Source organism: Pinus tabuliformis, chromosome 1_2 (assembly GCF_031772625.1).
Source record: "Pinus tabuliformis cultivar Carrire ecotype Pingquan chromosome 1_2, CPIR1, whole genome shotgun sequence".
In the NCBI taxonomy this organism is placed as follows: domain Eukaryota; kingdom Viridiplantae; phylum Streptophyta; class Pinopsida; order Pinales; family Pinaceae; genus Pinus; species Pinus tabuliformis.
The window spans coordinates 540,070,952-540,359,309 of record NC_142298.1 but is presented as its reverse complement, the minus strand read 5'-3'; the positions used below and the strand labels follow the sequence as shown (position 1 = coordinate 540,359,309).

The 288,358-nt window shown below is 39.1% G+C and overlaps 2 protein-coding genes across 2 annotated transcripts; one reads left to right on the top strand and one right to left on the bottom strand.

The window, feature by feature from the left end:
* Positions 1-31,274: 31,274 nt before the first annotated feature.
* Positions 31,275-32,560, top strand: LOC149206728 (photosystem I reaction center subunit III, chloroplastic-like). The gene is made up of 2 exons (XM_089395540.1): positions 31,275-32,143; positions 32,263-32,560. Exon 1 carries the CDS (start codon positions 31,345-31,347, stop codon positions 32,104-32,106), a length of 762 nt encoding a protein of 253 aa, XP_089251666.1. The 5' UTR covers positions 31,275-31,344; the 3' UTR covers positions 32,107-32,143; positions 32,263-32,560.
* Positions 32,561-78,574: 46,014 nt separating this feature from the next.
* LOC149206727 (uncharacterized) lies at positions 78,575-79,129 on the bottom strand. The gene has a single exon (XM_089397781.1). The coding sequence runs from the start codon at positions 79,127-79,129 to the stop codon at positions 78,575-78,577; it is 555 nt and encodes a 184-aa protein (XP_089253907.1).
* Positions 79,130-288,358: the final 209,229 nt, after the last annotated feature.

Below are 288,358 nucleotides of genomic sequence, written 5' to 3'. Positions count from 1 at the left end.
CTTCATGCAACACCTTCACAGTCAAGACTAGTCTACAACTGATGTTATAGTTCCTTGGAATATCCACCTCAATTGGGTAACTTGAATTCTTTGTATACACTAGCTATTTTGGGTTAATTGATCAGTTAACTGGATGATCTCTGAGTTTGATTGAAGCCCCACTGCTTAACTGACCTTCCACTAGTTCCTCCAAAAGTTGGAACTAGTTTAATATATATATATATATATATATATATATATATATATATATATATATATATATATATATATATATATATATATATATATATATATATATATATATATATATATAATATATATATATATATATATATATATATATATATATATATATATATATATATATATATATATGATATATATATATACTAACCTTGATTTCTACGAATTAGAAATCACACGTGCATAACTGAACTCTAACTCTTCCAAATCGAATTTACTAAGTAAACTGGGTGACACAAGCCATGTCACACAAGTTAACATCATCCAAGTTGTTTGTTGATGTGGAAATTCAAATTTTCTCAATTTGATCAAGGAAAAATCAAATTGAGAATTTCTTGCTTCATTTTTCAACCCTCCCTTTCAGAAAGAAAGGGATTATCAACCACCCCTATCCTGCACCTATGGAACTCAAGCTTCCATCTTGACAAGGCCTTTTTCAAAATGTCAGCATCTTGTTCCTCTGTTGGAATGTATTGCAACAAGATTATCCACCTCTACACACAATCCCGTAAATGGTGATATTGGATATCTATATGCTTGGATCAATCATGAAAAATAGGATTCTGAAAGAGATTGATGCAACTCTGATTATCACAGTAGATCACAGTTCAATCCATCCTCTGGCCAAGTAATACAAGTATCTTTCTCATCCAGATCGCGTCACATGTTGCTTGCGTGCGGCCATGTATTTTGCTTCTGTCGAGCTAAGAACAACAAATAATTGCTTACTTTTGTACCAAGAAACCTCTGCAAACTCAATAATTAAAATTCCACCTGATGTACTCTTTCGGTTTGACGGAATCCCCGCCCAATCTGCATCTATGAAGTCACATATCTTCACTCCCTTTGTCCGTTTGTACCGTAGTCCAAATTGGGTAGTTCCTCTGAGGTACCGTAGAACATGCTTAGATTCCCTCCAAAATAATTTCATTATCCTAAACATAGCTTGGATAAGCTAGTTGACTGCATAGAACATATTTGGTCATGTGTTCACAAGATACATTAGTGAACCCACCAACTTCCAATAAATAGTAGCATCCACTTCCTTACCTGAAGTGGCATCCTATTTCCTCTAGTTGGTCAATAGATGTGTCTCCATGGGTTTGTAACTGTCCATGCAAAAACTTTCAAGTATCTCGTTGGCATACTTTCCTTGACAGACAAACAGTTCCCCATCACCTTGCCATACTTCCAATCCAAGGAAGTAGTGCATGAGACCCATTTCCTTCATTTCAAACTCTCTTGCAAGATCTGACCAGCTGCTCATCACCAGTTAAAATCAAGTCATTAACATTTAAGACAATCATCAACAATTTTCCTTCTACAAGATATGATAGAGGTTTTCATCCGCTTCACTTTTGGTGAATCCTAAACCAGTGAGATAGAAATTGATCCTGGTGTACCAAGCACAGGGTGCTTGCTTGAGAGTGTGCAATGGTTGGCTGAGTATGCACACATGTGACTCCCGATCAAAAGTCTCGAAGCCTTCTGGTTGCTCGATGTACATATCCTCCTTGATAAATCCATTGAGGAATGTTAATTTTACATCCATATGGTGGATCTTCCACCCCATATATGCAACCAGAGTAAGAATTGATCTAATATATGAGTACCTTGCTATAAGAAAAAATGTCTCCTCATAGTTAATCCCCTCAACTTGAGAGTACTCCTTAGCCACAAATTTGGCCTTGTACATTTCTATTCTTCCATCTACTACATGCTTTACCTTGAAGATCCATCTTGAACCCACAATTGATTTATTTGCTGGTCTTGGGACCACTTCCCAAACACTATTCTTTACAATGGTTGTGTATTCATCCACCATTGCATTAACCCACACAGATTTCTCTACTGCTTCGTCGAAAGAGGATGGCTTAGTCTCTACAAGCTCAGTCATTAGAGCCATGTAGCTAGTGTACTAATCTGGTGACCTTCTCTGCCTGTGTTGATTTGAAGGAGCACCCACATTCTCCCTCACATCCTACACAAGTCTCTCAGCTTCCTTGGTCCTTTACTTTCCTTCTATGTATGGTTTTGCTTGAGTGGTTGTCTCCACTCTTTGATCCTCAAATTGTGGATGATCCACAACTTCTTGAGGTTCCTCCTTTGGAGCTAAAATCTCCTCTTCTGGTGGGATTTGAAGCTCCCTCTCAAGAGAGCACTGCATGGATTTATTTTTGTCAAATTTTACATCCCTTCGCACAACTATCATTCTGAGGGATGGAAAGTACACACGGTAGTTGTGGGTAGTTTATGTGTAACTGACAAATACCCCCAATTTTGTTTTCAGTGCTAGCTTCTTCCTTGATTCTTTGAAGACATGGCAGTAATCAGAGGATCCAAAAATCCTAAAGTGCGACACATCTGTCTTTATCCCTGAGAAAGCCCCCTCCAATGTAATCATGCCCAGAATCTGATGACAATTCTAGTTCTGCAAATAGAATGTTGTGTTGCATGCCTCGGCCAAAAAATGCAAAGGTAGCCCTTGATCATGCAACATTGCCCTCACTGCTCCCACATTGGTACAGTTCTTCCTCTTAGTCACCCAATTCTACTATGGGTTGTGGGGTGCTGTCAACTCTCGTAGAATGCCTTCTTTTGCACATTAATTTTTAAGTTCATTCTACATGTACTCACCTCCATCATCAATTCTGAGAGCCTTCAACTTCTTGCCTATTTCTTTCTCAAACGGTGCCTTGAATTCTACGAACTTGGAGAATGTATCATCCTTCTTCCGCATGAAGAAGATCCAAAACTTTTGTGAGAATTCATCAATAAAGATGAAAAAAATTTTATGCCTAGCAGTGGAGGCTATCAAGAAAGGTCCACAAACATCAGAGTGGATCCTTTCAAGGATTGCATGTGCTTTGTTGTCCTGGTCATGGAATGTGGATTTATTGTACTTCCCCATAATACATCCTTTACATATATCTTGCTGCTCAAGTGCTCCTTTGGGGAGGCCTGTGGTTATCTGTTACATGATCTTCAAAGTGTCATGATGCAAATGGCCAAGTCTTCTATGCCAAATTTCATCGACATCGTGGCTCTGCACCTTCTCCACATTTGTGCTCAATGCAACATAATCCTCCATATCTAGCTTGTACATGTTCTTCAAACGAACCCCGATCTACTTCACCTATCCCATGGCTATTTGTCTTAGGAATTCCTTTCCTTGGTTGAAGATCCCATCATAACCATGGTCTTCGAACACTGCACCAAAGACAATATTTTTCTATAGGCCCAGAATGAACATGACATCCTTGAGCCTAAGGGGTGATCCCAACTCACTCTGAAAGGTGACTGTACCAATCCCAGTCATGATATACCTTTCGTCATCCCCCATCTCGATGTGCATATGTAAATATTTATTCTCCAAGTCACTGAAAAAACTCTTTATTCCCTGTCATGTGGAATGATGCACATGATTCCAAATACCACACACCCCCCATCATTGTGTTGGCCATGCATGCAACGAGGGTAAAGTCAAGCTCGAACTATGAAGCCAAAGATTCAACTTCTTCTCCTCCTAAGGTATTCTTGCTTTCTTTCTTGTGTGGACACTTCGTGATATAGTGCCTGAATTCATGAAAATGGAAGAAATTGATTTTTGACAAATATTTCTTCTTGCCCCCTTGATTGGATTCTGGTTTAGATTGGGATTTCTTCCCTTTTCCCTTCTTTTCCTTTCCAGCCAATGAAAATTTTTCTTCATCCTCACCCTTGGATGAAGTCCCATCTCTGGTATTCTGCCTTATTTCCTCTTATACCAAATCATACCATAAGTACTCCCAACTTGATAGTTTCTCCCTCCCATTCATTGAATCTTGATAGCTATGCCAGTTCTTGGGAAGGCCCAGAAGAGCTAGGGTTACCAAGTCTTCTTCAGGGACATTAACACTAACCCTACCAAGTTAATCATGACACTATGTAAAATTGATCATATACTGTGGAATTGTGTCATTCTTCTACATATTGATACTTCGAAGTTTATCCTTGAGCGTCAGCTTCCTGTGGTCACTGCTATTTTTGAAAAAAAATTCTAGTGCTTTCCACATCATGAACAAAGTTTATTTTCCATGGATATTTGAGACAATACGATCTCGTACTCCCTCCAAGGTTGTTCTCCTCACCTTGGCTATATCTTTCTTCCACTGAGCAAGGTTTTGGGCATCAATACTTGTGGTTTTGCAACATCTTAATTGATGTATTCTAGCAACGCAATGTCATCTAGTATTGCCTCCATGCGTTCCTTCCATGCAACAAAATTAGAGGTTCCTTCCAAGGCATACTCTAACCTTAGTCCATTGAAGGCCATATTCTCAGCTCTTAAGAAATCTTGCTACATTGATCTTCAAATTCGAACCTTTGAGAAGCAACTTCGAATTTCTTTCTCTAATATGAATCCAACTCTAATAACATGTAGAAATTAGGTTGTAGATTTGCAACTACTCATGAAGTTTTAATAGAAATCACAAGACATAAACCTACACTACTGATTTGCATAAATTAATTCACAATTTGGAACAAAAATCTCAGATATGTAAGAACAAATAACACACATGAAAAAGGAATTTTTATATGGGGAAAGCAATTTGCTAAAAACCCCAATGCCTGCTTGCATTAATCAAATGACTAGAGTTGTTGTAACACCCTCCTCCCACATCCACTCAAGTGACCATGCCAACCAGGGTAAACATGAGATGAGAGGCTACTATGATTAGATTCAATCTTTTATGTGACCTCAAGGAAGTGGAATCGATGGAACATCACACACAGTCATCCAACTTCATCAACATAACCCTCAAGAGACAAGTCAACCTCTCAGACAGCCTGCCCTTGGGTTCCACTGTTGTTCTGGACCTCTTAGTACATAGTTGCTCTCATGCGATGGGAAAGGGAGTGACCAGAAACCCAAATTCACTCTCATAGGCTTGCTTTCCAGCAACTATGGACCAAAATTTCCAATTTTGTGCGAGCGACCCTGGGATGTAAGCCACTTTTTCAGGCCAGAGCCCAAGCCACTGCCCAAAATGGAATGATATATTAGAATCAGGAGATATATAGCGAAACAATGATGCAAAAGAAATAATTTGATCAATACCTTAACCAGACCCCTACTAGCCATGACAAGCTTTTCATCAAACATATCATGAACATGTAACCTAGAGGTGTAAATAACAGAATTAGGTGTAGGGGTCTCATACTTATCTGAGAATTGCTATGAACCATTGTTACCTCATGCCATTTGTTGCATTATCATCTATTAGGTGATAGACACACTATCCATTCATGTACAAGTAAAAGCATGTTGAGAGCCATACATAGTTGTTGTCACAAAATGTACATATAACTAGAATAATAGGAACAAAAATACCAAAAACATATCAACCATCAAAATCCATATATACATCAGTAAATTTTCACATGAAAATCAAGGGAATGAATTTCTCATTAATGAATGCAATAAACAAACCAGAGATGGGACTACCACATTCCACCATACCACAGAATAGCTGAGCCAAATCTCTCTTCAGCCATTCACCCCTGTTCCATATTCCAAGCATGAATGTGGGATCTCATAGAACACATTAATAAAAATTCATCTAGGGCTTCCAAAGGCCATCCACATCAACCCATAAAATAGTGATTCCACCTCATGGTCGGACATCACAAAACCATCATCAGATTGGTCTCCATCCAATCCTTCCAGGGCTTCCAGAGCGTTTGTCCAACCAAGGCTTCCAGAACTAGTAACTCAACTGTAACGCCCCCTCCCAGGTCTACCAAAAGTAACCATGCCAACCAGGGTAAACATGAGGAGAGATGTTACTATGATCAAATTCGACCTCGTATGTCAGCTTAAGGAAGTTGAATCGACGGAAAATCACACACAGTCATCCAAAATCATCAAGAGAACCCTCAAGAGACAAGTCAGCGACTCAAACAATATGTCACTGGATCCCACTACTATTCTACAGTTGTTAGGCCATAGTCACTCTCATGCTATGGGCAAGGGAGCGACCAGAAACTCAAATTCGCTCTCACGGGCCTACCTGCCAGTGAATCTGGACCAAAATTGCTAGTTCTTTGCTAGCAACCTGGGGATTTAAGCCACTTTTCTAGCCCAGAATCTTGGCCTCTTCCCACAACTTATTGTAACTTCCAGAATTCATTAAAAACATGATAACAATGTTGATCATTTGAAAATCACCCTCAAGAATAGGCCTGAGTATCCCCAAATAGGACTGACATTATGCCAAACTCTTGGCATCAATGCAACCTACAGGTCTAGGATACAAGACAGAGCATAAATGATTGAAACAATTTATGAAACATAACCAGAATGATCACCTCCTCCCTCGAACTAATACATCATCAATTAGGTCTTGGATCCATCCATTTAACAGAATATATGAAATAACCTTGACATAAACCAGTCATTCAACCATGCTTATAACCAACATAAAACCATATAAATATCAGAGATATGACAACCATTAAATCCACATATAAATTAGTGTAAAAGTAAGAGAACTTAGATTTTATTAATCATAGGAAAATCTGACCAGGTTCGGGATGTCCATGTACCACCCGACCATAGACATGACTGAACCAGATCTCTCTTTCAGCCAGTCACCCCCATTCCATATTCCAAGCATGAATGTGGGATCTCATAGAACAACCAATCCAAGAACAACCAAGGGAATCCAAAGGTTAAACCACCTCCACCTTCATCAAACCATGATCACAGCAAAACCAGTGCTCCAATCACAACCGAACAAAAGGAATGTCATCTAGAATCCATCACTATCCTTGAGGGATTTTCCATCTCCTTTTCTCTTAGGCTTTACTGCAATCCAAACCGGGATCACTAGGCCCTAAACTGAGACACCTCCTTCAAGCTTTATAGTGTATCCTGCCAAAACTGATCAAGCGATTCCCAGGCCTTTGGGAATGAACCTTGAGACCACCTCCACCCCAAATTATGAAATCCATCTAGCAAACCAAAGCTCAAAAACCGAAATAAACATCCCAACACACCATGGAATCTGGAAAAAATCTAGGCTAGGTTGAAATCCACTATCATAACCCATCAAAACCATGCCACTGATAGCAAGAGAACCATACTCGAACACGCAAATCCCTGCATGTCCAAACAAGCTAGGAAATCACACATGCAAAAGGTTACCTGCAAGTATTCCTGTTGAAGTTGCTTAATCCTACTTTCCTTTCCTTGATCCTTGCTTGCTTTTCCTTTCCTTTCCTTTCCTGTCATTCCCTTTCCTTTGCTCCAAACTAAAGTACTCCAAGAAAACTCTAAGTGACCAAGAGTGAGGGAGAGAGAGAGAATAATGAGAGAGTTCCAAGCTTGAACTGAAAAAAGGTTACCAACTAATCCTTAGAAGCCTTTTTATGAATGACGCCTCTAATTTCTTCATTTTCCATTATTTGCCTTCAATTTCCTCCTCACATGCAACCTGTGACCTTTCACCTTGATTTTTTCCTAATTTCCTTTATTTTCATAAATATTTGTGCCAAAAATGCCTTTTTGCCTTTTAATTCCTTTGCCAATTTCCTTATCCAAAACACACATCCAGTTATGCCCATTAGGATATATTTGCCCAACATTCAACTTGGAATATGTTTCCCTTCACTGTGGTCTTATTTTTCCTTTATTAACTTTTATTACGTGAAATTTTTACAAGGGATGTTACAGAACCCTCCCCCTTGGGGAACGTTGTCCTCGGTGTTCAACCACACCAAGACATCAACAAAACTGCTGAAAAGAAAAAATATTGCCTATGGAGCTCTATAACTTAACTCATTGTAGTATTTACGATGAATGACCTACTCAAAAGAAAAACATCATGACAACATGACAAGATAATAACCATACTGCTTATTAGAGCTTTATAACTTAGCTTGTGGTGGTATTTACATCCATATATATATACGGATATCAAAAAATATGACAAACATAAACCAACATCAAACCAAAACTACTTCTTCAAGCCCAGTAGTACTACAAACATCACACAACTTTTTCTACAACTACGCTTAGCCTGCATGGTGGTAACCATGCTTACTGATGTAGGCTTCTTCTTTCCCTACAAGGCCCACTTTTCCCCACTATCATCCACACACTCAATGGCCTTGTCGAATAAATCCACTTTGGTTCTATGAAGGTATAACCAATCCATACCGAAAAGCATACTATACGATCCCAATGAAAATACATTCAAATGTGTTATTGTAGGCATACCATTTAACTCAAATGTACAAGCTCTTACCCAATGGTGAACTCGCTTCTTTGTACTTGTATCCAACTGTACCAACCAAGATTCTGCATGCATTTCTTTTCACAAACCACACTTATCCACCAGGTCAGGATTAATATAACTATAGTTAGATCTAGGATAAATCAAAATAGAAACAACTTGATCACAAAGCTTACCGTCCATCTCAATGATCGATGCCTAATGATCCACCTGCCTGTTTTCCACAGCTATATAAATCCGAGGAATGCTAATCCAAATTTAAATAGGAATGCAAAAAATTACATATATAACCACAAACAAAAGGATGCAGCAAAAATAGCACTTCATTTCATTAATATCAAATACTGAAATATGCTTACAAACAGAATGGAAATAAGACTAGATTGGGCGATGGTAGCTTATATCTGAGAAGAGATGTGACGGCTACATGCCTCTAAACTGTGTTAAAATGAGGCTCAAGGGCCTATTTATTATTGGAAAACATGAGAAATCCCTAAACAACTAAAACCCTAACCCCAAGAGATGTAATTCCAAGAGTTTGTGGGCCTCATTGGGGTTAGTTGGGCAACCAACTTCCTGAGGTCATAACTTGGTCATATTATCTTTGTTTGTCACGTAAGATACCTTGATGAAAAGGTCTCTCTAAGTACTACAAGTTTGTCCATAAGCCCTAGCCTATAGCTATGGGCTTGGTGCGAAGCTCAAAAAAACGTCGTTTAGGGGGTCAAAATTGCTTCGGACTCAAAAAATGCTAAAAATACTAAATAATGAAATACACAAGGAAACAAATGAAACTGACTGGAGATCTAGGTGGGATGGGTGGGTGGACACAAATATCCACCTATATCATTCCTCCCCCCTTACGAAGCAACGGTCCCCATTGCATGCAGAGCCTCCATGAGGTGAGGAAATTTATGTTGAGCCTAGTCCCTGGTGATCCACTTGCCTTGGTGCAAGCGTTGGTCAGCTTTGACAACCCTATATAGTTGGATCTTCTGCTGGCGAGTTTTCTTGACTTGTGTGTCCATAATCCAATTAGTTGTGGTCTGTTCCATGCAGTATGGATTTAACTCTGTTGGTGTGAGTTGTTCTGTAATGTTTGATGTGTCCAACAATGGTGGGAAGTATGGTCGAAGATGATCCACATTGAAGACTAGGTGCAGACCAAGGAATGGGGGAATTTTGAGCTCAAAATCATTGTCTCCCACAACCTTGGTAATGGTGTAAGGACCATATTAGAGTGGGATGAGCTTCTGATGGGCTCCAGTAAGGTGTTCTTTCTTCAAATGCAACCAAAATTTGTCGCCCACCTGAAACTTGTGTGGCACCTGATGTTGATCATGTCGCTGCTTGTACTTGGAATTTGACTTCTCTAAGATGTCGTGAACCTATTGGTGAATGTGTTAGATGTGTTCAACAAATCTAGCTGCTTTATCTTCCTCGAATGATACATGTGTGGATTATGTCTGTGTAGTTTCCTGAGGCATGGAAACATCAATCAGACATAATGGTTGAAATCCTAAACCCACTTGAAAGGGACTGTGTCTAGTCGAGCTATGGAGAGCTCTATTATAAATGTGTTTCACATTTGGAAGACTCTCATCCTAGGTTCAAGGATGCTTAGAGTTTTACATATGGAGTATGTGCACTATCATCCTGTTGACGACCTCCATCAGGCCATCAGTTTAGGGATGGAAGGCGGTCGACTTGGTGAGCTTGGTGTCCAATAGTGTCCAGAGGCTTGACCAGAATGTGCTTAGGAACCTGCTATCCTGATCTGATGTAATGGTCTGCAAGATCCCAAAATGTACCCATACTCGTTCAAAGAAGAGTTTGGTCATGTCCTCTATTGTGATACTCTTCTTGCAGGCTGCCAATATAGCCATTTTAGAAAATATTTCCATGACCACAAATACACAGTCATTACCATGTTTGGTAGAAGGGAGGTCAGATATATAGTCCATGGAGATGGTTTCCTACAGTTGGTTGGGAGTAGGTAGAGGAGTGTACAGACCTTACTTCTTAATGGATGGCTTGGCGATGGTGCAGACAGTGCAGGATCTGATATATTTCCCAATGTCCAGTCAGAGTTTCGGCCAATAGAAGTACTTTTGTAGTACAACCACAGTTTTCTCCACCCCAAAGTGTCCTGCGATCAGACTGCAGTGCACCTCCCAAATCAGTTTGGAACGCTCACCTGATGGAACACAAATGTGGCCTAGGTAGCATAATAATGCCTCCTGGAGGTGGAAATCAAGAACTTGCTTCCCGTCTACTAGCATCTGGTATGTGGAGGCGAACTATGGATCATTTTTGTATAGTTACATCCACCCAAAGGTCTTATCACCACAAGAGTTGAGAACAGTAGTCATTGTTGCAACTGGGGGCTGGTTGAGGCAGTCTACAACATGATTGGTGTTGCCCTTTTTTTATTTAATTTTCAATTGGAATTGTTACAGATATGTATACCACTTCCGATGACGATCATTTTGTAACTTCCCCTATGTCTGTATAAACTGAAGAGGTCGGTGATCGGTGTGGATGGCTGTCTCCTTTCCCATAATGTAGTGCTTCCATTGTCAATAAGACTGCATGATGGAATACATTACTTTATCATAGGTGGGGTACTTCCGAATTATCGGCAAGTGTCTCACTATGATAGGCCACTCGATGCCTGTGTTGGGTGAGGACTGCACCAATAGTATAGTCTGAGGCGTATGTCTCGATTTCAAATTATTGTTGTAGGTCTGGCAATGTGAGTAAGAGTGCAGAGCAAAGGCAGCACTTCATCTCAATGAATGCCTTTTGTTGGGACTCAGACCAGGAAAAATTTTCTTTCGCCTCGCCCTTAGTAATCTCACTTAAAGGCCAAGTGATATGGGAGAATCCCAACATGAACCTCCGATAAAAATTCATAAGGCCCAAAAAACTACGAACCTCCATTAGAGTGGTTGGGGCTAGCCAATCCCGAATTAATTGGATCTTAGTCGGGTCCACACATTGCATGCCATGCTCATCTATGATGTACCCCAAGTATTGAACCTAGCTCATGCCAAAGGTGCATTTCTCCAAGTTGGCACATAGTTTGTGTTGTCGAAGGGTTTGAAGGACATGTTGAATGTCTTGCAAGTGTTCTTCCCAACTCTTGCTAAAGATGAGTATCTCATCGAGATAAACCACCAAGAATGAGTTGGGGAAGAGCCGCAAGATTTCATCCATTACCCTCATAAAAGTAGCGGGGGAATTTTTCAACCCGAAGGGCATAACCGACCATTCAAAAAGGCCTTCCTTGGATTTAAAGGAAGTCTTCCATACATCTATGGGCTCTATTGGAACTTGGTGATAACCAGACTTTAGATTGATCTTACTGAAATACTTGGCCCCCTTGAGTTGGCCCAACAAGTCATTAATCCGTGGGATTGGATACTTGTTCCTGACAATGATTTTTTTTAATGCTTGATAATCTATGCAGAGCCTCTATGTTTCGTCCTTCTTTTGTACCAGTACAATCGAGCTCCCAAAAGGTGAGAAACATGGTCAGATGTGCGCTTTTTTCAACAACACTTGGATTTCCTGCTTGATCTCTTCATTTTCCAGAATGGAGTGACGATATATTGACCCATTGGGCATAGGTGCTCTGGGAGTCTGATCGATTCAATTATTGACCTGACAATGCAAGGGTACCCATATGGGTGAGGAGAAGATGCCCCTGTATTCTTCCACAATCACAGCCACCTTCTTCTGTTTCTTGGAGAAACCCTTCCCAGGGACCATGGATGTGGCTACGACCTTCCCCTTACTTTGAGAGCAAATAAAAAAAAAAATGAATTTCTCAATTTGGGAGATGACCTTAATGCATTGCTTATCAGAGATCAAAGAGATGGCGATAGGTGGGGCTACCTATGGTATCCTATATAACTTAGTACCCAAAGAAATAATAACAGAGTGAGGTCTAGACTCATATACAGCATGCCACTTCCATAGGTATGGTTGTCCTAATAATACATCACAAACTTCAAGAGGAGCAACATCACATAGTACCTCATCCGTGAAGGGCTTGATGTTGTAGGGAAGGCTGGATGATGCGGAGATCTCATCCTTGGTGAACCCACCTGATGGTATATGACTACATATGTATTGTAGTCGGTAGGTCTAGCCACTTCACGACCTCTGCTAAAATGAGTTTCTTTTGGTTCTCGTTGTCGACAATGAACTATAGCATAGAACCCTTCACCCACATCTATGAGTGGAATAGGCGCTCCCCCTCTTCTGGATCTTCAGGCTCAATCTTCTAGATCTTGGCGGCAGCCACAGTGGCATTGAGCTTCACGTCAATGATATTCTTCCCCTTTTCATTTCCCTTGTCAAGCTCTGACTCAGAGTTAGAACATGCATTGAACTCAAAAGCCTTTAGCTCGACCACTGGTAACTGCTTGGCCCAAAACTAACTTGTGTTGTGAGTGGAGCTCTTATGGAACTCACACCACTTTCCCATGTCCTTCTTTGTCTTCGTGGTGTTGTTCTTTTCTTGCAACTTTGGCAGGTTATCCTAGGTCACCTTGCCTTGGCCTTGCCCTTTGCTCTGCAGTTTGGGGGCACCTTTCCCTTGCTTCAGATTCACAGATCCAAAGTCTCGCTTTTTCTGTTTAAGCTTATGCTCGGTCTTGACAGTGTATAAGTATGCAATGCCAAGTGAGGAGATGTCCAGGAACTCCATCTCATCCTGTATGTACATGTGTAGGCAATCATGGTACTTGAGTACCAAATGTTTCTCAGAATCTTTGATACCCAACTTCATGCCAAGGGTATGAAAAACATTGGTAAACTTTGGCATGTCTTGGTCCCTTCCCTGTCACAGTGTGGTCCACTTTATGTATTTATCCTCATATCTCCCGACAAGGTAATACTTCTCCTTGATTGCGTCCTGAAACAAACCCCAAGTGGGTGTAGCCGAAAATAGTGAGGGCGTACTTTCATCCTTCTACTCGTAGTAGGTTTCCCAATGGACCTTGACTTGGGGGGTAGCTTTGAGAAGAGAAAAAGTAACATTTTCCCAGCTAGAAAAATCATGAACAAAAAAATATCCTTTTAGCAAATTTAACCATTTATCTAGGGTGTCCACATCTATCTGACCCTCAAATATGGGAATGTCAAAGTTAACTTGTACCTTAAAGGGTGTGGCACTTCCAGAGTAGCTGCTGGAAGTAGATGTGTCACCCTTGGGTAGTTGCTAAAGGATCTGGGACAATTTTTCCATCATCGTGTTCCTTTGTCGCTCATGGGCTTCTTCAAAAAGATTTTGATAGGATATCCTTCCCCCTCGTCTTTTTTTTCTTTTGCCATGGGAGACCATCGGGATTTGCAAGGCTGGTCTTGCAAAGGTTCGACCAGTTCAAGCCATAACTCTTTATATCCATACCTCGTTGGGGACATGCAAAGAAAAGAAGAGAACGAGCAGACCGCGATGATACCACTGATCTGAATTTAAACAAGAACATGAAAAATTACAGATATAACCATAAACAAGAACATGCAGAAGAAATAACAGTTCATTTAATTAATCTCAAATAATGAAATATGCGTACAAATAGAATGGAAATAAGACTGGCTCGGGTGATGGTAGCTTATCTCTGGGAAGATATGTGGTGGCTACATGCGTTTAAACGGTGCTACAATGAGGCTCAAGGGCCTATTTATTATTGGAAAACATGAGAAAACCCTAACCCCAGGAGATGTAATACCAAGAGTTTGTGGGCCTCGTTGGGGTTAGTTGGGTAGCCAACTTCGCGAGGTCATAACTTGGTCATATTATTTTCGTTTGGCGCATACGATACCTTATTGGAAACGTCTATTAGAATATTACAAGTTTTTCCACAAGCCCCTACCTGTAGTTATGGGTTTGCTGCATACCTGAAGAAAAAAAATGTCGTTTAGGGGGTCAAAACTACTTTGGAAGTTGAGGACCCGAAAAACTGCTAAAAATAGTAAATGATGAAATAAAAAAGGAAACAAATGAAACTGATTGGAGGTCTAGGTGGCATAGGTGGGTGGACACCAATATCCACCTGGATCAAATGTTATGACCAACATCACCAACTGTTTGTGCCTCCTGGGCACTGTAGATCTGGGGTCCACCACCACTCTGATATTGCGGACAATCCCTCTTGCGATGATCCTTACCACATATCCAACATTGCAATGGTTCCCTACCACCACCTCTAGCGTACTACTCTCCATGTCCCTTCTCATCTATATTGAATCTCTTGTAAGGAACTGCATTATCTTTCTCACTTACATCTTGAGGTCTTCCTTGCTTTGGTGGTCATTTTCCTTTAGCTTTGTTGTTTCTCTTCAAGTCATGTTTCGACTCAACTTTTCACTTCGACTGCTCATAAAAATGGTTCAACTTTCGAATGGCCTCCTCCAACGATCTAGGCTCATCAAACTCAATCTGGTCTCTGTATGCAACTGGAAATCCACTGATGAATCTCTGAACCTTGGCCTTCTCCTCTCTGAGGTAAGGCACATATCTCAACAACTCCAAAAATCTGCTAGTATACTCCTCATCTATCATAGAACCCATCTGCAACTCATAAAACTCCTTAATTTTGTTATCATAATACCTATCAAACAAGTACTTCTTCTTGAAGAGTCTTTAAAACGCATGCCAAGTCAAATCATTCTCATGTATGTCCTTGAAATTCTTCACGTCTTCCCACCAACTATCTACTTTGCCTTTGAGACTGAAAAGGGATACCCTTGCTTTCATTTTTTCTAAGTAATCATGCAATCTGAAGAATCTCCTCATGCCAAACAACCAAGCCTATGCATCTTCCAATTTCTTCATCTCTCCATCAAAGGTAGGTGGCTTTTCCTTCTTGAACTCATTTGGAAAGTATCCCCTATCACTCCTCCTATACAGATGATAATGATGACGATCATGATGTCTATCAGAACCCAAAATATAGTAATACATGTGTCTTTCACCCATCCTATCTAGAGTGTCCAACATCTTTCCATCTCTAATTGTGTTAAATCTGTCTTACAAATGTCTACTATGAGATTTGCTGCCATATGCCCCATTAGTTTTTCCCTCATGTCCATGGCTGATCCGAAGAGGTCCCTATCATTGCAAATCTGACAATTTCTGAAGTAGTATCGCATTCACCTCTTCTTGTTTCTCTTGTGCCTGCATGATTTTGTCATTGTATTCTTTGCAACTCCTTATTTCTTCCTTCAGGCTTCTCAATGTGTCTGCCCCACACCACGCTGCCCATCTTATTCAGAAGGAGAGTCTATGTAGTCTACCAACTTGCTAACCATCTGATCTCTTTCCTACAAGGCATACTATATAAGCTAAACCAAATCTCCATAAATCAATGTACCTTATCATAGCTCAAGGAGGAAACCTTTTCTGCAAGATCATCAAATCAACATGATGCATGTACAACATAACCATAATAACATATAGACATATATCAATAAGTGCATCAACACATAACCATCATACTAACTAGGGTCCAGTCATCAATGCAAGGACATATCAATAATGCATGCTATGACCTCATGCATGACAACAAGCATTACTCTAGTATACCCATTTCCTCATGCAACTATACACCTGCATAAGCAATGCCTAATCAACAACATGTATGCATAACCACATGTAGTTGAGCATAAGAGATCAGTTTTTGTAATCAACATACAAGACTTATGCATGTAATCAAATAACAAAGAATGAAACCCAACATACAAGGATGTAATCCAGATGCATATAATTGAATAACCAGACATATACTCATGACGATGCATTCCATAAAATCGACATCAAGTTCCTCATGATAACCTTACTACTACTGTGATCAATATGATGTAGTGAAAACAGCACATGGAATGCAAGTGTAAGAGCCACACACACAACTTACATGAATGCATGACCAACGCATTCACCCATATCTATAGCACCAGATATGACCCAAAGAGAGCACAACCATACTTTGATACCAAATGGTAATGCCCCCTCCCAGGTCTACCCAAATTAACCATGCCAATCGGGGTAAACATGAGGAGAGATGCTACTATGATCAGATTTGACCTCCTATTTCACCTTAAGGAAGTGGAATTGATGGAACATCACATACAGCCATCCAACATCATCAACAAAACCCTTAGGAGACAAGTCAACCACTCAGACAGCCTATCACTAGATCCCACTGCTATTCTGCAACTCTTAGAGCATAGTCGTTCTCATGCTATGGGCAAGGGAGTGACCAAAAACCCAAAGTTTCTCTCACAGGCCTGCCTGCCAGTGACTGTGGACTAAAATTAGTAGTTTTGTGCTAGCGACCTTGGGATTTAAGCCACTTTTCTAGCCCAAAATCTTGGCATCTACCCAGAACTTGTTGTAACTTCCAGAAGTCATTAAAAACATGATAAAAATGTTGATCAGTCAAAAATCACCCTCAGAACTAGGTCTAAGCATCCCCAACCGGTACTGACATTCAGTCAAACACTTGGCATCAATTCAACCTACAGGTCTAGGATACAAGACAAAGCATAAATGACTGAAACAACTTGTGAAACATAACCAGAAGGATCACCTCCTTCTCCATTGAATTACTACATCATCTATGAGGTATTGCATCCAACCATTTAACAATTATAAGTAAATATATGAAATAACCGTGACATAAACTAGTCATTCAACCATGCTTATAACCAACATAAAACCATATAAATATCAGAGATATGAAAACCATTAAATCCACATATAAATGAGTGAAAAGGTAAGAGAACTTAGCTTTTATTAATCATAGGAAAATCCGACCAAGTTCGGGACTTCCACGTACCACCCGACCATAGACATGGCTGAACCAAATCTCTCTTTCAGCCAGTCACCCCCGTTCCATATTCCAAGCATGAATGTGGGATCTCATAGAAAAACCAATCCAAGAAAAACCAAGGAATCCATAGGTTAAACCACCTCCACCCTCATCAAACCATGATCACACCAAAACTGGTGCTCCAATCACAACCGAACAGAACTTGGAATGCCATCCAGAATCCATCACTATCCTTGAGGAATTTTTCATTTCCTTATCTCTCAGGCTTTACCGCAATCCAAACCCAAATCACTAGGCCCTAAACCGAGACTTCTCCCTCAGGCTTTACCGTGTATCCTGCCAAAACCAGTCAAGGGATTCCTAGGCCTTTGGGAATGAACCTTGAGACCACCTTCGCCCCAGATTCTGAAATCCATCCAGAAAACCAAAGCTCAAAAAATGAAATAAACATCCCAACAGACCATTACATCCAGAAAAAGTATAGGCCAGTTTTAAATCCACTGTCATAACCCGGAAAAACCATGCCACCAACAGCAAGAGAACCATACCCTTACATGAAAATCCATGCATGTCCAAACCAGCGAGGAAATCACACGTGCAAAAGGTTACCTACAACTATTCCTACAGAAGTTGCTTGATCCTACTTTCCTTTCCTTGATCCTTGCTTGCTTTTCCTTTCCTTTCCTTGCTTTCCCTTTCCTTTTTTCCAAAATAGAGTGCTCCAAGAAAACTATAAGTGACCAAGAGTGAGAGAGAGAGAGAGAATAATGAGAGAGTTTCAAGCTTGAACTGACAAAAGGTTACCAACTGATCCTCATAAGCCTTTTTATGGATGAGGCCTCTAATTTCTTCATTTTCCATTATTTTCCTTCAATTTCCTCCTCACAAGCAACCTGTGATCTTTCACCTTACTTTTCTCCTAATTTCCTTTATTTTCATAAATAAATGTGCCAAAAATACCTTTTTTCCTTTTAATGCCTTTGCCTTAGTCTTTGCTAATTTCCTTAGCCAAAACACACATCCAGTGATTCCCACTAGGATATATTTTCCCAACATTCAGCTTGGAATATGTGTCCCTTAACCATGGTCTTATTTTTCCTTTATTACCTTCTATTACATGAACTTTTTACCAGGTTTGTTACAAACCCACAACTTATACATGAATTCTAGAGCGTTTATCTAAGCAATGCTTCTAGGACTAGTAACTCAACCCACCAAGGGATTCCAGAGCATTTGTCCAACCAAGGCTTCCAGGACTAGTAACTCAGCCCAAGCTATTACAAGGCTGCCATAGTGTTTTTTTCAACTAAGCTTCCATGACTAATAACTCAACCCAAGCTAAGGAATCATGAGAACCAACCAAAACAAACAATGAAAGTAAACCCATAATCACCATGGCTATCTAATAAATGGCAAGGCTATGAATTCCATTGTCGATCTAGGCCATCCTCCATGCCAATGATAGATCACAAGCAAGAAATCATATGAATATTCCATGCATGCCAAAACTAGTGAAGAAATCATATATGCAACTCGGTACATGCAAGCAAATCTTATTGAGAAATGGCAACAAGAAATTCCAGTTTAAATTTGTCCTTGAATTTAAACAGTGAATTAAAATCGACTTATATTCTCATAGCAACTTGTATATAGTTAATTAAGTTTAGCTAACTTAATTAGCTTAGGAATTTTGAGTTGGAAGTCTTTCTGAAGTTAAGTATATGTTCTCCCTAAGTTTTAGGGGTCCAGTATGAGTTTGAATTGATTTTTAAATTAGATACCTTAGTTTACTGAGTTATGTTCAGTTAAATTAGTTCCAAACTAGTTGAGGAACTAATAGAGAGTTAATAGTCAGTTGGTGCACTAGTGCATACACAAGTGTCACTCTAGTTAACTGAAGATTCCCTCATCAAAAAATCATTCATGTCGATTCTAAGAGAGACCCAATTGAGACTAGAGTGCAGGACAATGTACTATCAATTGTATCATTTACTGAGTTGTATAGATCATGCATACAATTAGAGAAGGACCTATGTTTGAATTGCGCGGTTTTGGAAGCATGAATTCCCTTTAAATATAGGTTATTCATCCTAGGAATTACGTAAGAGATTAGGGGCTTAGAGAGTTGCTGAAATTCGAATTTGCAATACATACTTTAAGATCGACAAATGGCGTTCTATGGTTTGCAGCTCGAGTATGCCTTGGAAGGAAGCTTAAATTTTATAGCCTGGAGGGACAGAATGGAGGCTATGCTAGAGGATAATGGCTTGAAGGAATTCGTTGATCAAGAAATTCCTAAGCCAACAACATTGGATGCACAGAATTTGGTCGAATGGAAGAAGTGTGTGGCGAAGGTGAGGCGGATAATCCTTGAGGGAGTTCAAGATCACATTGTCTCGAGTCTCCAGGGCAAGGAAACTCCGTATAATATGTGGAAAACATTGACGGACTTGTATCAGAACAAAAAAGACCAAAGGAAATTGGCATTGAAGGACAAACTTCAAAAAATCATAATGGAGAAAGTCGAGATGATTCCAAAATACTTAACCAAGTTCACTCAATGTCATGATGAACTTGGAAGTGTTGGAATTACGATTGTCGAGGATGATATGGTGAGTCTAGCTCTTCTGCGACTCCCAAAGAGTTGGCATAGTTATCAGGACTCTATCGATGGTTGGAAGAAGCTGCCGAATTGGGAACAATTGTGGTTGGATTTGATGGAGGAGGAGATCAGGAGGAACATCAGGGATGGCTCTTGATCAAAGACTAATGATGAAGAGAACTGTACATTAGCGATTAAGGTGAATAAGGGGAAAGGGAAAACTTTCCATTCCAAATCAGATTCTTATCATGGAGGTAAGAAGAAAGACATGAAAAATTTTAAGTGCTTTCACTGTCATGAGCTGGGCCATTTTGCTACAAATTGTCCACTCAAGAAGTCCAAGAAGAAGTCCTCAGGAGGAGCGGTAGGTGATGCTTTGGCCTCTCAATTTGAATTGGACTTTTCCCTCATTGCATGCATGGTGTAATCAATAATGGGAAGTGTATGGTACTTAGATATTGGATCTTCATTCCACATGATTGGCAACAAAGAGTTATTTAGTGACATGGAGAAGAAATATCTCTATATGCATATCAAGATGGGCGACAATGAGAAGTATAGTGTTACTAGATTGGGCATGATTACTTTTCAGAGGGAGCATGGGGCTCCACTCACCTTGAAGAATGTTATGTATGTGCTGAGACTCAAGAAGAACTTGGTATCCATTACCATGCTTGAGGATAGAGGCTATGATGTGATCTTCTCGAAAGGAAAGGTGTTCCTTTGACACATAGCCATGGTTCAAGTAAATAAGATAGGGATTCGAGTGAAGAATATCTATAAACTAGAGGTAGAGGAGTGTGTTGCTTTGAGCACAAAATTAGAAAGGGTGCAGATCCGAGATGTTGGCGAGTTTTGGCACAGATGATTGGGCCACTTGCATCATGGGGATTTGAAGATAATGTAGCAGATCTCTACCGATATTCTTAAAGGTGCACTTGAGCAAGTTGATGCATGTAAGGGGTGTACTTTGGGAAAATACACTAATTCTTCCTTTCATGAAAGAGACAGTCAAGCATAGGTGATTCTAGAGCGAGTCCATTCAGATGTGTGTGGACCATTCTCGATAGCATCCACAACCAAACAGATGTATTATGTTATAGTTGTTGATGACTTCTCTCGAAAATGTTGGATATTTTTCATGCATAAAAAGGATCAAACCTTCACAAAGTTTTTTGAGTTTAAGGAATTCATGGAGAAAGATTCGGGTAAGAAGGTTAAAGATCTACGGAGTGACAACGGTGGTGAGTATGTCTCAAATGAGTTTAAGAACTTATGTGCATTGGAAGGGATTAAGAGAGAGTTGATGGCACCCCATAACCCTCAGCAAAATGGGATGGACGAGAGGAAGAACAGAAGCATAGTAGGGGCAACGAGGGTGATGTTGCATGATTAGGACCTACCACTAAACTTGTGGTCTAAGGCATGAAACGCAATGGTTTATGTTCAGAATCATAGCCCACATCAAATAATTGAGGTGAAGACACCAGAGGAGGCTTATTCTGGTAAGAGGCCAGATGTTGGTCACTTCAGGATTTTTGGGTCATCAGTATATTTATATGTGACTAAAGATGCATGGAAGAAGCTTGATCCGACAACAGAGTTGGGGATATTTGTGGGGTACACTGATACACCACACAATTATCGAGTGTAATTTCCAACCAACAGGATGACAGTTGTTCACAGGGATGTCAGGTTCGATGAGGAGAAGGCCATGTGATTTTCCCTTGAGAGGGAGCTTAAGCTACATGCAGATAAGGAGATTTTAGCTCCTAAGGTTGAGGAGCCTCAAATTGAAGTGGAGCAACCACATGTAGAGGATCTGGGAGTGGAGACATCCACTCAGGTAGAGTCTTCCAGAGAAGGAAGAAATCACCCCAGAGAGGCTGACAGATTATTGGATGATGCACAGGAGAATGTGGAAGCACCCACTTCTCAGTGCAGGCAGAGGAGTTCACTTGAGAGGTACACTAGATACATGGCTCTTATGGGATAATGTGTTGTGATAGATCCATCTTCCTTTAAGGAAGCAATGCAGTAGCCAGTTTGAGTTGATGCCATGGTGGAGGAGTATGACTCCATAGTTCGTAACAATGTTTGGGATGTGGTATGGAGACCGAAGGACAAGTTAGTTGTGAGCTCTCGTTGGCTTTACAAGGCAAAGCAAGTTGCAGATGGTAGTGTGGAGAAGCATAAGGATAGATTTGTGGCTCGTGGCCTTTCACAGGTAGAGGGGATTGACTATGATGAGACCTTTGATCCTGTTGCAAGGTACTCGTCGATCAAATCTATATTGGCACTATCTGCATAGATGGGTTGGAAGATACATCATATGTATGTGAAGACGACCTTCCTTAATGGCATCATTGAGGAAGAAGTGTACATAGAGCATAATGAAGGTTTTGAGACCTTCGATCATGAGTCGCATGTGTGTCAATTCAATAGAGCATTGTATGGGCTAAAGTAAGCACCCCATGCTTGGTACACCAGGATAGATAGCTACTTCACCGGGTTTGGCGTCACGAAGAGTGAAGCAGATGAAAACATGTACCACATAGTGATGGAAGGTAAATTGTTTATCATTTTACTTTATGTTGATGATCTCATACTGACAAGTGATGATCAGTTGATCAAGTCTTGTAGGGATGAACTTGCAAGAGACTTTGAGATGAAGGACATGGGGCTCATGCATTACTTTCTTGGCATGGAGCTATGGCAGGGAGATGGGCAGTTGTTTGTGTCTCAGGGCAAGTATGCCAATGAGATACTCAGGAGATTCCACATGGAGAAAAGCAAACCCATGGAGACTCCTCTAGCAGGTAACTGGAGGAAGGAGGATGCTAATTCAGGGGAATTAGTGGAAGCTACTGTTTATAGGCACCTTGTGGGTTCACTCATGTACTTGGTGAACACACAATTGGATATGTGCTCTGTAGTTAACCAACTTAGTCAAGCGATGCTTAGGCCGACGAAGATGTATTGGAAGGCGGCAAGCATGTGTTGAGATACCTCAGGGGCACTTCTCAACATGGATTATGGTATAGGAAGACAGAGGGAGTGAAGCTTCAAGGCTTCACCGATGCATATTGGGCAGGGAGTACATTGACCAAAAGAGCACATCAGGAGGCATCTTTAGTATTGGGCCAGCAGAAGTTTCTTGGTACAATAGGAAACAAAGATCGGTTGGAGTCGGTTAAGCAGAGGCAGAGTACATGGATGCAAGTCAGGCAGCATGTGAGGCCATCTGGATGAGGAAGATCTTGGTTGGTTTGTTTGGTCAGCAGATGGATCCGACAATGATTTAATGCGATAATTAAAGTTGTATCAAACTTTCTGAAAATCCATTTTTTCATGATCGATCCAAGCATATTGATATCTGATATCATCATCTCAGAGATTGTGTATTGAGGTTGATTATGTTGTTGGAATACATTCCCATAGAGGAGAAAGACGTTGACATTTTGACAAAGGCATTGTCTAGATGTAAATTCGAGTTTCACAAAGACGGGATCAGGGTAGCTGATAATCCCTTTCTTATTGAGAGGGAGTGTTGAGAAATGGAAACAAGAAATTCCAGTTTAAATTTGTCCTTGAATTTAAACTGTGAATTAAAATCGAATTATATTCTCATAGAAACTTGTAAATAGTTAATTAAGTTTAATTAACTTAATTAGCTTAGGAATTTTGAGTTGGAAGTCTTTCTGAAGTCATGTATGTGTTCTCCCTAAGTTCCAGGGGTCCAATATGAGTTTAAATTGAGTTGTAAATTAGATAACTCGGTTTACTAAGTTATGTTCAGTTAAATTAGTTCCAAACTGGTTGAGGAACTAATAGAGAGTTAACAGTCAGTTGGTGCACTAGTTCATCCACAAGTGTCACTCTAGTTAGATGAAGATTCCCTCATCAGAAACTCATGCATGTCGATTTTGAGAAAGACCCAGTTGAGACTAGAGTGCAGGGACATTGTACTGTTAGTTGTATGATTTACTGAGTTGTACAGATCATGCATGCAATCATAGAATGACCTCTGTTTGGATTGCACAGTTTTGGAAGCATGAATTCCCTTTAAATATGGGCTATTCATCCTAGGAATTACACAAGAGAGTTGAACATACTTGTGTGGAATTATTCTTGCGAGAACAAGCTTTGTATCTTCACTCATATTTCTAATATATCCAATACAAATAAAGGAGTTTTGAGTAGTGGCTTTCCCTAGATACATCTTGTGTTATGTTCCTTTGATTTATCTTCTTCTTGTTCATATTGTTTTCATTGATCATTTGGCTTCTGCTGGTTGAAAGTAGAAGTAGATTCTTGTCTTCTACTTTAGTGCATTGCATGAGCTTCTGAATCTACATGATTTTCTACAAATCTAATGTAGCTGCTAATGTTTATGCCTTCTTGCGCTTTCCTGCTCTTCCTTTGCCTTCTTGCTCCAATAATCCAAGTATGCCACACCCACCAAGAGTGCTCCAAGAAAACTCTAAGTATCCAAGAGTATGAGAGAGAGAGAGAGAGAGAGAGAGAGAGAGAGAGTAATGAGAGAGCTCCAACACTGAACTAACAAAAGGTTACCAACTGATCCTAAGAAGCCTTTTTATGGATGAGGCCTCTATTTTCTTCATTTTCCATTATTTTCCTTCATTTTCCTCCTCACATGAAACCTGTCACCTTTCACCTCCTTTTTCTACTAATTTCCATTATTTTCATAAATAAATGTGCCAAAAATTCCATTTTGCCTTTCCAAATCCTTAGCCATTGCCTTTGACAATTTCCTTAGCCATAAACAATCAACTGAACACCCCCTAGGATGTCTTTCCCAACATTCACCTTGGAATAAGTGTCCCATCGACCATGATTATTGTTTTTAACTTTTATTACATGAAATTTTCACCAGGGTTGTTACAGATGTATTACAATTGCTTTCTTAACTAAGCTCACCTTGCAAGTGCACAACCTATCTCTCTACTCACTAAAGGCCTATGACCCAGAGTTAGTCAAATTTTGCCTCAGATTGAGCTCTTATTTCCTTACATTGTTCCTTGAGGAATTAACCCCTATTATTTAGGAAATTCCTCTATTTGAATTGCACAATTCCTTAGGCTGATCATCTGACTACATGAAACACCTGTACACTCAAGACTAGTCTGCAACTGATGTTACATTGCCTTATAATCTCCATCTCAATAGGGTAACTCGAATTCTCTACATGCACTAGCTATTTTGGGTTGATTGATTAGTTAACTGGATGATCTACATTTGACTGAAGTCCCACTACTTAACCCACCTTGCACTAGTTCCTCCAAAAGTTGGAACTAGTTTAACCAAAAACAACCTAAGATAACTAACCTTAATTGCTACAAATTAGCAATCACACATGCAAAACTTCTTTCAACTCGAATTTACTGAGTAAAATCAGTGACACAAGCCATGTCACACAAGTTAACATCATCCAAGTTGTCTGCTGATGTGGAAATTTGAATTTTCTCAATTTAATCAAGGAAAAATCAAATTGAGAATTTCTTGCTGCAGTTTTCAACACACTTACGCAATGGTTTCAGTTAGGGCTTGCAAGACCTGTTTTGAGATCAGGAACATGTATGAAAGTCTTTCAGTTTGAGGCATCTACAAACTATCCTTAAACAATTACACATTCCAAGCTTGTGACAAGTGTTGCTTCAAGGATTGCAGTGGGCAGTCTAGTAATAATTATTCAGAAATCATACTTCTTGTTACATTATCTTTTTTACAAGCCACACAAGAATGTTGGAGCTTTGTATTTTTCCTTTCTAGTTATGTAGTTAATATCTATGGGTGCCCATGGTGATAGAACTATCTTTTCCGACTATCTTGAAGTGTATTTCTGGTTGCAAAAAAATATCCCTCCTAATCTCAAGGTAGTGTCATGGTGGAGCTATCAATTTACAACAATAGAAATAAAAAAATATGAAACTTGAGTACTTAGAGAAAAATTTTACAACATTTCCTTGGATAATGAGAATTTACAAAGATAAGCCATGAGATCTCTACTAGATAGACCAACAAGCGCTCTCGAGGCTCATTACAAAGTATCTCTATCCTCAAACCCTCGTTCACCATGGTTATGGGTCAACCACACAAAACCCTTTGCCAACGAAGTCCATTTTCTTGGCCACACACTATCTACCTCATAGTGGGTAGAGTATCTATATCCTCAAACCCTTGTTCACCATGGTTATGGGTCAACCACATAAAACCCTTTTCCAACGAAGTCCATTTTCTCGGCCACACACTGTCTACCTCACAGTTGGCCCACTGACACTACATGGTATCTCTATCATTGGCTCTTCATTCATCATGGTTATGGGTCAACCATGCAAAACCCTTTCCATCAAAATCCATTTTCTTGGCCATACATTTTCAATATCATAATAGGCTCATAAGAATTACATGGTATCTCTGTCCTTAGATCTTTTTGCATCATGGTTACATGTCAACCATGCAAAACCCTTGCCTTCAACAACACTTGGTCATCCACAACTCATATTCAACAAATACTTCTCTGGAGGGAAGTTCACACAATGGGGACCATTGTTTCCTAAGGGAGGAGGAATGATCTGAATGGAAATTTACCCATGGCGTTAACCCATTGTAATGTAACTAAAGGCCATAAATAACTCGCCCATGGTATTATCCACCCATGGTATTTACCCATGGTAATGTAACTAAAAAAGGCTATAATAACTAGCCTCACTATGTAAGAGGAGGTAGTCCAACACAATGTAGTTGCAATCATCATTATGATCTAATAAAAAATAGTTTCTGATTTATTTTCTAGGTTGATTACTATGTGGGATTATTCTTTCGCTTCCTAGCACAACAATTACTCAAATCTTGCCCCCCAAAGATCTAGATCAATTCAATAACTTATCAAATCATTAATAGGATCCATAACTAGAGCACATAATTTAACCATTCCTATAACCAACATATAACCAAAATGAATCCATGACAAATCAGTCATAAAATCAACACAATAACCAATACATGTGCTCATTGATCACAATAAGGAAATAACTCATATTAACATATGCAAATTCCAACCAAGTCAAGGACTTCCATGTACCACCCAACCATATATTGGGTTGAACCAAATATCTCTTTCAACCAATCACCCCCATGCCATATTCCAAGCATGAATGTGGGATCTCATGGGATAAATCAAAATAGAACCAACCAAGGCTTCCAAAGGCCAAACCACCTCAACCCTCAACCACAGTGATTTCACCTAAACCAGTCCAAAAATCACTAACACTAAACAAGCTTAGATGCCTCCAACTTTCTTCACCAAACCTAGAGGAATTTTCCTACTCCACCCATCCGCCAAGAGTTCCAAGAGAAATCCCATCTCTACCCTTCACCCTTGGGAATTTCCCAATACCACCTCACCAAGATCCAAAGTCTACTAGCCATCCAAAGCTTAAACCAAAAAAGGCACCCATAACACCATGGCTATCTAGGAAATGGCAAGGTTCAAACCATTGTCAATCTAAGAAAATCCCATGCTAATGACAACAAAGCAACCAAATAACCAAATGCATGTACCATGCATCCAAGTCTCAGTAATGAAATCACACATGCAACCTGTTACCTACAATGTCCTCTTGATGTAGCTTCTTTTCAAACCTTTCCTTCTACTCCCTTGCTTTCCTTTGCTTGCTTGTCCAAATGCTTCCTCTCTCTTCACTTAGAGCTCTATTTCTGAAAGTGATCAAAAGCAGTGAAATTTTTCTGTGAAGCCTTTTTATCATTGATGTCTAGTCTCTTCCTTCCATTTTCCTTTTTCTTCATTTTCCTCTAATTTCTCTCTAATTTCCTTTTCATGCATATTTGTGTCTCTTCATCTTCATTTTATCTTATTTTCCTTTATTTCTCATATTAAATTTCCATTTATTGTCTCTTTTCCTTTACCAATTTCCATAGACAATAATAAACCACAAGTGATGCTCATTATAATGTTTTTTCCCTCCATTTAGTTTGGAATACGTGACCCATGACCTTGGTTTAATTTATTTACATAGAAAATCAACCCAGGATTATTACAGGTGCTTAGGGCCTTTCTTCATCTAAAATAATATGGCGTGGAAAAGGATTCTACCATAATATTAAATCTGAGGAGATGTGGGGGGAGGGAGGCCACGACATTCTACAACATTCATATATCCTAATAAAATTCCTAGAAACTCTAATGAGTCTCTCTCTTTCAAGGATGTACTAAAATGGAAGCATGTCACTCCAGTCGATCATATCCAAATTCTACTAGGACCTTACATTGTCGAGAAAATGGACAAGGTACTAGCTATGGAAGAAAAAACCGCAAATTTCATTGATGATGGATGAAGTGTCGACCCAAAATGTCAGACAAGATAAAAATCCTATACATAGTTTCATCCATAAATCTTATATGAATATGAATAACTTTGGAAATCTCCATTCTATTATTAAATCATACATTTTTTATCTACAAACTAAGACATAAATATGTTGATTTAATGGCTTTTGGTTGAGACCTGGAGACTTATATCAGTGGGTGTATTCCCTTTGATCAAGAATTTGTGATCTTTACTTATGCTCTAAAGGATTTTTCATAGTACAATTTAATAAAAAACAAGATTTGGAAAAAGCTTTAAATGAAGGACCATGGTTTTGGGGTAGAGCCGAGATTTTTGTTACCCCATGGTTCTTTGAGTTGATGTCACAAGCATGGTAGCAACAAAAATGCTAGTTTGGGTGAGGTTGCCAAACCTCCCTCTTCCTTTTTGGCACCATAAGGTCTTGGAGGATATCAAAAATACTTTGGGCAAATAAAAAAATATGGACCTAGACAGAACAAGAAAAGGTATCTTGACATTTTCCAATATATGTGTAGAGATCAACTTTAGCAAAGATCTTCTTGATTGTTTTATTTTAAAACAAGAAAATTTGCAGTGGATGCGGGCGTTAGATTATGAGAATACAACATTGAAATGTCGAACTTGTTATCAAACATGACACTTGTAGAACACCTGCCCACAAGCAAAAAATGCCCTAAAAATGAAAAAGTGGAAGGCCCTTAAGCCAAGGGATGACATTTTCCTCACACTTCAGAAGATGAAAAATAAGAGCCTGAGGAAGATACCCTAATACAAAAGCACAAAGGCAATCTAGTAGCCAATCAAATGGCAGAGTGGGGGATCAATCAACAACAATGGCTCTTATCTAGAAGGGTACTTAATCAACAAAAACCATAGTATCAGAGAAAGTGAAAACACCCACTGAAAATGAATCAGGGGCATAAAGAGATCTCAGGTATCTAAGAGATCAAATTCAAACAAACAAGTCCCCCCGAAGGTAGATGGAAATCAAATGGAAATAGTAAAAGCCACTCTCAATCAAGGGGTTTGGAGAAAGGTGGAGAAAAAGAAAGCAAAAAATGGGAAACTAAGTGGTTTTTATCACACTTAGTCTCGGAAAATTGTAATAAATCTTTTATATTTTTTTTCTTATTTTTTTCTTTCTTCTTATTGTGCACTAGCCAACAGAGTGACATGATTGAATGCTTTCCTGCATAATGTAATTTTGTTCTTTGTTTTCAAGTTGAATAAAATTACAATTTTTCTCTTGAAAAAAATTAAAAAAAAGTTGATAGATATGTTTTTTCATGAAATAGAACTTATGGAATTTTAATTTAATTATCAATAATTATTAAGTGGATAGTAGATATTTAACCTCCACAAAATATACATGGAATATTTTTAATAATAGTCAAAATAAAGAATTGATATTTATTTTAAAAATAATTATACATTTTTTTATTATCCATCCACCATATTTAAATATTATTCTTAAACATAATGATAATATAACCTCACCCATACTAAATTTATTAAAAATATTAAAATAAAAATCTCAACGAAAATAATAACCAATAACCTTTTACCTAAATAAAGCAAGCAGAGGCAAACCCCTTACCCACATAAGGCAAGCGTAAAGAGCTTCTCAGACATTGGATTAACCGAAGCAAGTAGATGAAATGCATATGTAAGGAAAGTCGTAATAGTTATGGGGATGTGCGTGTTTTGTTTTTATAAATGCATTAATAGTTATAGCGAATATGCTTTGTATTATGCCATGAGAATGAATTGTATGGGTAAGGAGTTGGACTAAAATAAAATAGATAGAATTGAGATTAGGTCTATTAGGTCAGGGTTTTATTTTTCTTCTTAAATTTTCACACATTCTAGATTAATTGAAATATTATTAGTTTATCTTTTATATAAATTTTAATTCATATAATAGTGTGTGATTTAGGATATTTAGTTATATAAATTATATATTTAATTTATATGGTAAATTTTTATTTTCATAATTAACAAAAATTATAATTCCACAATTCCATAAATGTTATTTATAATATTTCATATTTTAAAAAAATTAAGTTAATTTTGAAATAAAAATATATATTTTTTATTAGTCACAAATTTAATAAAAACTGATCAAGATTCAAATTACAAAATCTTTTTCATTTTACCTAATTAAATTTCTAAATCATGAAAACTTCCAAATTCGTATATCTGCCAGTTTTAATTATTGTACTGATTTTTTTTTGCAAAATTAAAGAGCTCTCCAAATTATATTTAAATTTCTAAATCATGAAAACTTCCAAATTCGTATATCTGCCAGTTTTAATTATTGTACTGAATTTTTTTTTGCAAAATTAAAGAGCTCTCTAAATTATATTTAACACCTGGTCTAAGTTACAATTTTGTTTAAAAAATAACAAAAAAATTGAAAAAATTTTGGTAAAAAAATTTTAAAATTCAAATTATGATTTTCAAACTTCAATATTTTGGTACCAAATCTATTTATCTATTAAAAAATGATTTACATTTCCATTCTCAATTTTATAAAAATATTTCACCAAATTATAACCCCAAAAAAATCAACATCTCCCTATTAAAAAAAATGCTTTAAATTTCCATACTCAAATTTCTTAAGAATATTTCACCGGATTATGACCCAAAAAAATCACCATCTGAACTAAATTGTGACCTCCTAAACAAAACACTTAAAAAAATCATAATTTCAAATAATTTCATCTCATCCCCAATGTAGTACATCCCAAATTATCATCAGATTAAATGTGGGGTATGCCTTAGCGGGTGTGTGGTTGAGGTGAGGAAGAAATTGAGGTGAGGAAGAAAGAATTTGAGAGAGATTCGCGATGAGATAACGAAAATATAAAATCCAATGAGAACTGGCCACGACATGATAGGTTTTATCCTCATTCCACAACTCATATCCTCACAATCTGAACAAACATCCAACATCCTCGGCACCTCGGCATTCACCGGCAGCAATGGCGATGACAATGGCGATGGCAGGAGTATCAACATACGTTCCCACGGGACTAGCCAAGCCTCTGCGAACGCCCAAGAACCCGGCGACCTCCCTGTCGACCACGTTCAACGTACCCCACTGCAAACCCCGAACAGTGTGCTCCGCCTCGGAAGAGAAAAACAAGAACCAGAGCAACAACAAGTCGTCGAATGCGTTCGCCAACATATCCACGGCTCTGGCTCTGGCGGCGGTGATGGCGGCGGCTCCCGTGGTGGCGCCGTCGGAGGCGCGCGCCGACATCTCGGGGCTGACCGTGTGCAAGGATTCGAAGGCGTTCGCGAAGCGGGAGAAGCAGACGCTGAAGAAGCTGGAGAGCAGCCTGAAGCCGTACGCCTCCGACAGCGCGCCGGCGCTGGCCATCAAGGCGTCCATCGAGAAAACGAAGAAGCGGTTCGACAGCTACAAGAGCGGGGGCCTGCTGTGCGGCACCGACGGGCTGCCGCACCTGGTGGTGAGCGGTGACCAGGCGCACTGGGGCGAGTTCATCCTCCCGGGCGTCGGATTCCTCTACGTCGCCGGCTGGATCGGATGGGTGGGCCGCAGCTATTTGATCGCCGTCAGGGCCGACAAAAAACCCACCCAGAAAGAAATCGTCATCGACGTTCCCGTCGCTTCCAGGGTTCTGTGGAGAGGAATCATTTGGCCTCTCGCTGCTCTCAACGAGGTCAGGAGCGGAACCCTCGTCGAAGATGACGCAAATATTACTGTTTCTCCCCGCTAGATTTTATCCCACATTTACAGAGAAAGTCAAAACTCAGGTATGTAGGATTTGTATGTGTGATTTTCGTAGGGCTTTTTTTTTCTTTTTTTAATTAGCGCTGCCTTGCTTTTGTTTGGTTTGCATGATGGAAAATTCTTTGTACCCTTTTAATGGCAGATGTCTTCATATTTTCCTCTGTAACTGCAATTTTACTTTGGCGATCTTCTAAGAAACGGCCACTGAATCGATGGAACTTGTTTTGACTTGTATTGTGTATATTGTCTTCTGCGGTCTTCCAAACATGATCCGCCTTGAAGGTTAATCCTGTGTTGATATAAGGTGTCATATCATGAATACAGGACTGCCCATTTCTCCATTACAGTTCAGTCATACTTACGTGTAACAGAGCATAATTTGCAGACATGTGCACATTGGTTTTGTATTCTTACAAAAATGGCGATATTGCTTTCACCAATTGGATTTACTTGATATGTCTGCGCACACAATTATTCTCTCTCTTATTTTTTTTTGGTATTGAGAATTAGGATATATCTATGAATGAGAGAGATTAATTGTGTATATAGGTAAAGAGAATTATGAAATTAAGAATTGATTTTCTTATATAGGTAAAGAGGATTATGAAATTTAAGAATTGATTTTGTATTTAGTTATTTAAAAATTGATTATGCATTTAGTTAATTATATGTATTATTATGGGTTGATTTTATTGATAAAGTATAAAAAGATTATGAAATTTAAGAATTCTACGAACAATTGGTGGATAAGAGGAGTTTTTTTTTAAGGCTTTGGTTTTTTTTTTTTTATTATTATTAGGATTGATTCTTTCAGTATTTTCAATTTATTAATTATTTTGTTTATATTTTCAATTTCTTAATTATTTTGTTTATAGCTAGGTTAAGATCTTTCCAAACACTCAAAACTTGACTTGATTATTAGTGGTCAATTCTAGGCTCTAAGTATATAGCTATATTTTTTTTGTTCTTGGATTACCCCTCTTACTCTTGCCACCCCTATTATGTGCGGATTTTATTGATGAAGTACTCCAAGTATATAGCTATATTTTTTTTGTTCTTGGGTCCCGTGGATTACCCCTCTTACTCTTGCCACCCCTATTATGTGCGGATTTTATTGATGAAGTATTTGTGTTAGTATTTTTATATTATATAGGGTAATATATGTATTTTTTAAATTTTTTTAATATGTATATTTTAGAACCGGTTTTAAATTTCAATTTAATTATCAAAAATTGGTGAATGGTAAGTATTTAACTTTTATTAAATATTTATAGGATATTTTTAGTAATACTTAGCATAGATGGTTGAGATTAAAGATAATTATGTGATTTTTGTTTTTTTTTTTCTTTTCAATTTAATTTAAAAAAATATATATTAAAATAAAATATATTTAAAATATTTTGAGTTTGAAATGACTAATGAATTTCTGGTATGTGGTATTGATAAGTCATGTGGTAGGTTAAGACTCTGCATGGTAAAATGGAAGTGAATTTCAGTGATTAAGAATATTGTTAGATGTTTTTCTAATTAATATATTAGTGTTTTTTATACTTAATAATAATAATTTAAAATAAAATTATAATTAGTTACTTTTTTATATTTTGTTTTTTAATTTTCGCAATGTGAGATGTATTATGAAGTAAATGTTTTGATGCCTATTATTGTTTATAAATCATTTAATTTATTTAACTACACTGATATTAATAGAAAATAAAATATATAAATAGTTGTTAAAGGTATTAAAATTTATGTTTAAGTTTGTATGCATTTTTGTTATATTAATTTTTAGAAATATAATTTTAAATTATATTAATGAAGTTAAATTCGTGTTTTTTATGTGGTTCATAGACTCCAAAGATCATAATAATAATGTAAAATAAAATTATAATTTAGTTAATTTTTATGTTTTATTTTTAAAACTTAGCAATGTGATGTATTATGAGGTAAATGTTTTGATGCCTATGGTTATTTATAAGTTATTTACATTGTTTAACTGCAATAATCTTATTAGAAAATAAAATATATATTCAGTTGTTAAAAGTATTAAAAATTGGTTTTAAATTTGTATATTTATTTTTATATGAATCTTTAAAAATATAATTGTAAATTATATTAATAAGTTAAATTTGCATATTTTTCTATGTAGATTTAAAATGAAAATATAATTTAGTTAATTTTTATGTTTTGTTTTTAAATTTTAACAATGTGAAATGTATTATGAGATACATGTTTTGATGCTTATTGTTGTTTATAAGTCATTTAATTTATTTAGCTACACTAATATTAATAGAAAATAATATATATAATTAGTTACATTAAAGGTATTAAAATTTGTGTTTAAATTCATATATTTATTTTTAATAATAATTTTTAAAAATATAATTATAAATTATATGAAAAAGTTAAATTTAGTTTTTTCCTCACTTCTATTTTGGGTTGGCTCAACTACAAATTCTTTAATGAAAAGGACTCAATCAATTAAGCTAACATTCGGGGTTGTTAAATTTGTATTTTTTATATTAAGGAAAAATATTATAACAACTAACATAATTATATTTTTGAAATATAAAAATTAAAATAATATAAAATATTAATTTTAAAGATTATGAAAATATTAAATTAAATATCTATTTTATGTTATATTCAAGTTCAAACCTATTTTAGTTTTTGAGAGTTAATATATATAGGAAATGAGTTAAAATATATATGCTATGAAAAGGCATCTCATCCTCAAAAAAAAATTGTAATATTTTATATTTATCGTTTTAATTTTTGATTTATTTAATGTTCAAAAGGATTAAAAGATTTTAAAGTGTAATTTTTTTGGGGGAATTTTGTACTTTAGTTTCACCCACGAATTAATTTACAGGTTTTGAATTTTAAATCTCATATTTAAATTCTAAATCTCATAATTTACATGATACTTCATACTACAGAGGTTGCTAATTGAACTACTTGGGAGCTAGATATTGAAATATTTTATCTAATATTTTATTTGTGGTCCACATTGTCTTACACATTTCTCTCATACTTGGAAGTAAAAATCATATATCATGAAATATGAACTATTTCTCTCTCTCTCTCTCTCTCTCTATATATATATATATATATATATATATATATATATATATATATAGATATATATATATATATATATATATATATATATATATATATATATATATATATATATATTTAATATTTTACTTAATGTAATATTGAAGTATTTTATTTATAGTTAACATTAAAATTATTATTAGGGGTGCAGGAGGAGGATGGATTATCTCTAATCTCAATGGAAAAATTGGGAAGGAAAACTAACAATCAAGTGGAAATGTATGGTCTACTATGAGGCTTAACTTTGGCCCAAGAAATGGGAATTCTCGAGCCAATAATTGTGGGAGATTCTTCAAGTGGAAATGTAAGGTCTACTATTAGGCTTAACTTTGGCCCAAGAAATGGGAATTCTCGAGCCAATAATCATGGGAGATTCTATTATTACAATATATATGAATACTTGATGCAGGCACATTTAGCTTCCAAGTCAAAATACATCTTGAATAGACTTAGGGTTATTTCATTTACCAAGGGAGTTGGTTCCCTGGTTGAGTATGATTGTTTAATTATTTGTATTTCTTGTGTTTTCTAGGAATAATGTGTAAATAGGATTGAGGCTAAGGAATATTTTAATTAGATATGCTCTTTGAGAGATCTCGAGAATATTTGAGAAAGTTAGAGAGATTTGAGGGTTACTTAGATCTTTTGAGGGAAAATTAGATCTAGAGAATCCTAGAAGATAGAATTGTTGAATATTTTGTGAATTTGAACCAAATTATGGTTTCATAACCCCATTTGTACAAATATGTAAAAAAGAGAGTGTAGAGAAGATTGAGTGTGGAGGTCGAGTATGGCCATGAGGCCAAAGAAGGGTTGATTCAATGTAAATCTGACCAAGGAGAGACTTTTTATAATCTTTGTACAGAGCATTTACATTAATGAAAGAGACACCTTTTTCGAGTGTAAGAGAATTGTGTGAATCTTCTGTTGTTGTGTGGATTTAAATTCCTATATATTATGTTGAATTTGACCGTGAATCAAGTGTGTTGTAGGTTTATATAAGCTCAGGAGGGAGTGTGACTTAGAGGAGCAGTGATGGAATGTTGGGTCAAATATTTTTATAGTTGGCTTGAAATATTGTTAATAATTGATTAAATGATGTGATCAACAATCCATAAATTATGTCAAGAGAAGTGTTGGATCGGTTTTAGGGGTATTATAGAGGTGTTCATATCGAATTCTGGTATAATCTTGTGTCAGAGCTTGCGAGCAATGGAACCATTTCTTTAGACGGAGGCTGAGACAATCTTAAGTCTAAGGGAGTTCGTCACATAATAGAGATTCAAAGCTAGAAAGTCATTTGCGTCATAATAATTATGTCCCGAATGCTTTGAAGATAGGTCGGCCCTGACCTCAAGCAGGCCCCTTTATTTGTGTGGGACGTTATATAAGTTAGTTGGGATCTAACTCCTAACCTATGAGTGGGACCTAGTCAGAAACTTTGGAAATCACGTTGGTGATTTTATGTAGTCAGCCCCGACCCCCAACTTATCCTTAGCGTAGTTGGCCCCGACCTTAGTTAGGCGTGTTTGTGAAACCAATGAAACAATTAACCTCCTAACCTCCAACTCAGGGAAGGACCCAGTCATCCTAGTCGGGGTTTGAACCTTTTAGGAGTAGTTAGGTTATGGAGTCTCGACCCCCCACCTCACAACGAAACCCCAATTTATGACCTTATTAAATTGTAGAATAAGTCGATGAATTTGTAGAATAATTAATAATAATAAAGGAATTTTGTTAAAGGTTTTATTTGGTAAAGTGGGTTTGTTGATGATTGTGTTTGAAGGCTAAGTATCTAGTAGGGAATTTGGTAAGGTTAGATTGGCATAATTTTTGGTATTAGAGTGGGTTGGAGCCTGCTTCTTTTGAAGACCAAGACAATTTGACAACACCAAAAGCATATCAACATAGGTATTGATGTATGGTTTTTGGATTCTAAATTTTGATAGTTTAAAGAGGATATGTTTGTGGTTATTGAAGAAGATAGAAAGATTGGATAGCTATGGTACAGGTAGGGGAATTTGTAACAAATAACCATTGTTTTTTCAAGTGAATGAGTTCTTGGAAGAAAAGTGTGGCAAGGACCTAAATAGTTCCAACACAAGAGTCGATTAAGAAGGGAAGGTCCGGAAATTAGAAATTGCAAACGATTTTTTTTTAATTTAATGACAATGAATAGAGAATATAGCTTAGTAGAAATTTAGAGGTAAGGTATTTGTTTTATTTTCAATTCTGAAAAATTCATGTATTGTTAAAAGAAGTACTTTTGTGTAAAGGAACAAAGCTTTGTAGAGGAAATTTGAGATAGCATATTGGGGGCATAATTAACTAAGGAGTAAATGCCATGAAGAATGTGGAACTGTTTTGTGAAGTATATGCAACTTTAAAAAGGGAGCATGAAGTATAAAGGTTGAATTTTTACATTGAAACCCGTGCACAAAATTATTGTTACTTGAGCATGAAAATGTGTTGGAATTTGTGTTGCTTGCAACTTATGCATTTAATGAGATCAAATTTGAAGTTTCTTTTTAATATGAGAAGGAACATTTGAATATTTATGAAGGTATGTGAGCAAGTTGAATTAAATAAAAAATAGGACACTTTTGGGAAGTGGGAACTGTAATGTACCCAACCCCTCAATTACCTTTAGAGGAATGGGGTAACCCCTTACCTTTTATTTTCCTTTTTGTTTAGGTGATATGAGCTTTATTTTGGCTTCTCAACCTATCAACTGAGCCTCACAACTCAAGCTTTCACTTTTCATATATATATATATATATACTCATACACATATTCATTGAAGCGATGGAATCCATGATGGCATTATTGTCATTGATGGAAAAGGAGAAACTCAAAACTAGCAAAGGCATAGGAGAAACACAAGACTAAAAAAGGCATAGAAGTAGCACAAGACCAACAAAGCCATAGGAGAAGCACAAGACTGACAAAGGCATAGGAGCAACAAGGTATGTTGCAATGATATTTGACAGCAAGACCAACAATGGAATAGGAGCAACACAAGACCAGAAAAGGCATTGGAGCAACAAGGTATGATAAATGTTGCATATGGTGTTATGGTTGCAAAGAAGTGAGTTATGCTTGGTATGCTTGATGACAGCAAAACAAAGAAGCAACAAATACCCTGATGACTTGGTAGAAAATTGATGCTTGCAAGTGTTGTGTATAAGGTTGATTTGAAGAATTGTTTGTTGGAGAAAATTTTTGTGATGCAAGGCAAGACTCGATGAAAGGCAAGGCAAGACTCCATGGTAGCAAAGGCAAGGTAGGACTCCATGAAAACAAAGGCAAGGTTGTTGAGACAATGACATGAAGATTATTTTGATGCATTAATGGAAAATATTGTTATTGATCATGAGGAATGAATGCTCAACTTTATAGACATATCTTATTCTTATAATGTTATATGATGTTGGCATTATGTGATGTGTTTGAACATTATATGCAGATGAAAATGATATTGGATGGAGAATTTATTTTTGGTATTCCAATATTCAAAATATGAAGAGTTTGGAAACAAATGAGTGGAAGGAAAAGAGTCAAGCATGTTCACTTCATCTTCTTATGTGGGATACAAACAACCAGCAAACTATCTTTATAAAAGATGTGATTTTGGAAGGAAAAGTAGAGGTTAGAGAGTGGGAGAATGTGTGAGAGATGATTGAGGTATTATGCATTAGTTACCTGGTATATATGAAGCTTATGTGAAGTAGATTTGAAGGAAAGAAGAGGCAGAAATGAAGATGGAGATATGCATAATTTATGACCTAGTAAACCAACACATTGTTGTTTCTTGTTTGCATCAGGGGATTGTAGTCTCCTTTCAAGTAGTGGATTGATAAACATCAGGTTGGAGCCTATTGAGGTAGGATCCTCCTGTGGGTTGTAGCCTACATAAAACATATGGGAGTTGGAGCTTCCTTGGACATTGCAGCTTGTAGAAAATTGAGGTAGCAACCTCTTATATGTTGGAGCCTACAAAAAATCAGATGTAATAAGGACTAGGAGCTTACCTTTGCATCATAACAATAATAAAATCATGGTTTTCTCCCTTTGTGGGTTTCTACATATATCTGGTGTCAATATGTGTCGTTATTATGTGCTAATGTGATGTTTGGTTTTCTTATTACTTGTTGTTCACATATTCAATCTACTAGTCATTATTTGTTAAGATTATCATGTAATGTTTCAGTTAATGAGTTTAATGAAAAGAATTTTAATGTTCATGAATATACTAAACTGATTCACCCCCACTCCCCTTAGTTTAGTCAAGTTTTCATCAATTGGTATCAGAGTAGGTTCCTTCTGTACAAGACTAATGACTTGAAGGTAGGTTTTCTTAAGTCATGGACTATCCAAGTGTACCTATGTTGAGTGCAACAAACTTTCATGAATGGAGAGATAAGGTAAAATATGAACTGATAGCTTATGGAATCGGTGTATGGAAACTAGTTTGTGATGGCTACTATAAAGACTCCTCGTTTATGCAAGAACAACAATTGAATGCTAAGGAAAAATGTGTTATGTATAAAAATCTTCATAATAAGGATCTTGATACAATAATAGACTTAAATTTTTCAAAAGAATCTTTGATAGATTGCAGCTCATGCATGAAGAAGACACTAGTAGTTGCATTATCAAAAAGGAGAAGAAAAAGAGCAAAAAGAAAAAGGTTTTTCAAAAAGAAAATGTTCAAACAAGTGAGGCATGTTCTCCACCTGAATCTCGTGAAGGAAATTTAGCTAAAGAATAAAGTGAACTTCACATAGACTTGGATGAAATAGAAAGATTGAAGAATGAGAACAAAGACTATAATAAACTATTGCAAATATGTGGTGAAAAAGAACATAAATTCAAGGAAGAAATTCCAAGCCTGAAGACACAGCTTGAAGAGGCAAGGAGAATAAAGGAGATGATGAATAATCATCTAAAGGAGAAAGAGGTACAATGTGAAAGATTAGAGGTTGAGATTGTTTCAGCTAGAAGTGAGCTAGATGAAAAGAACATATTGTACATAAGGCTAGAAGAAGAGAATATCTCCATGAAGAACTCAGAAAAATAATATATTCAAGAGGACACCACAATCTTGAAAATGCATGTAGAAGAAGGGACAAGCAGTGTGATTAATAAGGAGACAAACAAAGGCAAGGAACAAAATCAAAATGAAAATAATAAGTTCAAAGAAAATGCTCTTTGCAAAAAGGTCATTTTCTTCTGGAGATGAACTGAGCAAATTCAGAAGATCTCAAAGGAGATTCTTTGCTCCTGTGAAAAATATCACATGTTTTTCTTGTCATGAACCTGGACATCTTGCAGTAGAATGTAAGAGAAAGAAGATCAGAACCAATCAACAGAAGATGCAGCAAACAAGAAGACTTCCTCAAGCAAGAAAACAAAGAAGACATACATTCACCAGGTACACAAATCATTTTTATGGTTACTGTTATCTGTGCTATGGATTTGGACATAAAGCAGTTGAATGCAAAATGTATGAAAAGAAAAGTAAAAGTGACTCAAGAAAGCACACACCATTTGCTCCATTTATTGGCCATATAAAATGCTACTTGTGTAACAATCTTGGCCATATAGCCAAATACTGCAGATAGTATATACCCTAAAGAGTTCTAAACATAAAACAAAAGCAACTCCAAGCAGACCATATAATGAGACTAAAGGAAATGCAGACAACAACATAAGGCATCCAAATAAGGTATGGAAGAGGAAGAAAAAGGAGCAGCTTGAGACTTTAATAACAAAATGAAGTCATCATATCCTTAGGGGGAGATACTTAAGAATTCAAAAGAATAATTCATTGAATGTTATAGGAGCAACAACATCTTAGGGGGAGATCATTCTTAATAGTATCATGGCAATATATCACATGTGTTGAAGTCTCTGCAATAAAAACTTAATGAGAAAGATGACTATTAATGTTCTTGAATGGGATGGGATTGTAAATAAACATGTCCTGGAGGAAATAAAGTACATTTTTGTAGATAATCTTATGAATCCTCACTCATGTACAGTTCTAATTGCTCAAATTTGTCTTGGGGACTCGAACTTTTGAAGTTGTTACAAGCCAGCATTGTAAACACATAGTCAAGAAGACTGTTTAGGGGTGTTGAAGCCTTTGTTGATGCCTTTTTGTTGGTACTCAAGACTTTGGAAGAAAATTATGAATCATAAAGGAGAACACATGGACCCATATATATAACAAGATGGGTGATTCCACTAAATTGTTTTATTCATTCTCCAAAGCGTGTTTGGAATCATAACCAATTTTTTGTTATTCTCCATGGAAAAAAGGTATTTGGAAACATACTCCTAAAAGTAAAAGGAAATTAAAATTTTTGGTTAAGCATCCAATTATGCCATATTAAGTCAGGTAGTTTCCAATCCTCTTGCCATTGATGTCAAAGGGGGAGGTAACCAGAGGAAAGAAGATACTTCTCATAACTAAAGGTGTTGCCATAAATTCCAAAGGAGGAGATTGATGGAATTATTGTCATTGATGGAAAAGGAGCAACTCAAGACCAACAAAGGCATAGGATACACACAAGAATAAAAAAGGAATAGAAGCAGAACAAGGCCAATGAAGGCATAGGAGCAACACAATACCAGAAAAGGCATAGGAGAATTAAGGTATGTTCCAGGGATATTTGACAGCAAGACCAACAAAGGCATAGGAGCAGCACAAGACCAACAAAGGCATAGGAGCATCAAGGTATTCTAGATGTTGCATATGTTGTTATGGTTGAAAAGAAGCGAGTTATTCTTGGTATGCTTGATGACAACAGAGAAAAGGAGCAACAAATACCTTGATGGCTTGGCAAAACATTGATGCTTGCAAGTGTTGTGTATAAGGTTGATTTGAAGAATGGTTTGTTGGAGAAAATTGTTGTGATGCAAGGCAAGACTCCATGAAAGGAAAGGCAAGACTCCATGGAAGCAAAGGCAAGGAAAGACTCCATGATAGCAAAGGCAAGGTTGTTGAGACAATGACATGAAGATTATTTTGATGCATTAATGGAAAATATTGTTATTGATCATGAGGAATGAATGCTCAATTCTATAGTCATATGTTATTCTTATAATGTTATATGATGTTGGCATTATGTGATGTGTTTGATCATTATATGTGGATGAAAATGATATTGGATGGAGCATTTATTTTTGTGTTCTAATATTCAAAATATGAAGAGTTTGGAAACGAATGAGTGGAAGGAAAAGAGTCAAGCTTGTTCACTTCATCTTCTTATGTGGGATACAAACAACTAAAAAAATATCTTTATAAAAGATGTGATTTTGGAAGGCAAAGTAGATGTTAAAGAGTGGGAGAATGTGTGAGAGCTGATTGAGGTATTATGAATTAGTTACTTGGAACATATGAAGCTTATGTGAAGCATATTTGAAGGGAAGAAGAGGCAGAAATGAAGATGGAGATATGCATAATTTATGACCAGGTAAACCAACACATTGTTGTTTCTTGTTTGCATCAGGGGATTGTAGTCTCCTTTCAAGTAGTGGTTTGATAAACATCAGGTTGGAGCCTGTTGAGGTAGGAGCCTCCTATGGGTTGTAGCCTACAAAAAAAGTATGGGAGTTGGAGCTTCCTTGCATGTTGCAGCTTGCAGAAAATTGAGGTAGCAGCCTCCTGTAGGTTGGAGCCTACAGAAAATCAGATGTAATAAGGAGTAGGAGCTTTCCTTTACATCACAACAATAATAAAATTGTGGTTTTCTCCCTTTATGGGTTTCCACATATATCTGGTGTCAATATGTGTTGTTATTATGTGTTGATGTGATGTTTTTGGTTTTCTTATTACTTTTTGTTCACATATTCAATTTGCTAGTCATTATTTGTTAAAATTCTCATGTAATGTTTCAGTTAATGAGTTTAATGAAAAGAATTTTAATGTCCATGGATATACTAAATCTATTGACCCCCACCCTATCAGTTTAGTCAATTTTTCATCAATCCAATGGTCATCGTTCGATCCCACGCATTCACATAGCTTTCCTTATGCCTCCCGGGAGGGTCCTATTGGACACAACACCCCACTTACCTTCTCTTGGTGATTCCCAGAATGCACACTTTAGATTCCGCCGGGACCTTTATTCCGAGATTATGAGGATTGTAACAACCCTGGTAAAAAAAAAAGGAAAAAATAATAACCATGGTCATGGGACACGTATTCCAAGTTGAATGTTGGGAAAAGACATAGTGATGGGGATGACTTTTGATTAATTAATGGCTATGGAAATTGGAAAAGGTAATGGCAAAGGATTTGGAAAGGCAAAGTGGCATTTTATTTATGAAAATTATAGAAAATATTAGAAAAGGGAAGTGAAAGGTCACAGGTTGCATGTGAGGAGGAAAATGAAGGAAAATAATGGAAAAATGAAGAAAATAAAAGGCTCATTAATAAAAAGGCTTCTGAGGATCAGTTTGTAGCTTTTTGTCAGTCTATCTTTTTGTCAGTTCAGTTTTGGAGCTCTCATTTTCTACTCTCTCTCATACTCTTGGACACACAGAGTTTTCTTGGAGCACTCTTGGAAGAGTGTGGCATACCTGTGATTTGGAGAAAGAAGGCAAAGAGAGAGTAGTAAAGCACAAGAGGACATCGATATTAGCAGATACAATGGGTTTTTCTTGCAGGTATCGAGTTGCATGTATGATTTACTTGCTAGTTTTGGCATGCATGGAACATGCATGTGGTTTCTTGGTTATGATTTTTCATTGGCATGGAGTATTGCCTGGATTGACAATGTATTTTCCTAGCCTTTCCATTTCACAGATAACCATGGTGTTGTGGTTGTCTTTCCTTTTTTTTTTTTTTTTTGTCTGGCTGGTTCTCATGTTATTTATGGTTGTGGGTTGAGTTACTAGTTCCTAGAAGCCTTGGTTGGACAAACGACCTGGAAGCCCTGTAACAACTTGGGTTGAGTTACTAGTCCTGGAAGCCTTGGTTGGAAAAATGCTCTGGAAGCCCTTGGTGGGTTGAGTTACTAGTCCCGGAAGCCATGGATGGAAAAATGCTCTGGAAGCCCAACATCAGTTGTGAGTTGAGTTACTAGTCCTGGAAGCCCTACTTGGAACAAACACTCTAGAGCCCTGGATATCTTGGTTGGAGACCAATTTGGTGATGGTCAGTGATGTTCAGTCATGAGGTGGAATCACTGGTTGAGGGTTGAGGTGGTTTGGCCTCTAGAAGCCCTGGTTTGGTTTTTTTGTTTGATTTGTTCCATGAGATCCCACATTCATGCTTGGAATATGGCATGGGGGTGATTGGCTGAAAGAAATATTTGGTTCATCCAATCTATGGTCGGGTAGTATGTGGAAGTCCCAAACCTAGTTGCATTTTATATATGTTAATAAGAGATTCTTTCCTCTTGTATTCGATGGGTAAATATACTTGTTCATATGTAGTTTTTATGGTTATTATATCTTTGTTATTTATGTTGAATAATTGTTGGTTATGAGGATGTTTTATGACAGTATTGATGTATTGCTCTCTACATGGTTTGATTAGAAAATGAATGAGAAATTAATATATGACCTAATAGATGATAGTGTAGCTATTGTGATAAGGCAACAATGCTTCTTTATGAATCTCAGATATGTAAGAGACCCCTATGCTCAAATTTGTTGTTAAGACCTGTATATTAATTATTTTTGACATGTTTGACGAAATGCTTGTCATGGATAGTAGGGGTCCATTCAAGTCATTGATAAAGTTTTTTCATTAGTACCTTTTTTCCAATGTCAATTATCATTTATGGAAGTTTCATAAAGTTCTGGGTAGTGGCCTGAGTCCTGACCCTAAAAAAAGTGACATAGAATCCAAGGTCGTTGGCTTAAACCTAGCTTAAAAATTCCACAGTCATTGGCATGCCCTTGCTACATGGGAGCGACTAGAATGCCTCAGACACATGCATGTCTTGTCATGGGAGAGGTTGGGGTTCAAGATTAGTGAAATTTCAAGTTTTCTCAAGGGTTTGTCACCTGGAAGGGTTGGTTGGCTCTTGAATGTTTTATAGCATGAGTGGAAAGTCATAATGGTTTTAGAGTGGAAAGTCATAATGGTTTTATTTTGTCAGTTCAACTTCCTTAATTGCACATCGGGAGTTGAATCACATCATAGTAGCCTCTCGTCATATGTTTACCTCGGTGGACCGGTTAACTTGGGTAAATGTGGGAGGATGGTGGTTACATAGTGGTATCAGAGCATGGTTCTCCCCTTGGATTGGATGGTCGATGTGTGTTGATCATACATGCATGTTGATTACATATGTGTTCCTTATGCGTGTGGTCTATGTGCTTGTTGCATATGCATGACATTGGTTATAGTTTGAGTGGTGTCGCCATGTGAAAATTTGATAGTATTGTTGTTGGATGTGGTCGTCATGTGTGCATGTCGGTTGTACATTGATCATGCATGTCAGTATTTATATGTTGTTATGAATACATTGACATGGTGATAGTTGTCGTGCATGAGGTCATGATATGCGATTGGTATGGTCATGCATTAATGATTGGATAATGATTGAAATGATGATTGAGTGTTGATATGGTTATATATATATATATATATATATTGTGCTAATCTAGTTGGTCTTGTAGACGAGATATCCTCCCTAAACTAAACTGAGTTACATTGGTTTGTTTATGATTGGTTTATATGACATGATATACCTTGCAGGAAGAGAAGATAGAAAATAACTAGCAAGATGGTAGAATACATCTCACGAGATTCTCCTTATAGATCAGATGAGCAGCATGGTGAGGGATATTCTCGTGACATAGAAGACATTATGAGAAGTTTGAAGGCATAAATAAGGATTTGTAAAAAAGATAATGACCGAATCATTCAATCACAAGAGAGACTTGCTAGGGAATAGGAGAAAAAAGTAGAGGTTAATGCAGTAATTCTTCAGATCTTGTCAGACTTGAAAAGACAGAGGCCACTTATAATTAGTCATGGATTGGAAGATAGGACTAATGGATCATATGGTAGCAGGTCACATGGTGAGCACAAGTTGGATAAAGATGATACAGACATAGATGGCAGATTCTTGGATACACCTGATAGACGAGGCAATGGACATGGGCTTTACTCTAATTCTAGTTCAAATAGGTATCATGGTCATCATCGTTATCATCCTTATAGGAGGAGTGACAAGGGATATTTTCCAGATGATTTCGAGAAAGAAAAGACACCTACACTTGATGGGTAAATGAAGAAGTCATAGGATGTTGAAGCATGGTTGCGTGGGATGAATAAGTTCTTTGGGTTGCATGATTACTTAGGGAACATGAAAGCCAAAATAGTGACATTCAATCTTAAAGGTAAAACAAATATTTGGTGGGAAGATGTAAATAATGTCAGAGGTATTCATGAAGAGGAGCTGACTTGGAGTGAGTTTGAGAGACTATTCAGGAAGAAGTATCTATCAGAGAGATACTATGATGATAGGGAAAAATAATTATATGAGCTGAAGATGGGATCTATGACCGATGAGGAGTACACTAGCATATTTTTTAAGCTATTGAGATATGTACTTTACCTCAAGGAGGAGAAGGCCAAGATCCAACTATTCATCAGTGGTTTTCCAATAGCATTCAAGGACAGGATTGAGTTTGATGAGCCTAGATCATTGGAGGAGGCCATCTGGAAGCTAAAGCATTGTTATGAGCAATCAAAACACATACCTGAGACTAAGAAGGGCTGGAAAGGTAATAAAAATAATAAATGAAAATGGGACAAGAAGCGAATAAGACCTCAAGATACAAGTAACAAAGAGAATACAACACCACCTAAGAAGTTCAATGCATATGAAAAAGGGCAGGGATTTCGATCTGAGGAGCAGAACAAGGGTGATGATAGGAAACCTTTACAGTGTTGGACTTGTGGTGGAGAGCATCATAGGAGAGATTATCCACAACATCAAGGTGGTAGACCGCAAATATACAATGTGCAGGAGGCACATACAGTGGGAGATGTTGGACAGAGTATTCCACAGATCTATGCAACATTGGAAAACATGCAGGCAGATCTTCAGGTGTCTATTATTGAGATGGACGATAAGATTTTTTATCAAGTTGTTTCTATTTTGATTGACCCTAGATCTAATTATAGTTATGTTAATCTTGACCTGGTGGATAAGTGTGGTTTGAATAAAGAAGTGCATGAAGAATCTTGGTTAGTGTAGTTGGCTACAAGTACAAAGAAGAGAGTTCATCATTGGGTAAGATCTTGTGCATTTGAGTTGAATGGTATGCCTAATTTAGCACATTTGAATGTATTTTCGCTGGGATCATGTACTATGTTATTGAGAATGTACTGGTTGTATCTTCATAGGAGCAAGGTGGATTTTTATGACAAGGCTATTGAGTGCCTGGATGACAATGGGGAATAAAGGGTCTTGCAAGGTAAGAAGAAGGCATCATCAGTTAGAATGGTGAAAACTATGTAGACAAAGTGCAAACACAGGAAAGGGTGTGTGTTATTCGCAGTGCATATTTCTAGTGACAAAGGTTAGGAAGTTGAGGATGTGGATGTATTGAGAAGGTACCTGGTTTTACAACAGTTTCAGGATGTGTTTATGGCAGATATTTCAGAGTTTCCACCTCACAGGGAAGTGGAATTTTCTATTGATTTAGTACCAAGGGAAGCACCAACATCAAAGGAACCATATAGGATGAGCACACCAGAGTTAGTAGAGTTGAAGTTGCGATTGAAGGAAATGCTTGACAAAGGATACATTAGGCAAACTGTGTCACATTAGGGTGCAACAGTGTTGTTTGTGAAGAAGAAATATGGTACTCTCAGGTTATGCATTGATTATAGGCAGTTGAAAAAGGTGACCATTAAGAATAGGTATCCATTGTTGGTTGATAATAGGTGCCTTTTAAAACTCCTAATTATCCTCAAATTAATTATCAATCCAGACAAGTCTTCTTATTTCAAGAGTGTACATAGAATGTGGTTGCTATTTAATTCAGAGAGTAATGTTTCCTAAATTACAGTATATATATTTAAATACAGGAGTAAATGTATGCATCTAATAAATTCCAACAACAATCATTAAAGGGAATATAACAATTGAACTTAAAAACTCAATCTTCTACTGAAATCATAATCAATTCTTACTCAAGCAATTCAACTAGAAATGGCATCAGCTGAGAGTACAACAGCAATAACTTGTCTCTTCTGCACTGATTTAATCTAAATCAAACTCACTCTTCAGTAAATAATCTAAACAGCAATGATATCAATCTGAGAGTTTCAACAATGATAGTTAATACTCTTTACAGTTGATTAAATCAAGCAGAATATTTATCTAAGTAACTCAATCCGAAATGAAAATGAATTGAACCAATGACAATACTATAAGTTACATAAAGGAAAGATATTTTGTCAACACTAGGAAACAATAAACAGCGAAGGAGAAAAAATCACAGAAAGAAATAATACTATCAAACCATCACACTAGCGATAATTGGAAATATATGACACAAAGAAAGTAGCTGAATCCACCAGAGGCCGAGCCCTTAGCCACCATCGAACACTACTAAGTTACTTCAGTTAACGTGAGGGAACAACAACTTCACTTATGTATTAATCATCGAATGAAAGTAGCATTACAATATAACCGTGTTCTCTCAACAGTGAGAGTCTGTAATTAAAATTACAAATTCAATAATAACAGAGCTTCCTCCCCTTTCTCCTTACAATCATCTCCTCTTATAATCAGAAAGGGTGAAAGATAAATGGTAAATGCGATCCCTCGGATCTCTTCATCCTGAGGGATTCGCAACAGATTTCTAACTTCAGACATCCTTTCCTTTCTCACGCTAATCCTTTTGATTTTCTTTTGGCCTCATCCGCAACTGTCGCGTTCTTCTCTTTGCTTGTTGATTTTTGTTGTTCCTTCGTTATGGATCCTGAGGGATTCACAATAGATTTCTAACTTCAGACATCCTTTCCTTTCTCATGCTGATCCTTTTGATTTGCCTTTGGCCTTATTCGGAACTGACGCGTTCTTCTCTTTGCTTGTTGATTTTTGTTGTTCCTTCGTTAGGGAACAACAATTTCCCTTTTTGTTGTTTTCCTGCATAAAGAAGGGTAATAATTAGCTAAATCATAACTACAGATAATTCCTTCATTTCTTACCATAATTTCTCAATATATTACCTCATTAGGATATAGAAAAGACAAGAATAAAGGAAAATGATCATGAGATTAATAGTAAACACATAACCTTTCCGTGACTCAACATCCGTTGCCGAATATTGATGACTTGTTCGAAAATTGATTTGAGATCGGGATACCATCAAGTACACATCAAAGAAGAGGACATCTAAAAGACTGCTTTCTAGACTAGGTATGGGAATTATGAGTTTTTGTAGTTCCACTTCGTTTGAATAATGCTCCAGATAATTTTATGTGCTTGATGAATAGTGTATTGTGTCCTTATCTAGACAAGTTTGTTATTGTATTCATTGATGACATATCGCTATATTCTAAGAATATGGAAGAGCATGTTGAACATTTAGCAACAGTATTGAGATTGCTAAGAGAGAATCATTTGTATGCCAAGCTTAGCAAATGCAACTTATTTTAGAGAGAGGTACATTACTTGGGACATGTGGTTTCCAAGGAAGGCATAGTAGTGCAGAAAAGATAAGGGCTATCATGGAGTGGGCAGCTCCTAGAAATGTGGATGAGGCAAGATCATTCATGGGGTTAGCAAGCTATTGTAGGAGGTTCATCAGGAACTTATCAATGATTTCTTATCCTATTACATCATTGCAAAGGAAATATAAGAAATTTGAATGGAAAAGGAATGTGCAGTAAGTTTTGAACAATTGAAGTTGTTGTTGACTAATGCTCTAGTGTTAAATATTGCAGATTTGGACAAAGAGTTTGTGGTATGTACAGATTCTTGCAAAAGAGGGCTTGGTGGAGTCCTTATGCAAGAAGAATAGGTAGTAGGCTATGAATCAAGGAAATTGAATGTGCACGAGCAGAATTATTCAACACATGATCTTGAGTTGGCAGCAATCATCCATGCTTTGAAGATGTGGAGCACTATCTTCTTAGCAGGAAGTTCATATTGATGAGTGATCACAATGGATTGAGGTACCTATTTGAACAACTGAACCTGAATTCTAGATAAGATAAATGGTTGGCCACGATGAGTGAGTTCGAATTTGAGATCAGGTACATTAAAGGTAAATAGAATAGGTTGCATATACTCTTAGGAGGAGGATACAGGTGAATCATATAACTACTATGACCTCCTACGGGGCAGATTTACAGGATCAAATCTTATAGGCAGAACAATAGGATGACATATATAAGGAGCTTATGCATAGGTTACAGTAGGGTACAGGTGCTCCAGATGTGGACTACCATCTCATAGTAGATAGGTTAGTCAGATTTAGGGACATGATATATGTATCAGACAACAGTGAGCTCAAGAAGCTTATCTTGAGGGAATTTCATGCTAAGCCATATTCAGGTCACCCAGGATATTAGAAGACATTGAAAGTGGTGAAGAAGTTCCATTATTGGCCAAACTTGAAGAAAGAAGTGGTAGAGTTTGTGGCTAGGTGCTTGGATTTTCAATAGGTAAAAGTAAAGTGTAAGCATCCACGTGGATTGCTTCAACCGATTTCGTTTCCAGAGTGGAAATGGGAGGTCATTTCCATGGAATTCATTACAAGTTTACAGAGGATATCTAGAGAACATGATTTCATCATGGTTGTGGTGGATAGGTTGACAAGGTAGTGCACTTCATTCCAGTGAAGTCTACTTATTTAGAAAATGATGTAGCACAGGTCTGCATCAGAGATGTAGTGAGGTTGCATGGTGTTCTGAAGAAGATTGTGTTATAGAGGGATTCCAAGTTCACTTCTAGATTCTGGAAAGAGATATTTTTCAGTTTGGGTACAGAGTTTGCATTTAATATAACTTATCATCCACATATAGATGGACATAGAGAGAAGTTCAACAAGATATTAGATGACATGTTAAGGATGTATGTGACGCATCAGCAGCGGAGGTGGGAAGAGTATCTTCCACTAGTTGAGTTTGCTTACAAAAATGGGTACCGCGAATATTTGAGGATGAGTTTGTTTGAGGTATTGTATGGGTGGAGTTTTAACACTCCCATCAATTGGAGTGATCTAGTGAACATGGTTTTTATTGGACCATAAATGTTGGCATAGATGGAGCAAGAAATGCAAGTAATAAAGAAGAACTTGAAGGCAGCAGAAGATAGACAAAAGAGTTATGCATATTAGAATAGGTTATTTAAGGAGTTTCAGGTTGGGGAACAGGTGTATTTGTGCATCAATCCCAAGAAGATCTCCTTGAGGTTTGGACCATGTGCCAAGCTGGAACCTAAATATTGTGGACCTTTAAATATTCTTAAGAGGATTGGACTAGTATCCTATCAACTTGCACTACCTCTAACTGTGAAAGTCCATGATGTTTTCCATGTGTAATTTCTTAAGAAGTATGTTAAAGATGTTGATCATGTGATTGACTGGTCTGTATTGCAGGTGGAACCAAAAGGGAAATTCTAGCTGGAACCTTAGTGCATTTTGCAAAGAAAGATGCTCATTCTTTTGAACCGAGCAATCGAGAAGGTAAAAATGTAATGGAATCACTTTGGGCTTGATGAAGCTACCTGGGAGATGGCAGATCAGATATGGGATATGTATCCTTCTCTATTCACTAGTGTGATGTTTGGTATATGTATATATGTATATGGATATAAATACCACCATAAGTTGTGTTATAAAGCTCCAATAAGCGGTATGGGTGTCATGTTGTTATGGTTGCCATGTTGTAATGTTTCTCATGCTAGTTTGCTTCTCAGTAGGATGATCATTATAAATACTACAACGAGATAAGGTATAAAGCTCCATGGGCAGTATTTTTTTCTTTTCAACAATCTTGTTGGTTGTAGGTGTCATTGAACACTGAGGACAATGTTCCCCCAAGGGGGAGGGTTCTGTAATAGCCTTGTTCAAAAAACTGTGTAATAAAGTTAATAAAGGCAAAAATAATAACCATGATAATGGGACACGTATTCCAAGCTGAATGTTGGGAAAAAAAACATAGTGATGGGGATCACTTGTGATTAATTAATGGCTATGGATATTGTCAAAGGAAATGGCAAAGGATTTGGAAAGGAAAAGTGGAATTAATTGGCATTTTATTTATGACATTAAGCAGCTTTGTGTCCAAATTTATTACATGAAAAAAATTGGCCATTAAAGAAATTCCTGTGATTATCAAATCTACTGACCAGGTGATTGTAGTTTCCATTGGCATTCATTCTTGAGGCAAATTGAGAATGATTTACCTGCAGTTGGTTGTAGCTTTTGTTCATCCTTGAAGTAGATTGACCCCAATTTACTTGGTGATCTTTGTTCATCATTGAAGCAGATTGACCATCATTTACCTGGTGATCTGCTTTATGCCTTTGCTGACGATTATCAACCTATTCACTTCTCCTTGCTACATCAAGATAACTTTTGAAGGTGGATGGCTTCTGTGCTTGGGATGCTTCTTCAGTATATCCAAGACCTGTCTTGATTAGAGGAGAACACTGTACTTTGATAATCTCATCTAACGTTTCAGATCCTTTAGCAAATCTAAGATTAAGAGCTTTTGTTTTCTCAATATATTTTCTAAGTCGCACAATTTCACATTCTAACTTTTCATTGTGTTTTTCCCTTTCAGCAAGTTGGAATGTCAGAGTATCTATGATCATACTCTTTTCTTCTAAACAGATTTTAAGTTTAGAAATTTCTTCATAAAGATCATCTTCATCTATAGCATCCAAGAAATCATCATCTTCAAAAGCCATTAAAAGTCTATAATCATTACCATGTTCATCTTCATCACTATTTGAAAGTCCATCGCTGTCTTCATGTGTATAATAAATCTTCTTACTTACGTTCTGTTTTCTGTTCCATTTAACTGGTTCCTTACCTTTATCAAGCTTATCTTTATGAGGACATTTGGCTGCATAGTGACCAACTCTTCCACAAGCAAATCATTTGAAAGATAGCTTACCTCTAAATCTTCCAGAACCCCGTTGAAGGTTCTTGACAAAGTTTGATTCTTCCTCTCCTTCTGACGTATGCCCTGACTCATTCTATTCTCCTTTTCCTGAAGCTTTGAATGCAGCTTCTCTCATGTCTGATGGTCCCCGTTTTCTCATTTCGAAAGCAATTAGGATTCCGTGCAGCTGTGACATAGTAATACTCAGAAGATTTTGCTTTTCTTCTATGGCAGAAACTTTTGATTCAAACTTAGAAAACAAAGATCTTAGAACCTTTTCAAAATAAAGTAACTTCTTTTATCTCTTCACCCAATTTTTTCATGTGATTAACAATCTCATCTATACGTAAGAAATAATTAGCCACACTTTCATCATTTTGCATTCTGAGAGTTTCATATTGAATTCTAAGAGATTGTAGTTTTTCACGTTTTACCTTATCGTCTCCTCCATAACTTAGAATGATCTTGTTCCATATTTCTTTGGCGGTTTTGAGCTGCATAACCTTGACGAATTCTGATTGAGACAGAGTCCCCAATAGAGTATTGACAACCTTTGAATTTGTTTCATATTGCTTTTTACCAGTCGTATCTATAGGAGTTGCTGATGGAAATGTGTATCCTCCTTCCACGATATCCCAAACTTCTGTACCAAGAGATTGAAGATAGGTTGTGGTTCTTACCTTCCAATAGACGAAGTTGCTCCCATCAAAGATTGGTGGCCTGATGGATGCCTCTTTTTCGTAGTTGCTCATGATGATAGATCTTCCTTCAAGCGATCAAGCTTCTTCTGAAGGACCTGCTCTGATACCAATTGTTGGAAATAATACTAAGAGGGGCGGGGGGGGGGGGGGGGGGGGGGGGTGAATCAGTATTAACAATTTTTCATTTCCATAAACAAATTGATATATGCTACTTTTGTTAATTAAACCTGCATATATACGCAACTGTGTTTAGAGAAAATCGCGTATATCTTGCAGACTTCCAATTTAGTTAGTTGATCTTAATCTATGTATCAGAACTGTAAAACAGTAATCAAGTGCAGTAAACAGTATAGGAAATCACACACATGAACACAAGATATAAGGTGGAAACCCAATGTGGGTGAAAACCACCTGCTACAATTCATCTCTATCTTCTTTTAATAAGAAACTTCATTTTACAATATTTCTGTACTAGTGCAGTCTTATACCAATACACAAGCTTCTACCTGCAGAAGGCTACAACCTTCTCTCATTCTCTAGCTTCTCCTAGAAGGGAACTACAACCCCCTTAGCTCTTTTACTAGCTGATGTAGTAGTATGTAGGTGCTGACCTACATAAGGCTACAACCTTCTCTTTTCTTCCAGGGACCACGTTTCATAAATTTTTAGACTAGATCCATTAATAACATCAATCAAACATCAAATATATCTGCATCAAACAATCTCCTTTGCCCCAACCAAAAAATGAATCAAACAATCACTTCTCTGAATGCTGTAACCAGAATATAGTAACAGTAAACAGAAACCAATCCTGAACCCAGAACACTACAGCAATAAACAGAAGTAGCTAAAACATATTTTATGAGACGTACGCTACTTCAATATGTAGAACCTGCGTGCATACATTGTTATATTAAGGCAAACCTGCGTATATGCTGTTTTGAATTACCGAACCAGCGTGTATATGCACCTTTGCTATGTTGAACCTGCATACAGATCTGTAAAAGATAATTTACCCTTTTCAACTATTCAGACATCAGTTATACCCAGATCATCAGATTTACAGATCAAGTCATGTGCCAAATATAAAAGATCAAAATCACACAAAGATACTTCTCTTCAAGCCTTAAGATCTTGACCCATCAATAGAACTTATCCTTCTTCTAGCGCTCAGGTTCCTCCTTGATTCAGATCCAGCTATGCACCATAACCCAATGACCAGTATTCTAGATCTTGCTCTTCATAAGATATTCAATACTTGAGTGCCTTTGCCTAATGATCTCCTTCCCCTTTTATAGTCTTAGGCCTTGCTCAATACCATGGTCCAAAACCACTTAGAACCAATACTTGGGTCCAAATACCTGGGTTCAACACTTCGGACGAGATACCATGGTCCAAAAACCATAGGTCCAAATACCAAGGACCAAAAACCAAGTTTTCCAAACTGTACACACTTTTCTGTGCATGAAAGTGCGTGTATATGCATACGCGTCTTTTGGTCTGTGAATCCGTGTGTATACACGGCTTGGTCAACGGGAACCTGCGTATACCTCCTTTTTCTCTATTCTGTAAGCCTGTGAGCCTGAACTGTCATCTGAGTGATTTGCTGAGTGAGTTTCCATCAAGGACAATACCTGTGCCATAGTGCCAAGGCTGTGTCATAATGCCAACACCTTGTTTATATGGCATATGGTAATACGGTTGGGGTGTGGGCCGGGTCCATTAGAGGTGGCCCGCACACCCTTTTTAAATGGTTTAATGTGATATGGTGGTTGAGGGAGGGCCGGTGGGGTTCATGGCCTGTCGGCCCATAATTGATATTATGGGTTGGTTATTGTGGGGGTGGCGGGGTTGGTAGCCCGCCACCCCAAATATCTATATATATATATATATATATATATATATCTATATATTTATATATATATATATATATATATATATATATATATCTATATATATATATATATATATATATATATATATATATATATATATATATACATATACATATACATATACATAGACATATACATAGACATATACATACATACATATACATATACATATACATATACATAGACATATACATACATACATACATATATATATATATATATATATATATATATATATATATATATATATATATTATTCTTACATTATAATTAGGCATTTTGAAGAATCGGAAAATTGACTGAAGGATTCAATTTAAGTAGGCCACAAATTAGCCTGGAATATGGACTAGGTTTTCTGGAATCCGGTGGTCGGATTTTTTCCAAATTGCTGCCTCCTTAAGCCTATCCAGTGACCCAAGTCAACCTTGAACTTTGATTGCTCATAACTTTCACATACAGACTTAGTTTGATGAACCGTTTACACCATTGCGATCACGATGACGAGATCTTCAACATGAACCTAGTTCGAGCACAATCCAAACACTTTGATTTTTGACCCTTCCTAAGTCCTCTTAGACTTCTCCATGCATCTGGAGGCACCTAGATCAAAAAATATCTCAAAGTATTCACTTACCCTGAAAAGAAAAATAACCTTCCCCAACATTTCAAGCCAAAAATTAAAAGTTCATGAAATAACAAAACTTAAATATATGAACTTTCAAAAAGTGGGTTTTTAAAATTTCATTATAAAAAGACATTTCAACTCGCCACAATTCATTTTGACTTGCAAGTGTTGAGAGTTTGATAGCTTGGGAGAAATATTTGGGAAACCACATTCCACTATTTCCTCAACCCATTTGTCAACCAAAGGCTTCCAAGTAATTCTAAACTCAATTTGTCATCATTTCATGCATTTTGAATCAATTCAAATGATTTTTCACCGTAGGGATTTTGAATTAAAATTTTACTTTTGTGTGTATGTGGGTCGAGCTTTTGAAAGCCATGTGTAGAAATATCTACACACGAGTTTTCAAAGGAAAATCTACGTGTACATGCTACTATCTTTTAGAAAAGTTGCGTACATGCAGACAGATTTGAAAAACTCAAAATCTAATGGATGAAAATTCCTCAAATTGCAAGATGTCAATTGTTTGGAAGGAAAGAGAGCATAGTGATGTTGATAATGAGGTTTTAGGAGATCCAGTGGCATTATATGTATTGAGAAATTATGGATTGCTCAAATTTTATATGTTGTCAAACATGAAAACCCAAAATCGATTACTAGAAATGCTTGTCCATTATGTGGAGCCTGACCAAGAGGTCTTTATGACAAATCAAATGCCTATGGCAATAGATGTCGAAGATATTCACTTCATTACATGGCTTTCCTAAAAAAGGGATGTAGTTTATATAAAGAGAGGGCCCGAGGAGGCCTAAATTTTTATGATTACATAGACCTCTACAACACAAAGAGAACAGACAAGGTCAGATCTCAAATTACGATCAAGGAATAATACTTCTAAATATAGACCCCATTTTTGGGCTTTGACAACACGTTTCCATCAAAGTCAAGTAACTCATAGGCACCTTTCTTCAAGACCTTTCTAATGATGAAGCGACCGTACCACATAGGTTTGAACTTGCCTACCCCCAAGATGTCTTTATCTTGGTCATAGACTAGGACAAGGTCACCTTCAGAGAAAACCCTAGGATGCACAGTCTTATCATATTGGTTTTTACTCTCTTTTTATGAGCCTCATTTATTTTGGCTACATCTCGACGCTTCTCATCAAGATGTTCCAAATGAATAATGCATTCTTCAAGACAAGATATATCTGGAAGAAGTTTGACTGCTAATTTAAGAGATGGAATCTCACATTCTATAGAGAATATTGATTCCAAACCGTAAACTAACTGAAAATGAGTAAAACCTGTGGCGGTCTTAACTGACATCTGGTATGCCCAAAGTGTAGGATATAACATGATGTACCAATTGGATCTATCTTTATTGATCGTCCTTTGCAGGATAATTTTGAGGGATTTGTTCATGGCTTAAACCTGACCATTAGATTGAGGATAATGCAGAGATGAATGCTCCTGCCAAAATCCCAATTTTAAATCCAACTCAGACATCATCTTATTCTAGAAGTGGTTGCCATGGTCAGTGACAATCTCCTTTGGAATACCGAAACGATAAATGACTTGGTTGAAAAGGAAAAGAGTTTTTGTCTCACCATCGTTTGTGAAAGTAGGCATAGCTTTGGCTCACTTCATAAAGTAGTCCACTGCTACGATAATGTACTTGTGACATTTCGCCGAAGCCATGTTACAAGTCATAAAATCAATACCCTATTTTTGTGAAAGGACCGACAGTGATGACGAGGAAAAGTGGAGCTGGATGAGCGCACATTTTCCGAGTATATATTTGACAAAGATGGCACTTTTTGATAGCTTCCATGCAATCTTTAAAAATCGAGGGCCAAAAATAACCTGCACACAAAAAATTTTAGGTTGTAGAAAGCCTAGAGAGAATACCTCCACAATCTCCACAGTGGCAGTCATTTAAAACAGACTCAGCTTATCTAAGGTTAAACAACGTTTAAGGATTGAATTAATCTCGCGATGATACATAGTGTCACTGATAATAATACAATTTTTGGCTAGGTGATGCAATCTTTTACGTTCATCCTTCGAAAAATCTAGAGGAAACTTCAAAGTCTCGAGATATACTATGATGTCTCCATACCAAGGATATTGTGAATAAATGAGGAAGAGATGTTCATCAAAAAATGATTCGTCATGAACAAAATCTTCTTCAAAAGGAAACTTTGAGATCAATTCTATGAATACTAAAGATTTTTTAGAATTGGTAGACATAAATTCGAGATCGAATTCTTTTAAGATAGCAATCCATTTGTTATATTTTCCCCCAGTCACTGGCCTACTAAGGACAAACTGAAATCGGTTGACATTGACCAGCACAAAAAAAATTCTAAGCAAAATATAATGACGAAGTCACTGGACAACGTGAATTGCTGCCAAAGCTAATTTCTCTATATGATAATACCAAAGTTTAGGAATGACTAATCCTTGGCTCAGATAGTAAATCACATTCTCTCTAAGAGCATGGTCTTCCTGAACCAGAACCATCCCAATGGTTGATTATGCCGTAGTGAGATAGAAGAGGAAATCCCTACTTGTTATAGACAATTTTGTGCCTTACAGCATCAGGCATGAATTGTCAATAATCCAAGGGATCCAAAGTCCCTAAACATGATGTTCCTACCCCTAGAGGAACAAGGTCAGCAAACCAACAGCTCTCAGATCAGTTCTCCACCTGAAAACACTCAAAAACAAGCAATCCTGAAATCAAAGCAGGTGCTCCACTAGGCTTCTGCGCTGAAACTCAACTCCTCCATGGTGTACCTGCGTTGCAAAGCAGGTAGAACAAAGGCCACCTGCGCTGAGCGAGATGGGACAAGTGGCACACTGAGTCATTGCTCTGGAATCTTCCAAAAATGACACTTGGATCAGGGATTTCGCCTTGTGATGAGTCAGAGGCTCTGTTTCTCCAAGTGGAAGCAAGGTTCTCCAAGTGGACTCAAGAACTGAAGATCAACTGAAGAGAGAGAGGACACAAGGCAGCTACACATCAGTTGCAAGCTGACTCATCCTTTCTCAATTCATCTATATATTGAGCTCTCTCCTATGAGCTCAGGAGGCTGGAATTTTGTGCAAAGTAATGATATGTTGTTGGTTTCACTATAGAACTATTGGGTGATTGCTTGAAGGAGGTGAAGAGGAGAAATTCTTTCTGCTGGGAGGTGTTGCTGGATTGGGGCCTTCAATGGTTGTAACCTTCTCAGAACTTTACTTCTTCCATTAATAAAAGCTATTGAGGTTCTTCTATATGCATTTGTTTCAATGATGTATTGTGATGATTGTATATTTGATTTATGCTAATCCTTGAATCAGTTATGAATGCATGCTTCTTGTAGTTTCCTTCTTTGTTATTTTGCAGGATCTCATTGTAGCTGGGTCAGCAAAAGAGCAAAGAGCTAGGAGCAAGCAACAAAGAGAAGAGATTGGAGCAAATATTAAGCGCAAGGCAACGGTTAGTGCATTTCTTCATTCTCTCTTGCTTTCATAAAGAAGTAAACCTTAAGTAGTTTTATTTACAGTTGTTGCTGAGGTACTATCACCCTTAGAGTGGGATAGGGTCATCCGAATCGGATACTTTTCCCTACAACAAACTGGCGACTCCACTGGGGATCGTATCTGTTTGATTGTTTGTAGTATTTTGCTATTCATTTCCTGAACAAAAGAGTACCAAATCGAAAAGCTTTTGACTATATCAAAAGCGAAGTAGAGGGCAGCTACTCTAGCTCATTTCTGAGCTTGTTCATGATTTGAAGAGCTGATCTACAAGGATCCTTGTAAGCTCTTAGTGATAGCTTTTCATCTTCCTTGTCATCCCTTAGTGTGCACTTGACTGATAGCTTCTGATTTGAGCAAAAACTGTGAATTTTTGAGAAAATTGTGACCCGGAAACTGAGAAAACGCAACTTTCGTTTTCCAAAGCAGGTAGTACACAGGCTACCTGCTTTGCAACGCAGGTCCCGAAGGGGCTACCTGCGCTGAGAGCCAGACTGGCTGTGCAGCACCTGCGTTGGCCCAATTTTGCCTTGTGCATTTGGGGTTTCCTCCCTTTTTCTTGCCTGTTTTCACTATAGATTTTGCAGCCAGTTACCAGTCTTGTACCCATTCTGAAACCAACCTTACTTGCCATCATTCCGCCTCTGTTATATAACGAAATTGTACTTGTTCTTTTGTATTTCTTACATCATTTACAATTTCCCATAACGAAAGTGAACTAGTCTTGCTTTGGCCTCTTAGATCTGAACCTGTGTTAGGCATTTTGCTGGTCTAAAGAGTTAGCTTGTTTGCTGTCCATAGCTGATTAGTCTTTTTACTTTCGTCATTATGGTTTGATTTCATGTATTTCCAGTGATTAAACAAGTAAATCTTAAGGTGTCTTTTGATTTTGGACAAGCTTGTTTGTTTTCGCTTTAAATCGAAATCAAAGTTATATAACAACTTTCTTTTTGTAATACATCAACATTAAGAAAGGGAAAAGAAAATACATGCATTGTGCATTTTGCATTTGAAAAAGTTTGCATGATGATTTAGGAGAAAGTGCATTAGTTTGTGCTGTATGAACTATGTGAAAAGATATGCCTTTCTTCTCCCTCAGTAGTTAAGATTTTCATCAGTCAAAAAGATTTGAAAAAGCTTGCTTCTCATCTTAGGCTGCATTTAGGAATTTGTCATATACATCTCGTGGTGAACCTTGAAAGGCAAACTTTAAAAAGATCAACTTAAAATATACTGAATGAACCTAACAACGCATTGAAACATAACGCAAACACATAGAGGTCTAAGCTAGAGACGTGTTCCGACGTCGTTAAACGTAGTGACTGTCGATCTCTACGAAGGTGGGTGATTCCTCCTGAGAGTCGGTGGCACTAATACGGACTTGTGCTCCCACGTACCGTCGCGTATATATTGGGAGATCTCATCGAACCAGTTCAAAATCTCCTTTAAAAGTTAGAACGAGTGTTTCAACAACATCTGAGATTCTGGTTACTCCAAACATTTCCGGAAACCCTGCCTCTATAGAAGAAGTTCAACCGCCACAGAAGGACAGTAATACTGATCCTAGTCTGGGGGCAAATACTTGTATAACTGAACCAGTTCCATTTGTAACCGGTCCAGAGAGTTTTGTTCCTCAAACATCTGTCGCTGTCGATACAACCCCTTCTTCGGCACCGGAAATCTTTTACGGACCTGACGGTCTTCCTCTTCCACCTGGTCTGATTGCGATAGAGGAAATTATAGAGGAACCGCAAGTATCCACTCCAACTCATTTTGGAGTAGGGGTCACTCTATTTCCTGCTACAACAGAAGTTTGTCCATCACCAGTGGAAGTTCCTGTAGAATCACTAGGCAATCAATTGGATAGACTCAAAATGTCTGAACAACCGTCGACATCTAGGACTGTGTCGAATGACACGGCGACGGCAGAACTACCTGCTGCAAATCCAACAATGTTCGCCGGCATACCATCTGTCCCAACTAGCTCTCAATCGCTAGAAGGAGTCCACCAAGGGACTATCTCGGCAGTATGGTCTGTTCCTGTTTGTTCCGGAGTAATGTCTGGTAACTCTTATGGTGAGACTCATCAAATTGACCCTTTTGGGAATCAATTTAGGCCATCCAGTCCTCCAGGACAATCAATTGCCTTGAGTTCTGGATTACCACCGTATGGGGGGCAGTATGCCCTTTCATTACCCCCTCCGGGAGGGTACCCATACGGGAGTTCTCAACCTTATTCAAGTTATGGTGGAATTGCAACGAGTACTTGGGTACCTATGCTATCCCAACCACCAAGAGTTGTATATTCTATGCAACAGTGTGTACCTGTGACGAACATCCCAACTACACCGGCTATTGTAACCGTGTCGCAAGTTCAAACGATGCCTGTTGTATGTCAACCTCAGATTTCTCAGGTTCTCATGCAACAGCCCCTTGACCCTGCGACCCAACCACAATCGCCTACTGGTGGGGCGACACAAGTACAATCGGGTACAATTACCCCACATCTTGGTCCAATGGTTAGTGTAGCACAACAACCCATGGTATCGCAACCGTGGATAGTGCAATACCAACAGCCACAATTCCAACAAGTGTACCAAGGTTCTGAACAGCAAATCTTTGCGAATACTGGACAACCATATATCCAAAATGGTCAAAATCAACCACTTTATAGTGGTCAAGTCCATCAACCGTATCAATCATACCAACATCAACTCCATTATGCTGGTATGCAAAGACCAACTGTTCAGGCAATTCCATCGTACCCTGGTTACGCTTCCCCTAACTTGAATCAACAGTTACCATTCGTGGCGACTTTAGAGTTGCCTGATTTACATCGGTTAACCAATGATCCAATTGCTTACGCCCCATGGTGGCCAGTGATCCCGCACAAACTTCCATCCGACATTCCTAAATTCAATGGAAATCCAGGTGAAGACCCGTCGAATCATGTGATGACATTTCATCTATGGTGTTCGTCGAACACTTTAAATGATGATTCGATAAGGCTTCGCCTCTTTCAGAGGACATTAACAGGTCTAGCGGCGAAATGGTATATAGAATTGCCAAGAGCTTCGTTCGACAATTTTAGCTCCCTTGCCACGACATTCTTAACCCACTTTCAATTACCAATAAGGTATGAAACGGGAACAGAGATATTGACCAACTTCAAGCAGACAAGCGCAACTCATATATCAGATCATATACATGAGTGGCGACGTCGACGAAGAATGGTTAAAACATACGTTCCTGATCAGCTTTTAGCTGAGTGGTTTATAAAGTCGTTACTTCCGGCCATAACGGAAGATGTGGCGAAGGGGGGAGTCGTAACAGAAGAGCAGGTTATTGCTCGTGCACAATATTTGGACTTAGTATATACTCAGTCCGGCACGCTCTACGACAAAATACCAGACGCCCCTAGACCAGAGTTTTCAATCCCTCCTCCTCCTAAATCAAATAGTGACTCTCATGCCGGCGATGGCGTGATTGGCACGGCAAACACGAATCCAAAAAGGGCCAATCAAAAGAAGGCCCGTAAGGATTCGAATCAAAATGCGCATGGAGAAATTCTTGCTTCGGAAGTAAATGCCGTATCAACAGATAAGGGCAAAGAAACCAATCAACCAGGGAGCAAGAAGAATCAAAACCAAAGGAAGAAGAAGAAACAAGGAGAGTCATCTCCTCGAAGAACTTCTCCTAGAAAAGGGAAACCATTTTCGGGGTGTCGGATATGTGAAGAGGATCACTGGACAACAGACTGTCCGTACAAAGCTGAGTTTAAAAGATTCATAAAGAATTCACAAACCCCGGCTGTGTTAACTGATCCGTTTCCCGATCCAAGTCAAAATCTGGTTGATAGTGGAAATGCTTCCCCATCGCAAGCTATGATGTTGTCAAGTTCTAAGCGCCAAGATGATGCTTTGATTTCAACATTAAACAACAGCTATGGCAATCCGCAGTTATTGAATGGAGAGAGAAAAGGTCGATCAGGCAGTTCGACGACAACTTCGACAGAAGTTGTGTCGCTATCCAATACAAGAAGCATTCCAACGATCCACGGAGGCAATCATCCTCTCCAAAATATCGGAGTGATTTTCCTAAAAGGCCCTGCTTTAATGGGTACTTTTGCCCCACCACCACCGAGTAATCTGGCGGAAATGGGTGCAGTAGAATATGAAGCCTTCTATTTTTAATGGATCTAAAGCACCGAGGATAGTTCCTATCTCAGGTCAACCTCGTTAAAAAATGAAGAGCCGAGGACGGTTCTCATCGTGTGTCAACCTCGTTAAAAAATGAAACAAGGAGTCGAGGATAGTTCCTATCTTGCGTCAACATCGTTAAAAAATGAAACAAATCCCCGAGGTGAACCTTCATTCCAACCAACAAGTTGAATGCAATGAAGCTTGGGGGGGGGGGGGGCATGCACCTCGATTTGCATTATTATGCTGGGGGCATGCAAACTTATCAATCGAGCAGTTTTAGCACACAGTTCATGCTCGTTAAAAAATAAACGCAAGATCCGAGCAGTTTTAGCACATAGTTCATGCTCGTTAAAAAATAAACATAAGTTGTGAGCAATCTTCCCCTAGAGTTCGAGCTCACCCAGAAAAAATGAACCGGTAAATAACCTTGGTAAATGTAACCTTTGACAGCCATATTAAAGCCCTTGGTCGTGTTCTTGCAGTCTCACCTCCATCCGTTCATTTGGCCAATCGTTCATCTCCATATGTTTGTTTACCCATTTTGAGGAACAGCTGCGAAGAGTGATTTCACTTAGCCATCCTTGTGACACTGCTGTGATTGGAAAATTCCAACCTGTACCTGGAATCTGCTGCTATCCCTGTTTATCACTCGTTCCTCAAAAGACGAGTCTTCTTTGAGCTCTTTTCTCCTGACTCGTAAAATATGAAAAGTTTGCCGAGTTTTGGCCTTCCAGCTCGTTAAAACGACCGGAAGAGCTATCCCTCCTCTAGATTTTAATCTTTTTGGACCTGAGGGATTATTGCACAAAAAGATCGAGCGCTTGTTTTGTTCGGCTCGTTAAAGCAATCGAAAATTCATCCCTTCTGTATTGTTTTATACTTTTTCGGACTTAAGGGATTAGATGACAAAAAAGGAATTCTGGAGTTGACTTTATGTACCTTTTCAGACTCTCTAAAAATGAAAAGGACCGAGTTATCCTTGTCGTTAGACTCGTTAAATTCATTAAAATAGCGACAAACTTGTCTTTAGACGAGAACGAGTTTCCCTATCGCTAGGCTCGTTAAAACATAGCGATGGGCTTGCCCGAAGGGCAGGTTATAGAACAAGCATATGTTATCCTCCTCAAGCTTGACAAAAATAAAGAGGTACTGGTCAGCAATGACTGGGGAAAAATTGGGAGAACCTCATAGCTTTAATGGTAGCAAGTCGCTCTTGAACATGACACTTTGTCCTCCGTATCACATCGGGTTGGGTTGTTTCATTCACCGGTCTCATCACCATGGTCCTCGCCACACCATCCACATTTGGGGTAATGCTACCGATCCATCACATCAGTGTCGTTATATGTTCAAGAGATGTTGTTCTGCAAAGAGTCAACCGTGTCCCATCCACTGCCATACATTGTCCTTCATCCATTTCATGACCGCCACCCTGAATCATACATCACAGTTTGTTTTCACCTCATCACAATCACTAGCTCCGTTCCGTGTCACTGATGTGGGATTCATTAAGGCCCTCCTTTGACGGATCGCTCCTTGTCGACATCAGCTCATTATCCAAGGAGTTGATCTAGGAACAACCCCTTTAGTACTTTGAAGCTTGCATGCCTCAATGGCAAGTTTCTCACTTCCGGCGACAGGTATACATCAATGACCTTCGACCAGAAGATTTTGCATGGTGGTCGACGCCAAGTCCTTTATTCCCACCATGTGAATTGTACTGCCGTACCTTGAGGGTCATCATCCTTATCGGTGATTCCTCTCGCGCTTGTTAACGGTTTACATCATTGACCGGTAATCAAGCGATGTCTTTCCATGTTCGACTTCAAGAAATTCTCACATGGATCGACTTGTACATCGAGTGAAGATCGGAAGAGATTGAAGACCCCGGATCTAGTTTCATCCATCCGGGCTGCGATATATATTCAGGATATAAAGACATTTGATATGTACATCATTGCAGCAGATGATCATCCTTCTCAAAGGATGATAATTTCAGCAGAGAGTTATCAGTCTATCATCAGACGATCGTCTGTGCTATGTACCAAAATGAATTTATAAAGCTGAGCATGGGAATGCCCGCCTCAGCTAGATCATGAAAAAGAATGAAAAATAATGTATTGTATTGTATCTTATTACAGGACACTTCTCAGCAGATTGAATGAACTTCGGATCCTCCTAATAAAGCATTTCACCTGATAAACGACCTCATACTTTAGGGGGCATCTGTTATAGACAATTTTGTGCCTTACAGCATCAGGCATGAATTGTCAATAATCCAAGGGATCCAAAGTCCCTAAACATGATGTTCCTACCCCTAGAGGAACAAGGTCAGCAAACCAACAGCTCTCAGATCAGTTCTCCACCTGAAAACACTCAAAAACAAGCAATCCTGAAATCAAAGCAGGTGCTCCACTAGGCTTCTGCGCTGAAACTCAACTCCTCCATGGTGTACCTGCGTTGCAAAGCAGGTAGAACAAAGGCCACCTGCGCTGAGCGAGATGGGACAAGTGGCACACTGAGTCATTGCTCTGGAATCTTCCAAAAATGACACTTGGATCAGGGATTTCGCCTTGTGATGAGTCAGAGGCTCTGTTTCTCCAAGTGGAAGCAAGGTTCTCCAAGTGGACTCAAGAACTGAAGATCAACTGAAGAGAGAGAGGACACAAGGCAGCTACACATCAGTTGCAAGCTGACTCATCCTTTCTCAATTCATCTATATATTGAGCTCTCTCCTATGAGCTCAGGAGGCTGGAATTTTGTGCAAAGTAATGATATGCTGTTGGTTTCACTATAGAACTATTGGGTGATTGCTTGAAGGAGGTGAAGAGGAGAAATTCTTTCTGCTGGGAGGTGTTGCTGGATTGGGGCCTTCAATGGTTGTAACCTTCTCAGAACTTTACTTCTTCCATTAATAAAAGCTATTGAGGTTCTTCTATATGCATTTGTTTCAATGATGTATTGTGATGATTGTATATTTGATTTATGCTAATCCTTGAATCAGTTATGAATGCATGCTTCTTGTAGTTTCCTTCTTTGTTATTTTGCAGGATCTCATTGTAGCTGGGTCAGCAAAAGAGCAAAGAGCTAGGAGCAAGCAGCAAAGAGAAGAGATTGGAGCAAATATTAAGCGCAAGGCAACGGTTAGTGCATTTCTTCATTCTCTCTTGCTTTCATAAAGAAGTAAACCTTAAGTAGTTTTATTTACAGTTGTTGCTGAGGTACTATCACCCTTAGAGTGGGATAGGGTCATCCGAATCGGATACTTTTCCCTACAACACTACTATAATTGGGTGGACTCAAAAGAGGAGCAGAGGTCAATGCCTTTTTCAAAGCATTGAAGGAGCATTGAGCAAAATCATCCCAAATAAATGAGACTCCTTTCTTCAGTAATCTCATAAATCCTTTTGTAATCTCAACATAATTTACGATAAATATCCTTAAGAAATTGGCTTTACCTTGGAGACTCTAAAGTTGACGAACTGTTGATGGGGGAGGCAACTGAAGTATTGCCTCAACCTTGAAGGGATCAACACAAATCCCTTCATTGGATATTATGAACCCCAATAACTGACCGGATGTGACAGCAAAAATGCATTTATTAGGATTCAACTAGATCTTATAGTAATGACATCGTTCAAAAAACAGGCAAAGGTGATGTGGATGATCAATTCTCTTTCGAGAACGAGTAGCTAGGTCATCCAGATATGCTTCTATAATGTGCTTGATGTCATGGAAAGCATAAGACATGGCCTGCTGAAAAGTGGCTCCAACATTTTTAAGGCCAAAAGGCATATTTTTGTATGCAAATGTACCCCAAGGGAAAATAAATGTTGTCTTGTGTTGATCTTCAGGATGGATAGTTATTTGATTATATCCTGAAAAACCATCCATGAAGGAGAACACCTCATTTCCAGCACACTCATCAATGATCTGATCAATAAACAGAGTGGGGAAATTATCTTTAGGACAAGCCTTATTCAAATCTCTAAAGTCAATGCATACACAGATCGTTTCTTAGTTTTTATCAACATGGATTGGATTCAAGACCCATTCAGTTAATGGAATGGGGTATATGAAACCCGCCTTAAGCAGCTTTTCAACCTCAGCTTTAATAGTTGCTTCTTTCCTAGGATTTATGGGTTGAATCTTCTACCGTATATGCTTAGATTTTTCTTAAGTATTGATATCATGTTGAACTATCGATGGATTTATTCCAGGAATTTCCTCATAAGACCAAGCAAACACATCTCGAAATTATTTAAAGAGGTCAATATAAATCTTGATTTCCTCAGGGGAACATGTAGCTCCGATGAAGAAATTTTTTTATAAAATTGGGATTCCTAGAGACGTTCACTGGAATAGTTTCCAAAATATTGGACATACTGTAGAAATTTTGCAAATTCTCTACAAATCTCGCTCTAAGACCATGTAGAAAATCTGACTATAGATTAGCCCGATAATGAAATATAAATCAAAGCAAAATACTATAATCTACTTCTACTATCAATTTGCAGAAGCTTAAAGATCAAGCAAGATCAAGCAGAACACATATAACTAGAAGAAGAATAATCAATGCACAATACACATGAAAATACTTTGGGGAAAGCCTCAGCTAAAAACCCCACTATCTGTATTATCATACAAGGTGGAAATACATAGAGATTATACAAAGCCTTAGCTCTAACAGCTAGCCAGCTCTCAGTACAATCCTCACAAATGCTCACAGGAAATCTTGGCTTCTCACAAGCCTTCTCCTCTGCCCTCCAAGCTCCTATTTCTTTGTGTTGCTCCTAGTGGATGATTCTCACCTCACCAAGTGGAACACTGCCCTCACACACTGTCAGAACTGTGAAATCCTCAAGGAACCTTACCTTGACTGCATGAATGAGTTTATTTTATATGAAAACGCATGCAATTTATAGTACACTTTCCTTGAAATTTAGCTCAACTGGGTCTTTCTCAGAATAGACATGCATGAGTTTCTAATGAGGGAATCTTCAGATATCTGGAGTACACTGGTTTAGTGCATGCATGCATCAATTGACTGATAACTCACAATTAGTTCCTCAAACAGTTTGGAACTAATTTAACTGGACTTAACTCAGTAAACTGAGTTAACTAATTACAACTCAAATATAACTCAATCTTATCTCCTTTATTTAAGACTTATCTCCTTAATTTAAGGGATAACTTTTGCATGACTTCAGAAAGACTTATAACTTGAATTTCTCCAACTAATTAATCCATAATGAATTAATTAATTAATTCCAAGTAGCTGATGAGACTAAATTTGATTTTAATTCACAATTTTAATTCAAGGACAAATTAAATTGAAATATTCTTGTTGCCACATTTCAACACTCCCTCTCAACAAGAAAGGGATTATCTTCTGCCCCGATCCTGTCTCTATGGAACTCGAATTTACACTTTGACAATGCCTTTGTCAAAATGTCAGCGTCTTGCTCCTCTGTCGAAATATATTGCAGCAACATGATCCTCCCATCATCAGTAGCTTGCTTTACCTTGTAAAGCCAATGGGAACTCACAATTGACTTGTTCTCCGGTCTCGGAACCACGTCCCAAACACTGTTATGAACTATGGAGTCATACTCCTCCACCATAGCATCAACCCAAATTGGTTGTTGCACTGCATCCTCAAAGGAAGATAGCTCGGTCTCAATGCATTCCCCAGCAAGGGCCATGTATCTAGTGTACCTCTTAGGTGACCTCCTCTATCTGTGCTGAGAATATGGTGCTCCCACATTCTCTCTCGTATCCTTCAACAATCTGTCAGCTTCTCTTGTGCACTTTTGTCCATCTCTGGAAGACTTTGCTTGAGTGGATGTCTCCACTCCTGGAACCTCTGCATGTGGCTGCTTTGCATCAGTGTGAGGCTCTTCCTCCTTAGGAACCATTAGTTCCTCCATAGCCTGTAGTTAGAGCTCCCTCTCAAGGGAAATTCGCATGGCCTTCTGCTCATCAAACTTGAGAACTCTGCGAACCATTGTCCTCTGACTGGTAGGCAAGTACACCTAATAGTTGTGAGGTGTATCAGTGTACCCCACAAGTATCCCAAACTCTGCTATCGGCTCAAGCTTCTTCCGTGCATCCTTTGTCACATGGAAATACTGATGAGCCAAAGATCCTGAAGTGACCCACATCTGGTCTCTTACTGGAGAAAGCTTCCTTTAGTATCTTCATCCCAAGTATGCGATGTGGGATTCTATTCTACCAATAGACTGCCGTGTTGCATGCCTTAGCCCACAAGTGAAGTGGTAGGCCTTGGTCATGTAGCATCGCCCGTGCTGCCCCTACAATAGTTCTGTTCTTCCTCTCGGCCACCCCATTTTGCTGTGGGTTATGAGGTGCCGTCAACTCCCATTTAATTCCTTCCGTTGCATAGAAGTCCTTAAACTCCTGAGAGACATATTCTCCACCGTTGTTGCTTCTCAAGGCCTTGATCTTCTTCCCTGACTCTTTCTCGACCAAAGCTTTGAACTCACAAAACTTTGAGAAGGTTTGGTCCTTCTTCTGCATGAAATAAATCCAACATTTACGAGAATAATCGTCAATGAAAATCAAATAATACCTTTTATTCACTGTGGATGCCGTCGAGAATGGTCCACACACATCAGTATGAACTCGCTCCAAGATATCCTTCGCTCGACTTTCTCGATCATGAAAGGAAGACTTGGTGTACTTTCCCAAGGTAAAACCTTTGCATGTGTCAACTTGCTCAAGTTTACCTTTAGGAAGTCTTGTTGATATTTGTTGCATTATCTTCAAAGCCCCATGATGCAAATGGCCCAACCTCCTGTGCCACAACTCGCTAATTTCTTGGCTTTACACCAATTTTACTTTTGTACTCAATGCTGCACAATCATCTACCTCTAGTTTATAGATATTTTTCGCCTGAATCCCTATCCTCTTGGTCTGACCCGTGGCTATGTGTCTTAGGAATGCCTTTCCTTTACTAAAGACAACATCGTAGCCTTTGTCCTCCAACATCACAACCGATACCAAGTTCTTCTTTAGTCTAAGCACATACTTCACATCTGTCAAGGTGATAGGAGCTCCATGCTCCCTCTGAAAAGCAACTGTGCCCACTCCTAAAACACTATACCTTCCGTCGTCACCCATCTCTATGTGCATCTTGAGGTCTTTCTCCTCCAAGGTACTGAATAAACTTTTATCGCCAGTCATGTGGAATGAGGCTCCACTGTCAATATACCAGACACAACCCATCATCGATGACACCATGCATGTGATGAGGGTAAAGTCCATCTCGAACTGAGAGGCTAATGCCTCACCTTCTGATCCTTTCGAGGATCCCTTCTTAGACTTCTTTGATAGGAAATTAGTTGCATAATGTCCCATCTCAATTGAAGTATGATATGAATTCAATTTTCACCTGCAACCCTGAAATTCAAACTTTGAATTCTCTTCTCAGTATACTGTTCACAACTTCGATAAACGTAGCTCTGATACCATGTAGAAATTCTGCAAATTCTCTACAAATCTTGCTCTAAGACCATGTAGAAAATCTGACTGTAGATTAACTCGATAATGCAATATAAATCAAAGCAAAATACTATAATCTACTTCTACTATCAATTTGCGGAAGCTTAAAGATCGAGCAAGATCGAGCTGAACACATATAACCAAAAGAAGAAGAATCAATGCACAATACACATGAAAATACTTTGGGGAAAGCCTCAGCTAAAAACCCCACTATTTGTATTATCATACAAGGTGGAAATACATAGAGATTATACAAATCCTTAGCTCTCACAGCTAGCCAGCTCTTAGTACAATCCTCACAAATGCTCACAGGAAATCCTGGCTTCTCACAAGCCTTCTCCTCTGCCCTCCAAGCTCCTATTTCCTTGCGTTATTCCTAGTGGATGATTCTCACCTCACCAAGTGGAACACTGCTCTCACACACTTTTAGAACTGCGCAATCCTCAAGGAACCTTACCTTGACTGCATGCATGAGTTTCCTTTATAGGAAAACATATGAAACTGATAGTACATTTTCCTTGACATTTAGCTCAACTGGGTATTTCTCAGAATAGACATGCATTAGTTTCTGATGAGGGAATCTTCAGTTATCTGGAGTAAACTGGTTGAGTGCATGCATGCATCAACTAACTGATAACTCACAATTAGTTCCTCAAATAGTTTGGAACTAACTTAACTGGACTTAACTCAGTAAACTGAGTTAACTAATTACAACTCAAATATAACTCAATCTTATCTCCTTTATTTAAGACTTATCTCCTTAATTAAGGGATAACTCTTGCATGACTCCAAAAAGACTTCTAACTTGAATTTCTCCAACTAATTAATCCATAATGAATCAATTAATTATTTCCAAGCAGCTGGTGAGACTAAATTCAATTTTAATTCAAGGACAAATTAAATTGGAATATTCTTGTTGCCACATTTCAACACATATTACCTTAGGCAAAAATCTATGCTGCGGCCAAAGGATTTAATATTTTGTGAAACACTTCTAGTTGAATAAGGATTGGACAAGTTTCACTCAAGTTGATGCAAGTCAGGGAGAAAATATGACCAATGATGTAGGTATCCCACGATATTTCTACACCATTCATTTCTTCTAGGATTACGTCTTCAGATGGTAAGACTATGTCAAGGTAGCCCATAGCTGAAATTGAGTCAAGAGTGCAGGCTGGAGCCACATCTCCATCCACATCCTCCGATGAGGGATCAGAATTTGTAGAAGTAACTATATATTCGTAATCAATTTTTGCTGCAGATATAGGGTATGACATTCCACCTACTTTCCCTTCCTCTAATGTGGTTGTAGAGGGGGATAAGGGCCAAGGGTCAGAAAAATAATGGGTTCTAAAAGAACCTCTTCGAGGAGTGACCTTGGAGGATGAAATGACATTAATATGAGCAATAAGAGAAGGAATATAAAAAGTACCCATCAATGAGGATGATCTGAATAGAAAATGGCATCAACCCATGGTATTCATCCACTCATGTTATTCATCCACCCATGGAATTTACCCATGGTATTATAAGTGGCATCCACCCATAGTATTGTAAATGACATCCACCCATGGTATTCATTCACCCATGGAATTAACACGTGGTATTGTAACTGAAAAATACTATAAGTAATCGGTCACATTTTGTAAAAGGACAGATTTTCCACCACAATGTAGTCCTTACAGTTATTATCTATTTTAATAAAAAAAATCTTTATGGTTTTGTTTATTGAGCATTCTACTCTTTTTCTTCTGGCAATTTCAATTTTCCAGATCTTGGGGGCCTCCCCCCCAAGATCCATTTCAATCTTTTAAATCTTGAGGGCCTTAAGGTCTAAAAGATTGAAATGGATCTTGGGGGCGAGGCCCCCAAGATCTAGAAAGTTGAAATTTCCAGAAGAAAAAGAGTATAATGCCCAATAAACAAAAACATAGAGATTTTTTTTATTAAAACAAATAATAATTGTAAGGACTACATTGTGGAGGACAATCTGTCCTTTTAAAAAATGTTACCTATTACTTATAGTATTTTTCAGTTACACTACCATGGGTCAATTCCATGGGTGAATGAATACCATGGGTGGATGCCACTTACAATACCATGGGTAAATTCCATGGGTGGATGAATACCATGGGTTGATGCCATTTTCTATTCGTATCAATGAGGCCCTCAAGATCTAAAAGAATGAAATGGATCTTATGGGGGAGATCCCCAAGATCTGAAAATTTGAAATTGCCAGAAGAAAAAGAGTAGAATGCCCAATAAACAAAACCATAAAGATATTTTTATTAAAACAGATAATAACTGTAAGGACTACATTGTGGTGGATAATCTGTCCTTTTACAAAATGTGACTTGTTACTTATAGTATTTTTCAGTTACAATACCATGGGTCAATTCCATGGGTGAATGAATACCATGGGTGGATGTCACAATACCATGGGCAAATACCATGGGTGAATGAATACCATGGGTGGATGTCATTTACAATACCATGGGTGGATGCCACTTACAATACCATGGGTAAATTCCATGGGTGCATGAATAACATGGGTGGATGAATACCATGGGTTGATGCATTTTCTATTCAGATCATTGAGGCCCTCAAGATATAAAAGATTGAAATGGATCTTGGGGAGGAGGCCCCCAAGATCTGAAAAATTGAAATTGCCAGAAGAAAAAGAGTAGAATGCCCAATAAACAAAACCATACAGATTTTTTTTATTAAAACAGATAATAATTGTAAGGACTACATTGTGGTGGACAATCTGTCCTTTTACAAAATGTGACATGTTATAGTATTTTTCAATTACAATACCACGGGTCAATTCCATGGGTGAATGAATACCATGGGTGGATGTCACAATACCATGGGTGAATAAATACCATGGGTGGATGTCATTTACAATACCATGGGTGGATAAATACCATGGGTGGATGCCACTTACATTACCATGGGTAAATTCCATGGGTGGATGCCACTTACATTACCATGGGTAAATTCCATGGGTGGATGAATACCATAGGTTGATGCCATTTTCTATTCGGATCATTGAGGCCCTCAAGATCAAAAAGATTGAAATGGATCTTGGGAAGGAGGACCCCAAGATATAAAAAATTGAATTTGCTAGAAGAAAAAGTGTATAATGCCCAATAAACAAAACCATAAAGATTTTTTTTACTAAAATAGATAATAACTGTAAGGACTACATTGTGGTGGACAATCTGTCCTTTTACAAAATGCGACCTATTACTTATAGTATTTTTCAGTTACTATACGATGGGTCAATTCCATGGGTAAATGAATACCATGGGTGGATGTCACAATACCATGGGAAAATACCATGGGTGAATGAATACCATGGGTGAATGAACACCATGGGTGGATGTCATTTACAATACCATGGGTGGATGCCACTTACAATACCATGGGTAAATTCCATGGGTTGATGAATAACATGGGTGGATGAATACCATGGGTTGATGCCATTTTCTATTCGGATCATTGAGGCCCTCAAGATCTAAAAGATTGAAATGGATCTTGGGGAGGAGGCCCCCAAGATCTGAAAAGTTGAAATTTCCAGAAGAAAAAGAGTAGAATGCCCAATAAACAAAACCGTAAAGATTTTTTTATTAAAATAGATAATAACTGTAAGGACTACATTGTGGTGGATATTCTGTCCTTTTACAAAATGTGACCTGTTACTTATAGTATTTTTTAGTTACAATACCATGGGTCAATTCCGTGGGTGAATGAATACCATGGATGGATGTCACAATACCATGGGCAAATACCATGGGTGAATGAATACCATGGGTGGATGTCATTTACAATACCATCGGTGGATAAATACCATGGGTGAATGCCACTTACAATACCATGGGTAAATTCCATGGGTGGATGAATAACATGGGTAGATGAATACCATGGGTTGATGAAATTTTCTATTCGGATCATTGAGGCCCTCAAGATCTAAAAGATTGAAATGGATCTTGGGTGGGAGGCCCCCAAGATCTGAAAAATTGAAATTGCCAGAAGAAAAAGAGTAGAATGCCCAATAAACAAAACCATAAAGATTTTTTTTATTAAAATAGATAATAACTATAAGGACTACATTGTGGTAGACAATATGTCCATTTACAAAATGTGACCTGTTACTTATAGTAATTTTCAGTTACAATACCACGGGTCAATTCCATGGGTGAATGAATACCATTGGTGGATGCCACAATACCATGGGCAAATACCATGGGTGAATGAATACCATGGGTGGATAAATACCATGGGTGGATGCTACTTACAATACCATGGGTAAATTCCATGGGTAGATGAATACCATGGGTTGATACCATTTTCTATTCGGATCGGAGGAATACATTCCAACTCCCAAATTATCCATAGGTTGCTTGGTATTATTCACCAAGGGGAGGGCAGAATCAAGAGATGCATTTGGATCATTATGAGACTAAGCCATTTGATCAATCATAACAATTATCCCTTCATGGGGGAAGTATAGGATGTGAAACAATGATGAACCAATAGTATCCATTGCATAAACCCAATTTTGACCCAACAACATATTATAATCCAAATTGGCATCAACTATTTCTACCTTGACATTGACAACCTTGCCCCCAACACAGATGGGAAAGGTTGGAAGAATTCCATGAGGCCTATGAGAATGACCATTGAATGCGGTAAGGAGAGTAGGGGAAGGAATAGCTTCCAAAGATCTGATAACCTTCCAACATGAAATTGACGTGACACATGTGGAAGCCCCTTCATCAACTATAGTTCAAAAGATATCCATTCTCCTATATGTAGAATTAATCTAGAAATCCATGTGATGAGGGAGTCTCTTCTTAGCATTTGACATATCAAATGTTATAACAAGAGAGTTTTTCGGATCCATTGCTCTGATCACAATGAGCAATGCACTCCTTTACGCAAGACACAATTGGAGTACCTCTAACATTGACATCACACAAGGGCTTTGAGCCATATCTTTAACAATAGAGTAGTTCTGGGCAACCCTAGCATTGGGATTAACAATCAAACGTTTTGTAGAGCCTTTCGGCATCCGAGGTATAGGCTCAACTACAGGCCTCTCAATATGGAGTGCCTCTACAATATTGGAAGTAGACTTAGCCTTAGAAGGTTCTGGTTCACCATAATAATGTGATCTTGTAGCAACATCAACATGGGACCTTACCATATAGACATTTGATGTAGATTCCCCTTCCTAGTTTCCCCTTGTGGGGGTTCCAGTACCAACATTAGCACCAGTAAACATTTGTTGCCCTTGGGGAAAAGGGTTAGTCAACACAGCCTGGGAACTCGAAGAACCCTGTTGAGCTAACAAGATTTGATAATCCTGAATCTTAGGCAAATATGGGTAATATGATCCCCACTGCATAACTTGCATGGGAACTTTACTTTATTTTTCAATTTCTTCTTGTGCTCTCAAGTATCATTACTAGATTTATTCACATTCCCTTTCCCTACCTTATCTTTCTTCTTACCACGTCCCTTCTTCTTCCCATCAGATTGTTGGTCTCCTTTGGTGTTTGAAGATTGGACAGAATTAAATGCTAAATGTTGGTAAGGCATAAGCACCAACGATGATGTATGCGCTAGAGAAGAAGATTGTAACGACAACTGCTACAATTGTGGATTTAAGACCTCTATGGTTAATATCTTGTAACTTAGAAATCGGAGAACCCACAGTAAAAACCATTTTTCCGTCAACGTTTCAAATCCCAATAGGGATCCATCATCAGGACTATTTTGAATGTTGATAGTAGAAGAGCTCAGTTGCGAGATTTAAATAGTTATGAGGTGAGCTTGTTTTGTTTTAAGGAAAAATGAAGGTCGACAGTTTAATAATTAATAATTAATTTTATCCAAATAATTAGTTTTTTATCATTTTCATTTTTTTGGTAAATTAATATTAATAATAAATATTAAAGGTGAAATTTCATTTATAATAATTAATAATTTTATAAAATAAATAATTTATAATCAAAGTAATTAATAATTTTTTTAATTTTAAAATAATTTATACTAATAATAATTTATGATAGTTTATAATTAATGATAGTTTATAAAAATAATAGTAATAACCAATAAGTATTATAATAAATATTCACTACTATATTATTAACATTTTTGGTTATGAATAATAAAAATATTAGTAATAATTAATGTTATAATACATATTGTTATTATAATAGTAAACAAATTTTTTTATTAAATTGTATATTAATGGGACTATTTTAGGGATTAATTAGATTTATTTTTATGAATTAATAATAGTGCTAATAGTTTTATAATAATTTAAATAAATAATAATTAGTGATAGCTTATACTAATTTTATAATAACAATAAAAGATAGTAATAATAATTAATCATTAGTAATAGGTAATAGATAAATATTATAAATAATATAATATCTATTAATAGTTAGTTATAAATAATAATAAAAGTTAATAATTTATTTATTTATTTTTGTATGAATTAATAATAATTCCAATATTTACTAGTCATAATTAATAATAATAGTACACAATATAAATTTTGACTATTTAATTATTAATAAATTTTAATAGATTATTAATCATTATATATTCAAATATTAATTATTAATATTTTGAGGTTGATTATTAGGAGAAACAGTAGAAATAAAAGAAACTAGGACTCACTAAATAAGCCTAAGAGGAAAGGGAGGGGGAGAAAGTTACCTATAAAGAGCTAAACCTAGGAAGCATTGGAGGTCTTAATTTCTCTGATTAAGGGAAACCAACTACTACTGATCTCAATGCCATTGTCCCTGTTGAGATTATGTGGGTGTTTCATAATCTCAAGAGCCTCTCTAATCTTTCGCCTATGATGATGTTCTTCTCTTGCGACAATTGAGGTGTTTTCCACACATAGATGGTGCTTAGTTTTAGAGGAATGCTCTGCCAGGGCCGAAGTATGGGACCTGTCATTCCTAATATCTACTATATGTTCTTTCAGTCTTATTTGCAAAGAACGATCTGTTTCACCAATATAACTTTTCCCACAAGAGCAATCTATTTTATAAACTCCTTTAAGTTGGTGTCTATCAACCTTATCTTTGACAGACCTCATACTTTGTCTAATCGTTCCAGGTGCCAAGAACTGAGTGATAATGTTTTTATTTTTCAGGATTCTTGCAATCTTGTCTGTCACTCCTTGAATATAGGGTAGAAACACCTTCCCACACTGAGGTTGGTCTTGAGCTTTTGGCTCCTGAGATAACACTCTTCTTTCGACCCTTTCTATAGCCATTCTAATTTCTTTTTCTTTATATCCTATACTTTTAAATACTGATACTAAGTGCTTCATCTCTTCGTATAAATGTTCAGAAACAGAGATTCTAAGAGCTCTAATAGCCAAAGTGTTCAGAACACCAAACTTTTGGGTTGGGTGATGGTGGGACTCTGCGTGAAGGTAGCTTTCTGTGTGGGTTGACTTCCTAAAAACCTTGTGCCCTAAGGAGCCATCTTCCTTCCTAATGATAAGGACGTCTAAAAAAGGGATACTCATGTTTTCTTCCACCTCCATGGTAAATTTTATTTCAGGGGAGATAGAGTTAAGGTGCATAAAAAAAATTTCAAGCTTTGTTTTTCCATGAGTCCATTTTATCTTTGTGTCATCTACGAATCGCTTCCACCAAGTTGGTTTCAAAGGGTAAGATTCAAGCACCTTCTTTTTGAAGTATTCCAGGTATAGGTTGGCCATGATTGGTGAGAGGGGTGACCCCATAGCCACTCCAGAGGTTTGCTCATAGTATTCTCCTTAGAAGGTGAAAACAGTTGATTGTAAACAAATCTCAGCTAGTCTAGCGGTTTGGGGATCAGTAACATCCTTTATAACCTGAATGGCCTCATCAAAAGGAATCTTGGTGAATAGGGATACTACGTCAAATCTCACCAAAATGTCATCCTTGTTCATCTTCTCATTTCTAATCAGCTTTACAAAGTCATGGGAGTCTTTAATGAAAGAATCAGTGTTCCCGACAAGAGGACTAAGGATCTTGGAAACATATTTAGCAAGTTCATAGGTTGGGGAGCCAATGGTATTAACTATTGGTCTAAGAGGAACTCCTTCTTTAGACCAATAGTTAATACCATTGTCTCCCCAACCTATGAACTTGCTAAATATGTTTCCAAGATCCTTAGTCCTCTTGTGGGGAACACTGATTCTTTCATTAAAGACTCCCATGACTTTGCAAAGCTGATTAGAAATGAGAAGATGAACAAGGATGACATTTTGGTGAGCTTTGACGTAGTATCCATATTCACCAAGATTCCTCTTGATGAGGCCATTCAGGTTATAAAAGATGTTACTGATCCCCAAACCGCTAGACTAGCTGAGATTTGTTTACGATCAACTGTTTTCACCTTCCAAGGAGAATACTATGAGCAAACCTCTAGAGTGGCTATGGGGTCACCCCTCTCGCCAATCGTGTCCAACCTATACATGGAATACTTCGAAAAGAAGGCCCTTGAATCTTACCCTTTGAAACCAACTTGGTGGAAGCGATTCGTAGATGACATAAACATAAAATGGACTCATGGAAAAACAGAGCTTGAAAATTTTTTTATTCACCTTAACTCTATCTCCCCTGAAATAAAATTTACCATGGAGGCGGAAGAAAACATGAGTATCCCTTTTTTAGACATCCTTATCATTAGGAAGGAAGATGGCTCATTAGGGCACAAGGTTTTTAGGAAGTCAACCCACACAGAAAGCTACCTTCACGCAGAGTCCCACCATCACCCAACCCAAAAGTTTGGTGTTCTGAACACTCTGGCTATCAGAGCACTTAGAATCTCTGATTCTGAACATTTAGATGAAGAGAAGAAGCACTTAGTATCAGTATTTAAAAGTATAGGCTATAAAGAAAAAGAAATTAGAATGGCTATAGAAAGGGTCGAAAGAAGAGTGTTATCCTAGGAGCCAAAAGCTCAAGACCAACCTCAGTGTGGGAAGGTGTTTCTACCCTATATTCAAGGAGTGACAGACAAGATTGCAAGAATCCTGAAAAATAAAAACATTATTACTCAGTTCTCGGCACCTGGAACGATTAGAAAAAGTATGAGGTCTGTCAAAGATAAGATTGATAGACACCAACTTAAAGGAGTTTATAAAATAGATTGTTCCTGTGGGAAAAGTTACATTGGTGAAACATGTCGTTCTTTGCAAACAAGACTAAAAGAACATATAGCAGATATTAGGAATGACAGGTCCCGTACTTCGGCCCTAGCAGAGCATTCCTCTAAAACTAAGCACCATCTATGTGTGGAAAACGCCTCAATTGTCGCAAGAGAAGAACATCATCATAGGCGAAAGATTAGAGAGGCTCTTGAGATTATGAAACACCCACATAATCTCAACAGGGACAATGGCATTGAGATCAGTAGTAGCTGGTTCCCCTTAATCAAAGAAATTAAGACTTCCAATGCTTCCTAGGTTTAGCTCTTTATAGGTAACTTTCTCCCCCTCCCTTTCCTCTTAGGCTTATTTAGTGAGTCCTAGTTTCTTTTATTTCTACTGTTTCTCCTAATAATCAACCTCAAAATATTAATAATTAATATTTGAATATATAATAATTAATAATCTATTAAAATTTACTAATAATTAAATAGTCAAAATTTATATTGTGTACTATTATTATTATTAATTATGACTAGTAAATATTGGAATTATTATTAATTCATACAAAAATAAATAAATAAATAAATTATTAACTTTTATTATTATTTATAACTAACTATTAATTGATATTATATTATTTATAATATTTATTTATTACCTATTACTAATGATTAATTATTATTACTATGTTTTATTGTTATTATAAAAATTACTATAAACTATCACTAATTATTATTTATTTAAATTATTATAAAACTATTAGCACGATTATTAATTCATAAAAATAAATCTAATTAATCCCTAAAATAGTCCCATTAATATTCAATTTAATAAAAAAAATTGTTTACTATTATAATAACAATATGTATTATTATTATTTATTATTATTATTATTATTATTATATTATTATTATTATTATTATTATTATTATTATTATGTGTGGTTCACGGGCACCAGAGTGGCCGCTACGTCCACATAGAGAAGCGGGGCAGCTCCACCCGAAGGGATCTGCCGGTCGGCCATATCAGGCCTAACCCCGAGGGCATCGAGGAGATTTGACCCCGTGACCTCCCAAACCGGGAGAGTACTTAGCAACGGGAACTCGACCATTTGAGCTATCCCTCGGGGCTATAATAACAATATGTATTATAACATTAATTATTACTAATATTTTTATTATTTATAACCAAAAATGTTAATAATATAGTAGTGAATATTTATTATAATACTTATTAGTTATTACTATTATTTTTATAAACTATCATAAATTATTATTAGTATAAATTATTTTAAAATTATAAAAATTATTAATTACTTTGATTATAAATTATTATAAATTATTTATTTTATAAAATTATTAATTATTATAAATGAAATTTCACCTTTAATATTTATTATTAATATTAATTTACCAAAAAAATGAAAATGATAAAAACCTAAATATTTGGATAAAATTAATTATTAATTATTAAACAGCCGACCTTCATTTTTCCTTAAAACAAAACAAGCTCACCTCATAACTATTTAAATCTCGCAACTGAGCTCTTCTACTATCAACATTCAAAATAGTCCTGATGATGGATCCCTGTTGGGATTTGAAACGTTGACGGAAAAATAGTTTTTACTGTGGGTTCTCCGATTTCTAAGTTACAAAACTGCCACAATTAATCTAGTAGGTTAGTCGTGCTACTATTGATCGATCCTACAATTCCGTCAGCATGGGGTCCTGGCTTGGGTTTGCCTAGATCGATCTTCGATCGAGGAGAATCAAGAAAAATCTTATAGAGGACTCCAGATTGAGAATATATAAGCTCTAACTGTTGGGCTTTGAAGATGGCATGTTCTTCAGTGAACACTCCGGAGAGCGACACATCCTTAGAAATTTCTAGCTGTAAATATTTCAAAAACCATTTGAGAAGGAACTCATTAGGGATATAGGCCTTAATGAGCCTCTTCCTTCTATGCCACTCTTGGATATGGTCAGAAATATGAGTTTCTTTGTCTTGTTGGAAACTGGATAAAAGCTTAGTTTTGGCATCATATCAGACAGGAAACTAAAAATGGTTTAAAAACATAGTAGCCAGCTCACCAAACGTAGAAAAGGTAACCCCTTTTAGCTCAATATACCATTTTGCAGCGTTTCCAGTTAGGGTGCATTGGAATAATCTCAACCTGATCAAATCATTGACCAAGGAGTTCGATGAGCACCATAAGTGGAACATGGTTATATGATCAGCTAGATCTTCCCCAAACTTCCCTTCAAATTTAGGAATATCAGACGAAAGTTTGGTGGGAACCAGAGGCCAAGCTAGATTGTATCAGATCAGATCGTTCATCAACTTCAAAAGATATGGCAAGTTTAAAGTTGCCAAGAATGGTAAGCGTGGAGGAGCTAGAGAATTCCACCCACCAAGAGAATAATTTTTGATATTATGAAAAGAGTATCCTAGATTTGGGGAGGCACCTAGTTGCGATGAATTTCTCATAGAAGGAGTTGAACCATAAGGAAATCCTTGTGGCCCAGAAGTATTCAGAGGGTATTCACCTTCTGCCACAGGGTTACCATACATAGGATAGTTTCCTCCTAGCAGGACACTGAAAGAAGGGGAGAACCCCTTATAAATATTCCATGCACTAGCTAATAGAGGAAAGCCCTGTGAGGTCTTGGTTGAAGGGAATGGGATACTCCCCTACTGACCAAATAAATTGGATGAATTCCCAGTGCGTAACTCACTAACAGAAGGATTTGGCCATCCTTGACCTCCTTGGAAAGGATTAACATTATGAGCATGTCTTAAGTTCAACGATGGATTGGAAGGAGGAATATGACCACTTCCAAAAGAAAAACCCTAAAAGGATGTTGAACCACTTGGCATACAAGTCATAGATGTGGAAACAACAGATGGAAAGGTTGAGGGAACTAGGGCAATCCCACTAGGTGGCATCCTGAAAGGATAGGTACCAGTGAAAGAAGCAAAAGGTTGGGTTCCCCCACTCGGAACTGGAATGGAGGTAGAGCCAATAACTACTGTATTAGGCATAATAGTAGCGATATCAATAGTAACCCATCTTGCAACTGAAGGAGGGGTCTGTACACTAGAAGTATCTGCAACCATGGTTACGCCACTAACATTGGCCATCTGGAAAAAATAAGGAGAGTGAACAGGGCTTGTCATCCTGTGAGTTGGGGTACCCACATATGATACAACGTATGGAATATGAGAAGGAAGGGGTGTCGAAGGAGTCATGGGGGACTTAGGGACGTCTTCAATATCAATCTTGTCTTCCGATTGGAAGAGCACCCTAGCAAGGACCAAAGCGTTTTCGTCCAAATTACGAACCACACTAGGTTCACCCTATGAAATAAGAGCCCCTAAAGCTAGATTAATCTCTGATGTGTCAGCTGCTACTGGTTGAAAATCACCAGTAGAACTACTCCTACGCCTTCTAGATGAAGGCTCGACACTCATAGGTGAAAGCCCATGAAGCCTCCTAGACTGACGAACCTGTCAATCAACCACTTTTAAATGTTAAGAGAACTTTTTAAAGACTCAAAAAATAAAAAATTATGGCAATCTAGGAGTAGAGAGAACTCACTAAAAAAATCCCTAAAGATACAACCAAACAAGCGACTTCCAGGTATTTCCACTTTGGGTGATTAGAACCGGATACCAAAATACAATAAAGTGGAGATAAGGACCTTTTGAAGATAGTTTGGGATAATTACTGCCTAAGCCTACCAGTGAATGTATCACAAACAATTACGCTGACCTTCAGACAATAGCCTTTGTCGGTGCAAGTACCCAAGCTTCACAAGGGCACCCTCCATAAGTATTATGAAAGTGATACAATGTTTTTCTTAGGTACCACGGGTATTCCCCCCCACAGTCACCTATGTTGTCCCTACGATAGGAAACTAAGGTCACCAGTTTGTAATCAGAAGCTAGGTGGAAAACTCAGGTAGGAGAGGGGGTATCTCTCTTTCCCTGTCTTCACTCATACTTGTGCTTAACTCATGTGTTAGAAGAGCTTTCTCGAACAACTTAACGAGACTGGATTTTGCGCTCTTTAATCAACTTCTATGTTTCAGTTTAGAGTTGCCTTGGAGAGTTTACTCTCCACACACCTATTCTAAGGCCCTAAATTCCCTAGACTAGTTGATGTATCTATGACAAAAAGAAAAATCTAGTTCATTTTAAATTAAGCACTTGATTTTATTGGTTGTTACTTAAGTCAGGGGTAGCAGAAGTGAAACTTATGATGTTCTGACACAAAAATAAATCAATAGAAAACTAGGCTACATGTGAAATGCAACTTCTTTTTCTTCAATGAAAAGTGATCTCTATAGGGTTCTATGAGAAACCTATGAAAGAAAAAACTCTTTTTCTCTTTTAAACACGCTCACACATTCATCATCTATCTAAAGAGACTAAAAAAGAAATGCCTAAAATGCAAACTACTTAATGCATACTAGAATGCCTAAGTGAAAGATTCTATGGAATGCTCTAAACAAACAAATGTGCTCTTTTAATATCCTAAAGTCAAAATTTGACCAAACAAGGAGAAACAAACATCCAAGAAAAATATCTCTCAAGCAAAGAAAATTCCAACTTCAAACAAAGATTCACACACTTGTTGATAAACAAAAAGATCAAATCAAAGAAAAGAAAGGCAAAAAACAAATGTTTTTTCACTTTTTCCTTTTAAGTGCTTTGAATAAAAGATTCAAGAAGAAAAAAAACTAATGACCTCAAGATCAAAATCAAGCGAAAAGACACCAAATTTCACCAGCCATAAACAATCACCGAAATGATAAGACCAACAAAAGGTCAAAAACACTTGAATAACCTGATCTAAAGGACACACAAAAGATTCAACAAACAAAAGATCTTAGAAAACCAAAATCTTTCACTGAACCAAAATTGCAAATCTTTCTCAAACCAACAAGAAGAAACAAAAAGAGGCAACTTCAAGAATGCAAATGAAGCAATGAAAATATTGGATCTTAAGGCAAGTTGAAAAACAACTCTCTGTTCCAGATGTATAGAACAGTCAGACACTTTACCAAAAGGTCTGAAATCCAAACTCAAAAGTACAAAACTTCACAAAATAGAAAACCCTAGGTTGACAAAATATTTTTGCAAAAAGAGACAAAGAAACTGACACCAGCAAGAAACCAGATCATTCCAAACTGCAAATGACTCTAAAAGAGTAGGAAATCCAGGCTACTTCCCAAAACTGGAGGAAAAAATTTGAAAAATTCAAATTTTCCCAGATATACAGGACTTTGTATCAGGAAGGCCGCATGTATATGCGAAGGTGTCTAAAGAAACACAAGTGTACGTGGGTTTCTTTGGAAGAAACTGCATGTGTACATGACTGTGTACAAAGAAAAACACACATATGTAGAAAAATAGAGAAAAATAAAAAGTACAGGCTTAATCCAAAAGATCAGACTAAATACCTAGACTAAAAATGAATCATTAAGACTGGAAAAATCAAGAAACAAGATAGGAAATCCTAGATCAAGAATAAAACAACCCTTCTATGAAATACAAGACTATATTCCCCAGTGGAGTCGCCAATTTTGTTTGCGAGAGAAACCTCCCTTAGGTAAGGGTTAACAACCTCAATAGATCAAAGGAAGACTATCAAAAAGAAGCACTCATTCAAGGGAGAAAACTATGAAAACTACTAAATTTGGGTTTGTGAAGAAAACCCGAAGGTCCTACATTTGATGTTGATCCCGTAGGTTCCAAACCCTCTACATCCTCCAAAGTGTTCAGATCTGCAACAAAAACTAGAGAAGCATATACATAATAAGTAGTTCAAAGAATGTGCATAATAAAAATTTTAGATCATTAAGTATAGATATATAAAGCATGATATATTATACATTAATTATAGAAAAACATGAGATCACAACATTTCAAGAACAAGACAGAGCTTCTTTATTGATGTCACTAAATAGGAGTGGAAGAATACAAACTAATCCGACCACGGCACCAACAAACCTTCCTCTGGATTCGGCTAGCCCAAGCCTCAAAGATCACCTCTCAACATGTACAAAAGGATGGCATATAATGGAAGATGAACATCTCTACAAGGAAACAAGGGTTTCCTATGACTGGGTGTGCAAGAGGCATAGGGAAAATCAGACTTGCTCTGGGGACAAAAGGACTATAATGTCGATATTTTATCTCCTTCTATGTGTATGCCTTCCCATGAGGTGTATAAATACCACTAGAAATCATTTGATTCAGTTAGGCCACGAGATTCTGTAGGTGGGCTTCAGTGAAACCCATAAACCATGCCCAAGAAATAGGAAATATTTTATTTTTTTCATATTTTAAATTATGTACATGGTTTTGGTATTATGGTACCTATGTGTACACGCACTTTTATAAGGGCAGAGTCGTGTATGTAATTTTTTATTTTATTTTTTAATAAATGACCAAGTCTGAATGGGAAAGGGTTTCCCAAGGCCATACAAGAGCATCATAACTATAGGAGTATTGAATAATGTTATAACAATCATCCACCAAGGAATTAGATGAACACCATAGATGAAAGGTAGTAATATGTGTTGAATGATTCTCTCGAGGTTTCCCTTCAAACTTAGTAATATCATATGGTAGCTTGGAAGGCATATGTGGTCATCTAGGATCATGAAAGATGGGATCATTGCTCAATTTATCTAGATCAGGTAAATCAAGAGGAGTGATAAAAGGAATTTGTAACTGACCATACAAATCATAAGGGTCGTAACCCCTAGATGGACCATAAGGTCCTCCCATCCCATAATGAAAGGCAACAAGATTAGGACCAAGGTTATAGTTCATCCCAATATTTTGATATCTTAGGCCAATAAATGAGGTGTAAGGATTATGTCCCCCAGGGAAAGTGCCCCTAAATAACACAGGACCCCTATAGGCTTGACTGCCCATAGGGTTATACTCGACACTAGGGAATGGACCTCTTTATGCAGAAGAACTAGTATAAGCATTAGAAATCATATGGATAAAAGTGTTAGTGGGTATCGCACCCCTAGGTATACTAGCCCCTCCAAAGAGAAGGAAGTTCTAGAGAAAGGTGTCCCTCCAAACATAGAACTTAACCCAGGTTGAGATGTATTTCCATAAACAAAGTTATCCTCAGGATGACTAGAGGCAATGGATGGTCCTCCTATCATGTTTCCCTAAGTAAAGATGCATGTACCTAAGTTACAAATCGTAGGTTGATATGAACTAGAAGTAAATATCCCAACTCCCATGGGTTGACTAGAGCTTGGCCTCGATCCAAACATGAAGTTGGGAAAAGGAAATGGCCTAGACAAAGATGGAAAACTTGATGAGGTCACAGACATGACTAGTGGAATTCCCCAAGTATAAGTAAGAGGTGTAGAAGGAGGTATAGACCCTGCCACACTGAGTGGTGGTAATGATGACATGGCAGCAGAGACTATTGCTTCAAAATTTAAAGTGGGGTATGCCCCCTCTATAGAAGAAAAAATGTTTTCACTAGCCATGAAAGGAGCTCATACATAATAAGGCTCATTATTGTTAGGTCTCGACTACAATAGAACTGGGTCGAGAGGGTTAGTCAAAGGTGGATTAAAATGTGGTAAGGGAATTTTTTCGACTACCTCAATAGTAACAAAATCATCCTCCCTAGGACCAAGGTTATCCCCCCTAACCTAAGTATGTTTGGGTCCGTCAATGTAGAAATTAACCAAATTTTGTGTGTTAGTTGACGCTCCTCTTCAGGAGAGAGCCCTAACAGTCTACAAGAATTACGGTTTCTTCATTCAACCATGGTAAATATAGATTTATTAACCAATTAAGTTAGTAAGACACCCCTATGGCCAAACTAAGACTCGGACCAAATACACACACTAGAAAAACCCTAAAAGGTAGTTACATGAAAACCAATCCTAATACTATGTTTTAGATGGCCTTCCAAACAACTTCTTATTTGTGGTATCTCAACTCCGCAAGCATAGTGGTCGAGGGGAAGGTAGGGTAGAGGGATGGTTGCTCACAACAACCACCACCTATATGATGTTTTTCCTAGGAATGGCCACTAAGGTACCTTCATCTCATGGGGGGTGCATGAATCTTGAGATTCTTGGTAGTCAGTCGTCGACACAAGATTCCCTGCCACGAGTTGGGTAGCCTCAAGGAGAACCACTTGCACTGTGACCTAAGCCCAAACCCCTCTTAAAGGGGTTTTTAATGTGCTTTGGTCTTCACTGTGGGATTATGGAGGATTTTTACACTCTCTATCACAAGCTACTAAGTTGATTTTATAGTCTTCGAGTATTTTACTCACATACCTAGCTCCAAAACCCTAGCCTAGGCTATATTTGGTGTGCTACTAACAAAAATAAAAGACAAATCTAGTGAATTTTATTAAAGAATTAATTTTAAATGGTTGTTATTTACTCAAAAGGGAAATGATGTGAAACTTGAATGGTATGAATAGACTCTTGTTAGTAACACCCTAATGCAGCTATATGCCAATGCACAGTTCACCTTTCAATTGGATGAAGGCTAACTACAGAAGGGTAAAGAGTATTTTCCTCTTTCTAGTGAAAAAAACTTCTACAAACACTCTTACTAAATTTTCATGAAATTCACTAAGTCGGTAATAACATAAACCCAAAATAATCGAAAGAAAATCACTCAAAAGAGAAAAATAAGAGACCCCTAAGTAAGAACACAAGACACTCAAAAGCTCGAGATTTGGGAATTTGCAAACAAAAAAAATCTCAACTTGCAGAAAGGTCATGGTCAAAAGTGGCTTATACACAAGTGCAAGTGAAGTCGGCTTATGTCCAAAAGGGTACAAGTCAATATGCAACACAGCAATACAACTTAATAGATGGAGGCCTTTAGGGTATAAAGCCATAATGATAGCAAATAAGAAGAAGAATGAGGCTTCATCTCAAAGTCATGGCGGGACTAAAGAGGGATCCCAAGCCTAAGAAAAAAAGTTCAGCATGGATTCCAAGTGACAACAAGGTACTATCTAGGGCACCCATGATAAGTTAGGCTCCTACCACACAATTTATGACACTTCTAAACAACGAGAAGGTTTCGTGTCACATCTTGGTAGGGTCAATCTGAGGGCCAAAATGGAAAAGGAAACTGATAAATGCACAATGCAGGTGAAGAATCTAACCTATATGCCAATTTGGAGAACCAATACCTGTCAAAACGGATCAACCATAAAAATGCCTAAAGGAGAAGTCTTCAAAGTTTTGTAGACATAAATAGGAACACTAGGCAAGAAGTTAATACATAAACTTCAAATAAAATCTTGCGTTATAGAATACAAAACTTGAAAATACGTACCTTATATATACAATATGGTACATGGAACCATGCAGCCTTTCGGCTTACGCATAATAGTTCTTAGGACAAGCCCCTTTTTGGATTCGGGCCAAGGACTCCTTTGGTAGTTGAAACTCATTGCTTCAAAAAATTTCTCTTGCAAAGGCAACTCAACTTCCAAGCAATCATGAGAAATAGAAGAATCAAAATAGGGAATTAATGGGTCCCATGCCCCCATAGGAGAAAACATTCAATCAACTATCGGGACCAAGTCTCGGGAAGGAAAATAATAGTTCAAAGGATCCTTCTCAGAATAAATTGATCATTGGAGATACAATGCCACATAGTTCACTCGTGGCAGGGTAGAGTCTACTTGAACACTTGGAACATACCAAGGGGTATTTGAACTAAATTCTAATTAGGACGGTAATTATCAGCCACAAGTTGATTAACAGTGAAAATACTTCCATTATAATGAAAAAACATCAATCGAAAGAGTGAAGACACCACAACATTCATAACATAGACATAATCATGCCCAAGTAGCATATTAAAGTCTAAAGGGGGACCAACCACCACCATATCGATTAAGAAAATATTCCCACCTAAAGTAATAGGCATTTGAGGAAGAACACCCATATATTCACCAGGTCTTCTATCATAGGCTAACAACTGACTATCAGCTGCCAAAAAATTTGTAGAACCCAAATCTTTCCAAGTCGAGGAGGATATAATACTTTAAGAGGATCCTTCATCCACCATACATCAAAAGATATTTGTGGAATTAACCCTAACCCTTATTTGGAAAGGTGCAGCAGAAGGAAGAAGAGGCTCAACAAGATTATCCCAATTAAAGGAGACACTCCTAAAAATTGGAAGGGGTACACTCGAAGAGACCGGAAGCATGCCCCCCTAGACCAGAAGACTCTGAACTATAAATCAAGAAGACTATGTTGTTAGGAACTTCAACCCCAAAAATAGGAGTGGAATCAGACAAATATTGCACTGGCTCAACCACTTCATCAACTAATGGTTGACTAGATTGTTGAGAAACTAGAATAGATTCATAAGTAGAATAACCTTCAGAATCAGACCATAATCATTGTACCACTGAAATACCAGGGCACAAATGGGTAATATGGTCTCCCTTACATATCTTACAAGGGAAATTAGGTTTAAATATTCTACACCTAGGTTTATGATCAACATCCATTTCCCCAACATGACCAATAGTAGTTGGTGGAGAGTCTCCAATATGACTTGCAGAGGTTAGTGACTCTTTCCCGAGAGAGATAGGACTTGTTCCCTTAGTCCTACTCACAGAAGCAAGTGAGTCAACAGGAATATGACTTACATAAGTAGGTGATCCATTTCTATTATGACTTGCAATGACTAGACTTATTCCCCTAGCATGACTTGCAACGGCTGAAGGCTCATCTCCAACATGACTTGCATAGGTTGGTGATAATTCATGGAGAGAACTATTGTTCTTCTTATTCTTCCTCTTTCTCCACTTTTAAGATTGCTTATTACAAGATGGAGGAGAAAGAGGAAGTCTATATTTCTCTTGTGAAGAAGATGAACAATTAACACCCATTTGATTCCCTTGAAATAAAGAATTAATCTGAGAAGCTTCAAGAACATTGGAATATTCAGAGTGGACCACAACCAAAATTGTAGTCCAACAATCAATCCAAGAATATTCAAAGTGGCCGTCAAGGGGGTACCAATGTTTTCAAAGAAAGGAAAAGCCCAAGGATCCCCTTTTCGAGGGGTCCCTTGGTTGTCCTCCATGAAAATATTAGCCATACCCAACTTATACACAAATCCTTCCCTTACGGGATTTTTCAAATAAATTTTCAAGGAAGAGAGATGCACAATAAAACCTTTTCCCTTCAGGAGGAAAATCCATAATTTCAAAGGAAATATCAAAAGCCCTTTAATACCAATGGAGTGGTTGGTCATTCACTCAGAATCGAAGGTTCAAAAGTGACAGAAAATTCCACCTAAAGCCAACTAAATGCAAAGAGAAAAGAGCACTCCACTATAAAGTCCTAAAGCTACAACCAAACAAGAAACTTCCAAGTATTTCCACTCTGTGTGGTTAGGACAGGACACCAAAATACAAGAAAACGAATTGAAGGACCTCCTGAAGGTAGTTTTGGATGATAATGGCCCAAGCCTACCAGCAAAGCTATCAGAAGAAGTTACACTAAGCTCTAGACAATAACCTTTGTTGGTGCAAGTACGTAAGCTTCGCAAGGGCACCCTCCAGAAGTATTATGAAAGTGATGCAACGTCTACCTTAGGTACCATGGACATCCCCCCCCATAGTCACCTGTGTGGTCCCTAGGAAAGGAAACTAAGGTCTCCAGTTCATAATTAGAAGCTGAACAGAATAGTCGTGGGGTGTGATCCAACAAGTAGGAGAGGGGGTATCTCTCTTTCCTTATCTTCACATGTCCTTGTGCTTAACCCATGTGTTAGAAAATATTTCCCAAATAGCTTAACAAGACTAGATTTCCACTCTTTAGTAAACTTTTATACTTTCAGTTCAAGGGGGCTTGGAGAGTTTACTCTCCACACACCAATTCCAAGGCCCTAATGTCCTAGAATAGTTGATGTATCTATGATAAAAATAAATGTCTATTTGATTTTAGTTAAGCACTTATTTTAAGCGGTTGTTATTTAGGACATAGGGAAACGAAGTGCAACTGATGGTGTTTTGACACGAAAGAAATCAATAGAAAACCTAGCTACATGAAAATGAAACTCATTTTCTTCAATGAAAAGTGATTTCTACAAAGGTTCTACGAGGAACTTAATAAAGTAGATATATATATATATATATATATATATATATATATATATATATATATATATATATATATATATATATATATATATGCATTCACACATTCAAAAACTAAAAAAAAGAACTAAACGATGTATATAATGCATCTAAAACAAACAAATGTGTTCTTTCAAAGACAAAAAGCCAAAATTTGGTAACAAGGAGAAATAAATGTCCAAGAAAAAATCTCCCAAATGAAGCAAATTTCAACCCCAAGCAAAAATTTTCATAATTGTTGAAAATCCAAAAAGACCAAAAACCAAAAAACCAAGGAAAAGAAAGGCAAAAAACAAATGTTTTTTCTCTTTTCTTTTTAAGGACTTATGACAAAAGTTTCAATAATTTGAAGCGACCAATCACTTCAAGTTCAAAATCAAGCGAAAGGACTCCAAACTTCACAAGACATAAACAACCACCAATATTATCAAACTAAAGTGAATAAGATACCAAAACACTTAAACAACTTGACCTGAAAGATACATAAAATATTCAGAAAGATTTCAGAGAACCAAAATCCTTCACTGAACCAAAATTGCAAATACCCTTCTCAAATAATAAAAAAGAAACCAAATGAGTCAACTTCAAGAATGCAAAGTGAAGTAATGAAAAGATTGAATTATAAGCAAATTGAGAACTAACTCACTATCTTAAAAGCATAGAACAGTCAGACACTTCACAAAGAAGGTATGAAACCCAAACTTCAAATGCAAAAACTTCGAAAAAATGCAAACCCTAGGTTGACAAAATATTTTTGCAAAAGGAGGTAAAGAAACTGACACCAACAAGAAACAAGACCATTCCAGACTGTAGATGACTTCAAGAAAGCAGAAAAAACTAGGCTACACCCCTGACTGAAAGCAGAAATCTTAAATTTTAAATTTTTCTAAATATACACGACTGTGTAATAACAAACCTGCATATACACACGATTGTTTCCAAAGAAACTAGTGTATACGTTGGTTTCTTTGGTAGAAACTGCATATGTACACTTTTGTGTACAACAAAAAGAGCGTATATATAGAAAAATGGGAAAAATAAAAAAGACAGACATGATCCAAAAGATCAGACTGATTGCCCAGACTGCAAATGAGTCAACAATACTGGAAAAATCAAGAAACAAGAAAGAAAATCCCAAATCAAGGGTAAAAACAACCCTTCTAGGAAATATGTCATTGTATTCCCGAGTGGAGTCGCCAGTTTTGTTGGCAGGAAAAACTTCCCTAAGGTAAGGGTTGATAACCTCATGAGATCGAAGGTAGAAAATCAATAAGAAGCATATGCTCAATCAAGAAAAATATACAAACTAAAAAATTTGGGTTTGAGAGGAGTACTTGTAGGTCCAATGTTCGATGTCGTTCCCGTACTGTCTAAACCCTCTGCTTCCTCCCAAGCGAACAAACCTACAACACAGTTCAGAAAAGCATACACATAGCAAGTATTTCAAAGTGCGTGCATAATAAACATGTTAGATCATCAATCATAAACATATAAATCATGACATATTACACATGAATCATAAAAACATGATATCATAACATATTAGAAACTAGACAGAGCTTCTTTATTGATATCAGCAAAGAGTAGTGGAGAGATACAACCTGATCCAACCACGGCACCAATGAAACCTTCCTCTGGATCCGTCCAACCCAAGCCTCAAATATCACCTCTCAATCATGTGAAAAAGGATGCCATATAATGAAGGATGAGCATCTATGCAAGGAAACAAGGGTTTCCTATGACTGGGAGTGCAGGAGGAACAACGAAAATCAAACTTGATCTTGGGACTAAAAATACTATAATGGCGATATCATATCTCCTTCATCCCTTAGGCCTTCCCATGAGGTGTATAAATACCACCAGAAATCAGTTGATTCAGTTAGGCCACAGGCTCCTGTAGGTGGGCTTTCGGTGAAACCCATAAACCCCACCCAAAAAATAGGATATTATTTTATTTTTTCATATTTTAAATAATATACACATGTTTTGTATTATGGTACCCACGTGTGTATGTGAATTTTAAAGGGCGGAGTTGCGTATGGAATTTAAAATATTGCTTTTTAATAAATGATTAAGTTGGTATGGGAAAGAGCTACCCAAGGCCATACCAGAGCATCAGAACCACAGGAGCATTGAATGATGTTATAACACTTATAATGCATGGGATTGTTGCCTTCTTCTACTATTTATTCTATAGTTGTTTCCTGTTGCTGAGTAACATGTGAAGTTCCTGCTACACTGACCGGCTCACAGGGTTTGGAGGCATTATAGCAATTCTTCCATGGGTCCCCCCCCAGACAATGAAATGCCTCACTGAGCCACTAAAAGTCCATTCTCGCATAGTGGTATTTACAAATACCACAGGGATCATACGGATTAAAGTCTCGAATACCAAATGCAAACTTCACTATCTCCTTTCTCTTGGTATCCACGACTTTCAAGTTATTTATCTCATATAATCGAATTTTCAAAGGAAGAGTGGGCCATTGTTCTTTCTTTTTCCTATGAAAAACTGTTGACAACCTTGTGGCAAGATGATATGACACTTCTTGCATGACAAGCTTGTCGGTGGCATACCTTGGAAAAACATGCGGCAGCTTCTCTCCACCAAAAGCTCTAACGAAGGTGCCACCTGGTGAGGCAAACCAATCTATGATCTCTACTATTGCCTTCATTGCTCCTCATGACATGCAAGGCATTTCTTCTTCAAATATGAGCTTGTAAAGTGGGATGATGAAATGGCGAGTTAGTTATTCCATTACCCCTCGATGGCTGCAATATGAAATCAGTTTACAATAGATATGCATGGTAGTTTCTCATGGTGTCCATGTCCAGTTCATGAGAGGAAACTAAGGTCATGCAAAGATTGCATCAGTAAATATGCAAAGATATAAAACCTTGCTTTCTAACCCTTGGGAGGATTCCAGACCTGTGCTACATGGGCTATCAACTATCGATCCAATAGATCTGAGTAGTTGAACGGCTTCCCCTCATTCACAACCTGGTTCAATAAGATTTCCCACCATTCAGGAAAGGTCTTTGTGCTCTTCTAACCATGGATCCTACAAGCTAAGATAACCAAGCACTGGTAGGCCTTCCTCAGAGACTTTGTCTTGTATGAATGGTTCGGTGTCTCTCAAAACTTTCATGGCTCTTTCACCCATCCTTTGACAATATCTCTTGTGTTCACATAGTTGTTGGTGGAATATAGGTATGAATCCATGAGCTTCATTAGCTCAGGAAAATGATACATGCACTGATAATTCTTTGTCAAAAAGGTAGAATTTTTTTTTTCCGTTGGCATTGCTTAATGTCATGATCTTCTCATTAATTTGTGAAATAATCTATTTTATGGCATCAACACATGGGAAGGTTGGATATTTACATGCAACCATGTGTAGTCCTGACTGTCAGATATTGAGATGAACATGTTAGTCTTCTAGATCTTCCTCAAGGCTCTTTGCTGAAAGATATTTATTAATTTGTTTTCATGTTAGTGTTGACTCATTTGGAGATAAGTGCTTCACAAGTGTGGTACCTGTGGAAAAAAAAGGACACTCATGGCAAGCAAACATTAGCATTTTGCAAATATAACTTCAAAGCATGATCAAGCAGAAAACTAAGCAATAATGAGAGGGATCAAGGAGTTTTCATCAACAAGCAAGGAAAAAGACTGTGGGAACTACACATTGCATAGTCACAACATTCAAGGATGAAACCTGAGGCTGAGACTGTGCAATGCACAATTCATCTTGGGTAGATACTGGGAGAGATGGCACATTATGCAGTCTCAGTGGCCAAGGTAGCAGGCTAAGCCCTGGAACTACGCAATGTGAATTCGGGCCATCCTATATTGCGCATTGTGCAGTTCCAGAGGCCAAGCTCTTGGCTTGAGCCTTAGGATTATGTAGTGCCTAGTTGGGCAAGGCAAAATCTAGCCAAGGAAAGTGCAGATATGCCCGGTGGAAGTGTGAAAAATGAGTAGAAATCAGTGAAGATGTGAGATTGAGTGAAAAAATTACTAAGTATGAATAAATCAATGTAGATCAAGTGGGTAAACTACACAAACATAAGGAAAATAAAGTATGTGAGGGGAGTCACTGCAACAGTGACCATCGGTGCAAAAAAAACAAAACCGTTGTGACACTTGTGAATGGAAAATGAAAAATTAGAACAACACTTCTACAAGCTAAAATAATTTGAAACACCAACAACCATGAAGAGAAATAAGAAAAAATCACTCACACAAGAAAAACGATAAAAAGTGACAGAAGAAGTGGCAAAAGACAATAAAAGTGAAACTCACCTAGAAAAGCGATGACACTGAAGGTTCCTTGATCTCCTCGGGAATGTTAGGGCTCCAAGATAAAATGTGAAAATGATCTCTAGAGGCATCAATTAAATAAATTTGAGTGAATTAGGGTTTATGATGTGCGTGCCTAAAATCAAGAGTGACACCTTGCGAAAGTTTCCAAAATAACAAGTGTGCCTCCTTCGGGATACTAATAAGGATCCCTATTTTTTAGGATGCTTTTTTCTTTTTATATTTTTTCTTTTTTTGTTTTCTGGTAAAACTTGCCATGGATGTTGTCATGAAATATTGCACAATTTTGGGGATCTTGGCAACTTTACGCCTTAGTGCACTGCACATTTTTTGAGCTCAGTGAGGGATTGTGCAGTTTCATGGCTTAGTGTTGGGCTTCCTTCCATGACTGTGCAGTTTCTGAGCTCAAGGATGACTTCCAATTTGAACTGCACAATTCCAATCATCAAAGCTGACTACCCTCAAGGATTGCGCAGTTTCTGGAGGCAAGCCCAGAATTGTTGTGTGACCAAGTTAGGAGGTTAGCTTGTGACTAAGAAATATCAGATAAGTGTAAAAATAAGCAAACACGAGCACAAATGAAAAAGATAAGTCTCAGTAAAGTCATGAGTAGTTGAAAACAGTATAACATAAGCTGTTGTGGATAGGAAGGAAGGCTCCAAAATTAAAGCATAGACAAAATTTTGGAGGGTGGTTGTAGTTGCTACAACACTCTAAAGTAAGTGGAAGATTGTGGCCACATTCATGGCCCTCAGGAAGGGTTCTCCCATGCACCAAAAGCAGGTGGATAAGGTCATGGAAGAATACAGGGACATCTTCTCCTCACCCAAAGGGGTACCTTTGCATTTTCAGGTCAAGCAATTGATCGATTTGACTCTTGGCGCACCTCTACCCAATGGGACAATATACCATCACTCTCTTCTAGAAAATGAAGAATTCAAGCAGCAGATCCAGGATTTTCTACAAAAACTACACATCCAACCTATTTCCTCGCCTTGTGGGAGCCCAATTGTACTCATACAGAAGAAGAATGGGACCTAGAGACTCCGCATTGATTGTTGGGAACTAAATAAAATCATTGTCAGGAACAAGTATCCAATCCCATGGATTGATGACCTTCTTGACTAGCTCAAGGGGGCCAAGTATTTCAACAAGATTTATTTTAAGTACAATAATCACTAGGTTCCAATAGAACCCACAGATGTATGGAAGACCTCCTTCAAATCCAAGGAGGGACTTTTTGAATGGTTTGTTATGCCCTTTGAGTTGAAAAAATCCCCTACAACTTTTATGAGGTTGATGGATGACATCTTGTAACCCTTCACCAACTCATTCATGGTTGTATGTCTAGAAGACATCCTCATCTTCAGCAAGATTTGGGAAGATTACTTGCAACATATTCAGCAAATCCTCCAAACCCTGTGGCAACACAAGCTATGTGCCAACTTGGATAAATGCGCCTTTGGCATGAACCAGGTCCAATATTTGGGTTACATCATTGATGATTAGGGCGTGCATGTGGATTTGGCTAATATCCAAGTTATTCAGGATGGGTTAGCCCTGACAACCCTAATAGAGCTTCGCAACTTTCTATGCCTTGCCAATTTCTATAGAAGGTTCGTGTTGGGATTCTCTCATATCACTTGGCCTTTGAGTCAAGTCACCAAGGGCATAGTGAAAGTAAATTTTTTCTCATTCAAGTCCCAATAGAACGCATTCATTCAGATGAAGCACCACCTTTAATCTGCACCAATTCTCGTATTGGCAGGCCTGCAACAATCATTTGGAATTGAGAAAAATGCTTCTGAATATGATACTGGTGTAGTCCTTACCCAACAAGGGCATCCGTTGGCCTATCACAGTGAGACACTCTCTGATATAATTCAGAAATACCTCTCCTATGATAAAGAGATGTATTCCATCGTGTATCCTTGTAAATAGTGGAGACATTAAATTTTGGGGAAGGAGATGATCATCCACACAGATCACCATCCTCTTTAGTTTATATGGACACAAGGGAAATTGTAGAATCACCATCATCAAAAATTATCCACATACCTACAAGAATTTAATCTAAACATTAAGTACAAGAAGGATAGCACCAATAGTGTTGCAGATTGCGTCAGTTGGCCTCTAGTTGTGGCACTGACCACTGTCCTCAACTCTTGTGGGAACGAGACTCCTGGATAGTCATATCTTTACAAAAATGATCCAGAATTTACCACCACATAACAGATGCTCATGGAGGGCAAGCAAGTTCCATACTTCCACCTCCAGGACGCATTTTTATGCCACATGGGACACCTCTATGTTCCTTGAAGAGAGCATGCCAAGATGATTTGAGAGGCACACAACAGTCAAGTTGTAGGACACTTTCGAGTCGAAAATACAGTAGCACTTTTGCAAAAGTATTTTTATTGACCAAATCCCTGACAAGATGTTGGAAAATATATCAAATTATGCACTGCTTGTGCCATTTCCAAACCAACTATTAAGAAGCAAGGCATGTATACTCCTCTGCCTACTCCTAGTCGTCATTGGGAATCCATCTCCATGGACTATATGTATGTCTTTCCTTTTACCAAGCATGGTAACGATTATGTATTTGTGGTGTTTGATAGATTTTCTAAGATTGCCATATTGGTTGTCTGCAAGAAGTGTATCATAGCAATAGCCACTACCAAAGTCTTCTTTGAATGAGTATGGGTACATTTTGAGGTCCCACAGACCATTATGTCATATTAGGATAGCAGGTTTCTTAGCACATTTTAGTCAAGCCTCTAGTCATTGTTGGACACTAAGCTCACCAAGTCGACAACATTCCCTCCCAGACTGATGTCCAAACAAAGGTCGTCATTAGGATGATTGTGCACATACTACGAATGTAAAACTCTAAGAATCTGCAAACATGGGATGTGATTCTTCCCTATGTGCAAAAAAACTAAAAAATCTCTCCATAGCTCAACTGGCCACAACCCCTTTTAAGTGGGCCTAAGATTCCAACCATTATGTCCCCTTGATGTTGCACTGCCTTTTGCAACTACATAGGAAGAATCCGCCCATGTTTATTCCAAAGTTGATAAAGCCACTACGTTCATTGACCACATTCAGCACATATGCCATCATCTTCACGACATCTTGGATAAATCCAATGCTAAGTACAAACAATGGTACGATCATCATCGAGTGCCACATAAGTTTCAGGTGAGTGACAATGTTTGGTTACATCTATAGAAAGAACGCATTGTCAAAGCCCATTGGAAGCTTCAATGTCTCTGATACGGGCCTTACACCGTCCCCAAGGTTTTGGGAGACAATACTTTCAATCTCAGTATCCCCCCATTCCTTGGCTTGCACCCCGTATTCCTTGCGACACATCAAACATTGTTGAGAAGCTAGCACCGACAAAGCTCAACCCTGACTACATCGAATAGGCCACAATTGTTTGGATCATGGAAACACAGATCAAGAATACTTTCAAATAGAGCATCCAACTGTATCAAGTTCTCAAAGTTAGCCAGCTCCTGCAGTAGGGAAAGTGGCTCACCAGGGACCAATTTCAGCAGAAGTTTCCCCATCTCATGGACACACTCAATGTAATGGGGACCATTGCTTCCTAATGGGGGAGGACTGATCCAAGTAGATATTGGTGGCCACCTGCGTTTTCCACTTGGACCTGCCTATTTTGCATGTAAACAATTTTTAGTTTTTGTTATTAATGAATTGAAGTTTAGTTTTCGTTGTAGATCTTTGTTTTTTTTTAAATCTGCATTTCATTTTGTTCCTTAATAAATTCATATCAATAAGGCCTTGCATATAAACAAAGAATAGTGAAATGTGTGAAGGGAATTATTTGGGCATATGGGCCAAGAAAGGGCCATCATTATTGTATGTTGGAGCATTGATATTGAATGTGGCAGCAAGGTAAAGCGAGTAAAATAAAGGAATCAGATAAATAATTCCTTTGACATTTGTTGTTGAAATTCTACACATGCTTTTCATAAATAAACAGAGTTCTCTAGACCCTGACTCTATTTGACATATGTTAATGGGTGTTATTTCCATGAATAAGTGGACATCATTCTGACAACCAGGTGGGATGATTGGTTCCATGGGAGTAATGAACAATGATATGGCATTCATTAAAATGGAATAGAAAGGAGGTTTTCCTAAACTCAATCTTACTTCACATACGTGGATGTATGTTATAATAATTAACATGATGAATATATGAAATTCCATTGTGTCTTACAAGGTCTTGTCAAGGATCATTCTTCGGGAAGAATGATTGTTTAAATTTATTTGATGAGTAAGTGAATCTCCTGTGTTTTCGATAACATAACAATTATCCAAATACGATTCCTAGTTGGGTGAGGAATCAGTTGAGCAAGAAAAACCCCTAGCTGAATTATGATTTTATAAAATTATGACAATCTTTCTAAGATGTGATTATGAACATGGAATGTTTAAGGTTATGTCAGTAGATAAAGAGTTATGTGATATGCAGCATGCGGGGAGAAATTCATAATCGGTACCTTGAATACAAGACTCCATGACCATTGAGTTCTTTAATTTTATGTTAAACCACTAAGTGCTTGGGGTTTGGTCGTTACACCACTAAGTTCTTGCTAACTAGCTGATGAACCAACTTGACTATGGAATCAATGAGTGCTTGCAGTTAAACTAACGAATGAATAAGCGCTTTCTAAGTGATTTCTAACTAGCTCATAAACCACCTTGACTGTGGAATATGTTGGCCTTATGACTAATGCGTTTTCCTTGATGCCAACCTACTTGATAAAGATGTCAACATGATGGTAGTAGAATGAGTATACAGGCCAGTACAGATGTGACAGAGATATTGGACAAAGGAATATCAGTTCAGAGACAAAGGAAGGATAAAGGTGATGTTTTAAGAAGTATACGTAGGTCCTATGAACAAAGGTCACGTACATACGTGGGTATGGTGAAGAAAAGTCACGTACAGTTTCTGCACCATAGTATTCTCAATACCAGGGGTCTTTACCATGGTATTGGCCCATAGTAATGAGTGCAACAATGGATATTTGATCCCGTCAAATAATACCATCGGCATAACTATGGAATTGGCCTAAGGTATTGGCTAAGGCCTAAGTTATATAAGGAGATGGAGATCAAAGTGCTAAGTGTGCATGTATTGGGTTATTGATGATTGGATTGATCTGAAATAGGTTTGCACCAAAGAGTATGATAATGGATCATATCTATTAGATCTGAAATGACTCTATATTGAATAATCTGCTTATGGTTTGATAAATCTGTGATGATGATTTTATGATGTGTATGTGTTATGGTGTATGTCGATATTTTGGTTTGACAGGTGTTCTAGTGTGTAGTGAAGGTTTGACTCAGTAATTACAGATTTGTACGTAGGTTTGCTTCAGAAAGGTTGTGTAAATACACGAATCTTCTTCTAGGTAGTCACGTATATATTCTACAATATGGATAGATCTATACGCGAGTGTCAAGTATGAAAGGCGTGTACATATGCGGAAACACTTTATAATGGTCGCGTACATATCCTATGGTTTTACAGTATGAGCTTATGATAATGATTGATTTATTTTATTATGTTTGTTTTTGTATGTCGATGAAGTATTTCATGATAATATATTTTTAATAGTGTTCGTTCGGTTCAAATGATGAATAGTATTGGTGCTGCTACGTGATGATCTATATATGGTTCAGAAATTTGTGATGGGGTTAGCATGTGTTTCAGTGATTGTTTCAGTGGTGCAGTAATTCAGATTCAAATTTCTTTGTTTTGGTATTTATATGCAAGTCATCCTAAGGGAAAGCACATATATACACAGGTATGTTTATGAATAGTAGCGTATATATTCTAACATGTATTTAATCAAGGTTTTCCATGGAAAGATCTAGTTTCTGTGATGAACAATATGTAGTCTAGTATCCTGATGAGTGGGTATACAGTGATATAAGTTAGTTTGGTTGTTTGAATAAGTTATTTCAAAATTATTTGGTGATTCAATTAGTTTAGTGACTTGATACAGTGTTGATTTCAGTATCGCTATCTGATATTTGGAATGGATCCAATTTGAAATATTCTGAAAAATTGATCCACAAAGAATAAAGGATAAAGAGGTTGTAGCTCCTTTCCAGTAGAAGCTGGAAAAAAAGAGAAGGTTGTAGCCTTCTGCAGGTGGGTGCCTGTGTACTGATATGAGTCTGTGTCAGTACAAGATTGCAAGAAATTTCTCTTTATAATAAAATAAGAAGAGAAACAACGATGTTTTTTTTCCACATTTGGTTTCCACCTAAAAATATTGTTGTTCATGAGTGTTGATGTGTTTCTTATGTGTGATGGTTTATTATGTTCTTATTGCACATGGTCAATGTTTAATTAATTTCGAATGAAGTATTGATACACTAGTTCAAGTTAAACAGTTGATGAATTAACTGAAAAGTTAGTTAACTGGATATACGCTACTTGTCTTCATTATAGTCATGCACATACACAGGTTTAATTCATAACATTAGCATACAAAAATCTGAATGTGAAAAGGAAAACGTTAAGTAGTTTAAAAATACTGATTCAGCGCCCCCCCCCCCCCCCCCCCAAGATTTTTCCTAACTATTGGTATCATAGCCAGTCCTTCAGAAGAAGCTTGATCACTTGAAGGAAGATTCATCAAGATAAGCAGCCAAGAGGGAGAAGCATCTATCAGGATGCCATTATTTAATGGTTCCAATATGGTTTTCTGGAAAGTTAGAGCAAGAGCTTACCTATAGTCACTTAGAGTGGATGTTTGGGGAATCATTGAAGGAGGCTAACAATATCCATCCTCCATTCCCGTTGATGAAGCATAAAGAAAAAGTATGAGACCAATGCAATGGTTATCAATGCTCTGTTAGGAAGCTTGGCTCCCATCAAAAAAAGAGAAGCTTCTACACACACAAAGATAGTGATGGTATTTCAAATAGAAAAAAAGGTGAGTCTGATCAAGAATATCAATTACTTATGGAATTTGAAGATAAATGTATTGATGAGTCTGATGATGTTTTTATGGATTCCTTAGAAGAAAATGATAATCTCATAGAATAAATAACTCAACTTAAAATTCGTCTAGAATAAGCTAAATTAGCAAAGGAAGCTCTGAAGAAACAAATCCTATAAAAAGCGAGGCATAATGAAAAATTATAACTAGAAGTTGTAAGTCTAAGGAAGTAACTTGCAAAAGCAAAAAGTATAAACCTTAGATTTTCTAAAGGATCTGAGACCTTAGAAGAAATCAGCAAAGTAAAACACTCTAATCTCTTATAAAAATAAGTATCGGATACAATGGAGAATCATCAAAGACTGTAAAATCTTTTGAAATAGGTACAGGAAGTTATCTCAATGCAGTAAAAGGAAGTAGTCAACAAAATTCCAGTTCTCAGCAAAGGAATAAGGGATCAAATGTTTCTCAGGTGAATCACCCTTATCACAATAAAAGGGAAAGATACAAAAGAATGTACTATACTCACAGGAACTTTTACTTTAATGGTCAATGCTTCACTTATCATAATTTTGGTCATAAGGTTGTTCAATGTGTTGCTTATAAAATTATCATGACTGTATAAGAAAGAAAACAAAAGAATGAGACTAGGTTAAACAAATGCTCTTACAATACCTTATCATGTCTTCAATATGAATCTAAATGTTCCTTTTGCAATCATTTGGGCATAGAGAAACTAAATGCAGAAGAAAAATACAAACAGCTCTTCAAAATGAACAAAAAGCAACAACATCTAAGGTATGGAAAAAGAAAACCATAGAATCTGAGAATTGTGGTTTAGCTTTATATACATGAGATTAAGAAAAATTGTGGTACATTGACAGTGTAGGTTTTAACCCCGTATAGAAATTACATGCATACGATTCTAGAACATAGAAAATAAACAATGCGACAGCATAACACATAAAACACATATACACAGAGATTTTCCCCTGGATCCCAAAACCGAGACTACCAACTTGATTTTTCATTATGTTCCTTTCAATTTTACAATACATATTTATACATGCCTAAGCATCCAATACCATGGACCAAAAACCATCGCATCCAAAACCATGGACCGAAAACCATCGCGTCCAAAACCATGTGCGAAAAACATGCACAAAACCATAGGTAGGAATAGGGTCCAAAAAAAAACTTTTTAGGGGCACTACCCCGGACCCCATAGAGGGGGGTTACCTACACCCCTCAAACCCCCTGTGACCGCCCCGCTACAAAATCGACGCAAGGAAGGGGGTGCTCTGCCCCCCCTCTAACTCCCCGGTTAACTACATGAGCTAGTCATGGAAAGAATATAACACAACACAACATTCTCCCACTTGTTGTTTTCTTTCCACAAGGGGCCACAAGAGAGCTTAGTCATTTATCTAGCCCTGCAATGCCCAATGTTTCTCTACACCAAGAGAACTTCTCAAAGCTCACATATTTTGTCAATGCATCTGCAGTATTCTTCAAAGTGTCCACCTTTACCAGCAACACCTTTTTTTATTCTATCATATCCCACACAAAGTGATACTGAACATCAATGCGCTTTGTTTTTTAATGATATGCATGGTTCTTATCCAAGAAAATTGCACTTTGGCTGTCATAGTCTATCCTTATAGCTCCCTGTACTAACCCCATACTTGAACACAATCTCTGCAACCAAACTACTTCCTTGCTTGCATGAGTGGCTGCCATGTATTCCGCCTCTGTAGTTGATAGTGCCACTATAGATTGTTTCTTACTCATCCAACTGACTGCACCTCCAAATAGGTTAAACACATACCCACTTATAGATCTTCTCTGATCTAGATCTCCAGCCCAATCTGCATCAAAAAAGCCATGAATATCCAACACTCTGTCCAATCTTGGTCTTCCTTGGTAGCACAAACCATAATCATTAGTGCCACACAAATACCTAAAAATCCACTTCACTGTTGTCTAATGCTCCTTCCCTGGTTTTGACATAAACCTGCTCAATACTCCCACTACATGTGCAATGTATGGTCTAGTACAGACCATTGCATACATCACGCTACCGACTGCACTTGCATATGGAACACGGGACATGTCCTCTTCCTCTTCTTGTGTCTTGGGACACTGTTCAGAAGATAACCTCACACTTACAGGAATAGGAACCTTCACCGGTTTACTATCCTGCATATTAAACCTCTGCAATACTGTCTTGACATACTTCCTCTGGTTTAACCAGAGCTTCCTCTTTTCCCGGTCTCTTTTAATTTCCATGCCCAAAATATAGTTTGCAGCACCAAGATCTTTCATGTCGAATTTGGAGGACAATTGGGTCTTCAAATATTGGATAATTTCTTTGTCATTTCCAACCAGCAACATATCATCCACATACAAGACCAGATAAATAAAACGATCACCAATTAATTTAAAATATACATAGTTATCTGCTTTGCTTCTAGTGAAGCCAAGTCCCCGTACAAATGTATTAAATTTCTGATACCACAGCCTTGATGACTGTTTTAACCCATACAGAGACTTCTTTAAATTCCATACCATTTCTTTCTTACCCTTCACCACAAAAACTTCAAGTTGCTTCATGTAGATCTCCTCTTTTAGATCCCCGTGAAGAAACATTGTCTTCACATCCATCTATTCTACCTCAAAATCAAAAGTAGCAGCAACAGATAAAAGTAATCTACTAGAAGCTACCTTGGCAACAAGAGAAAAAATATCACCAAAATCAATTCCTGGCACCTGGGAATAACCTTTTGCTACCAAATGGGCTTTGAATTTCTCCACCTTTCCTTCTGCATTTGTCTTCTTCTTGAACACCCATTTGCTGCCAATGGGTTTCCTTCCAACTAGCAACTCCACCAGATCCCAAGCCTCATTTTTGTGCAAATATGCCATTTCATCAACCATGGCCTCTTTCCAGAGTTTGGCATCCTCTGAATCTACTGCTTCCTTCACAGTTCTTGGATCATCATCAGTAACAAATAAAGAAAAATTTGAACAGAAAACAAATGGACTATACCTTTCCGGCTGCTTTCTCTCTCGAGCTGATCTTCTCACACCCAGAGTTTGTGGCTCTTCATCTTCTGATTCCTCCTCTGCTGTAGAGTCTTATTCTTCCTCCTTAAGCTCAAACTCTATCTTCTCAGGTTCCCTTGGTTGGAATTCATGTTTAATAACATCTTTCACCTCTCCGAACACCACATCTCAGCTATACACAACCTTCCTTGTTACTGGGTTCCAAAGCTTATAACCCTTTAAACCATCCTTATACCCAATAAAGAAGCACTTTTCAGATTTACTATCCAACTTGGTTCTTTTCTCCTTTGGAACATGTACATATGCATCACATCCAAATACCTTCAGATGTGAAAGCGAGGGTTTTGTACCAGTATATATGATCCAGGTGGATGTTGGTGGCCACCCTACTATCCCACAATAAATAGGCCAGGGTTTTCCATTGTTTCTCAACAATAATTAGGCCTTCGAGCCTCATTGTAACACAATTCAAAGGCATGTAGCCGCCACATCTCTTCTCAGAGATAAGTTACCATTGCCTTAGCTAGTTTATTTCCAATTCTATTAGTAAGCATATTTCAGTATTTTACATTAATGAAATGAAGTATTATTTCCACTGCATCTCTGTGTTTATGGTTATCTCTTTAATTTGTTGTGTTCTTGTTTAAATCCGGATCAGTCGTATTAGAGCGGTCTGCTTTTTCTCTATTTTTCTTTGCATGTCCACAACGAGGTCGGGATATAAGGATTTAGGGCTTGAACTGGTCGAACCTTTGCAAGGCCAGCCTCAAAAATCCCGACGGCCTCCCATGGCGGATGAAAAGAAAGATGAGGGGGTAGGAGATCCTATCAAAATCTTGCTCAAAGAAGCCCTCGAGCAGCGAAGGAGTGTGATGATGGATAGCTTTGCGTAGATCCTTCAACAGCTACCTAGAGGCAATGCATCAGCTTCCAACAGCTACTCTGGAAATTCCACACCGTTTAAGGTACAAGTTAATTTTGAAATCCCCATCTTCAAGGGTCAAATAGACGCAGATGCCATAGATAAATGGTTAAATCTACTAGATGCGTATTTTTCTGTTCTTGAATTTTCGAGTCGGGAAAATATTGCTTTTACTATTCTCAAAGCAGCCCCCCATGTCAAGGATTGGTGGGAAACGTACTACGAGCAGAAGAATGAAAGTATGGGCTCACTATTTTCAGCTGCACCCACTTGGGATTCATTCCAGGATGTCGTCAAGGAGTAGTACTACCCTATCAAAAGCTATGAGGACAAATACATCAAATGGACCACACTACGGCAGGGAAGGGACCAAGATGTGCCGGAGTTCACAAACATTTTTCATACCCTTCACACACAGTTGGGTATCAAGGACTCTGAGCTACATTTGGTACTCAAATACCGCGGTTGCCTACATAGATACATCCAGGAAGAGATGGAGTTCCTGAACATCTCCTCGCTCGACACGACGTACCGATACACTATCAAAATCGAGTAAAAGATCAAACAGAAGAAGTGAGACTTTGGATCTGCAAATCCGAAGACCAAAGGACAAAACCAAGGTGGGGTGACCCAAGACAACCCGTCGAAGCCACAAGAAAAGAACAACACCCCGAAGTCGAAGAAGGACATAGGAAAGTGGTGTGAGTTCCACAACAGTCCCACTCATAACACAAGTGAGTGTCAGACCAAGCAGTCGCTGGTGGCTGAGTTGAAGGCTTCCGAATTAGATGCATGTTACAACCCTGAGTCGGAACCCAACAAAGCGAGTGGAAAAGGGAAGCAGATCATTGACGTGGAGCCTAGCACCATTGTTGCCACTGCCAAGATCCAGAAGAATGAGCCCGAAGATCCAAAGGAGGGGGAGCATCTTTTCCACTCATAGATGTGGGTGAAGGGTTCGCCGCTGCAATTCATTGTCAACAGTGGTAGCCAAAAGAACCTCGTTTCAGCAGAGGTCGTGAAGCGGTTGGGCCTACCGACTACACCACACCCGCAGCCATACAGTATCAGGTGGCTTCATGAAGGACGAGATCTCAAAGTTTGCCAGCAGTGTCGCCTTCCCTACAGCATCAAGCCCTTCACAGACGAGGGATTGTGTGATGTTACGCCTTTGGATGTTTGTGATGTACTATTAGGCCAGCCAAACTTGTGGAGGCGACATGCTATGTAAGAGTCAAGGCCTCGTGCTGTAATTATTTCTTTGTGTAATTCATTATATAGGATACCAGAAGTAGCCCCACCTACTGCCACCTCTTTGATCACTGCTAAGAAAGGCAACAAGCTCATCTCCCAGACTAGGAAATTCATTTTCTGTTTGGTTCACTCCCAAAGTAAGGGGAAGATCGTCACCACATCCATGACCCCCGCAAAGGATTCCTCAACATAGTAGCAGCAACAAAGGGATACAGTCATGACAAAACATAGGAACAACTTCTCCTCACCCACAAGAGTACCACACAAGTTTCAGGTGGGCAACAAAGTCTGGTTGAATCTGCAGAAAGAACGCCTTACAAGAGCCCATCAAAAGCTTCGACCACTCCAACATGGTCCTTACAGCATTACCAAGACTATGGGAAACAATGCTTTGGAGAATAACATTAATCCATTCCTTTGCTTGCGCCGAGTGTTCAATGTGGATCGTCGTCGACCATGCTTCCCACCATTACTAGACACATCAGAGATTGCAGAACAACTCACCAGAAACCCAGCTTAGCGGAATCTTCCTCATCTCAGGGAGGAACTCAATGCAATGGGGACCATTGCTTCCTAAGGGGGGAGGAATGATCCAAGTGGATGTTGGTGGCCACCCACCTATCCCATTTGGACCCCCACAACTGTCTCTTTCAGTTTTTCAGTTTCCTAAATTGTAGCACAGTTTACTATTTTTAGCAGTTTTTTGGGTCCTGAACTTCCGAAGCCGTTTTGAGGCCCTAAACGACGTTTTTTGGGAAATATGGGAGCAACATGTGTCCGTGGACCTATGTTTCTCTTCCCAAAGTTATATTTCTTAGATAGATATTTCTAACGAGCTATTGTACGTGTCAAACGGAGATCGGGTGCCAAAGTTACGACCCCGGGAAATTGATGTACCAATTTACCCAAACGGGGCGCACAATTTGGCGTTTCATCTTCTAGGGTTAGGTTTTGGGATGTTAAGGGTTTTCCATTGTTTCTCAACAATAAATCGGCCTTCGAGCCTCATTGTAACACAGTTCAGAGGCATGTAGCCGCCACATATCTTCTCAGAGATAAGTTACCATCACCCTAGCTGGTTTATTTCCAATTCTATTTGTAAGCATATTTCAGTATTTTACATTAATGAAATGAAGTATTATTTCCGCTGCATTTCTGTGTTTATGGTTATCTCTGTAATTTTTTGCGTTGCTGTTTAAATATGGATCAGTGGTATCTGAGCGATCTACTTTTTCTCTGTTTTTCTTTGCATGTCCCCAACGAGGTCAGGATATAAGGAGTTAGGGATTGAACTGGTTGAACCTTTGCATGACCAGCCTCGCAAATACCGATGGCCTCTTATGGCAAATAAAAAGAAAGATGAGGGGGCAGGAGATCCTATGAAAATCTTGCTCGAAGAAGCCCTTGAGTAGAAAAGGAGCGCTATGATGGATAGCTTTGCGCAGATCCTTCAACGGCTACCCAAAGGCGACACATCGGCTTCCAACAGCTACTCTGGAAACGCCACACCATTTAAGGTACACGTTAATTTTGAAATCCCCATCTTCGAGGGTCAAATAGACGCAAATGCCATAGATAAATGGTTAAATCTACTAGATGGGTAATTTTCTGTTCATGAATTTTCAAGTCGGGAAAATATTGTTTTCACTCTTCACAAAGCAGCCCCCATGTCAAGGACTGGTGGGAAACCTACTGCGAGCAGAAGAATGAAAGTACGGGCTCACTATTTTCAGCCGCACCCACTTGGGATTCATTCCGGGATGCCGTCAAGGAGCAGTACTACCCTGTCAAAAGCTATGAGGACAAATACATCAAATGGACCACACTGTGGTAGGGAAGGGACCAAGATGTGCCAGAGTTCACAAACATTTTTCATACCCTTCGCACACAGTTGGGTATCAAGGACTCTGAGCTACATTTGGTACTCAAATACGGTGGCTGCCTACACAGATACATCTAGGAACAGATGGATTTCCTGCACATCTCCTCGCTCGGCACGGCGTACCGATACGTTGTCAAAATCGAGAAAAAGTTCAAAGAGGCGAGACTTTAGATCTGCAAATCCGAAGACCAAAGGACAAAGCCAAGGTGGGGTGACCTAAGACAACCTGTCAAAGCCACAAGAAAAGAACAACCCCACGAAGTTGAAGAAGGACATAGGAAAGTGGTGTGAGTTCCACAAGAGTCCCACTCATAACACAAGTGAGTGTCGGACCAAGCAGTCGCTGGTGGCCGAGTTGAAGGCTTCTGAATTAGATGCATGTTCTGCCCTGAGTCAGAACCCGACATGGGGAATGGAAAAGGGAAGCAGATCATTGATGCAGAGCCCAGCGCTACTATTGCCACTGCCAAGATCCAGAAGAATGAGACCAAAGATCCAGAGAAGGGGGAGCATCTTTTCCAGTCACATATGTGGGTGAAGGGTTCACTGCTGCAATTCATTGTCGACAGTGGCAGCCAAAATAACCTCATTTCAGTAGAGGTCGTGAAGCGATTGGGTCTACCGACTACACCACACCCGCAGCCGTACAGTATCAGGTGGCTTCATGAAGGACGAGATCTCAAAGTTCGCCAGTAATGTCGCCTTCCCTATAGCATCAAGCCCTTCATAGACGAGGTATTGTGTGATGTTACACCTCTGGATGTTTGTGATGTACTATTAGGCCAGCCATACTTGTGGAGGCAACATGCTATGTATGAGTCAAGGCCTTGTGTTGTCATTATTTCTTTGTGTAATTCATTATACAGGATACCGGAGGTAGCCCCACCTACTGCCACCTCTTTGATCACTACCAAGAAAGGCAGCAAGCTCATCTCCCAGACTAGGAAATTCATTTTCTGTCTGGTTCGCTCCCAAAGTAAGGGGAAGATCATCACCACATCCATGACCCTCATGAAGGATTCCTCCATGCAATAGCAGCAACAAAGGGATACAATGACAGAACACAGGAACAACATCTCCTCACCCACAGGGGTACCACACAAGTTTCAGGTGGGCAACAAAGTCTGGTTGCATCTGCAGAAAGAACGCCTTATAAGAGCCCATCAAAATCTCCGACCACTTCGACATGGTCCTTACAGCATTACCAAGGCTATGGGAAACAATGATTTGGAGAACAACATTCCTCCATTCCTTTGCTTGCGCCAAGTGTTCAATGTGGACCATCGTCGACCATGCTTCCCACCATTACTGGACACATCAGAGATTGCAGAACAGCTCACCAGAAACCCAGCTCAGCGAAAGCTTCCTCATCTTAGGGAGGAACTTAATGCAATGGCGACCATTGCTTCCTAAGGGGGGAGGAATGATCTAGGTGGATGTTTTTTTCCACCCACCTATCCCATTTGGACCCCCACAACTGTCTCTTTCAGTTTCCTAAATTGTAGCAGTGCTTCGGGTCCTGAACTTCCGGACCCGTTTTGAGGCCCTAAACGACATTTTTTGGGAAATATGTGAGCAGCATGGCTCCATCGACAGATGTTGCTCTTCCCAAAGTTATAGTTGTCGGATAGATATTTCTAACGAGCTATTGTACGCATCAAACAGAGATCAGGTGCCAAAGTTACGACGCATCAAAATCTTACTCGAAGAAGCCCTCGAGCGGCAAAGGAACACGATGATGGATAGCTTTGCGCAGATCCTTAAACGACTACCCAGAGGCGACGCATCGGCTTCCAACAGCTACTCTGGAAACGCCACACCGTTTAAGGTACAAGTTAATTTTGAAATCCCCATCTTCGAGGGTCACATAGATGCAAATGCCATAGATAAATGGTTAAATCCGCTAGATGGGTAATTTTCTGTTCACGAATTTTCGAGTCAGGAAAAGATTGTTTTCACTCTTATCAAAGTAGCCCCCCATGTTAAGGACTGGTGGGAAACCTACTGCGAGCAGAAGAATGAAAGTACGGGCTCACTATTTTCAGCTGCACCCACTTGGGATTCATTCTGAGACACTGTCAAGGAACAGTACTACCCTGTCAAAAGCTATGAGGAAAAATACATCAAATGGACCATAGGTGGCAGGGAAGGGACGAAGATGTGCTAGAGTTCACAAACATTTTTCATACCCTTCGCAAACAGTTGGGTATCAAGGACTCTGAGCTGCATTTGGTACTCAAATACCGCGGCTGCCTACATAGATACATCCAGGAAGAGATGGAGTTCCTGAACATCTCCTCACTCGGCAAGGTGTACCGATACGTTGTCAAAATCGAGCAAAAGTTCAAACAGAAGAAGCGAGACTTTGGATCTGAAAATATGAAGAGCAAAGGAAAAAGCCAAGGTGGGGTGACCCAAGACAACTCGTCAAAGCCACAAGAAAAGAACAACACCCCGAAGTCAAAGAAGGACATAGGAAAGTGGTGTGAGTTCCACAAGAGTCCCACTCATAACGCAAGTGAGTGTCGGACCAAGCAGTCGTTGGTGGCCGAGTTGAAGGCTTCTGAATCAAATACATGTTCTGCCCTGAGTCAAAACCCGACAAGGGGAGTGGAAAAGGGAAGAAAATCATTGACACAGAGCCTAGTGCCACTGTTGCCACCGCCAAGATCCAGAAGAATGAGCCCGAAGATCCAGAGGAGGGGGAGCGTCTTTTCCACTCAAAGATGTGGGTGAAGGGTTCACTATTGTAATTCATTGTTGACAGTGGCAGCCAAAAGAACCTCATTTCAGTAGAGTTCATGAAGTGGTTGGGCCTGCCAACTACACCACACCCACAGCTATATAGTATCGGATGGCTTCATGAAGGATGAGATCTCAAAGTTCGCCAGTAATGCCGCCTTCCCTACAGCATCAAGCCCTTCACAGACGAGGTATTGTGTGATGTTACACCTCTGGATGTTTGTGATGTACTATTAGGCTAGCCATACTTGTGGAGGCGACATACTGTGTATGAGTCAAGGCCTTTTGCTGTCTTTATTTCTTTGTGTAATTCATTATACAGGATACCGGAGGTAGCCCCACCTACTGCCACCTCTTTGATTACTGCCAAGAAAGGCAGCAAGCTCATCTCCCAGACTAGGAAATTCATTTTATGTCTGGTTCGCTAAGCGAGACATTGGATCTATGAATCTAAAGCAAGGGAAAAGTGCCCCCAAACCACAGAACAAAGGACAAAGCCAAGGCGGGGCGGCCCAAGACAACCCGTCAAAGTTGCAAGAAAAGAACAGTCGTGAAGCCAAAAAAGGACATAGGAAAGTGGTGTGAATTCCATAAGAGCTCCACTCACAACACAAGTGAGTGTCGAGCCAAGCAGTCACTGGTGGCCAAGCTAAAGGTTTGAGAATCAGATGCATGTTCCGACTCTGAGTTCAAACCTGACAAGGGGAATGACAAAGGGAAGCAGATTATCGATGCGGAGCCCAACGCCACCGTTGCCACCACAAAGATCCAGAAGGAGGAGCCCGAAGATCCAGAGGAGGAGGAGCATCTCTTCCACTCCCAGATGTGGGTAAAGGGCTCCCCGCTACAGTTCATTATCGACAACGGGAGCCAAGAGAACCTCATTTGGGCAGAGGTCGTGAATCGGCTGGGCTTACCGATCACAGCACATCCACAACCATACACCATCGGATGGCTTCACCAAGGACGGGTCTTCGCATGAGCCAGCAGTGTTTCCTTCCATACAACATCAAGCCCTTCATGGATGAGGTATTATGTGACATTGCTCCCCTTGAAGTTTGTGATGTATTATTAGGACAACCATACTTGTGGAAGTGACATGCTATGTATGAATCGAGGCCCTGTGATGTTATTGTTACTTTGGGAAATAAGTTGTACAGGATACCTAAGGTAGCACCGCATACTGTCATCTCTTTGATTACTGCAAAACAATGCAGTAAGCTCATTTCCAAAACTGGGAAATTTGTTTTCCTGATGATACGCCCTCAAGGAAAGAAGAAGATGTTGGCCACGACCTCTAGACAGGGCCCCTCTACACGACAACTACAGATGGACAAGGTCATGTAGGAGTACGAGGACATCTTCACCTCCCCCGCAGGGGTTTCTCTACACTGTCAGGTCAAGCACTCCATCAATCTGACCCCGGGTGCACCGCTGCCCAATGGACCAATCTATTGGTGCTCCGTTCTGGGGAATGATGAAATCAAGAGGCAGATTTAGGAGCTGCTGCAGAAAGGTCACATCCATCCGATTTCATCGCCCTGTGGAAGCCCGACCATGTTGGTACAAAAGAAGGATGAGACTTGGAGACTCTGTATTAACTATCGGGCGCTGAACAAGATCACTGTCCGTAATAGGTACTCGATCCCATGCATTGATGACCTCTTGGAACAACAGAAGGGGGGGAAATATTTCAGCAAGATCGACTTGAAGTCAGGATATCACCAGGTACCAATCGAACCCTCCAATGTGTGGAAGACTGCCTTCAAAGCCATGGAGGGCATTTTCGAATGTTTAGTTATGCCTTTCAGATTGACGAATTCTCCTGCAACCTTCATGAGGCTAATGGATGGCACCTTGTAGCCATTCACCAACTCATTTGTAGTGGTATACTTGGATGACATCTTGATCTTTAGCCAGAGTTGGAGGAGCACCTCCACCACATCCAATAGGTTCTCCAGACACTGCGGCAACACAAGTTATGTGCCAATTTGGAGAAATGCACTTTTGGCATGACCCAGGTTCAATATCTGGGATACATTATTGATGAACAGGGAGTGCATGTGGATCCAGCCAAGATCCAAGTCATTCGAGATTGGCCATATCCAACCACTCTGACAGAGCTCCGCAACTTTCTAGGTCTTCCCAACTTCTACCGCAGGTTCGTGTTGGGATTTTCTCATATCACTTGGCCCTTGTGTCAAGTCACCAAGGGAGGAGCTAAAGAAAAATGCTTTTGGTCTGAATCTCAATAGAAGGCATTCACAAAGTTGAAAGATCACCTTTGCATGGCACCAGTGGTCACATTACCAGACTTGCAACAACCATTTGAGATCGAGACAGATGCCTCTGACTATGCTATTAGGGCAGTCCTTACTCAACACGGGCATCCAGTGGCATATCACAGTGAGACACTTTCAGACACAGTCTGAAAGCATCCCACTTATGACAAAGAGATGTATTCCATTGTGCAGGCCTATCGACAATGGAAGAATTACATTTTGGGGAAGGAAATGGTCATCCACATAGACCACCGACCCCTTCAGTTCATACAGACCCAAGGGAAATTGCAGAATGATCGCCATCAGAAGTGGTCCACATACTTGCAACAGTTCCATTTGAATATCAAGTATAAGAAGGGTAGCACTAATAATGTTGCAGATTGCCTCAGTCGACTACTAATCATGGCGTTAACCATTGTGCTCAACTCTTGTGGGCACGAGACTTCTGATTGGCCACTTCTCTACAAAAGTGACCTAGAATTTGGCCACAAATACCAGACACTCTTTAAGGGTCAGCATGTTCTAGATTTTCACCTCCAGGATGCCCTGTTATGCCACCCCAGTCACCTTTGTGTTCCTTCAAGTGAGCGTGCCAAGATGATTTGGGAAGCACACTACAGTCAAGCTGTTGGACATTTTGGGGTCGAGAAAATGGTGGCAGTACTATAGAATTATTTCCATTGGCCGAATCTTTGATAGGATGTCGAGAAGTACATCAGATCATGCACTGCCTGTGCCATTGCCAAACCGACCATCAAGAAGCAAGGCCTCTATACCCCGCTGCCTACCCCTACTCGACCTTGGGAATCCATCTTCATGGATTACATGTCACGCCTTCCTTCCACTAAGCATGGAAACGACTTTGTTTTTGTGGTCGTCGACAGGTTGTCGAAGATGGCCATTATGGCTGCCTACAAGAAGAATATCACAACAGAAGCCACTACTAAACTCTTCTTTGAACAAGTGTGGGTACACTTTGGGATCCCACAATCTATCATCTCAGATTGGGACAGAAGGTTCCTTAATACATTTTGGTCCAGTCTCTGGTCAATGCTCGACACCAAACTCACTAAGTCCACAGCCTTCCATCCTCAAACTGATGGCCAGACAGAGGTTTTCAACAAGATGATCGTACACATTCTGCGCGTGTACAACTCAAAGCATCCATGCACATGGGACAAGAGCCTCCCCTATGTTCAGCACAGCTATAGCCGGGTTCTCCACAACTCGACTGGCCATAGCCCTTTTCAGGTGGACTTGGGATTCCAACCACTATGTCCCATTGATTTGGCCATGCCATTTACAGCTACTCACGCAGATTCGACTCATGTCCAGTCCAAAACAGATAAGGAAAATAACTTCATTGAACACATCCAACATATTCGCTAGTAGGTCCATGACATTCTGGAGAAATCAAATGCCAAGTACAAGCAACGACATGATCAACATTGGGTGCCACACAAGTTTCAGGTGGGCGACAAAGTCTGGTTGCATTTGCAAAAGGAACGCCTTACGGAGCATATCAGAAACTCAAACCACTCTGATATGGTCCTTACACCATTACCAAGGTTGTGGGAGATAATGCATTTGAGCTTAGCATTCCCCCATTCCTTGGCCTACACCCAGTGTTCAATGTGGATCACCTTCAGCCATACTTTCCACCATTACTAGACACATCCGACATTGCAGAACAACGTACACCCACAGAGTTAAATTCAGATTGCATGGAACAAGCTGCAACTGATCAGATCATGGACACACAGATCAAGCACACTCGCCAGTAGAATATCCAACTGTATCGAGTTTTCAAAGCAAGCCAACTCTTTCACCAGGGTAAGTGGCTCACCAGGGACCAAGTTTAGCAAAAGTTTCCTCATCTCATGGAGGAACTCAACGCAATGGGGACCATTGCTTCCTAAGGGGGGAGGAATGATCCAAGTGGATATTGGTGGCCACCTGCCAAGTCCACTTGGACCCCCACCATTGTTTGTTTCAACTTTTCAGTTTCCTTAATTGTAGCACAGTTTACTATTTTTAGCATTTTTTCGGGTCCTAAACTTCCGGAGCCGTTTTGAGGCCCTAAACAACGTTTTTTGGGAAAATTGGGAGCAAAATTGGTCCATGGACTGATGTTGTTCTTCCCAAAGTTGTAGTTCTCGGATAGACGTTTCTAACGAGATACTGTGCGTGTCAAATGGAGATCGTATGTCAAAGTTACGACCCCGGGAAGTTGATGTACCAATTTACCCAAACGGGGCCCACAGTTTGGTGTTTCATCTTCTAGGGTTAGGTTTTTGGATGTTTAGGGTTTTCCATTATTTCTAAACAATAAATAGGCCTTCGAGCCTCATTGTAACACAATTCAGAGTCATGTAGCCGCCACATCTCTTATCAGAGATAAGCTACCATCACCCTAGTTGGTTTATTTCCATTGTTGTTTGTAAGCATATTTCAGTATTTTACATTAATGAAATGAAGTATTATTTCCACTGCATCTTTGTGTTTATGGTTATCTCTGTAATTTTTTGTGTTCTTGTTTAAATAAATACTAATCACATAAAAATGAAGCATTTGATAAACTTAAAGTATTCAAAGCCCTAGTAGAGAATGAGTTAGATTTGAAAATAAAATTTCTTAGATCTCATAGAGGAGGAGAATTTATATCATATGAGTTTTTTTACTTTTGTGAACAACATGGCATCAAGAGGCAGTTTTGTATATCTAAAACTCCTCAACAAAACAAAATGGCAGGAAAAATGAAAAGAACAATCCAACAAATGGCGTATGCCATTTTTGATGAGTCTGGAAAACCTCATGCCTTCGGGGGGGAGCGGCACATACAACAGTAAATATAATCCTCAACAAAGCTCATATTCAGGTAAATAGTGACAAAACTCCTTATGAACTATGGTTTGGTAAGCCTCCAATAGTCAAGCATTTTAGAGTCTTTGGAAGAAAATGTTACATAAATAATAATGATCATAAACTTGGAAAGTTTGAAGCTAGGGATAATTAACAAATTATCCTTGAATAGTCCTATAGAAGCAAAGGATATAAATGCTACAATAAAAGACTTCAAAATATTGTTGAATGCATTGATGTTGTGATTGATGAAGCATCCACAGGTACCAAAAAGGAAGCACCAATAGATGACGAAGATACTCCTACAACAAGCCAAAAGGATGTAGGAGAGGGAATCAATGAAGTATTAGAAGAAGGAATTGACAGTGCAGAAGCATCAGAAAAGACTCCATCAAGGTATGTTCAAAAAAATCATCCAAAATCTAAAATTATAGGTGATAAGGAAGTTGTGGTACAAACTATAAGAACTCTTGTTGGAACTTCTAGTTAACTAGCCTTACTATCCACAATTGAACCGCAAAATGTAAAGCAAGCTAGCAAAGATGAATGTTGGGTTAAGGCTATGGATAAAGAGCTTGACCAAATAGAAAAGAACCATGCATGGGAATTAGTACCAAGACCTCATGATAAAAAAATTATTGGGAAAAAATGGGTATTCAAAAACAAACTAAATGAAAATGGAGAGGTAATTAGAAACAAAGAAAAACTTGTATGCAAATTCTATGCGCAACAAGAAGGAATATCCTTTGAAGAAACATTTGCACCTGTAGCCAAACTTGAATCCATAAGAATATTCCTTCAATTTTCAAGATTTCATAACTTTAAAGTATATCAAATGGTTGTTAAATCTGCGTTTCTAAATAGGGACCTAGAAGAAGAAGTTTATATTGAAGAACCTGAAGGGTTCATTCTAGGAAATGATAAAAATCTTGTTTACAAACTCAATAAGGCATTATATGGGCTAAAACAAGCTCCTTGTGCATTATATTATCGCCTTGACAAGTATCTTCAACAACAAGGTTTCACTAAGGGATCTACAGATAGAAATCTATATATAAATATGGATGATGGTAAACTTTTGATAGTTGTTGTTTACGTAGATGACATCATATTTGGAAGAAATGAAGATTCTATGAGTCAAAGTTTTGCCTTAGTCATGCAGCAAGAATTTGAAATGTCATTACTTGGTGAACTAACATACTTTCTTGGTCTTCAAGTTCAGCAAGCAAAGAATGGTATCTTTCTCTCATAGACTAAGTACCTCAAGCATATTTTAAAGAAATATGGAATGGAAGACTGCAAGCCTGTATGCACACCAATAGTAACAGTGATCCGGATTTAAACAGGAATGCAACAAATTATAGAGATAACCATATACATAGAGATAAAAAGGAAATAATACTTCATTTCATTACTCTAAAATACTGAAATATTCTTACAAACAGAAATGGAAATAAACTAGCTAGGGCAATGGTAGCTTATCTCTGAGAAGAGATGTGGCGACTACATGCCTCTGAAATGAGTTACAATGAGGCTCAAAGGCCTATTTATTATTGGGAAACAATGGAAAACCCTAAACATCCAAAAACCTAACCCTATAAATTGAAACGCCAAAATGTGGGCCTCGTTTTGTGTAAATTGGTACATCAACTTCCCGGGGTCGTAACTTTGGCACCCGCTCTCCATTTGACGAGTACAATAGCTTGTTAGAAATATCTATCCGAGAATTATTACTATGGGAAGAGAAACATGGGTCCATGTACCCATGTTGCAGCCAGATTTCCCAAAAAACTTTGTTTAGGGCCTCAAAACGGCTCCGGAAGTTCAGGACCCGAAAAACTGCTAAAAATAGTAAACTGTGCTACAATTAAGGAAACTGAAAAGCTGAAAGAAACAGTTGTGGGGGTCAGAGTGGGATAGGTGGGTGGCCACCAACATCCACCTAGATCATTCCTCCCCCCAGGAAGCAATGGTCCCCATTGCGTTGAGTTCCTCCATCTGCTGAACTTGGTCCCTGATGAGCTGTTTTACAATCTCTGATGTGTCCAGTAATGGTGGGAAGCATGGTCAAGGGCATGCAAGCGAAGGAATGGAAGAATTTTGTGCTCCAAAGCATTGTTTCCCATAGCCTTGGCAATGTTGTAAGGACCATGTCGAAGTGGTCTGAGCTTCTGATGGGTTCTGGTAAGGCGTTTTTTCTGCCGATGCGACCAGACTTTGTTGCCCACCTGAAACTTATAGAGTACCCCTCTGGGTGAGGAGAAGTTGTTCTGGTGTTCTTTCATGACCATATCCCTCTGCTGTTGATGCTATGTGGAGGAACCCTTCACGGGGGTCATGGATGTGGCGATGATCTTCCCCTTACTTTGGGAGCGAACCAGACAGAAAATGAATTTCCTAGTTTGGGAGACGATCTTGCTGCATTTCTTAGTAGAGATCAAAGAGGTGGCGGTAGGTGGGGCTACCTCCGGTATCCTGTATAATGAATTACACAAAGAAATAATGACAGCGCGAGGCCTTGACTCATACATAGCATGTCACCTCCACAAGTATGGTTGGCCTAATAATACATCACAAACATCCAAAGGTGCAACATCACACAATACCTCATCTGTGAAGGGTTTGATGTTGTAGGGAAGGCGTCATTGCTGGCAAACTCAGAGATCTCATCCTTGATGAAGCCACCAAATACTGTACAGATGCGAGTGTGGTGTAGTCGGTAGGCCCAACCGCTCCACGACCTCTACTAAAATGAGGTTCTTTTGGCTGCCACTATTGACAATGAATTGCAGCAGTGAACCCTTCACCCACATTTGTGAGTGGAAAAGACGCTCCCCCTCTTCTAGATCTTTGGGCTCATTCTTCTGGATCTTGGTAGTGGCAATAGTGGTGCTAGTCTCTACATCAATGATCTGCTTCCCTTTGTCATTCCCCTTGTCAGGTTCTGACTCACTATCGGAACATGCATCTGATTCGAAAGCCTTCAACTCGGCCACCAGCGACTACTTGGTTCGACACTCACTTGTGTTGTGAGTGGGACTCTTGTGGAACTCACACCACTTTCCTGTGTCCTTCTTTGACTTCATAGTGTTGTTCTTTTCTTGCGGCTTCAACGGGTTGTCTTGGGTCACCCCGCCTTGTCTTTGTCCTTTTGTCTTTAGATTCGCATATCCAAAGTCTCGCTTCCTTTGTCTAAACTTCTGCTCGATTTTGACAGTGTATCGGTACGTCGCGTCGAGCAAGGAGATGTTCAGGAACTCCATCTCTTCCTGGATGTAACTGTGTAGGCAGTCGTGGTATTTTAGTACCAGATGTAGCTCAAAATATTTGATACCCACTTATGTGTGAAGGGTATGAAAAATGTTTGTGAACTCCGACACATCTTGGTCCCTTCCCTACCGCAACATGGTCCACTTTATGTATTTGTCCTTGTAGCTTTTGACAAGGTAGTACTACTCCTTGATGGCATCCCGGAATGAATTCCAAGTGGGTGTGGTTGAAAATAGTGAGCTCGTACTGTCATCCTTCTGTTCACATTAGGTTTCCCACCAGTCCTTGACGTGGGAGGTTGCTTTGAGAAGAGCAAAAATAATCTTTTCCCAACTGGAAAAATCATGAACAAAAAAATAACCCTCTAGCAAATTTAACCATTTATCTACGACATCTATGCCTATTTGACCATCGAAGATGGGGATTTCAAAATTAAATTGTATCTTAAAGGGCGTGGCATTTCCAGAGTAGCTATTAGAATCCGATGCGTCACCTCTGGGTAGCCGCTGAAGGATCTGGGCAAAGCTATCCATCATCGCGTTCCTTTGTCGCTCGAGGGCTTCTTCGAGCAAGATTTTGATAGGATCTCTTGCCCCCTAGTCTTTCTTCTCATCCGCCATGGGAGGTCGTCAGGATTTGCGAGGGTGGTCTTGCAAAGGTTTGAAAACTTCAAGCCCTAACTCCTTATATCCTGACCTCGTTGGGGACATGCAAAGAAAAATATAGAAAAATCAAACCACTCTTATACCACTAATCTGGATTTAAACAGGAACACAACAAATTACAGAGATAACCATATACACAAAGATGTATCGGAAATAATACTTCATTTCATTACTGTAAAATACTGAAATATGATTACAAGCTGAAATGGAAATAAACTAGCTAGGGCGATGGTAGCTTATCTCTGAGAAGAGATGTGGTGGCTACATGCCTCTGAACTGAGTTACAATGAGGATTGAAGGCCTATTTATTGTTGAGAAACAATAGAAAACCCTAAACATCCAAAAACCTAACTCTAGAAGATGAAACACCAAACTATGGGCCCTGTTTTGGGTAAATTGTTACATCAATTTCCCGGGGTCGTAACTTTGGCACCGGATCTTCGTTTGACACATACAATAGCTCGTTAGAAAGATCTATCCGAGAACTATTACTTTGGAAAGAGCAACATGGTCCATGGACCCATGTTTGGACCATGTTTCTCCCATATTTCCCAAAAAAACGTCGTTTAGGGCCTCAAAACGGCTCTGGAAGTTCAGGACCCGAAAAACTGCTAAAAATAGTAAACTGTGCTACAATTAAGGAAGCTGAAAAGTTGAAAGAAAACGTTGTGGGTGTCCAAGTGGGATAGGTGGGTGGCCACCAACATCCACCTGGATCAAACATGATGTAACCTCAGTTCACATGATGATTCTCCCTCAGAAAATAAACCAAAATACAAATCTATGATCGGGAGCTTGCTCTTCCTTACAAGCACAAGACTAGACATCATGCATGCAGTTGGGATTGTTGGACAATTTCAAGAAAATCCTAAAGAAACTCATCCCCATGCAGTCAAGAGAATATTCATGTACTTACAATGAACTCAAGATTATGGTCTATGGTATCCCAAAGATGCATATTTTTCTCTTCATGCTTACACAGATGCAGATTGGGCTCGTAACATTGATGATTGTGTTGGGTCCCTATAATACTAGTGATTACCCCATTACTATTTTAGTTATACCCCTTATTTATATTGTTGTGCCCCTATTACCCCCATGTTGTTATTTCTGTGCCCCATAGAATCCCTCTATTGTTATTTTTTTGGCTTTATATTATTATTGTTAGGTCGGCTGGATTATATTGTGAATCCTTAGACTCCTATATATAGAAAGGAGGTTTTTTCATTTGTATCATCGAAGAATTGTTCATTTATGTAATGTAAAGGAGATTTTCCCCTCGAAGAGGCTGAATTCTAAGGCGGTGATCTATCTTTTCTATCTTTTCTTGAGCTAATTTCATAACATTTGGTATCAGAGCTTTGGATTCTAGGGTTTCACTGCTCCAAACAGGTCATCGTGGAATTTTCGCTATAACTTTTTTTTCTGTGACGTTTCAGAAGTCGCAAAAAAAACCCATTTGAGAAGAAATCGCGCTGAACCTTGGATCCGAATTTCAAAACGTTTCGCGCGATATTTGCGGAGATATGATCTGAGGAAGTTGGTCTTTTTGCAGACTCCTGAATTACCTTCAAAACAGGTGACCTGGGGAAAATCATCATAAATTTCTCTCTGGGGATTGGATTAAAATTTCGTAAGAAGGTATAGAAAGATGATGGACTTTAGTTTCTTGTATGTGTGTTTTAGATCCAAAGGTTGAAACAGTGACTCGTGGCACGTCGTACAAGTTTGCTCTACTGAACTAGTCTAAAAGCAAGTCACTGTGGGAGATTTCACATAACTCTTCCTTGGAGAATCCAATTTGGGTCAGACTTATGGCATTGGAAAGAGGACGTAGAGGGCTACTACAGGTCGCAATTTCAGAACTGGATGATCCGAAATTACAAAGATACATCAGATTCAATATCAGGCTTCGATAAAGTGAAAAAAGGTGTGTAGTTTTTTTTAAATTTTTGTGTAAGCTTGGTTTAACGGAATTCAAAGGGCATAGTAAAGCATTATTATCGGTAACTGATGCCCCGAGGAAAGCAGTTCTTCGATCTCAATAATGCGCAAAACACACAAAAGGTACGTATGGAAACTGTATATTTGGAACCAAATTAGTTTGTATGGTATCAATGGCTTTGCTCTCGTAAACAATTTATCACTTGGGCAATTTTTACGGAAGAATTGATAGCACATTATGAAGATACAAAAAGCAACACTTTTTTTAGCCAATTGATAAGTCTCAAACAAAAGGGTTCAGTAATGGAGCACATTGAGGAGTTCCAAAAATTGAACATCAGGGTAAAAGATATTCCAGAGGAGCATAGGATTGATGTGTTCATAGGGTCTTTAAAGGATAATATCCAACATGATGTTCGCCTTTGGGAACCTGATTCATTAGAGAAGGCATTCAGGTTAGCAAGAAAAATGGAAAGCAAAATTATGGCAACCAGGAAGCATACCACTCACAACTATAAAGACGGAAGTGTTGTTGCCCCTAGTCTTCCACAACCTATAAGGTTGACACCACAAAAATTGGAAGAAAAAAGAGCAAAAGGGCTTTGTTACAGTTGTGATAGCAAATACACTAAAGGTCATAAGTGTGCTGAGAAGAAATTATTCTACATAGATTGTGAAGAGGAAGAAGAAAAGGAGCAAGAAAGGTCAAAAGAAGAAGATATACTCCAGGAACAAAGCATAGATGAAGAACAAATAAATCCGACCATATGTTGTAATGCATTGGCGGGAATTACCACTCCTCAAACCCTCAAGATAGAAGGACAAATCAAGAAGAAAAAGGTAATAGTGTTGATTGATTCAGGAAGCACCCACAATTTTATTCATTGTAGGGTAGCAAAAGAATTGAATTGCTTCCTATATCCAGCACCAGAGTGTCAAGTTATGATTGCAAATGGAGGAACAATAAATTTCTCTGGAAGGTGCCATAATATCAATCTATCCATGGGAGAATATATATTGACTAGCCCAATGCTTTCCATTCCAATGGGAGGTGCGGATGTTGTACTAGGAGTCCAATGGCTACAATCCTTGGGTACAATAGTTTTTAATTTTCAAGAACTTTTCATCAAATTTTCTACGGAAGGAAAGGAAGTTGAATTAAGGGGTATTGCAGGGAAACCAGGAAAGATAATCAGCTCTAATGGTATGACAAAGCTTCTAAAAAAGGAGCAAAGAGGTGTAATTGCACAATTATGTTCGCTAGATGTTTCCACATCAGAATCATCTATTTCTCCAAATCTCCAAAAAGTCCTGGACAATCATTCCAAGGTATTTGAGACTCCCAAAGGTCTCCCACCTATGCGTGATCATGATCATGCTATTCATCTAATTCCAGGAAATGTTCCTCCAAACATCAGGCCGTACAAATATCCCTATGTCCAAAAAATTGAAATTGAACGTATGGTTGCAGAAATGCTAGAGGCTAGTATAATTCAACCAATTCAAAGTTCTTTCTCTGCTCCAGTAGTATTGGTGCACAAGAAGGATGGATCATGGCGCATGTGTCCGAATTATAGGGAGCTCAACAAGCTCACTATTAAAGATAAGTTCCCCATTCCTGTCATTGATGAATTACTGGATGAATTGCATGGATCAATTTACTTCACCAAGTTGGATCTTTGTTCGGGATATCATCAAATCAGAATGAATATTGAAGACAATCTGAAAACGGAATTTAGAACTCATGAGGGTCATTATGAATTTTTGGTCATGCCTTTTGGCCTTACTAATGCACCTTCAACATTTCAAGGTTTGATGAATTCAATTTTCAAACCATTCCTTAGAAAATTTGTGTTAGTATTTTTTGATGATATACTAATATACAACAAGTCTTGGAAGGATCATGTTGAACATGTTGACAGGGTGCTACAACTTTTGGAGGAGAAACAATTATATGTAAAAAGATCCAAATGTTTCTTTGGAGTCCAGGAGGTGGAATATTTGGGTCATATTGTATCTCATGAAGGAGTTAAGGTAGACCCTAGCAAAATTAAAGCCATTAAGGAATGGAAAATCCCCACATCCATAAAGCATCTGCGAGGATTTCTTGGGTTGACAGGGTATTATCGCAAGTTTGTTAAGAATTATGGGAGAATAGCAGCACCTCTAACAACATTATTGAAAAAAGATGCATTTTCATGGACTCCGGAAGCAACAAAGGCCTTTGAACATCTTAAAGAGGCAATGTGCCAAGCACCAGTCTTAGCTACACCGGACTTCACAAAAACCTTTATTGTGGAATGTGATGCTTCAAGAAATGGAATTGGTGCTGTTCTAATGCAAGATGAAAGACCCATTGCTTTTGAAAGTCGTCCAATCAAGGGAAAGTTTTTAAGCAAAGCTATTTATGAGAAGGAAATGTTGGCAATACTCCATGCACTTAAGAAATGGCGACCCTACCTAATGAGAAGACACTTCAAGGTAAAAACGGATCATGATAGCCTTAAATAATTTTTAGAACAAAGATTATCCTCTGAAGAGCAACAAAAGTGGGTCACAAAGATGTTGGGTTATGACTTTGAAATCATCTACAAAAAGGGAAGCAAAATGTGGTGGCAGATGCACTCTCAAGAAAGGATGAGGATGTGGAAGCATTGTTGTGCGCCATTTCTATTATCCAACCAGATTGGATAAACGAAGCAAGGGAGGAATGGAAGAATGTTGAAGAAGTGTGGGCACTTATTTGAAAGCTACAACAAGATTCCAGTACGTCTGATACATTTAGCTGGAAAAATGATTCATTATGGTACAAAGATCGCTTATACCTCTGTAAGAATTCCCAGCTAAAACAAAAGATTCTTATGGAATTGCACACTTCTCCCTTAGGAGGGCACTCAGGATTTTTAAAAACTTACCACAGGGTTAAGAAGGAATTTTTTGGGATGGCCTTAAATCAGATATTCAAAAGTTTGTGGCGGAATGTTTGGTTTGCCAACAAAATAAAGTTGAAACAATTAAGACACCAAGTCTATTACAACCTTTATCCATTCCAAGCCAACGTTGGGAGGAGGTTTCAATGGATTTTATCACAGGTTTACCCAAGTCTGAGGGAAAGAGTGTCATCATGGTGTTAGTTGACAGACTTACCAAGTATGCACACTTTTGTGCATTATCACATCCATTTAAAGCCATTACAGTTTCTACTGCATTTATGGAAACAATTCAAAAGCTACATGGAAACCCAAAGATTATTGTAAGTGACAGAGATCCCATTTTCACTGGAAATTTTTGGACAGAATTATTTTCTTGTCTTGGTACTCAGTTAGCTCATAGCTCATCTTATCATCCTCAATCTGATGGGCAAACTGAGATAGTAAACAAATGTTTGGAAGGATATCTTCGTTGCTTTGTATCTGATAAACAGACACAATGGGTCAAATGGTTGCCTCTGGCTTAATGGTGGTATAACACTTCCTTCCATACAGCAAAAAAAATGACCCCATTTATGGCACTTTATGGGTATCAACCACCATCCATCACATCACATTTAAGAGAAAATTCTAAGGTTCAGGCAGTGGAACATCACATCGAACATCAAAAACAAGTCCTCCAACTCTTAAAGGATAACCTCGTGTTGGCACAGAATAGAATGAAACAACACGCAGATCAACATCGCAGTGAAAGAATTTTTGATGTAGGTGATTGCGTATTCCTACGGCTACAACCATATAAGCAAATGTCCCTAAAGCAAACTAAGAAGGATAATAAATTATCACCAAAGTATTATGGTCCGTACAAGGTGTTGCAAAAGATTGGTACTATGGCATACAAATTGGAGCTTCCTGCAGCTTCTCGATTGCACCCATTTTTCCATGTTTCATGTTTAAAGAAGGTTATAGGCGACAAGCTCCCAGTTCAAACACTATTGCTAGAACTTGACGAGGAAGGAAAAATTATATTGGAACCGGAAGCTGTCACAGAAACAAGAACTTGACAACTACGAAATCGATCAATTTCAGAGTATCTTATCAAGTGGAAGAACTTATCCGCTGAAGATTCCACATGGGAGGATGAGAATTTTATGCAGAAGTATCCAGAACTACTCAAGCGTAGAGGACAACACTTTTTTGAAGGAGAGGGACATGTTGGGTCCCTATAATACTAGTGATTACCCCATTACTATTGTAGTTATACCCCTTATTTATATTGTTGTGCCCCTATTACCCCCATGTTGTTATTTCTGTGCCCCATAGAATCCCTCTATTGTTATTTTTGTGGCTTTATATTATTATTGTTAGGTCGGCTGGATTATATTGTGACTCCTTAGACTCCTATATATAGAAAGGAGGTTTTTTCATTTGTATCATTGAAGACTTGTTCATTTATGTAATGTAAAGGAGGTTGCCCCCTCGAAGAGGCTGAATTCTAAGGCGTTGATCTATCTTTTCTATCTTTTCTTGAGCTGGTTTCATAACAGATTGAAAGTACTAGTGGAGGAGCATCCTATTTGGGACCTCGCTTGGTATCATGGTTCAACAAAAAATAAAGCTCCATTGCTTTATCTACTGCTAAGGTAGAATATGTTGTTGGTGCATCTTGATGTACTCAACTTCTACAAATGATGTAAACATTACAAGATATTCAAATCACTTGTCCTCAACCTATACCTATTTTGTGTCATAATACTAGTGCCATAAGTATTTCTAAAATCCCTGTCATGCGCTCAAAAACCAATCATATACCAATCAAATATAACTTTCTAAGAGAACATGTGCTTGAATAAAAGGTCAAACTAGAATATGTTCCCTCAAAGGAACAAGTTGTGGACATATTTACTAAACCACTTCCATGTGATTCCTTTGAATATCTCGGGTAGAAACTAGGTGTGGTCTCTGCTTCATCACTTTGTTAATTATTGTGACAGATATTTCATGTTTAGGGGGAGTTGGGTCTGAAATTAATACAGTTTACTTTCTGTACATGGATACCATGAAGTACATTTGTGTATATATGTGAGTTTGGTTCTTGACAGTAGTGTATGTTTCTCTATGAAGAATAAAGTATGGGACAGAGTGAAGGAGAGGTTTTGGTATACTTCAGTTAGTAGTTCTTTGGCCCTCTGCTTCTGATATTGTGTTATCACTTAGAACTAAAATTGATATATGTAACTTTTCATCCTAGCCCGATGACAAAGGTCAGTGCTAGTTTATTTTTGTTTTAATTTTCTTCCCTTAGAATCTGAAGTTTTGAAGAGCTTTTGAGTCAAGTTATTCTCAGCTCCCATTGGTTCCCCTCCATCTACCATTGTTTTATAGCCACCTGTTATCTTATGTCAGTCACCGTGCCTTTTTGTAATTTCGCAGCGCAATCCTGATTAGGCAGTTTCGCAGCGCATCATTCAAATTTAAAACTGACAGCGCTGCGAAATCATGGATTCGTACATTTCGCAGCGAATCTTTCCCGAAATGTCAAATCCGTTAGGTGAGTCATAGGCCGTGTCTTCTCATGTCAGCTCATGTACCCCTCTTATCACATTTCACCACTCATTTCCACTATCACCACCACTAGATCTGTTGATACGCATGAATCATCATTTCCAAGAAAGACCACCGTGCATAAAACTTAATGATGGTCGTAAGTCTTGCATGAAATGACAAATCTGCAAGATTACAACTTGAAAGATTTTAAACGGCAAAATTTAAAATTCAACTGCAAAGATAATCAAGCGAGGCTGAATTCAAATAGAAGCTGAATCACAATTCCAACCGGAGCTGGTAGTCATTGTTTGCGAAGATTTGGAAGAATCAATGGAGAAAAAGGAGCACAGATCCGGCAAATGTCTAAGGACTGAGCCTGAAGGCTTAGATATAACTATGAGAAACAAAGAGGTGGAAAAAGCATTTAAAAAGGCCGGGTGCTGGAATTTTTGCAAAAAGTTACAAGGAGGGCACGCACAGGTAACTAAAGAATTTGCACTTAACTTCACAGGCTTGAATTCAAAAGTAGCCATGATAGAATTGCAGGTTTCGCCAGAAGTGATATCTACTGTGACAGAGATCCCACGAGGACAAGAGCAACGGTTTAAAAATTTCAAGTTTGACATGAATCCTTGCAAGGAGTTTTTAAAGGATGAATTTGTAAATGAAGATTTAAGTAAGGCAGTGCCCAGGAGTTATGTCAAAGAATATTATTCTCATTTACTCACCTGCATGCAGAAATATCTGACTTGTGAAGGAAGGTATAACATGGTTTACTCTTACCATTTTAAACTCCTTTTGCATTTCACCAGGAAGGTCTCCATAGACTTACCTTTTTATCTTTTCCGTAGTTTGAGTAAGATGTGTGATAAGGTACAGCTGAGGAAAGAGGAATGTGAAACCTCTTTGTTTCATCATGGTTTGATCAAACTACTGGTTTTAGATGGGCTCCAAAAGGTAGACAGAGATTGGAATTCATTCATTTTTATGGCTGGCTTCAAAAGCCAGACTGGCCTCACTCCTCTACCTGCTAGAGATTTTACAATAGCTGAGCTCCAAACAGAAGCAAGAGCTAAAAGAGTTCCAAATTCACAAGTAAGAAAACAAGTGAAGCCACTCATCATCCAAGATCAACCTCAGCAATCAACTAAGGAAAAAGCTCATGGTAAAAAGGCTATACCTGAAACAAGCACATCTGAAGTAGTCTCAAGGATAAGAACAAGAAGCCAGATGAATAAGGAAAAAGGTAAAGCTGTAGCAGTCGAAGAAAGTCCAGTGTCCAAGGGAAGTTTAAATGCCTTATTACAGGCTATTGACTTTGAGCAGTCTCTACCAGTTCAAATTGAGTTGATACAGTCAGAACAAGAAAGCACCAAGAAATCCAAGGCCTCAAAAAGGCTTAAATTTGATGAGCTAGCTGAAGAGTTTGTTTTTAAACCTAGAAGACCTATGACAAGGAGATTCCAGCAAGTACAAGAAGCACTGTCAAAAACAAATGTTAACATGGAGCATTAAACACCCATATCAGCCAAACTGAAAGAGAACCAGATGTCATAGAAAGGAATCATCTTAATTAAAGCCATCATGCATGTAATATGGAGTTAGAATCATAGTTGATTTAGATCTCTAAAAAACTCCAGTCAACACTTTGTTGTATTTATTAAGTAGTTAGAGTTTAAGAGTTGTCATTAATAGAAGTAGTTTTCGAATTCCCCTCATGCTTGAGGAGGAATCTCGATCAGTTAGAATAAGAGCTCTATATATAGCCGAAACAGCAATGTAATCAGGGTTGGAAAATTTTATGGAAAAGCTTGTATTTGGCCTATGTAAGACTCATTTTCAGTAATACATGCTTGACTTTACTTCTCAGGATTCATGAAGGATTTTTTATGTTCAGAATATGTGATATTGTCCTTTTCTTAATTCTTACAGTGGTATGGATGTATAATCACTCAGAATTCACTGAATGTGCTCTGACTTCCTGTATACATTTATAAACTGTGTGGTCCCATATGAGTTTATGTTCTGAATGTTTAAATGCTGAATGCCCTGACTTCCATGTAGGGTTGAGTTCATTGTTATATTGAGGTGTTGTTGACTCCATAAGTCCAATGGATAGTTTTGTTTAATGTGTTTCCACCATTCATATTTTTCACAGTTGTTCTATAAGAGTTAGCCATCTTATCTTTAATCAAAATCATTAATCCATCAAGAGAGAGCCCTCTCAGGTTGAGGAGGCTAAGCCTCAGCCTAAAGTAGGTTGAAATAGTTACTTAGAGTCAACCTGACCAGCAGCCTATCAGGATCTGATTTTGAGATAACATATTGATTGGCTATAGTTTGTTTTTTCTTAAATAAAACTTAGAAGAGATATTGGCTTATGATGGTTGCTAAATGACATTGTTGCTTTGATGAATTTACTGATTGATGAAGTTGCTTTGATGACTTTACTAGTGAATATGATCAGTCCTGACAGTGAACAGATGGTACAGGTTTAGGGGGAGCATTTATATATCTCTAATAGTGCACATTATTGGTATTTTGTTTCTTGAGCATTCCTTGTTGCATAATGATGCTTATATTGTTGTTGATAGATGCTCCTCCTTATATGGTAAATGATGGTTACTAATGACTATCATGGTCTTGCTACATCACTATTGAGGTCTTTGGTTTTGGTTATAAATGTCATATTTGTATCTTGATGTAAAGTTCATTTAAATATCCATGATGTAAAACTATTATATTTATTCATGATTGAAATATTGGAGTCAAGTTCATTATGTATGTAATCCCATTATTTTGGGCATTTGATGTAATTTTGAGTCAAATATGTAACCCCTTTGTGTTGGATAATTGATGTAAGCATGAGTCCTTGGTGATAGGAAAGGTCAGATTTGGTTGATTCATACCATCATGTACTTCTTTGTATATATTCTATAAGTTTCGGCATATGCTCAAGGGGACCATGGTCAGTGTTCATATTTAGCAGCATCAGATCTAAGGTGTTCATCTCTACAAAATAGGCCTTCATTCAGCATTGGTCAGCCCTTTGCCCTTGAATTCAAAGGGGGAGAGAAGCTTGGCATTTGGGAATACTTCGTTACTTGGGAGATAATGTTCGTATAGCTACATATGTGGTTACGGGTATCTATAGGTGGTGATGACAAAACACCAAAGTGGTTACCATCAATTCCAAAGGGGGAGATTGTTGACATTATGAATAATGTGTTTTTATTGATGGAAACCTTCTTGATAAAAATGTCAACATGATGGTAGTAGAATGAGTATATAGGCCAGTACAGATGTGATAAAGAAATTAGACAAAGGAATATAAGTTTAGAGACAAAGGAAGGATAAACGAGATGTTTTAAGAAGTATACGCAGGTCCTGTGAACAAAGGTCGCATACATACACTGGCATGGTGAGGAAAAGGCTGCGTACATACATTTGTTGGCTTGAGGGGTCCTGACCTAGGTTTGAAGTTAATTTAGCCAAAAACATCCCTACACTATTGGCCCTTTCGATAACAGCCCGCGGAGTGCGGACTGAGGTCTCACCCGAAGCAGTATGGGGGGATAATGGAACCAAGTTTTCGCACCCTTGAGATGTTTGAGGGGTCAATTTAGTCCAACTGTGAATGGCTTCACGCAGGTCACTTCACGCATTGCCCTGGCCTTCGAGGCCTTCACAATCTGTTATAATCGCCTTCGCGCAGCCCTAACCAGGGGCTGAGGTGCTTTCGCGTCGCTAAGGTAGCGATCTGCGCTATTTCCCCAATTTACACTGTTGATCTTACTTATCTTCTTATAACTGTTAGTTAACTTCATGTAAGCAGATAGCATATCTTATATTCACTTAATCAACACAACCATATATGTTCGCGCATCATATAAATAGTAGAAATGTAATTTATACCCAATACATTTGATGCAGAAAACAATAAATAAATACACAGGAATGATATAAAACTTCTCTTTATGCTTCAATCAGTTACAAACTCAACCTGCCCTGTGCACTCAGCTGCAGGGGTCCGCGCACTCAGTTGCGGACTACTAGGCCTCTATGCACTCAGCTGCAGAGCCTTCTCCTACTATACAACCCAACGACTCAACTCTACACTTAGATAAGACTCAATTCTTCATCTTCATTCCTCAATTGATTTGGTGATTTACAACTTAGAGCCTCGCTCTATTTATACAATCCCGTGGTCCATGGACCATGGGTAGATCTCTAAAGCCGACATTACATTACAAAAATGAGGGTGGGAAACCCTATGACTTATTTACAAGTTCGCGCTCTGCACCCACAAAATAGGAGTCTTTACATCGGATTTAGTCAAAATCTGGGCTTTAAGCCCAAAACTTCCCTTGGGGGATCCCATACCCAATAGGCCCCCAACACAAACATCATGACTCGCCCTCGAGTCACTCTGTCGGTGCAGAGATCTTCACGCAGGGACCTCCCAACTCTGCCTGGACCACTGCAAGGTCAATAGTGCATTAAGCAGCTGCCTATTGTACCTCCCAAATGCATTGTTCAAAGACCACGGTACTTGAACTGCTTTCCTGCATCTACTTATAGTCCCGAACCTCCTTTCAGCTGTCTAGAGTGTTAAGACTGTGCTTCAGTCGGCTAGTCAGATAGCTGGGACACCCATGTATGGCATCAACCGACTACCATTCACTTTTCCTAAGAAAGTTTCTCCATTTAATTTTACCAACTGCACTGTGCCTTCATCTGTGCCCTCCTTAGTAACATACGGTCCCAGCCAATGCATTCTGAATTTTCCCAGGAATTTATCAAACTTACTATCATACAGTAACACCAAATCGTTCACCTCGAAGGTGTGCAGCTTAATATGTCGATCGTGCCAGGCCTTTTCGCGTTGCTTTTGTACCTGTTGGTGAAAGCCAGCCAAAATTCGTTCTTCCTCGAATTCCTCCAACTGCACGAGCCTCTCCTCCAGGGCTCCACAGTCCGTCATACCTGTGAGCCATGCTATGCACATACTAGGCACGATGTATTCCATCAGAATTAGCGCGTTCAGTCCATAGGCCAGCTTAGTAGGCATCTGTCCCGTGATTTTCTTACACACTCTCCTATAAGCCCATAAAATTGCTACTACGCGTAGGTCCCAATCACTTCATTGTGCACTACATACCTTGTTCAGTGCTTCGCACACCTCGTTAAATGCTTCTGCGTGGATAACCTTCTGCACAATCGTTCTCTCCATATTTTTTCGTTCCAACATTGGCGCATTTGCCCCTGCAACACATGCTTATTGACCGTATCTCCCAACGCGAAGTTCATGTGCATCCGCGTAGGTTGCTTTCCATATTCCTGTACCCACATGGATAGATGCGCGCGTGGACCATCCCAGCCATTGTATTTATTGGCCAATCGCACTTCAGGCTTCCCAAACCATGTGCGCATCACCCTCCTACATGAACATCAGTCTTCAAAGCTTCCCTTGTGCATACCCCACCACCTCACAGGCGTAGCGTGCAGTACCCAATTCAAGGCATGGAAACATTGCTTTTCTAGCACCTCCCTTTCAAACTTATCTAGGAAAGTATCTACCTCACTTAATCTATCATAAGTAGGCATATCCCTTACTTCTGTCAATACGCAGCGCAGCGATCTTGTCATCATATTACAGTTTAGTGTGGTTACCTCGTGTAATCGATTCTTCCATTGCTCTATCTCCTCATCAGAATCCGACGTACAGGAGCTTTCGCGCTCCCATGAGACCCGTTCATCCGCGGTGGGATTTACCCAATCTTTCTCTCGTGCGATTATTTTGTAGATGCAGTCTAAATCATCGTCACTTTCATAGTCGCGCATCGGCTTTGTGTAGCACGATCCCTCAGCAAGGTCTAAGGGTATAACTATGCGCAAAGACTTTTTTTCAAAAATCATCTTGCGCTTCTTCAGATTAATCACCCCGTTCATGTTAGTGGCCCAATCAATTCCTAAGAGCGTGGGGTAAGGATTCTGTCATCAACAATCTCTATTACTTTAGATTCTGCTAGTGCGCTCGCTCCCTCAATATCCACTGTGATTCCTTGCAATTTCCCCATAGGTATTATCTTCTACTGGTTCACCATTCACAGCTAAATAGGAGACCATTGTAGCCTAGGCCTCCCCATGCGCTCCCATGTCTTCTTCAGTAGAACATTCGTGTTCGATCCTAAATCCAGAATTACTTGGTCCATCTCATATTATCCAATTTGCGTGGTTAACCTCATTTCTCTTCCCATCCATGTCGTATTCTTTCTAATCTTCTGGACTACGCATGGTTCTCCTGGCGTGGTCCCAACGCATCTGTTAATGAGTTCCTGTAGTCCCTTTACAGCCTTACTGTCACACAGTATCTTCATGCATGTTTCCAGGAACATCATAAGCATAGATGGGTCCATTTCTGGCTCTGGTCTATCTTTGCTTCCTGAAGTGGAGGCATCAGTGAAGCTCTTCTTAGCTTCCATGAAAGTTTCCTTAAAGCGCTCCAAATCAAACTCTTCTTCTTTCGTCGGAGCCTTGCAAACCCAAGTACTATCTTCGGGTTATTTTCCTTTATCATCTCCCGTCACGATTCCACTTCAGAGCATAATGTTCACATTCGGATCTTCCTCGCGTGGCTCAGACCTCATCATCTACAGGTTCTGAGTTGGGGGAGGTGGTAGTGCTCCCTTGTTGCGTATCCTAGCTATCAGCGTAGGACAATCCTCCGTCTCATGATCAAATAAGGTACAATACAGACATCATGGATGCATTGGATTTGTATAATCATAGGCATAATGTCCTAGCCCTCTGCAATTATAGAATATCATCTGTCTGCGACCTCTTCTAGGTCCTCCTCCACCTCAGCCTCGTCCGTGCCCCTGAATCCTGCTTGCGCCACTCCTGCATTTTGGTCTAGGGGTCATGTTTTGGCTTGAACCCTATAGGTGGGAGTTCTATCCATCATTAACTCATATCTTCTACAAGTGTGCTCATCGTGTCCCACTGATCTACAAAAGTTACAGAACAATTGCTATGAATTTTGAGTATACTTCTATAACAAATGGCAGTTGTCCGTAGCATCTTTTCCTCCTATTTGACAAGTTGTGCACCACAAAGCAGGTGTCGCGCTAGGTCCTATTTATGCCTCCGGTTTTAATGGCATCGATCCTCCTCCCATGAGGTAATTTTTGAAAACTGATCTATGGTCCTTATCATGACCTTGACCCTTACATTTTATGCACCATACCTCTTTGCGCACTTCCAGGCGAGTTGTCCTGTCCTATTTCAGACTCTGCATCTCAAGGCATAAGTTTTTCAACTACACGTGGATCTGCTAAACTCCCATGTTAGGATCCTGCATCCGGGTCTCATGCAGCCTCATAGTGATCTCTAATGCCTCTGCCTTAGTTGTTAACTTCTGTTGCGATAACACTCCTCAGATGTGGCGTTAGCGACGCTACAAACCATTCACAGTGTTGTCCATCCGTCAAATTCATATTAGCTTCATGAATCATACACTTCAACCTCTGATCCATCTCCCAAGGAGTCTAGCCTAGTAGCATTGTGATCTCTTTGAATTCAATGATCGACTGTGTCTCTAACTTCGGCCTGCTAAATTCTCTATTTAGCGTTACTTGGATATCCGCGATCCTCGCATCCGGATTATCATTGGAGTGCCTAATATACCAGTGTCACAGTCTTGCAGAGCACTGACCAATGTCACTTTCTTTATATTATCATTTGTAACTCCCTGCACTTCCCATACAGCCCTTATCAAACTGGTATGGATCCTCATTTCCTAATCCCTTGAACACAGGCAACTTTATCGTGCTTGCCGTATTGACTCACGGTGGTGGCAGAGGTTGTACGAGTGAAGATGGAGGTGAAGGCGGTGAAGCTGGTGGTGGTGTGGGTGGGGTTGGTATGTGCGGAATCCTCTGCCTTATCAAATTGATCGCACTTCGTGGTGAGACCTTCGCAAGCTCTTCCTTGTCCCCTTGTGGAGGTAAAATCAAAGGGTTATTCTCTGGTCCCTTACTTCCTTCGTTTCTATAGGTTTTTCCGCTTCGCGTAGCTCCGAACGTCAAGGTAATTGCATAACCCTCTTTTCACATAATAGAATTTTAATCCAAGTATTTAGAGACTTTACGTACTTACCTCGTGGTCCTTTGAGAAAGCGTCGCTCTGCCTCATTGTAGCTAACTGAAGTGTCTACCACGAACTCAGTAATGAATCCTCCTATAATCTAATCGAGCCAGTGATCAACAACATGCGTGATATTATCCTCCAATGCTTCCAATCTGCGCACCAACTCTGGGGTCCACACAATAGGACCGTCGAGCTTCCACCTTCCTTGGCTATCTGCTAGCTTTGCAATCCACTCGTACAGCTTAGTAGGGAAAGATGCAAAAAAGATTTCATGGATCTCTATGTACAGATAGCAGTCTAAAAAACTCTTCTTTTGTCAGTTGCGGATTCCTTTTCTCCTGCGCCGTGAACTCATGAATCCTTCTGTCCAACCAACCTTCAATTTCCTTCTTAGTTGGATTCCATTGATATGACATCAGACATCTCTATGCAGATTCTGGTCTTGACAATGGAACCATTTGTTGGCTTGAGGGGGCCTGACCCAAGTTCAGAGTTAATTAGCCAAACAAATCCCTACACTACTGGCCCTTTCGGCAACAGCCCGCGGAGCGCAGACTGAGGTCTCACCCGAAGCAGTATGGGGGGATGCTGGAACCAAGTTTTCGCACCCTTGAGATGTCTGAGGGGTCGATTTAGTCATACTGTGAATGGATTCATGCAGGTCACTTCGTGCATTGCCCTAGCCTGTGAGGCCTTCACGATCTATTATAATTGCCTTCGCGCAGCCCTAACCAAGGCCTAAGGTGCTTTCGCACCGCTAAGGCAGTGATATGTGCTATTTCCCCAAGTTACACCACGGATCTTACTTATCTTCTTATAATTGTTAGTTAACTTCACGTAAGCAGATACCTTATCTTATATTCACTTAATCAACACAATCATATATGTTCGCGCATCATATAAACAGCATAAATGTAATTTATACCCAATACATTCGATGCAGAAAACATTAAATAAATACACAGGAATGATATAAAACTTCTCTTTATTAATGCTTCAATCAGTTACAGACTCAACTTGCCCTGCGCACTCAGCTGCAGGGGTCCGTTCACTCAGCTGCGGACTACTAGGCCTCTGCACACTCAGCTGCAAAGCCTTCTCTTACTCGATAACCCAACGACTCGACTCTACACTTAGATAAGACTCAATTCTTCATCTTCATTCCTCCATTTATTTGGTGATTTACAACTTAGAGCCTCGCTCTATTTATACAATCCCATGGTTCGTGGACCATGGGTAGATCTCTAAATCCGAGTCATTTACAAGTTTGCGCTCCACGCCCACAAAACGCGGAGTCTTTACATCAGATTTAGTCAAAATCTAGGCTTTAAGCCCAAAACTTCCCTTGGGGGATTCCGCGCCTAACAAAGTGGTCTCTGCTTCATCACTTTGTTAAATATTGTGACAGATATTTCATGTTCAAGGGGAGTTGAATCTGAAATTAATACAGTTTACTTTCTGTACACAGATCCCATGAAGCGCATTCGTGTATATATGTGAGTCTGGTTCTTGATAGTAGTGTATGTTTCTCTATGAAGAATAAACTATGGGACAGATTCAAGGAGAGGTTCTGGTATACGTCAGTCAGTAGTTCTTTGGCCCTCTGCTTCTAATATTGACTGGTTAATAGTTTGTTTTTGCCCAAATAAAACTTAGGAGAGATATTGGCTTATGATGGTTTCTAAATGACATTGTTGCTTTGATGAATTTACTAATTGATGAAGTTTGTTTGATGACTTTACCGGTGAATATGATCAGTCCTAATAGTGAACAGATGATACAGGTTCAGGGGGAGCATTTTCTATATCTCTAATAGTGCACATTATTGGTATTTGGTTTCTTGAGCATTCCTTGTTGCATAATGATGCTTATATTTTTGTTGATAGACTTTGCTCCTTATATGGTAAAATGATGGTTACTAATGATTATCATGGTCTTACTACATCACTATTGAGGTCTTGGGTTTTAGTTATAAATGTAATATTTGTATCTTGATGTAAAGTTCATATAAATACCCATGATGTAAAACTGTTATATTTAGTCATGATTGAAATATTTGAGTCAAGTTCATTATATATGTAATCCCATTATTTTGGGCATTTTATGTAATGTTGAGTCAAATATGTAACCCCTTTGTGTTGGATAATTGATGTAAGCATGAGTCCTTCGTGATAGGAAAGGTTAGATTTGGTTGAGTCATAGCATCATGTACTTCTTTGTATATATTCTATAAGTTTCAGCATATGCTCAAGGTGACCATGGTTACTGCTCATATTTAGCAGCATCAAATCTAAGGTGTTCATCTCTACAAAATAGGCCTTCATTCAGTATTGGTCAGCCCTTTGCCCTTGATTTCAAAGGGGAAGAGAAGCTTGGCATTTGGGAATGCTTGGTTACTTGGGAGATAATATTCATATAGCTACATATGTGGTTACAGGTATCTACAAGTGGTGATGACCAAACACCAAAGTGGTTGCCATCAATTCCAAAGGGGGAGATTTTTGGCATTATGAATAATGTGTTTTCATTGATGGCAACCTTCTTGATAAAAATGTCAACATGATGGTAGTAGAATGAGTATATAGGCCAGTACAGATGTGATAGAGAGATTAGACAAAGGAATATAAGTTTAGAGACAAAGGAAGGATAAAGGAGATGTTTTAAGAAGTATACATGGGTCCTGTGAACAAAGGCCACATACATACATAGGTATGGTGAAGCAAAGTTGTGAACAGTTTACGCGTCATAGTCTTCTCGATACTAGGGGTCCTTTACCATCGTATTGGCCCATAGTAATGAGAGCGACAACGGATATTTGATCGTGTCAAAGAATATCATCAACATAACTATGGAATTCACCTAAGGTATTTTCTAAGGCCTAAGCTATATAAGGAGATGGAGATAAAAGTGTTAATTTTGCATATATTGGGTTATTGATAATTGGTTTGATCTGAAATAGGTGTGCACCAAGGAGTATGATAATGGATTAGATCTATTAGATCTGAAATTTCCATATATTGAATAATCTACTTATGGTTTGATAGATCTGTGATGATGATTTTATGATGTGTATATGTTATGGTATATGTCGAGATTTGGGTTTGACAGATGTTCTAGTGTGTAACGAATTTTTGACTCAGTAATTATAGATCTGTACACATGTTTGCTTCAGAAAGTTTGCATACATACGTGAATATTCTTTTGGGTAGTCGCATATATATTCTGCAATATGGACAGAACTGTACGTAGGTGTCAAGTATGAAAGGCGCATACATACACAGAAATACTTTATAAGGGTCATGTACATCTATTAGGGTTTCGTAGTATGAGCTGATGATAATGATTGATTTTATTTATTATGTTTGTTGTTGTATGTCAATTAAGTCTTGAAAAATAATATGTGTTTAATACCATTGGTTGGGTTGAACTGATGAATAGTGATGATGCTTCTATGTGATGATATGTATGTGGTTCAGAGATCTATGATGGGGTCATCATGTGTTTCAATAGTGTAGTAATTCAGATTCAGATTTATAGGTTTTTAAATTTGTACGCAGGTCATCCGAAGGGAAAGCGCGTATATACTGGGGTATGCTTCTGAACAGTAGCATATATATTCTGACATGTGTTTAATCAAGGTTTGCAATGTTAGGATCTGATTTCTATGATGAACAGTATGTAGTCTTGTATTCTAATGAATGGATATACAGTGATATAAGTTGGTCTGGTTGTTTAAATCAGTTATTTCAATATTTTATTTTAGAGATCCAGTTGGTTCAGTGACTTGATACAATGTTGATTTCAGTATTTCTATCTGATATTTGTAATGGATCCAGTTTGGAATATTTTGAAAAGTGATTCAAAAAGAATAAAGGATAAGGGGGTTGTAGTTCCCTTCCAATAGAAGCTAGAGAACGAGAGAAGGTTGTAGCCTTCTGCAAGTGGGTTCTTGCATACTGGTATGAGTCTGCACCAGTACAAGATTGTAAGAAATTTCTCTTTATAATAAAAGAAGAAGATAAAGACGACAACAATGGTGGTTTTTTTCCCACATTGGGTTTCCACCTAAAAATCTCGGTTTCATGAGTGTTGATGTGTTTCTTATGTGTGATGATTTATTCTATTCTTACTGCACATGGTTACTGTTTAATTAATGTCTAATGAAGTATTGATACACTAATTCAAGTTAAATAGTTGATGAATTAACTGAAAAGTTAGTTAATTGGATATATGCTACTTGTCTTCATTACAGTTGCATACATACAAAGGTTTACTTCATAACAGTAGCGTACATAAATCTGAGTGTGAAAATAAAAATGTTAAGTAGTTTAAAAATACTGATTCAACCCCCTTTCGGTATTTCTCCGAACATAATCAATTGGTGCTTGTAGTTGGACTAATGAGCCACTTAGTGCTTTTTAAGTGCTTACTAACTGGCGGATGTGTTGATTTTTCATAGTTCTTCTATCTTTTAATTAATTCTAATGAAATTCACTTTATATTCTTTCATATTGAAATTAACCATTAAGTAATTACACATAATGTCTTCAGAAATATAAATTAGGATCACAAAGAGAGCCAAATCAAGAACACAAGTTTTATCTTGGGAAAACCCAACAACCTTTTCCTTAGAGAAATTTTCCAATTCAACAAGAGACACACCTATATCATCTAGTCAACCACCAGGTCAAATTGATGAGAAAAGTATACTTGGTCAAACCTCATCCAACTACCTTCTAGTCAAGTAATAAATCAACCCACTGAACTCGGTTTGGTTAGGTCTTTAGGGTAGAATTTAGTCCTTCCTCTACACCTAATAATTTTAGTCTTAAAACTTTGTAATGCCTCATACATTTCATTCTTTCACACGTGAAAAGTGAGATGCAGTGAGGAATTGCACAAGAGAGAGAGAGAGCTCGACCTTCTTCTTCTAAACAAATGTGGCCTTCTCTTTCTTGCCTCAATCGTAAAATATACTTGGTTATATATGTGATACGAATTGTGCCCAAGAGAGGAGTTTGAGTGCCTTATATGTACAAGTCTGGATGGACGAATGGGTGCCTCTTTGATTGGGTCTAACTTCAATAGGAGGAGGGCCGACTTGGCTTGTTTCGAAGCCAAAAATTCAAATATTAAAATTCATTCTCTTTCGAAAAGGACATGAACATTCCTTATGATTTTCCTTTTGACAATTATCATGAGAATATGCTTTATATTTATTATTACAAATACATCAAGGGGTAAAATATTAATTATGAAGACTGACCATAGCTATAAAACTCAACACTCCTTCTTAGCTAGGGAGGTATTCATAATGAATATCTAGATGTTCTCATGTTGACAAAGTTCTCTAAGAAAATTTTCTAACAATTCATCATCAACATCAACATCATTCAATTACCATAATCTGGTTAAGAACTGTGGCACATGGGAAATAAACAGCATCAACAAGTTACCATAATTCTATTTGGTACCTCTGACCTATGGGGTATCCTCACCATAATCCTAGTTGGTACTCCTTACACATTTCACATCTTTAGCATCAACTAGTCACCATGATTTTGGTCAGCACCTCTCACCCATTGTATACTGACTAGTCCTGGTTCACCATCATCCTAGTCAATCTCTTTGACTCATGGCGAAACCCTAGGGACACACTCAATAAATTTGAGTAATATGGATCCAAATCTAAAGGCCTCACTCTAATCCATGATTCTAAATGGGCTCACTCAACCTATCTAGAGATTAATAGGAGAAAAATGTTGAAAGGCACCCACTCAATTGAGTGATCATGGGCCTCTAGGACCATTCTTCCTAATCTGGTCAACATACTTGACACGGGAAGAATTATTGTCCTCTATTAGACCATTTTCCCTAATCTAATAAACATAGTTGACATAGGGAGAACTTGTGTCCCTTATTCTATCAATTTGGACTATTTTCTCTGATCCTGGTCAACCTGCCCAAGGAAAATGATTATCTTGGATGTTGTAATTTCATCCTTTCCTCTGGATGAGAGATACATGCTCAATCACTCCAATATTTTCCTCGAAGTATTAAAACTTCATCCCAGGATAGATGCTTTGTCAGCAATATGCTTGACTATATAATATTATTGAAGCCACATTGCTTCCTTCTCTACCATGTCTCGGTACTAGATATCATTGTGCTTGGACTTGTCATCGTGGTCGTCACCTACACTTGATCAAGACAATCCTGCAAGTATCCTCTGAATCCATAATGCTTCTCAACTTTCCAACCAAGTTGTAATATACTTGGCCTCTACAATACTGAGTGTGACAGATGTTTGCTTCTTGCTCATCTAATAAATCATAATGGAGCCCAAAATGAGGCAATATCTTGATAACTCTTTATGTCTTTTGCACTTTCTGCCCAATATGAATCTATGAATCCCCGTAGTTACACTTCATTGTTTGAGACATATCTCAAACCATAACGGAATGTTCCAAAATAGTATCATGTTGGTACTTCAACACATGTTGAGCCACATTCCTTTTCTCAACCATAAACGAATTGACTTCCTTTACTCGGAACCATCACCAAGGCTACTTTCCAGTTACCCTATCTAGGTACTCTTTCCAAAACACCTTCTGCTTTGGAAATCTTGGTTTCTCCCTTTGCTATTTTTTCTTTCTATCATATCAGTTATCTACCTTGACAATGTCAAATATAGTCCATCATCTTGAACTCGGAGATCAACTCCCTCTGAAGATAAAACAAGGCTCTTTGACAGCTCCCTCTGTTACAGAAGAAATTATTTCTTCCACAACTACTCCCACTGACACATGAGTCCTTTTTTTTAGATACAAATCATATAATGATAATATCAACCAAGAGTTATCATATATTCATCAATCCAAGAATATCAAGCCCAACTTGTCTTCTTATGATCATACAAAGCCTTCTTCAATCATGAGAATTTGTCTTGTGTACCTCAAAGCCTTGATGTATCTTTATGTACATTTTTTCCTTTTCAATTATTCTATTGATTAAGATGATATCTATATCCACCTTGTGCAATTTCAAAGCAATGATAATAGTTTTAACAGAAGTGTACCTCACAACTGGAGCAAACGTATTGTCATGATCCTCTCCCTCATTCTAGGAAAACCTTATATTCTCAACTCTCGCTTTATACTTGTCTATAATTCCAACTAATACATGCTAGATCTTCTAGATTCATTTGGAAGTCACCATTGACTTATCTTCATTAAAATAAAATTATTTTTCAAACCTGTTGATCTGACTGCTCCCTCTGAGCTCAAATCTCATCTAGTATAATATCTCACAATGAAAATCATGATTCTGGGAAAGTCCTCTTGTCACACTCTTTGTTTTGTTCTTCTGTTAATTTCTTATATTGTTAGAGCTTTGTCATCCCTCATTATGTACCTACAATCCTCACTAGGAGGTCATATAAAAACGATTAAAACCAAGCAAAGAGACACAAAGACAAGAGGCTAGCTAATAGTAAAACAACAACAATAATTAAGGAAGAGAGATATAAGTAACATATGTTTTAAGGATTATAGGGGAATGTCAGCTCCCTCTTGATCTTATCCTTCTTTCATCCATATTGCAACTTCATGGACCTCATTCTCCTCATCATCATAATGTCATTCCTTCCTCACATTAGTTAGGGTTTCTTCTTTCAGTGGAAACATTGTCTAGGTCCAATTTTAGTGTTTTGTCCATAAACCCTAGGGCTTTCTTATCCAAACCATATTTTCCTAATAGGTTTTACAAACCCTATATTTCCAATTATACAATTTCATATCCGAATTTCAAAACCCTACAATTGATATTCCCTTTACATATGCGATTAAAACCATTATTGTCCTCACTCAATCAGGGATGCTTTGTCTAATAAATATCCTTGGTCTTTTCGGCTTCCTCAAAAATATTGTAGCATCACTAATATTTTCTATTTGATCTTCATTTCAATATGAAAATAATTAACTCCATAATTATAGGTTTCTAGATTTACAAAATAGATACAATCACCCAAATACCCATAGCAGTAGATGAAAGTACATATGGCATCAATACTTTAGAAGTTTAGAACTTTGCAACAATAGGTTAGATAAAAAAATTCAATCCAATATGTCTTTAGTCATTTATGTCCTTGACCTACTATATTATTGGTAGGACAATACTATATTTGTAAGATATTTGGTCTCTAAACTTGAAGAGGGACTCGACCTCCTTTTCACTATAAGCATTCTTACTGGAGTGTGCATTCTTCGAAGGCATCACAATGATCCTTTTCCTTCTTGCCTTGATGTGCAAGGAATAGATTCCAATACTGAGTGTCCATATAAAATACTTACAACATAGGTCATACCTTAGCATAAGCATATGAAATGCATGTTTCTGGACATTTTAAAAGCTTGTAGCTTTAGTATCTTACTCCTAGACACGATGTAACATCCTTCAAGGAAAAATACAAGTTTAATATTTACCTTATGTTGTCCAGATTATGATGTTGTTATCAAGAATATTTTTCGTATGATTGAATATCATGAGTGAGTATTATTGTGGGTGAAGGGGCTCCTTCAATAATTATCATAATCGTTCTTAAATATTTCTCTAAGGATCCTTACAGTCTTATGGCTAGTTCAATATTTCAATTTTCAAGGTATACAAGGATTCAACCTTACATTGTTTAACTAGAGATCAATAGCTCCAAAGAAAGCTTTGATATTATTCTTTCTACAAAATTTTAACATATTTGGCCCTCATTGACAGATAAGTTAACATGCATAGTCTTCAAAAAATTTCCGAAGGAACTTGTTCTCAAACAAAATCATTGCTAGCAAATTGAGTGATGCTACATATATTTTATCTCACAAACTTATATTTTCAGGCTTCATACTCATGATAAAAATTGAAATGATTTGCATGGAAATAGATTCATTCTTTCTTAGATATTCAACACTTTAGCCTTGCCACTTAAGGCATCAGCCCTTCTTCTTAAACCTTAGACATAGACAATTTCAAACTTATTTTGGTTGATTCTTGAGACTCTTCAGCCTTAGCTTAGATTTCCATTCTATTCATGATCATGTCAAGACATCTTTCATCATAATCTTATGATCAATGAATTCTCTTTGATGAATAGGAAATGCATCAATGATCCAATTCAAGGTCAAACCAATTGTAAGTTGGATTTTCCATTAATTGTGGCAATTCTTGGACAATGTCTAATGTTCCTCTAATCTCTTAAGGTTTATTGGTCTACTTGAGATAGGATTGAGACCTTTTTCAGCCTCTAAATCTTTCATCTATGGACTTCAACTTTATGTAGTAGACCCTAAGGCATTTTTTGCCTTCTTTCATAAGCTCTGGGGCTGAAATAGATTTTGAAGTTTTCCTGAACCATATTTGGCCTCTAAGGAATTTGGACTTCTGAGGCACTTCAGGTTGAGGCCAAACCTCAAATAATCTCGGCCTCATCACTGACTTTTTAGCCTATAAAAGATAGACTAAGGCATATGGTTTCAAGCTTATAATCTTGGCCAAAGGAACGGACATATCTCTAGTATATACTTATTCTTCTTACAAATAGATTTCAATGAAGAGGATAGCTTGAAGGATGCACTTATACCATAGCTTTGATACCATGTTAATTTTTCGTAGGTATTCTATCTAATAATTACTTATAATGACATTCACTTTAGATTATTTCATATTCACAATAATCATTAAGTAATTACACAAAATATCTTCTACAATAGACATTAGGATCATAAAGAGACAATCAAATTAGGAACACGAGAATTTACCTTGGGAAAACCCACATAGGGGGGAAACCCAACAACCTTTTTCTTAGAGAAATTATTCAATTCAACAAGAGACACACCTAGATTATCTAGTCAACCACAAGCCCAAATTTACTACAAAAATTTACTTGGTCAAACCTCATCCAACTACCTTCTAGTCAAGTCATAAGTTTGCCCACTGAACTCGATCTAGTTAGTTCTACTATGGTAGAATTTCATCCTTCATCTACACCCAAGAATTTAGATCCTAAAACTCTATAATTCCTCAAAGAATTCATCCTTTCACACATGTGAAGTGATTTGTAGTGAGGAATTCCATGAGAGAGAGAGAGGGAGATCAATCTTCTTCTTCTTCTCGACAATTTTGGCCTTCTATTTCTTGCCTTCATCACAGAAGATACTTGGTTATATGTGTGATTCGAATTGTGCCCAATAGAGAAGGTCAGGTGCCTTATATATACAAATATGGCTTAGTGAATGTGTCCCTCTTTGACTGGGGATGACTTGACTAGGAGGAGAGTTGAATTGGCTTGTTTTGGAGCCAAAAATTCAAATATTGAAATTCAAAATTTCTGTTTAAGACATGAATAACATTCCTTATAATTTTTCTTTTGATAATTAGCATGAATAACATGTTTTATATTAATTATTACAAATACATCAAGGGATAAAATATTAATTATAAAGACCTACCATCGCTAAAAAATTCAACATGATGAACCATCTTGACTGTGGAATCAATGGGTGCTTGTAGTTGGACTAACGAACCACTTAGTACTTGCTAAGTGCTTGCTAATCGGCTAATGAACCACCATGACTTTGGAATCAATGGGTGCTTGTAGTTATATTACTGAATCACTTAATAATTGCTAAGTGCTTAATAAATGGCTGAAGAACCACCTTCATAGTGGAATCAATCCCTCGATACCGAGCACACTCCCCCTATAATTTGGGTGAAACCCCTGTGTTTTAAATCTAGAGAGCAGGAAAGACTGAGCATGATGTCTATAGAAAATTTTCCATTCATACAAGGGTTGTTGCAGAATGAAACAACCTCTCGAGATGAGGAAAAAAATCATGTTGTCAATACCAGAAAGAGACCAGTAAGGCTGATAATAGAAGAGACTGGATGTTGTCATGTTTGGAAACTATCTAAGTGTGTGTGAGTTGAAGACTACATGGAGTTGTGTGAGCATCATTGAGTGCTAGTCGAGCTTGGAATATCACTCAGTACATGTGGATCAAAGAATCCAAAAATAAAAACAAAGATAAGTATCAGTCATTCTATTTGAATTATTGAATTTATAAGGTATTATCATGATTTAGCTTTAATTAATATTTTTATTTATAATGATATGAAATATGGACTAAGAAGTTCTATTTTTATAAGAAGAAAAATAAAATTGTGGGCTTCACTTCATGGGCAGATCTACTAAGGAGGCATAACTTGAGTTCATTGCAATTTCTTTATGATTAATATCATGGGAGATTTTATGCCATGATGTAGGAAAGCATGGGAACTACCCAGTTTGGGTGAATGGAACTTGAATATATCAGAGTGCACATTGATGCAATGGATTTGAAGAATCCAGGAAAAGGGAAAATTTATCAAGATGGATTTGGTGCAGCAAAAGAACTAAAAATTGTGAAAGATCTATTGAAAGATGGTAGATTTAATGAATTTTATGTTGATTGAGTTGTTGTACAAGCAATTATGTATGTAAATGTAATTGTAAACTGAGGTGTACTTATAAAGCTCATAGTGAATTATGTTCGGGTTAAGCATGTTTTGTATTTTTTTTCAGGGATCAGAACACCAAGGATTGTGTTCCTCCAAGGGGGTGGGGTTTGTGGCAACCCCTTTGGGCTAATCACCTATTGTAAATAATATATCCATTTTGTTATAATTAAAAATGGCTGGGAATTGGGACACATGTTTTAAAGCTTGGGGAGGACAATTGCTTGGAAATATGGAGGAAGTTGGTTATTAATTACAGTCTTGTAGGTTGACCTATATGTATTCAATGAGTTGACTACCCCATTTATTTTAGCTGGAGAAAAAGGATGAGATCCATACTCCTCGGAAAAATATACAACCAAAGAGGACAAAAATTGAAAGAGGGGGAGTCATGTTGGCACAGAGATCAGCCTAAGCAAGTGCACAACCACACAACAACATATGGTTGCAGGGGTATTATGGAGGGTCATAGGGACACCTCTCATGTAAGGGATAATGTGGTGAAGGAAAAGTGGGCCAATAGAATTTGGAGGTTGAACATACAAAACCAAAATTCAAGGAAGAACATAGGGATGGATACATTGATCACTCACGAAGGGAACTAGAGTCAGTCAGCGAAGCGGGGTGGAAATTCAGTGAAGGAGAGACGGGGTGAAATTCCTGATTAAAGGAGTAACAAGAAAAATAATACACAGAGAGATATCAGAAGGAGGTATTTCTCTCTAGTGATAGCCCAGTTGAAGAAACCAAGAGGGCTTACTAGATGATAATCATATAGCAGTGGCTTGCCTAAGGACTAGTGAACCCACTAGAAGTGGCTGACCTTAGGACTGATGAAACCACTCGAAAACTTGTGGATTGATGAACCTACTGACCAGGAGAGATACACCTAGGTACTTGGAGGGTTGATGAACCACCATTGTGGCCTTGGATCCAATAACACTAGTTCTTGCATTTATTGATGAACAACTTAGAGAGGAGATCTCTCTGCTCCTGTAGTAGCTTGTTCAGTTGATGAACCTTCCCATGTTAGCATAAAAAAAATTCTCCCATAAATGTATTGTGACTCTTTGTGCTTGCATGAATACCCTGTATTGTTTTTTAATAAATCAAAGGGCTCTATAATGTAATAGTTGAGAATCATAGAGAGAAGTGGATTTTCTTAGGGCTCATAAACCCATTGGGAGGTGACTTGCCTAAGGATTGAAGAACCCATTTACTTGAGAGAAAATGTTTAGTTTACTGTACATAAGTAATGAATTTTGGTAACATTGGTTTTTATTCCCTTGAGCATTCTTCCTAAAGTTCTAGAATTTGGATTAGGGGTGATTGGTTGCAAGAAAGGTTGTAGCGCAAGCCTGTCTAAGTTGGGTGGAGATTTGAAGTCCCAATCTCAGTTTCCACGTCCTTCATTACGAGATAAGTGCTTATTATGCTCTATTTGCAAGTGAAATTTATATGTATGCTTGTTTCGTTATTTAAATTCCATTATGAATGTGAGGAATGTTTATTTCTAATATGAATAGGGGATGTTGGTTTCCTAAGTAAATTTCTGAGGAATGTTTAAAATTTCTGTCTATTCAATCCTTAAGATAATGATGAGGAATGTTATTTCATTGTGTGAATAATGTGGAACGTAAATTTCTTGTGTTATTAGAAATAACGAGAAATGATGTTTTTTATGTGTTTATTGAGGAATGGCTAATTTCTTATTCATTTATGAGCTTAAACTCTATTTGATTGCCTCAATATAAGAGATGTGCCATATCTTTGTTTATTTAGCCATTTCTTGTATTAAAGGATTTGCTTTGGTAGGCCCTCGTTTATCGAATTGTTTACAAGAAGCATGCATTTATATTATGAATTATTGATTGGGATGTATTGAATCCCATATAATATTAGGAGGGATAGGCCTAGGCTATGTTCTAAAATCCTAGACGAAGTCCCCTTTTTAACTCTATATATATATATATATATATATAGATATATAGATATATATAGAAATTCCCAGGGAGTGTGAAATTAAAAAGTTCCTTCCATTATGAAATGATAATATTTCTATTAGTGGCATGGTTCCAAGAGGGTGGAATGTTGATGAGGGGCCCCTCCTATTCTTCATACCTCAAGGGGTCACCCCCCCCTCATTCCATTGATTTGCTCTGAATGATTTTCCATCGTTGATCTGGTTGCACGAAACCAAGGGATGGAACAATGGTTGAGGACTCCCCCCCGCCCCATAACGTCATGAGGGGGAGGGGAGGGGTCCTCATTTGATATTGACCATTATTTTCCCCGTCATATGAGGGTCATTGATCAATTAGGGTGGTATTTGTTTTAAGGTAGTTGGTTTCTTGAGCCATAGGAGCCATTGAATGGAAGCTCAAATCCCCAGGCAACACAGTGTAAAAAGTATAAGGAAAACTGAAGTTGCAGCAAGGGCCAAGGCTAGTGGGACCCAACCAATAATGGCAGATGAAGTGCACTTAGAGTTGATATGCTGCCACGTGGTGTGCTCTAATGAATTTTTGGTAATGCCAAGTGGTGCAAGATAGATGACATGTTTAATCGCAAAGGAGGTCATGTGGATGTTGTGATGTCAACATGATATGAGAGCGAAGTCACCCCAATGTCTATGTCACCTTGGTCATTTTAAAATGGGGGTAATGAGAAACTTCCATGGAGTTTATGCCTCATTGTATTCTAATCCTAAGATGGGAAAGGCTATAACACTTGACATAAATTCAATTGTGCATGAAGCGACCCAAGCCATGTGGTCGTTGATGTTGCCTCAGGTGTACATGTCACCATGATGGCATGCCACGTGGCAGCTAGTTTCGGCCTTTTGGAGGGGCCAACTGGGCCAAAGATGGGTGACATGTGGCACACCTAGAGGTGGTCATGTGGATAGGATTATGTCACCCTCGTGGTTTTAGAAGGATGGCTACGAGAAAATGCCCAAGGAAAATGTTTCGAGACACGTTGGCATGAAAGGGGAATGACATCACAATGGCACTAACATCACCCTAGAGGTTTCTAAAAGGGGGAAATGACAAAGGCTTGAGTAATTTATGTCCCGGGAGACAGAGAAATTTCCTCGGTAACTGACGTAAAAGGGTTCTATCCTAGGAGATTTAGGAGGATACATCATAACAAGAAATTTAATCCCTAGACAAAGAAAATTTCTAGGCAATCGACAACATTAAGTCTATCCCACACCAACATATTTATAAGGGGAACTATATGGCACATTTGGAAAAGGCCAAGGTTAAGTGTTATGCCACAATGGCACCTTTGAGATGATGCTATGATATAGACCGAGTAGAAGGACGACATGGTAGTGAGATGGGATGCACAGTAGGAACCATGTGGGGACCACACGAGTGTATTGTGGTAGGACATGGTGATGTGGTGAGAGGTTATTGGCTTAAAATTTTGATGGATATAAATTTTGATCCAAGAGTTAGAGTGGCGAAAATTTTATATCATTGGAATGGTCTTAACAACACAAACACAATGGTGATGTTTGTATTGGATTTTGGGCTTTTCGAAGAATGATGAAATTTTAAGAACCCATTTCCATAACAAGACTTTGAAGGTTATTTCAATTATAGTAACACCTATTTCTACCCATAGTATGGGCTATTGGTGGATGGGGTATGTTACAAGGACAATAACAAAGAGAGAAACTCGAATTAGCACTAGACTCGATCACCCACTGAGCCTCTTTGCATCACTGAGGCACCAAATTTCTAACCTGATATTCCCTCACAACCTACAAAGGAAGAAATATCCAAGGGCCCATTAGAGTCACACATTCACCAATAGAAGGAATGCATAATACCACCCATCATCGAGTCTTCAACAAGCCATATTTTATTTATAAAATCCACCTAAGAACTAGGAGAGGAGTCCCATATAGTGAAGATCCTAGAAACAAGATGAGAAGGAAATGCACATAGGATGAGTGGGGATAGTCGAAGTCATTCTCTTTTATTTAGCTTCCAAAAACACAACTCAGGTTGACAACAACCACCCAGATATCACATTCAAAAATGGCTTGCCATCCAAGGAAAAGGAACACCACAAGAACTAAAATCAAAATAGAAACAACACCTCTAAAGATAGAACTTAGGGCCCAAAATGAGTAACAGAGAGTAAACCATATAATTAGTTATAAATACTACACTAGAAGTTAGGAAAGAGATAGAAACAACCCCTACAGCCACCAAATCCTAGAGTTCTTACTAACACCTTTGCAATTCACCCCAATTAGCCTAGGAATTTAAAAATTTGTGTGCCAAATATAACAATCTCCATCTGTCAAGTTGCATCCCTCCTGGAGACCTACACTTGCAACTCCTCCTCCGATTGAGCTTGAGAAAATTAAGCTAAATAATCATGAGAGTTTCATGCTTTGCAGATTTTAACCCTATATAGATAACACCCACAAACGAATTCTTAAAAAAATAGAACAAATACAATGGAAATCACAGAAAATATACATAGAGATTTTTTCTCCTATAACCCAAAACTAGTTAAGCCAGATTGATTTTTCATTATATTCCTTTTAATTTTATAATACATTATATACATTTTGTAGCATTCATAGACCCCCAATCCATTAACCTTGGATTATAATATAAACATAGTTCTTTTGACCGTATCTACAAAACCATGGGAACACATACCCAACATTCTCCCACTTGTTGTTTTATTTGCACACAAGGGGTCGTAAGAGTACATAGTCACCAATCCAGGGTAGTAATGCCCATTATTTTGCTACACCAAGAAAACTTCTCAATGTTCATAGTATTTTTCAATGCATCTACAACATTCTTCAAAATGACCACCTTTAGAAACACCCTTTTTTCTGCATCTATATCCCTCACAAAGTGATACTAAACATCAATATGTTGTCTTTGAATTATAAGCAAGGTTCTGTTGAAGCCCTGAAAATCAAGTCGACAACAAGGGGGATACCCACCCGGTCCGGACCTTGGTTGGCAGCTCCTTATCCGTTTGGTATAGCGGGTCCGACTGGGGATAATGGGACCAGTTTCCCAATTTAAGGGTGTGTGTGTGTGCAGAGTTGGATGATGCTGATCTAAGAGTACTTAAAGCTAATTTAAGTCAAACTTTTAAACTAACTCTATGCTATTGTAATCTAATGAGAAACAACACATCTAATCTACGCTAACCCGGGGTGTATTTCTTCTATTATGCGATCTAAAGAGATTTCAAACAATAACTGGTAATAAATATCATTCAGCTATCATAAGAATAGAAATCAATTAAGATAAACCACTTTGCATAAAAAGTTAGGCAAAACAATTGTGAACAGCATATCGTATAATAAGTTATTCATATATCAAACATAAATAAATGACTCCACCGTACAAAAGTGCCAAATGGTAACTCACACATTCATGCAGTAACATATAAACAACTAAAAACTGTATATCACTTTAAGAATATAAACAGAAACGGTCAAGAGATAAAAGTACCATTTATGATTGGTTCCACTCATAGGCTTCAAGCAACAATGATTTATCTCTCCTTGCTCTAACATCTACTAAGAGTACAGAAGTGCAACATCAGTTGCAGATATCAAATGCAAACATTAATAAACCTTGATCCATCCATTCATCAAAACCCCCTCCGAGGGTGCAAAAGTGCATGTTCTGAGGACAAGTTTTTTGACAAATTTATGGACCCTTCCCCAAATGCCTGAGAATGGTTTAAATACTGCTAACTAATTAACTTAATTACATAAATTTAGGATACGGTTTTTAAATGACCGCCCTTCTGCTAAAGCAAAACTATTTCTAAAAATTGAATCTAATTCCTAACCATTTCTGTATTTGCTCCTTAGTGCTGCAAGCATGTAACGTTCTCTTGGGAAGAGTCGGTTGGTCGCCTTCTGCTTTCGTTTGAGCTACGAAAATAGAAATAACACGCGCTGGCACCACTTTCTGGTAAACTAGAAGATATTTTCGAGAATCTTCCTCTCACTGGGTGTATTCACTGCATGTATACTTGGTAATAACCCAAATCTCTCTCAAACTGATTCTGCTTTTGCTATTTCAGTTTCCGGCCTTGCGAATGACTGAACAAGTTAGGGACTTTGCTCTCTAAACAATTTTCTTAGCTATGCTGCCTCCGTTCTTTGTTCCGGGCTTTTCTGGTGCGTTTTCCTTCTTTAGCGCCTTTTTTCCTTTACCGTGCATAAGCTTCAGGATCTTTTGTAAACATGCTGCTTTTGTGCGCTTTTGACTCTGAGCGTTGGATGGCCTATTGACATCAGCATCTGTTGAGTGATACTCTGGAATCTGTGGTCCTGTTGCATGCGGCATCCATTCAAGAAGGCATCTCTTCTCTGTTCTCCGAGCATTGACGCTTTCGCCTTTTCCTTAGATGTTTCCTGCACATTGCTTCATGTTATTTCCTGTCTTACAGTTTACGCAAAGGAAAAGAGTAATGATAATAAAGATTGACATGAAAGCTTTAAGCTCTTATGAATGTATGAAATCATGACACCCATAGCGAACTGACTCTTCGAAAAACACAAAACTGTCCTTCTTGAATACTTTGGCGTACATTCATTAATTTCTTTTAAGGCGCGCGCCCAATTTTGGTTTACGGACAGCTTTCCTTGAATACTGCGCCGAGGAAAATTTGTGATGGGTGATTTCTGCGACTCGCATTGCAGCATCACGGATCGCGTCGTCAAGATGTGTCATTGCAGAAATTCATGATCGCATTTATCGCAAATCACATTCATCGCAGATCGTAGCATCGCGGCATCGCAGATCGCGCTTAGTCATTCAATCATTGTGTGCTGCTTACGTGATGTTGCGATATGCGACGTCGCATATCGGCCGTCGGAGATTTCTTAAGATTTTTCATTTAAGAGCGTTTCATAATGTATGCGATGCAATGAATTTCACGTCGCTTCTTCGCAGTTTATTATGCTCATAAGAAAATGTTTTATTCTCTTCTCGCGATGCGATACAGTTTTAAGGAGTTGAATACAAAAATTTTCATAAAATGTTTTTTCGGATTTTTTATTAAGGGTCCCCATTTGCTTGGTGTTATTGCTAATACCAAACAAAGAGGGGGGTTGTTGGTGGCCACAACATGGGATTCACTGGGAAGAACCAGTTATCTCTGCTTTTCTATTGAATTTTAACTTCCAAAGCAGAAAAATTTTCATAAGTCTAAATTTTGTTATGGACAGATAGAGTACATTATGCCTTATCCTATCAATGATATTTTGTTTCAACCTTTTTCTATTCCAATTGTTTGCTTCCTCAGGCTTTGTCCTTGTATTTACATCAGCCATTACTTGGTCTTTTAAAGATAAAATAAGGTCTTCTCTGTGTGCTGGCTTTTAAAATATGCTCATTTTTCGTAGGTAGAGCCTCTGCTGCCAGCAGGCGTCCATAGCCTCGACAGGGTTACCTGTTACCCAGCAATGATCCTTTATCCTGCTTAAGGCTATTTACAACTTTTCAGAGAAAAACCGATTTTGACACTTTTTTCCTTTTTTATTCTCTAAAGAACAATGTCTTGGTTTGGTGGCCAAATTATGACACAGTCATTCACTTGATTTACACTTTTGTTGAACAAGTTGGCTCGTGATGACACCCCTTGTCTTTTGATTGCAACAATTTTGAGTTGTTGCCCTGTTTTGGTGGATAGTATTGGCAAAGTCAGCAAGTTATAATATCTGTGATCATGATAAGTTGGCTCGTGATGAGACCTCTTATTCTTTGAGATATAGTGTTTTCTCGGATTGTTCCTCTGAATGCTGCGATTTTCTTTAGTAGGGAGGAAATCATTGTTTTTCCTTAAGAAATCTCTGGACAACAATAATAGAGTTTGAAAACAACAGTTTTACAGAGAATCTTTATTTTATTATTGATACCTTTCATTGTGCTGATATAAAACAATTTTTTTGCCAAAGGTTGCTTTCATCAAATTTTTTGAAGTTGAAACTAGTATCATATCTAGGCTAAAGTTAACTCTATCTGTCAATAATAAAGATCAGATTTTTCGAAAAATTTTACTATTTGTACAAGCAAAAAAAAAAAATCAAAATCTGATAGAGAATTGGTGTCTTCTTCGTGAACCCCTGTAGTAACCATCTACAAATGGTTTTATTTATAAGAAAGAAAAGAAAAAACTAAAACTATCCTACAAAAATAGAAGAATAATCTTCTATGGAAAATATATTTTAAGGATCTATCCATTAACAGGCAAAGAATCCCTTCTACCTGCTAAATCCTGCAACACAAACGTTGATGGGCCTATGACTTCTACAATCTGAAAAGGACCAAGCCACATCTTCTAAAATTTTGTATGTTTGCCCTTTTCTTCATGAGCCTTATCCCATTTCAAAACTAGATCTCCCATCTGAAAATTTTTCCTGGTCATTATGCTTGAATCAAAAGAGGATTTTATTAGCGCTTGGTGATGAACATGGGTTTTCTAGGCTTGTTCTCGTCGTTCTTCTAATTTAATTATTTCAATTTGTCTTAATTGTAAGGAGGAAGTAGATACTTCATCGATGTATTGTACTAAAGACAAGGAGGGGATCACTAAGTGAGTTGGGAGGACCACTTCCTTCCCATAAACTAAATTAAAGGGAGAAGTGCCGATTGAAGCTTTCTTCGTTATTCTATCTACCCATAAAGCATTTACCAAAGTTTTGTGCCAATTCTTCTGGTTCTGGTCAACTGTTCTTTTAATAATCCTGATTAGGTTTTTATTTGTTGACTCAACCAATCCATTACCTTGCGGATAGTAGTTGGCCGAATATTTCAGTTTGAACCCTCTTTTAAGTGAAAACTCAGTCATTGCATTCCCAGAAAAGTATGAGGCATTATCAAACATTAAAGCCGTTGGCAATCCAAACCTAGTGATTATAAATTGATCTATGAATTCAATGATGTTTTCAGAATTAGCTGTCTTGAGAGGAACTGCTTCTACCCATTTAGTAAAATAATCTGTTGCCATGAGGATGTATCTATGCTACTTAGAAGAGTGAGGAACGATCTCACCTATTATGTCCAAGCCCCACTAACTGAATGGTTGCTCGATGTTTACCAGCTGTAGTGGCATGGACGGTTTCTTTTGTCTCCCTGCAGTAGTTTGGCAGACTTGGCATTTCCTCACGTAACTGTGTGAGTATTTGAATAGCGTGGGCCAATAATATCCTGCACGTAAGATTTTATGTGCAGTAGCATCTCTAGCATAGTGTCCGCCTGCTGGTCCATCGTGGAGTTCCTGCAAAACCTTTTCGGCTTCAGTTTTCTCAAGACACCTAAGAAGAACAGAATCGTAATTCTTTTTAAACAGAACATCATTTATGAGCTGATATTGTTTAGCTTTCAATCTCAGAGCTCTTTTCTTAGTGTGATCCAGGTGTGATGGAGCATACACATTCTTAAGATAATAAATGGTGTCAGCATATAATGGTTCTGCATCGTTTAGGCTTACCTCATACATTTGTACCTCTTCAGATGAATTTTCAGGAATTTTCGATGCTCCAGCCAACATTTTGCAGAAGCCTTGACCTCTTACAATGCTTGCTGGTTTGATCTCAAGGTCGTATTCTTGTAAAGCAGTGATCCAATTTGCTCTTTTTTCACCCACATCCTTCTGTACTAGTGTTAACACCCAGGTTGTTCCCTATGACTCCCAAGGGAATACGGCCGGGGTAACCACTAACCAATCTTTGGATCACCGTTTCTAGCCGAACTGTGATCAGAGAGGGCTCTCTCTTTATGATTTGTATCTGTTATGATAGTGTTTTAGGCTAGGTATTATGCACAGGTTTTGTTTATGTTTTGGTTGAAGAGTTTCTTTCAGGTCTTGTGATGTAGTATTCAAAGAGTCAAATATCATTGGGCAATGGAGTCTGTGGCTGCAGATGTCTAGAAACCTTGAGGTGAATTGGTGAAACTTACAGGGCCATTTGGATACTTCATAGAACAAAATTTTTGATTTATAACATGAACAGATGAATCAAGCAGTGAAAGCATTTAAGAATTTTCACTAAAGTATTTAGGTATTTCCACCAAACTAGTTATGAGAAACGGATAGATGTCTCAGGAGCAAACTTGAATCCCTGGGAATGTCTATCACTGTAAAAGATATAGTTTTAAAGTGCAGCAATTAAGAATTGCACTTCATTCACTGTATCTGAAGAAAACATGGATAATAGCTCAGATTGAGTTCAGGGTAATCAGTGATTAAATCCTGGAACTATTCTTCTACTTTGCTATTAAGTGTAAAACATTTAAACAATAAAAGAGAACAAAAGACTCGAAAACATGTAATACAGAGATTCGAGAAAGACTTATTGTTTTATGAAACACTCTGGAATCCTGCAACATTCACCATTCATCACAATGCATCAAGGTACGCCAAGCTTCGGAAATTCCATTCACCCTTTGTATTATTTCTCTGAGAATTTTACAGCAAGTGAGATCTCCCAAAATGAAAAAAACAACAACCCCTTAAGCTTCTGTGAGGGGCGAATATATACATACGATTTTACAAAAATATCTGAGTTCTAAGTTATCTCAGACTTAATGTTCTCACCAACTTTTGAGATATTATTATCAGAAATTTATTACAGCATTGAATACAAAATAAAGGCGTCTTGATGTTCTGTCAGAAGATATTTTGGCCTTTGGGAGCTACTAAGTCGGTTGGGATACTTTGATCAAATGCTGGAGAACCCGACTTTATGGCTCGTGCGCTGTATTTTGGGTCTGCCACCTGTGATTGTGATTGCTGCTGTGGTGAGTAAATAGCCCTGCTGAGTTGGCTCAGCATCTGTCTTTTCCTTGTGGATTTATCCACCAAAATTCTGCCTGTGCATGACTGTTCATAAACTGGAGAAAATTAACGCTACAGGTTCTGGCCTGATAAGATTATCTGTGTCAAATTCCTCCATACTTCCTGTGTGGGAAATTGGTGTTTTATGATTGCCTCCATAGTTTCATCTGCTTCTGTATACTTAAAGAAATTTGGTGGTGTATCAAACAGGTGATCAATTTCATTCATAATAAAAAACAGGTTATCCACCCTATCATACAAATTCTGCCCCGATGCTGGCCCTGTTTCTGCTGAGGTACTGGGCTGTTTTGCAATTTGTGCTGCAGCATGGGCATCAACCCTTTTGATGTAGTTTTCCAGGGTAAGCAGTCTTCCTACACTGCTTAATATGCTGGGGAGGCCTCTGTTTTGTAATGCCAGGAATCTGTCCAGGAATTTGTTGATTTCGGTCTGCATATCCTGTGTTCTCCTCTCCAGCGTTCCAACTAGGCTTCTTAGTGTCAGGACTCTTTTAATTACTGAGATTGTCTCAGTCCTGTTGGTAATTCCTATTGTGGCCAGCTGAGAGCTTGTCTTGTTATTTAAAATATTGATCATTCTGCTGGCAGCATCTGGCATGTGGCCAAGGCTTGCTCTAGCTCTGTGTATTTCCTTGTTTGCCTTTGTGATGAGTATTATTTGCTCATCCATAGTCTCAATATACTGCCACTGATTGGTGATGGATCGACCAATGTTGCCCCAGAGGACTGCTTTTAATTCTGCTGTTACTTTTTCTAGTGCAAGCTCCTTTTCTAGTTCAGCTATTCTCTTTTTTAGAGCTTTTACCTCTCTTTCCTTTGCTGCCTCATTCTGCTTGCTTTTGTCAAATCTTTCATTCACCTTAGTCAAAGACCTTTTGACTTCATCAAGCTCTTTCATTTGGGATTCAAGAACTTGGATCTCAGCTTGCAACCTCTGCATATCCAGACTAGGAGTCTGCTCTGTTGTTGGCGTAGTTGTTGCTGTAGATGGTGCTGTAGTTCCTATCTGCTGACGAGGAAGAGTAGTTGTTGGAGGAGCTTCTTCAAGATTGATTACTTCCGGAGGGGGCTGGGAAGTTTGGCCCTCTTCTCTCTGTTTCAATGCTGTCTGTAATGCTGCCTTTGCAGCTTCTGATTGTCCTAGCTGGTCTTGAGTCCGAACCAACTCCTTGTATAAGGATATCATCAAATCCGTAGCATCCTTTTCTAGCCTTTGCTGAGCAACTTCATCTGTTTGAGGATGGATGGTGGCTGGGAGCTTGATTTTCCTCCTTAAGGCAGCCATGTCTTGATCCCTTATCTTTAACAATTCTTGGATACCTTTAACATCTTTAGGATCATGTCCTATTTCTATAATTACATCCTCCAAGGACTTGATTCTGTTGTCCTTGGCTTGTGATGAAGCCCTCTCCAATTCTAGCTGAGAGGCTGTATTATCCAGGCTGCTCTTCAATTTATAATTTTCCAATGTTTCATCTGCCAAGGAGGCATACACCATTTCACCAGTTTGTTTATGCAATTCGATTTTATCCATAGGGTGTATGTCTTTAGCCAGAACCTCCATGTTGGTCCTTAGGTAATCCGAGGTAGATTGGGGATGCAGAGTTGTGGGCATGAAGTGACTCATGATCATTTTGCCTTCACTTACATCAAAGGCAGACATGAGTCTTTGCTGATTGGTGGGAGCCAGGTTCAGCAAATGATTGTACAGCTGTACTTTAATAGGATCACTCCTCCTTTTAATGTCAATAAACTGCTGTTTGATGCTTACCTGTCCTTCTTTGTACTGGCTGGAGGAGCTGACCTCTCCTCCTATAGCTCTATCATGTTCATGCTGGAATGAACTGGCTAACACTTCTCGGCTGGGTGGGCCCATGCCCGATGCTTGTCTTATTGCCGCATCATCTTCTGGGAAGTCATTCAACCTTTGCCTTTTCTCTCCCTGATTGATGGATGAAGTCAGGGGAGTCTCTCTATCTCTTTTCCTAGTTAAGTCCTCCTTTTGTGGGGTTTGGAGGACCGAGGCATCAAAAGTAGTTTCTGCCCTAGGAGGCACTATATTCTGAGCCTGTTGCTCAGTGGAACTAGGAGTGTCAATCACCCTTTCTTGCTGCAAGGGTTGCTGTTCCTTAAGTGGCACTTCTTCTTGCTATTGCCCTTCTTGCTGCTGCTCCATCTCTTCTTGTTGTTGCACCAATGTTTCCACTTGCTCTTCTGTCAATGGGGGTGGCTGTTCCACCTGTTTCCCTTTATCTTTTCTGGCTGTTTGTGGTGTTTTCCCGGCAGCTTGCTGCTGTGTTGTTGATGATGAAGCGGCTGATCCAAGCTGTCTTCTGTATGAATGAGGAACCTGTCCACAATTTTCCAAGTCAGCTTGCTTTTGTATATTTCTAGCTTCTCTTTCTAGAAGCTCTTCAGCAGTTATTTCTTCTTCTAAGGTACCCTCTTCCCAATTTGATGCATTGGCATACTGTTCAATCTCAGGTTGTCTCTTGTGTGCATAACTACCCAATTTGTATTTTATCCTCCTGAGGGAGACAAAATGATTGGGGTCATAGGGTATCCATTCAAAACTAGTTTGCAGTCTGAGGCCTTCCAGGATAGTGTTTGCCTCTTTCCATCCCTCTTCTTTCTTATTGTAAAGGAAAGGACCCAGCTGGCTTCTCACCTTTAGCTGTGACTTCTTGTTCTTGCTCTGAAAATGCAGGTAGTCTGAGTTGCCAAACTGTCTGAAATATTCCAAGGCAAAAAGCCTCATGGGGACATACCTTGGCAAATTAAAAGGTGTCAACTCACAGCCATATATTTTGATGACTGTGTGGTTTTGGTAGAGGTACCAATTACCAATGCTGTAGGTTTTGTTTAGGTGAAGAACTCTCTTCATATCATCAGTTAGCCTTGGAGGAGGAACACCATGCAATACTGTCAAGGCTGGACAAATGAATAAGTCAATGAACTCATTGTATGTGTAAGGTGACACAGATGTATAGTGAAAGACAGAGGTCCAGAACACCACTGATCTTGGATTTCCTTGGGCATTGAGTTGCTTCAAAGGAAAAGAGAAGGTAGCTGGTTGATAAAACAAGAAGAGGTGGTATATGTATGAGGTATACCTGAATAGTCTTTCCCTCTTCAAGTTCATAAACTGGTCATGGATTTTATTTGCAATGTATGTAGCATAATCATAATGCACAGCTGGGGGCTTACCAGGAGAGAATAGAGACAGCATTGCCATTATGGTTTCATCCACATCCTCCATTCCCTTGAATCCTAGGGCATAGCTGATCAAATCCACTAACATCCTGCCCAATTCATTCAAGTACTGATATCCAATAGGAGGAGTTCTGAAGGATTCAGAGCCTGGTTTCACAAACAGCTGATTAATCTTAATGACTTGGTCGGTTGTCAGCCTGCTTCCTTTCTTTATCAAATTCTGCATATTGAGGGGGGTCAATTGCTTGGCAGTATGGAAGTGCAGCATCTCATTAATACTCTCTGAGGTGATCTGGAACAAAACTAAGCCTGAGGGGCTAATGACAGCTCTTCGGCTTGGGTCATAGCATTCCTGGCAGCTGTATATCAACTCTGGCATAGGATTTACCTGGGGGAGGTTATAGATTGGCAGGTTTGAGTCCCAGATTCCCAAAATGTCTGCTCCACTAAGATGCTGGGCTTTCAACTCATTCAGCATCTGAATATTATATTTGGAGCCCATAAGAAACCAGTCCAGCATTTGGTAATCCATATCTCCCAGGGCTTTCCACTCCAATTCCTAGTGAGGGGCATTGAGGGGCTTGATGTTGAGAGCAATGGGAGTCTCCATGATCTTCTTCAAAGTTCAACAATTGTAGGTGGATGGTTTAATTGGAAGCAACACAGAGTAGAAGTGATTTTCTGTAAAAACAGTTTGTATCTCAGATACCAGAGGAGGAATTTACACAACAGCAGTTGAAATACTGTTTGTTTCAGGAGCAGGGCTTCTCTATGGTCTCACTATGTCCTCTTTTAGCGGGTGAATTGAGTTTAACAAGAAATTTGCCGGGAATACGCAGTGAATGTTGTTTTTGAGCGAAATTACAGGTATTAAGGCTCGGCTGGTGTTTTTGGACTTCACAGTTGCAAATGTGGACGTGCAGAGGGAAATGGCCGGTGAAAATATAATTTTTAAGGTCTCCTTAGCCCTCTGAGTAACTTTAATTTCAATAACAGGCGTATGGAGGGCAGCAAACGGTAAATACCTGTTAATTGACGAACAGAGGTCGCATGGGCGTGCACGGTTGGAGCTCTGGAGGTCGCCTTGGTTAACTGAGCAGGTTGGCGAAAATTTGGATGTAAACAGCCATACAGAGCCGAAGTAGCGACAGGAGTAAAAAGTGAGAAAAACACGGTTTTTTGGGTTAATATGGACCTTTTTACCATTTTGGCGCTTTTTAGTGATGACGTCAGCATGACGTCATTGGTGGGTCAAGGTGAGGTGACGTCAGCTGACGTCATCGGGTGACGTGGCGGTATGCTATTGGTCCATGGGGGCGATGAGGTGGCAGCCATGTCATCAGCGAGGTGGACCAATCAACGGCAAAAGGATAAGCAGAAATGACGTGGCGATATGACATAGGAGGGCAGTTGGCGGTCAGGACCGTAGCGGTTATGGTTAAGGCTAGCCGCTACGGTCTCTCGGGGCTGTCTGGGTACTGCGCTGAAAGTGTCAGGCCTGGCTCCGAGAGCCCTTATTGTTTGACGCGTGGCTTGCCCGTGACGTGACGCAACGTCACTTTCTCGGGCGGTAAAGGACCACCATGGGGGCCGCTCCGATATCGCTGTGGATCGTCGGATCCTTAAGATCTGATCCGACGGTGGGTGAGGTAAAAAGGTGCTTGATTTATAAGCGTAGGCGGAAAACTTTGTAATATGGTTTTTTAATGGTTTTTCAATGTTTTCCATTAAAACAAACTGCGCGCTAACCTTTTGGAAATGTGCCAGAGGCGGGCTTTTTAGACTTTGGGTAATTTTTGCAAAGGATTTAAGGGTAAAAGAGGGTTTATAAGGGTTTTTTCAATGCAAATGGTGGTTTGAGGAGCAAGTTGGCTTGTAGCAAGGGGGAATGGGACGTGATAGGTTCACCAAGGTGACCAGAGGTCACTTTGGTTCCTTTTGAAAAACATATGGCTATAATGCCAAGGGGAGGAGTATTTATAGAATTTGGGGCTTTATACACCATAGTGTTAATATTATTAGGGGACAAGGTAAGATGGGGGAGCTATATAGTAGAATTAGAGGTTAATATGAATGAGGGAGCAAATGAAGGGGATCTCACTGAGTTTATCTGAAATTGATTTAGTTTAGAGACTAGATCAAAATGAAAAAGATTTTAGACAAGAAATGTGGCTTCTGAATGAACAAGAACCACCATAAGACCATGATCTCTCTCCTGAAAAGGAAATGTTAGTAATGAAATGAAGGGGGAAAGGGAGGTTAGTCATGCTCCTTGCTGCAATTTGATGGAATTAACCACTTTGTCCATTGACAGATTTTGCCTTGGCAAAACACCTTTTGACATATGTGTAATGGTGAAAATACCCTTTCTGCAACCACAACTGCTTACCCAGCTATTTTCCTAGCATTTTTTGCTTCTCCTTGGAGGGTGCATTTGGACTTGCAAACCCTTACTTGCCTTTTCTTTTCTTTGGCTTTTTCTTTATTCTTTTCTATCTACTTCTACCCTTATTTCTTCCAAGGTCCTAGATTGAGCTGTTGGGAACCTTTTCGTCTCTACCTGAACTACTTGTCTGCCAAGATTAAGCAGTTTGGACAGACTTCTTTCTCTATTCTATAACTCAAAATTGAAACATGGCATGATCCAGGTTAAACTGTTGGATCATCCACCAAAATTGAAATAAGGTCATCAACATTTGAAAACACTTTACACACCTCTTGTTCTCTAGGAAATATGGGATCTTTGTGATACCAAAGCAGAGCATATTTGGACTTTCCCTTGCCAATCATGAAATATGAAACCTATTGGTATAGGTATCCAACAGTGGCTCCACATGGGGATGGTTTTTCTTTTGAAAGACCAAGAACAGTAGGTCAGATTGCCTTGTTCTCTGACTGCCCAGCTCAATCTTGAAATTCGCTGCTTTGATGTGTCAAAACTATGTGCTTCTTTCTTAGAAGACCTCTGATTCTATTTGCCTCTTGCTGGTTGGTGAATCACTTAGAAAACTGTATTTTACAATCTAAAACAGAAAACAATATATACATCTGCATATATACAATGAATCCTTAGGTTCCACTCATGGGGAATAGTCAAAGTAGTGCTTCAGCATCCTGCCATTAACAGGACCTTCATCCAAGTCAGTTTCAGTCAGACCTTTAAGGAAGTAGGTGTTGTTACCTTGTACTGCTTGGACAGCAAATGGTCCTCTCCATAAAGAGTCAAACTTTCCATGTTTTCCTTTCTCTTCTCTTCTTGCATCCCACTTTAAGACTTTGTCCCCCACATTGAAATCTTCTGCTTTGGTTCTCCTATCAAAGGCCTTTTTCAATTTTTCTTGTAATATCTGCACTCTGCTGAAAACTTGTTCTCTAGTTTGCTGTAAACAGATTATCTGATTGATCCTCCTTTGCATATCATTTGGCTCTGCTTGGCTCTCTTGCAGAAGCTTCATAACCGGCACTCCTAGTGATGAAGGAAATTTGGCTTCTAATCCATAGACTAACTCATATGGGTTGGTCCCAATAGATCTTTTTGTTGTTAGTCTATCTGCCCATAAAGCATTTACTAGTTTCTTATGCCAGTTCTTTTTGTTTTCTTCCAGCACTTTCTTTATGATATTTATTAAACTTTTGTTTGATGATTCAGCAAGGCCATTTCCTTGAGGATAGTAAGCAGTAGAATGGCCCAAAGTAATGTGAAATTTATGGCAGAAGTTCACCATTTTCTTGGATCTGAAGGCAGCAGCATTGTCTGTTATTATCTTGTCCGGACAGCCAAATCTAGCCAGTATATTGTTTTCCAAAAACTGAATGATTACTGAATCATTTGCTTGTCTGCATGGGGCAGCTTCAATCCACTTGGTGAAGTAGTCTGTTGCTGTTAGAATCCATCTGTGTTGCCCTGAAGATGAGGGATGAATTTCCCCAATGAAATCCAAGCCCCATTGTTGGAAAGGTCTCTCTGTTGCAATGGGCTTCAAAGGAAGTGGAAGCAACTGTCTTTTGCCTTCAAACAGTTGGCATTTGTGGCATGAGGTTGTGAATTTCTTAACATCTGTGAACATGGTGGGCCAGTAATAACCAGCCCTCAATATCTTGTCCACAGTGGACTTCCAGTACAAATGTCCACCACAGTCTCCAGCATGGAAATCTTGCATGATATTGTTAGTTTCATTCTCTATTAGACAGTGCAGCAATATACCTTCATGGTTTTTCCAAAGTAAATTTCCATCTATCACACAAAATCTAGATGTTTTCATTTTTAGGAACCTACACTTAGTTCTGGACAGTCCTGGGGGAGCACACAGGTTTTGTAACACATGGCAGATATCAGAGTACCAAGGAGATTGTTCAAAGGCTACATTGATCTTTGGAGTCGCCAGCTCTGTTTCACTGTCCAGTTGGTTGATATCTAAGGCTTGGAAATTTGCTTCTGTCATTAATTTGGCCAAACCTTGCCCTTTTATCAGCTTTGTAGGCTTTATTTCAATGTCAAATTCTAGTATATTGGCAATCCATTTTCCTCTCCTACCCTCTAAGTTTTCTTGGGTGAGAATGTCTTTGACAATAGGACTTGGTACATAAGCCACAACATGGGAGTAAAGGATGTAAATCCTAAAGTCTTTAATAGCTTTGATCAAAGCATAGGCTTGTTTCTCCATTATTTGGTACTTTAGAGGGGCATCTCTAAGAGCTCTGCTGAAAAAGGCAATAGGCTTCTCATTCCCTTGGTCATCTTTCTGTAATAAAACAGCAGCAATAGTATGCTGGGAGGCAAAAGAGAAAATGATAAAGTCTCTGTCAAACTGGGGATTAGTTAACACTGGGGTTCGAGTTAAGGCCAATTTTATACTTTCAAAGGCTTGTTTTGCTTCAACAGTCCATTTGACCTTTGAATCTTTCTTTAGCATATTGTTTAGTAATCTGATTAATTCTGCTAAATTCGGGATAAACCTTCTTAAAAAGTTGATTTTCCCTAAAAATCCTTGCAACTCCTTGACATTCCTTGGGTGAGGCATTTGTAGGATAGCTTGTATCCTATCTGGATCAATTCTTATGCCATCTTTTGAAATAATGTGTCCTAAGAGTTTCCCTTCTTCCAAGCCAAATAATGATTTCTTGGGGTTTAAGGAAATGCCATATTTCCTGCATGTCATGAAAATCTGTCTCAAATGTTTCAAATGTTCTTGGTCAGATTTTGAAAAGGGTGTAAGATCATCTAAGTAAATGACCAAGAAGTCATGAATCTCTTTTGCAAAAGCAATGTCCATCGCTCTTTGAAACGTTGCCCCTGCGTTTTTCAATCCAAAGGGCATTTTCACATACTTGAAAGTTCCCCATGGGGTTGTAAATGCAGTTTTGTCTTGATCATCAGGGTGTACTAGGATTTGATTGAAGCCTGAGAATCCATCAAGCAATGATATCCTTGAAGCCCCTACTACTCTTTGAAGAATGTGATCCATTTTGGGTAAAGGGTAGTTATCTTTGAGTGATACTTGATTCAAATTCCTTAAGTCTACACAAAGTCTAATCTCACCAGTTTTCTTTCTTGTAGGCACCAAATTTGAAATCCACTCAGAGAACCTGATTGGTGCTATGATACCAGCTTTGAACATTTTATGTAATTCTTTTTCAATGGAAGGAAGGAGCACAGGATTGATCCTTCTCAATTTCTGCTTGAATGGTTTTTGATTAGGCTTGAGGGGAATGGTGTGCTGGATGACAGAAGTATCATAAGACTTTAAATCCTCATAACCCCAAGCAAAAACATCTTGAAATTCTTTAAAGAGATCAATGTATTTGGGCTTTTGATCAGGGGGCAAAGAGGCAGATAGCTTTATTATTTTAGGCTTGTCAATAGTACCAATGTTGCATTCTTCAACTGTTGCATCTAATGGCTGCATCTTTGGCTTCCTAGGGATGTCATTTGAGTCAAAAATATCCTCTAGTGGGGTAAGGCCTACTGGAAGGAAATTGTCTTTGAGTTGTATGATTTCAGCTTCAGCGTTGCTCATCTCTTCACAGTCAATTTGGTGAATTTGCTGAATGTTTTCATTGCTGAAAATGGTTGGACTCAGTAATTGTTTTGCTGTTCTAGGTGACATTGGGTGAGCAGACTGTTGAAACTGTATTTGTGATGGACTTGCTCCATCAAGTATTTGTGATTGACATGCTGATTCAAGTATTTGTGATTGACTTGCTGATTCAAGTATTTGTGATTGACTTGCTGATTCAAGTATTTGTGATTGACTTGCTGATTCAAGTATTTGTGATTGACTTGCTGATTCAAGTATTTGTGATTGACTTGCTCCATCAATATCAATATTTAATCATGTGAACTCTTGTTGCAAGGTTAAAAAATTGTTTATTTGCATGTCATCCTCAAATACTTGCCATTCTTTGACATTGTTTGGAATAGAGGGTCTGTATTTGACCTCGGCTGTGAAACAGTTATTGGGTTCTAATGGGAATTTGAAGGTGCTGGCAAACGTTGCCAAGCTGTGTGCATGGAGATTGTGGCCCCTTGAAATTTTTGTGATAACACACTCAGAGAAGGTCTCTAATATTTCAATTACAGCAGATCTGTAGGACCTCAATCTTTTGTCATTGGTGACAAAATTTCCTTTTACTTGTTGAATTACTAGATCAGAGTCTCCCATGATGGAGAGCCTAGGTGCTTGTAATAACCTTGCTAGTTTGAGACCTAGTAACAGAGCTTCGTATTCTGCCATGTTGTTAGTGCATCTAAAATTCAATCTATAAGCCCTGCCTTCTGCATAGTCTTTCTCTTTGTTATGTATCCACACTCCAGCTCCTGCCCCTAACTTGTTAACTGAGCCATCAAATTCTAGGACCCACAGGGTATCTTGCTGAACAGGAGATTTAAAATTCTGTCCATGAGATGGCAATGTGAGCAGGAGTTGGGGTTTCTTCCCCCATTTGTTTTCTAGGACAGCTTTATCACTTGTTTGACAATCTTTAACAACTAGAGGAGGGGAAAGGTGTATTGTTGGGCTGATTGATGTTTTGCAGGTGCTACTTACTTGATCAATGTTTTGTTCTTGTATGAGTGTTTCGGTCCTAATATCATTGCTTGAGAGGTCTGCGCTGTCATTGAAGAGGATGAAGGAGTCTATATCCGAATGGACAGCATATATTGGAAAATTTTGAGGCTTTTCTTCACTGCTGACCATGTACTTCATGAGTGTTTCCCTGTAAAGTCTTTTTGGTTGCCCAAAGACAGAGATAGTGGCATATGACATGTCTAATTGCAGGGAACCTTGGAGCTTGGCTCCCCATGATCTTGATAACAGCATCCCATACTTGGGTGGGATATCAGCGACTACAACATCCATTAGAATGGTTTTGTTGGGATATTGAACCAGGGACACACATAAATCTTTTATTAGGCCTAAACATTTGACTTGGCTAGAATCAAAAGAAAACAGGTCTTTGTATGGTCTTGTTATATCCAAGTTCAATCTTTCCATGACTGCTTTTGGCATAAGGTTGTGAGAGGCGCCTGAGTCGAACATTGCATTATGCAGTATTTTATCATGAACATGCAGGCTGACATAAAAAGGTAAGACCCCTGTGACTATTGTTTTTCCATCTACCTCTGGGCCAAACAGTAATTCTGGAGTGTCATCTAGCACATTTACATCATCTTTGCTAGTAGTGAGTTGAAGGGATTTCTTGATCTGTTGCTTGTATATGTCATGCTTGGCTAGCTCTGAGAGGGGAATTGCTATCTTTAGCTTGCCAATCTCTGTGCCTAGGTCAAAGGGTTTGTCAATTTGGGTTTTAGAGTCACGGATAACAGTCTTTTCTTTGTTCATTAAATCTTCTTGTTGGATTTCATCTTGACTTTGAGTTCTGCCTCTTTTATTCATGTCTTGAGGGGTAATGTTTGGATTAGGGTGAGAGGACGGAGTTGCCATGGGCTGTTGTAGTGGGGACAGTAGTTCAGTAACCTCCTCAACTACAATTTCTTCTGCAGGCAAGTTTATTTTGTCATTAGGTTCTGTGACCATGGTTTCTTTAGACCTCTGTTTATCCTTTATCTTTTCAGGCTGATTTACGTTTACAGTCCTACTCCTCAGTTTATACTGTTTATGGACTTCATAGACAGCAGTATCATATCCTTGTTTAAAGTCAAAGGATTCTCCTGATTTAGTTTGGAATGTTTTGCTTTCATCCTCCTCATGGTCTTCTTGTGTTAAGAAAACGTGGCTTTTACCATCCAGACCCATTAAGTTAATTTCAGGATCTTCATTGAGCTGATTGGCTGTGGAAGTTTCTGCGTAGTTTTCTTGAAAAGGGGGTCTAATGTCTTGGTCAGCACTTGTCTTTCCTATGTTTGGGTTCTGAGTTCTCCTAAAATTCGGGTTTCTAGGAGGGTTGCTTTGTGATGCTTCCCATGATGATTTTCTTTCAACTGATTCCACCCTTTCACCCAATCTCTTCATGCTGTTTAGTATTGCATCCAGCTTTTGATCAAGACCCGAGGGCTCTTCTCTGAAGCCAGTCTTCTTTTCCAACTTTGCCCTGTTTCTTTTGGCAATTAGGTTAGCTTCTACAGTGACTGCAACCCTTTGAGCTTCTGCAAGGGTTGGAGGATCTCTTTCTTTCAACTGATAGGCCATATCAGAATCAAAACCGTCAGGGAAGTTATACAGGGCCAAATCAGGAGGGGGCCTTAAGTTCTGCGGGATAGCATTATATACATTGTTAAACCTAGCACAATATTCCAAAACTGTTTCTTGGGGACCTCTTTTAATAGTGTTATATTCACCAAGTATGTGGAGTGGATCTTTCTTCTTCTCCCATCTCTCAGTAAAAGCTTCGTAAAGCTGATCAGGTGTTGCAATGGAGTTTGCATTGAGGGATCTGAACCAAGTTCTAACATCCCCAGTTAAGCTTTGAACAAAAATTCTCATCCTAACGCTGTTATCATCTGTTTCATAGGTCTCAAAGTGGTCTTGCATCTTCTTAGCATGCTGGACAGCTGTCAAAGGGCCATGGGAGTCAAAAAATGAAATTTTGGTTTGGTAGTCTTGGGGTAGAGCTGGAGCATTAGCTGGTATCTGCAGGGGTGCATACCGGTTAGCCATGTTTATGAAATTTACAGGGTTGACAGGAATAAATGGGACAGCAGGGATTACTGGTGTAACAGGGTTAATGGGATGGGTAACAAATGGGGAACTGGTTGAAAGAGTATGTGCAGTGGGTGAAGATGTAAGAGGAGGACTTTGAGGTGTTGATGATGAACTAGGGGAACTAGGAGTGGACCGGAAAAGAACTTTGCAGGGTGTGGGAATGCGGATAGGCTGATCTGAAATTATATCTGACTCAGCAGGCTTATCCTGCTTTTGCTGTCTCCTAATGTTCTTTGGAATGATATTTGGATTATCAACAATGATAGGTTGATTAGGGTCAGGGTTTGCCCTAGTGTGCCTTGGGTTTCTTTTGGGAGCCAGCTTCTAATTTCTTTTGAATTTGTACAAGAAGTTTATATATGCAAGGACTGGATGAAAATTTTGGAATGGCTATATATGTTTCAAAGCTAGGATGAAGATTCCCTAATTAGCTCTTCCCTAAAGCTGTCCCTGTATTACAGAAAACAGTCCTAAGGCCTCTTGGCTAGTTTCAGGCTTGATGGTAGCTTTGGAAGATAGATAGTAGTTGAAAAATCTTTAGTTCGGTCCCCAGTGGAGTCGCCAATTATGTTAACACCCAGGTTGTTCCCTATGACTCCCAAGGGAATACGGCCGGGGTAACCACTAACCAATCTTTGGATCACCGTTTCTAGCCGAACTGTGATCAGAGAGGGCTCTCTCTTTATGATTTGTATCTGTTATGATAGTGTTTTAGGCTAGGTATTATGCACAGGTTTTGTTTATGTTTTGGTTGAAGAGTTTCTTTCAGGTCTTGTGATGTAGTATTCAAAGAGTCAAATATCATTGGGCAATGGAGTCTGTGGCTGCAGATGTCTAGAAACCTTGAGGTGAATTGGTGAAACTTACAGGGCCATTTGGATACTTCATAGAACAAAATTTTTGATTTATAACATGAACAGATGAATCAAGCAGTGAAAGCATTTAAGAATTTTCACTAAAGTATTTAGGTATTTCCACCAAACTAGTTATGAGAAACGGATAGATGTCTCAGGAGCAAACTTGAATCCCTGGGAATGTCTATCACTGTAAAAGATATAGTTTTAAAGTGCAGCAATTAAGAATTGCACTTCATTCACTGTATCTGAAGAAAACATGGATAATAGCTCAGATTGAGTTCAGGGTAATCAGTGATTAAATCCTGGAACTATTCTTCTACTTTGCTATTAAGTGTAAAACATTTAAACAATAAAAGAGAACAAAAGACTCGAAAACATGTAATACAGAGATTCGAGAAAGACTTATTGTTTTATGAAACACTCTGGAATCCTGCAACATTCACCATTCATCACAATGCATCAAGGTACGCCAAGCTTCGGAAATTCCATTCACCCTTTGTATTATTTCTCTGAGAATTTTACAGCAAGTGAGATCTCCCAAAATGAAAAAAACAACAACCCCTTAAGCTTCTGTGAGGGGCGAATATATACATACGATTTTACAAAAATATCTGAGTTCTAAGTTATCTCAGACTTAATGTTCTCACCAACTTTTGAGATATTATTATCAGAAATTTATTACAGCATTGAATACAAAATAAAGGCGTCTTGATGTTCTGTCAGAAGATATTTTGGCCTTTGGGAGCTGCTAAGTCGGTTGGGATACTTTGATCAAATGCTGGAGAACCCGACTTTATGGCTCGTGCGCTGTATTTTGGGTCTGCCACCTGTGATTGTGATTGCTGCTGTGGTGAGTAAATAGCCCTGCTGAGTTGGCTCAGCATCTGTCTTTTCCTTGTGGATTTATCCACCAAAATTCTGCCTGTGCATGACTGTTCATAAACTGGAGAAAATTAACGCTACAGGTTCTGGCCTGATAAGATTATCTGTGTCAAATTCCTCCATACTTCCTGTGTGGGCAATTGGTGTTTTATGATTGCCTCCATAGTTTCATCTGCTTCTGTATACTTAAAGAAATTTGGTGGTGTATCAAACAGGTGATCAATTTCATTCATAATAAAAAACAGGTTATCCACCCTATCATACAAATTCTGCCTCGATGCTGGCCCTGTTTCTGCTGAGGTACTGGGCTGTTTTGCAATTTGTGCTGCAGCATGGGCATCAACCCTTTTGATGTAGTTTTCCAGGGTAAGCAGTCTTCCTACACTGCTTAATATGCTGGGGAGGCCTCTGTTTTGTAATGCCAGGAATCTGTCCAGGAATTTGTTGATTTCGGTCTGCATATCCTGTGTTCTCCTCTCCAGCGTTCCAACTAGGCTTCTTAGTGTCAGGACTCTTTTAATTACTGAGATTGTCTCAGTCCTGTTGGTAATTCCTATTGTGGCCAGCTGAGAGCTTGTCTTGTTATTTAAAATATTGATCATTCTGCTGGCAGCATCTGGCATGTGGCCAAGGCTTGCTCTAGCTCTGTGTATTTCCTTGTTTGCCTTTGTGATGAGTATTATTTGCTCATCCATAGTCTCAATATACTGCCACTGATTGGTGATGGATCGACCAATGTTGCCCCAGAGGACTGCTTTTAATTCTGCTGTTACTTTTTCTAGTGCAAGCTCCTTTTCTAGTTCAGCTATTCTCTTTTTTAGAGCTTTTACCTCTCTTTCCTTTGCTGCCTCATTCTGCTTGCTTTTGTCAAATCTTTCATTCACCTTAGTCAAAGACCTTTTGACTTCATCAAGCTCTTTCATTTGGGATTCAAGAACTTGGATCTCAGCTTGCAACCTCTGCATATCCAGACTAGGAGTCTGCTCTGTTGTTGGCGTAGTTGTTGCTGTAGATGGTGTTGTAGTTCCTGTCTGCTGAGGAGGAAGAGTAGTTGTTGGAGGAGCTTCTTCAAGATTGATTACTTCCGGAGGGGGCTGGGAAGTTTGGCCCTCTTCTCTCTGTTTCAATGCTGTCTGTAATGCTGCCTTTGTAGCTTCTGATTGTCCTAGCTGGTCTTGAGTCCGAACCAGCTCCTTGTATAAGGATATCATCAAATCCGTAGCATCCTTTTCTAGCCTTTGCTGAGCAACTTCATCTGTTTGAGGATGGATGGTGGCTGGGAGCTTGATTTTCCTCCTTAAGGCAGCCATGTCTTGATCCCTTATCTTTAACAGTTCTTGGATACCTTTAACATCTTTAGGATCATGTCCTATTTCTATAATTACATCCTCCAAGGACTTGATTCTGTTGTCCTTGGCTTGTGATGAAGCCCTCTCCAATTCTAGCTGAGAGGCTGTATTATCCAGGCTGCTCTTCAATTTATAATTTTCCAATGTTTCATCTGCCAAGGAGGCATACACCATTTCACCAGTTTGTTTATGCAATTCGATTTTATCCATAGGGTGTATGTCTTTAGCCAGAACCTCCATGTTGGTCCTTAGGTAATCCGAGGTAGATTGGGGATGCAGAGTTGTGGGCATGAAGTGACTCATGATCATTTTGCCTTCACTTACATCAAAGGCAGACATGAGTCTTTGCTGATTGGTGGGAGCCAGGTTCAGCAAATGATTGTACAGCTGTACTTTAATAGGATCACTCCTCCTTTTAATGTCAATAAATTGCTGTTTGATGCTTACCTGTCCTTCTTTGTGCTGGCTGGAGGAGCTGACCTCTCCTCCTATAGCTCTATCATGTTCATGCTGGAATGAACTGGCTGACACTTCTCGGCTGGGTGGGCCCATGCCCGATGCTTGTCTTATTGCCGCATCATCTTCTGGGAAGTCATTCAACCTTTGCCTTTTCTCTCCCGGATTGATGGATGAAGTCAGGGGAGTCTCTCTATCTCTTTTCCTGGTTAAGTCCTCCTTTTGTGGGGTTTGGAGGACCGAGGCATCAAAAGTAGTTTCTGCCCTAGGAGGCACTATATTCTGAGCCTGTTGCTCAGTGGAACTAGGAGTGTCAATCACCCTTTCTTGCTGCAAGGGTTGCTGTTCCTTAAGTGGCACTTCTTCTTGCTGTTGCCCTTCTTGCTGCTGCTCCATCTCTTCTTGCTATTGCACCAATGTTTCCACTTGCTCTTCTGTCAATGGGGGTGGCTGTTCCACCTGTTTCCCTTTATCTTTACTGGCTGTTTGTGGTGTTTTCCCGGCAGCTTGCTGCTGTGTTGTTGATGATGAAGCGGCTGATCCAAGCTGTCTTCTGTATGAATGAGGAACCTGTCCACAATTTTCCAAGTCAGCTTGCTTTTGTATATTTCTAGCTTCTCTTTCTAGAAGCTCTTCAGCAATTATTTCTTCTTCTAAGGTACCCTCTTCCCAATTTGATGCATTGGCATACTGTTCAATCTCAGGTTGTCTCTTGTGTGCATAACTACCCAATTTGTATTTTATCCTCCTGAGGGAGACAAAATGATTGGGGTCATAGGGTATCCATTCAAAACTAGTTTGCAGTCTGAGGCCTTCCAGGATAGTGTTTGCCTCTTTCCATCCCTCTTCTTTCTTATTGTAAAGGAAAGGACCCAGCTGGCTTCTCACCTTTAGCTGTGACTTCTTGTTCTTGCTCTGAAAATGCAGGTAGTCTGAGTTGCCAAACTGTCTGAAATATTCCAAGGCAAAAAGCCTCATGGGGACATACCTTGGCAAATTAAAAGGTGTCAACTCACAGCCATATATTCTGATGACTGTGTGGTTTTGTTAGAGGTACCAATTACCAATGCTGTAGGTTTTGTTTAGGTGAAGAACTCTCTTCATATCATCAGTTAGCCTTGGAGGAGGAACACCATGCAATACTGTCAAGGCTGGACAAATGAATAAGTCAATGAACTCATTGTATGTGTAAGGTGACACAGATGTATAGTGAAAGACAGAGGTCCAGAACACCACTGATCTTGGATTTCCTTGGGCATTGAGTTGCTTCAAAGGAAAAGAGAAGGTAGTTGGTTGATAAAACAAGAAGAGGTGGTATATGTATGAGGTATACCTGAATAGTCTTTCCCTCTTCAAGTTCATAAACTGGTCATGGATTTTATCTGCAATGTATGTAGCATAATCATAATGCACAGCTGGGGGCTTACCAGGAGAGAATAGAGACAGCATTGCCATTATGGTTTCATCCACATCCTCCATTCCCTTGAATCCTAGGGCATAGCTGATCAAATCCACTAACATCCTGCCCAATTCATTCAAGTACTGATATCCAATAGGAGGAGTTCTGAAGGATTCAGAGCCTGGTTTCACAAACAGCTGATTAATCTTAATGACTTGGTCGGTTGTCAGCCTGCTTCCTTTCTTTATCAAATTCTGCATATTGAGGGGGGTCAATTGCTTGGCAGTATGGAAGTGCAGCATCTCATTAATACTCTCTGAGGTGATCTGGAACAAAACTAAGCATGAGGGGCTAATGACAGCTCTTCGGCTTGGGTCATAGCATTCCTGGCAGCTGTATATCAACTCTAGCATAGGATTTACCTGGGGGAGGTTATAGATTGGCAGGTTTGAGTCCCAGATTCCCAAAATGTCTGCTCCACTAAGATGCTGGGCTTTCAACTCATTCAGCATCTGAATATTATATTTGGAGCCCATAAGAAACCAGTCCAGCATTTGGTAATCCATATCTCCCAGGGCTTTCCACTCCAATTCCTGGTGAGGGGCATTGAGGGGCTTGATGTTGAGAGCAATGGGAGTCTCCATGATCTTCTTCAAAGTTCAACAATTGTTGGTGGATGGTTTAATTGGAAGCAACACAGAGTAGAAGTGATTTTCTGTAAAAACAGTTTGTATCTCAGATACCAGAGGAGGAATTTACACAACAGCAGTTGAAATACTGTTTGTTTCAGGAGCAGGGCTTCTCTATGGTCTCACTATGTCCTCTTTTAGCGGGTGAATTGAGTTTAACAAGAAATTTGCCGGGAATACGCAGTGAATGTTGTTTTTGAGCGAAATTACAGGTATTAAGGCTCGGCTGGTGTTTTTGGACTTCACAGTTGCAAATGTGGACGTGCAGAGGGAAATGGCCGGTGAAAATATAATTTTTAAGGTCTCCTTAGCCCTCTGAGTAACTTTAATTTCAATAACAGGCGTATGGAGGGCAGCAAACGGTAAATACCTGTTAATTGACGAACAGAGGTCGCATGGGCGTGCACGGTTGGAGCTCTGGAGGTCGCCTTGGTTAACTGAGCAGGTTGGCGAAAATTTGGACGTAAACAGCCATGCAGAGCCGAAGTAGCGACAGGAGTAAAAAGTGAGAAAAACACGGTTTTTTGGGTTAATATGGACCTTTTTACCATTTTGGCGCTTTTTAGTGATGACGTCAGCATGACGTCATTGGTGGGTCAAGGTGAGGTGACGTCAGCTGACGTCATCGGGTGACGTGGCAGTATGCTATTGGTCCATGGGGGCGATGAGGTGGCAGCCATGTCATCAGCGAGGTGGACCAATCAACGGAAAAAGGATAAGCAGAAATGACGTGGCGATATGACATAGGAGGGCAGCTGGCGGTCAGGACCGTAGCGGTTATGGTTAAGGCTAGCCGCTACGGTCTCTCGGGGCGGTCTGGGTACGGCGCTGAAAGTGTCAGGCCTGGCTCCGAGAGCCCTTATTGTTTGACGCGTGGCCTACCCGTGACGTGACGCAACGTCACTTTCTCGGGCGGTAAAGGACCACCATGGGGGCCGCTCCGATATCGCTGTGGATCGTCGGATCCTTAAGATCTGATCCGACGGTGGGTGAGGTAAAAAGGTGCTTGATTTATAAGCGTAGGCGGAAAACTTTGTAATATGGTTTTTTAATGGTTTTTCAATGTTTTCCATTAAAACAAACTGCGCGCTAACCTTTTGGAAATGTGCCAGAGGCGGGCTTTTTAGACTTTGGGTAATTTTTGCAAAGGATTTAAGGGTAAAAGAGGGTTTATAAGGGTTTTTTCAATGCAAATGGTGGTTTGAGGAGCAAGTTGGCTTGTAGCAAGGGGGAATGGGACGTGATAGGTTCACCAAGGTGACCAGAGGTCACTTTGGTTCCTTTTGAAGAACATATGGCTATAATGCCAAGGGGAGGAGTATTTATAGAATTTGGGGCTTTATACACCATAGTGTTAATATTATTAGGGGACAAGGTAAGATGGGGGAGCTATATAGTAGAATTAGAGGTTAATATGAATGAGGGGGCAAATGAAGGGGATCTCACTGAGTTTATCTGAAATTGATTTAGTTTAGAGACTAGATCAAAATGAAAAAGATTTTAGACAAGAAATGTGGCTTCTGAATGAACAAGAACCACCATAAGACCATGATCTCTCTCCTGAAAAGGAAATGTTAGTAATGAAATGAAGGGGGAAAGGGAGGTTAGTCATGCTCCTTACTGCAATTTGATGGAATTAACCACTTTGTCCATTGACAGATTTTGCCTTGGCAAAACACCTTTTGACATATGTGTAATGGTGAAAATACCCTTTCTGCAACCACAACTGCTTACCCAGCTATTTTCCTAGCATTTTTTGCTTCTCCTTGGAGGGTGCATTTGGACTTGCAAACCCTTACTTGCCTTTTCTTTTCTTTGGCTTTTTCTTTATTCTTTTCTATCTACTTCTACCCTTATTTCTTCCAAGGTCCCAGATTGAGCTGTTGGGAACCTTTTCTTCTCTACCTGAACTACTTGTCTGCCAAGATTAAGCAGTTTGGACAGACTTCTTTCTCTATTCTATAACTCAAAATTGAAACATGGCATGATCCAGGTTAAACTGTTGGATCATCCACCAAAATTGAAATAAGGTCATCAACATTTGAAAACACTTTACACACCTCTTGTTCTCTAGGAAATATGGGATCTTTGTGATACCAAAGCAGAGCATATTTGGACTTTCCCTTGCCAATCATGAAATATGAAACCTATTGGTATAGGTATCCAACAACTAGAAGATTTCTTACCGCTGGAAACAGTACTATGACCTTAGTATGGGTTTTAAGTAAGAAAGGTCTGAAATATTTGACCGCTTTGAAAACAGCATATGCCTGTTTCTCCACGTCTGAATAGTTGAGTTAGCACCTTGTAAATTCGAGCTAAAAAATGCGATTGGAGCTTCCGCTTTCTCTTGATTTGCTTGAGTTAGAATCGCAGCATATGATTTCTCTGAGGCAAATGTGTATAAGATAAAAGATTCTAAAAAACATGGGGTTGCTAAAGATGGAACGTTAATGATAGCTTGTTTGATCAGGTTGAATGCTTCATGCTCATCTTGACCCCATTTAAAATTTGAATTCTTTTTAATCATGGTTTGCAAAGGAGAAACAATTCGTGAAAAATCTGGGACAAATCTCTTCACAAAATTTATTTGACCAAGGAAAGATTGCATGGCTTTTTTATTATGAGGTAGGGATATTTCAGAAATTTCTTTGATTCTGTCAGGCTCAATGTGAATACCAGATTTTGACACTATGAATCCTAGAAGTTTTCCTTCACTTAATGCGAAAAAAGATTTCTTTGGGTTAAGTGAAATCCCATACCTTAAACATCATTGAAAGATTTGTTTCAAGTCTTTGAGATGGTCGCTTCGCTTCTTGGAGTACACTGTTATATCATCCAAATAAATTACTACAGATTTATTGACTAAACCCTTGAATGCGATGTCCATGGCTCTCTGAAATGTAGCGCCAGCACTGATCAAACCAAATGGCATCTTCCGATATGCGTATGTGCCCCATTTAGTTCGGAATGTGGTTTTTAACTGATCATCGGGATGTACCAGCACTTGATTGTATCCTGAAAATCCATCCAAAAAAGACATTAGTTCTGAGCCTGCTACTGCCTGTAATATATGCTCCATAGGTGGGAGGGGAAAATTTTCTTTTTGACAGGCTTTATTGAGATTCCGAAAATCGATGCAGATTCTAATATCTCTATTTTTCTTTCTAACGGGTACCATATTGGAGACCCATTTGGAATGTCTGACGGGGAAAATTATTTTGGCTTTTAATAACTTATTTAGCTCAGTTTTTATCTGATTTTCTAAATTGGGGTGGATTTTTCTGAGTTTCTGTTGGACAAGTTTTTCGTTGTCAATCATAGGGATAGTATGTTGAATGATAGAAGTGTCGTATGTCTTTAGCTCATCGTAATTCCAGGAAAAAACATTTTTGTATTGTCTCAAAAGACGAATATACGCTAGTTTTTCTTCAGGGGCTAGGCCGTGGCCTAGATTAACGTTTTGTGGTTTATCATCGGTTCCTAGGTTTACTAATTCGTAGTTCAGAGTTGAACTGTAGAGCTTAGAATTGGTAGACCTTTTAAACCAACTTTTCAAATCGTATAAGTCTTCCAACTTAACCACCGATTTAGGTATAGCATTATCAGTGCTATCTTGTTGTATTTGTCGATCGTGATGGTCTTCATCAATTATTTGATTGGAGTAGGATCCTTCAGAAGTGAGGAAATTTACAATATCAGGATCGTCATTGAATACTCTCCAATTTGTAATGTTGTCAGGGATGGACAGTCTAAAGATTAATTCTATTGAGAATCTATCTGGACTAAAATCTTCGGAGGGAATAAGTCTAGAGGCTACGTTAGCTAAAAGGTCTGCGCTCGCGTTTTGGAGTCTTGGGATTGAAGAAATATTGAATGCTATGAAATGCTCAGTCAAATCTTGTACTAAAGATTGATAAGGTTTCAAATGACCTGATAGGCAATGTATGGTATTACATACCTGTTTGACGACAATCTCAGAGTCTCCGAAGACTTGAAGATACTTGACGTTCAACCCGATTGCTTTGTATAGGCCTTGCACCAAGGCCACATATTCCGTTGTATTGTTTGTGCAATCGAATTCAAGTCTGCATGTAAGCATGGTCTTATTTCCTTCTGGACTATTCAAAACGCATCCTGCTCCTGCTCCTTCGTTAGATTTAGAGCCATCAAAATATAATTTCCAAAACAAAGATGTATTTACAGGTTTATCTACAAAATTAACACACTTTGAATTATCAGTTTGGGAAAAATTCTCGACTTGGGACAAAACTAAATTTTCTAAGTAAGGTGATGTATGAGCATTGAAATTGCCGAGGAAAGAATCTACCGAGTAATTGCCTATGATACTACTGTTATATGCTATTGCTTCATTTTCTCCCTCCAATTCCGTTACTATGTACTTCTGGTGTAACTCTCGTTCAACCTTTATTTGATTCGGTTTACCATTGTAGGGTAACCAGATGTGCGACCAGTTGGTTGAGAAGTATCCATGGAGTTTTTCGGACCAATCCCTGCTAAGAATCAAGCCATAGAATTCTGGGATATCAGCTACTAGAATGTCAATAACCTGACATACCTTCGGGTTGGACGACAATCTTATGGTTACTTGATTAAGTTCACCAATCACGTCGACTTGAGATCGATCAAGCTGAACTATGCGCACTGCGGATTTTTGTGGTTGAACATTCAACTTGGCACATATTGATCCGGGTAAAATATTCGTTGAAGCACCAAAATCTACCAAACAATTGTGCACATTTTTGTTGAAAATTTCATAAGTGAGAAGAAAAGGGGGAGTGTGAGACCTTGATCTTCCTCCAATCAAGGCGATGTCATTTGGATCAATCTTATCGATCGTGTTGGTTGGAGGTCTTCCCATGTTGTGGGAAGCTACAGCTGTAGGCAAAGATGTAGTAGGCATGGTATGTAATTCTTTCATCATTATCTTCTGTTGATGTTTCAATTTGCTCAATTCATAAAGAGTGATATTAGCCCTAGTCTTTTTCATGTCATCAATAATATTGTATTTCATTTCATCCGACACTATCAGTGTTCTTGATGGAGTTGTTTGATCTGGTTGGACTGGGCTAGATTGAGTCTCTTTAGCGGTCGTTTTCTTTGTTGCGACTTTATCTTTTGCTGCAGGGGTAGTTTGGGGAGGATCAAGTTGATTTTTGCTTCGTGTGCTAACCGGAAATGCTTCTTGATCTTCTTCTTGTGGGAGGATGAAATCCCACATTCCTTGTAGTTCCACAACTTCTTCGTCATCGGTCTGCCCTTCAGTGGTACTCTCTTCTTCTTCCTCTTCTTCGGATTCGACATTTGAGATAGCGTTGGGTGGTTTCACATCCATTGAAGGGCCTCTTTTAAAAGCTCTGTAGGGCTTTTTTGAAGAAGTTTCTGCTACTTGTTTTTTTATGTCAATCATCTCATTGGACATGGTCTTTAATACTTTTTGCAATCCTTCCAAATCGAAAGGGTCTTTCGTTTGTTTCTTCTTGGAGTCTTCCTTGAAGGTGAATTTTTTAGATTTGCGTTCCTCTATCGCAGATCTCTTTTCCAGGGCTACTACGCGTTTCTCTACTGCTATCGCTTCTGTCAGGTTTTCAACTAAGGTTGTTTTATTTTCCTATCCACGAAGATTGCTAAGTTTGATGGTAAGGACGTAATATACCATTCACATCGTACTTCTTCGCTGGGTTGGGAAGCAGTGGGAATTTTGTTGAGGATCTTATTGAACCGTAAATTGAAATCTTTGATGGGTTCTCTAGCCTCGGCTTTAAGATTGGATAGGTCATTGATTAACGTTGTCGTTGATCTGTCATCACCAAACTTGGTAAGGAATTGACTTTGAAAAATGTCCCAACTTGTGATAGACCCGGAGGGTAATGAAAAGTACCATGATCCGGCTGTTCCTTGCATTGTATAGGGAAAACGCCAGACAACAGCATCCTCGTTGGTAACTCTGTTGAGATTGACAGAAAGCATGAAATTGTTAATGTGCTCTTCAGCTAGCATGTCTGCTTCTGGATTGAATTTGGGTAGCCATTTCTCAGGATGGGCCGGTATTTGGCTCAGGGGTGGAGGCATTAAAACTGCCCCAGGATTGTTCCATGGAGACTAGGCCATTGTTGAGCTGCTAGTAAATGAAAGTGCAGAGGATGATCCCTGAGGCTGGGAAGATGAAGATATTATGATCTTAGATGATTGAAGAAGAGGGGTTGTGGAAGATGGATGGGTGGTTTGGAATGAAGATGTGGGTGGCTGACTTCGCGGTGAGGGAGTTGAAATGGACGATGTAGATGAAAGAGTCTCACTGTCAGACTCTTGTGGTGTTTTCCTTGCTCTTTTCCTGGTGGGGAGAGGGAATTCAGTTGGCTGGATGCCAAATTTTTCACTCTTTAATCTGGTCAGGGGATGAGCAGGATTGTACTGCGAAGTCACGCTGCTTTGAGATTTATCAGACCTCTGTGTAGAAATAGAAAATCCCTGGAGTTTGCGAATCAGAGTTTGAACTTCAGGGGGTTCAATGGTAGATTGGTCTGAAATATTAGGGTATGTAGTAGCGGTTAATACTCGAGCGACTTCTGACTCTGGATTTAAACGTACTGGGGAAGTCGGGGGAGTTGATGAGGGCGATTTACTCTCAGAATGGTATTTAGATTTTGATTTAGGTGCCATTCATAGTTCAGGCCCTCCTTCTAGCGCCAAATATGTTGAAGCCCCGAAAATCGGGTTGACAACAAGGGGGATACCCACCCGGTCCAGACCTTGGTTGGCAGCTCCTTATCCGTTTGGTATAGCGGGTCCGACTGGGGATAATGGGACCAGTTTCCCAATTTAAGGGTGTGTGTGTGTGCAGAGTTGGATGATGCTGATCTAAGAGTACTTAAAGCTAATTTAAGTCAAACTTTTAAACTAACTCTATGCTATTGTAATCTAATGAGAAACAACACATCTAATCTACGCTAACCCGGGGTATATTTCTTCTATTATGCGATCTAAAGAGATTTCAAACAATAACTAGTAATAAAGATCATTCAGCTATCATAAGAATAGAAATCAATTAAGATAAACCACTTTGCATAAAAAGTTAGGCAAAACAGTTGTGAATAGCATATCGTATAATAAGTTATTCATATATCAAACATAAATAAATGACTCCACCGTACAAAAGTGCCAAATGGTAACTCACACATTCATGCAATAACATATAAACAACTAAAAACTGTATATCACTTTAAGAATATAAACAGAAACAATCAAGAGATAAAAGTACCATTTATGACTTGTTCCACTCATAAGCTTCAAGCAACAATGATTTATCTCTCCTTGCTCTAACATCTACTAAGAGTACAGAAGTGCAACATCAGTAGCAGATATCAAATGCAAATATTAATAAACCTTGATCCATACATTCATCAAAACCCCCTCCGAGTGTGCAAAAGTGCATGTTCTGAGGACAAGTTTTTTGACAAATTTCTGGACCCTTCTCCAAATGCCTGAGAAGGGTTTAAATACTACTAACTAATTAACTTAATTACATAAATTTAGGATACGGTTTTTAAATGACTGCCCTTCTGCTAAAGCAAAACTATTTCTAAAAATTGAATCTAATTCCTAACCATTTCTGTATTTGCTCCTTAGTGCTGCAAGCATGTAACATTCGCCTGGGAAGAGTCGGCTAGTCGCCTTCTACTTTCGTTTGAGCTATGAAAATAGAAATAACACGCGTTGGCACCACTTTGTGGTAAACTAGAAGATATTTTCGAGAATCTTCCTCTGGCTGGGTGCATTCACTGTGTGTATACTTGGTAATAACCCAAATCTCTCTCAAACTGATTCTGCTTTTGCTATTTCGGTTTCCGGCCTTGCGAATGACTGAACAAGTTAGGGACTTTGCTCTCTGAACAATTTTCTTAGATATGCTGCCTCCGTTCTTTGTTCCGGGCTTTTCTGGTGCGTTTTCCTTCTTTAGCACCTTTTTTCCTTTACCGGGCATAAGCTTCAGGATCTTTTGTAAACATGTTGCTTTTGTGCGCTTTTGACTCTGAGCGTTGGATGGCCTATTGACATCAGCATCTGTTGAGTGATACTCTGGAATCTATGGTCCTGTTGCATGCGGCATCCGTTCATGAAGACATCTCTTCTCTGTTCTCCGAGCATTGACGCTTTCGCCGTTTCCTTAGATGTTTCATGCACATTGCTTCATGTTATTTCCTGTCTTACAGTTTACGCAAAGGAAAAGAGTAATGATAATAAAGATTGACATGAAAGCTTTAAGCTCTTATGAATGTATGAAATCATGACACCCATAGCGAACTGACTCTTCGAAAAACACAAAATTGTCCTTCTTGAATACTTTGGCGTACATTCATTAATTTCTTTTAAGGCACACGCCCAATTTTGGTTTACGGATAGCTTTCCTTGAATACTGCGCCGAGGAAAATTTGCGATGGGTGATTTCTGCGACTCGCATCGCAGCATCGCAGATTGCGTCGTCAAGATGTGTCATCGCAGAAATTCATGATCGCATTTATCGCAAATCGCATTCATCGCAGATCGCAGCATCGCAGATCGCGCTTAGTCATTCAATCATTGTGTGCTGCTTACGCGATGTTGCGATATGCGACGTCGCATATCGGCCGTCGGAGATTTCTTAAGATTTTTCATTTAAGAGCACTTCATAATGTATGCGATGCGATGAATTTCGCGTCGCTTCTTCGCAGTTTATTATGCTCATAAGAAAATGTTTTATTCTCTTCTCGCGATGCGATACAGTTTTAAGGAGTTGAATACAAAAATTTTCATAAAATGTTTTTTTTGGATTTTTTATTAAGGGTCCCCATTTGCTTGGTGTTATTGCTAATACCAAACAAAGAGGGGGGTTGTTGGTGGCCACAACAGGTTCTTTTCCAAGAAAAATGCAATTTGGTTTTCATAGTTTATCCTTATAGCTTGTTGTAGCCACCCCATACATAAACAAAATATATGTAACTAAATTGCTGCCTTGCTTGAATAAGTGGTTTCCATGTATTCAACTTATGTAGTTGAAAGTGCCACCAGATGTTGTCCCTTGCTCAACCAACTGATTGCTCTTCCAAATAGGTTAAACACACACCCATTTGTAGATATTTTGTGATCTAAATCTCCATCCCAATTAGCATCAACAAATCCACATATGTCCAACACTCTTTCCAATAATGGTCTTCCTTGGGAACACAAACCATAATCATTAGTGCCACATAAATACCTAAAAACCTACTTTATTTTTGTCAAATGCTCCTTCCCTAGTTTTGACATAAACCTACTTAATACTCCCACTACATGTGCAATGTTTGATTTGGTATAAACCATTGCATACATCAAACTTCCAAATGCACTCACATATGGAACATGGGACATGTCCCACTCCTCTTATTATGTCTTAGGACATCGTTCTACATATATATTTACACCTACATGAACAGGAACCTTCACTGGTTTACTATCTTGCATATTAAACATATGCAATATTGTCTTGACATACTTCCTCTTATTTAACCAAAGTTTCCTCTTTTCTTGATCTCTTTTAATTTCCATGCCCAAAATAAAATTTGCAGCACCAAGATCCTTCATGTCGAATTGAGAGTACAACTGGTTCTTCACATCTTGGATAATTTCTCTGAAATTTCTAATCAACAACGTATCATCCATTTACAAGACCACATAAATAACGCAATCACCAACTAATTTAAAATAAACATGATGATGCGCTTTGCTCGTGAAGCCAAGTCCATGTATATATGCATAAAAAAAATTATATCATATTCTTGGTGATTGATTTAACCCATACAAAGACTTTTTTTGTAGAAGTTAATAGAAATTTGCTACTACTGATGAATTCGAATTGAAAACAAGAGATTGCAAATTTCCTCTACTATTCTGTGAAATGGAAATCAAAATTTAGAAACACATGCAATGACATGCAACCATAAAAAACAAAATAACACAACAATTTAAAGGGGAACCCAACTAGGAAAAAACCCTTAATTGTTTTTCATTAATAAGATGAGAATGAGAAGCTATTACAATGTCTTGCTTCAAATCTGAAGCACACCCTGCACTGTAAACTTGTTCTCCTGTTGACTATCTCGCTCTATCAAGGCTCCAACTTCCTCCTATTTCCTTGTGCAATCCTTGAGGAAATTAAGCTCCTAAAAAATAGGGAAATTCCCTATTTCCTTACGCAAATCCAAGGGGAATTGATCACTTTCTCAATACAAAATCATTGTACACTCAACATTATACAATTATAAATACAAATGTTCCTTTTCCATCCACTCAACTAGGCAATTCGAATTCCATGTATTATAGGTTCTATTTTTGGGTGATTGACTAGTTAACTAAGAGATCAATGAGTCAACAACAGTAGTAACTACTCAATTGACATTCAACTAACTCAACTAATGACTAGAGCTCAGTTAACTAAGTTCAACTAACAATAACTCAACTAGATTTCTAGATCTTAGCAATCAACTCATGCACAACTCTACTTCTCACCTACAACTTGAATTTACTGACTTAATTAGTAGACAAGGCCATGTCACTCTAGCTAACTGCAATCCAAGTCATTCTGCTAATGTGGAAAATCGAATTTTCTCCATTTGACTAAGGCACTAGTCAAATGAAGCCTTTTTCTTGCTACAATTCCAACACTCCCTCTGATCTGAATTGGATCCTAAACACTCTCTAAGTTTTCATAAACTCATTCAGATTATGCCAAAAAGACTCAGAAGGAATCCTCGTGATATTTGCAATTGTGATTAGCACGGAGCAACAAGGACCCTCGGTCGAGCGCGCAAACCGTTGGCCCATGGTAACGCGCGCTGGTGCAAATTGGAAAAACTAGAGGCTAATTCAAGAAACGGGGGTGGTTTCTGATACGCAATTAGCGCTAAAGCACTAATTGCGTATCGCAGGGTATCCCCTCAGTGAAGGAAAGCCCCGAAGTGCCCTGACATGAAATGACTATGAAATGCGGAAAAGTAATTAATTCGGTTCCATGGATTCCACAAAACTGGCAGGATATCAGAAGGCCTTGAGGCGGTAAGAAGTTTTGACTGAGTCCCGCCCGATGCCACACATTGAGTGACACGCATCCAGCGGAAGAGAGATAAAACCGCTCACATCGGACGAGTAAACGTCATGCTACTTACCCGCCTGATATGAACGACGACCATAGGATCTGGGGGGCCCAGATCAACGGCGGAGGTGCGTCCTGATAAATGACCAGATTTGACAAGGTTGTAAAGCAAGATTACATGGGATTTGAAGTCTGACGTGGACGATGAGTTGGCAGAAGATTCGTGTTTCGCGAGCATCTTGGAGCAAATGGAAATAATGGTCGTTCAAATGTGTCCAAGGAACCTAACGCACTCACCCGTTACAGAATAGGTCGCCACCTCCCTGTGAAGAGTTACACAGTGATGATGATGCAGAACAGGGGAGTTCAAATGGATAGAGGCAGGGAAAACCAAAACACCGGGAAGCAGAAATGAACCGACAGAAAGCAGACTGGCTTTAAAGCCATGAACTGACAGAAGCAGAGGACACACACAGAGGAGTTAGTTAGATGCAGAAAGCTAAGAGCAGAGAACAAAGAGAAGAAGTCGAGATGACCTGAGGGCAGCATCGGGCCAGATAAAGCTAGAGAGAGTCAAAGAGTCTGTGCACTCCGAAGAAAGCTTGAGAAGTTCAAGCGAGCTCCTCGGCATAGGCCTGTCATGTATGATTTTCAGATTGGGCTCATACTACTGTGACCAGTAGAGGTCAAGTATCAGTAAGGAGAGTCTGTGTACTCCAATCCTACTGGTTCATATCTATTGAGTGAGACTCAAATTGAGCTCACTATTGTAAAGAAATAGAGAGGCCACCACTAAAAGCTGGACCGGGAGACGTAGCCTAGGAGCATTGGGTGAACTCCTTATTAAACTTGTTGTATTACATGTTTTCCTGTTATTTTTTCTATAACTACCTCAGTGTCTATGTATTTTGCAATCTTATCAATCCATTGCATAAAGTAACATAGGCACATCCATGCACATGAGTCTGTAATACCTTTAATTCTTTGTCCTAGATAAATTCCAAATCAAGTGGTATCAGAGTTCCAAGTTACTAAAGTTAGACAAGCTTGTGCTAGATTTTTTTGTTGAATGCTAACTAGATCAAAGCTTAAATTAGGAGAAGGAGAGTTGGTTGAAGCTAACCCTGAAATTGGAAGAGTCCACTCTAAGAGGAAAATTTCAGAAGAAAACCCCTTGGAATTAAACTCCCAGTTCAGGGATGGTTTCCTGACCATGAAAGCCATGGTGGAGGAAATGTATAGAGAATTTAAGAAAGGTAGAGCTAAAGATTCATCAAACTCCAAACAAGATAAAGGAGCAGAAGAATCATTTCTCCATGACCACTCTAAAGGCAAAGGGAAAGAAGAAAATGTTATGAAACCAGCTCAAGAAAAGATAGAAAAGATAGATCAACGCCTTAGAATTCAGCCTCTTCGAGGGGGCAACCTCCTTTACATTACATAAATGAACAATTCTTGGATGATACAAATGAAAAAACCTCCTTTCTATATATAGGAGTCTAAGGAGTCACAATAAAATCCAACCGACCTAACAATAATAATATAAAGCCACAAAAATAACAATAGAGGGATTCTATGGGGCACATAAATAACAACATGGGGGTAATAGGGGCACAACAATATAAATAAGGGGTATAACTACAATAGTAATGGGGTAATCACTAGTATTATAGGGACCCAACATGCCCCTCTCCTTCAAAAAAGTGTTGTCCTCAACGCTTGAGTAGTTCTGGATACTTCTGCATAAAATCTCATCCTCCCATGTGGAATCTTCAGCGGATAAGTTCTTCCACTTGATAAGATACTCTGAAATTGATCGATTTCGTAGCTGTCGAGTTCTTGTTTCTTTGACTGCTTCCGGTTCCAATATAATTTTTCCTTCCTCGTCAAGTTCTGGCAATATTGTTTGAACTGGGAGCTTGTCGCCTATAACCTTCTTTAAACATGAAACATGGAAAACTGGGTGCAATCGAAAAGCTGCAGGAAGCTCCAATTTGTATGCCATAGTACCAATCTTTTGCAACACCTTGTACGGACCATAATACTTTGGTGATAATTTATTATCCTTCTTAGCTTGCTTTAGGGACATTTGCTTATATGGTTGTAGCCGTAGGAATACCCAATCACCTACATCAAAACTTCTTTCACTGCGATGTTGATCTGCCTGTTGTTTCATTCTATTTTGTGCCAACACGAGGTTATCCTTTAAGAGTTGGAGGACTTGTTGTTGATGTTCGATGTGATGTTCCACTGCCTGAACCTTAGAATTTTCTCTTAAATATGATGTGATGGATGATGGTTGAGACCCATAAAGTGCCATAAATGGGGTCATTTTTGTTGTTGTATTTGTTAGCGCTTGGAATTCACCTAGGCTGAGATAGACAAACTCTCAAGGCTACATCAAACCATTTCACCTCGTAGCTAGCCCTACGAGGTATGAGAAGGCTCTCTCGGGTCAGATTCGATAGATCTTTCAATATGATTAGGCTGACCAATTAATAATAAAGATTTTAGGCTATTAAATTGATAAGGGGGGTTGATTTAATGATTTTTGGGGTTTTTGGTGGCAATTGGTGGAAGTGCAATTCAGGGTGCGGGGAATGAGCACAGTTTTTGCAGGGGGATCTTTGGGGCAAGGTAGGAGTGAGCGCTGATGCCTTAATCTGAGATGGATGATCAAGGATGATAGAGGAGGAGCTAAAGAGGGCAAACAACCATTTTGAATCCTCTCTAGACAGTAGAAAACATAAATATTGAACAAACTAAAAAGTTGAGCATGTCAAAGCATGAATTCAAACTTTACCACTTCATCTGTCCAATTAGAAGCAAAAGAGAGATGTGGAATACATAAACAAACTTACAAGAACATGTAGAGAACACACCATCAACACATCAATCTACAAGAATCCACAATGATGTCTGCAAAACCCTGGCCTTCCTTTCCTTAAATTGCAGAAATGGATGTACAATACACAATAAAGCTTTCTCCCACAAGAGTCCAACCATGAAAATGAGAAGGAGAGAGCATAATATAGACCATCTAGACCATCTAACTCCTTTCCCCACCTCTAGGGGTCGAGCTCAGCTTCCTAGGAGCAGTTTGAACTAATTCTAAACTAAGAACTAGAAAATAGGCAGCCAAACAACTTGCCTCTATTACTTAGCTAACTCATCCATGCATTAATTTTTCACTTTTTACATCATGGAAGCTTCTAGAAGGGTAAAGAGAGATAAAATCTATCAAAGTGCCATGAAAATATTACATTTATCCATCATCTACAAGTAAAAATGGTCAACCATAGTCAAAACAGTGTTTTTTGACAAAAAAGGTCAATTCTGGTAAAGTTGGCTGGAATGGTCGCGCCCCCTGTTCAAATGGTCGCGCCCCTTCACAGCTGTTTTTGAGTGGGTTCCACTGGTCCAAATCAGGTGCAAGATGGCTCATTGGAAAGCTTTGCCTGTCTACTTTCCATCCCAAGTGGAATTTCTGAATTTGGTGTTGATTTGACCCCTCAAAAACCATTTCTCCCAAGGTCACTTTCTGCAACTCAAAAAGTGGGCAGAAAGTCATTTTTTTGATGTATTTTGAGCTTTTGGAGGCTCAAAACTCAAAACCAGGCTTCTCCCAAGCATTGGTAATTTTTCTTTTTGCATGCCCTTTCCAAAAATGCCAAGTTTTCAAAATTCCGAGCAGTCCTCCAAAATGGTCTCACCCGAGGTGAGACCAAACCGTGGGCAAAACCTGTAATTTTACCAAAAATTTCCAAAATGCTCCAAAATTCTCAAAATTTTCACATTTTGATGCTAGATCAAGGCTTATCAGTACCATGATGAGTGAGGGAGGCTTCAGCCAAGATACGGAGTGGGTTTGTCCTTTTCTTCCTCTTCCGGGCCTCAGACAGCTTCCTTTGGAGAATTTTCATTTTAGCCTTGCAAACATGTAACCACTATGATGACCACCTTTGCCACCCTTACGAGGCCTCTGCTGTGTCTCAACCTCTGTAGAAGAAGACCGGTCATCACCTTGCTCATTAGTCTCAGTGGTTGACATGGTGTTATTGAGCAAGGTGGAATAAACAAGTCAAGATGACCGCTGCCCTGCCTGCAAAATGCTGTGAAGTATGCTGTTTTCAAGGGGAAACATCATGAGGGACATGTTAGGGGAGGGAATTTACATATTGGAAAGGGAAAAATATATATATAAGCAGGGAATTCTGAAGGAAATCATCACCCAATGCTAAACATGTCATTCCATCTTTCGTCATTTGCGAATTAATACTTTATTAGGGAAAATTTGTGTTTTTTAAGCACCAAGGGAAAGGACAATGAAAATCTTCATCATGGAGGGAATGATGTCATGGGCATAGGGGAATAGGGCAGCATCATTTATAAACCATTAACAGGCCGCTCTCCTTAAATTTTGACTTTGAATGTCTTTTAAGAGCATACTCTGTTTTTTCATAGCTTTTGAAATGGTCATTGATACTAAATGGGAAACAGGATTTTGTTATTTTGATTACAAGGGGAAGAGAAGGGTTTTTATGACAATTTGAAAAGGAAATGGGAAAGGGACTGTATCAAGGGAATTAGGGAGATGGAGGGATATGGGAATTAGGGTTAGGGAGTAGGAACCCATCAACAATGCTGCCAACCATATTTCATAACAGCAGTCCTTTACAATGCTGGCAGCTTTCATACTTTTGTCATATGTGAATTAGGGTCTTCAATTACATACTTTGTCAAAAGGGAAGGGTATCAATTGCATAGGGATTTTAGGGGATTAATGAGCAATTGAATCAAGGTTTTTATGAGGGGAAAGGTAAGGGAAAACAGAGTTTAGGGATAGGGAGATAAATACCATGTCACTTTGCAAACCCTAGCACAGCAAAACTGCTCTTTTGATAACTATGCAGCTGTATATTTAATGAATTTTTGTCATGAGCACCATACAGCTACTAATCTTTGACATTTACACAGCAAGAGGTCATTTTTCTTTTGTTTTTATAAGGCTATGCAAGTTACATTTTTCACTGTTTTTTGTGTGATATTCATAAGCATGCCTTGCTATCATTTTTTCTTTTTGTTTTTATATTGTTTCTTTTCATTCTGCTGTGTATTTACATATGTAAATTTGCTGTATATACTAGTGTAGGGTTTGAACATGACACATGGGGGGAAACTAGGGTTTTGAAATGGTTTAGAAGGGGTTAGGGTTTCATAGGATTGGGGGTAGGGTTTGAGCTTTTCTTGCAAATGAGATTAATGAAAATGACATGTTAACATATGTAATTTAACTTTGGGAAAATGAATGGAGGGACTAGGAAAAAGTTGCCTTTAAAAATTTGAGTGAATTTGAGCGTTTGGGAGAGTTTCAAGGCGGGCAGACTTTTTGGTCGCGCACGCCCTCAGAATGGTCGCGCCCCTTCGTTTGGTCGCGCCCATGTTATTTAACACTGCGCTTTGGCCTCCGTTTGGTCACGCGCACCCAGGTGGTCGCGCACCTGTCCAGAATGGTCGCGCACCACTTCTAACCTTGGAACTTGCAGAAACTTGCCCGAATTGCCTCCTTTTGCCTCTAACACAAATTTTTTGACTTTCAAATGCACAATAAGAGTGAATTGAGAGGGAAATTAGCTTTTATAGGGTCACTTTAAAAAAAATTTAACTTTAGAACCCACTTTCTAATGTTTTCAACTTGCTTTGCTTTTTAACACTGTTTAGAGTCTTTTTGTCCTGAAATGAGCTCTCTTGATGCGTTTGACTCAGTTCTTTTGGCAGGTTGACCGCCTGAGGGACTGTAGTGAAGGAACCAGGGTTATTGCCGGTACTTTTACAAATTTTTGAGAATTTCTTTATTTTTTCAAATTCCACATGGCCTTGGACTTAAAAACAGGGTTTTTAAATCCAAGGCATAAAATGAACTGTAGCTGAAGAAAATGATAATGAAACATATGTACAAAACTCCTTCCGGCTTGCTGGGCACTTGCTGACCATGACTCATGACCTTGAAAATATTTTGACTCAAAACCCTAGACCTAAGACCATGGGACCTCAAGACAAAAACAAAAACAAGTATGACTCAATTACATTGTTGTATGACCTGATCCAGCAAAGCCAAGAAGGGAACAAAGACCAGCTCCTCCATTCAGTGTTATGGCATGCCTAGTGGGATGCAAAACTGACACTGATGAGACACCTATAAATGCATATGCAAAGAGTTATTGATCACTGATGGAGGGCTCAAGATCGACACTAACATTGGCTCCAATGGGGATGGCAGCTCCTTGGAGGTGCCAAGAACCTCAGACCTCTTGGGAGAGCAAACCAGTGCTTTATTCATTGGGCAATGGAGTCATAAACTCAAGCTGAAATGCATGACTGAAAACTGACACAAACTAACTTAACAACAAGACTAAAAATTGACTCATAAAGGACTCATGACTCAACTAAAAACTGACTCGATACTTAAACACAACCGACAAACTGAAAATGATGCTCAAAGTGGAGCTTATTCAACACAACCTACCCTAACAGTTTCATTCATCAGCGGATCAAGTGAAATGAAACAACCAGTGCAACCAAGTAAGTATCTCGTCTGCTGTTTGAAACCTCCACACATGTTTGTTTATGAGCAACAAGAGAGAACTACGGAAAGGCAACTCTGATGGCAACTGAGAAACAGATCCGTTGAATGATATGAACTCTCTATCCGCCTCCAAAAACACTGCATAAGGATCTTGAAATTCAAGCTCACTGGAACTTAGCTCATCCAATGGATTACTTCTCTTTTCCTCATACCATGCATGCAAACTTTGATCTGAGCCTTGTGACGAGACCCCTGCTGAAAATGATGAAGAAACTGGCTGCCGGATCAATTTCATATCAGCACATTTTTCAAGCTCACACATAGTAAATGGAGAAAGACTTTGACTGCAAAACTCATCCAAAACATCAGCTATTGGATCATGAAAAACTTGAAAAGACTGCTGCAACCCATTTTCTATTGGTTCCAATGTGACTACATGATTTCCTACATGCTGCTCATTCTGTTCTTTAGGGACAATATGAAAATTCTGCCTTATAAACTGAAATGCCTCGAAACAAAAAGGTATAGAATCTTCCTGCATCATCACATCATGTATTTCATCTTCCACAACTTCATCTATAATCTGACCTTCATCCTCAACATTAAGACTGAGTGACTGTTGATTTGTTATAGGCTTTTCATTTGAAGATGTACTATGCAATCGATCCTTCAAAAACTGAAATGATTCAAAACAGAATGGTACGGAGTCACCTTGAATCATTAAATCATCTGCAATTTGACAATCAATGGCTTTCGGGGGTTGCAAATCTGAATATGAGAAGTCTTGAACAAAGTTTTCATCGCGCTCAAGAGGAGCCAAATCAAGACTGGTCAACAACGGATTTGTGATTGCATGGAAGTTGTCTCTGATGAACTGACATGAATCAAAACAAAAAGGCAAAGATCCTTCACTTACTTCAAAATTTGCTGCACTTTCCTCGTCACTGTCATAGCTGATATATGATGGCTGATCATTGTATTCGAGCTGCTGAAAATGAACTTCTTCCTCCCACAAACGAGCTGCTGATTTGTCTGCAAGATTAGCTTCTGTTTGGAGAACATAATCATCATCATACTGATCATACTGAGGCAAATCATCGGTATAAAACACGTCATCAAGCATACATGTCATATCAACAGTTCTTTCTTCTCCAAGATGATCTACAAAACAATCACTATAAGTGCTATGACAACTAGGATGGGAAACAAAATGTTTTGGATCAACAACTTGTTCTTCTTCAATCAGCGAGCCATGAAAATTATAATCATTCCTTGTGTTGATTCTTTGCATCATCTCCTCCACTGCACTTACCAAAACGTCAAGCTTTACCTCTAGAGATTCGGCTGGATCTATGCTTTTCATCTCTTCTTCTTTCATCCTTGCCCGTCGGATCAGTAGATGCGCTTCTACACTTACTGCACAATTTTGCATCTCGTGAAGTGTTGCAATATCCTTTTCCCTCAGCTGAAACTCCATCTCCGGATCAAAGGCACCCGGATAGTGCAAGAGAGTAGATCTAGGAGTAGGCCTTATATCAGCTGGCATTGAATAATAAACTTGATTAAATCTGGCCGAAAACTATTGTACTGTCTCCCCTGGCAATCTTTTCAGCTGGTTATACTCTTCTACAATCAAGGAAAGGTTTTGCCCGATCATCCACCTATCGAGAAAAACTTTGACGAACTGCTGGAAATCTGAGATGCTTGCATCAGGCAGGGTTTTGAACCAACTCTTAACTTCAGCTTGCAAAGAAAGAGCAAAAAGCCTCATACTAACATCTTCATCATCAACTTCAAAAAGGTCAAGAAATAACTCAAAATTCTGCACATGTTGCTCAGCGTTGACATTCTTACATTCATCGTCAAACCTCGGCAAGTATAGATCATAATTTTTGGGGAAAGGATGAAGAAAAGAAGGTAAAACAAGAGGCTTATACCGATCTGGAATTCTACAAGGTATAGGGGTATTTACAGCAGATATAAAATCGATCTTGGTCTCTTGGGGCTCATCAATTTGAAGATGATCATTACAAAATTCGGAAAAAGGATCTTGATCAAGCTCAAAGGCATGCAAATCTTTGGTATTCACAATCTTCAAAGGGAAAGAGTCAACTGTAGGCCTGGGATCTCTTCTCAAATACAATATGCTTTGCAAAGCTTTCGTTACATTCTTGGGAAAAGAGAAGAAATAATTTACGACAAAGAACAAAATATCTTGGATGAAATTCCAACTTGAGTACCTGATCTTGCCATATTCTCCTTTCATGTTTCTGCTGGTCGGGATCATCCTCCAGTGGAGTCTTTGGATCTGATCTCGAAAATATTTTAGAGTCGCCAAGTGAATGATTTCAGCCTTGCCAGTGTCTGATCGTTGTTCACCATCAACAATCAGATCTGAACTTGATATATGTACTGGGGTAAAATGCAAATGAAGCGCTATGTTCACAAATCCCACGGAGATAGACTGAAGCAGCGTTTATCTACTTGCGCTGATATAAAACAAGAGCGTTTTCGAAGGCTTCTGGCATAACTTCAGGCTCCGTCTAAGACTTATGAAATAACACGACAATGAGCAAACGATTAATATGTTCTCCCCAGTATGGTCGCCAATATGTTAGCGCTTGGAATTCACCTAGGCTGAGATAGAAAAACTCTCAAGGCTACATCAAACCATTTCACCTCGTAGCTAGCCCTACGAGGTATGAGAAGGCTCTCTCGGGTCAGATTCGATAGATCTTTCAATATGATTAGGCTGACCAATTAATAATAAAGATTTTAGGCTAGTAAATTGATAAGGGGGTTGATTTAATGATTTTTGGGGTTTTTGGTGGCAATTGGTGGAAGTGCAATTCAGGGTGCGGGGAATGAGCACAGTTTTTGCAGGGGGATCTTTGGGGCAAGGTAGGAGTGAGCGCTGATGCCTTAATCTGAGATGGATGATCAAGGATGATAGAGGAGGAGCTAAAGAGGGCAAACAACCATTTTGAATCCTCTCTAGACAGTAGAAAACATAAATATTGAACAAACTAAAAAGCTGAGCATGTCAAAGCATGAATTCAAACTTTACCACTTCATCTGTCCAATTAGAAGCAAAAGAGAGATGTGGAATACATAAACAAACTTACAAGAACATGTATAGAACACACCATCAACACATCAATCCACAAGAATCCACAATGATGTCTGCAAAACCCTGGCCTTCCTTTCCTTAAATTGCAGAAATAGATGTACAATACACAATAAAGCTTTCTCCCACAAGAGTCCAACCATGAAAATGAGAAGGAGAGAGCATAATATAGACCATCTAGACCATCTAACTCCTTTCCCCACCTCTAGGGGTCGAGCTCAGCTTCCTAGGAGCAGTTTGAACTAATTCTAAACTAAGAACTAGAAAATAGGCAGCCAAACAACTTGCCTCTATTACTTAGCTAACTCATCCATGCATTAATTTTTCACTTTTTACATCATGGAAGCTTCTAGAAGGGTAAAGAGAGATAAAATCTATCAAAGTGCCATGAAAATATTACATTTATCCATCATCTACAAGTAAAAATGGTCAACCATAGTCAAAACAGTGTTTTTTGACAAAAAAGGTCAATTCTGGTAAAGCTGGCTGGAATGGTCGCGCCCCCTGTTCAAATGGTCGCGCCCCTTCACAGCTGTTTTTGAGTGGGTTCCACTGGTCCAAATCAGGTGCAAGATGGCTCATTGGAAAGATTTTCCTGTCTACTGTCCATCCCAAGTGGAATTTCTGAATTTGGTGTTGATTTGACCCCTCAAAAACCATTTCTCCCAAGGTCACTTTCTGCAACTCAAAAAGTGGGCAGAAAGTCATTTTTTTGATGTATTTTGAGCTTTTGGAGGCTCAAAACTCAAAACCAGGCTTCTCCCAAGCATTGGTAATTTTTCTTTTTGGATGCCCTTTCCAAAAATGCCAAGTTTTCAAAATTCCGAGCAGTCCTCCAAAATGGTCTCACCCGGGGTGAGACCAAACCGTGGGCAAAACCTGTAATTTTACCAAAAATTTCCAAAATGCTCCAAAATTCTCAAAATTTTCACATTTTGATGCTAGATCAAGGCTGATCAGTACCATGATGAGTGAGGGAGGCTTCAGCCAAGATACGGAGTGGGTTTGTCCTTTTCTTCCTCTTCCGGGCCTCAGACAGCTTCCTTTGGAGAATTTTCATTTTAGCCTTGCAAACATGTAACCACTATGATGACCACCTTTGCCACCCTTACGAGGCCTCTGCTGTGTCTCAACCTCTGTAGAAGAAGACCGGTCATCACCTTGCTCATTAGTCTCAGTGGTTGACATGGTGTTATTGAGCAAGGTGGAATAAACAAGTCAAGATGACCGCTGCCTTGCCTGCAAAATGCTGTGAAGTATGCTGTTTTCAAGGGGAAACATCATGAGGGACATGTTAGGGGAGGGAATTTACATATTGGAAAGGGAAAAATATATATATAAGCAGGGAATTCTGAAGGAAATCATCACCCAATGCTAAACATGTCATTCCATCTTTCGTCATTTGCGAATTAATACTTTATTAGGGAAAATTTGTGTTTTTTAAGCACCAAGGGAAAGGACAATGAAAATCTTCATCATGGAGGGAATGATGTCATGGGCATAGGGGAATAGGGCAGCATCATTTATAAACCATTAACAGGCCGCTCTCCTTAAATTTTGACTTTGAATGTCTTTTAAGAGCATACTCTGTTTTTTCATAGCTTTTGAAATGGTCATTGATACTAAATGGGAAACAGGATTTTGTTATTTTGATTACAAGGGGAAGAGAAGGGTTTTTATGACAATTTGAAAAGGAAATGGGAAAGGGACTGTATCAAGGGAATTAGGGAGATGGAGGGATATGGGAATTAGGGTTAGGGAGTAGGAACCCATCAACAATGCTGCCAACCATATTTCATAACAGCAGTCCTTTACAATGCTGGCAGCTTTCATACTTTTGTCATATGTGAATTAGGGTCTTCAATTACATACTTTGTCAAAAGGGAAGGGTATCAATTGCATAGGGATTTTAGGGGATTAATGAGCAATTGAATCAAGGTTTTTATGAGGGGAAAGGTAAGGGAAAACAGAGTTTAGGGATAGGGAGATAAATACCATGTCACTTTGCAAACCCTAGCACAGCAAAACTGCTCTTTTGATAACTATGCAGCTGTATATTTAATGAATTTTTGTCATGAGCACCATACAGCTACTAATCTTTGACATTTACACAGCAAGAGGTCATTTTTCTTTTGTTTTTATAAGGCTATGCAAGTTACATTTTTCACTGTTTTTTGTGTGATATTCATAAGCATGCCTTGCTATCATTTTTTCTTTTTGTTTTTATATTGTTTATTTTCATTCTGCTGTGTATTTACATATGTAAATTTGCTGTATATACTAGTGTAGGGTTTGAACATGACACATGGGGGGAAACTAGGGTTTTGAAATGGTTTAGAAGGGGTTAGGGTTTCATAGGATTGGGGGTAGGGTTTGAGCTTTTCTTGCAAATGAGATTAATGAAAATGACATGTTAACATATGTAATTTAACTTTGGGAAAATGAATGGAGGGACTAGGAAAAAGTTGCCTTTAAAAATTTGAGTGAATTTGAGCGTTTGGGAGAGTTTCAAGGCGGGCAGACTTTTTGGTCGCGCACGCCCTCAGAATGGTCGCGCCCCTTCGTTTGGTCGCGCCCGTGTTATTTAACACTGCGCTTTGGCCTCCGTTTGGTCGCGCGCACCTGTCCAGAATGGTCGCGCACCACTTCTAACCTTGGAACTTGCAGAAACTTGCCCGAATTGCCTCCTTTTGCCTCTAACACAAATTTTTTGACTTTCAAATGCACAATAAGAGTGAATTGAGAGGGAAATTAGCTTTTATAGGGTCACTTTAAAAAAAATTTAACTTTAGAACCCACTTTCTAATGTTTTCAACTTGCTTTGCTTTTTAACATTGTTTAGAGTCTTTTTGTCCTGAAATGAGCTCTCTTGATGCGTTTGACTCCGTTCTTTTTGCAGGTTGACCGCCTGAGGGACTGTAGTGAAGGAACCAGGGTTATTGCCAGCACTTTTACAAATTTTTGAGAATTTCTTTATTTTTTCAAATTCCACATGGCCTTGGACTTAAAAACAGGGTTTTTAAATCCAAGGCATAAAATGAACTGTAGCTGAAGAAAATGATAATGAAACATATGTACAAAACTCCTTCCGGCTTGCTGGGCACTTGCTGACCATGACTCATGACCTTGAAAAGATTTTGACTCAAAACCCTAGACCTAAGACCATGGGACCTCAAGACAAAAAAAAAAACAAGTATGACTCAATTACATTGTTGTATGACCTGATCCAGCAAAGCCAAGAAGGGAACAAAGACCAGCTCCTCCATTCAGTGTTATGGCATGCCTAGTGGGATGCAAAACTGACACTGATGAGACACCTATAAATGCATATGCAAAGAGTTATTGATCACTGATGGAGGGCTCAAGACCGACACTAACATTGGCTCCAATGGGGATGGCAGCTCCTTGGAGGTGCCAAGAACCTCAGACCTCTTGGGAGAGCAAACCAGTGCTTTATTCATTGGGCAATGGAGTCATAAACTCAAGCTGAAATGCATGACTGAAAACTGACACAAACTAACTTAACAACAAGACTAAAAATTGACTCATAAAGGACTCATGACTCAACTAAAAACTGACTCGATACTTAAACACAACCGACAAACTGAAAATGATGCTCAAAGTGGAGCTTATTCAACACAACCTACCCTAACAGTTTCATTCATCAGCGGATCAAGTGAAATGAAACAACCAGTGCAACCAAGTAAGTATCTCGTCTGCTGTTTGAAACCTCCACACATGTTTGTTTATGAGCAACAAGAGAGAACTACTGAAAGGCAACTCTGATGGCAACTGAGAAACAGATCCGTTGAATGATATGAACTCTCTATCCGCCTCCAAAAACACTGCATAAGGATCTTGAAATTCAAGCTCACTGGAACTTAGCTCATCCAATGGATTACTTCTCTTTTCCTCATACCATGCATGCAAACTTTGATCTGAGCCTTGTGACGAGACCCCTGCTGAAAATGATGAAGAAACTGGCTGCCGGATCAAATTCATATCAGCACATTTTTCAAGCTCACACATAGTAAATGGAGAAAGACTTTGACTGCAAAACTCATCCAAAACATCAGCTATTGGATCATGAAAAACTTGAAAAGACTGCTGCAACCCATTTTCTATTGGTTCCAATGTGACTACATGATTTCCTACATGCTGCTCATTCTGTTCTTTAGGGACAATATGAAAATTCTGCCTTATAAACTGAAATGCCTCGAAACAAAAAGGTATAGAATCTTCCTGCATCATCACATCATGTATTTCATCTTCCACAACTTCATCTATAATCTGACCTTCATCCTCAACATTAAGACTGAGTGACTGTTGATTTGTTATAGGCTTTTCATTTGAAGATGTACTATGCAATCGATCCTTCAAAAACTGAAATGATTCAAAACAGAATGGTACGGAGTCACCTTGAATCATTAAATCATCTGCAATTTGACAATCAATGGCTTTCGGGGGTTGCAAATCTGAATATGAGAAGTCTTGAACAAAGTTTTCATCGCGCTCAAGAGGAGCCAAATCAAGACTGGTCAACAACGGATTTGTGATTGCATGGAAGTTGTCTCTGATGAACTGACATGAATCAAAACAAAAAGGCAAAGATCCTTCACTTACTTCAAAATTTGCTGCACTTTCCTCGTCACTGTCATAGCTGATATATGATGGCTGATCATTGTATTCGAGCTGCTGAAAATGAACTTCTTCCTCCCACAAACGAGCTGCTGATTTGTCTGCAAGATTAGCTTCTGTTTGGAGAACATAATCATCATCATACTGATCATACTGAGGCAAATCATCGGTATAAAACACGTCATCAAGCATACATGTCATATCAACAGTTCTTTCTTCTCCAAGATGATCTACAAAACAATCACTATAAGTGCTATGACAACTAGGATGGGAAACAAAATGTTTTGGATCAACAACTTGTTCTTCTTCAATCAGCGAGCCATGAAAATTATAATCATTCCTTGTGTTGATTCTTTGCATCATCTCCTCCACTGCACTTACCAAAACGTCAAGCTTTACCTCTAGAGATTCGGCTGGATCTATGCTTTTCATCTCTTCTTCTTTCATCCTTGCCCGTCGGATCAGCAGATGCGCTTCTACACTTACTGCACAATTTTTCATCTCGTGAAGTGTTGCAATATCCTTTTCCCTCAGCTGAAACTCCATCTCCGGATCAAAGGCACCCGGATAGTGCAAGAGAGTAGATCTAGGAGTAGGCCTTATATCAGCTGGCATTGAATAATAAACTTGATTAAATCTGGCCGAAAACTGTTGTACTGTCTCCCCTGGCAATCTTTTCAGCTGGTTATACTCTTCTACAATCAAGGAAAGGTTTTGCCCGATCATCCACCTATCGAGAAAAACTTTGACGAACTGCTGGAAATCTGAGATGCTTGCATCAGGCAGGGTTTTGAACCAACTCTTAACTTCAGCTTGCAAAGAAAGAGCAAAAAGCCTCATACTAACATCTTCATCATCAACTTCAAAAAGGTCAAGAAATAACTCAAAATTCTGCACATGTTGCTCAGCGTTGACATTCTTACATTCATCGTCAAACCTCGGCAAGTATAGATCATAATTTTTGGGGAAAGGATGAAGAAAAGAAGGTAAAACAAGAGGCTTATACCGATCTGGAATTCTACAAGGTATAGGGGTATTTACAGCAGATATAAAATCGATCTTGGTCTCTTGGGGCTCATCAATTTGAAGATGATCATTACAAAATTCGGAAAAAGGATCTTGATCAAGCTCAAAGGCATGCAAATCTTTGGTATTCACAATCTTCAAAGGGAAAGAGTCAACTGTAGGCCTGGGATCTCTTCTCAAATACAATATGCTTTGCAAAGCTTTCGTTACATTCTTGGGAAAAGAGAAGAAATAATTTACGACAAAGAACAAAATATCTTGGATGAAATTCCAACTTGAGTACCTGATCTTGCCATATTCTCCTTTCATGTTTCTGCTGGTCGGGATCATCCTCCAGTGGAGTCTTTGGATCTGATCTCGAAAATATTTTAGAGTCGCCAAGTGAATGATTTCAGCCTTGCCAGTGTCTGATCGTTGTTCACCATCAACAATCAGATCTGAACTTGATATATGTACTGGGGTAAAATGCAAATGAAGCGCTATGTTCACAAATCCCACGGAGATAGACTGAAGCAGCGTTTATCTACTTGCGCTGATGTAAAACAAGAGCGTTTTCGAAGGCTTCTGGCATAACTTCAGGCTCCGTCTAAGACTTATGAAATAACACGACAATGAGCAAACGATTAATATGTTCTCCCCAGTATGGTCGCCAATATGTTAGCGCTTGGAATTCACCTAGGCTGAGATAGAAAAACTCTCAAGGCTACATCAAACCATTTCACCTCGTAGCTAGCCCTACGAGGTATGAGAAGGCTCTCTCGGGTCAGATTCGATAGATCTTTCAATATGATTAGGCTGACCAATTAATAATAAAGATTTTAGGCTAGTAAATTGATAAGGGGGTTGATTTAATGATTTTTGGGGTTTTTGGTGGCAATTGGTGGAAGTGCAATTCAGGGTGCGGGGAATGAGCACAGTTTTTGCAGGGGGATCTTTGGGGCAAGGTAGGAGTGAGCGCTGATGCCTTAATCTGAGATGGATGATCAAGGATGATAGAGGAGGAGCCAAAGAGGGCAAACAACCATTTTGAATCCTCTCTAGACAGTAGAAAACATAAATATTGAACAAACTAAAAAGCTGAGCATGTCAAAGCATGAATTCAAACTTTACCACTTCATCTGTCCAATTAGAAGCAAAAGAGAGATGTGGAATACATAAACAAACTTACAAGAACATGTATAGAACACACCATCAACACATCAATCCACAAGAATCCACAATGATGTCTGCAAAACCCTGGCCTTCCTTTCCTTAAATTGCAGAAATGGATGTACAATACACAATAAAGCTTTCTCCCACAAGAGTCCAACCATGAAAATGAGAAGGAGAGAGCATAATATAGACCATCTAGACCATCTAACTCCTTTCCCCACCTCTAGGGGTCGAGCTCAGCTTCCTAGGAGCAGTTTGAACTAATTCTAAACTAAGAACTAGAAAATAGGCAGCCAAACAACTTGCCTCTATTACTTAGCTAACTCATCCATGCATTAATTTTTCACTTTTTACATCATGGAAGCTTCTATAAGGGTAAAGAGAGATAAAATCTATCAAAGTGCCATGAAAATATTACATTTATCCATCATCTACAAGTAAAAATGGTCAACCATAGTCAAAACAGTGTTTTTTGACAAAAAAGGTCAATTCTGGTAAAGCTGGCTGGAATGGTCGCGCCCCCTGTTCAAATGGTCGCGCCCCTTCACAGCTGTTTTTTAGTGGGTTCCACTGGTCCAAATCAGGTGCAAGATGGCTCATTGGAAAGATTTGCCTGTCTATTGTCCATCCCAAGTGGAATTTCTGAATTTGGTGTTGATTTGACCCCTCAAAAACCATTTCTCCCAAGGTCACTTTCTGCAACTCAAAAAGTGGGCAGAAAGTCATTTTTTTGATGTATTTTGAGCTTTTGGAGGCTCAAACCTCAAAACCAGGCTTCTCCCAAGCATTGGTAATTTTTCTTTTTGGATGCCCTTTCCAAAAATGCCAAGTTTTCAAAATTCCGAGCAGTCCTCCAAAATGGTCTCACCCGGGTGAGACCAAACCGTGGGCAAAACCTGTAATTTTACCAAAAATTTCCAAAATGCTCCAAAATTCTCAAAATTTTCACATTTTGATGCTAGATCAAGGCTGATCAGTACCATGATGAGTGAGGGAGGCTTCAGCCAAGATACGGAGTGGGTTTGTCCTTTTCTTCCTCTTCCGGGCCTCAGACAGCTTCCTTTGGAGAATTTTCATTTTAGCCTTGCAAACATGTAACCACTATGATGACCACCTTTGCCACCCTTACGAGGCCTCTGCTGTGTCTCAACCTCTGTAGAAGAAGACCGGTCATCACCTTGCTCATTAGTCTCAGTGGTTGACATGGTGTTATTGAGCAAGGTGGAATAAACAAGTCAAGATGACCGCTGCCTTGCCTGCAAAATGCTGTGAAGTATGCTGTTTTCAAGGGGAAACATCATGAGGGACATGTTAGGGGAGGGAATTTACATATTGGAAAGGGAAAAATATATATATAAGCAGGGAATTCTGAAGGAAATCATCACCCAATGCTAAACATGTCATTCCATCTTTCGTCATTTGCGAATTAATACTTTATTAGGGAAAATTTGTGTTTTTTAAGCACCAAGGGAAAGGACAATGAAAATCTTCATCATGGAGGGAATGATGTCATGGGCATAGGGGAATAGGGCAGCATCATTTATAAACCATTAACAGGCCGCTCTCCTTAAATTTTGACTTTGAATGTCTTTTAAGAGCATACTCTGTTTTTTCATAGCTTTTGAAATGGTCATTGATACTAAATGGGAAACAGGATTTTGTTATTTTGATTACAAGGGGAAGAGAAGGGTTTTTATGACAATTTGAAAAGGAAATGGGAAAGGGACTGTATCAAGGGAATTAGGGAGATGGAGGGATATGGGAATTAGGGTTAGGGAGTAGGAACCCATCAACAATGCTGCCAACCATATTTCATAACAGCAGTCCTTTACAATGCTGGCAGCTTTCATACTTTTGTCATATGTGAATTAGGGTCTTCAATTACATACTTTGTCAAAAGGGAAGGGTATCAATTGCATAGGGATTTTAGGGGATTAATGAGCAATTGAATCAAGGTTTTTATGAGGGGAAAGGTAAGGGAAAACAGAGTTTAGGGATAGGGAGATAAATACCATGTCACTTTGCAAACCCTAGCACAGCAAAACTGCTCTTTTGATAACTATGCAGCTGTATATTTAATGAATTTTTGTCATGAGCACCATACAGCTACTAATCTTTGACATTTACACAGCAAGAGGTCATTTTTCTTTTGTTTTTATAAGGCTATGCAAGTTACATTTTTCACTGTTTTTTGTGTGATATTCATAAGCATGCCTTGCTATCATTTTTTCTTTTTGTTTTTATATTGTTTCTTTTCATTCTGCTGTGTATTTACATATGTAAATTTGCTGTATATACTAGTGTAGGGTTTGAACATGACACATGGGGGGAAACTAGGGTTTTGAAATGGTTTAGAAGGGGTTAGGGTTTCATAGGATTGGGGGTAGGGTTTGAGCTTTTCTTGCAAATGAGATTAATGAAAATGACATGTTAACATATGTAATTTAACTTTGGGAAAATGAATGGAGGGACTAGGAAAAAGTTGCCTTTAAAAATTTGAGTGAATTTGAGCGTTTGGGAGAGTTTCAAGGCGGGCAGACTTTTTGGTCGCACACGCCCTCAGAATGGTCGCGCCCCTTCGTTTGGTCGCGCCCATGTTATTTAACACTACGCTTTGGCCTCCGTTTGGTCGCGCGCACCCAGGTGGTCGCGCACCTGTCCAGAATGGTCGCGCACCACTTCTAACCTTGGAACTTGCAGAAACTTGCCCGAATTGCCTCCTTTTGCCTCTAACACAAATTTTTTGACTTTCAAATGCACAATAAGAGTGAATTGAGAGGGAAATTAGCTTTTATAGGGTCACTTTAAAAAAAATTTAACTTTAGAACCCACTTTCTAATGTTTTCAACTTGCTTTGCTTTTTAACACTGTTTAGAGTCTTTTTGTCCTGAAATGAGCTCTCTTGATGCGTTTGACTCCGTTGTTTTTGCAGGTTGACCGCCTGAGGGATTGTAGTGAAGGAACCAGGGTTATTGCCAGCACTTTTAAAATTTTTTGAGAATTTCTTTATTTTTTCAAATTCCACATGGCCTTGGACTTAAAAACAGGGTTTTTAAATCCAAGGCATAAAATGAACTGTAGCTGAAGAAAATGATAATGAAACATATGTACAAAACTCCTTCCGGCTTGCTGGGCACTTGCTGACCATGACTCATGACCTTGAAAAGATTTTGACTCAAAACCCTAGACCTAAGACCATGGGACCTCAAGACAAAAACAAAAACAAGTATGACTCAATTACATTGTTGTATGACCTGATCCAGCAAAGCCAAGAAGGGAACAAAGACCAGCTCCTCCATTCAGTGTTATGGCATGCCTAGTGGGATGCAAAACTGACACTGATGAGACACCTATAAATGCATATGCAAAGAGTTATTGATCACTGATGGAGGGCTCAAGACCGACACTAACATTGGCTCCAATGGGGATGGCAGCTCCTTGGAGGTGCCAAGAACCTCAGACCTCTTGGGAGAGCAAACCAGTGCTTTATTCATTGGGCAATGGAGTCATAAACTCAAGCTGAAATGCATGACTGAAAACTGACACAAACTAACTTAACAACAAGACTAAAAATTGACTCATAAAGGACTCATGACTCAACTAAAAACTGACTCGATACTTAAACACAACCGACAAACTGAAAATGATGCTCAAAGTGGAGCTTATTCAACACAACCTACCCTAACAGTTTCATTCATCAGCGGATCAAGTGAAATGAAACAACCAGTGCAACCAAGTAAGTATCTCGTCTGCTGTTTGAAACCTCCACACATGTTTGTTTATGAGCAACAAGAGAGAACTACTGAAAGGCAACTCTGATGGCAACTGAGAAACAGATCCGTTGAATGATATGAACTCTCTATCCGCCTCCAAAAACACTGCATAAGGATCTTGAAATTCAAGCTCACTGGAACTTAGCTCATCCAATGGATTACTTCTCTTTTCCTCATACCATGCATGCAAACTTTGATCTGAGCCTTGTGACGAGACCCCTGCTGAAAATGATGAAGAAACTGGCTGCCGGATCAAATTCATATCAGCACATTTTTCAAGCTCACACATAGTAAATGGAGAAAGACTTTGACTGCAAAACTCATCCAAAACATCAGCTATTGGATCATGAAAAACTTGAAAAGACTGCTGCAACCCATTTTCTATTGGTTCCAATGTGACTACATGATTTCCTACATGCTGCTCATTCTGTTCTTTAGGGACAATATGAAAATTCTGCCTTATAAACTGAAATGCCTCGAAACAAAAAGGTATAGAATCTTCCTGCATCATCACATCATGTATTTCATCTTCCACAACTTCATCTATAATCTGACCTTCATCCTCAACATTAAGACTGAGTGACTGTTGATTTGTTATAGGCTTTTCATTTGAAGATGTACTATGCAATCGATCCTTCAAAAACTGAAATGATTCAAAACAGAATGGTACGGAGTCACCTTGAATCATTAAATCATCTGCAATTTGACAATCAATGGCTTTCGGGGGTTGCAAATCTGAATATGAGAAGTCTTGAACAAAGTTTTCATCGCGCTCAAGAGGAGCCAAATCAAGACTGGTCAACAACGGATTTGTGATTGCATGGAAGTTGTCTCTGATGAACTGACATGAATCAAAACAAAAAGGCAAAGATCCTTCACTTACTTCAAAATTTGCTGCACTTTCCTCGTCACTGTCATAGCTGATATATGATGGCTGATCATTGTATTCGAGCTGCTGAAAATGAACTTCTTCCTCCCACAAACGAGCTGCTGATTTGTCTGCAAGATTAGCTTCTGTTTGGAGAACATAATCATCATCATACTGATCATACTGAGGCAAATCATCGGTATAAAACACATCATCAAGCATACATGTCATATCAACAGTTCTTTCTTCTCCAAGATGATCTACAAAACAATCACTATAAGTGCTATGACAACTAGGATGGGAAACAAAATGTTTTGGGTCAACAACTTGTTCTTCTTCAATCAGCGAGCCATGAAAATTATAATCATTCCTTGTGTTGATTCTTTGCATCATCTCCTCCACTGCACTTACCAAAACGTCAAGCTTTACCTCTAGAGATTCGGCTGGATCTATGCTTTTCATCTCTTCTTCTTTCATCCTTGCCCGTCGGATCAGCAGATGCGCTTCTACACTTACTGCACAATTTTTCATCTCGTGAAGTGTTGCAATATCCTTTTCCCTCAGCTGAAACTCCATCTCCGGATCAAAGGCACCCGGATAGTGCAAGAGAGTAGATCTAGGAGTAGGCCTTATATCAGCTGGCATTGAATAATAAACTTGATTAAATCTGGCCGAAAACTGTTGTACTGTCTCCCCTGGCAATCTTTTCAGCTGGTTATACTCTTCTACAATCAAGGAAAGGTTTTGCCCGATCATCCACCTATCGAGAAAAACTTTGACGAACTGCTGGAAATCTGAGATGCTTGCATCAGGCAGGGTTTTGAACCAACTCTTAACTTCAGCTTGCAAAGAAAGAGCAAAAAGCCTCATACTAACATCTTCATCATCAACTTCAAAAAGGTCAAGAAATAACTCAAAATTCTGCACATGTTGCTCAGCGTTGACATTCTTACATTCATCGTCAAACCTCGGCAAGTATAGATCATAATTTTTGGGGAAAGGATGAAGAAAAGAAGGTAAAACAAGAGGCTTATACCGATCTGGAATTCTACAAGGTATAGGGGTATTTACAGCAGATATAAAATCGATCTTGGTCTCTTGGGGCTCATCAATTTGAAGATGATCATTACAAAATTCGGAAAAAGGATCTTGATCAAGCTCAAAGGCATGCAAATCTTTGGTATTCACAATCTTCAAAGGGAAAGAGTCAACTGTAGGCCTGGGATCTCTTCTCAAATACAATATGCTTTGCAAAGCTTTCATTACATTCTTGGGAAAAGAGAAGAAATAATTTACGACAAAGAACAAAATATCTTGGATGAAATTCCAACTTGAGTACCTGATCTTGCCATATTCTCCTTTCATGTTTCTGCTGGTCGGGATCATCCTCCAGTGGAGTCTTTGGATCTGATCTCGAAAATATTTTAGAGTCGCCAAGTGAATGATTTCAGCCTTGCCAGTGTCTGATCGTTGTTCACCATCAACAATCAGATCTGAACTTGATATATGTACTGGGGTAAAATGCAAATGAAGCGCTATGTTCACAAATCCCACGGAGATAGACTGAAGCAGCGTTTATCTACTTGCGCTGATGTAAAACAAGAGCGTTTTCGAAGGCTTCTGGCATAACTTCAGGCTCCGTCTAAGACTTATGAAATAACACGACAATGAGCAAACGATTAATATGTTCTCCCCAGTATGGTCGCCAATATGTTAGCGCTTGGAATTCACCTAGGCTGAGATAGAAAAACTCTCAAGGCTACATCAAACCATTTCACCTCGTAGCTAGCCCTACGAGGTATGAGAAGGCTCTCTCGGGTCAGATTCGATAGATCTTTCAATATGATTAGGCTGACCAATTAATAATAAAGATTTTAGGCTAGTAAATTGATAAGGGGGGTTGATTTAATGATTTTTGGGGTTTTGGGTGGCAATTGGTGGAAGTGCAATTCAGGGTGCGGGGAATGAGCACAGTTTTTGCAGGGGGATCTTTGGGGCAAGGTAGGAGTGAGCGCTGATGCCTTAATCTGAGATGGATGATCAAGGATGATAGAGGAGGAGCTAAAGAGGGCAAACAACCATTTTGAATCCTCTCTAGACAGTAGAAAACATAAATATTGAACAAACTAAAAAGCTGAGCATGTCAAAGCATGAATTCAAACTTTACCACTTCATCTGTCCAATTAGAAGCAAAAGAGAGATGTGGAATACATAAACAAACTTACAAGAACATGTATAGAACACACCATCAACACATCAATCCACAAGAATCCACAATGATGTCTGCAAAACCCTGGCCTTCCTTTCCTTAAATTGCAGAAATGGATGTACAATACACAATAAAGCTTTCTCCCACAAGAGTCCAACCATGAAAATGAGAAGGAGAGAGCATAATATAGACCATCTAGACCATCTAACTCCTTTCCCCACCTCTAGGGGTCGAGCTCAGCTTCCTAGGAGCAGTTTGAACTAATTCTAAACTAAGAACTAGAAAATAGGCAGCCAAACAACTTGCCTCTATTACTTAGCTAACTCATCCATGCATTAATTTTTCACTTTTTACATCATGGAAGCTTCTAGAAGGGTAAAGATAGATAAAATCTATCAAAGTGCCATGAAAATATTACATTTATCCATCATCTACAAGTAAAAATGGTCAACCATAGTCAAAACAGTGTTTTTTGACAAAAAAGGTCAATTCTGGTAAAGCTGGCTGGAATGGTCACGCCCCCTGTTCAAATGGTCGCGCCCCTTCACAGCTGTTTTTGAGTGGGTTCCACTGGTCCAAATCAGGTGCAAGATGGCTCATTGGAAAGATTTTCCTGTCTACTGTCCATCCCAAGTGGAATTTCTGAATTTGGTGTTGATTTGACCCCTCAAAAACCATTTCTCCCAAGGTCACTTTCTGCAACTCAAAAAGTGGGCAGAAAGTCATTTTTTTGATGTATTTTGAGCTTTTGGAGGCTCAAAACTCAAAACCAGGCTTCTCCCAAGCATTGGTAATTTTTCTTTTTGCATGCCCTTTCCAAAAATGCCAAGTTTTCAAAATTCCGAGCAGTCCTCCAAAATGGTCTCACCCGGGGTGAGACCAAACCGTGGGCAAAACCTGTAATTTTACCAAAAATTTCCAAAATGCTCCAAAATTCTCAAAATTTTCACATTTTGATGCTAGATCAAGGCTGATCAGTACCATGATGAGTGAGGGAGGCTTCAGCCAAGATACGGAGTGGGTTTGTCCTTTTCTTCCTCTTCCGGGCCTCAGACAGCTTCCTTTGGAGAATTTTCATTTTAGCCTTGCAAACATGTAACCACTATGATGACCACCTTTGCCACCCTTACGAGGCCTCTGCTGTGTCTCAACCTCTGTAGAAGAAGACCGGTCATCACCTTGCTCATTAGTCTCAGTGGTTGACATGGTGTTATTGAGCAAGGTGGAATAAACAAGTCAAGATGACCGCTGCCCTGCCTGCAAAATGCTGTGAAGTATGCTGTTTTCAAGGGGAAACATCATGAGGGACATGTTAGGGGAGGGAATTTACATATTGGAAAGGGAAAAATATATATATAAGCAGGGAATTCTGAAGGAAATCATCACCCAATGCTAAACATGTCATTCCATCTTTCGTCATTTGCGAATTAATACTTTATTAGGGAAAATTTGTGTTTTTTAAGCACCAAGGGAAAGGACAATGAAAATCTTCATCATGGAGGGAATGATGTCATGGGCATAGGGGAATAGGGCAGCATCATTTATAAACCATTAACAGGTCGCTCTCCTTAAATTTTGACTTTGAATGTCTTTTAAGAGCATACTCTGTTTTTTCATAGCTTTTGAAATGGTCATTGATACTAAATGGGAAACAGGATTTTGTTATTTTGATTACAAGGGGAAGAGAAGGGTTTTTATGACAATTTGAAAAGGAAATGGGAAAGGGACTGTATCAAGGGAATTAGGGAGATGGAGGGATATGGGAATTAGGGTTAGGGAGTAGGAACCCATCAACAATGCTGCCAACCATATTTCATAACAGCAGTCCTTTACAATGCTGGCAGCTTTCATACTTTTGTCATATGTGAATTAGGGTCTTCAATTACATACTTTGTCAAAAGGGAAGGGTATCAATTGCATAGGGATTTTAGGGGATTAATGAGCAATTGAATCAAGGTTTTTATGAGGGGAAAGGTAAGGGAAAACAGAGTTTAGGGATAGGGAGATAAATACCATGTCACTTTGCAAACCCTAGCACAGCAAAACTGCTCTTTTGATAACTATGCAGCTGTATATTTAATGAATTTTTGTCATGAGCACCATACAGCTACTAATCTTTGACATTTACACAGCAAGAGGTCATTTTTCTTTTGTTTTTATAAGGCTATGCAAGTTACATTTTTCACTGTTTTTTGTGTGATATTCATAAGCATGCCTTGCTATCATTTTTTCTTTTTGTTTTTATATTGTTTCTTTTCATTCTGCTGTGTATTTACATATGTAAATTTGTTGTATATACTAGTGTAGGGTTTGAACATGACACATGGGGGGAAACTAGGGTTTTGAAATGGTTTAGAAGGGGTTAGGGTTTCATAGGATTGGGGGTAGGGTTTGAGCTTTTCTTGCAAATGAGATTAATGAAAATGACATGTTAACATATGTAATTTAACTTTGGGAAAATGAATGGAGGGACTAGGAAAAAGTTGCCTTTAAAAATTTGAGTGAATTTGAGCGTTTGGGAGAGTTTCAAGGCGGGCAGACTTTTTGGTCGCGCACGCCCTCAGAATGGTCGCGCCCCTTCGTTTGGTCGCGCCCATGTTATTTAACACTGCGCTTTGGCCTCCGTTTGGTCGCGCGCACCCAGGTGGTCGCGCACCTGTCCAGAATGGTCGCGCACCACTTCTAACCTTGGAACTTGCAGAAACTTGCCCGAATTGCCTCCTTTTGCCTCTAACACAAATTTTTTGACTTTCAAATGCACAATAAGAGTGAATTGAGAGGGAAATTAGCTTTTATAGGGTCACTTTAAAAAAAAATTAACTTTAGAACCCACTTTCTAATGTTTTCAACTTGCTTTGCTTTTTAACACTGTTTAGAGTCTTTTTGTCCTGAAATGAGCTCTCTTGATGCATTTGACTCCGTTCTTTTTGCAGGTTGACCGCCTGAGGGACTGTAGTGAAGGAACCAGGGTTATTGCCGGCACTTTTACAAATTTTTGAGAATTTCTTTATTTTTTCAAATTCCACATGGCCTTGGACTTAAAAACAGGGTTTTTAAATCCAAGGCATAAAATGAACTGTAGCTGAAGAAAATGATAATGAAACATATGTACAAAACTCCTTCCGGCTTGCTGGGCACTTGCTGACCATGACTCATGACCTTGAAAAGATTTTGACTCAAAACCCTAGACCTAAGACCATGGGACCTCAAGACAAAAACAAAAACAAGTATGACTCAATTACATTGTTGTATGACCTGATCCAGCAAAGCCAAGAAGGGAACAAAGACCAGCTCCTCCATTCAGTGTTATGGCATGCCTAGTGGGATGCAAAACTGACACTGATGAGACACCTATAAATGCATATGCAAAGAGTTATTGATCACTGATGGAGGGCTCAAGACTGACACTAACAGTATGGAAGGAAGTGTTATACCACCATTCAGCCAGAGGCAACAATTTGACCCATTGTGTCTGTTTATCAGATACAAAGCAACGAAGATATCCTTCCAAACGTTTGTTTACTATCTCAGTTTGCCCATCAGATTGAGGATGATAAGATGAGCTATGAGCTAACTGAGTACCAAGACAAGAAAATAATTATGTCAAAAATTTCCAGTGAAAATGGGATCTCTATCACTTACAATAATCTTTGGGTTTCCATGTAGCTTTTGAATTGTTTCCATAAATGCAGTAGAAACTGTACTGGCTTTAAATGGATGTGATAATGCACAAAAGTGTGCATACTTGGTAAGTATGTCAACTACCACCATGATGACACTCTTTCCCTCAGACTTGGGTAAACCTGTGATAAAATCCATTGAAACCTCCTCCCAACATTGGCTTGGAATGGATAAAGGTTGTAATAGACCTGGTGTCTTAATTGTTTCAACTTTATTTTGTTGGCAAACCAAACATTCCGCCACAAACTTTTGAATATCTGATTTAAGGCCATCCCAAAAAATTTCCTTCTTAACCCTGTGGTAAGTTTTTAAAAATCCTGAGTGCCCTCCTAAGGGAGAAGTTTGCAATTCCATAAGAATATTTTGTTTTAGCTGGGAATTCTTACACAGGTATAAGCGATCTTTGTACCATAATGAATCATTTTGCCAGCTAAATGTATCAGACGTACTGGAATCTTGTTGTAGCTTTCGAATAAGTGCCCACACTTCTTCATCATTCTTCCTTCCTCCCTTGCTTCGTTTATCCAATCTGGTTGGATAATAGAAATGGCGCACAACAATGCTTCCACATCCTCATCCTTTCTTGAGAGTGCATCTGCCACCACATTTTGCTTCCCTTTTTTGTAGATGATTTCAAAGTCATAACCCAACATCTTTGTGACCCACTTTTGTTGCTCTTCAGAGGATAATCTTTGTTCTAAAAAGTATTTAAGGCTATCATGATCCGTTTTTACCTTGAAGTGTCTTCCCACTAGGTAGGTTCGCCATTTCTTAAGTGCATGGAGTATTGCCAACATTTCCTTCTCATAAATAGCTTTGCTTAAAAACTTTCCCTTGATTGGACGACTTTCAAAAGCAATGGGTCTTTCATCTTGCATTAGAACAGCACCAATTCCATTTCCTGAAGCATCACATTCCACAATAAAGGTTTTTGTGAAGTTCGGTGTAGCTAAGACCGGTGCTTGGCACATTGCCTCTTTAAGATGTTCAAAGGCCTTTGTTGCTTCCGGAGTCCATGAAAATGCATCTTTCTTCAATAATGTTGTTGGAGGTGCTGCTATTCTCCCATAATTCTTAACAAACTTGCGATAATACCCTGTCAACCCAAGAAATCCTCACAGATGCTTTATGGATGTGGGGATTTTCCATTCCTTAATGGCTTTAATTTTGCTAGGGTCTACCTTAACTCCTTCATGAGATACAATATGACCCAAATATTCCACCTCCTGGACTCCAAAGAAACATTTGGATATTTTTGCATATAATTGTTGCTCCTCCAATAGTTGTAGCACCCTGTCAACATGTTCAACATGATCCTTCCAAGACTTGCTGTAGATTAGTATATCATCAAAAAATACTAACACAAATTTTCTAAGGAATGGTTTGAAAATTGAATTCATCAAACCTTGAAATGTTGAAGGTGCATTAGTAAGGCCAAAAGGCATGACCAAAAATTCATAATGACCCTCATGAGTTCTAAATGTCATTTTCGGAATGTCTTCAATCTTCATTCTGATTTGATGATATCCCAAACGAAGATCCAACTTGGTGAAGTAAATTGATCCATGCAATTCATCCAGTAATTCATCAATGACAGGAATGGGGAACTTATCTTTAATAGTGAGCTTGTTGAGCTCCCTATAATCCGGACACATGCACCATGATCCATCCTTCTTGTGCACCAATACTACTGGAGCAGAGAAAGAACTTTTACTTGGTTGAATTATACCAGCCTCTAGCATTTCTGCAACCATACATTCAATTTCACTTTTTTGGACATAGGGATATCTGTACGGCCTGATGTTTGGAGGAACACTTCCTGGAATCAGATGAATAGCATGATCATGATCACGCATAGGTGGGAGACCTTTGGGAGTCTCAAATGCCTTGGAATGATTGTCCAAGACTTTTTGGAGATCTGGAGAAATAGATGATTCCGATGTGGAAACATCTAGCGAACATAATTGTGCAATTACACCTCTTTGCTCCTTTTTTATAAGCTTTGTCATACCATTAGATCTGATTATCTCTCCTGGTTTCCCTGCAATACCCCTTAATTCAACTTCCTTTCCTTCCATAGAAAATTTGATGAAAAGTTCTTGAAAATTAAAAGCTATTGTACCCAAGGATTGTAGCCATTGGACTCCTAGTACAACATCAGCACCTCCCATTGGAATGGAAAGCATTGGGCTAGTCAATACATATTCTCCCATGGATAGCTTGATATTATGGCACCTTCCAGAGTAATTTATTGTTCCTCCATTTGCAATCATCACTTGACACTCTAGTGCTGGATATAGGAAGCAATTCAATTCTTTTGCTACCCTACAATGAATAAGACTGTGGGTGCTTCCTGAATCAATCAACACTATTACCTTTTTCTTCTTGGTTTGTCCTTCTATCTTGATGGTTTGAGGAGTGGTAATTCCCGCCAATGCATTACAAGATATGGTCGGATTTATTTGTTCTTCATATAGGCTTTGTTCCTGGAGTATATCTTCTTCTTTTGACCTTTCTTGCTCCTTTTCTTCTTCCTCTTCACAATCTATGTAGAATAATTTCTTCTCAGCACACTTATGACCTTTAGTGTATTTGCTATCACAACTGTAACAAAGCCCTTTTGCTCTTTTTTCTTCCAATTTTTGTGGTGTCAACCTTATAGGTTGTGGAAGACTAGGGGCAACAACACTTCTGTCTTTATAGTTGTGAGTGGTATGCTTCCTGGTTGCCATAATTTTGCTTTCCATTTTTTTTGCTAACCTGAATGCCTTCTCTAATGAATCAGGTTCCCAAAGGCGAACATCATGTTAGATATTATCCTTTAAATACCCTATGAACACATCAATCCTATGCTCCTCTGGAATATCTTTACCCTTATGTTCAATTTTTGGAACTCCTCAATGTGCTCCATTACTGAGCCCTTTTGTTTGAGACTTATCAATTGGCTAAAAAAAGTGTTGCTTTTTGTATCTTCATAATGTGCTATCAATTCTTCCGTAAAAATTGCCCAAGTGATAAATTGTTTACGAGAGCAAAGCCATTGATACCATACAAACTGATTTGGTTCCAAATATATAGTTTCCATACGTACCTTTTGTGTGTTTTGCACATTATTGAGATCGAAGAACTGCTCCATCTGTAATATCCATGTGGTGGGATCCTTGCCATCAAACTTCCTCATATCGATTTTTGGAATATGGTGGGTCTTCAATCCAAAATTAGAGTCTATGGAATCATGATTAACATTACTTTTGTTCACATCATGAGTTTCCTTTACAACCTTTTCACCATTAGTAAGTATTTGTTGTAGAAAATTTGTCAAATCTGTCTTCAAATCTGTCATGTCTGTCTCCAAATATGTCTTCAAATCTGCCATGTCTCTCTTCAAATCTGTCTTCGAATCATCCATCTTAGCTTCCATGCCCTTTATCTTAGATTCCACGCCATTTATCTTAGATTCCACGCCATTTATCTTAGCTTAGCTTTTGTGAGCGTGACATTTGTTGCACTTGTTCTTGTAATTTTGATATATCATGTAGCATTTCTTCCTCTTCTTCATGAGTCATGCTAGAGCTTTCAGGTTCCTTACTAGGTGTTTGCATTTTCTTTCCTCGGGGCATCAGTTACCGATAATAATGCTTTACTATGCCCTTTGAATTCCGTTAAACCAAGCTTACACAAAAATTTAAAAAAAACTACACACCTTTTTTCACTTTACAGAAGCCTGATATTGAATCTGATGTATCTCTGTAATTTCAGATCATATAGTTCTGAAATTTCGATTTGTAGTAGCCTTCTGTGTCCTCTTTCCAATGCCACAAGTCTGACCCAAATTGGATTCTCCAATGAAGAGTTATGTGAAATCTCCCACAGTGACTTGCTTTTAGACTAGTTCAGTAGAGCGAACTTGTACGACGTGCCACGAGTCACTGTTTCAACCTTTGGATCTGAAACATGCATACAAGAAACTACAGTCTGTCCTCTTTCTGTACCTTCTTATGAAATTTCAATCCAATCCCCAGAGAGAAATTTATGACGATTTTCCCCAGGTCACCTGTTTTGAATGTAATTCAGGAGTCTGCAAAAAGACCAACTTCCTCAGATCATATCTCCGCAACTATCTCGCAAAAAGCTCTGAAATTTAGACCCAAGGTTCAGCGTGATTTCTTCTCAAATGGGTTTTTTTTGCAACTTCTGAAACGTCACAGAAAAAATGTTATAGCGAAAATGCCACGATGACCTTTTTGGAGCAGCGAAACCCTAAAATCCAAAGCTCTGATACCAAATGTTATGAAACCAATTCAAGAAAAGATAGAAAAGATAGATCAACGCCTTAGAATTCAGCCTCTTCAAGGGGGCAACCTCCTTTACATTACATAAATGAACAATTCTTGGATGATACAAATGACAAAACCTCCTTTCTATATATAGGAGTCTAAGGAGTCACAATATAATCTAGCCGACCTAACAATAATAATATAAAGCCACAAAAATAACAATAGAGGGATTCTATGGGGCATAGAAATAACAACATGGGGGTAATAGGGGCACAAAAATATAAATAAGGGGTATAACTACAATAGTAATGGGGTAATCACTAGTATTATAGGGACCCAACAGAAAAACTTCCCACACATCCTAGTAGCCCTGAAAACAAAAAGAAAACATCTCCAATTAAATTAGATGTTAAATTTGATTTGCTGATATATGATGGAGAGTTGAATGCAGAGAAGCTGGATAATTGGATTAGACAGATTGATGTTTATTGTAGAGTGCAAAGCATCGGTTCATACAAGAGTAAGATTCAGCTGGCCAGCCTATGCCTTGGAGGCACTGCCTTGGTATGGTGGGAAGGCAGGACGCAAGCTGACATGAAGAAACATGGTAAAATTATTTCTGTCTGGAGTGAATTTGTTTCTACAATTAAAAAGCAATTATATCCACTAGCCTATATGTAGCAAGCCATGATGAGCTGGCAAACTCTTCACCAATTAAAAGGTCAAAGTGTACAAATCTACACTCAAGAATTTAGGAAAAGAGCTTTGATTCTAGGAATTTCTTTAGACTCACCTAAAACCCTGCTGAAGTATATAGGTGGTCTACATAGCTACTTAAGGCACACTATTATCATGTTTAATCCCACTAGAATAGATGAGGTATCTGTTCAGGCTACACATCTAGAGGCTAGAGGAAAGAATGTGAACCCAGAAGTTGGGGAATCATCAAAACCCACTGCAAGCAAAAGCAAGGAAAAGAGAAAACAGAAATGGAAAGAGAGGAAGGCCAATACTGTACAAAAGACCAAGTCTTCATGCACTCACTGTAAGAAGGATGGGCATGATGATGAACACTTTTGGATCCTACATCTAGAGCTGAGATCCAAGAAATTCGAGGGCAAGAAGAAGAAGACTGTTGCAACTATTCAAAATGATTTGGGGTCAGACTCGGGAGATGAAACAACAATCGCAGCCACAGGTATAAAAGGTTGTCCGCTTTAGAGAAAGCAAAAATCAAGAAGCATGTACAGGAGCTGCTCGAGAAGGGGTTCATCAAACCTAGCACATCACCATGTGGGTCTCCAATTGTCTTGGTGAGAAAGAAAGATGGCTCATGGAGAATGTGCATTGATTATCGAGCACTGAATAAGATAACGATCAAAAATCGTTATCCCCTTCCTCGCATAGATGATATATTGGATCAATTAAAGGAAGTTGTTTACTTTTCCAAGTTGGACTTGCATAGTGGCTATCATCAAGTCAGAGTTGTAGAGCAAGATGCATGGAACACTGCTTTCAAAACACAGTAGGGATTGTATGAGTGGTTGGTTATCCCTTTCGGCTTAACTAATGCTCCTGCTACTTTCATGAGAGTAATGAATGATGTACTCAGACCTTTTCTTGATGATTTTGTCATTGTATATTTGGATGATATTCTTATATTCAGTAAAACATGGGAAGAACATTTAAAGCATGTTAAGCAGACTCTAGATGTTTTGAAAAAAGAAAATCTTTATGTTAAGCTCTCAAAATGTGAATTTGGCAAAACATCTTTGAATTATTTGGGTCATATTGTAAGGAGTGGTGAATTGAAGACAGATCCCTCTAAGGTTGCAGTCATTGTAAACTGGCCTAAACCCAAATATACTACTGAAGTTAGAAGCTTCTTAGGAGTAACACAGTATTGAAGAAAGTTTATTTCTAACTTTTCCTTAATTGCAGCTCCCTTACATGCTTTAACAGGATTCAACAAGGTGTTTCAGTGGGGAGGCAAACAGCAGAAAGCCTTCGACACCTTGAAAGAAAAGATTAGTATAGCACCAATACTAGCATTGCCCGATCTTCAAAGACCATTTGAGATTGAAACGGATGCCAGTGACTATGCCATGGGAGCAATGTTGATGCATCATGGTAAACCCATATGTTATCATTCTGAGACATTTAATTCTGCAGTAGTTAACTATCCCACATATGATAAACAATTGTATGCATTAGTACAGGGTGTGAAAAAGTGGAAACATTACTTAATGGGAAAAGAGACAGTTATACATACTAATCATCAACCACTTCAATATTTACACTCCCAAACTAAGTTGCAGCAATCAAGACATTATAGATGGATGGGTTTTCTACAATAGTTTCATCTAGTCATCAGGTATAAAAAGGGCATACAAAATAAAGTTGCAGATATGTTGTCCAGACCAATCATAAATTCATCCACTATACTTAAGCATAATTCAGTATTGCATGAAAGCTACATTGAACAATATGCTCAAGATATAGATTTTAAATATGTATATGCAACTTTAAGTCATGGAAAACAAGTAGAAGAATTGGATTATCATGTTAAGAACCAACTCTTGTATCATTTTGGGAAGCTATGCATTCCACAAACTGAAAGAGTAAAGATTCGAGAGGCACACACTTCTCTAATATCAGGTCACTTTGGTGTAAGTAAAACAGTTGCACAGCTACAAAGATTTTGTTATTGGCCAAAAATGAATGAGACAGTTTCTAGATATGTAAGAGGGTGTACCATGTGTGCTAAAAGCAAGCCCAGCAATAGAAAACTAGGCTTGTGCACTCCACTACGAGTTCCTTCTCATCCTTGGGAAATTGTTTCCATGGACTTTGTTGGAGGACTGCCTAAATCTAGGAAAGGTCATGACTATTTATATGTTGTTGTGGATAGGTTCAGCATAATGTGTATTTTGATACCTTGTAATAGATAGATTACAGCTGAACAAATTGAAAAGTTGTTCTTTCAGCATGTATGGGTTCATTTTGGATTACCCACTTCCATTATATCCGATCGAGATACCTGATTTATTGGGAAATTTTGGTCAAGTTTGTGGGAATTGATGGACACCAGGTTGAAGAAGAGCACAGCTTTTCATCCGCAAACAGATGGACAAACAGAAGTAGTCAATAGTGCACTGATCCAGTTGCTCAGAGGCTATTGCAGCAATCATCCCAGGCTTTGGGATGAACATTTATGTTATGTGCAACATGCTTACAACTGAGCTAAACATTCTTCTACACAGAGATCTCCTTTTGAGACCTGTTTTTGTTTCACACCAAGATCTCCCTTGGATTTTTTCTTTGGTAAAGACATAGCGATTGATGGACACAATGATATGGACAAGGAAACCACGTTCATCGAACAAATCCAAGAGATTCACCAGGCAGTACAGGAATAGCTAGAAAAGATCCAAGCAAAGTACAAGGCAAGGCATGACAAGCATCGGATGGGGCATAGTTTCTAAGTTGGTGATCAAGTCTGGTTGTATATTAGAAAAGACCGAATGCAAGGTGAAGGTAAGAAGCTGAAGCCAATAAGGTATGGACCTTTCAAGATACTTGAGAAAATTGGTGAGAATGCTTTTCACCTTGATTTACCAGGTTACATGCACATCTACTCAGTTGTTAATGCAGACAGCTTGAGATTATTTGAACCTTCATTAATTGAAGATCCTGAAGAGCAGAGTCAATTGCCTTCTATTGATGATATGTTGCCTGAATATCTTAAATAATTGCAGGAAGATACAGTTCTGAACAGAAAGGTGAGAACTACGCATAGAGGGGATGTTGAGTACCTCAGGATTGGACTCAAAGGTTCAAAACCAAGCAGTGCGAAATGGATAGAAATTGGGCAAGTGAGGAATCAGTACCCTCACTTGATGGATGCTTAAAAATGAACTTTTGGTGGTCCAAAAGATTTTTCAGTGGGAAGGTCGTGATCCAAATTGGATCCTAAACACTCTCTAAGTTTTCATAAACTCGTTCAAATTATGCCAAAAAGATTCAAGTCTTAAAAATATCACGCTATCAGAAGGAATCCTCATGACAGTTGCAATTGTGATCAGTGCGGAGCAACGAGGACCCTCGGTCGAGCGCGCAGACCGTTGGCCCATGGTAACGCGCAGTGGCGCAAATTGGCGAAACTAGAGGCTAATTCAAGAAACAGGGGTGGTTTCTGAAGCGTTAATCACGTATCACATAGCATCCCCCTCAGTGAAGGAAAGCCCCGAAGTGCCTGGAATCAAAATGACTATGAAATGCAGAAAAGTAATTAATTCGATTTCGTGGATTCCACAAAACTGGCAAGATATCAGAAGGCCTCAATGTGGTAAGAAGTTTTGACCGAGTCCCAGCCGATGTCACACATTGAGTGACATGCGTCCGGTGGAAGAGAGAGAAAACTGCTCACATCGGCTAGGGTAAACGTCATACTACTTACCTGCCCGATATGAACGACGACCGTAGGATCTGGGGGGCCCAGATCAACGGTGGAGGTGCATCCCGATAAATGACCGGATTTGACAAGGTTGTAAAACAAGATTACATGGGATTTGAAGTCCGACGTGGACAATGATTTGGTAGAAGATTCGTGTTTCGCGGGCATCTTGGAGCAAACAGAAATAATAGTCATTCAAATGTGTCCAAGGAACCTGACGCACTCACCCATTACAGAATAGGTGGCCACCTCCCTGTGAAGCGTTACACAGTGATGATGATGCAGAACAGGGGAGTTCGAATGAACAGAGGTAGGGAAAACAAGAATGCCGGGAAGCGGAAACAAACCAACAGAAAGCAGACTGGCTTTAAATCCATGAACTGACAGATGCATAGGACACACACATAGAGGAGATAGTTAGACGCGGAAAGCTAAGAGAAGAGAACAGAGAGAAGAAGCTGAGCTGACCTAAGGGCAGCATCGGTCTAGATAGAGCCAGAGAGAGTCAGAGAGTCTGTGCACTCTAGAGAAAGCTTGAGAGTTTCAAGCGAGCTCCTTGGCATATGCCAATCATGTCTGAGTTTCAGATTTGGCTCATACTACTGTGACCAGTAGAGGTCAAGTACCAGTAAGGAGAGTTTGTGTACTCCAATCCTACTGATTCATATCTGTTGAGTGAAACTCAAATTGAGCTCACTGTTGTAAAGAAACTCTGCTTTGAAAACATAATAGAGAGGCCACCACTGAAAGCTGGACCAGGTGACGTAGCCCAGGAGCATTAGGTGAAATCCTTATTAAACTTGTTGTATTACATGTTTTCCTGTTATGTTTTCTCTAACTACCTCAATGTCTATGTATTTTGCAATCTTATCGATCCATTGCATAAAGTAACATAGGCACATCCATGCACATGAGTCTATAATACCTTTAATTCTTTGTCCTGGATAAATTCCAGATCACCTTCTTACCAAGAAAAGGGTTCTACACAACCCTAATCTAGCCTCTAGAATGTATTGTAGCACAAATAACACTACCTCTCACTGTTTTTGTTGCTACTGCAACAACTGCAACTGAGAAGCATCCAAAATACTGAATCAATTGTGTCTTTGAGCTGCAATAGTCTCTTGAGTCTCTCATGACTACTAGTCTCTACACTATCTACTAGGAAATATATGTTGTTGTTGACTATGCTACTCAACTTCCTCCTATGTTGTCAACATTGCTTTATGTTCCTCAGTATTTGAATTATCCAACTAACATTGATCCTCCTGCTACTGAATATTATGGGCCCATGTAGCAAGGATAATGATCCATGAGAAGAGTATATTTCAACTGATACTCCTCTCCTATGGAACCTACCCAAATATTTGCAACTTTGGGACTAAGGCTCTACATCACCCCACCTTACTCTTGGAAGTATATTTGCATGCGTGGTAAAATATACCTCTAGCTTGTATATATTTTTAACTCTAACTCCAATATGCTTTGCTAGCTGAGTGACAACAGGATTTAGAAAAAAAATTATGATACTGAACACAACATGATAACCTCTATCCTCCAATATAGCTATCGAAATCATTTTTTTCTTTATCCCAGGCACATATATAACATTGTTCAGGTGAATATGGGAGTCGGGCTCCATCTGAAAGGTGACAATACCAATTCCTTTGGTACTATACCTCCCATCATCTCCAAATTCTACGTGCAATTGGAGATCCTTCTCCTCTAGGCTACTAAAGAATTCCTTGTTTCCCATCATATGATATGAGACACAAAAATCTAGGTACTACTCACTCCCTCTTACTATGCTTTCCATGCAAGCAAAGAGGATGAAATCTAACTTGAAGTGAGATTCCAGAGCATCACCTCCTACTCCTTCTCGAGGCTCCTTGCTAGATTTCTTGTGCGGACACTTGGTTGCATAGTGTCCATATTCAGGGTAGTGAAAAAAAAATATTTTTCTGAGGTCCTTCTTTCCATTGTTCTAGAAATATTTTGCCTCACTTTGGGCCTTCATGCCTTTGGCCTTCTTTCCTTTGCCAACTGGAGCACACTATTTTTCCTCATCTACATTGGATGTAACACCATCTCTATTATTTCTTATGATCTCCTCCTGCACCAAATCAGACCAAAGTCTCTCCCAATCAGGTATCTTGTCTCTTCCATTAACTAAATCCTGATAGTTGTGCCAGGATTTTGGAAGGCCAAGGAGTGCTAAGCTAACAAGTTTGGATGATGGCACATTTTCTCCTATGCCTCCAAGTTCATCTCCAACCTGAGTGAATTTGGACAGTTATTGTGGAATGGTTTCATTTTTTTCATTTTAATTGTCTTGAGTTTATCTCTCAATGCCAATTGTCAGGCATCATTGTTTCTCTGGAAGAAATCTGTGAGAGTTTTCCACATTGCAAAAGGATTCTCATTCCATGCAAAATTGAAACCACATGATCTCTGACACCATCTAGAATAATCCTCCTAGCTCTTGTTGTACCTTTCTTCCACTAAGAAAGTTCTCTTACATTTGATATTGTTTGTTTTGGAATATCAGTTTGTGTATATTCCCATACTCCATTATCAGCTAGGATAGCTTATATCCTATCTTTCCAAGCACAAAAATTCGAGGTGCCCTGCAATGCATATTCTAGCCTCAATCCATTGAAAAACATTTTTTCTACACTGAAGAAAATCTGCACCAAAAACTCTACAAATTGAAATTTCTTTGAGAGAAGATCTACACCAAGGTTTCTATGTAGTCTTATGAGGCTCTGATACCATGTAGAAATTAATAAAAATTTCCTGCTATTGATGAATTTGAATTGAAAACAAGAGATCACAAATTTCCTCTACTATTCTATGGAATGGAAATCACAATTTATAAACACGTTCAATGACATGCAACCATCAAAACCACAAGAACAAAATGATTTACATGGGAAACCAACTAGAAAAAACCACTCCACTACTTTTCATTAATCGGATGAGAATGAGAAACTATTGCAATATCTTGCTTCGAATCTAAAGCACACCCTGCACTGTAAACTTGTTCTCCTGCTGACTCTTCTACTCTAGCCAACACTTGGCCAATTCAAGGCTTCAACTTCCTCCTATTTCCTTGTGCAATCCTTGAGGAAATTAGGCTCCTCAAAAATAGGGAAAACCCCTATTTCCTTTCACAAATCCAAGGGAAATCGATCACCTTCTCAGTGGAAAAGCACTATACACTCAACATTATACAATTATAAGTACAAATGTGCCTTTTCCATCCACACAACTAGGAAATTTGAATTCCATACATGAAAGCGTCTATTTTTGGTTGATTGACTAGTTAATTGAGAGATCAGTGAGTTAATAATAGTCTCAACTACTCAATTGACCTTCAACTAATGAAAATAATGAATAGATCTCAGTTAACTAATTTCAACTAACAATAACTCAACTATATTTCTATATCTTACCAATCAACTCATGCACAACTCTACTTCTAGCCTATAACTCGAATTTACTGACTTAACTAGTAGACAAGGCCATGTCACTCTATCTCACTACAATCCAAGTCATCCTGTTGATGCAGAAAATAGAATTTTCTCCATTTGACTAAGGCACTAGTCAAATGAAGCCTTTTATTGCTACAATTTCAACATTTTTAATCTGCATACTAGTTCTTTGTTACCTTTCACTACAAAGCCTTTCAGTTGTTTCATGCATATTTCTTCTTCCAGATCCCCATGTAGGAATGTTGTCTTCACATCCATCTATTCTACCTCAAAAATAAAAAGCAACAACAACAGATAAAAGTAATATAATAGAAGCTAAGTTCATAATAGGATAAAAAATAACACCAAAATTAATTCCCGACACTTGGGAATAACCTTTTTCTACTAAACAAGCTTTGTATTTCTCCACTTTTCCTTTTGCATTGAACTTCTTCTTAAATGCCCATTTGTTGCCAATGGGTTTTCTTCTATAATAGTGATCTAATTAGGAAAATTAGTTTTGTTGTGCTAAATTCCTTTTCATAATATGTTAAAAGTGCTTAAGGATTCATGAGGTTAATTTCAAGTTAAAAACATGAGTTTTTGAGTGCTTTTATGTAAATTTTATGTACAAATTAACATAAACAAATGACTTAACAGTCGCATATAACAGACATGAACATCACCAAAAATAGTATCACAACAACACATGATGAAGGAACTCACCCCACTTGGGCTACGTCTCCTTGGTCTAGCTTCCAATGGCTTGTTCCTCTCTATTATGCTAAAAAATGTGAATACATCAATTTACAATTCTCAGAAAGCTCTGAAACATATTCCAATGGCTCCAGAATGGCCAAAAATGCATGTGTAGGCTCTTTCTGCTCCCGATTTGGTCAAAAACTGAAGAATTTATGGCTTCCCCAGGTCTTTCTACTAATCACACTGCAAATTCCCCAAAATTCGACATCATCCTACAATTTCACCACAGATTGTGCTAACAAAGCGATAATTTCGCCGATTTTTGGGCGAAATTGTCAGACGCATTAAATTGCCTCTAACACCTTATATTTGAAAATTCAGGGCACATGGGGGCCATGTGCCCGGGGCTAAGGCCAACGGCCCACCCCCTCCAGTCGGACCCTCACTCCCTGTCCGGTGGTGGTCATGTTGGTGGTGCGTTCACAATTGTTGCCCCCCCCCCCGAGCTAGCCCTTTTCCCAATGCACAACAGTTCAACATTAAATAAAGGTCACCACCATAGTCTATTAAGACTCATGGTAGTGGTGCATTGGTAGGAGGTTTTGGTTATGTGCTTAGAGGTCACAGGTTTGAACCCCGTTGCTACTATGTGGACCTCAAACAAACTTTTGATGGCCCCCGGTCTGCCACGTGACAGCCTCTGGCTGGGCCATGTGTCAGCCTGTGGTTGGCCACCTTCCGTCTAATAAAAATCTTCCAAACCTGAACCAATAGCAAACTGCCACTTGGCACCGTACCATTAACTGAGAATGTTGACCAGTCAAACATGCAACCTCAGTCTGCACAGTCAGCGCCACCTCAGTAGTACGGACTGCTGACTGGGCTGTCACATTTTGCAAAAATTCGCTTGTTTGGGAAAGTAAACAGAACATGATTCTGGAAGTATACGGTGTTTGTTTCACGTGAAACGAGTTGTGCTAGATTCAGGATGACGAGCACTACATGGTTGTTCCAATTCCACACTGATCCAACAACATTGAATTTTGAGCTATTTTTTTTTAGCACCTGATCATTCCTCCCCATCAAAAGCATTTTGGACCCCAAAAGATCACTTTCAGTTGTCTAGCAGGTGAGGGTACAGTTCCCTCACCTTTTCAATCTCAGTCCATTTATATTTTTAAGGATTTGTTCATTTGAGCCCCACTTGAAGGTAGTCCACACTCCCTCGTTTTGAAGACCTTTTTCTTCTGTCAAGAATGGTGTCTTGTTGTAGTTAATCAAGGTATTCAGGAGAAAATTCCTCAATGGAAGGAATTTGAACATTTTCTCCTTGATCTTCTATCAAAGGAGGCTCATACAACCTTAATTTATCAACATTAACAACAACATAAATTTTCATATATGAAGGCAAATCCAACCTGAAGGAATTGCTACCAATCTTTTCCAAAATTCTGAATGGACCATATCTAATTGGTTTCAGTTTTTACCTTCTCCTTGGAGCCTCTCTTTGCTAATTTGAAGTCAAACCTCATCACCGACTTGGAACTTGTGATCTACACGATGCATGTCATGCCTTGTTTTGTACTTGTCTTTTCTCTTTCCAAGTTGATCTTGCATTGTTTGATGTACCATTTGGATTCGTTCAAATAACTCCTTGGCTTTGTCCGTGTTACCACCAATAGAAACATCCTTCTTACCAAGATGATACAGCACATTATGATGCAAGTGGTAAACAAATTCCTCTAATTGATTCCTTTGACTCAAGCTTGAAGGTACATCTTGAAAGTATGTATTTTGCTTATCATAAATTTCATGCAAAACAAGATGATGCTTGAGGAAAGTATTTGGACAAACAATAGGCCTAGAAAGCATATCACCAAACTTGTCTCTTATACCTTTCTTATACCTTTTGACCAAGTGGAATAGTAGAAGTGATGAGCCTCATCATTGGGTAATTATATGGGCCTTAATTCACCTCCTAGCTTAGTCAAACCAACTATTCTCACAACTTATTGCATACTTTTGATTATATTTTGTTTATGAGATGAGTTAGAGTTGGATATTTTGCTTTGTGGTCTAATGTGCATTTAACGTAGGATTAAAGGATAAAAGCAAGGAATTTTGGCAAAGACCTTGGTCAAAACTCGAATGGGACAAGGGAGAGGAATTATAGGAGGGAAATCATCCTCATTTACTACCCCTTCATTCGAATATTCCTCCATCAGCTCGGAGTGCAAACAGCCAAATCATGAGGACTAGAAGGCAGCCGAGCAAGTGAAAGTCAAAGCACCAGTTTATCTCGAGTTTGGGAGCTGAACCTCCCTAATTTTAAGGAAGTTATTGGAGACTTCAGACGTATAAGTAGAGAGGCCTAGGACCTCAGTAGGATTTGGGATTTTTTATTATAATACTCTACTCTATTTTCGAGCTGCAATACTTGTCACAATTTTTTATGTAATCCATGGTTTTGATAATAAGAATGAGTTTCGTTTCAATCTAGCACTCAGTTAACTCAAAGGGATGAATCTCTTGGGTTAGGGCCCAACACTAGTAGCTAAGGCTCCTATTTATTGTACATGTATGCTAGCGTATATTCATGGTTTAATCGTTCATTTGCTTAAAAAGTTGCATTTCCATTACAGCAGTGTAGCACATAGATTCATGGTTTAATCGTTCATTTGCTTAAGTAGATGCATTTCCATTACAGCAGTGTAGCGTAGATTAGTTGTGTTTTAGTTTTCTTCCATTTGTGCCTTCTTTCAATTAGCATGTTAAAAAGGAGAAAAAGATCACCATAAGGTTGTCAGCGGGTGTCTTGGCCTTACCTCCTCCCTCTCGGACCATGACTTGAGGAAGAGACTCTTCAGTAACCCCAAAAACATAGATTTCTAGTTCTTGAATGAGATTTGGGAGTTTGATGTCTTGATTCAGTACTTGGTTCATTTTATCGTCTTCTTTTTCCATCACTATCTTTCTATAATAAGATCTCACACATATTCTCATTTCCTTCAGCACTTTCTCCATGCATAATATATGTGGAAGCTAATAAATCATGTCTTAATCAGATTATGCCCGTAGATTTCCTTACCGTCTGATCCACAACAAACCTGGTCAATCACCGTAAATCACGTGCGCTTCATTTCAACATTTGACTTTAGGTGCTCCAAATCTCCACCGTCGATCTGCCTCACCTGATCCAACGACTATTGCGTCACCCGATCGCCAACTAGCTTGGTCGATCTCCACCATTGATCAATCCCGCATGATCCAATGGCTATCGCGCAAATTCTTGCACGACTGATATCCACCCGAGAGCATGTGAGAAAAGTGGTTTTCTCATGCTATGCGTCACTCACTTAGGCTAATCGTGTAAAAGTTAGGAATTCCGCTTATAGCTTTGAGGGCGTGTGAGAAGATTCTTACCACCTATGAAAACCCACTCCATCATTCCGCACATTTTCCACCCTTCTGTCGACATGTGACTTGATGTGATCCATCTGTCTATTGACTTCATCTCCCGTGATAATATCTCCTCCATTCATCTCTCGTTAATCATGTTCATCCATCTATTGACTTGACCTCCCGCAATAATATCTCCTCCATCCATCTTCCGTTAATAATGTTCATCCATCTATTCACTTAATCCCCTGCAATAAGATCTCTGCCATTTATCTCCCGTTAATCATGTTCATCCATCTATTCACTTAATCCCCTGCGATAATATCTTCGCCACTCATCTTCCATTAGTCTTGTTCGTCCATCTATTCACTTAATCTCATACGATACGATCTCTGTCATTCGTCTTCTGTTTATACTATTTGTTGATCCAACTGATCCAATGGTTCCCATTCAGTACTGCTTCATTATGTCTCCCTTCCATTGATTCGATCTTTGATTGCTATTACGCTTGGCTCCTTCCTGAACTTTGTTCTACGTATTCTTTAAAAGCTGCCACTCCTGAGCTTAGATTTGGTTATTCAATCAAACTCCAACATTGTTCAATCATCGCAAACACCAAAAAACCAAAAAAAGGGAAAACAATTTTAGTTTAGTTTCCTCACTTATACATTAGTGTGGTTTGATGCTCTTTACTTCTGTAACTTAGATAGCAACATTAGGTTAGTGTTGATTTAGAAATTCTGCTTAGCATAGTTGTTTAAATGGTTAATTAGGATATGGTGTGATTTAGTATTACATATTGTTTTCTTTATTGCTGCAGTAGAGTAGCTCTCTTAGAATAGATTTTATCTTCTTCCATCAAAGAATTAAGCTTCTTCTGACTCTATAGAAGTCTATCTTAGAACCCCTGGGGTCTCTCGCCAAATGAATAGTGACAACAGGCATGACCTTCACTTCTACTTGTGCATATAGCACTGTCACCTCCAAGTTTGTACGAACCCTAGGTTGATAAGTAAATTTGGTAGCCCAGGAGTTGCAACATCCTTGCTGCAATACTGGTGCTCATCAGTTTTTGGCGTCATTTCTGAGGAGGTATCTGAGTAGAATGTGAGTATTGGTTTCTTTTCTTCAATTTCTAGTCTCCAATTTTCTGCCATTAGTTTATTTCTGCAAAAGTAATCTAGTATATTCCTTTCTTTCAGTTGTCATTATCTGCTTTCCTTTCCATTCTACAAGTAAAATTTCACTTCAGCAAGTAGTTCTTTTTTTCTGTCAACAGTTTTCATTCAATTAGCAATTTCATTTCTGCAAAGTATTTTCTAGCTTTAAAAATCTTACAAAAACCAACCCAAAAACATTTCCTTTCATGCCTCGTAGGAATAGGGAAAATTTAGGGGAATTCTTGCCAAATACCCCCACTGCATCCAACAGCCAACCCTCTCTCTTCTTCAGTGGCTATGAATTGGAGGAACCTTACGTGAGTAACCTAACATATTTGAAGAACCTACAGGGGAAGAAGAAGAAGAGGAGGAACCCATTCCTACTAAACCAATGGTTGAAACCAAAATGACATAGGAAATAGAGATAGAATTGAGGGTTCCTTCCCCATCAAGGAAACCAATGGGGACACTAAGATGAAGAATATAAGCCCCTCTGCTCTACCTCATTTCCATGGCCTGACCACAGAGGATCCTGACACTTTCCTATTTGCATTTGTTGTTATATGTTGAACCTATGACTATACAGATGATGAGCAAAAGTTAAAACTGTTTCCATCTACCCTCAAGGATGTAACATTGTGTTGGTTCATGGGTTTACCTGGAGATAGCATCACAACTTGGGCTCAGATGCAACAAGATTTTAACAACAAATATAGGGACTACTATAGGTCAAAGTATATTAAAGAAGAGATTTTCAGGATGACCATGGGCCAAGATGAATCCTTAGAAGAATACGAAGAAATATTCTAGCTCAGTTACAAAGGGCCAGGTGCACACTTGACCCCGAGTCACTAAAGATGGTCCTACTCAGAGGAGTGAGGGAAGATCTTCTGGATACCTTAAATTTGTTAGCAGGAGGAGATATCTAACAATTACCCTATGAGGATATCAAGACTGTCTTTAGAATCGGGTAGCCAGGAAAAAGTGTAGGAGTAGTCAACCTTACATCATCTTCCAACTCATCCATCAAGGGTGAAATTGGAAATATGCTGGAAGATTTCAAAAGTGAGATGCTAAAAACCCTTGCCTTGCAATTGGACACCATGAATATCAAAAGGAAGCAAGAGGAAGCAGAGAGAGCCTTGGCCATATTTTGTTCTAGATGCACCAGGAGGCATCCCAAGAACGAATGTCCATTGTATTGCATTGATATTTTCTTGGTCTGTGAAGAAAACCACTCCACAAACAAGTGCCCTTATTTACTCGGACTCAAATTTGTATATCAAGGATCTGAAGGGGTCAATGAGCAGCTTTTCTACATCAACCAAAGGATACCTCCTGGGCCTAGACCATACCAACAGTGTATGCAAGGGTCATCCCATGCATATTACAACCCCAACCAAACCACATCTATACCTTCTTGGGGACCCCCTACTCATCCTTCCTAGTCTACACCCCCTCCTTAGTCCTATGCATCTCAGTATCATTCCTAGCCAGCCAACCAATCATTTCAACCTTATGTTCCGCCACAACCTTAGTGGAATACCCCACACCAGGGTTGGATGCCCCAATACAACAATGCTCCAGCTCTATTGCCTCAACCACCTACGCAACCACAACTCCTACACTCTGGTCCACCCAAGCAACCCCAGATGCCTTCCCAGCCAAATCCGAACCTCAACAATATGCAGGCTTAACAAGTATACAGTGGAGAGACATCATACCCAGCTTATGCTGTAGAAATCTAGGAGATCAACCTAAGATCTGGGAGAATTCTCCCAGATAACCAACCTCCCTCTCCACATAGGGAGGTTGAGGAAGAAAGAGAGGAAATAAACTTTAAAGTAAATCCATCCTTTCCTGAGAGATTAGCCCAACCACTCCAGCCTACCCAAGAAGAACTTGAACTTCTAGGAGAATTGAAAAATCTATGTGTAAAGATCCCCCTTCTCTAGGCAATAAAAGATGTTCCCATTTACAATAAGTTGATTAAGGAGAAATGCTTCAAGCATCTAGGAAGAAGAAAAAGGGATGCCCCTACCATTAATGTCATTGGGCAGTTGTCCAACTTAATGCTGGGGCAGGTAATATGTCCAAAATATTTGGACCCTGGAAGCCCTATAGTAGATGTGCACATCAATGGCACCATCATCCCACACACTCTGATCGATCTTGGGGTTTCCATTAATGTGATGACCAAGGACACCATGCTCAAGCTCAACCTCCAAGGATCATTGAGGAAGACCACAACAGTTCTGCAACTTGCAGACGTTCCACAGTCACCCCTGAGGGAATTATGGAGGATGTGATGGTCTCCATTGACTCCTGGGAGTACCCTGCATATTTTCTAGTTCTCCAACCTAAGGCTAAGCTTATTGGTTACCCTCTCATCCTTGGGAGGCCATGGTTGGCCACAACCAATGCTTACATTAGTTGCAGAGTTGGGAATATGACCATCAAGAACGGGCATAGGTCCAAATAGTTAGCCCTATACCCTCCTGCTCAACCTTCTCTAGAGCATGATTTACATTTATGGTTGGAGGAGGAGGAAGAAGATGAGGTTTATTCAGCCCACCTTTATGCTTTGGAAGCAACCATAGGAGGAGGATAGCAAGATGAGGATGACTTAATTGAACACCTGCTCCAAAGTCCAACTCCTACTTCGTTACCATTAGAAGAAGAAGGGAAACCTAGAAAAATCATCCAATTTGCTTATGCTTGGCCAATTCCAACCCACTCCGTGTCAAAAGCATAGAAAGTGGCCCAGAGAAAAATTTGAAAATTAATCCATCCCTTTCTTCTCTCGAAGAGGAAAATTTATGCAACATGTTGAGAGAAAACCTAGAAGCCTTCACTTGGAGTTACAAGGAAATGAAGGGAGTACACCCCTCAGTGTGTACTCACCACATATACTTCAAATAAGGTTGCAAGCCAGTCCAGCAACCACAAAGCAAATGAATCTAGCTCTTAAAGATATAGTCAAAGAAGAACTGCAAAAACTGCTAGATGCAAGATTCATTTACCCTTTCTCTGATAGTGAGTGGGTCTCTCCTTTAGTGTTTTTTCCCAAGGAAAATGGTAAGTGGAGGATTTGTTTCGATTGTAGGGAGTTGAAAAAAGCCACAAAGAAGGATCATTTTCCCCTACCCTTCATTGACCAAGTCCTAGATGGCCTGGTAGGGAAGAAGTTCTTTTCTTTCCTAGATGGATTCAGTGGGTACAACCAAATCCAAATTTGCCCTTAAGACCAGGATAAGACCACATTCACCTATCCTTGGGGTACTTTTTCCTATAGGGCCCTTCCTTTTGGCCTATGCAATGCTCCTTCCACTTTCTAGAGAGTAGTCTTGAATATTTTCGCCGAATTAGTACATGATGCAGTGGAAATTTATATGGATGACTTTACAAACTATGGCTATGATTTTCAAGAAGCCCTGACTAACCTAGGCAAAGTATTGCACAAATGCATTGAAATGAACCTGTCACTCATTCCAGAAAAATGTGAATTCTTAATGACTGAAGGGACCGTACTAGGTCATTCACTATCTCAGCAAGGACTGCAGGTGAACCCAAAGAAAATAGCAATCATCCAAAGGGTCCCACCTCCTCAAAAGCAGAGGGATGTCAAGACTTTCTTAGGGTTAGTTGGATACTACCGAAGGTTCATAATGGACTTCAGCAAGCTGGCCTCTCCTTTATTTGGGTTGTTGGCCAAAGATTCAGACTTTATATGGTAAAAAAGTTGTCAAGAGACCTTGGACATTTTAAAGGGTAAGTTAACCACTGCAACAATTCTTTGAGGCCCAAACTGGGACCTCCCTTTTCATATTCATGTTGATGCCTCACACAAATCCATAGGAGCAACCTTAGGTCACGTAGAGGAGAAATTTCCCTATGCCATCTATTTTATCAGAAAGAACCTGTCAAAAGCTAAGCTAAATTATACTATGATCGAAAAGGAACTCCTGGCTATTGTGCATTCATTAAACAAATTTAGGCATAACATTACAGGCTACCAAACATTTGTGCATACTAACCACGTTACAATCAAATATTTAATGAACAAACCAGATATAAATGCTAGAATTATAAGATGGTTGCTTTTATTACAGCAGTTTGATCTAACTATTGTTGATAAGCCTGGTAAGGAAAATGTTGTTGCAGAATTTCTATCTAGGATGAATCTGCCTGCCGGTGAAGAAGGAATGGTGGATGACCAGTTACTAGACGAGCATTTGTTTTCTATTTCAGTTCTCTCCCCATGGTTTGCTGATATATCAAACTATTTGGTATCAACACAGTTCCCACCAAACTTGCCCTCCAAAGAAAAGAGCAAGATAGTCAGGAAAATCACCCCCTTCACCTGGATTGGGGGCAATATTTTCAAACTTGGCCCAGATCAAATCTTGAGAAGGTGTGTAAGGGAAGAGGAATTTTTTGACATCCTTATGACCTGTCATGATAGGCCTTGTGGAGGTCACTTTGCAGCAAATGGGACAGCATTCAAAGTGTTACAAGCAGACTATTATTGGCCCACTCTTCATCAGGCTATGAAAAAGTGCATTAGTCAGTGTGATCAGTGCCAGAGAATGGGAAAGCCTACTCCAAGAGATGAAATGCCCCTAAAACCTCAAGTGACTTTCTAGCCATTTGACAAGTGGGGCATGGACTTCATTGGGCCTATCAACCCTCCTTCAAAGCAAAAAGAGTACATTATTGTGTGCACTGATTATTTGACTAAGCGGGCTGAAACCAATGCGGTTAAGGCAGCAACAGAAGAGAAGGTGGTTGAGTTCCTAAGGGAGAATGTATTCTACAAATTTGGATACCCTAGAGAGCTAGTCACAGACCAAGGCAACCGGTTTACCTCCAACATGATTGAAGAACTACTCAGCCATCACAAAATCAAGCATAGGACCTCCACTCCTTATCATCCACAAGCTAATGGGCAAGTGGAGGTGACCAACAGGGCACTGGAGAGCATCTTAACCAAGGTAGTGAGCAGCAACAAGAAGGATTGGGCAGAGAGACTAGTTGAGGCCACTTGGGCCTATAATACAACATGGAAGACCACCATTGGATTTACACCCTATGAGCTAGTCTATGGGAAAAAGGCTTTGTTGTCCATTGAGTTTGAATATAACACACTGAGGATGGTAGCCCAACTAGATTTGGATCTCAATCATGCACAGAAAGAAAGATTGTTCCATTTAAATGGCTTGGATGAATTCAGAATGTAGGCCCTCCTACATACAGAGATAGTTCAGCTTCAGAGGAAGATCTGGCATGATAAACATATTAAGGAGAAGCAATTTCAAGAGGGCGATTGGGCATTGTTATATGATTCTAGGTATAAAGACTTCAAGGGCAAGCTAAGGACAAGATGGCTCAGACCTTATGTGGTGGAAAGATGTCATGATAATGGTTCAGTGCAAATCAGAACTATAGATGAAGAAGCCATTCCATTGCTTGTTAATGGACACCAATTGAAAATGTACAAGAGGCCTTTATCAAAACAAGAGTTCATTGACAATATCAATAAAACAGTGATGATGGTGGAGCAAGTTCTAGCTCCTTCCTCATCAGGTCACTAAATGAAAAAAATTAAATTAAATTAAATAAATAAAAATAAAAAATAAAATAAAATAAAAAATAACAAATAAAATTAATTAATTAAAATTAAAAATTAAAAATTAAAAATAAATAAATAAATAAAATAAGGACTCATGTGGGATGTTGTATTGTTGCATGTTACCTTTGGGAGTCACGGGCTAGGGTTTGATGCAGGGTTTTCCCCTGGCAGGCTTGCAACAGCGACAGAGGGCAGGGGAGACCACAGCAGATCAGGACAAGGGAGCATTGTCACGGGTCGTAGAGCAAGATCGACTGGGGCAGGTGTGGACTGACGGAAGAATGATGAGCCTGGCAGGGGGGGAGCGATCCCCTCCTACAAGAATGTGACGGCGGGAGAAGCAAGCAGAAATGGGATTACCGGAAGTCAGGTAAAAAGGGAAAAGGACGCACTAGTCATGGGAGTACGCTGGCAAGCTGGTCTGGGAGGAAAATGCCTGCCTAGAGCAGCAAAAAAACCAAGGTTTGTCATCCCCAACAACAAACTAGAGGAATATAGAGGGTTTATGAAAGATCATGCGCTGATCTGCAAATTCATAGGGGCCTGGCCTACAGAGAAGGAATTGGTTAAATGGATATAGCAACGTTGGCAACCAAATGGTCACATAGACTTGAAACTAGGAGCGAAAGGCTTCTTTTCAGTTGTATTCTCTAACCTAGAAGACAAAGAAAAGGTATTTGAAGATGGCCCTTATTTCTTCAATAATGTTGGTTTATTTATGCGCCACTGGGAAGAATGCTACAACCTGGATCAGGAAAAAATGCTAGCAGCACCAATCTGGGTTCGCTTGTTCGACCTCCCAATGGATTTCTGGGACCCGGAAATCCTGGAAGGAATAGGTAACTTGATTGGGACCTTCGTCAAGGTGGCTGACACAACAAGAAAAGGAAGGTACACTTCTTATGCCCGAATTTGTGTTTATATGAACATTACAAAACCTCTTCCTAATTGCATAGAAGTAGAATATCATGATGAAATCTGGCAACAACCTCTAGATTATGAGAACATACCCTTTAGGTGTCAGAGATGCCATGAATATGGGCATCTATTCAAATCTTTCCCTCAGAACTTCCCGGAGCCCACTCAAGGAAGCAGGAAGGAAGAAGGATTTGGTAAGGAAACGAAAGGGGGATTCCAAGAGGTCCACAGAAGGAAAAGGACCCAAAAACCAATGAGTAAACATAAAAACCCACAGAAAGAGAAGGAACAATAAGATCAGAACAAATTCGATGTGCTACAGGAAAAGGAAATGGAAGATATCAATGAGGTAAGCAGTGACGAACCAATAGATCCAATACAGAAAGATAAAGGGAAAAAGCAAGAACAGATCAAAACAGTGGAAGAAAACGAAGGGTAAGTAAATAAAATACAGATGGAGATAGACCCACAGAAAGAAAATTTTAGCGAAGAGGAACAAGTGATGAAAAGATTACTACAGGAATGGAGACACCTAGACGAGAGGTTCATCCCAAAAGACCAAAAGCAGCTATACAAAGAAATGTTTCAACAATATAAAATGAAACTAGGAACGATCATGATAAGTCAACCTGAGCATCTAGGATCACAGGGGGGATAGGATCAAGAAGCAGGAGTATCAGGCAAAGGAGGGGAAAAATGGGGAATAAGACCCATGAGTGAATCCATCCAAATGGTGGGAGAAATGCTTGTTAACTCAAGAAGAGTGGTGCCATTATCAGAGGTATTCCACCAACCAACCAACTGTTGAAATGATAATCACAACTTGGAACATAAGAGGTCTAAACAATAAAGGGAAACAGAGATATCTCAAAGAAAGACTGAGGAAAGATAAACCTAGTGTGATGTTACTTCAAGAAACCAAGATCAGTGAACTAAAACTGAAGGAGATCATGGGAAACATCAAGCCCAGGTACGAGATAGTAGGACAAGATGCTATAGGAAGTGCAGGAGGTCTGGACATACTTTGGAACCCTAAAGAAGTAAGATTTGAAGAATGGGTAAGTATGCCAAGAATCCTCTATGGCAAATTTAGAAACTTTGGATCCAAAGAACGGGTTCTCCTCTCAGGGGTCTACGGTCCTCATATCCTAGGAGAAAGAAGGACTTTCATCTGAAACTTAGTAAATGTGTGAGGTCTGCACCAAGATACACCATGGATTATAGGAGGGGATTTCAACATGATTACATCCTTGAATGAAAAAAGAGGAGGTGTAAGAAGAATAGATGGAGATATGGAATTGTTTGTGGATACCATAAATGACCGAAGGCTAGTGGATATACTTAAAAATTGATTTTCTATTAACTAAATGGCTCTCTAGGTGAAATACCTGGAGATTGTACACACACTCATGCAATTCACGCTATATTTCTATGTGGAGAACAGCCTAATACATATAGGCTTTCACACAATGAGGTGGTTTGAACCACTCCCTGAATATTAGGATCTAAGATCTAAAGTTAGAATCTCAATCCTATCATCACTATAACAACTTTCTAGATTTAGCTTTCTCCATTATCTCCAACACTCCCCCTTAATGGAGAAAGGGCACTGAACAATAACACATGCCTGTTGGTCTAGTCTCAGCTAGGCTTACAATTAAACACATGAAAAAAAACTTGGTAACAGAGTTTTCATTTTTGTCTTCTTGCTTGAGAGTCCATGCTTGTTCATCTTGAGTTGAGGCTTCATCTTCACTTTCCTCGCCATGAGATAGTGATGTCTCTTTGCCTCAGTTCTTCCCCTGTGAAGGAACACTTGAATTCTTGTCCTCCTCAGAATTATGGCAGGCTGGATAGGAGAATTTTCCTTCTCACTATTTCTGGTGTCAATCAGCTGAACGTTAGCAATGATGTCTTCACCATTCATTAATGCAACTTCTTTGTTAACTTCATAAAGACATGGTGTTTTCAGCCATGCTTCAAGAAACTTCAGTTCTTCTTCAAAATTTGTTGTTGTTTCTTGCCTCCCAATATCTGCACAAAAAACAATGTCAGATTTATAAAGAGGACCACATTTACTTTCATCGTCCTGCTCCTTCAGGAGAGCTTTCATTTCACCATCTCTCCCTACTTTATCCCTTTCTGCTGTCACAATTATGCCTTCACCCAGTTCTGTTGTTGCAGGCATGTTCTGCATTTGATCTGTATGTGAGGATAGGCCTTCCTTCTCACCAAACAGTAATTTATCAATAAGATGTTCTTCAATCATCAAATCGATCCATTCATCATGAGGTATATAAATCTCATCAAACTTGATTTCTGCATCAGGAAGACTTTCAGATTCTACAATAATGGATGTGTTTTCATCGTCACAGATTTCAGTTACAGGCACACATTCATCACCCATCATTGCATCTTCAGTTTCACAATCAAGTATGGGATCATTACAATTTAAATTCTCATCAGTTTTGTTTACTTCTGCCACATCTTTGCAATCAGCTTCATCTGACTCATCCCATTGATCTTCAATCCTTTGTTCTTCTTCACACCCTTCCTGAAAAACAACTCATGAGTTTTCAGTCTCACGTTGTTTCAGAACATATAGAACCTCTTGATAAGCATGGTCATTAATAAAACCACCAAGTCTCATGAAAAAGATATCATCAGGATCAAATATGTCTAAAAGTGCAGCCATATTGAAAACAGTCCAGCTTATCTCTCTTCAAGGTTTGTTTTCGACTCCACACGGTCCTCGAGCTCCAACAACCCCATTACCTCGTAGGCGGGAAACTTCTCCCTTTGGCAGCTCTTCAACTGTAGAACCTTGTAGGTTGTGGTTTCTGTGCCATGCAGGTTTTAGTGCCCTCGGCTCTAGCGGCAAGCAACTAAACAACCTCTTACAAGCTAGAAACACTGTCAATATCTAATTCTGATGCACATATTTCTGAAGATGGGTTCAATTAGCAAAAAAAAAAATTTGAATTTTCTGTGGCATATAATAATTTACAAGAAAATTTTCCAAATTGTTTTTCAGATCTCCACAATCTGTACCTTCTAGGTTACTCAAGATAATAAACTTTCGAGACAATTGAAAATTAAAAAAAAACAACACAAACATCAGACTAAACCCTCGCTGCAAAAAAAAAAAAACAAACAAACAAACAAAACAAACAAAAAACAAAAAAAAACTTCGGATGCAATGTTGCTGAAGTTTCTTCGAAGGAGAAACTATCAAATTCCACCTTCTCCAAATTAACATCATGTTTGTAAGGCACGGGAATCTCTCCCTCCTTTTCCAGAGGCAACGTTATCTTGCCAAAGACAGGCACATCGTTGAACAATCTGCCACAACAAAAATGTTTGCGGCATGACCCAGAAGACAACTTCAAATCTGCGGTGTGAAAACAGAGATGAGTCTCTGCATTGGACACTGGCCCTGCTTGAGAGTGATTACTAACCATCTAACATCGTGTTCTCCAACAATCCAGTAATAGACTAGCGCAAGCTTTCTCCTAACAGCGATCAGGGATCTCCTTCGCTGCTTCTCGGTGCAAACTTCCTTTGTTGCAACTCACCTTCAACTACAAAATTGATAATTCGCTTCTAAACTCATGTTGCTTCACAACACAGCTTCTCCCGCAATCACACCAAATACAATGCTCAACACGGCAAACACCTCCTCATGCTGGCACACATACTAGTTGACGCAGTCCACAACGCCTGTTGTCCATGCTTCACTCTCAGCTTACAGGATCGACAATCCTGAAGCTCTGATACCAACTTAAAAATTGATGTTTTATTAACTAAATGGCTCTCCAGGTGAAATACCTAGAGAGTGTACACACACTCATGCAATTCATGCTATATTTCCATGTGGAGAATAGCCTAATACATATATGCTTTCACATAATGAGGTTGTTTTAACGACTCCCTGAATATTAGGATCTGAGATCTAAAGTTAGAATCTCAATCCTATCATCAGTATAACAACTTTCTAGATTTAGCTTTCTCCATTATCTCCAACAGATATCCTAACTAATAATGGGATACACACCTGGAATAACAAAAGAGGAGGGAAGCATCAGATTGCCTCAAGATTAGATAGATTCCTAATATCTGAGCAGATTATGAGTAGAGACATTTTTGTAGAAGCGATGATATTACCTGGGATGGGGTCGGACCACTAGCTGGTTAGATTAGAGATAGATCTCAAAGCTAGTCCTAAAAATTGACCATTCAGATTTGAGGCTTTCTGGCTCAGAGACCTTAAGTTTATAAACAAAGTAGAGGAATGGTGGAAGCAAAGTGAACAAAGGGGAAGAAACAGAATGCAAACATTCCAACTTAAGCTGAAAGAAATGAAGCAAAAAATCAAGAAGTGGAACCAAGAGGAATTTGGGAACATAATACAGGACCAACAGCAGTTAAATCAAAGGATGATGGCAATACAACAAGAAATGATAAGGGAAGGGCGTAGTGAAGAATTAGCAGCAGAAGAAGGTAGACTGGTTAGCCAAATAGAGGAAAGAAGGAAACAGGAAGAAATCTTATGGAGGCAAAAGTCAAGAGTGAACTGGTTAAGGGAGGGAGAAAGGAACACCAAATTTTTCCACAAAGTGATGGTACAGTACAGACAGAGAAATAGAATCTTTTCCCTGAAAAATGAAGAAGGAGTCCGACAAACTCAGCATGAGGATATGGAGGAAACCCTGGTTAGACATTTCAAAGATCTTCTAATGGAACCATAGGAGGAAAGGCAAGAAGCAGCTCGTAGAATATGCATCCAAATCCCCAATATGATTACCAGAGATCAAAACCTTGCTTTAATGAGAGCGGCTACAATAGAGGAGGTCGAGGAAGTGGTGAAAGGACTGAAGAAAAATAAAGCCCAGGGATCGGATGGCTTTACGGCAAAATTATATCAAGTTGCATGGAAGTTCATAGACAATGAAATCCTAGAGGTGGTGGAAGAATCTAGAAGAAATCAAAAGGTATGGCTGGGTTTAAATGCCACTCTCATCTCTCTCATCCCTAAAACCTCCAAGTCAAATGACTCGCGGGGCTTTATACCTATTGCCCTTTTTAATGTTATTTATAAAATTATCTCCACTCTGATAGTTAAAAGACTGAAACCGATTTTTCCTAGCATTATATCCCTAGAACAAACAGGGTTTGTGGAGGGCAGACAGATCCTAGATGGACTGATAGCATCCCAAGAAGTGGTGCACTCGCTAAGAGCAAAAAAGATGGTTGGAATGATGATTAAATTGGATCTATCCAAAGCCTATGATAGATTAAATTGAGAATACCTGAGGAAAGTTTTGGAGGCCTTTGGTTTCTATAATAGATGGATAGATTGGATCTCAGCGATGATATCCACCCCAGTCATCTTAGTCCTCTTAAATGGAACCCCGTCATCCACCTTCAAAGCCACCAGAGGTCTTAGGCAAGGGGATCCCTTATCCCCATTCCTTTTCATTATTGCTATAGATGGGCTAGGAAGGTATATCAAAAAGGAAGCACAGGACGACAGAATCAAAGAGATAAGGTTTTGGGGGAATGATCTCCCGATAACCCACCAACAATTCGTGGATGATATCATGTTATTATGTGTTGTATCTCTCAGGGAAGTCAAAAGGATGAAAGACATCCTTGATATCTTCATGGAAGCCTCGAGCACTCAAATTAACAAGGAGAAATCATGCACTTACTTCTTCAACACAACTGGTAATGTAAAAACTTACCTTGCAAGAATTTTTGGATTCAGGGTAGGAGAGTTACCCACAAAGTATCTAGGAATACCCTTGGCAATCAATTCTCTTAAGATGGAAAATTGGCAGCAGACTATACAGAAGATCTTAGGAAGGCTAGCCAATTGGTCTTTCAGATCCCTAAACCTTGCAGGAAGAGTAGTCCTTGTAAAAGCAATCCTGCAATCAATTCCGATTTACCAACTATCTGGGATGGCAGCCCCGAAAGGGGCATGCTACAAAATGGTGGAAATATTCAAGAAATTCATATGGGGAGGGCCTCAACAACAGAAAAAATGGGCTTTGATCTCCTAGCAAGGATTGACCAGGAAAAAGGAGGAAGGGGGCCTAGGGCTAAGGGATCCATACCTCATCAACCAAATTATGGGAGCCAAGTTATGGTGGAGATGGATGGCAGGAGGAGGAGACCTTTGGAAACGAATATGGACGAGGAAGTATAATATGCCAGGGAGAGCAGAAGATATATTAAGGTATGCAGAACCACCAAGAGGATCTACCATCTGGAACCTGGCAAGCCAAAACAGGGACATAATCACAAACCATGCTTTCTGGGAAATACGAAATGGAAAAACAGCAAAGTTCTGGGATGAGGCTTGGCAACAACGAGAAAAATTAAATGTAAAACAAGAATTCATAAATCTTCTACAATTCTCAAAAGATGTAGGCCTAAATCGAGTAGATGAGTTCTGGAAAGAAGACCACAATGAGGAGGATTGGAGAGTTTGGAAAAACCCAAAAGAATGGGGTCAAAGTATAGAAGAAGAACAGAGAGAGCTCTATGTAAAAGAAATGGGAACAAGAAAGATATCTATTAGAACAGGACCTGATATCTTGAGATGGGGACACTCCATGAAAGGGACTTTCATGGTCAAAGAAGCATATGATTTAAAAACTAAGCAGGAATAGGAAGGACTCCAACATCTATGGAAACAAATTTGGCATAGAAAATGGTGGCTGAAAGTCGCTCGCTTCCTTTGGTTAACATGCAAAGGCTGAATTTTGACATGGGACCAACATCAGAAAAGAGGGATGCAAGGACCATCCCTATGTGGTCTATGTAAGTAGGACAATGAAAATATAGAACACTTAATGAATTCATGCCAGTTCGCTCAACAACAGTGGGAAGCCATCTATGGGGTCTTCAGAAGGATGGATAGGAATCAACAAAGAATAAGAGAGACAATCCAACAATGGGGACGAGGCCACTTTACCAACTTGATTCTTAGTAGAGCTTGGGGGCTAGCAATAGGATTTAATCTTTGGATGATATGGAAGGAACAGAACTGGAGGATCTTCAAAAACAAGGAATCCACTCCAGAGCAGGTATGGAAGGGAGTAATAGAACATATCGGGGAAACCATCCTAGCAGAAGAATGGTGACAAGAGGACTGGGAGACCTCACCACAGGAAGCAAGAATTTTAAAAAATCTCAACCTAGCCAAAGAAATGGTGGGAGCACATACATGGAAAGCAACAAGGAAGAGCAGGGAATTATCCCAGAATTTCACTAGACCAACAGAAGGATTCATTAAATTGAACTTTGATGGAGCCTCCAAAGGGAACCTGGGTATTGCAGGGATAGGAGGCATATTCAGAGATTGCCAAGGCAGGGTTAGACTATTGTATTCGGCACATTGTGGCATGATGAGTAACATTGAAGTAGAACTCATGGTAATACGACAAGGAATGAGAATAGTTGTCAAGCTCAAGTATAAACAACTGGAAGTTGAAGGGGATTCATTACTGGTAATCAACATGATGCGGAAACTCTACAATGGAAAGGCATGGGACAAACTAAGCCAAAGCTGGAGAACAGCAAGCCTCATCCAAGAACTGGGAGAAATAATGAAACGGTTTGATTATATGATAATCAAGCACGTAAAAAGAGAAGGGAATAAAGCGACAGATTTCCTGGCCAACTGGGGGTGTAACCAGCAAGTAGGACACATGGAAAGAACATGGCCTATACAACCAAGGGATACAAGAATGGACCCACTAAGAGAAATATTAGCCCAAGATGACTATCATGACCAGACGCAATGATAATGAGCATAACACACCCCCGATCGGGGTGACAGAGTGGGTAATCAAACTAATTATGGTTGTCAGAGGCCAAGAGGTGAAAGGACTGCCCACCACAGCCCACACGATTATACCGTAGGGCGTGGTGGAGTCCTGCATGTATGCAGCGATGTCAGAAGGGAGAAGTGGCGGTTTGTACGTAGGCAAGAGGAGAGGTGGTAAGGACGGCGGCGTAAGGTGGATGGGATGGCAGGTAGGTAAGGTAGAGTATGAGAGGGAGCATAGGGAAGAGAGGTTGGCTAGATTGCAGAGTAGCGGAAGAACGAGAGCGGAGGACCGACCATACTCGCATTCAACAAGCAGGCATAGTAACCATGGGTATGTTAATCGTTTTCTTTCTGTAATTCGTGAAAGAAAATTTAGTATGCCGGGAGGGGGAAGGAACATGTGCCAGGTTGGGAAGGAAATTCCACGGGGAGAGGTTCTGCTGCGTAGAGAGAGCAAAAGCAGTGAGGAAGAGTGGCCTTGTAGCTTTTCGTTGACTCTGGCCAGGGTTGAGGGTATAGAAGTTAATAGGGAGTGGCACATTTTGCTCAGGGCTAAGGCTTGCGAGACTAGCAAGGAGTTTATCTGGGTGGAATGGAGGACTGAGGGTCCAGAGAAGTTCCTCAGGCCGAATTTCTGGGTAGATAGGGGGAGTTATGGTAGCAGAGAAGAGCAAGCCTGGGAAGGGAAGCTGGGCAGGAAGCTAAGCAAGGAATGGGTGACATGCAGAGGAGGTAGCGCTGCGAGGGGAGAGAGTGGCGATGGCAAGCAAGGCAGGGGGAGGGAGGAGAGTCCCAGCGCGAAGCTCCCTTCGTTCGCTCTCACGGGGTCGCACAGGGAATGGGTTAGCCTGAGGGACCTCAACGCGGGAGGAAGGGACAGGGGAGGAGAGACAGAGACTATGGGTCTGACTGAGAGGCAGGTCAGGGTGAGCAGGGAGAAGGTGAAGACCACTCCTGGTTCACTTGAATGCCTGGGAGCAACGGAGTGTAGGCAGAAAGGTGGCAGTACCGGAGAACAGAAACCCCACGAGGCAATTGGTATTTGGATGGGTAATGGTTGTTTTATCCTGACATTGAATTGTGATCACTGTGAACAGGTAGCAGACACCGGTGACATGGCGCGTCCAGCCAGAGGAAGAGGTCGCGGAGGACGAGGTAAATCTGGTCCTCGTCCAAAGGACCTGGGAACCTCGGAACAGAAGAAAGGCAGAAGACCCATGGACGAGACTGTCAGGGAGGCAGCAAAAGCATACAAGGAAGGAACGGATGCTGGGATCCGAAAAATTATAGAAGAAATGGAGGATAGAATTCTGGAAGAGGACTCCGAGGATGAAATGGAGGAATGGAAAGACCACATCCCAGATCCTGGGAACACCAAAGGGAGACTATCCCAATTCAAACAGACCCTGCATCTGTACTGGCTCATGAAAAGACTGGTAGGAAAAGCAATGGAGCAAGTGTCCATGGGGATGGCGCTGATCATCAGAGACATGCCAGACTATAAAAAGGACCTGCAAACAATCCAGTTCCAACTCTGCAAGCAGGACATAAGACTGGACCGTATACAGCGACACATTCCATGTATTATTGAAATGACACCAGCACCTGGAGATTCAGCTGAAGATCCAGCGATAGTGGAGTTAGAACCGGAAGACCTCAAAGAATAGATGAGTTCAATGTCCTTAGGATTTTGTTTTTAGCGGTTAGCTTTCTTTTACATGCATGCTTATGGGATCTAAGACTATAGACTGGTTTTTAAATAGTTATGTATATATTGCTTGGGTAGAAAGACTGATAACTTATCATTTTTGGATGGCTTACAATATGCATAGGTGGCCAACAGACTTGGTTTCCCAATGGGCAAGTTGAGGCCACCTATTAACTGTATGTGGTTTCAATTTTCTTTTATATAAATAGAAAACGAGGCTCTACCTTAGCTTACAAAAAAAAATAAGGACTCAGGTGAAAACCTCCATGAGGTGCCTGAGTCCCATCTTTGGGTTGAAAACCCCGTGATGCGGGCCAAGGATGAGAAAAAAATATAAAGAAGAATAAGAAGATCCATGGGTGAAAACCTTCCTTGAGGCGGCCAGGGCAAACATCTAGGGTGAAAACCTCTCTGAGGCAGCCTAGGTGTTTTTCTTAAAAAAAAAAAAAAAGATAAAAAGATGTAATTGTTATTTGCAGGTGGATGAGAAAGACAGTCAAGGAGCAAAAAGAGGATCCAAAGGGAACCTTGCCTCACACATATCCATCTCCTCCACTCCTTACCATGCATCACTCCATCATTTCTATCGTTTTCCACTCCACTGCTTCAATTTATGCGTAGACTGTGTTTTCTACAGGATCCCCTTTATTCCTACAAGATCCCCTGAGAACCTATAGGATGATCCTATAGGAAATCCTTTAGCATCCTATCCCACATAATATCAATCATCAGCTACAGGTCTTCACTAAGATGATCTAGGAGCTCCAGACAATAGACAGAAGAGGAGGAAGAAGAATGACCATGCAGCAAATAAACAACGTCGCACCTCTGATCTTCGAAACTACAGCATGGCATCGAGACCACAGGTAAGTATCCCTCTCACTCACTCATATGCATCATGTGATAAAAATTTTCTAAGGGTTATAAGGTAGTTGGTTTATAAGAGAAAAGGTGGCCAGTTAACTTGGCCACCTTGGTTCAATCATCACATACAAAACCGGGTGTCCTCTCACACGTGGTTGCAGTTAACTCAAAGACATAGGAGGAGTAGGACAAGAAGTGGATAACTATGGATCTACAAGGTGGGAGCTGATTATGAGGAACCTCATCCCAAAAAGCCATAAAGGGAAACAAAACATCATTTGTATGCATTCGTGCATCCCACCTCCTCGAAACTCCCTCACTCAAGTCGCTCTCGTAACTCTGGCCACCCAGCGAAAGCAAGGATCCATTATTCTGCAAGAGAATTTCAACAAGAGCATGCACAGGAATTCCTACAGGAACAGTCTATAGGATACACAGAGGTAGTCTACAGGATAGGAAGATAGGAGTTCAAGAGGGAATATCACAAGGATTGTCCACTGCCACCATTCTAAAGAGGTAGGATCTAAAAATCCATCCCAATTTACAAGCAAGTGAACAAGAAATGCTCTAAAAGCTAGTGGATATAACCACTATGGGAGGTGAATTACATACACAGGAAACTCTGTTCTCTCCTGAATTTAAAATTCTTGTGTCAAACCTCTCATTTCCTCCTCAAGCCTCACAAGCAATATGACAGGAGGGTTTAATGGGAGAGAACCCACAAACACCGTGAGGATACAACAACACCCCCAAGTGCTTGAAATCTTTATAAGACACCAATGGATGGGGTTTTTCGGAAAATTCAAAGGGTATAATGATGAGGTGGCTCAAGAATTTGCTCATTCCCTCACTCCACACAGCAGAATCCATGCCAATATTATAGTCAGAGGGCTCACTATAGATCTCACCCCAGAGATCATCAGTAGGGTCACCACACTTCCCCTAGGAATTCCATGGAGAAAAGAAGACAAAGCAGACAGTCAGGTGGCAAAAAGCAAATTCTTTTTAGAAGGTGAAGAACCCACAGAGGATAAAAATGGAGTAAGGAGGGACAGTCTGCATACCCATGGAGTGAGGTAGGTTACCAACTCATCAATATATCTCATGTAAGGGTAGATACATTGTTGTTTATGGCTACCATTTTAGGATTCTTGAATAATTAAAATTTGGTGTAGAAACACGAGTTCACCAAAGACTCAGCATACCCTATTTCTTGATGCAATCACTCATAGACTTCAGCAACAAAGTAAAGGAAGGGAATTTCCAACAATTTTCTCACCATGGGTTGATCAGGATCCTCATTGAGGATGCCCTGCAAAACCTCAGGATCCCTATAACATGGTCAGTCTTCAGAGACTTACCAGTAGAGGATGACATCAAAACCCTCACCTATGATGTTAGTCCTTCTATTAGTAAGGAGGAGGCAAAACAAGAAGAAGAAGATATAGAGCTAGATGGGGATGAGATTGATGAAGAAGAAACTAATACAGAGGAACATGATGAAGGAGAAGAGAAGGAGGATGATGTTGAAACAAAGGAGGAAACAAAGGAAGAAACTGATGGAGACGAGAAAGAACAACAAGAGGAAGAAGATAAGAAAAACTTAGAGGAAGAATGCATTAAAACAGAAGGGGAAGAACACAAGGAGGAGTCACCTAGGGTGTCTCCAGAGGACCCTAAGAGGGAGGCAGCAGTTGCCCTCACTACTCTCAGCACCCCAGTTAAGAAAAAATGGAAAAGAAGGTGGAAAACCCCTCTATATTTCAGAACAAGAAAGAGCACAAGAATCAAACAAGGAAAACCACAAATATCAACAAAAATCCCTATTGAGATTGAATATTCCCCTGCACAAAGGGACAGAGAAGAAATAATGAGAGATCAACTTGAGAGGGAAAATGCATGGCTGAGAGGACAACTGGAGGAAAGGTAAAACCAATTAGCATGTATGGCCAACCTCTCCTTGGAGGCCATCCAGTGTAGGATGCCAGCTAAATCCTATGCTCTTTACCTCAGAGAACAATGGTTGCAATTTCAAATTAAAACACTAGCACAAAGCGACACCATGCCATTTCAGGACTACTGGAAGTATATTGATCTTTGTGATCAAAGTACACTAGAGGATAGGGCCAAAATGGCTGAGTTTTACTTGCACAACATGACCCTCACATACATGAATGTTTGGGATCCTAAAGCCGAGCTAGGGGATATACAATTGATGGCTTTGGCATCATGGATCAAAAATGAGGAGTCAAGGGCTACAGAGATGAAAAGAATATTGGCCAAAGAGAAAAATGAACCTCTTTTCATCAGGGCTAAACAATCAAATCCCATGGCCCTAATTAGTACCCATAATCTAATTGCAAATGATCCTCAGTTGGTGCCTAGATATCTTGCTACTCAAGAGCAAGCAATTTCACATTTTAAGGATATGTTTAGGCTGCTAGGAGATGATAGTATACATGCCTGCTTAAGGAGATGGAACACACTACCACACAGCTTGAAGATCAGATAATATCACTCCCCTCAAAGGTTGAGAGAGGCACTCAACAGGACACCTATGTATAAGCAATCAATGCAAAGGTTGAAGGTCAATTGGATAGGCCTAAAACTCAGTACACCACTACTCCTAGGGATGCTAGAAGGGAGAAAAGAAGAAGAAGAAAAGAGGCAGGGGAAGAAGTAGAAAGGAAAGCAGGCCTCTATGAACAAGAAGAAGAGACCACAATAGAGGCATGGGATGTCAGAGAGGCTACCAGAGCCATGAAGGACATGGACATTGACTACGTTGCTCAGTGGATGAGCAACACTTTCAGTAGGGGAGTGATGATGATATTCATCATTGGGTAATTATATGGGCCTCAATTCACCTCCTAGCATAGTCAAACCAACTATTCTCACAACTTATTGCATACTTTTGATTATATTTTGTTTATGAGATGAGTTAGAGTTGGATATTTTGCTTTGTGGTCTAATGTGAATTTAATGCAGGATTAAAGGATAAAAGCAAGGAATTTTGGCAAAGACCTTGGTCAAAACTCGAATGGGACAAGGGAGAGGAATTATAGGAGATAAATTGTCCTCATTTACTACCCCTCCATTCGAATATTCCTCCATCAGCTCGGAGTGAAAATAGCCAAATCATGAGGACTAGAAGGCATCTGAGCAAGTGAAAGTCAAAGCACCAGTTTATCTCGAGTTTGGGAGCTGAGCCTCCCTAATTTTAAGGAAGTTGTTGGATACTTTAGAAATATAGGACCTCAATAGGATTCTGGATTTTTTAATATAAACTCTACTCTATTTTCGAGCTGCAAGACCTATGACAGTTTTTGATGTAATCTGTGGTTTTGATAATAAGAATGAGTTTCGTTTCGAGCCAGAACTGAGTTAACTCAAAAGGCTAAAGCTCTTGGGTTAGGGCCCAACCCTAGTAGCCAAGGCTCCTCTTTATTGTACATGTATGGTAGCATAGATTCATGGTTTAATCACTCATTTCCTTAAATAGTTGCATTTCCGTTACAGTAGTGTAGCGCATAGATTCATGGTTTAATCGTTCATTTGCTTAAGTAGTTGCATTTCCATTACAGCAGTGTAGCATATATTGGTTATGTTTTAGTTTGCTTCCATTTGTGCCTTCTTTCAATTAGCAGGTTAGAAAGGAGAAAAAGATCACCATAAGGTTTTTAGCGGGTGTCTCGGCCTAACCACCTCCCTCTCGGACCATGACTTGAGGAAGAGACTCTTCAGCAGCCCAAAAAACACAAATTTCTAGTTCTTGCATGAGCTTTTGGAGTTTGTCGTCTTGATTTAGTACTTGGTTCATTTTATCGTCATATTTTTCCATCACTCTCTTTCTATAATAAGATCTCACTCATATTCTCATTTCCTTCAGCACTTTCTCCATGCATAATATATGTGGAAGCTAATAAATCACATCTTAATTAGATTATGCCCGTAGATTTCTATATTGTCCGATCCACAACAAACTTGGCCAATCACCATCAACTGCATGTGTATTCATTTCAACGTTTGACTTTAGGTGCTCTGAATCTCCACCATCGATCTGCCTCGCCTGATCCAACAGTTATCACATCACCCGATCGCCAACTAGCTTGGCTAATCTCCAACATTGATCAATCCCGCATGATCCAACGACTATCGTGCAATCTCGTGTGAATTCTTGCACGGCCAATATCCCCCCGAGATCACGCAAGAAAAGTGGTTTTCTTGTGCTACGTGTCACTAACTTAGGCTAATCGCGTAAAATTTAGGAATTTCGCTAACAGCTTTGAGGGCGGGCAAGAAACTGCTTACCACCTATGAAAAACCACTCCATCATTCCGCACATTTTCCACCCTTCTATTGACACGTGACTTGATGTGATCCATCCGTCTATTGACTTCATCTCCCACGATAAGATCTCTTCCATTCATCTCTCGTCAAACTTGTTCATCCATCTATTGACTTAACCTCCCGCGATAAGATCTCCGCCATCCATATTCCAATAATCATGTTCGTCCATCTATTCACTTAATCCCCTATGATAAGATCTCTGCCATTCATCTCCCGTTAATCCTGTTCGTTCATCTATTAACTTAATCCCCTGCGATAAGATCTCTGCCGCTCATCTTTCGTTAGTCATGTTCGTCCATCTATTCACTTAATCTACTGCAATACAATCTTCGTCGCTCGTCTTCCTTTTATATTGTTCGTTGATCCAATTGATCTAACAGTTCCCATGCACTGTTGCTTCCTTATGTCTCCCTTCCACTGATTTCGATCTTCGATTTCTCTTCTGCTTGAGTCCTTCCTGAACTTTGTTCTGCGTATTCTTTAAACACTGCCACTCCTGAGCTTAGATTTGGTTATTCAATCAGACTCCAACATTGTCCGATCATTGCAAACACCAAAAAACCAAAAAAATTGAATTTAGTTTAGTTTACTCACTTACACATTTGTTTGGTTTGATGCTCTTTACTTCTGTAACTTAGATAGCAGCATTAGGTTAGTGTTGATTTAGAAATTCTGCTTAGCATAGTTGTTTAAATGGTTAATTAGGATATGGTGTGATTTAGCATTACATGTTGTTTTCTTTATTACTGCAGTAGAGTAGCTCTCTTAGAATAGATTTGCTCTTCTTCCATCAAAGAATTAATCTTCTTCTGACTCTATAGAAGTCTGGCTTGGAACCCCTGGGGTCTCTGACCAGATGAACAGTGACAATAGGTAGGACCTTCACTTCTACTTGTGCATATATAACTATCACCTCCAAGTTTGTATGAACCTCGGGTTGATAAGTAAAGCTGGTAGCCGAGGAGTTGCAGCATCCTTGCTACAATAATGGCACTCATCAAGAAGAAAACCCATCCAATGAAAGTGACTTTGTCACTGCAACTTAATCATTGTACCATTGAAAATTTATAAATGAAATGAAATGGGCTTACTATGTTGCATAAGAAATGCACTCATGGCATAGTTGCATACATCAACCTGAAACTCAAATGACTTTTTCAAGTCTAGAAGAGAAAGTATAAGGGTTGAACTAATCTTTTGCCTTAAAGAATCAAATACCTCTTGTTTTTTGCCTCCCCACTTGAAGACCTTTTGCACAACTGCCAATGAATTCAAAGGAGCTACAATCAGAAGAAAAATTAACAAAAAATTTCCTCCAACATTGGGTTGATCCCAAAAAACCTCTTATCTAGATGACTATCTTGACTGTTGACCAATCCATAATGGAAGCAATCTTGGATAGGTCTAACTTTAGCTCACCTTCTCCAATATTATGGCCCAAGTACATCAAAGAAGTTTTACCCAATTCATACTTTGACATCTTCAATAAAAAATGTTCCTAACATACGACATCAAATACTTTTCTCTCATACATGACATGTTCATAATGAAATTTTCTGAAAATAAAAATGTCATCTAAGTAGACTGTCATGTCTAGAAATGGCTTCAATACATCTTTCTTCATAAGCATGAAAGTAGTAGGAGTATGGCAAAGACTAAAAATAATTACAAGCCATTCAAGCAAACCTTGATTGGTTTTGAATGTCTTCTTCAACAACTCTACTTTGATGATAGCCACTCCTTGAATCCCATCTAATGAAATGCTTTCCATTCTTCTTGGACACCAAAACAATAGGTGCACCACATGGTGAAGGAGATGGTTGGATGATCCTTTTGTTCAACAACCCTTAGATTTTGCTTTTTTATTTCTGAAATTTCTCTTCTTGACATCTAATGCATGTCAAAGCTAGGAAAAAGACACTTTTGTTGCAATGGTATTTCATGTTGGATTCTCCTCTTGGGAGGAAATCCCTTTGCTTTCTGAAAAACCTCATCATGATGGTTAACTACATCAACCAAATCAAATTTCAATTTCGAATTACAACTATCAAATGCTTCATAATCAAAATCAATATTGGTTTTGATCATAAGAAGAACTAAATTCTTACTTGAATTCACTCGTATTTTCATTTGCCCTGCATTAACTAATGAAATATTTAGTTTCTTGTGATGAGCTCTCACAAGATACTCCACACCATCTTTGAACAAGTGGTACCTGTTTTCATCACGATAGAATATTTATTTTCTATCATAGAGGTAAGGACTACCCAAAACAATTCCTAAAATATCAAGCGGTACAACATCTAATTCAACTTCGTCAATGAAGTTTGTTGTGATTGCAAACCGAATAATACATTTTCTTGTAACCTATAAGTTTGTGTCCTTTCATATCCAACCCAATGGATATGGCTTGGGATGTAAAATGGTTTCAAGATTAAGTTTCTTAACTAAGTCTTCAGATATCAAGTTGGCTTGAGACCCACTATCAAATAGTGTGTCGATTTTTGTATGTTTTGAGATTACCCTCACATGAAATAATTCAATCCTTGTTTCTTCATTTGGAGTGCTAGTGTGACAATTTGATATACTAGTGCTAGCAATGGATTCTTTTCCTTTTATACCCATGGCTGTAATTTTAGTTTCATCACCCGAATCGGATCCCAAATCCTCTTGAATGATTGCAATTGTCTTTTATTTTCCTTTGTTGTTGAATTTCTTTGGTTTCATCTCAGGATGAAGCTTCCAACAATGAGCTTCATCGTGACCCTCTTTGGAACAATGTTTACATATTTTTTTCTCTCCTTCCTTTTTAATGGATGTATTTTTTGTTCCTTTGAAATCCTTTTCTTTTTCTTTATCCTTAAATGGATTTTTACTACCCTCTTCTAGAGTATTTTTTCCTCTTACCTCAAGATGAGTGGCTTGTACGCACACCTCATCTAGATTATTGGGATTAAACATACGGATAGTATGCCTAAGGTAACTGTGTAAACCCCCTATGTACTTCAGCTATGTGTCTTGTGATTGAAAACATACTCCTAACATTAGAGACCTTTTTCTAAATTCTTGGGTGTAATCTTGCACATTTGAACTTTAAGTTGTCTAAAGTTCTACCAATTCATGACGGCTTTCTACATATATGCTAGAGGGTAAAACTGTCTTTTAATTGCAACAATGAAATCAGACCAAGAAATTGAGATCTTACCGTTCTTTTTTATCTCTTCTTGTGTCTTTGATTCCCACCATACTAGTGTTTCACCCTCCAGCCTCAAGGAAGCTAGTTGAATCTTTATGTCATCATCTTGAAGGTTTTGAATTCTACAATAGACCTCCAACTGATGAACCCAATTGTCAAGCTTCTCTACATTCACTTCACCATTATACATGGGCAGTTCAAATTTAACATCAAGTTTTAACAGGGGTGATTTACCAGTTCCTTTTGAGGTATGTTGATGAGTATGAGTAAGGGTTGTATTAGTGGAAGAGGGTGAATATGCCTATGAAGAAGAAGATAGTGGAGAGGGTGGAGGTTTACCTCCATTTCCATTACCTCCTCCTCCTAAAGAACCTTCTCCTTTGGGAGGCTTGGAGCTTTCATCCTGCAGTCTGGTATTCCTCTCTTCATAGAGGACCTTCACTATCTCTATCATGTCAAAGAAAGCCTTCATAAACACCTTCTCATCCTCTATCATGTTTGTAGGCTCTCCTTCATGAGACATGCTCAATGAAGTCCCAATTGAAACTTGAGGAAGAACTGGTGGTGGAGATTGTGGCAACCTTGCACTCCTTCTCCTTGACCCAACTGCAGGTCTTTCAACCAGCATCCCTTCTCCTCTCTTGAGCTTCAACCTTATAAGCATGACATTCACCTGCAAAAATTTAAATCCTTCTTGCACAAAGAAAACCAAGAGCTCTGATACCAGACTTGATATGATTGGGAAAATTAGTTTTGTTGTGCTAAATTCCTTTTCAAAATATGTTAAAAGTGCTTAAGGATTCATGAGGTTAATTGCAAGTTTAAAACATGAGTTTTTGAGTGTTTTTATGTAAATTTTATGTACAAATTAACATAAACAAATGGTTGAGTAGTAGCATATAACAGGTATGAACATCACCAAAAATAGTATCACAGCAGCACATGATGAAGGAGTTCACCCCGCTTGGGCTATGTCTCCTTGGTCCAGCTTCCAATGGCTTGGCCCTCTCTATTATGCTCAAAAATGTGAATACATCAGTTTACAATGCTCAGAAAGCTCTGAAACTTGTTCCAATGGCTCCAAAATGCCCAAAAATGCCTGTGTAGCCTCTTTCTACTCCTGATTTGGTCAAAAATTGAAGAAGTTATGGCTTCCCCAATGCTTTTTGCTAATCACACTGCAAATTCCCCAAAATCTGGCATCATCCTACAATTTCGCCCCAAATTGTGCTAACGGGGTGACAATCTCACCAATTCTCACACTAAATTGGCCCACGCATTAAATTGCCTCTAATGCCTTATATCTGATATTCTGGGCACTTGGGGCCACATGCCCAGGGCTAAGGCCAATGGCCCGCCCCGGCCAGTTGGGCCCCACCCCACCTCCAATGGTGGTCACGTTAGTGGCACGTGCCCAAAGGTTGGCCCCCCCGTGGGCTGGCCCTTTCCCCAAATGCACAACAGTTCAACATTAAATAAATGCCACGACCCACCACCATAATCTATTAAGACTCATGATAGTGGTGCATTGGTAGGAGGCTTTGGTTATGTGCTTAGAGGTCGCGGGTTCAACCCCGCTGCTGTTTCCTGGACCTCAAACAGACTTTTGGTGGCCCCAGGCTGCCACGTGGCGGCCTCTAGCTAGGCCACGTGATAGCATGTGGTTGGCCACCTTCCATCCAATAAAAATCTGCCAAATCTGAACCAATAGAAAACTGCCACTTGGCACCATACCATTCGCTGAAGAATGTTGACCTGTCAAACCTGCCACCTCATCCTACACAATCAGCGCCACATCCGCAATATGGACTGCTGACTAGGCTGTCACATTTTACAAAAATTCGCCTGTTTGGGAAAGCGAACAACACATGATTCTGGGAGCATATGGTGTCTTTTTCGCGCGAAAAGAATTGCACCGGATTTAGGATGACTAGAACTACGCAGTCATTCAAGTTCCACACTGATCCGACAACTTTGAATTTTGAGCTAATTTTTTTAGCACCTAATAAAACAACCCCTAGTTGATTTTCCATGTAAACAAAATAAGAACAAGGTCATGGGACATGCATTCCAAGTTGAATGGCAGGAAAACATCATAGTGGGAATCACTTGGGGTTTATTAATGGCTATGGAAATTTTCAAAGGCATTGGCAAAGGAAAAGAGGCAATAATTGGCATTTATTTATGAAAATAAAAGAAAATAGGAGAAAAGTAATGTGAAGAGACATAGATTTGCATGCAAGGGAAATTAGAGGGAAAATGAAGGAAAATGAAGAAAAAGAAGACATCAATGATAAAAAGGCATGGGAGAACCAGTTGATAGCTTTTGATCATTCTTTGATCAAGATCCACTAAGGAGAAGGAATAAGCACTTGAACAAGTAAGCAAGGAAAGAAATTTAGCGCAAGAGGAAGCTTGGAAGGCTACAAGTAAGGACAAAGATTAGATGTGGATTGTAGGTAAGAGTGTGCATGTGTGATTTAGTATGCCTAGATTCGAATGCATGCTACATGCATTGGTTTATGGTTTATGTTTGTTTCCATTGGCATGGGATTTTCTTATATTGACAGTGGTTTGAACCTTTCCTTGCCATTTCCTAGATAGCCATGGTGTTGTGGGTTTTCCACTTTTTTTATGATTGGTGCTCAGGTTCCCTATGGTTGTGGGTTGGAACAAATGCTCTAGAATACCTAGAACAACTTGGTTTGAGTTACTAGTTGATGGAACTCACAGGTTGGAACAAACACTCTAGATCCCTTGGTGGGTTGAGGTACTAGTTCTTGGAGTCGCAGGTGGCAAAATTGCTCTAGAGCCTTGGAAGGATGTGGGTTGATTTACTAGTTCCTATAGCCCTAGACAGCTTGGGTAGATATTGATCTGGTTGATGTTAGTGATTTCTGGACCATAGAGGTGGAAACATAGTGGTTAAGGGTTGAGGTGGTTTGGCCTATGTAAGCCCTAGTTTGGTTTGTTTTGGTTTAACCCATGAGATCCCACATTCATGCTTAGAATATGGCATGGGGGTGATTGGTTGAAAGAGAGATTTGGTTCAGCCCAATCTATGGTCAGTTGGTACATGGAAGTCCCCGACCTGGTTGGTATTTTCATATGTTAATATGAGGTATTTTCCTATTTTTATCTATGATTATTTGTATTGATTTTGATGTTGATGTTATGGTTGATTTTCCATGGTTTCTATGTTGGTGATATGCTGGTTATATATTGGCTATATGATGTATTATATCTATGGATCATATCATGTTTTGATAATTTATTGAATGATTGATGAATACATGGACTAAAAAGTGTTATTTCAGCTAGCTAGAGAGGTCTTAGAGCCTTCTTGGTGATTCCCAGATGAAGACTATCAGTTCATGATCATATATGCATTCATGACTTATAAGTTACATGTTTTCCATATGTTTGAAAAAATATTTGTTATGGATTAGGCATATTTGGGTCAATTTCTTGCTTGAGTTTTGATTGATTATCATTTTTAGTACCTTTGATTGCATTTTAGAAATTTTCAAGCAATTTTGGGCAGTGGTCTGAAGGTTTCCCTAAAAAAGTGGCTCAAATCCCAAAATCACAGGCATAGAACTAGAGATTTTGGGACATAACTACATGGAGGAAAGCATGTGAGTGTGGTTATAGCCTCATAACCAAATTGAAGCATTGTCAAGGGTGTGTTTGTCGGTCTAGGTCAATGAAGAAAAAATCCAGCTCGGGGATTGGACACCTGGGTTGGTTATTTAGCTCTTGGGTGGTCTATAGACCTTGAGGGAGGTCAGAAACGCTTCAGGTTGTAGGCCCCACTTACTTAATTGAAACTTGGAGTTTAGGTCATATCATAATGGTACTCATCTCATGTTTACCCTGGCATGATTATGAAATTAAGTAAATGTGGGAGGAGGCATTACATCTTCCAACTAGAAACTCCACCAGATTAGCCTCATTCTTGTCTAAGGCTTCCATTTCTTCAACCATGGCCTTTTTCCATAGTTTTCCATGCTCTTAATCCAATGCCTCACTAATATTTATGGGATCATCATCACTAATAGATAAAGAAAAATTTGAATGGAAATCAGATGGAGTATACCTCTCTGGCTTCTTTCTTTGTCAAACTGATCTCCTCAAAACCAAAGTGTGTGGTTCTACTTCTTTTAATTCTTATTCTTATATGGACTCTAATTCTTCATCCTTTAGTTCAAACTCTATCTTCTCTGGTTCCTTTTCCCTTGGTAGGACTTCTTGTTTCATGACATCCTTCACTTCTCTAAATACCACATCTTGATTGTACAAAACCTTATTTTTTTGGGGTTCCAAATCTTGTAACCTTTTAAACCATATTTATACCCAATAAAGATGCACCTTTCATATTTACTATCCAACTTGGTTCTTTTCTCCTTTGGAACATGTACATATGCATCATAGCCAAATACCCTAAGATGTGAGAGATAGAGTTTCTTACCAGTCCATACCTCATGTGGGTTCTTATCCTCCAATGTTGATGAGGGTGATCTATTTACCAGGTGACATGAAATATCCACTGCCTCTGCCCAGAATTCCTATCCTAACCCAGCACCACTAAGCATGCTCCTTGATTTTTCCATCAATGTCATTTTCATCCTTTTTGCAACTCCATTTTGTTAATGTATGTATGGAGTAGTATTATGTTGTGCTATACCACACTTCTTATAGAACTCTTCAAATTCATTCTTGTAAAACTCTCCACCATTATCTATCCTCAACATCTTAATCTTCTTATCTATCTAATTTTCCACTAGAGCCTTAAATTCTTTAAACATGTCAAAGACTTCATATTTATTCTTAAGGAAATGTATCCATGTATTCCTAGAGAATCCATCTATAAATGAGAAATAGTACATAGATTTACCCAGTGATGAAACTGAATTATTCCTTCCACCCTCGTAGCACCAAAGGAAAACCTCACCCAATTCTACTTTCCATATACACAATGTTCACAAAAAACAAAATCCAGAGAGAAATTAGACATACCTTCTACCATACCATTAGCATGTAGTATTAAAATGCCTTTCTTTCCAATATGTCCCAGCCTTTGATGCCACAACAAAGTCTTTTCTCTGTAGGCTACAATTTTTTCTACTCCACTCTCAGGAACAATAGAAATGTTGCACCCATCAATAATAATACTACCCATCAGAATGTACAAATTTTAGATCCAAACTCCCCTCATCAATTCCAATGCTCCTCGAACAGCCTTGTAGGTATCTTTCTCAAACACTATTTTTACACCTACATCATCCATCTTTCTTACAGAAATTATATTTTTCTCCAATATTGGAATGCTCAGAACACTGAGTATTTTAATCTTTCCACCTATCAAATTTAACTTGAATTTTCCTTGTCCTATGATTCTATTTTTCCGATCATCACCTAGGAAGATATCACCACCATCATATCTCTTGTACTTGCAGAATCACTCCCTATGGGGAGTCGTATGAAAGGATGCACCTAAGTAAACCAACCATGCCTCACGATTGACATTGTATACTTGAAGAAGCCAAGTACACATATCCACCTTCATCTGAGGTATTTTTCACCTGCAGAAGGAACATCACTATATCCCTTTCCTTTCTCAAGAGTTTTCGATCTACAACCTTTATTATAATGCCCTTCTTTTTTTCATTTCCAACACACCTTTACAAATTTTCTAGGAGATTTATATCTCCCACTTGAGGACATGTTGCTATTTTTCTTTTGGAAGCATCCTCTCATAGACATGGCATGTTTGTTATCCATGTTCTTCCATCTCATCTCCTCTACCAACAAGAATGAGACTATTTCATCAAATTTTAAGGTAGTTGCATTAATACCTATGGAAACAATCAGACTATCCCATCAGTTTGGTAGAGAACATTATAGACAAATGCACTTATCCTCATCTAAAATCTTAATATCAATATATAATAATTGACTTACCATCATATTTAAGGTGTTCAGATGTTATGTCATTGAGTCTCCATCCCTCATCCTTTGGTTATACAGCTTCTTCCATAGGAACAATTTATTTACCAAGGACTAGACTCATGCAAATTCCCTAAATTTTCCCACAAATATTTTGTTGTAGCTTCTCTTGAGACATTCATTAATATTAAATACTGAGAAGTGCAGCAAGAAAGTCTCAATTTGACTTTGCCTTGGTCAAATTGAAAAAAATTGAATTTCCACATCAAGAGACAACTTGGATGTAGTTAACTTTTGTGACATGCCTCTTATCACTCAGTTAGCTCAGTAAATTTGAGTTAGAGAGCTTTGAGTTTAGTAAACATGTTTGATTGCTAAATTTTAATAATCTAGTTCAGTTATATCCAGTTGAGTTCAGTTAAACTAGTTCTAATAGTTGGAGGAACTGGTGGAAGGTCAGTTATGCAATGGCAGAGCAGTCTAACTCAATGATCATCCATTTAATTGATCAATCGGCCCAAAATATCTAGTACGTGTAGAGAATTCAATTTCCCCAGATGTTGTGGAGATTCCAAGGCGGTGTAACATCAATTGTAGAATAGTCTTGAGTGTACAGGTGTAACATGCAACCAGATGATCAACCTTGGGAATTGTGCAATCAATTGGAAGAAATCTCTTAAATAATAGGGGTCTAATTCCTCAGGATTTGTGTAAGGAAATAGGGGCTCAAGTTGAGGTATAAATTGACTAAGTATGGGTCAAATCTTCTCATTGAGCAGAGAGATAGGTTATTCATTTGCAGGTTGAGCTCAGACTGAGCTAGAATTATAATACATCTTTATTCATCTGATTTAATGCAAGAAGGCTTAAGGGGTTTTTGATGGTGTTGGACCCACCAACATTCTGGGGATATCCCTGATATGAAGTCCCAATTAGACCTTACAATGTTTGGTGTAGGATTCCCATCTGGAATATGGCCCAGTTGTTGATGCAATGGGTGTTAATGATATGCCTTGGCTGTAATTATGCATAGAGTGATGTATAGTGACTTTGGTGAGAGAAAGTGTGCGACCCTACGGAGATTCAAGTGTGATGCATGAAGGTTCTACCACGTGGAAGGGAAAATAAGTGAGCCCCTTAAAATATTGTAATAGTACACAGCTTGAAATGAACACATGAGCATAATGACATAACAAGATAATATGTGAAATAGTTCACAAGTTAACAATGATGAATTAACACAACAACACACATTCAACAAGATTCTTACCAATCCAAATGAAATATTTCATAACCATAAGCATAATTTAAATAACATACATTGCAAATATAACAAGAATGGTCCTAATACATTTACAACATATGCATGAAAATGTACCATCTCTGAGCTTTTATTAAGTGAAAGTTCCAATCATGCATACACCATTGATGGACCACTGGCCCCAATAGTGGAACATGAAGTCAACATCACCTGCTCCTCCAAAGAAACATACTTCCTCTATGCTACGAAGAAGACAAGGCTCTCACAAACTCCCAAGTTCTCGACTCTGAGCCTAAGCCTAGCCAAAATCTTGGCTCCCCAAAATCCCCTTACATGAGTTATGAGGTTCTATTTATAACAAGATGGGGTGACTCTACAACTCCCCTTTGTGACTTTTGGACTACCCTCATGACTCTTCAACTTCTTTACAAAATAAATCATTGCATTAGATCATGACTCTTCACATTCCAATATTGACACTTGGAATTCTACTTAAAAATTAATTACAAATAATATTGCAATTTACACTCATTCCCACATAATACAAAATACGGCAATGCCAACTAGACAACCTAACAAGACAAAACACTATCATGCTTGAGTTTAGGAAAACACAAGCTCAATAACTTCCAATTGATGTTTCTCGGTCATGTAGTGGTTCTAGGATTGGTATTGTGTGATGACATCCCCAAATGGTGTGATGGAGTCAGGATGGAAGCGGACGCTATCCTCCATGGAATATAGGTACAATGATTTGGAACCAGTTTCAACTTCCTTCTACAACATGAGAAACATTGTTCACACTTGGACAAGGCCACTGATGTAGTTGTGCATGTTTTGTCTATTCAACTCCAAGTCCTCCTTGGTGGCAATCTGCCCCAGCTGCTCCAAGTATTCTTCTATCTCCCTCCTCAACTCGTTCCTAGGTTTGGCTTCAATGAGTGAGCCATATGATGGGATCATGTGGGTCTTCACCAAGAAATCCAGGTTATTGTATAACCATGCATATGAGGCATGAATATGGTAGATGAATGAGGTGATTTGTTTGTTGTTTTCGATCAACATTTGCACTCTTTATTTCTCTAGCTCTACCTATGGCTTCATTTTCTTACCCAAGTCAAGTGGTGACCCTTTGTATTGTTAACTCCCAGGTTGTTCCCTTTGACTCCCAAGGGAATACGGCCGGGGTAACCACTAACCAATCTTTGGATTGCAGCTTCTAGCCAGGCTGTAATCAGAGAGGGCTCTCTCTTTACGGTTTAGCTCCGTTTGTGCTGAGATTTCAGGCTAGTTATGATTTTCAAGATTTGTTTTTTGGATTTGGTTGGAGAATGTTTCAGTCAAGATATATATGTGCTCACACTAGAATGTTATAGGTCATTGGGCATGGAGTCAGTGGTCCTTTAGATGTTTGGTGTGCTATGTTGATATGATAGTGATGCTGCAGAGCTGGATAACTTATCTGGGAAACAACGCTTTGGAATTTTGATTAAGTGTGATGTATTCAGTTTATGAAAGGCAGTTAAGAATCTTTCAATAAAAGGATGTGTGAAGAAGTGAGAATATTATTTAGAAGCAACTAAGAATTTCTAGATAAACATTCACAGTTATTGAATTAACGCAAACATGAGCACTCAAGATTTCATGTCCATGGTTAATTCAGAAGAAAACATTTACAACAATAAAAGATTGAGCACAGAGTGTTATGAATCATGTCCTGTACTATTCCTTTTCTCTATTGCTAGATTTGATGAAAACATGAGTATACAATAACATAAGAAAACAGACAGAGATTAAGAAGACTTATTATTCCACCAGACAGCACAAGAATTCTGCAACAGCACGCAGGTCATCAGCAAGACATCAAAACTTCAGGAAATCACTGAGCTAGTCCAGCCCTTTGTATTAGATAATTCTGAAAGTGTACAATATATTTTCCTCAGAGTAAAAATTACCAACCCCTTATGCGTTACTAAGGGGGGTATATATACAAAATTTACATGAAAAATATCAAGGAAATGAGTTAATGGCTCATTGATGTTATGCCAACTCCTAGAGCGTTGTAGCTGAGAAGATTAATGCTGTAATAACTCTTCAGTGCTTTAGCTGTCAAAATGGTCAGAGACTGTTGACTTGGTGGCTGCTGGAGTCGGCTGAGGATACGCTGTCAAAGATATGCGTTTTTTCTTATCCTTTGCGCTAGCTGTCGTTGTACATGTGCTGAGTCATTTTTCAGCTGCTTTAAATGCTAATCTTTTTCTGTTGTTTGTCTTCTAGTGAGCTGGGGATGGCAGTGACTGAGCAACTGAGGCTAACGTGGCAGAATTTGGAGCATTTCCTGCCACCAATCCTCCTTAGGCATTTGATGTCTTCGAATCTTAATCAAAGTTTCATCGGCCTCTGTATACCTGTAAAAATTAGGAGGAATTTCAAAAAGGTGCTTCACCTCACTCTCAATAAAAAACAGGCCTTCAAGTTTATTATATAAGCTCTGTCCTGTTGGAGGCTCTGTTTCCTGAGAGGTACTGGCAGATGCAGTGATTTGGTTTTCAATATAAACTGCCATCCTGTTAGCAAATTGATCTCGGGAGATCAGCTTTCCTACACCGCTTAGTAGGCTGGGCAGTCCTTTTGCTTGCAGTGCTGCCATCTTATGCTGGTACTCATGTACTTCAGCTTGTATCTCAAAGCACTTTCTCTCCACTGTCTGTACATAATTCCTGAGAGTGAGTACTTTCTTGGCTGTAAGGACGGCCTCTGTTCTGTTGACTATGCCCATGGCTGCCAGTTCCTCCTTTTCTTGCTTGTTCAAAAAATCTATCATTCTGTTGGCCTGTTCTGGCTTGTCTCCCAGTGTTGTCTTAGCCCTCTGAATCTCTGTTTGTGCTAGGCCAATTAAATCCATCTGCTCATGTATGGTTTTAATTGATCTCCATTGTTTATTGATGGATTGGCCAATTTTGGCCCACAGAATTCTCCTTATTTCGGCCATGGCACTTTCCAGATTCAGCTCCTTTTCCAAGGCCTTTATCTTTTCTTTTAGGGCCTTTATTTCTCTGCCTTGTTCTGCCACTGTTATCTTTGATTTTTCATATTTGGCATCTAATTCTGCCAATTTTTCTTTGGCCTTCATTATTTCATCTGCCTGGAGCTCCATTTCCTTAATGGCCTTGGTTAATTCTTCCACACTTGCACTGGAGCTTGGAGCTGTTGCTGCTGCTTCTGTCGTAGGGGCCACTGCTGCCTCTGTAGTTGTTGCAGTGGTTGAAGTAGTTGGAGGAGCTTGAGATGTAGATTCTCCCTGTTTATCTTGCAATGCTCCTTCAAGCTCCTTCTCCAAATCGAGGACCTTTTGATTTAGCTGCATTATGAGGTCCAGTTGCTCATCAGCCTGTTTTTCCTTTTGTAGCTCAGCTGTTTGAGGGTGCTCTGTGGGCTGCAGCTTTAACCTCTTCTTCAATGCATTGATGTCATCTTCTTTTTTCTTCATAAGGGCCTTTACACCCTTTGGATCTCTAGGATCATGCCCTAGGTCAACAATAATGTCCTCTAGTGACTTTATTCTGTTATCTTTGGCTAGGGAGGACATTCTCTCAAAATCCAACTGAGTGTTGGTATTTTTGAGTGACTCTTTTAGCTCATGGGCCAATGTTGCCCTCTCCACCAAGGTTGCATAGACCATTTCTCCAGTCTGTTTGTGGAGTTCAATCTGGTCCATGGGATGGATGTCTTTGGCTAGGACCTCCACCCTTGTCTTCACATAGTCTGCTGCTGATTTTGGATGGGGCACTGTAGGCTTGAAATGGCTGAGGATCATTTTCTCCTCTTGGATGTCATATACAGACATTAGCCTTTCCTTTTGGGCTGGTGTGGCATTGAGAAATTGTTTATAAACCTCCACCCTTAGCAGGTCATTCTGTGCCTTTATTTGTTTGAAGAAGTCCTTAGTGCCTTTGGGCTTCTTGCTCTGCTGTGAGGAGGAGGACACCTCCAAACCAAGTTGTAATCCTTGCTCCTACTGAAAGGAGCTTGTACCTGTGTGTTGGCTGCCCTCCCTGTTTTTCCTTGAACTGTCAAGGAATTCTTCAGTGATGTCTTCTACCTCCGGGGAATCAGCTCTTGGCCTCTTGGTCTGGGGTTGCTGGGAGGATCCACTAGCAGGAGTGGACTCTTCTCTGGCTCTCTTCGTACCCCTGTCCTCTTGTGCTGGGGTCTGCAAAATTGGAGCTGTGGGTGCCTCAGTTTGTGGAGGGGGAGTCTGCTCTTGCTGCTGCTCCGGTTGCTGCCCTTGTGGCTGCTCTTGTTGTTGTTCTTGTTGCTGCCCTTGTTGCTGTTCACTTGAAGGGGCAGACTTTTCTTTCATGGTTTCTTCCTCAGCACCCATTATGCCTTTCCCTTTATCTGTAGCTGGTGCTGCTGTGGAAGGTGCCTGTGCGACTGGTGCAGTCCTTGAGGCCGAGGTCCCTTCTCCTGCTGAATAAGGCCGTTTGAAAGGTACCTGCTGCACAGAGTCTAGGTCAATAGTTTTTTCAAGCTCCTTTACATTCTTTAGCATTGTCTCTTCTTCAGTTAGTTTTTCAACTAGAGTACCCTGCTTCCATTCTTGCTGGTTGGCATATCTTTCAATGTGTGGGTATTGACAATGCCTATAACCTAGAAGCCTGTACTTGGTTCTTCTAGCAGTAATGAAGCCTTCAGGATCATAAGGGACCCACCGAAAACTATATGACAGCTTGTATTTATATTTGAGGATTAGGTCGGCATCTTCCCATCCTTCTTTCTTATTCATGATGAAGGGGCCCAACTGGTGTTTGAACTTGAGGTGGGCCTTCTTTTTGGAGTTGTGGAAGTGGGTGAGGTCGGACTGAATCAACTGCCTGTAATACTCCAAGGCAAATAACCTCATAGGCACATATTTTGGGAGCCTGTATGGACAGAGCTCACAGCCATAGACTCTGATGACTGTATGATTCTCATATAGGTACCAATCACCTATTTTGTATTTTTTGGAAAGCTGCAGAGCTTTCTGTATCTCAGTTGATATTCTGGGAGGAGGGGACCTCATCAATAGGCAAGAGACTGGGTATACAAATTGGTCAACAAATTCACAATAGGAATAGGGTGAATTTGAGACTTTGTGATAGACAGAGGTCCAGAAGATAACAGATCTTCTTTCCCCTCTATAATCCAGCTTTTTGATGTAGCATGGAAAAGCCTCAGACTGATAGTACATGAAAAGGTGATAGATATAGGCCGAGTACTTGAAGACACCCTGTCTATCCACTTTGCCCAACTGATCATGGATCTTGTTAGCTATGAACTTGGCAAAGTTATATTTGCGGGCAGGGGGTTGGCCTGGGCTGTAAGCAGCTAGCAATACCAGCATTGTTTCATCCACATGCTCGTTGGTTCTGTATCCCAGCACATAAGCAATCATGTCCAGTAATAGTCTGCCTACTTCAGTAAAATAGACATCCAGATAAGGAGGTGGCCCTGTAGGCTGGCACTCAGGTCTCATGAATGTCCTGGTGACCTTTTGAATCTCCTCACTGGTCATCTTGGCACCAGTGTCCAGCAGATAATTCATGGAAAATGGGAACAGCAGCTCTGTCTGATCAAAATGGAGCATTTTATTGATGGATTCAGGATTAATGTAAAAGAGGATCCTCCCAGATGGAGAGCTAATAGCTCTGTGCTGCACATCATAGTTTTCTGCACATAGGCGAATGATCTCAGGAAAGACATTAACAGAGGGGAGACAATAGTATGGCAGGTTTGACTCCCATATCCCATATGTATCATGACCATTCAGGTAGTCCTCTCTCAATTTCCTGAAGGTCTGCAGAAAGTCCCTGTTACCCACAAAGTCTTCAATGAGGTAGTCCTTGTCAGCAAAGGGCAAGGCCTCCAGGTCTTTATTTGGTGGATTTAATGGAGCTACACTGAGGGCTGAGGGTGCAGGGGCAACCATTGTATAATCTGATTTTGAACAAGGTGAGTGCAATGGATTGCAAGGTTCCTCAGAGCTTAAGTGATAGACTCACTGTAGACAATGTTTGAAATGTTTTTCACAGTGGAAAAGGCAGGCTTGTTTCTGCAGTTTTTGGTAAATTCACAGGGATTGTGAATTGCTAGGGGTAAATTGCAGAGGGTATGTGAGATTTACTTTGGTAAGAAGCTGCAGCTGGTCTACACCCGGCAAAAGGGAACAATGCCGGGCACCTCGAGGACAAATTTACAATTTTGGTCCGCGAATTGTCTGTTTTAATGTTAAATTATGGTGTTGGGGCAATGCAGGTTACCTTAGCTCACTTTTAGGTAGCAGACAGAGTTTAATTTGGAATTTGACAAGTTCTTTAATGGTAATTTGCAGAGAAATGGTATGTATGGGCGAAATGGGAAAATTATGGTGAATACCTGGATAAAATCGCTTGACAAGCCTGCGGGCCGAACTGTGAAGGCTCAATGTAGCTGAGTTGATAAGCTTGGACGGTCGCAAATTCAAATTTGGAGGTTCGGGAACAATCTGGCGCGGAAGCAGCGACAAGAGCTCTATGTATTTCGCTCGAAAATGACATAAAACGGCTATTTCGGGCATTTATAACGACAATTTTGGTGAAAGCGGGTTTTTGGCGCTTTTCCGCCGATGACGTCAGCATGACGTCATGGCGGGCCCAGGTATGGAGGGCCACGCGGCGCGGGGCGGGAGATGGTCTGACGTCATGGTGACGTGTTGGTGACGTAGGAGGGGAGGTGCTAACGGGGAGGGTGGTAAGCGGTTTCCCCGCACCACCTTTGGGCAAAGGTGGTATCGGGGAGGGGGGCTCCGAACAACCCCGCCGCCTGCCACGCGTCCCATGTACGGGGTGGAAAACCACCGTTCCCCGGACGCTAAAGGTCGGCAGATCCAAATCTGGAAATACCCGCCCACCGTTGGATCGGGGGTGGCAGACGATGGACGGCTGGCGGGCCTCCCGACGGATCGTGCATGTTGGGGGGGTCCCGCCGGCATATTAAAATATTCAAATTAATATTTTGGGCAGAGAACTTTAGGTTTAAGGGCTTTTTGTGGGTTTTTCGGGGCAAGGGTTAATCTGAGGGGGGAAGAAGGGTTAAAAAGTGGGTTTTAAGCAGAGGGAAGGGGTTTTGTGGAATTCTTGAGCAGAGGTGAGGTGAGGGCTTAGGGGGAGGTTATCACTCCAACCAGAGGTTAGAGCAATCCCATGACAGGGTTGACCATAGTCCCTGGTGGACTAATGTCTCCCTTTAGACAAACTTATTTAGCTATAGTGCTAAAAAGGGAGGATATCTATACAATGCTTGGGATTTATACACCATAGTGTTATAATAGTAGGGAAAGGGTAAGATAGGGGATTTAGATAATAGAAGTTAGGGGTTAATATGGATGGAAAAGTGAATGAGGAGTGATATTACTAAGTTAATTTGAAAACCACTTAGCTTAGGGAGTAGATCAAAATGAAAAGAATTTTACACAGGAAATGTGGCTTTTAAAGGTATAAGAACCAGCATAAAACCTCAAATTCTTCCATGGATCTTAACTGATGAAGGGAGGTTAGTTATGAATGTGAAAAGGGGAAAGAAGGGGGGTTAGACATGCTCCTTTGCTTTGCTGCCCATGATGGAGAAGAGAACCTTCTCAATCCACTGATATTCCTTTGTGACTAGGTTATCAAACACTTAATTAAAAGGAATGACATTTCTGCAACCCCATCTGCCTACCCATCTACTTGCCTAACATTTTTTTGTTTCTTCATGGAGGGTGCACTTAGACTAGCAGACCCTTCTGTGCCCTTTCTTTTGTTTGGCCTTTTTTCTTTTGATTTCCTATCTGGAACTACCCTTATTGCTTCCAAGGTCCCAGATTAAACAGTTGGGAACCTTACTTCTCTACCTAAGCTGCTGGTCTGCCAAGATTAAACAGTTTGGACAGACTTCTTTCTCTATTCTACAACAAAAATTGAAACATGACATGATCCAGATTAGGCTGTTGGACCAGCCATCAAACTTGGGACAACATCAAGCTATATACACACATTGTCTTCTCTTGGAAATATGGGATCTTTGCATCACCAAAGCAGAGCATATTTGGACTTTTCTTTGTAAATCATGAAATATGAAACCTATTGGTATAGGTAACTAACATGTATCACATTGTCCATTCATACACAGCAGTGATTTCAGCTTGTACATTTCTGAAAGTTTTGAAAAAAAGATTACACTACTATTGCAAGCCATTAAGGTGGAAAACTGCCTTATGCATGGTAACAAGCTCCTCATATATATTTTTCATGGTCTCTCCAAGTTTTAATACTTCACTAAGTATAGTTTCCCTCATTTCCTCTAAATGGACCTATGCAGAAGCCACATTCTGTGTTGTTGCGTGGAGTTGTTCAACCTCTTGCCTAGCAGCCTGCAAGTTCTTTCCCAATTGTTTATTCTTAGCAATCAAATACTGAGTGTTTGAGTTTGTTGCACCTACGAAGGCCAAGTTGGCTAAGGCAATGCCTTCGGGATTTCTCCTATTGTCGGCCATAATCACCCTTTCTCCAATAAATGTAGAAGATGTGAGATCATCTAGAAAATTCTTCTTACATGTTTGTACAATATTCTCTTGGATTTCATCGTACGATAGATTTTACATGTCCATAACTAGATCATCGTCAAGAGGAAAAAGTTCCCTTTCCTAGCCCGAAGCTAACTCTGTTGTCGAAGGTGGTGGACACTAAATAGTGACCTATTATGTGCTAGGAATCAGGTCGACATCTTGATTTTGCAGCTCTAGTTCCACATCCATTTCATTGATCCGTATCAACTCTTCAATTGACTGACCAAGCTCCTGATCATGCATCTGTCCACCCTCCTCCTTTGTTGGTTGTCAATTATGTTCTTGCTCTTCAACTTGTTTCCGCATTGTTTCTTCTGTTATTGTGCTTTTCCTTTCTTCTTCTTCTTGCTTCTACTTCTCTTCTTGTTCTTGCTTTTTCTTTTCTTACTCCAATCTCCTCTATTCTTCTCTCTTCCTATGTTCTTATCTCTGCATCCTTTGTTTCCTCTTTGCCTCTGCTACTAAATTTTCTTTCATAATAGTTGGATCCGCTTTCATCTTGCGGCTTCATTCTCCCCCTGGACTATAAGAAACCTTTCTCTTTCCCTTATCCTATGCGGGGTTGCTCCCTTCTGCTGGCACTGCTTCTGGAGTAGCTTCCTTCTATGGAGTCACATGTGAAGTTCCTACAAAACTGACCGGCTGGCGGGACTTGGAGGCATTATAGCAATTCTTCCATGGATCCTCCTCCTGCCAATGAAAATTTCCCATTGAGCCACTAAAAGAGAATTCTCATACATTGGTATTTTTAAATACCATGGGGTTCATATGGATTAAAGTCTTGAGTATCGAATGAAAACTTATCTATTGCCTTTCCTTTGGTATTTGGAACTTTCAAGTTCTTTATCTCATACAATCTAATTTTCATAGGAAGAGATGGACAAGGTGCTTTCTTCTTCCTGTGCAAAGTTTTTGACAACCATGTGGCGATATCATATGGCACTTCTTGCATGAAAAGCTTGTCGGTGGCATACCTTGGCAAAATATGTGGTGACTTCTATCCGTCGAACACTCTAAGGAAGGTGTCATCTAGTGAGGCAAACCAATCTGCAATCTCTGATATTGCTTCCATTGCCCCAGGTGACATGCAAGGTGGTTTTCCCTCAAATATCATCTTGTATAGTGGAATGAGGAAGTGGTAAGTTAGCTTTTCCATAACTCCTAAATGGCTACAATCTGAGAGCTGCTTGCAGTGGATGTGCATGGCAGAGTCTTAAGGTTTCCAAGCCTAGTTCATGTTAGGGAATGCGTTATGTTCACATATTGCATCCAGTAAATATCCATACATATAAAATCTTGCTTTCCTGTCCTTGGGAGGATTCAGGTCGTTACCTACATGGATATTTAACTGTTGAGCAACAAGTTTGACCAGTGGAACACTTCCCTTCGTTCACAACATGGTTCAATAAGATTTCCCACCCTTCTGAAAAGGTCTATGTGCTCTGTTTACGGTAAATTTTGCAAGATTATATTATCAATAGCTTATAAGCCCTCCTGAGAGATTGTGTCTTATATGTGTTGGTGGGTGTCTATCAAAACTTTGATGGATCCTGTTATCACCAAAATAGGACCCTGATAGGCTACTGATCAGACTATCTCGGTGTCACTATTTCAAACCAATCTTTTAGCTAAGGCTTAGCCTCCTCAGCCTAAGAGGGCTCTCTCAAAGGGTTAATGATTTAGATTAAAGATATGAATAGATGGCTAACTCTATGGTTTGTAATTGCATATGTTTATAGGTTGGAGACTTTTTGGCTCAGCTGCTGCTCTATGTGCAGACTGTGTATATTTTTAACCTAATGCATATTTCTACTTAGACAACTCAAGATTCATGAAGATTTCTTGTATGTTCTTGTTATGATGGCATCTTCCAATACTTACATTGCAGTGGTGTTTACTTATGATACTCAGAACTCATCAATGATGCTCTGACTTCCTTCATAGATAAACTTACTATGTTTCACTGTTTTGTATTTTCATTTCTGCACTTGAACTCTATAATGCCTTGACTTCCATGCTAGGTAGAATGCTTTGGCTTCACTACTCAGGATTCAAAGCACCAAAATAGGACCCTGATAGGCTGCTGATCAGAGATCCTTCACCCATCTCTTAACAACATTTTTCATGCCCAAATGTATGTTGGTGGCATAAAAGTACGAATCCACGAGTGTTTCTGGCTCAGGAAAATGGTACATATGTCGGTAATCTACTACCATAAAAGTAGAAAGCCTCGATCCGCTGGCACTGCTCAAATTCATGGTCTTCACATTAATATGTGAGACAATCTAGATGATGACATCTACACATGGGAAGGGTGGATATCTGCATGCAACCCTATGTATCCCTTATTTATGGACATTAATGTATACTTATCGATCCTCTATATTTTCTTTGAAGCTCTTTGCTAGAAAAACTCCATTCACTTTATACCATGTAAGATATGATTCCTTTTCCACATATAGTTGTGTGTCTAAGTATATTGGCAAGTTTACTAGCATGCTATCAACTACTTCCCCTGTACTACTTTATGTCGTATCTTTGGAGGTAGCTCTCTTGGGTGCCATGGTAACAGTGACTGCTGGAGAGAAGTGCTCAACAAATGAGGTACTTGCAAGAAGAAAAAGGAACTGATGGAAAGTATAAATTAGCTTTTGCAAATATATTTTCAATGCAAGATTCGGGCAGCTAATCGGTGCATTGATGAGAAAGATTGCGCAATTCTGATGAACAAGGGAAGGAGACTAGCTAAGAGAAATGAACATTTCAAAATCTGATTAGATAGTGATGCATCATGAGGCTTGAGACTATGCAATGCACGATTCAGCCTGGGCGACAGGGAGAGACTACGCATTGCACAGTCTCAGTGGACAAGGTGGAAGGACTAAGCCCTGGGACTGCACAATGCGTAGTTGGGCTTGCCTGTACTGTACATTGTGCAGTCTCAGAGGCGAAGCCTCAGGTTGAGCTTCAGAATTGCACAATGCCTAATGAGCCCTGGTATTGCAGCAAGAGTGCTACAACTCCAAAGGACTCTCTAACTCTATTTATCAACCCAGGGTTCATACAAACTATTTGGTCAATTTAGTGTGTTCTAAATTGCTATTTCAAATGTCAATCCGGGATTCGTAAACTGATGAAGTGAAGTGTACTGTATGTACAAGATAACGATTTTCTTAGTCTTTTGTCGTTTTTGAGTTTTTTTTTAGTTTGTTTTTGGATTTATAAAGGAAACTAATATGGCGAAAATGAAAGTTAAGTATGGATGGTAATGGTGAGTTCTACAATGATTTTCCAAACTTAAAAGTGTTCAAAAAGAAAGCTTTAAAATAACTGTAATGAAATCAATTCTTAAGCGGAAGTAAATGTATCAAACAATGAACTAATGACAATGGCCCAGTATCCTTACTGCTGTATGAAAAAGAAAGTAAAAACTGAACATAAAGCAACTCAAAGACTGAAAGCAAAGCAACTAATTCACACTACTTCAACTCTTCTGATCCTTTACCCTTCAGCTCAATCTACCTTATGGGAAGCAATCATGAACAAGTTAAGCAATATGATATCTAAATTGTAGGAAATTAAATTGCATAAAGGAAACTAATCACACTACTTCAACTCTTCTGATCCTTTACCCTTCAGCTCAATCTACCTTATGGGAAGCAATCATGAACAAGTTAAGCAATATGATATCTAAATTGCAAGAAAACAAACTAAATCACACTACAATAAGTAATATTCTGATTCCTTACTAATAGAGTCACTTGACTATAGAAAGAAACCATAAACAAATGAGTAGTATGATGTCTAAGTAGCAGAAAAATAAATAAGCAAAACACAATTTGAAAAATGACAGTGCTGGAATTAAACTTCAGAAACTGAAAATTAGCAGGAAGGACAAGATGATCTCATATGTCAGTAGTTATCAAAAAGGTGAAAATTTGCCCGAGCTGCCTAAGAAAACCTGTAGATAAGCACTGATCAGTTGACAGCTATAAGAAAACATAAATGAAAATGTAAACAGCAGTGAATTAAAAACATCAAAACAGCTTGTTATATACAAGCTAATAATTATGAAAGCAGAAACATAATAAAATCAAATGAGAACTATACAGGGCTTTAGTGCGCAGGGGCCCTCTGCCACCTCAGCCAATCAATGAACAGTCACAAAAACGAGCTCAGGAAAGTAGTCTTCTCATGTATTAAAGCAACAGCAAAACATGTAAAACAGCGTACATTGGGGTGATAACAGTAGTTCAAAAATTACATCTCCAAAGCTTTTTTTTTACACATCGTTTATCAACGCGTTATTTATAATGAAAAAGTGTTGTAACTAACTCCTAAATCCTATGCTGTTAACTGCGTTGCCAGAGACACGTAGATCTCCTCAACCCGAGATCTAGCATAATGGTCATCATGTCCATTAAATCCTCGGAGTGGTAGCTGTTGGATTCAGGTTACGGGGTTGATCTCCAGGTGTGCCGATATCTCCGTGAGCCGAGGACTGTGCCATGTAAACCTTCACGTGCTCAAAACAGAGACGTACCACCGCTAAATTCCTTGGTTGGCTTTGCCTTTGACCCTTGTTGACCGTGACCTTTTATGGATGATTTGGCTGATCTGAAGGGACACGTTCCATGTACACGTCACCTGTAGCTTGCCCATGTGGCTCGTTTCTTCATAGGACACCTGTGGCATAGCCTTTAACAAAATGGCTTCGGAAACCTGTGTTAGCTGCGGAAACTGACAAGTTTCGGCAGCTGCCTGAACAAAAATCTAAACCAAACAACATTCATAAGCATAGTTAGAAAACCATGTCAGAAGCTCTTTTTAGACTATAATGCAATGATTTAACAACTTGGTGGATGAAGTAAGTGGAAAAAGAAGGCTGAGAGGGTGTATAGGAAGGTGCAGGTTTGAGGCTCAACATACCCCCACTATGAAGGTGTTGCATGTCCTCATGCAACCAAAATTTAGTCATTTCCCTCTAATCCATATGTTCTAAGGCTTCTGCTAGGACATCTAGCCCTCTTTTCTTCTTCTTTGGTGCTAACATCATCCTAGGTTTCCTGACTAGACATTTGAACTTGAGATTAATCAATGCTCTGCTTAACTTTTTGCACTTTTTCTTCAGTTTCTTGTTTTTCTTTTGCCACAGTCCTAAATGGAGCATAGTGTTATCATGGATAATCTTATCTACCTTGCTCTGCTCTTTGAGTGCTTCATTTTCCTGCTTGATATGCCTATTTAGGACTTCTAATTCAAATACCTCATGTTTCAAGGACTGAACTTGTGCATCTAGTGGCAGAGTGGTACTCGGACCTGCAGCTGATTGTTCTAAGGATTCCAGGTAGTTATATACCTCTTGCTGATTGGGATCTACCTCAGGTGTCTTTCTCGGACTAAGCTCAAAATCTGGTGGAGGAGGAGGATTGCTTTCTCTTTCCGACCAAAAAGGGCTTTCATCATGTGGAGGACTTGGTTCAATGCTTGGCTGAGCTGGAGATTTCTCAAGTGTCTCTTCACCTAAATCGATAAAGTGAGGCTGTTTTTCTTGGGTTTTACTCCCCTTTCCTCTTAGCCTGGTGCTCCTCCTTAAGTATGGACTAATACTCTTTTCTTGTGTACTCTGTTTTCCTTTTTGCTTTTTCTTTGCTATAGCAGCAGCCTGAAGATGTACTAATCTTTCTGAAAGTGGTTGATAATCCTCCTCTATGGATTGCTCAGGGGATGGATAGACTTCTTGGATGGTTCTTTTGCCTTTTTCTTTCTTCTGTTTCTTGTCTTTAGCTCTATCTTCTTCTTCTTTTTGTTCAGTTTCTTGAGTTTCTATAGTAGGGGAGTCTTGGACTGTAGTGTTCTTTTCTCTCCTCCTACTTTTTCTTGGAATCTTCGGTGGACTACTTCTAGAGGCCTCAAATGGCTCTTGGAAGTAGTTTCTTATCAAGAATTGCTCCCAAGTATCTTTAGTTTTCTTCAGCTGATCCTCAATAAGAATTTTTATGAGTCCATGATGGTAGAGATGAGGTTCAATGTTGCCTATGTGTTTTTGAACTGTAATACTCATCTTTTTCAAACTCAATAGCAGAAAATGAGGCAAATTAAGAGTGTGACCCTCTAAGAAATTCATCATCAGTCTAGCATGATACATATACATAGAACCAAAACGTCCTTCACACGTGATAAATTTTTGGATAACTAATAGCAGACTAGACCATTCCTCTTTTAGTGCATGAACAGGGATGCCTCTTGTAAACACGGTGGTATCCATACCTTGGTTTTGTAGCATTATTCTCCATATCTGATCATCCACACTTCTATTTTTAAACCACCTCTCACCTTCCTGAGGTAGGCCTGTGGCAGCTGCTACAGTGGCTTTAGTCACCGTGAGCTTCAAGTCTCCAATCTCCACTGTTTTTCCATCAAAAGACCATGCAAAAGCTTTGGTCACCTCCTTGTTATGGCCTTTAAACTTTTGGATAAATCGTAACCATCTGGCTTTCTTCAGCAATTCTTTAGTTTGAGGATAACCTTCCAAGTATTTTGGTCCTTCTGGCTCTGCTCTCAGTAATTTTCCCATCCTCTGTTTTGAATCTCAACTGAGAGCTCTTCTGCGTGTGAGGGTTCAGAGAAAAATATGGCTCGGTTACAGGGTTTAGGATAGACTGTAGTGGCTGCAATCGGGGTTTAGAATAAACTGTAGTGGCTGCAATCGAAAATGGAGAACAGGGAATGGAAATACCTGAATTACCGGAGGAACAGAGGGTGAGCAGCAGTAAACAAGTTCATAAAATGCGGATGCATGTGAGGAGTATGGTATTAATGGAGTGGTAAACGAATGGAGTAACGTCGGGATTCTTTTGAATCGGATGACTGTGTATGAAATTTTTACACGTCTCAATGGACGGCTGCGGAAAATACGGCTAAGAAGAACCGTAACAAAATAGGTCACGTCTCAAGAGTACGGGTAATAAATGAAAGTGCAGTCAGTCTTGAGTTTAAACTCGAAATAATCATGAGACCGTTGGAGAAATGAATGCAAGGTGTGTGGAGTGATATCGTGGAATAGGAGTGGTTTAATGGAGCCATCGTATCAAATCATTGCATGTAATAGAACTTTTTATGGTTTGATAACTATGCGTAATTATGACTTGAATTGTTATTTGATAAAAAAAATTGATCATACCTTTGGAAACTTTGTCATTTCTTGCTCAAGGCTTCTAACCAATTGCTCTTCCTTGATGTGTGGAGATGCCCCATGTCTTTAGCTCAATCACACCTACATTTCATGATTATTGCACTAACAGTTGACTATAAATTTGAAAACAGAGTGATGATGGCTGCGGAAATCGTTTCTGGCTGCGGAAACTTCTTCTGGCTGCGGAAACGGCTTCCAGCTGCGGAAACTAAGACAGCACCCACTTAACTGAACAAAGATAGTTAGAGAAGAACTAACTGAATGAAAATAGTCCTGAAAGGGACTTTTATTGATGAAATGAGATGGAATGAGTGGAATGAAATGAAAATGAGGTGGAGTGAAGTGAAATGGAAATGAGAATGAGATGGAGGTGAAGTGAAATGGCAAATGAGATGGAATGAAGATGGAAAGAGAAGGAGAGGAGATTTTTTTTAGAAAATATAGAGTGTCAAGTGTCCTTGATTTTCACTCCATATTTTCTGTATAAGACTGCCAATCTATGATTGGTTTTAAGGCTTATACAATTTTTATTTTTATTTTTTTATTTTTTTTAACTGAAAGAATAAAAGGCTAGGCTGGTGGGGAAGAAGGATTCTTCTCCACCATCCTTATTGTAGAATTCTCTTGGAACATTTTGACAAATTCCTCTTTTGAGAGTGGCTTATGATAAATTTTTAATCGGTGGCCATTCACAATGAGAGGAGTTCGAAATTCATCAATGGTCTTGATTCTTACCGCTCCATTTTTAAAGACTTTGTCAATCTCATATGGCCCAAGCTAATGAGTCTGAAATTTTCCTTTGAAGTCTTTAAACTTGGAATCAAACAGTAACGCCCAATCTCCCTCTTGAAACTTTATCTCTTTGATGTATCTGTCATGCCACTTAGCTCTTTGATGTTGAACTAGATCAGTCCTTAAAATTGCTTCTTGTCTGATCTCATCTAGCTCATTTAGTTGCTTCATTCTGTGCTTTTGGGCTTCTGATAGATTCATCCCCAACTGGACTGCCATCTTGAAGGTCTTGACTTGAAACTCAATGGGGAGCAGGACTTCTTTCCCATAAGCAAGTTCATAGGGAGAATGTCCTGTTGTGTTCCTCCATGTAGTTCTGTAGGCCCATAAGGCTTCAGGGAGCCTTTCTGCCCAATCTTTTTTGTGTAGATGAACAGTTTTGGTGATGATGCTTTCAAGAACTTTGTTTATAGACTGCACTTGGCCATTTTCTTGCGGATGGTAAGGAGTAGATTTTCTATGCTTGATTTTGTATTCTTCCATCAGCTTCTCCATCAAGTTAGATGTAAATTGACTTCCCTGATCTGTCACAATTTCTCTTGGGACACCAAAACGAGTAAAAATATCCTCAAAAAGAAATTGAACAACTAAATTTTCAGTGGCAGAAGGCAATGCTTTGGCTTCTACCCATTTAGTGACATAATCAGTGCATACCAATATATACGTTTTCTGTTTAGATGGTGGATTAATAGGTCCAATGAAATCTAAAGCCCATTTTTCAAAGGGTTCGATGAGTACCTGTGGTTGTAATGGCATTTCATTTGAAAGAGTCGGTTTTCCAACTCTTTGGCAACTGTCACACCTTCTGACATATTGTTTTGCATCTTTGAAAAGGGAAGGCCAATAATATCCTAAAGAAAGGATTTTATAGGCCGTCCTTTTGTCAGCAAAGTGTCCACCGCATGGTTCATCATGACATGCCTTGAGGATGTCAGGCATTTCATCTTCCCGAACACATCTTCTGATCACACAATCTATCCCTGTTTTAAACAATTCATTAAAAATCCATGAATAATTCGAACTCTCCTGAATAATTCTTCTCTTTTCATTAGGAAATAAATGTGGAGGTAGCTTCCCTGTAACCAAATAGTTAGCAATATATGCATGCCAAGGAGTCTTAGTAGTTACTACAAACAAATATTCATCTGGAAACTTATCCTCTACAAGAGAATCTTCGTTAGTATTTTGGATTCTAGACAAGAAATCAGCTACTGTATTTTGTTTCCCTGGTCTATCCAACACAGTAATATTGAATTCTTGTAAAAGTAAGAACCATATTGTAACTCTACCGTTAGTAACGGGTTTATTCATGAGATGTCTGATTGCATAATGATCAGTATGGACAAAAGTTTCATAGCCAGTTATATAGTGTCTAAACTTATTGATTGCATGAACAACAGCTAAGAACTCTTTCTCAGTCACAGTATAGTTTAACTCAGTGGGAGTCAAATTTTTACTGGTGTAGTAAATGGCATAAGGCACTAAATCCTTTTGTCCCAACACAGCTCCTAGAGCTGTATCTGAAGCATCTATGGAAATATGGAAAGGAAGTTTCCAATTCGGCCCTCTCAAAATGGGTGCTTCAGATATTCTTGTTTTCAAAGTTTCAAATGCAGATTGACAATCAGGATCCCATTTGAATTCACAGTATTTTGTAAGTAATTTGAAGAGTGGAGATGCTATTTTGGTGAAGTTTTCAATAAATCTTCTATAGTATCCAGTAAATCCAAGAAAACTTCTAACATCTTTTTGAAAATTTTGAATAGGCAACTTGGAGATGACTTCAACTTTTGATCTGTCAACTTTAATCCCATCTCCTGAAATATGATGTCCTAAAACAATCCCTTCAATAAACATCATAAAGCATTTTTCATGACTTAATGATAGGTTTGTTTCTTTACATCTTATAAGGACTTTTTCCAAATTCTCTAATGCCTCTTCAAATGAATTACCATAAACTGTAAAATCATCCATATAAACCTCTACACAATCATGGATTAGATCGGAAAAGATTCCTAGTACTGCCCTTTGAAATGTTGCGGGTGCATTACAAAATCCAAAAGGAAGTACTCGGTAAGCAAAAGTCCCCCATGGACAGGTAAATGTGGTCTTGTCCTGATCTTCAGGTGCTACCTGAATCTGGTTGTAACCACTAAAACCATCCAAAATTGAAAAATACTTTTTGCCTGCTAAAGTATCTAATACCTGATCGATAAAGGGTAAAGGAAAGTGATCCTTCAAAGTTGCTTTGTTCAATTCCCTGTAATCAATGCATACCCTCCATTTACCATTATTTTTAGGTACTATAACCAAAGGAGAAACCCATCGGCTATCTGAAATTGGATAAATGAAGTTTACATTGAGTAGCTTTTGGAGCTCTTCTTTCACTATCTCGCTAAGGTTTGGATTCATCCTTCTCTGAGGTTGTCTGATTGGTCTACTGTTTTCCTTGATGTAGATGTGATGAATGCAAGTCTTAGGGTCAATACCTTTCATATTAGTATATTCCCATGCAAATGCAGTAGAATAATTTTGCAAGATTTTGGTTAGTTCTTCCTGTTGTGATCTTTCCAAATTTTTGTTGATATTCAACATTTTTCCTGGAAAGATCTCAATGGCAGAACTACCAAACTCTTCCATAGAGAAAAGAGACATTTTTCTAGATGATAGATACTCAATGTCAGAATCTAACTAAAAATGTGTGTGGTCATATTCTGAAGATGTTTCAAAGTTTTCTAATGTGTTTAGAATTTGACTATCTTCACTAACTTCAGAAATGGTAAAGACAGGTTGTATAGTATCTTCATCATCAATCCACTCATTATCTCCTATTTCTGTAATTGCTTTTGCTGGAGGATACAGATTGAATTTCTTTGTCGAATTACCATCAGAAATATACATATCCCCAGACCTACAACTGATGAAAGCATCGGCTGTGGCTAGCCAAGGTCTTCCTAAGATGAGAGGGTGTCCTCCTAAATTACTCTTGGGGGTTAAAATCATAAAATCTACTGGATATTCCCAAGAGTCTAAGGAGACTGAAATGTCTTCTAATACACCATCTGGTTTAATAATTGATCGATCTGCAAGTTGCAGTAAAGTAGGTGTAAAGAGAAGATTAGGAAGTTTCAGTTGTTCCATAGTCTGTCTACTCATAATGTTGATAGCAGCCCCTAAATCAATCAAAGTATTTGGAATTTCAACCCCATTGATATGTGTTTTGACAATTGGACTACCGGGGTCTACATATTTCTGCATAGTAATTTTTCCCATCATGATGTCTGCAATTTTCCCTACCAGGTGGATTCTTCTTGTGTCTCTAGGTTTCCTTCCTGGTCTTTTAAGACTCAACTCCTTTATTGTTTTTGCTAGAATAGGAATCTCTCTAATGGCTTGTAACAAGGGAATCTTGATAGAGACATTCTTCAATTCATCTAGAAAATCATAGTCAGGCAACAAGATTTGTTTTTCCACCCCTTTGTCAATTTGTAATCTTTCAGGGAAAGGAGGTGTGGATGAAGATGCAGGTTGCTCAACTATAGGAGTTGTGGGGGTTAGCTCTTTTTCTTTTTCTTTCTGAGTGTTTGGGTTTTGAAGAGATGCTTCAGAACCCTTATTGGCTTCAAGAGATTCTTCCTCAAAAATGCTTTGATTTTGGGCATCTATAGAAGGTTTATCTAGCACTCTACCAGATCTGAGTTGTACATCACTGAGAGGAACAATCATATAGGCAGGAAATTGTTGACCTTCTACCATGCAAGCATTTTGAGGGTTTTTATTATTGGGGTTTGGCAATGGCTGAGAAGGAAGTTGATTTGGCTTCTGTTGGAATGGAAGCAAGAGTTGAGAATTTGGGTTTTGTTGAGAGGGTCGTTGTAGTATAGTGGCGAGTATTCCCGCCTGTCACGCGAGTGACCCGGGTTCGATCCCTGGCAACTGTGCCAAAATGTTTGGTCAATTTAGTGTGTTATAAATTGCTATTTCAACTGTCAATCCAGGATTCATAAACTGATGAAGTGAAGTGTATTGTATGTACAAGATAACCATTTTCTTAGTCTTTTGTCGTTTTTGAGTTTTTTTTTAGTTTGTTTTTGGATTTATAAAGGAAACTAATATGGCGAAAATGAAAGTTAAGTATGGCTGGTAATGGTGAGTTCTACAGTGATTTTCCAAACTTAAAAGTGTTCAAAAAGAAAGCTTTAAAATAACTGTAATGAAATCAATTCTTAAGAGGAAGTAAATGTATCAAACAATGAACTAATGACAATGGCCCAGTATCCTTACTGCTGTATGAAAAAGAAAGTAAAAACTGAACTTAAAGCAACTCAAAGACTGAAAGCAAAGCAACTACTTCACACTACTTCAACTCTTCTGATCCTTTACCCTTCAGCTCAATCTACCTTATGGGAAGCAATCATGAACAAGTTAAGCAATATGATATCTAAATTGCAGGAAATTAAATTGCATAAAGGAAACTAATCACACTACTTCAACTCTTCTGATCCTTTACCCTTCAGCTCAATCTACCTTATGGGAAGCAATCATGAACAAGTTAAGCAATATGATATCTAAATTGCAAGAAAGCAAACTAAATCACACTACAATAAGTAATATTCTGATTCCTTACTAATAGAGTCACTTGACTATAGAAAGAAACCATAAACAAATGAGTAGTATGATGTCTAAGTAGCAGAAAAATAAATAAGCAAAACACAATTTGAAAAATGATAGTGCTGGAATTAAACTTCAGAAAATGAAAATTAGCAGGAAGGACAAGATGATCTCATATGTCAGTAGTTATCAAAAAGATGAAAATTTGCCCAGGCTGCCTAAGAAAACCTGTAGAAAAGCACTCATTAGTTGACAGCTATAAGAAAACATAAATGAAAATGTAAACAGCAGTGAATTAAAAACATCAAAACAACATTTT

Excerpts from the sequence above, each read along its gene's own strand:
- LOC149206728 (XM_089395540.1), top strand. The coding sequence starts at position 31,345 with ATGGCGATGACAATGGCGATGGCAGGAGTATCAACATACGTTCCCACG.
- LOC149206727 (XM_089397781.1), bottom strand. The coding sequence starts at position 79,129 with ATGGCTATAGAAAGGGTCGAAAGAAGAGTGTTATCTCAGGAGCCAAAA.